At 45.7% G+C, this 288,358-nt stretch overlaps 2 protein-coding genes and 1 long non-coding RNA gene across 3 annotated transcripts in view; 2 read left to right on the top strand and 1 right to left on the bottom strand.

Annotated features, from left to right (window-relative positions):
* The window catches only part of LOC119962131 (ras-related protein O-RAL), a 70,761-nt gene extending 27,986 nt beyond the window's left edge, over positions 1-42,775 (top strand). The window contains exons 2-5 of the mRNA XM_038790045.1: positions 12,979-13,141; positions 20,031-20,239; positions 39,903-40,080; positions 40,790-42,775. Of these exons, the coding sequence (XP_038645973.1) occupies positions 13,028-13,141; positions 20,031-20,239; positions 39,903-40,080; positions 40,790-40,909 (621 nt within the window). The 5' untranslated portion in view covers positions 12,979-13,027 and the 3' untranslated portion in view covers positions 40,910-42,775. The remainder of the gene's footprint in view (positions 1-12,978; positions 13,142-20,030; positions 20,240-39,902; positions 40,081-40,789) is intronic.
* An 88,127-nt stretch (positions 42,776-130,902) lies between these two features.
* LOC119962130 (inhibin beta B chain-like) lies at positions 130,903-144,161 on the top strand. The gene is made up of 2 exons (XM_038790044.1): positions 130,903-132,133; positions 142,796-144,161. Exons 1-2 carry the CDS (start codon positions 131,719-131,721, stop codon positions 143,572-143,574), a joined length of 1,194 nt encoding a protein of 397 aa, XP_038645972.1. The 5' UTR covers positions 130,903-131,718; the 3' UTR covers positions 143,575-144,161.
* Positions 144,162-149,033: 4,872 nt separating this feature from the next.
* Positions 149,034-255,993, bottom strand: LOC119962129. Its single transcript, XR_005459819.1, has 4 exons — positions 255,731-255,993; positions 181,872-182,055; positions 178,691-178,876; positions 149,034-149,365 (listed from the first exon to the last, which is right to left on the bottom strand). It is a non-coding gene; the product is annotated as an uncharacterized LOC119962129 (long non-coding RNA).
* Positions 255,994-288,358: the final 32,365 nt, after the last annotated feature.

Here is a 288,358-nt window from a genome sequence, read left to right as displayed (position 1 = left end):
GTGTGAAACCAATTGAATAGTGCATTTTCAGTGTGACAGCATCCACAGTTGACGAGCTGTTTTGTCACATTTGCACTAAAGCAGATTTAATTTGCAAGTTGTAAGGAGAAATGTTTTCAATACAGCAATGGAATTGTGCCTTTCTAATAATAAGTTTCACTAGGTAAATTTGCTCCTAACTACTGCAGTAGTAAACTCTTTAAGAGTTGCTTATAAATAAAGCTGCTTTAACAATGGTATTTGTGGTAAGTTGATACCATATGACTGTGTCTCTCAAGGATGTTCTGAGGCCAAGTTGTAGTGAAAATGTTTGTTGACTTTTCTTCATGTTTGCTTTGCTTAAGGGATGTGTATCCGGTTTGTCTAGTATTTTTGTGTTAATTGAAGCGCTTCAGCTACATTTGAGATCACTTTTACAACCAAATATGTAGCCAAGTATTTAGTTAAAACCTTTGAGTGATGTTGGACTTGTGCTATAAACTGTTAGATTGAGGGTCAGTAATGGCTTACTGGGTACCATTCTCGCTTCTGATTCAGACAATTGAGAGTTCAAGTTCCAAGTCCCACTCAGGTGACTTGAGCATGAAATTTAGACTGATACTATAGTGCAGTTGTGTGTGAGATGCAGGGTACTATCTTTTGGCAGAGATGTCCACTTGAGAGGAGCAGGTTAACATAAAAAATTCCACGGTGCTACTTTGAAGTCAAGCAGGGGCGTTCTCCTTATCTTAGCCAATATTTATTAGAACATAGAACAATACAGCACAGAACAGGCCCTTCGGCCCTCGATGTTGTGCCGAGCAATGATCACCCTACTCAACCCCACGTATCCACCCTATACCCGTCGCCCAACAACCCCCCCCCCCCCCCCCCCCCCCTTAACCTTACTTTTAAGGACACTACGGGCAATTTAGCATGGCCAATCCACCTAACACGCACATCTTTGGACTGTGGGAGGAAACCGGAGCACCCGGAGGAAACCCACGCACACACTGGGAGAACGTGCAGACTCCGCACAGACAATGACCCAGCCGGGAACCGAACCTGGGACCCTGGAGCTGTGAAGCATTTATGCTAACCACCATGCGACCGTGCTGCCCCATCATAAAGAACAAAAATGCAAATTATCTGATCATTATCATATTACTGTGTGTGGGAGTTTGCTCAGCACAAATTGGCTGGCATGTTTCCAACATTACTGCAGTGACTACACCTCAAAAGCCTTTGGGACATCGAAGCTATGAAAGGCACTATATGATTGGCAGTCTTTCTTTCTTGAGAATGTCATCAACATTTCTTCTAATTTTCACCTTCTCCCATATTCAGGTACTCCATCTTTGGTTCCTTGTTTATCTGTCCATTTTTGGGTGTTGGTGGGGGGGGTTGATTATCTACTATAAACTCACTGACTCCCAGAACTGCTACACTTAGTCCCACCGTATCTTCCGTAAGGGACTCATTCTCCCAGTTGCTCTATTGCCACCTTTAATGCCCTCAACAGTATTTATTTTATACTCCTGCTGCCTGCCTAGTCAGTCTCTCTCTCTCTCTCTCTCATTTGTCACTTTGCAACCTTTCAGCCTTAACATAGTTCAGCAATTTCAGATCACAATCATTGTTCCCATTTACTTTCACACTACCGGGTGGCGCAATGTTTAGTACTGTTACGTCACAGCTCCAGGGTCCCAGGTTCAATTCCTGGCTTAGGTCACTGACTGTGTGGAGTCTGCATGTTCTCCCTATGTCTGCGTGGGTTTCCTCCGGGTGCTCCGGTTTCCACCCACAAGTCCGGAAAGACAATCTGTTAGATAATTTGGACATTCTGAATTCTCTGTGTGTACCCGAACAGGTGCCGGAAAGTGGCGACTTGGGGCTTGCAGTGTTAATGTAAGCCTACTTGTAACAGTAAAGATTATTATTTATTAAACAATGTTGATGGTGAATGTTATTGCCAGTTACACTTCCTCCTAGATCCATTTTTTTGTCCCTATTACCATGGCCTTCTGCCTTGCGCGATCATCCCTTGTCATTTAATTTCTTCTGCCTTTCACCTCGCAAATTTACACGCCTGCCTCTGCAGTTGCTTAAAACCTGTTGCGTCTCAAACTTCTGTTCTAGATAATTCTAGCATTTTCTGCTTTCGTTTCGTCTTTTTTCACGTTCCTTGGGCTGTTATGAAGGGTTTAATTTAAAATGTTGCTTTTGTGTTGAAGGAGAAACCCGTAGATCCTGAAGAGTGAACCAGTTCAACTAATTCCTAAAACTGGAAGTGGCTCAGAGACTTGTCGTCAGTGTCTCTCTTAACAGTTTTTGGAATATTCTGACTTGATTTCTCAGTGCGGCAAGTTGTGAGGGCCGAGCCATAGTCTCTCAACAGCAACATGACAAGCCTCTGAGCTAGGAACTTCATTTGCTATATAACTCTGTCATGAAAATGTTCAATTCAGACCACAATGGCAGATTTCCTGATGGGAGCAGAGAGTAAGGCATAAATCAGGAGTGTGATGAGGAATACTACTCCCCACTTGCCTGGATGAGTGCAGCTCCAGCAATACAAGATGCTCGACACTGTCTTGGACAAAGCAGCCCACTTGATTGGCACCCCTTCCACAAACATTCACTTCCCCCACCACTGATGCACAGTAGCATTGTGTACCATCTACAAGATACACGACAGGAACTCACTTGAGGCTCCTTAGGCAGCACCTTCCAAACCCACGACCACTACCAGCTAGCAGAACAAGGGCAGGAGATACATAGATACAGCACCACTTGGAAATTCCCCTCCAAGTCAGTCACCATCCTGACTTGGAAATGTTTTGCCATTCCTTCACAGTTGCTGGGTCAAAGCTCTGGAACTCCCTCCTTGATAGCACAGTGGGTATACCTGCACCACATGGACTGCAACGGTTCAAGAGAGCAGCTCATCACCATCTTCTCAAGGGCAATTAGGGATGGGTAACAAATGCTGGCCTAGCCAGCGAAGCCCACATCCCATAATAAATTGAAGAAATGATGGAATATCTGTATAATGTATGGCTGAGTACAGTCACTCAGACTCTGACACCATCTAGGACAAGGATTTAGTTGATCTGTCACTTATTATACCCCTCCACCAGCGTGACACTATTTTTCAGGGTATGCCAACCACAGGGAAGTAATATAATAATTCCCCATGATTACTGAGGCATCAACCCGCGCCTCCACTCAACCCACCATGAGAATGATGGGCAGTAATGTTGTGAATGCTTATCACTGCAAAGTAACACATCAGCTTGAAAAGGATATTGTTGTCATTTCTTCATTACTAAGTTCTCTGGAATTTTCTTACCTAACAGTAACTTTTATTTACATAGCACCTTTTAACGCAATTGTCCGCTCATGATTCACAGTAACATTGTCAAACAAAATTTGACATCTAAGGAAATATTGGGGCTGAAGATCATAGCTTGGTAAGATTTTTAAGCATCTTGAGGGAGGAAAGAAAGGTAGGGGAAGTTCAGGGCATTGACTGCTGAAGGTAAAGTTGCCTGTGGTGGAGCAATTAAAATCAGGGTGCTCAAGTGGCCAGAATGGGAGGAGGGCTGGAGGAAATCACATTATTGTGTAAGCAGCATCACCAAGGCTGCAGTGGTTCAAGGTGAAAACCCAACACCCAGCTTCTCAAGTTAGCGGGGCAGGCAATAAATGTGGCTTTTGAATTGCCCATATCCTGGAAATGCAAAACCCTGAAGGTTTAGTAATTTATCTTGCTCGCTTCGCTATAGCATTTGCCTGCACTGCAATGATTACACTTCAGAAGTAATTCATTGGAGATGAAGCACTTCAGTACACCTGAGGAGGATCTAAAAGGCAATCTATAAATAGTCTTATTACATTTTAAAGGACTGACAATAGGCATAGGGAAATTCCAGTCTCCTTGAACTGGTCATTAAATTTTCAGCTCTTTCACTAATGCTGAAACATTTGATATGAAGCTATTAAAGTGTCAGTTGTAGTTCTTTTTGTGATGAGGTTATGGAACTAGAATACATGTTTATGCAGGACTTAAAATTCCCCTTCACATTATCTTCACTTTTATGGCGGTTCAGCTCTGATAATTTTAATTGGTATCCTTTTTAAAACCAGCATTATGCCTGTTTTCTGATTGGAGGTTAAAGCATGTCTTGTTTTTCTATAACTGGTACCCACGCACCTGAGTTTGCTGAGACCTACCATGGAGATGAAACCATGTTGGAGATTATTCTGTGATTGAGAAATGGTTTACAGTTTTTCGCAACCAATTGGGTTTCAGGAAATTTGTTTCCATTTCCAATCTTGTATGGAGCTTGCTCTCATTGAGAACTTGAGATTGATTAGTACTTTTGTAGTTTGCAAGAAGTACGTTAATCAGTGTGTACATGTCTACATTTCATTGCTGTTTGTGGGATCTTGTTGTGCATGGATCTTGTTGTGCATGAATAAGTTGCTGCGTTCTTGCACTAAAACAGTGACTACACTTTGGTACTTGCCAGCACAGGCGTGATTAACTGAATGGCTATATCATGGATTCTGAGCATTAAACACAATAGACTGCCTCTAAAAGCACAATATTGTCAGTTCATAAATCTTTCCCAATGATGAGATGAAGGGGGAGGGTACACAAGGCCACATTCAAAGATGAGGTTTTAATAGGCGATTCTAGAAAGGTTTAGGTGGGTGTGGGGCGGTTGTGTGTGAGGCAATGATAGATCTATATAAGCAGAGAATTTTAACTTTTGTGGTGTTGTAGAATTGGAAGCCAATGTAGTTTAGCAAAGACAGGGGTGTTGGATGAGCAGAAGGGGTACAATGTACGCAGCTGAGATTTGATGAGAAATTCGGAGGAAGGGAGGCTGTCCAGGTGAGCATTCAAAAAGTACTCCTGGAGGTGACAAATTTGCATTCGAAACAAGCTTTTCACATCTCTAAGATATCCCTACAACCCATTTACTACTTTCATTAGTGTACACTAGTCAATTTAAGACATTGTTTTGAAGTGGAACATGAACTCAGAACCACCTACTTCAGAAGTGAAAGAGCTGCCAAGTGAGCTACAGCTGACATCTACAAGTCAATTTAAAAGGTGCCTGCCTGCTTAATTTTAAGAACCTCCTTTGAAGATCTGTAAATGGCATAATAGCAGAAACATGCACCACTGATTAATGTGATCTGGGAGTGTGCTTTTTTTCTGGTGGCCAAGCACTGTTCCTGAATATAGATGATTATATTGAATATGAAATAATATGAAATGAAAATTGCTTATTGTCACAAGTAGGCTTCAAATGAAGTTACTGTGAAAAGCCCCTAGTCGCCACATTCCGGCGCCTATTCGGGGAGGCTGGTACGGGAATTGAACCGTGCTGGTGGCCTGCCTTGGTCTGCTTTCAAAGCCAGCGATTTGTAATAGGTTCATATCTAAAGTTTTGCTTGATTTACCTTCTAACGGTCATGGAACAAATTTATCACAAACCTGGATGAGCTGAAGTTTCCTCCAGTCAAATGTTTGGTGGACCAAAACCACCATCATTGGCCCCCACTGCAAGCTTCATAACCTTGCCACTGATTTCAGCCTCTCTCTGGCCTTGTCGTCCTATTTGACCCTGAACTAAATTTTACGAGCCCATATTGTTTTCATTGTGAAAATCATCACCTCACAATGTAGCTCTTTTCTTTCTCTGCCTCAACCACATCTGCTGTTAAGCCTCTAGTCCATGCTGTCACAAATTTGACTATGCCAAAGGTCATCTGGTCAGCCTTGCGTTCTGTACCATCCATGATTTTAAACTCATCCAGATCTCTGCTACCAGTATGCCATCCACACCTAGGTCTGCCCATCACTCCTGTGTTTGCTGACTGACCTTATCATTTTTGTTTTTCAACGCCTCATTTTAAATGCCTAATCCTTGGGTCCAGATCTCTCCCTCCTCCCCCCCCCCCCCCACCCACCCACTTCCGTGGTGTAAAGAACGCTGCATTCCTCCAACTCCCACATCTTATGCATTCCAAGATCCCTTTGCTCTATTGTTAGTGGTCCTGCTTTCGGTTATCTGAACCTTAGATTCTGGAATTTCATCTTTAGACGACTCTGCTTCCCCAGCCCCTCCCCTTCCTTGTTACAACACACTCCTTTGGACTTCTGGTCACCCTCTTAATAGCTCCTTTTGCTGATTGTCAATTTTAATCTGATGCTTCTTCGAGGCACCTAGGATTTATAAGTGATATTTTAGTACAAGTTGTCATTTGTTGCATTATTTAAGGTGAACATGTGCCACACGTTTGCCAGAAGAGGTGATGTGGTTTTCCTAACTGACCTTCTCCACTAATACCATCAAAAACGATTAACTGACCAGGGTATCGGATTTACTATTTGTGAGACCCATGTGTCTGTAGAAACCGAGGTATTGAGGCCTGCAGCCCAATGGAGTTTATACTTCAAAAATAAGTTGTTACCTGTGAAGTCCTTCAGAGTCGTGAAGTTTCACATGCTATATGAATGCAAGTGTTTTTTTTTTCTTTTCTCTATTCCAAGGGATCTGGGCCTTGCTGGCAAGGCAAGAATTTTGCTGTTTTTAATTGCCCCTGAAGGTGATGGTGAACTGCCTTCTTGAACCGCTGCAAGTCTGGTGCAGGTGCACCCAAAGTGCTGCTGGGAGGGTTACAGGATTTTGATCCCATGACAGTGAAGAAATGGCGATTATAGTTCCAAGTCAGGATGGTGTGTGGCTTGGAGGGGAACTTACAGGTGTTGGTGTTTCCATGCATCTGCTGCCCTTGCCCTTCTAGGTGGTTGAGGTCATGGGTTTATGCTGCTGAAGGAGCGTTGGTGAGTTGCTGCAGTGACTCTTGTCGATGGTGCATTGCTGTCACTACAAATCGATAGTGGAGGGAATTAATGTTTATGGTAGTAGATATGGTCACGATCAAGTGGCCTGCTTTGTCCTTGGTGATGTTGAGCTTCTTTGTGTTGGCGCTGCATGCATGTAGGTAAGTGGAGAGTATTCCACTACACTGTGTCTTGTGCCTTGTAGATGGTGGACAGGCTTTGGGGAGCCTGGAATTGAGTTTTTCGCCGCAGAATTCACAACCTTTAATCTTATGTTGTAGCCACAGTATTTGGATCGCCTACAAGTTCAGTCTCTGATTGGTGTAACTCCCAGGATGTTGATAGTGGGCAGCCTAATCCCCTTATTCTCCAGTGCCACTTTACACATCTAACCCTTGATTTCATTGCCACTGAATGTCAAGGGGGATGATTGTGATTCTCTCTTGTTGAAGATAGGCGTTGCCTGGCACTTGTGGGGAGGCAAATGTTACTTGCCACTTAACTAGGCTAAACCTGAATGTCGTTCAGGCCTTTTGCATGTAATATTCAGGCCTTGATGCATATTCAGTATCTGAGGAGTTGCAAATTGTATTGAACATCGTACAGTCATCAGCAATCTTCTGACCTAATGATTGGGAAGAAAGTCATTGAAACAGCTGGCTATTAATGAAACAGCTGAAGGTGATTGGGCCTAAGCCTGCCCTGAGTATCTCCTCTAGCAATCTCCGGGTGAGCAATTAATGGCTGTTTAAGTTGTGAAATACATGTTGTGCATTTCAACATTTTTAAGTTCTAATATTGAGCACAGCACACATTAGAATTATTACTTGTCTGGTGATATCTGTCCCGCCCATACTATCTTCCACGTGAGTTCACTTCAGTCATTATCACAGTGGTCTACATCCCACCCCAAGCAGAAGTGAAGAAGGAGCTGGATGAACTGTACACAAGTTATAAACAACAACGAAACAGAACACCCGGAGGCTTTGTTCATCGTGGCCGGGGACTTCAACAAGGCCAAACACAAGAGTGTACTGCCAAAAATCCACCAGCACATCTCCTGTCCCACCAGGGGCGACAACACTCTTGATGACAACACTCTTGACCACTTCATCAGCAAATGTGTGGACGACTGCATGCCAGAGAAAGCAGTATGTACGTTCCCCTACCAGAAACCATGGCTCAATCGTGAGATTGACTCCCTACTGAAGGTCAGGTCTGAGGCGTTCGAGTCAGGCGACCCTGTCCTATACAAGAAATCCAGGTACGGCCTTCGCAAAGCCACCCGGGATGCCAAGAAAGAATATCAGACCAAGCTAGAGCCACAGGTTAGTGCTACAGACTCTCAGCGGTTGTGGCAAGGCCTAAACAACATAACTGGCTACATACAAAGTGAAGCCCAGCAGTATCTCCGGCAGCAGCACACCCCTCCCCGATGAACTCGATGCATTCTATGCTCGGTTCGAGCAGGAAACCATTGATCTGCTGTCGAGCGCTCCAGCAGCCCATAACACACCCATACCCACCATCACAGTTTCCAAAGTCAGATCGGCCTTCCTGAAAGTGAACCCTCTGAAGGCGACTGGTCTGGCTGGGAACCCTGGTCGTGCACTCAGCCTGCACAGACCAGCTGACAGATGTGTTTGCGGACATTTTAAATCTGTTCCTACTCCGCTCCGAGGTCCCCATCTGCTTCAAGAAGACCACGATATTACCAGTGCCAAAGAAGAACCAGACAACGTGCCTCAATGGCTATCATCCTGTGACCCTGACATCCGTCGTAATGAAGTGCTTCGAGAGGTTGGTCATGAATGCATCAATTCCATATTCGCATACCGCCGCAACCGGTCCACAGCAGATGCCATCTCCCTGGCCCTATACCCTATACTCATCCCTAAAGCATCTCGACAACAAGAACTCCTAATCAGACTCCCCTATTTATTGACTACAGCTCCTCCTTCAACAGCATAATCTCAACCAAGCTCATATCAAAGCTCCAAAACCTAGCACTTGGCTCCTCACTTTGCAACTGGATCCTCGACTTTCTGACCCACAGACCACAATCAGTAAGGATGAACAACAACACCTCCCCCACCATAGTCCTCAATACAGGGGCCCTGCAAGGCTGCGTACTTAGTTCCCTACTATACTCCCTGTACACTCATTGCATGGCAAAATTTGGTTCCAACTCCATCTACACGGTTGCTGACGACACGGCCATAGTGGGCTGGATCTCGAATAACGATGGGTCAGAATACAGGAGGGAGATAGAGATCCTAGTGGGGTGGTGCAGGGACAACAATTTATCCCTCAGTGCCAGCAAAACTAAAGAGCTGGTCATTGAGCAAAGTATTGTACACACCCCTTTTCGGCATCAACGGAGCCGAGGTGGAGATGGTTGACAGCTTCAAATTCCGAGGGATGCACATCACCAAAAATCTGTCCTGGTCCACCCACGTCAACGCTACCACCAAGAAAGCACAACTGCGCCTATACTTCCTCGGGAAACTAAGGAAATTCGGCATGTCCACACTAACTCTTACCAACGTTTACAGATGCACCATAGAAAGCATCCTATCTGGCTGCATCATAGCCAGATATGGCAACTGCTCTGTCCAAGACCGCAAGAAACTTCACAAGAGTCGTGAACACAGCCCAGTCCGTCACACGAACTTGCCTCCCATCCATTGACTCCATCTACACCTCCCACTGCCTGGGGAAACCGGGCAGCATAGTCAAAGACACCTCTCACGTGACTTGGCTGGCTTAGCACAGTGGGCTAAACAGCTGGCTTGTAATGCAGAACAATGGCAGCAGCGTTCAATTCCCATTCCAGCCTCCCCGAACAGAACTATGGCAGCAGCGTGGGTTCAATTCCCGTTCAAACCTCCCTGGACAGGCTCCGGAATGTGGTGACTAGGGGCTTTTCACGGTAACTTCATTGAAGCCTACTTGTGACAATAAGTGATTTTTTAAAATTACTACTACTACCACCGAGGGAGGTACAAAAGTCTGAGAACACTCAGAAACAGATTCAAAAACGGCTTCTTCCCTGCTGTTACCAGACTCAAATGACCCTCTTATGGACTGACCTGATTAATACTACACTCCTGTATGCTGCGATCGGGACAGGTTAAAGCAATAGTAAGCTGAATCTGCTACTTTAGATGAATTACTACAGGAATTACTAGCTGGAAGTTCAGTACCCTGTATTATTGGGATTATGATTGACATTAAAATTGCTTTCCTAATTTTTAGGGGCAGCACGGTGATGAGGTGGTTAGCACTGCTGCCTCTCAGCCCTGAGGACCCGGGTTTGTTCCTGGCCCGTGTGGAATTTGAACATTTCCCCCGTGTCTGCGTGGGTCTCACCCCCACAACCTAAAAGGATGTGCGGGGTAGGTGGATTGGCCATGCTAAATTGCCCCTTAATTTGAAAAAAAAAATCTTTTAGTGTCACAAGTAGGCTTACATTAACACTGGCTGCAATAAAGTTACTGTGAAAATGCCCTAGTCAGCACACTCTGGCGGCAAAAGAATTGGGGACTCTAAATTTAAAAAAAATACTTTCCTAATTTTTAAAATTGGGAGGCAAGTAAAACTTTAAATTTAAGGCTGATAAAGCTATTTATGTAGTATTTTGTTTTCTTTGAATCTTCTGTCATTAAAGGTTTAAAAAAACATTTAGACATTCAGTTAATGTTAGCAAACATACTAACCCAGTTGAGCGGTGGTGGTATGTGCTGGAAATTGTTCAGATCTCGATTTAGAATTAAGGTTTTTTTTTGAACTTACAAAATAGTTTCTGCTCAGACTATGACTGTTCTGGAATTCTTTTTTTGAGGAACTATTCAAAAACTCTGATATTTTAATTTGATTCTTTGGTACTTTCCTGACCCCTTCCCCTAAAAGAAAAAGTACTGTAGACCTCTGCCTAACATGGAGTTCTGTGTCCAATTCTGGGCATTATACTTTTGGAAGGATGTGATGGCTTTGGAAAGGGTGCAGAAGAGATGGTTCCAATGAGGGCCTACAACAGTGATGGGCAACCAAGGCCCATCATGAGTGAACTGCATGAGTGGCCCTCCTTTATCTCAGTGGGCTGCAAGATTGAAATTGGGCATGTTCACAACTATGACCCTTGAATAAGATTTAATACATCCTGAATATTTCATAAGCTTTAGAAAATGCTTATGATTAATGTATTGAATAGAACAGCCAGTGGTAAAAATAAAATAAAATATTTAAAATTGATTGGACGCAGAGGGATTGCTTGGCTCTCACAGTCAATGTTGTGTGCAAACAGCATGCCCCTCACTTCAGTCACATGCTCTTTGTATGTAGCACTTCAGGGTATGCTGGCAGGAAAGAAGCTACATGTGTGACAACTCGTGTGTGTGGACAGCAGTGAACAGAATCGTGATGTGCTGCATGTGACCCCCCGCCCCCCAGCCTGCATGTTGCCTATCACTGGCCTATATGTGGACAGACTGGAAAAATTGAGCTTTAAGAGCGTAGATTTGATAAAGGACAAATGTGCCAATGGTTGAAGGGTTAGTAAACAGAATTGAGGTGATTGGCCGAAGGCTCAGCAGTGATGTGAGGAGAACCTTTTAAGCAGCGAGTGGTTAAGATTTGGAATGTGGTGTAAAAATAAAGTTGCCGATGCCATTGTCCCAGGTGACCACTGGCTGCTTTCCCCTTTTGAGGTGGTATAGCTGACTGGTGGTGATTTAACTTGAGGATCACCACACCTCTGGCGAGGAGCAAGGTTGAGAAGGCGAGGCCTTCATGAATAATCTGTCGATATGGGAATTTAACCCGTGCTGTTGGCCTCTCTCTGAGTCACAAACCAGCTGTCTAGCCAACTGACTTGAACCGCCCCCCCCCCCCATCCTCCAATGTGGTGTCCAATAGGATGGTGAACATAGCTTCAATGGTGGCCTTCAAAAGGGAATTGGATAAATTCTTGTTTGGAGAATACAAGGCTGTGGGAAAGAGTGGTTGAGTCGGATGAACTGGATTGCTCTTCTAAAGAGCAGTGCAGAATTGATGGGTTGAATGGTGGCCACCTGTGCTGTACAAATCTATGATCACGTGTTTCTCACAAGCAAATCACAACACTTCAAAATACAGAGGGAGGAAAAAAACGAGTTTCAAAAGTGATTCTAACTTGCCATTTCTTTCAGTATATACTTTCCATTCCCTGCCAAAGTTTTTATGGCTGGGTGGTCCATGATATTTTTATCTGCAGAAATTGTCTTCATTTAAGACTTCCCAGCTGTCTCCGTTTACTCCTGAACAATTTTAAGCACATTGACAATATTGAGTTCACTTTTGCAGCATGGAGTTCACTTTTGCAGTAAGAATGTTAATTGTATTGAGATTAATAGAAGTGTTTCAATAAATTAATTAACTATTCTGAATAACTTGGCATTTCCAATAAAGTATTTGGTACTATATGTCATTCTGATTAATTGTAAAACAAAAAGGACAAATGTCATTGTGTAAGTGTGAAGCTATAGTTCAAATTTGCACAGTGGAAATGTTTATAGTGCCTGATAAATGATCAGAAAGCACACAGCCCTAAAGTCAATCTTTAGATTGTTTTCCGTGTAATCCCAAGAATATGTTAAATACTTTCATAGCTGAATAAAGTGGGAAATTCTGGATCTGTTCTTTGGTACACATTGGAAGAAGTTAAATTTGCAGCCCCAACTCCCCCTTTCTTAATTTATGTTGAAAAATTTATTTTTCTGAAATATAACTCGGTGATTTTTTTTTTTCTACACTCTGTCAAGTGACTGACTAGCAGGGTAAACTGATTCCTTCTGTTTCCTGAACTGCATCATTTGGATGATTAGTTCAAGTTAACTGGAACAAATAACGTGCCAGCATGTTTCTATTCTACAGCAATATAATATTGAACTACATTTAAAAGAAATGTCCTGAGGAAATGAGGGGAGTGAGTTTAATTTTTAAGAAGCAAATCTAATCTGCTGTTTCAATATCTTAATATTCGCATCCACCATGTTGCCACCCCTCTCTGTTCGTTGTTTAAGAAAAAATTTGACCTAATGTAGCTGGAGTTCTATAGTTTTAAAAACTGATCAAAATGTTTGTTTTTTACACAGCCAGACTTGCCAATCAAGTACTACATATCCATTGACAATCTGGCCTAAAATGGCAGCTAACAAGAACAAGAATCAGAGCTCGTTGGCCCTGCACAAAGTGATTATGGTGGGCAGTGGAGGTGTAGGCAAGTCGGCACTAACATTGCAGTTCATGTATGACGAGGTAAGAGAATATCTTCTTCGAGTTTATCCATATTTTTATAAAGGAAATCTATCCAAAAAGATCCAAAAAGAGGAGGTGTTGGGCGTCTTGAAAAATATTACGGTTGATATGTCCCCAGGGCCTGATGGGATCTACCCCAGAATACTGAAGGAGGCAAGAGAGGAAATTGCTGAGGCCTTGGCAGAAATCTTTGGATCCTCACTATCTTTAGGTGATGTCCCGAAGGACTGGAGAATAGCCAATGTTGTTCCTTTGTTTAAGAAGGGTAGCAGGGATAATCCAGAGAACTACAGGCCGGTGAGCCTTACGTCAGTGGTAGGGAAATTACTGGAGAGAATTCTTCGAGACAGGATCCATTCCATTTGGAAGCAAGTGGACGTGTCAGCGAGGAGGCAGCACTGTTTTGTGAAGGGGAGGTCATGTCTCGCTAACTTGATCGAGTTTTTTGAGGAGGTCACAAAGATGATTGATGCAGGTAAGGCAGTGGATGTTGTCTATATGGACTTTAGTAAGGCCTTTGACAAGGTCCCTCGTGGTAGACTGGTACAAAGGTGAAGTCACCGGGATCAGAGGTGAGCTGGCAAGATGGGTACAGAACTGGCTAGGTCACAGAAGGCAGAGAGTAGCAATGGAAGGGTGCTTTTCTGATTGGAGGACTGTGACTAGTGGTGTTCCACAGGGATCAGTGCTGGGACCGTTGCTGTTCGTAGTATATATAAATGATTTGGAAGAAAATGTAACTGGTCTGATTAGTAAGTTTGCGTACAACACAAGCTGGTGGAATTGCGGATAACTATGAGGGCTGTCCGAGGATGCAGCAGGATTTAGATCGTTTGGCGACTTGGGCAGAGAGATGGCAAATGGAGTTTAATCCGGACAAATGTGAGGTAATGCATTTTGGAATGTCTAATACTGGTAGGGAATATACAGTGAATGGTGGAACCCTCAAGAGTATTGACATTCGGAGAGATCTAGGTGTACAGGTCCACAGGTCACTGAAAGGGGCAACACAGATGGAGAAGGTAGTCAAGAAGGCATACGGCATGCTTGCCTTCATTGGCCGGGGCATTGAGTATAAAAATTGGCAAGTCATGTTGCAGATGTATAGAACCTTAGTTAGGCCACACTTGGAGTACAGTGTTCAATTCTGGTTGCCACATTACCAGAAGGATGTGGAGGCTTTAGAGAGGGTGCAGAAGAGATTTACCAGGATGTTGCCTGGTATGATGGGCTTTAGCTATGATGAGAGGTTGGATAAACTTGGTTTGTTCTCACTGGAACAACGGAGGTTGAGGGGTGACGTGATAGAGGTCTACAAAATTATGAGGGGCATAGACAGAGTGGATAGTCAGAGACCTTCCCAGGGTAGAGGGGTCAATTACTAGAGGGCATATATTTAAGGTGCGAGGGACAAGGTTTAAAATAGATGTACGAGACAGGTTTTATACACAGAGGGTAGTGGGTGCCTGGAACTCGCTGCCAGAGGAGGTGGTGGAAGCAGGGCCGATAGTGACGTTTAAGGGGCATGTTGACAAATACATGAATAGGTTGGGAATAGAGGGATACGGAACCCGGAAGTGTAGATGATTTCAGTTTAGATGGGCAGCATTGTTGGTGCAGGCTTGGAGGGACAAGGGGCCTGTTCCTGTGCTGTACTGTTCTTTGTTCTATTTATTGAGGGTGAGGCAAATGTAGAGGGTTAAAGTGCAACAATTCAGTCATTATCGTAGGCAGAAGTGTCAAATACTCTGCAGATTCTAACTGTGTGTGTGGTCAGAAGTAAACATCCTGGGCGATACCAGAAACTGAACTGGACTAGCCATATTAATACTGTGGCTATCAGGGCAGTCAAAGGCTAGGAATCCTACAGCGAGTAACTCGCCTCCTGACGACCTGCGCCCCCCCCCCCCTCCAAAAAAAGCCTGTTCACCATCTACAGGGCACAAGTCAGGAGTGGAATGGAATACTCACCACTTCCCTGGATGGGATGAGTGCAACTCCAACAACACTCAAGAAGCTCAACGCCATCCGGGGCAAAGCAGCCCGCTTAATTGCTCCTCCTTCATCAAACATTCAAATCCTCTACCGTGAACAGTGGCAGCCGTGTGTACCATCTACAGGATGCACTGCAGTAACTCACTAAAGTTCCTTTGCCAGCACCTTCCAAACCCATGACCTCTACCATCTGGAAGGACAAGAGCAGCAGATGCCTGGGTTCTTCTCCAAGCCACTCACCGACCTGACTAGTAAATATATCGCCATTCCTTCACTGACACGGGGGCAAAATCCTGGAACTCCCTCCCTAACAGCATAGTGGATGTACCTACATCTCAAGGACTGATACAGTTCAAGAAGGCAACTCGCTACCGCCTTCTGAAGGGCAACTAGGGATTGTCAATAGATCCTAACCAACCATGCCCGCATCCCATAAATGAATTTTAGAGAAAATTCCACAAAGCTGAAATTATTATCAAAGCGGATAGTCCAAAGTTAGCTGTAGTTTGATTAATAAGATGGTAGTATTCAAGGTTTGAAAATTCCCCCTGGTTTCTTTGGGTGTTCCTATTCGAGATCTAAAGATTATGAGGGGAGTGTTCCTATTAGAGGTCTACAAGATTATTAGGGGCATAGAAAGAGTAGATTGCCAAGCACTCTTTCCCAGGGTGGAGGAGTCAGTTACCAGGGGGCATAGGTTTAAGGTCCATGGGGCAAAGTTTAGAGAAGATGTGCGAGGCAGGTTTTTTTACGCAGAGGGTGGTGAGTGCCTGCAACGTGCTGACAGGGGAGGGTTTCTCAGACAGCACCTTCCAAACCCACGACCACTACCATCTAGAAGGACAAGAGCACAAGAGCAACAGATGCCTGGGAACCCCACCACTTGGAGGTTCCCCTCCAAGTCACTCATGCACCCCCCCCCCCCCCCCCCCCCCCCCCTCCCCTCCAATATGGAAATATATCGCCGTTCCTTCACTGTCGCTGGGGTAAATTTCTGGAACTCCCTCCTGAACAGCACAGTTGGTGTGCCTACACCTCCAGGACTGCAGTGGTTCAAGAAGGCAGCTCACCATCAGCTTCTGAAGCGCAAATAGGGATTGGCAATTAATGCTGGCTTACCCAGCGATGCCCACATCTTGTAAATGAATTTAAAAATATGTATACGTTTTTTATAATGGGAGCTAGAAGCATAGTAGATTAATGATTCTTCATCGTTTTGAGTTTGGGTAGAAATCCTGCCTTATTTCAACAGAATAGTTAAACACTGGCATGAAGAAAAAATGAAAATGAAATGACAATCACTTATTGTCACAGGTAGGCTTCAAATGAAGTTGCTGTGAAAAGCCCCTAGTCGCCACATTCAACCCGCCTGTCCGGGGAGGCTGGTAAGGGAATTGAACCGCGCTGCTGGCCTGCCTTGGTCAAGAAGTTGACTTGCTGTTGTACATGGATACAATTTAGACTGAAAAATATTTTCCTACATACCAACACCATACATCATGCCTTGAAGGCGAAGTCTGATCTGGTTAATTGCATCCTGCCACAAACCTCTGGGAACACAGCAGGTTTAATATGTTTGAAATACTGTTTGGATGTGTTGTTTCTTCAGTATACAAACTGATCATTGTTGTTTCCTTGAAGCCAGTAAATTTGGAGCAGAACTACCGTTCCTTTTTAAGAGAAGTTATTCCCTTGAGTAACGTCTTGCCTTTGTCCTCCTCTACATGATGGTTTTGAAACTGCCTGCAATGTTCCCCCTGCTGGTCTCATTTGATGGTATCTGCTGTTTACACAAATGCCTAAATGCCATCAGCTTCTGTCTTACTTTTCGATTTATTTTGTAATATTTCTATTTAGATGTAAACACAGCCTGACCATTTTTCTTTACATTTTCTGATCTGAATATCACATGTTTCATACACAAGTGTTGTTCTTGCAGCAAAATCTATATTGGAAGGTTTGGTAACAACTTTATACATTAAACATTCTGATTGATGGCTTCTGAGGAATATTTGTTTTTGTGAATTTTCTGCTTATGGAGAGCACGGAGTTTGCACATGGAATAGTTCACATTGGGCACCACCAAATGATCTGTAGCAGATAAATGTAGAATAAAGCTGGCTAGGCTTTGCTTCAGCTTTAGAAGAGCTCCCTCTGCTGTACTAGTGTAACAATTTTTATGGCTTGCCTGATCACTCGTGTGAGACAATTTTGTACATGTCCACAAATGACTGGATTGAGACTGCCCAGTTTCATTCATATAGGATCCTTTGGGGATTGAGAACATATACTGATAATTCTTTGTATAAAATGTTGTGTTCATTCACAATTCTAATGAATGATAGGATAGCATTTTTGCAGATGTTACTCTGAGATCAACTCTACAGTTGTCAATTTTAAAGTCTAGACGTTTTTGGGCAGCACAGCACAGTGGTAAGCACTGTTGCATCACAGCGCCAGGGTCCCAGGTTCCAATTCCCATTTGGGTCACTATCTATGCAGAGTCTGCACGTTCTCCCCTGCGTGGGTTTCCTCCGGGTGCTCCAGTTTCCTCCCACAAGTCCTGAAAGTGCTTGTTACGTGAATTGGGCATCCTGAATTCTCCCTCAGTGTACCCAAACAGGCGCTGGAATGTGGCGACTAGGGGATTTTCATAGTAACTTAATTGCAGTGTTAATGTAAGCTATTTAGAATTTCTCAAAAGAAAAATGAAAGTGAGGAATGGCCAATCGTTTCATCCTGCTGGTACCTTTTAATACTTCCACTATACTGATCATGTCCATGTCTATAATTTATTTGCTATCCTACCCTCTTTTTTTTTTTTCTTCCCCATCCAGCTCATTATTCCAAATTTTTGTCATTCTCAAAGTCCTACCTAACATATTTAACTTTACTTTGCTTATCTTAAATCTTAATTTAACCTCCAGTATCTCACTGGTGAATCTACTGTGCACCCACTACAAAGCCACTATATCCTTCCTTTGGTATTAAGAACTGAATATAGCCCTCTCGAAGGACTCTGACCAAGAGTTTATACTTCTTCCCCTTTTCATCCCAGTGCCTGAGATAAAGACCAATATTCCATTAACCTTTCCTAATATGGATTTTAATTTGTGTTACGGATAAGGCATTATCTTATCCAAAATGAATAATACAGGTAAGAAATCAGCCTTTTCTTTTTTTTGGTCACCCAAAATAGTAATGTCAAACTCTTGTCATCCTTCTGACATCTACTTTCCATAAACTCCAAATGTCTGATGCAACCTACATCCTGTGTCCCTGGCTCCTCCTTGTCCATCATTCCTATGCTCGCCTGATCTCCATTGACTCAGTCCCAAAACAAAAAAAAATTTGAAAACCACCTCTTCAAATCCCGCAGACTCTCTGCTCTTTTGTGCACCCTCTAGTCCTCCTTAGCTGCCTCAAGAGTATAAGAAACAGCTCCATCAGTCTGTTCCATCATTCAGTAAGACCATAGTTGATCTGATTGTGCCATTAACTCCACTTGCCTGCCTCTCAGGTTCGTTTCCCGCTTGGGTCACTGTCTGTGCTGAGTCTGCGAGTTCTCCTTGTGTCTGTGTGGGTTTCCTCCGGGTGCTCTGGTTTCCTCCCACAAGTCCCAAAAGATGTGCTTGTTAGGTGAATTGGACATTCTGAATTCTCCCTCTGTGTACCCGAACAGCTGATGACCCTCAACTCCTTTGTGGATCAGAAAATCTAATGATGCAGCCTCCACTGCTCTCTTGTGAATTCAAAACACGAATGACCCTTTGAGGGAAAAAAAATCCTCTCATCTCTGTCGAGACCCCCTTTTTTATAAATGAAACATCCTCTCTGCGTCTACCCTGTCAAGCCCACCATCAATCTTCTGTCTCCAATAAGATCGTCTATCATTCTTCTAAATTCAGTAAATATAGGTCCAACTCACTCAACTTTACTTGGAAGACAACCCCCTCATGGCAAGAGTCAGCCTAGTGATTGCTCTCTCTACCTCGGAGACCAAAACTGCACACCGTACTCTACATGCAGTCTCACTAATGCCCAGGACTTCACTACTTTTTATACTCTATCCCCCTTGAAATAAAAGCCAACATTCCATTTGTGTTGCTAATTACTTATTGTCCCTGCATGATGACTTTGCAGTTGGTAATGAATGAAACAGGAGAACCATATCCCTGTCTACTTAGCATTCTCCCTCCATTTAAATAATCTGCTTTTCTATTCTTCCTGCCAAAGTGGAAAACCTCATGTTCCCACATTATATACTATTTAACACAAGTTTAACAACTTGTATCCCTTGCCATTCTAGCTTTTTAATTGGTAGAGCCTTCTAGCTACCTCATCTTGTACTGCTTTGTAACTCCGTACCAAATTGGATCTGCCTCTTAGCAGCTTCCTCGCCATTATTAACCTTGTGGAAAATACAGCTTCAAAGCTTTTCCCTGGTTTTGCCTGCTTCCCTGCAAAGCATTGGCACTTAACTCCTGTGGAAGGCCTTGAGACAATTTCCTACATGAACGGTGCTATATAAAACCAATATGTTGAATAAAACTTTATTTTTTTTATGGGTAAATTAAGGCAGCGATTAGTTAAGGTATACAGTCTGGGAAAGTTCTTGGATTGATCCCCCCCCCCCCCCCCCCCCCCCCCCCCCCAATAAATGTACAGCAGTCTGATCTATGGGAGGAGAATGGAAAATATAACAAACTTGGTGCTGCTGTGTGAAACTATCCACTGCTGTGAGGTGCTGAAAGGTACCTACAAAGTGATACTCGAGCAGCAATGTACCTCCTTTACTAAAAAGGAATAAAAATAATATTAAACTGGAGACGGGTAAAATTTCTCAAATGCCTCTGATTTATTATGTCTGTGCTCTTTTAATCTTTCCTTGCAGTTTGTTGAAGACTACGAGCCTACTAAAGCCGACAGTTATAGGAAAAAAGTTGTTCTGGATGGTGAGGAGGTCCAGATAGACATCTTGGATACTGCTGGACAGGAAGACTATGCAGCTATTCGGGACAATTATTTCCGCAGTGGGGAGGGTTTTCTCTGTGTCTTTTCAATAACTGAGCAGGAATCATTTACAGCCACTGTAGAATTTAGGTAAGTGGTTGGTGACTGACTTGTGTTTGATGTCGGCCGCACTATATTTTTCATGGCATTTTGAGTTCTGAATTGCACATGTCATATGTTGTTGTATGTTAACATATTGCACAATGGAGCAACATGAAACTACTGGTTCCTTACTTTCTGAGGGTTGTGATGACGAAAATATGCCTGTCCCCTGAGATGAATTAAAATTGAAGGAGAGTCGACCTATACCAGTCTTTTGAATCTTCTAATCGAAACGACCAGAGGCCCGATCATATCTAACCCATTTTTATAGATCACATACCATCTTCAGAGTCAGAGGCTTTTCCCCAGGGTAGAGGGGTCAATTACTAGGGGGCATAGGTTTAAGGTGCGAGGAGCAATGTTTAGAGTAGATGTACGAGGCAAGTTTTTTTACACAGAGGGTAGTGGGTGCCTGGAACTCGCTGCCGGAGGAGGTGGTGGAAGCAGGGACAAGAGTGACATTTGAGGGGCATCTTGACAAATACATGAATAGGATGGGAATAGAGGGATATGGACCCAGGAAGTGTAGAAGATTGTAGTTTAGTCGGGCAGCATGGTCGGTACGGGCTTGGAGGGCTGAAGGGCCTGTTCCTGTGCTGTACTTTTCTTTGTTCTTTGTTCTCATCACATCCCTCAATCACTTGTTTCTCCAGGAGCTTAGTCTCCCACTATTGAAACCCTTCCTAATGAATAACTTTTTTCTGTTTGAATCCCGATGCCACATGCAGTCTTTGACAGGTGTTGGGGTGGAGGGGCTGGTGCTTCTCTGAAATCTACATGTAGAATGTATAAGCCAGGGGTGGGCAAACTTTTCCGTGCAAGGGCCACATTCAGAAATTCACAATTTTAAAGGGCCGCATAGTATATTAAGTAAAATAATTACTTCACCCGGTTATGATTCTGGGCGCCTCATATAGAACATAGAACAGTACAGCACAGAACAGGCCCTTCGGCCCTCGACGTTGTGCCGAGCAATGAACACCCTACTCAAGTCAATGTATCCACCCTATACCAGTAAGTAACCCAACAGCCCCCCCCATTAACCTTAAAAAAAAAAAAAAAATTTTTTTTTTTTAAATTTAAAAAAAATTTTTTTTTTTTTTTTTTAATGACTTTGTGGGCCGCATAAAGACCTTTGGCGGGCCGTAGTTTGCCCACCCCTGGTATAAGCCCTACCTGAAGGACCCTGTTCCCCTTCATAATCACTGTTCAGATAGCATAGGGTGTTCCAAGTTTGCACAGTGGCAAGAGTTTAACAAGCTCCAACCAAGTAATCTATCAATACAGAAAATTACTAAACTTGCTTTAGGAAGAAATAAGAGTTGTAGTAGTTTTCTGATGTCGAGCTTTCAAAGGGAGATGAAGTGGCAGTGTTTTATATTATGCTCCGGCTTTGCAAATTTCACCCTTTTTGAGATGATATGGGAATATGGTTCAGGCTGAAAGGATAATAAATGGAGAATCCAAGGGCGGCATGTGGCACAGCGGATAGCACTGGGACTGTGGCGCTGAGGACCCGGGTTCTATTCCCGGCCCTGGGTCACTGTCCGTGTGGAGTTTTCACATTCTCCCCATGTCTGTGTGGGTTTCACCCCCACAAACCAACTATGTGCAGGTTGGGTGGATTGGCCACGCTAAATTGTCCCTTAATTGGGAAAAAAAATAATTGGGTACTCTAAATTTAAAACAAAAAAAATGGTGAATCCTAGATGCCCAATGCACAGGAATCGGCAATGTGTTGTGCAGGGAACAAAGATGCACTGCAGTGCACAATCTTTTAAGATGCGCAGCTCTGCATCGGTGTTGAAGGGACCACAAGTGGGCCACAAGTAACAAACAGAGGGGTTGGAGGAAACATTGGCTTGTGACACCATGCAACCAACTTCATCCAGGCCTGTTTACTCCACTGATTTCTGTGGCACCACCACCACCCTCTGAGGATTACAGCACCTTTCACATGGCCTGCCCTAATCTCTCTCTTTGGGTGTTGGTATGATTTGGAAGCATATATAATTTATCAAGATATTGAAAATTACTGAAACAAGTCAAATGCTTTCCAGTGTGAAACCTTTGTAAAGCAACTTGCATTCTGCTTGTTATGGGAGCATTTCTCAGAATCCGATTCGTTGTGTTTTTTTTTAGGAAGGTCTTCTGACGCTAGAACACTCTAGTTGACTAAAGATAGGAGATTAAAATGAAATAAAGAAAGGTTTATGATAAATGTCGGGTTTCGTATTCAGCAGTGAACCTTGCTGCATGCAAGAACTACAGTGAGCCTGATAAACAAAATAAGATCGGCAAGTTGTGTTTGGGACCAGATTAGTGGATAACTAAAAGGAATCCTAAAAGTCTTAATAGCAAAAGTCAATTGTAAATGGGAGTTGATGGAATGGTGGGGCTGATTTGGAATAGAGTAGATTACTGGGCTGAATCGCTGACTTTTAAAGCAGACCAAGGCAGGCCAGCAGCACGGTTCAATTCCCGTACCAGCCTCCCCGAACAGGCGCCGGAATGTGGCGACTAGGGGCTTTTCACAGTAACTTCATTGAAGCCTACTCGTGACAATAAGCGATTTTCATTTCATTGCTGTTGTACTTAATTAGTCCTTTGCATCTGCCTTTTCTAAAGGTGATGGTGATGCTTTTAGATGCCACAGAAGAGGAGATGATGGTAGACAAATTGGATCAGATAAAAGTAAAGAGGAGCAACAGAAAAGGCTCACGGTACTAGAGTAGACAGGACCGGGAGGCTAGAAGAATGGGCAGGGTAGCGACTGATGCAGTTTAATACAGAGAAGTGTGAAATGACGCATTTTGACAGGCAATGGTGGATTTGCTGTGAAACAAACTGTGTAGTGACAGGGGCCCCCCAAACGTGGGGGGTCCCAAGATAAAGGACATTGAATGAACACAAGCCCGTGTGGTATCTAGTGAACAAGGATGATTGCGAAAAGAGTATTAAGTCAGTCGAATTTGCATCCACTCCGTAAAAGGCACGATTAAGCCCAAATCTGTGCTATGCTAACCAGCTGCTGAATGGGCCATGACGTGTTATACACATGTGTTGCCTGGTGATGGTGGTGAGATGGGCAGGACAGTTTGATTCACTGAAATTAGTCTCTATGCAGGAAAGTGCAGTTTATATTATGGAGCATTGGGCACGGATAAGACATTCTACGCTGTTGCTTCCGGTTTTATGTAATAGCCTGAGAGAATTCTAAACTTTATTAAAAGGCTGGGTAAGTATAAAGAGTTACAGATGAATAACATTTAAGAATATCCAATATTCCAGGAATATAGCATTGAGATAGAGGATCAATGGAGCTCCTGCTCCTAGTTTCTTGTGATGACGGTGCTCTGTTGCCTTTCTGCTGTTAAATGTTATGATATATTAATTAGAATGAGTGGGGGAAAACAAAGATGGTATTCCAGGTCACTGGACTGCAACAGTGATGATGCATGAAATGGATTGTGAACCTGGGGCTTTTGGCCTCTATTATAGTTCTTCACTTAATTTAAGGAAGCACAATATCAACTGAGTGTCTTGGAGTGAGTGAGTAGAAACAGCCCCAAAAGAGGGATGAAGTGAGTGACAGCTGAATATGACCTGTAGATAAATTGAATTTGGGGAAAATCTGTAGAACTAACAAATGTCTTGCATATCTTTCTAGTAGAAATGTAATTTAGCATACATACCTGCATCTAAAATATTAATTTGCAACGTCCCAGTAATAGCCATTGAGCAAATGCTTTCAATGTCCAAATAAATACTGTCAGTTCCACCGTTGGGGGACGGTGCACCTGGGTCATTGAGGCACAGCCGCATGGCGCAATGATGGCCAATTGCTCACCATTCTACGAAAGTGCCAAGTTCAATGGAAATCCAAGTTTGAATGGGTTTACTGAAGCAGATCAGGGAGACTTCTGGCTGCCATTAAACAGACTTTGTGCATTCTGAAATGGAAACCATGTTTTGAACATGAATTGGCTTAGTGAGGGTGATATTTTATCTGGCCAACCGATCATCTCGAATTTTTGCTAAACTTATTACAGGGGTCCTTCTGGATTTCGTTTTGTAATGTTTTAGAATTCGTTAAATATAATGTTGTATCTTTCAGAAACTGGTCAGAAACAGACAGCAGTTCCTAATCCTCTCTCTAGGCGTTTCTTCTTTTCAGATTGCAAATAGAAAAATGCACAGCATAATTTGTCCATTCACTTGCATTAAAATGCAATGCCCTGGAACGCTTATTCAAGTGACATTGTTTAACAGTTCTTAGTATAATGGCTTTGTTTATATTTTCACAAGTTATGTTTTTATGATGTGGTCTTGGCATATATTCTGTCCAGGGCAGTGCATAGGTTTTTTTTGAGGGGGGGGCGGGTGGGGAATAGGGGTATTCCAAGCCATAAAGTACCACATTGGCAGTAATGGGAAAATCATAAACTGAGAGAAGAGCTTGAATTCTTAATATGTGCTGGCCTTGGAACGGGTCCAAAGGAGGTTCACAAGAATGATTCCTGGAATGAAGACCTTGTCGTATGAGGAGCGGTTGAGGACTCTGGGTCTCTACTCGTTGGAGTTTAGAAGGATGAGCATGGGATATTATTGAAACTTACAGGACACTGCAAGGCCTGGATAAAGTGGATGTGGAGAGGATGTTTCCCCTTGTAGCAAAAATTAGAACCAGAGGGCACAACCTCAGATTGAAGGGACGATCCTTGAAAACAGATGATGGGTTCCAGTGATCTAATTCTGTTCCTATATCTTATGGGCTCCTGGTCTAAAGGAGTTATTTTTCTTGGCTGGGGGTGGTCAAAAATGGAGCTGCGAACAAAGCTCCACTAACTCTCTAAGTGTATTTGGCTCTCCCTATTCCTTCTGCCAGTACCACAGTTCCGAAGAGTATAGAAAGACTAGGAGTTTGTATGCATGGAACGTTTGAAGGTGGCAGGACACATTTAGAGACTAATTAGCAACACATATGGGATCCTGGGCTTCATAAACTGAGGCAATGAGTATAAAAACAGTGAAGTTATGCAGCTCAGGTTAGGCTACAGCTAGAGTTTGGTGTCCAGTTCCAGTCCCAGCAGTAAGGATGGATATGAGGGTCCTTGAGAGGAGAATGGCTTTAGAGATGAGAAAATTTGGTTAAATGGTGAGGTTGTGAAGCTGGGGTAGTTCTCTTGGAGCGAAGGGGTTTGAGGGGAGATTTGACAGATGTGTAGAACATTATGGTAGGTTTAGGTAAAGCAGACAGTAAACCTATTCATATTAGCTGATGGCACAAGGACTAAGGACATCGATTTAAAGATTTTTGGGCAAGAGGTGCAGGGGAAATGTGAGGATGACATTTCTTTGAGGCATTCGCTGAATTTAAAGGCACTACCGCTCACAAGGACGGAAGGAATTATTTTTTTTTAATGATGGAGATAAACTATGGGGATAGAGGAGGGGAATGAGACTGACTGAATTAATGTACAGAGAGAGTACAGTGTTTTTCAAACTTTTTTGCGCGGGACCCATTTTTACCAATCGGCCGATCATCACAACACACTATTTTCACTTACCTTTAATGTGACAGGTGAGCCTGCTTGGTCCTCACGATCTCACTTGCTTTGTCATTCAGTTTTACATTACTGCTGAGTACTTCAGCTGTCGATTTAAGTTCTCACTGCGTCTTTTGATAAAAATCAAGAGCTTTTCCTCTAATTCACCATGCCTGGTCTTCAAATGTCTTTCAAGTTTTGAGGGTTTTAAACTTTCATTTGCCAGTACTTTCCTGCATATAACACACATGGGCTTTGCATCCTGATTTGCACTGGCAGAATTAATAAAGCGATACGTAAAATCATCATACGCTTTGTTCCTGATTTCAGCTTCTTAATGGGCTATTCATCAGAGGCCCTGGAGCTCACACCAGCATTGCTTTGTCCTGCCGTGGACCCTCCTGAGCAGCGCTCTCCAGCAGATTTAGTTATGAGATCCTGCCCTGTCTTCTGTTTTACAAAATGACCCATTTTGAATTCTGCAGCCCTGTTGCTTGCTTGCTGCGAATAAAATTGAAGAATCTCTCTCCAGCCCAGGGCACGTGACATCAATGTATGGGGTGCTTGACCTTCTATCTGCCGTCACACCAGGCAGGAAGACTCCATCTATTTTTTTTCTTAAAGGTGATGTCAGGAGGAGACAGTCTGCCCCGATGGGTTCTGAGCCTGCGCACTGCTGAGGGGGCACGCATGCACGGGACGGCCGGCATTCTGAAAACCGGTTGCAGCCGGCTATTTTTAAAAGACGGTAGCCGTTGGCCGCTAGTTCTCGTGATTGTGCAAGCTGCGATGCCCGGAGGCCTTCCTGACACCTGCCGGCGACCCTGAGTTTGAAAATGACTGGGCTAAATGACCAACTTCTCTTCCATTATGACTGGTCTGGATGGGACCCCTCCTAGATTGATGAGCGAAATTGTGGTGCCTCTGGTGACAATCTTCCGATCCTTTAAATATGTGATAGTTATGAGAGGACTTGCAAATGTAACCTCCCTGTTGGAAAAAGAGAACTGAGATAAATCTGACAATTTACTGGCCAGTGAGCCTAATGCCATTGGTTGGAAATCTTTTTGCAAGATATTCATAACCCTCGCGCATTGATCAAGTAAATCCACCTAACCTGCACATTTTGAACCGGGGGACCACCTGGAGGAAACCCACGCAGCCGAGGTGCAAATGCCACACTCTCGATTGGAATCAAACCCTGGTCACTGCTGCTCCCATTTTGTACTAAATAAACCAGAACATAGGCAATGTGGAAAATTTGGGAAGTGTTCAAGGTTGGAGGCTTAAGCAGTTTGGGAAGTCTTTGAGTCCTATTTTCCGAGGGTGAAGAGAAATTGGTTGATTTTTGTTCTCAAAACCTCTGTCTACTGTAATGTTTGCAAATTATTTCCTGACCCTGGGAAAGGGAAATGAGCATTCATAGACAGGCACTCAAAACTGGAGCGACGTTGGAAGAGATGTTGCTGATCATGAAACTTTCAAAGCTTACATTAAAGCTATGCATACGTACATTGAAAGATGAAAATTATCTGGAAGAATTTTGTGGTGTTGGTTCAGTTTGAAAAGGTATTCTCACTGGAGGAAAGTGCTGAGACGTGTCATTGCCACAGTCAAACTGCTGCCTTCTTTGGGACTGAGGACTTGATGAGTCGTCATTGTCAAATCGAAGAGGTACTTTTTTTAGCCTGCCTTAAATATCTCTGAATTTCATGAGCTTCTCCAAAGAGCCTTTGAAAAATTTATCAATGTTGTGGCTCAGGGAAGACCAATATTTTAATGCACAATACCTATGATGACTTCTTCACTATAAATGGCAGAGCAGCTTGGAAACCAATTCACTAATTAAATAAAAGATGCCAAATGCTATTCCATAGAAGATATGTGACCGATGGTAAAGTTGTAGAGCGATTTCTGTTTTGTCCAGTTACAATCCCACACTTCTGAGTGCCTAGTGACATGTTTTGGAAATCATTGCAAAATTTGTCGTGGGCAGAGCTTTGTTAATGTCACAAATATGGCAGAATATATTCGGGTTTACAAGTAAGACTGAACAATTCAAGCCCATGTGCATTATTCGTCCCATCTTCTAGTCACTCCTTAAATTTAATGCGGCAATGCTGCAACTGAATCCTGTGTGAGAGCTGTACATTTTTTGGACTTTGTTCAAACATGTATGTTTTTTTCCTGTTCCCACGTATTGGTCGAATATGTTGCGATCATGCTTGGACCAGGCAAATGGAAAACATTTGGTCAAGGTGGTTCACTCAAGCAGGTATTGTTTTGGCTTTGAAAATTAACTTTGTTGATATAAAGGAAACCTTATTAGACATAACCTCATCAAATTCAGAAAAAACACGTGTGAAAGCCAAGGAAAATCCTTAACAAGGAAATTTGAAAAGTACAACATTGCACTCTAACAGTTTTGTGGAACTGTTTACTTCAAAGAATTAATGCTGCCGGCAAATTGCTTCAAAGTGTTAATACAACTTTATTTAATACTGCTTATGGAAGCTCGAAATGACTATAGCTCGGTGGAAGCAGAGGTAGTAATATTAACCAAAAATCCCGGATAAGCATACAAGACACAGGAGGTTTATTCATGAAACCAGAGACAATGAAATTACTTTGAAAGGGAAAGAGAAGATCATCATTTGAGATTGCATTGGCAATGTTATTTGTGACCCAATAATGGTGTCCATTTGCAGAGTAGGAATTAATCGCTGAAGGAAACTGATTTATTTTGCGTGCTTTTTGGCATATGTTTGAATGAGTGCTAAAAGCCACTGCAGTAAGAAATTAAATGAATTCTACAAAGAGGACACAGTCACAAGGTCGTTTCGAAGAAGTAAAACCATTCATTAATTTCATTGATAATGAGGAGTTCTGAGCTTCGAGATCACCAGCTGATTTGTACAAACTTGTACAAGATGGGTGTGCAGTCAATTTTTCCAAATGTGGAAACCATTCTGAAAATAGTTTTAACAATACCTGTCACACCTACTTCTGGTGAACGTTCTTTTCCTGTATTGAAAAGTTAATTATTTGAAAAGTACAATGAGTGAGAAACATTTGGCAAGTTCAGCAATATTGGCGTTTGAAAGTGCCATTGTTGGGTGGGGTGGTGTGATGCCGATTTTGGGGGTAGGAGGAGGGGAGTGTGACGTCGGTTTTTTTTTGGAGGGGCGAGGGAGTGTGGAGTCGAATTTGGGAGGCGGGGTTGTGACATTGATTTGGGAGGAGGGGGTGTATTTTGTTTTCTCTCTAACCGTGTCAAAGAAGATGTGGTCATGGGACAAGGTGACCCATCTCTGCTTTGATCACACTGAATAACACCTCTGCAGAAGTTGTTAGCAATGTCTGTCATTTTGGATCCACAGGTGACTAGACATAGTCTCTGGATGCAGTACTCACTCACTTGATCTTAGTCACAAGGCCGAGAAGCAATCTGGATGCGTGCATCGGGAAAGCAACTACTTGGCCAACACTCAAATTTGCTAACATCAAACTCACTCTCTTTGAGTCCTGTACTCTCAGCACCTTGCTGTATGGTAGGGAAACAGGGATAACTTTTACAACTGTCAGGAAAGGAAGCTCAACAATTTCCACCGTTGTTGTTTGCAGTGCACTCTGGACATCTCATAGCATCATTGAATTTACAGTGCAGAAAGAGGACATTCGGCCCTTGGAAAGGGCACCCTACTCAAGCCCACACCTCCACCCTGTCCCCATAAACCAGTAACCCCACTTCACCTTTGGATGGACAAAGTCTCATGTGACAGTCCTCGCCACGCAAAGCTCCCAAGAATGTTGGCACTCATCATACAGTCAACGTTGCTGGCTTGGATATGTTTGCAAATGGAAGGCCGTTGTATAACTAAGAAATTTCTTCATGGCATGGCAACTGAGCCAGATGACCAGTAGCTCCACTCCAAGGATGCTTGCAAAGTGACATGAAGGGCCTGAACATCGACGCTCACACGTGAGAAGGGGGACATAATCTGAGAGTTGACCTGGACCGCCATGACTATCAGTGGCTATAGTGACTTGGTAACAGGTGCCAAAACCAAAAATAAGCTGTAGTAATTTTATACAATATATCTGTGTTTTGTACAACAAACTACTTCATATGCGGTACTGGTCGTAGGCAGCTCTTGACCATCAACAAAAGTGCAACCATCCCCATCTTATTTGATTTGCTGCATATTCTTCATTTTATGCAGATGCAACATTTTATGCTCTGACAGCAATACTGGGCTGGTTTAGCACACTGGGCTAAATCGCCGGCTTTTAAAGCAGACCAAGGCAGGCCAGCAGCACGGTTCAATTCCCGTACCAGCCTCCCCGAACAAGCGCCGGAATGTGGTGACTAGGGGCTTTTCACAGTAACTTCATTGAAGCCTACTCGTGACAATAAGCGATTTTTATTTCATTTCATACAGTGCAACTTTGGTGCTATTCTGTCAAACCAGGGCTGCAAAGTAACCGGTCTGTGAATCCCTTTATTTGGAGGGGAATTGTCATATTTGTGAATAGATGAGAATTTGTCTGACAATGTTGAGCTGATGTAAAGAATTAGTACATTTTGGAGGAAATCTTACGGAGGATCTTCTCAACCACATCTGAAAGATGGTTTGAACATGGAAAGATGTCCATCTCTATTTTCTTTCTTGTTTATCCAGTCCTTTCTTTATTTTTCTACTTAGACCCTTTTTATTATTTGTTTCTCCTTGCCGTGATATTTTTCACACGTTCTACTGTTAGGACCATGCAATTCTCTATACCCCCTGAACAGACGACATTGTCAGTACTCTTATCTTCCACCTACTAGCACACATTTGCATGATGCAACACATGATTCTTCTGTCCAAGAAGCCAAGCTTGACAAATTGCCTGCTGCAAACACCCTGAATAAAATTAAACTGAATTGACTCGGGGTTTCCAGGAGCTACAATTACTCTGATTTACTGTGCCCTCTCAATTGAAGTTCAAAAGTTTTTTTAAAAATCAGACCCCAGGCTAAAGCTGGCAGATGTTTGAAAAGATTTATGTAAACTTTAAGATCAAATACTGTCCTTCCCACCAGTCCACTTCAAGCTGCCACACTTGTTGCTGCCTGTGTTTTCTAGCAGCTCCATTTTATAACCTTCTATTTTCTTACCAGACTGCACCTTGGATGGATCTATATTTATGGTGCTTTGGATCTTTTTATAGAGTAAAGCTACTTTTATATTGGGTTTATACCATAAAAATGTCACCAGCTCTGCACAAGTCAGTCTTGGGTAATCTGTGCCAATGGCAAAGTAAGCATGCTGGATTTGTATAACCTTGTGGTCTGAACTGAAGCCGTTACATTTTTTTGTGTTGGATGGGTATTGGTCAGAGAAACTTCCCCTGCTCTTTGAATGCCATAGAATCTTTCACATCCACTCAAAGCATCAAAGTTAGCACTTCACAATGTAGTACTCAGTACATGCTGAAGCTTCATCTGCATTGTGTTTGAGGCCTTAAGAGTGTGGCTTGACCCCGCAAGCTTCTAACTCGGAAGCAAGAATACTACTAATGAGTCCAACTGAATTTTGTGGCACTGTTGTGCAAGTTATTCATCTTGTTAACAAATTCCAGAACTGAGCCATAAGAGCACATGGAAAATACTTGGTCTGAACATACTACAGTACCGTCTAAGCATGTGTTACATAACCAGATAATTGCATCAACATATGAATGTCTCCATTTATTAAAAAGAAGCATTTATAATCAAGATATTTGAGCTAGAAATTTGAAGTTCTAATTACTTCATAAACATTTTACAAACTGGGAAGATCGTGCTGTTCCATTTACTATAACTTTTGCTGTTTTAATAGCTGAAACTTGCTCCTTGGAATTGATGCGAATCAGAAATGTGTCCTTAGCATGTAGATGAGAAATAATTGACAAACACGTAACTTTGCAATAATTGTATAAACATGTGATGGTGCATGAATACAAATAGGCTTGCTTTCAGCTGAATTTGATTATGAACAGATGGCCTTAGGGTGTGGATAATTCTAGTTGCCAGACTCGAAATGTCAGCTCCCTTCTCTCTCCATAGATGCTGTCAGACCTGCTGAGATTGTCCAGTATTTTGTGGGGTTTTTTCAGATTCCAGCAACCAATTTGCTTTTATCTTTGGTTTTGATATTGGCAGGGATGTGTATTTGAGCTGTGTATCTTTATCATAACTTATTTGATTTCTCCCTTTTTTAATATAAATGTAGCAGTTTTCCATGAAAACTCAAATGAGAATCAGCTTTACAGCATTGCCACATAATCATCTTCTGTTCGTGTCATGCATAGTCTTCCAATACTCTGTCCTCCTCGAGACTGCAATGTGTTTGCTGCAAGTTCGGATTATTTTTATAGTCGATGATGATCGTTTATTTTATTGTAGTTCAATTTAGTATTCATTGTTGATTTTTGTTACAAGTAAATGTTTGCCATCTGTTCTGCATTTTCTGAAAGTTTGCTCCCTTGGGCAAGTAAGTGCTACTTATTTATGTACTTTTAATGTCATTTAAAAAATCTTGTGTGCAGTCTTTTTGGTGTTTGGAAAACTGCCCATATGCATGACTGAGCAACTTGTAATATTCTTTTGTGGGGGAAGGAAGGAAAATCAAGTCCCCAAAATATATGGGCACAAATTTGGTCAATTGAAACTACTGAGCTTTTGACCATATTGTGGGGGGATATGTGCATTGCTATTCACTTTGAGCAGTTCTGGGTACTGGTGAGACTTGCAATTACTTTGACCCCATGAGCAAATTGATTTGTGTTGAGGTGCGACTCTGGTTAACGCTATCGGGGTGGGAGTGGGGGGGCTAAAATATGATACTCATTGAAAGATTACCAATTTTGCAACTACCAATCCATTAAGAATGCAGATTTTTGTCTGTTGATGTCCATTCTGCACAGATGTTGCCTACTAAACAAGTTGCAGCTAGTGTTTACATATGAGCCACTTTTAAACAAATTTTCACAAGTCTTGTAACCCTGGTGACTGGTTATAACTTGTCCGTGACTAGATTTTAGTTATTTCAAAGTGTCAGCTGCAGAAATGGAAAAGATAACTCAAGAGGTTTTGGGAACTCCCTATTTGCATTTTCTTTGTCCCCATGGTAACTATAAGGCATCCTGCCTTCCTTCGTCTTTCTAAAGCTGGATAGTTTTACAACTCCTGAAAGTTCTGCTTTGTGCACCAACGGCTATTTAAAAAAAAAAAAATCTGCTTTAAAGCTACCAAGTGTTAATCAACTGGTCTGAGTGATTAATGCCCTTCCATTATGACCATTTTTAGCTGCCAGTATAATCTGCACAATGCAGATAATCACTTTGTTTTAAGAAAAATGAAATTGCTTAGTCCCAGACTAAACTTTAAGCTTGAACGAACACCGTACAGTGGCTTACTGTGAAGGCAGCAGGAGTGGAGGGAGGTGCTGAATCACATCTTGAGTCAGCCTCACACTGGTCGGTAATGGAACAGTTAAGAAATGGCAGCATGATTACATTTTTTTTAATGTTTGAAAGGGAACGCTGTTAAATTGGGAAAATGTTTGAAAGGGAACGCTGTTAAATTGGGAAAGCTCCCTTTTTTTGATTGACTGAAACACTTCATATCCACCACCCTCCGCCGCCTGTTACTTGAAAAACTTAGGCCTTTTGGTTTTAAATTACCCCCTGTGGAGACAGGCTTATTATATTGTACTTCCCTCTGACATCAGTTACAAGGATTGTTTGCCTATGAATTGAGCAGCACTCTTTAAATAGGAGCCAACTCCTGGTGGCTGACCGAGTTCCTTGGCACTGGCAAGCCCTCTGCTGGCTAATGCACAGCAGTACGCTGTTAGTCCGCCCAGTCCGAATTGTCCTTCTCTGGTGTGAGTAGTAAACCAGGCTTTCTGGCATGAGGGACATTCCCTTCTGGACACTAGCATCTCTGGAGGGAAGCTGAGTTCCGTAATAGTGGCCTCAAAGAGCCATAAAGAGTCAAACTAGGGGTCAAACTTCACCTTTCACAAACATAAAAAAGGGTGTTTAATTATAAACTGCTGGATTGCCAATCTGGTTGTAGGATGCAAGCTGTTCGAGTATATCTCTAATAGCAATGAAATTAAGGTGCTTTTATGCTTGAACTCTGACTTGCAGTTTCAACAGCTGAAGAGCTTACTCAACTATTGAAGAGCAGGTCTACCATGACGGCGACAACAGATTGAGAGTGTGTTCACGTTTTCTCAAATATCCTTTCATTTTCCACTGCTAATTTCTGCCTTTCTGTGCGCTATCTTTTTATACTGATTTTCAAAAGCAGCTTTCGTCACTGTTTCTGACCATTTTACTATCAGTTACTTCCAGCATGCTTGGCAAATTAGTGTATTTTAACTGTGCAGTGTAGTAACTGAGTTTTCTATGTCTGCAAACTGGAAAGAATTCTTATAAAATGAATCTGAATTTATTGGTGCCTTGTAACCTAAAGATGCTTCACAGTGCTTTGCAACCAGTGGATTAAATTTGAAATGCAGATACTTTTCATTACAGAGGCAAACTTTTCATTACAGAGGAAAAGTAGTTTTCAAGATGGCGCCGGAGCGAGGCGACTCTCTGCAAGCTCTCCCCAACAGATCCACTTTTTACTTAACTTATACTCGTTCTAATCTTTTAAAAATTAATTCTAAAGCTATTATGTATTTTCTTGGATTTTGTTTAATTCCCTTTTCTTCCCATGTACTGAATGATCTGTTGAGCTGCTTGCAGAAAAATACTTTTCACTGTACCTCGGTACACGTGACAATAAACAAATCCAATCCAATCCAATCCAAACATAGCAGATAACTTGTACAAAGCCAAGTCCAGTTAGTAGCAAACCAGAAGTGACTAGTTAATCTGTTTTCGGTGGTGTTGATTTGGAGAACATGGGGGTGAAATCTCTGCTTCTCTTAAATTGTTGTCATGGGTTTTTGTTTTGCTTTTATCTGAACATCTTCATATTTAAATTCATTCATGATCACTCCCTTTGCTATCTCCTCTAATAAAAGCATGTATTTACATTGTGTCGTAACCATAGGAAACATCCCAAGTTGCTTCACAGGAATATTATAAACCACAACATGACACCAAACCAGATGAGCAAACATTTGGACGAAGAAAGAGCTTTTTAAGGAGTGTCTTGAGGAAAGAGGTGGTGAGATATCAAAAAGGAGTTCCAGAGTTTAGGGTCGAGGGTACTGCCACCAATGGTGGAGTGATTAGTCAGGGATGCTCAAGAAGCCAGAAGAGTTCTGGGGCTGGACTAAATTACACATAGCAAGGGGCGAGACTTGGAGGTTTTGAAAACAGCGATGAGAATGTTATGTTCTAAGATGGTGCTTGACTGGGAATCAGTACAGGAAAGCAAGCACAGGGTTGATTGGTGAACAGGACTTGGGACACAGCAGCAGAGGTTTGGATTCAAGTTTATGGAGGATAGAACATGGAGACCAGTTAGTAGAGCATTAGAGTAGTCAAGTCTAGAGATAAGAAAGGCACATTTCCCCCACTGACATTTTTGTGTTGTTGTCCCCACCCTCCTTGGTGCCTGCATCCCATAACTGGCAGCTATGCATTTGTCCACCCCTACCCCACTGTGGAACCCTGTTCTTGACTCATCTGCTTCATCTCCTTTCCAGCATTAAATTCCTTAACCCACACCTTTGACCAAGCTTTTAGTTAAACATTCTTTACCTTGCAAAAAAGTATAGCAATGTGGAGAATGACTTGCTATGTTTTCACCTTGGCCACCTGCCTTTAATACCTCATGTAGCTCGGAGCAAAGTTTTATTTGATTAACATTCTTGTGAAGCACAATTACAGATGCAACATAAATCCAAGTTAGCATGCAGATGAGGTCTTTAATATCTTCCCAAGATACTACAACAGCAGCTATCTGTCACTAGTCAGTAATTGCAGATGACTAATTAATTTTTAAAAAAAGTCTTTATTGTCACAAGTAGGTGGCTTTCATTAACAATGCAATGAAGTTACTGTGAAGAGCCCCTCGTCACCACGTTCGGCAGCTGTTTGAGTACACAGAGGGAGAATTCAGAATGTCCAATTTACCTAACAAACATGTCTTTTGGGAGTCGTGGGAGGAAACTGGAGGACCCGGAGGAAACCCACACAGACACGGGGAGAACGTGCAGACTCTCCACAGACAGTGACCCAAGTCAGGAATCGAACCTGGGGCTGTGACGCCATAGTGCTAACCACTATGCTACCGTGACCAATCTGGAACCATGTGCACATGTGTGAAATTTGAATGAGACTACACTGATTTCTGAAGAATCAAGTTTTGAAAACTTCTCATTGAAATAGAAGTTCCTGAGATGTATCAGTAGTGTATGTAGAGGGTTTTTTACTGTTCGAATCCGCAATGTAAAACTTGTATCAAACCTGATTTCATGCGGTTTGAAGACAAAGTCCAAGTACCTTCTCTCGGGGCTGTACTGTATCACTGCAGGAACTCCAAACATACTTTCATTTTTACCTGAAGGCTCACTTTTTGTCTTTTTTATGTATGGATCCAGATTTCACTTAACTTCATTTTTGTGTTCGGAAACTGTGGTCTATCCCTGTAAAGATGTGTGACCTATGCACTTTGCAGTGCAGCATGCTGTAATGTTTAATTGTAACCCAAGGCTCTATGATCTCTCAGAAGTCAGCAAAGTGGAAAATAAACCACACCCATGATCATAGGATGAATTGCCAGTTGTTAGACACATGGTTTACCACGCTGTGAACCTCTGTTTAGTTCTTAAGCATTTAGTCTGTTGTAATGTGTATTTGTGAATTGACTCGCTGTGCCACTGAACAATGGGGTGCACATCTTGCGGTAGTGTAGCGAAAGCTTCAGAATGAGCTTTCTGCCTATTCCTTTGCTTACAGATGGAACAGATCATCTTTGGGAGCCGTGAAGAAAATTTGGAACTGTTTTATCTTGCATATATTTTCCATGATTCAGATTTAATATCCATTGTTGGAAAACAAGCTCAGGCTCTCAAGAAATAACATAGAAATATAGATAATAGGAGCAAGATTGGGCAATTTGGCCCTTCGAGGCTGCTCTGCCATTTATTATGATCATGGATGATCACTCAACTGAGTAACCTAATCCCGCTATCTCCCCATATCCTTGATCCCTTTAGCCCCAAGAGCAATATCTAACTCCTTCAAAATATACATATATTTGTCCTAAACTGTTTTTTTTATGGTAGCAAGTTCCACAGGCTCACGACTCTCTGGGTGAAGACAATTTTCCTTATTTCCTTCCTAAATGTTTTACCCAGTGTCCTTATACTATGATCGCTGGTCTGAACTCTCCAGCCATCAGGAACATTCTTCCTGCTAGAATTTTATACATTTCTGTGAGATCCCCCCCCCCCTTTTCTAAACTCCAGCAAATACAATCCTAACCGACTTCATCGATCCTCAAACGTCCATCCCATCATCCCAGGAATCAGTCTGGTAAGCCTTCGCAGCACTCCCTCTATATCAAGAACATAAAACATCCTTCCTCCGATAAGGAGACTGAAACTGCACACACTATTCCAGGTGTGACCTCACCAAGGCCCTATGTAATTGCAGCAAGACATCACTGTTCCTGTACTTGAATCCTCTCACTGTGAAGGTCAACATACTATTTACTGTCTGCTGCACCTGCATGCTTACTTTTAGTGCCACCTGTCCAAGGATACCCATGTCTCATTGCCCATTACCCTTTCAATTTATAGCCATTAAGATAATCAACCTTCCTGTTTTATTACCAAAGTGGATAACCTCACATTTATCCACGTTATACTGTATCTGCCATTCATTTGCTTACAGTAAGAAGTCTTACAACACCAGGTTGAAGTCCAACAGGTTTATTTGGAATCGCTAGATTTCGGAGCAAGTGATTCCAAATAAACCTGTTTGATTTTAACCTGGTGTTGTAAACCCTCTCACTGTGCCCAGCCCAGTCCAACTCTGGCATCGCCACATCATGGCATTAATTTGCCTACTCACTCACCTTATCCAAATCACACTGCAGGATCTCTGCATCCTCCTCACAACTTGCCCTCCCACCCAACTGTGTCAACTGCAAATTTGGAGAAATTACATTTAATTCCCTCATCTAAATCATTAATGTATATTGTGAATAGCTGGAGTCCTAGTACCGATCCCTGCGGTACCCTACTAGTCACTACTTGCCATTTATAAAAAGACCCATATATTCCTACTCTTGGTTTCCTGTCTGCCAACCAGTTTTCGATCCATCTCGATACACTACCCCCAATCCCAGGCGCTTTAATTTTACAAAAATTGAGCACCCCACACCGACCCTGCCAATTCTTAACTTTTTTACCAGTTTACTTCCCTTCCCTGATCTAAGTCTTGGGTTATCCACTTAGATGTCACTTCTTCATAAAAGATAAGGATAGTCATCATTCAGAGTCTGGGCCCTTCTGAACCCATATTTATTGCTGTTTTCAAAATTATTTGCACATGTAGTTATTCCTGATCTTTCCCATTATTTGACAAGTTACCAAAGTAGATTGGGTCTGCAGTTTTCTATTTAACATCCATTTTTGGAAAAGGGTACTGTTTTGTTTGTTTCTAATTTACTGGTATCTCTCCGACCCCCTCATAATCCTGTCAATGGTGTACTGATCTCTTCCCCTGTCTGTTTTGGCACATTTGTCAACTCTTCTGTCCAGATCAATCAATATATATTTTTGTTTCTTTCTGTCCTGTCTATTTATACCCAACTTTCTTGCACAGGGATCTCTCACCAGGACAAAAACTGACAGTGCTGCAAACAGGTCAGGCAGCATCTGTGAAGTGAACAGGAAAGATGTTGCAAGTGTGGGCCCTTTATCCAAAGAATCCACTTCTGAAATTACTTGTCTATTTGATTTCTGGCACCTGCAGTTTTTAATTATCCTAGATGCTCCCCTAAGGTGCTCATTTAAAAAAAACAATACATCTCCTATATTCATGTAACTATTATTACTTTTCTGTCGTAGAATCATGCCCTTTGGTGCACAAGGAGACCATTCGGCCCATTGAGTGCACTGACCCTCCAATGGAGCACCCCGCCCAGGCCCATGCCCCCCGTCCTATCCCTGTAACCCCACCTAACTTTTCTTCTTTTGGACACGAGGGGGCAATTTAATTTGGCCAATCCACCTAACCTGCACATCTTTGGACTGTGGGAGGAAATCCGCAGACACTGGGCAAACGTATGAACTACACACAGTCACCTAAGGTGGGAATTGAACCCCGGTCCCTGGTTCTGTGAGGCAGTAGTGCTAAATGCCACCCTACGTCATGTCCCGTTTGTTTTATTCCTCTGTGCTTCTCTCTGGTGCCTCAATTTTTATTTAGATGCTTCTCTTCAATGCATCTCAGTTGCTGCTACATTTAAGTAACTTTCTTTTAGTGCTGATTTTTAAAAAAAAGTTTCACTTAGCCTACTACAGTCCCCATTTAATGTTTCTTCCCTTTTAAGTTAGCCATACTGTGCTGCTGTTTCACATTGCTTTAAGGGCTCTGGCAATGAAGTAGCGCATTTTACTGAAAATAAAAAGTTTGCGGTTACTGTTGCTCCTAAATATTGTAGCTCCTGATTGCATAAGGTTCTCTCCTGGGCTCTTTTACAGTTTTATTTATTTTTTGTTCTCTGGCTTCCTGATGCGTCTATACATTTCCAGATTGCTATGAACGATTGGGAGCCCTCCCTCAGCAGTGCTTGCACTGGTTGACTGGAAGTCGAGGCTTTGTTGTAAAGTAATTATTTCCGCACATGGGTAATAAATTCGAAATCTGGCTCAGTTCACACAGTTGCTGAGAATCATTGTTCATCACGCATAAGAGATCTGTGACTTTCCTTGTTGGCATTGCATTGTTTTCCTCCAAATTTTCAGTGGTGCTGAAATGGCCATTTTATTAAACATTGTCTTTTGTTAAACTTGTTCCAGCTGTGTACTGTTGGCCAGTTAATTTCGAAAACAAAAATACAGCTTGACAGGTAATGAATGATTCTTCATTTTTAGAGAACAAATCCTCCGAGTGAAAGCAGAAGAAGATAAAATCCCCTTGCTTCTAGTGGGTAACAAGTCTGATTTGGAAGATCGGAGGCAAGTGTCTCTTGACGAAGCAAGAAACAAAGCAGAAGAGTGGGGCGTTCAGTATGTTGAGACTTCAGCTAAAACAAGAGCCAATGTAGATAAGGTAAGAATTCCCATTTTGTTTGTATAATTTCTCCACATTAAAATATCAAGAATAGTGAAATAGCATCTGAAAGGGAGATGTTTTAACCTACTATTGATGTAATATTTCCACAGGAATTCCAAATGAACCCTCATCCATTCAGCTGAATGATTATTACACATTATCAAATATTGTTACCTATCTGCTTCCAACATTTTTAAAGGGCAGCACGGTAGCACAGTGGTTAGCACAGTTGCATCACAGCTCCAGGGTCCCTGGTTCTATTCTCGGCTTGGGTCACTGTCTGTGCGGAGTCTGCACGTTCTCCCCGTGTCTGCGTGGGTTTCCTCCGGGTGCTCCAGTTTCCTCCCACAAGTCCAAAGACATGCAGGTTAGGTGAATTGGCCATGCTAAATTGCTGTTAGTGTCCAAAAAGGTATGGTGAGGTTACTGGGTTGCAGCGATAAGTTGGAAGACTGGTCTTAGGTGGGGTGCTCTTCCCAAGGGCCGGTGCAGACTCGATGGGCCAAATGGCCGCCTTCTGCACTGTAAATTCTATGATAAATAAATTTCAGGCCAACCTATTTGGGTCCAGTGAAGATTTTGTCAAGGTTCAGTGATATTGAAGTTCTTTGGACATTTGGGATAGAATTCAACTTTAAGCCAAAACTTGTGTATATTTTTAAATTGCTGTTGGCTTTGTATAAAATGGTATTTCTAATTTCCTTAGGTATTTTTTGACCTGATGAGAGAGGTTCGAGCAAAGAAGATGTCAGAAAATAAGGACAAAAATGGGAAGAAAAGCACCCGGAACAAAAAGAGTTTCCGTGAACGATGTTGCATACTGTGATTAATTTTTTGGTGGGGGGATCAATTGGCAGCAATTTGAACTTGGGCACTTAATATTCATTTAGCCACTCAATTTGTTTATAATCAATCACTGTTTATTTTATAGTAAAATGGTGTTTATTCAAAGCATTGAGTAATGTTAGGTTCATTACCAATACAGTGCTCTTTGATAGAAGTGAGTTGTATCCTTTGGATCTACTTGTAGGATGTGCATTTCTTTGCCTTTTATTGCAAACACAATTAGTTTTGCGCAACTGTTCTTATCAAGCAGTAACATGCTTCCAACTTCCATGTAGATCCCTGGATTCCCCTGTCCAGTGAACAGCTAATTATCGTAACCTCTCCTTTCAAAATCAATTTGGGAAGTAATTAAAGGGCAGATTTCTAATGCATCAAAAGCAAACTGCAGATTTCTAAAAGGCAGCATGCTGAAGCTGTTATAAAAACAAAGCGTGTTCAAAGTTTAATTTTCTTTTTAATGTGAAGACCTTGTGTTTAAAATGACATTTGATAAAGTAGTTTGAACACTCTGATCCTCTTTTATATCGCACCATATGTGGTCTTGCAGTGAAGCTAAACTCAAACTTGTGCCATTCATTAGAGGGAGAGTCAAATTATTAAAAACCCAGCCTTCTGACTGCTGTAGGCCAACTGTAATAAGTCAGATTTATTAGGACAACTTCCTGGCATTAACAAAGTCCAAAGAAATAATTTCCCATGTACAGTATGATCATTTTCTGCTATTCTTGCTCATTAAGTTGTAACAGATTGGAGGAACATTCGCCACAAAATTCTCCACAAAATTAAGCATTTCGTGTAATTACCGGACTTAAAGAAACATTACTCTTTGGTTATTTTAGACCAAATCTGTGTGCAACAACCTCCTGCTCTTCTAACCCAGCCACCCATTCACGGTTTTGATATTGTGCACCCAAGATTGTAAGTAGCTCTGTCAATGAATTGCATTCTCTACCTCCTCGTGTGATGTATCAAGAGTGCTGGAGTTCCAAGATCTGATACACAAACACATCACTGGCACTGAAGGGTATTCTATGTCTACTCAGCAGACCAGCACCTGTGTTAGCAAGGAGTTGGATTGTGTGCTTGTCTGTCTTTTTGGTAAAGCATTGCCATGGAGAAAATAAGTTTGAATATTTGTAGGAGCAGATACTGCGAATGGCTGAGCACACATGAAACACAAGTAGCAATCATAGGTTTAGAGTTCATAGTTTTTTTTTTAAAAGTACATAGTCTTTTATGGTCTTGTGGTAAAAGAAAATAATGAAAAATAATCCAATTCTTCAGATGTTTTTAAGAACACAAAAATTGTGTCGTGTGGAATGGACCAATATCTCGCACTGATTTTTAGACATTTGTAAAGAAATGAGATTTGGATGGTGTTAGTTTTTATGTAGTATCATGTGAATGATTTGTACAAACCTTGGGCTATACTGACTTGTGTTTTTAAAGAATGATTTCTGAATGGAGGTAGATTGTTAGTGTAGTTAATCCATTAAAACACTAGATTATTGGGACAGTACAGCAATTAATTTTTCTACATTTGCCTTAACATAAATTGCATGTAATATGAACTTCACCTTTTTTTTTGATTGTAGATATAACTAACTGAACCTCTGTGATTTAATACAACGTTTCTGTTGAGCTGAAGGGGGTTAGGATTCTATGCCAGTAATGAACTGTGGTATTGTATTTGCCAAAAACTAATAGTTACCCAGATTGTTTACATTGCTTAACAAAACTAATAATTTCAAGATGGAAGTTTCCTGATTGAGACAAAACTAATGTCATTATGAAAATGTGAATTATTTTGACATGAATTATGAATAAAACCGATAGCATAACCTGACTAATATCTTGTCTCCAACATTCCTTGAAACCAATTTTAGGAATTAAAAAAAAATATATCATAGTGTGCTAAAATACTGTTTTCACATCCTGGGATCTGTTAAAATCTGAGGCAGTCTTTTCTTCTCTCCTCTCTCTCTCTCTCTCTCTCTCTCTCTCTCTCTCTCTCTCTCTCTCTCTCTCTCTCTCTCTCTCTCTCTCTTTCCCCCCCCCCCCCCCCCCCCCCCCCCAAACACACACTCTCCCCGATAGATGGAAAGATGCTAAGAAAAGGGAGTTTAGCCAATCCTGTAAATTCTCAGTAAGTGCAAGCGCACGGTGTACAGTTCAGTCCTCCTTTAACATTGATGGTCAGAAGGATGGCTGGAGTGTGAAAGAGAAATGTCGCTATGGTGTGATGCTGGTCTGACTGGGTAAGCTCTATGCACATTGCAGGATTGTGGAGCTGCAAACTATCGTATGTTTTATGTGAACTAGAAGTATTTTAACTGTTTGATTCTGGAACACTTAAATCTAACTGATTAATGCTGCTTCTTCTTCCCATGCATCCTCCCTATTCCTTTCATTTTTCTTTCTGCTGGACCTTCTGATCCTGATGAGAAGAGGAAGGCTGTTGATGAAGCCAGCCTGATGACTTCTCTTTCGGCTCACTCAATCAGTACTGTTAGACTTTCTCTTGCTGTCTCAGTAAACCTCTTGCATCTCGAGGCATCCAGTTGTGTTTTGGCAATTCTCTTTGTGGATGATCATGCAGCATTGTATCAGCACTTCCAACCTAGGTCTTAATTATATTTTCAGCCGATGAAGTTAGGTCATTAGTGGTTTTAATGCTATTGATATGACTTGTAATAAAAGCAAAACCATGTTGACCTGTGTGGCCATGAGAATAACCTTCTGAAGTCTCTTATTTTGATAAAAGACAACTGTTAAATAAAAGTTAATCTTGCACTTTCCCCGCTAAATTTAGGCTAATCCTACTTTCGTCAGACACTTCACTGAGTGTACTGTTTCTTTAAATGCTGCCATGCTGCTTTCATCTGTTGCTTTTCGACCTTTATCTAGTTTTAATCTGTTGCCTAACTCTCGGCTTGTGCTCAAATAAAAGGGCATTTTGCTCGGTGCAATAGCCATCGAAACCCTTCCTCTTTATTGGGTACCTTGGCCTAAATTTTGCCTAATGAACAGGGATAATAATTCCTTCTTGAGCAGTGTGTCTTAATGAACATGCACAAAATGAATTTTGGTGATTTCATCATAGTTGGTGTTTGGTGTTTATCTAGAAGGTATTCTGGGTCCATGTAACGGAAGAATTAGAATATTGACAACTTTATACCTGAAGTCCAACAGATGCTGCTTTCTGAATAGTCTGTGTTGGTCAAAAATCTAGTCTGGACAAGCTTCTTGGGCCCACGTAAAAGTAATTCTTTGCTTGGAGCACATTCCAGAAACACTTGGCTATTATTGTACATCTTACAAGATTCAGTAGAATCATTTCCAATTTTCTTTTTATATTCAAGAACAGTGCGCATAGTAAAATGATGTTGAATTGTTACGTCTGAGAAATAACAAAGATAAAAGGCAACTGCCATGATATTTTAAGGGAAAGTTGCCTAGAGCAGGTTTATTGTATCCTAGCTTTGACGGCCAAACGTTTAGCAGTATTCTGATCAGTATTTTAGTTGTACTCATTTTAAGCGGGTAACTGGACCATTCATTTCTATTAAAATATCTCTGATTTGAAATTGAATGCTCGCACAAAGTACATTGAATTAATATTTCAATTCGAAGGACCAACTACAAAGTGCTGTTTGAAGCTTGAGTGAGATGAAACCAGCATTGTGTTTAATAGGAAGTTTTATTCACTATCTGTAACTTTGCCTCATTGTAATGTGAAACTTTACTCTTTAAAACTGTAAAGTGCTGCCATGTATAAACTATTACATTAATTGCCCCTTTAACAAATTACATCCTGATTTTCCCAACCTTCGTACTCTTGAAGGAATATTTGCACATTTATACTCTGGTAGTATATTGATTTGAGATTTTTGTTTCAACACTATGCCTGTTTTTCAAATCCTTTAATTCGTCCAATTATATAATTAACCATGATCTCAGCATAGGTTACTTGCCAAACCTATTCTTGTTTTGAGTTATTAAATGTATATATTAAAATGTTAACTACCCTTGTAATTCAGCCAATTTTCAGTGGGTCCAGATGTGCTATGTTAAAACTATATCTCAAAACTTCATTGCACGAGTTGGAATATTTGCGCACCTGTATCTCAATGCTCTTTTTTTTTTTAAAGGCATGTTTTGGATTATTTTAGTTAATTTTCTAACGTTATAACTTGACATGTACAATAAACTATAAATAGCAAATGCAATAAATTGAATTCTTTTGACTTTGAATGTAATGGAAATTCTCATTTATCATGAGTAGTGGGATGCAATTAGATTCTGGCTTGCAAGCTTCAGTTCAGTTTGAAAACCTGTTCACTAAACCCTATCCAAGATGCCAGTTATATTTTACGAATCATGTGCTTTATGAAATGGTAAAATGTGGTACTAAATAGCCATTTAAAAAAAAAAAAATGGTTTGAACCATTGAAATGAAATGAAAATCGCTTGTCACAAGTAGGCTTCAATGAAGTTACTGTGAAAATCCCCTAGTCGCCACATTCCAGCGCCTGTCTGGGGAGGCTGGTACGGGAATCGAACCGTGCTGCTGGCCTGCTTTAAAAGCCAGCGATTTAGCTCGGTGAGCTAAACCAGCCCCATTGTATTGGGTTGTGCCTATTCTTTATGCCCCTTCCATTCTTCCCCATAAATTGATCATCCATTCCCATCATTATGCGTGTTTCGGTCCAGCTAATGCTCTAAAAGGCTGGCAAGCCCCAAGCCTAGATGGTGAGTGACAAGGTAATTAAATGACCTAGTCTTTGCTTTCCAGTTAGTGGTATCGGCTAATTCAAGTGATCAGAAGAGTAATAGAATTGCTACAATGCAAAATGAGGCCATTCAGCCCATCGAGTCTGTGCTAACCTTCTGAAAGCACACCCTACAGGCCCATTTTCCTCCCCCACTCTCCCCCCCCCCCCCCCCCCCCCCCCCCCCCCCCCAAACTCTATCCCTGTAACCTAACCCTGCCTAATCTACACATTCTTGGACACTGGGGAAATTTGGCTTGGCCAATCCACCTAAACTGCACATCTTTTTACTGTGCGAGGAAAAGCACGCAGATGGGGAGAAAGGGCAAAACCCACAGCCACAAGGCCAGAATTGAACCTGGGTCCCTGGACTCAGTGCCACCGTGCCGCACAGAAAATGATCATTCGGCCATTTGAGCCGAGAGCCTTGATTGAAGAGCAGCCTAGTTAGAACCACTCTCATGATCCTTTCTCTGCAACCCTGCAGGGGTTTTCTTCTTTATTTATTTATTTTCCTTTTGAAGATTCCAGAATCTGTATCGACCAACCAGTCTCGAGCAGTTCAAATCCTTGCCAGTCTCCAAAAGAGGCGGGTAAAATCTAGCCCGTGCTCTCAACCAATCTGCTGGGGAAATGGATTCCTTGGATCAGTTATAGGAGTTTATAGAAACACGTTAAATCATTACAGCAGTTTGACAGCTCGGGAGAGAAGTGGTTGGGAAATAGACACACAAATGTTTTATTTGATACTGATATGTTGCACAAAGGGATTGATTTATTTTTAATCCGGGGAGGCAATGCAGCCAAATAAGGGATAGCAGTGAGGCTTGACCAGTGTTAAAAGGCCTAGCGTTATTTGTGTGCTACTTGTTCACGTCTCGGCAAAAGGGTCAGTAGGAGTTGGCTGCTCAACCATTCAAATTGGAAGAGGAATTGTCCCTGTGTCGTGGCAAGTCCACCAGAGTTCAGGAAGGGGAATTGTTATTTGGGGGATGGCTGGTGGATGCCTGCTTCTGAAGAGGCCCAAACCTTGTGCCTGGAGGAAGAATGTCTGCTTCTCCTGGCCCAGAAAGGAAACTGTAACAAGTTTTATATTTGCACTCACTCAGAATCATAGAATGTACAGTGCAGGAGGAGGCCATTCGGCCCATCGAGTCCACACCGGCCCCCGGAAAGAGCACCCCACCCAATGCCACACCTTCACCCCATCCCCGTAACCCCACCTAACCACTTTTATTTTTGGGAAGCCAAGCACAATTTAGTATAGCCAATCCACCTAACCTGCACATATTTGGACTGAGGGAGGAAACCGGAGCACCCGGAGGAAACCCATGCAGACATTGGGAGAACATGCAGACTCTGCACAGACAGTGACCCAGCTGGGAATTCGAACCTGGCACCCTGGAGCTGTGAAGCAACTGTGCTAACCACTGTACTACAGCGCCATCCACTTGGGCCTCTTCCGGCCCTGGACCTGGATCTTTGGTTGTAGAACCAGATCTCAAACAGCTTCAGCCACCACTGCTTCCCTTGCACCGGTAAAAATAGCAGTTGATCTCAGCAACATCATTGTATATTTGACGATCAACCCTGTTGATTTCAGGTGGTTGTCCTCTCCTACAGTTTAAAATCGTAGTCTGCTAGATCAGGACGGGAATGGATGGGTAAATGTTTGTGCCAGACAAAATGGGAGGGTCAAAAATAAACCTAAAATATCACAAGACACTGCATTTGTTGTGCTCATCTGGTTTTTCATCTCGAAATAATATGCCATTTAATAAACAAAACCTCTTTGGAAGGTTTATGCACTGAGGACGATATAATTCATTTATTCTATAATGGAATTAGAGAATACATTGTTTTTGACATTTAAGGATTCAATTTTTCTCTTTCGATAATGCTCAGTAACAAAAGATTTGATGTGCAGATATATTTTTCAAAAATTGGACACCTTTTATAGCACCAATCCTTTTATACTCTTGGTATTTTATTCTGCGTCCATCACAATCATTCCTGCTGTTTTTAAAATCTTCCAGATGCCAGCACTCCTTTTGAAGAATGCTTTTTCCTGGTGCTCTGCACCCTCACTGCCTTAGCTGATTTTTGCTGTTCTAATTTCCCCTTTCCCAAAGGAAATCTCTGAAATTCTCACTTGCTTCAGTCGTCCTCCAATCTCAAGGCTTTTAAAAATCCAGATAAATCTCCCCTTTTTATGTTTTGGAAGAAAGATAACAGTTACTGTTACTCTGGCGATCCACACCTGTTGTATAGTGATGGCTGATTGCCAGTGAGCTGAAACTAAATCTTCTAATGGGTTTAAGTACCTGTCAAGCTGTATACTTTAATTTCAGTAATGAATTTTGCACTCATTGAACAGATGGAGAATCTCTGCTCAGCCAGTGTCACCAAGAGTATAATATGTGACTGGAAGTGAAAACGACTACTTTGAATAAATTGTACCCATGTGGGAAGAAGCAAATTGTTACAAATTGTCTTTGTCATCTTGATAATGTAGGTTTCATGTGACAGTTGTCCTAAGGCTTTTCACTTTGTACTTCTACATAAAAGTCATTCACACAGCTCAAACGGAGCATTCTGATAACTGATAGTCTTAATGTGAAACCAATCAGTAACAAAAAATGAAATAAGATGCACTGATATAAAAGTAATCCTTTTATACTCATCTGCCAGACGCAGTAACCTTTACTGAAATGCAAATACATGCTGCAGTAAGGCAGAATTTTCATTTGGCTTTGGATTTTCTTTTTAAGCATATCTTCACACTCACACTTTATTACCCTTTGGGGGATAAGTGGTGGAAGGATTCCCGAGCTGATTGTCAACCTGTTGAATGCTCCTTCCATGGCCGATAAGTCCTAACATTGGACTCTTAACCCAGCGCTTCTGGTCCAGAGGTAGGGACGCTATCACTGTGCCGCAAGGCCTCCAACTTTGAATTCTCCCCCTGATCAATCATGGACGAGAGGTCAGGTGCTCCAAGAATTTTCTCCTGCCAGTGAACTGTAGATTAGAACATAGAACAGTACAGCACAGAACAGGCCCTTCGGCCCTCAATGTTGTGCCGAGCCATGATCACCCTACTCAAACCCACGTATCCACCCTATACCCGTAACCCAATAACCCCCCCCTTAACAATCCACCTAACCCGCACATCTTTGGACTGTGGGAGGAAACCGGAGCACCCGGAGGAAACCCACGCACACAGGGGGAGGACGTGCAGACTCCACACAGACAGTGACCCAGCCGGGAATCGAACCTGGGACCCTGGAGCTGTGAAGCATTTATGCTAACCACCATGCTACCCTGCTGCCCCAGTGAGGGGTGCAACATGCAAAGGCCATTGTCACGCTTCTTGGATGGCACTTAATTAATTTTTAAATTGTTGGATTCAGCCGGTTCAGTGACCTTATTTGTTTTTCTTTAATCATTTCCTTTTCATTGCATCGCTCAGCCAAATACCTCTGGCTGAAGTTGAGAAATGTATAACAAAGAGCACATCGTCTTTTACATTTCCCTCATATTGGGCATCAATGACTCATACTCTTAGCCAGCCCAGGAGGGAGGTGGTCGGCCATCTTATGATTTGACACAACTTCAGTGAGTTGCTGGGCTGAGTCAGAGGGTAAGCCAAAGTGAACCATGTTTGTATGGGATGGAGTCAAACAGGTCGGACCAAGCAGACACACAATCTCACTAAAGGACATGGTAAACTAGTTAGGAATTTAAAATCAACTTGTTTATGATTATTGATACGCTAAATTCAAATTCTCAAACTGCTGTGGGGGGGATTTAAACTTTTTTCAAGATGGTCTAGTAATGAGGGCTTTGGATTATTCGTCAGTATAATGACCATTGCAGTATCATACCCGTCAGTGCCTCGAAAGGGGAAAATATAACTGCAGAGAATAAGCACTGACTTCAGTTTAAGAATTATTCTGATAGCAGGAAAAAAGGAGGACCTGCCAATTAGTTTGGCATGGACATTCGATGAAATGCCTTCAGAGGGTACTATGAGTGTCCATCAATAATAATCTTTATTATTGTCACAAGTAGGCTTACATTAAAACTGCAATGAAGTGACCGAAAATCCACACTACAGCACCTGTTTGGGTACATGGGGAGAATTCAGAATGTCCAATTCACCTAACAAGCACTCCTTTCTGGACTTGTGCGAGGAAACTGGAACACCCGGAGGAAACCCACACAGACACACGGAGAACGTGCAGACTCCGCACAGACAGTGGACCAAGTGGGAATCGAACCTGGGACCCTGGTGCTGTGAAGCAACCATGCTAACCACTGTGCTACCATGCCGCCCATATAAAACTGCATAGAGTAATCCATAAACGTTCCTATCTCTCTATTCGGTTGGCATGGTAACAAATAATTCCAAACACTATGAAATTGTGGCATCACGGTAGCACTGTGGGTAGCATTGTTGCTTCACAGCGCCAGGATCCCAAGTTCGATTCCCAGCTTGGGTCACTGTCTATGTGGAGTCTGCAAGTTCTCCCTGTGTCTGCATTGGATTTCCTCCGGGTGCTCCGGTTTCCTCCCACAAGTCCCGAAAGACATGCTTGTTGGGTGAATTGGACGTTCTGAATTCTCCCTCCGTGTACCCGAACAGGCGCCGGAATGTGGCGATGAGGGGCTTTGGGGTAAGCCTAAAAGGGGACTGAACCCTGGTTTCCTGAGCCAATTTCCTTTTGCCTGCCTGAGTTGCTGGCATTGTATGGAAGCTGATAGTATGCCAGTGTAAGACTAGTTACGGTTGTGATTTTCATTGCTCCATTACTGCCAGATGTGTCTCAAGTTGCTGAAACCCTAAGTTTTGGACTTCCTTCCTATCTTCCTTTATGTAATTCCTCCACACCAGCCTGACCAATGTCCTGGCCTCCAATCCGAATGACTTCTTGTGGGGTAACAAACTTTGTCTCCTGTGAAACATCTTTGAGACGTTCTACTGTGTTAGAGGATTAATACAAGTTGTTGCTGGATGGAAAGAGGGAAAATCTTACTCCCACAGTTGCCTGTGTAAGTAGCGGTCTCAATTGAGAGCTGCCACCCTCTTTGGGGTTTTTTTGTTCCTTCAAGTACTCGGCGGCAGCAGGCCCTACTCTTGGCTGCCAGAGTCTCGCTGGAAACCTGTAATTTGTCTTCAATGGCTGACTTGGGGACATGAGTCAGGGCAGAGGTGAAGGAAAATCCTACCCAACCCGATGTGTCTGCTGCAGCGGGATGCATCAAACGTTCAATACTGAAGGTGTGTCGATTAGCAAAGGTGGGAAAGGAAAAAGCTGTGGGTATGATTATTACAAAGAATTAAAGTTATCATTTTGAAAGCTACTGTAATTATAAGCAAGACACCAGAACATTAGTCAAGACACGTTATTCCAACCTTTCATAAGTCGCTGTTGAGGTCCCTTTTGGAATATTGTGTGTAATTCTGGGCAACCTGTCTTCAGAGCCAGAGAAAAATACTGCAGACTCTGCAAATCTGAAATAAATGCAGAAAATGCTGCAAGCACTTAGCAGATCTGGCAACATTTCTGGCGAGGGAACAGTCCGTGGCCGGTCATTAGAACCCCTCGCCAAAGCTCATGGCATCTTGGAGAGATTGCAGAACAAGGAGGTGATTTTGGGACACTGCTCTAAGTTATGGGGCGATACATGCAGCAATTAGATTTTTTACTGGAGAAATAGAGATGGGGTGGGGGGGAAAGAATCTAAGTCTTGATATTGCTGAAGGCACTATGCGAGTTATTTGACCTCAGATTGTGGGCACAATTATATTAGAAGTAGAAAGAAAAGCAGGTGGTCTATGCCAGGATACAGTAAGAAGTCTTACAACACCAGGTTAAAGTCCAGCAGGTTGTTTGGAATCACTAGCTTTCGGAGTGCAGCTCTTTCATATGCCAGGATCAGTTGGATCAAATGGTTACAGCTGCACAGGATAAGGCAGCGATATAAATGGATTTTCCATATCAGTCTTCACAAAGGACTGCAGGCAAACTCCAGTCCCAGTAAACAGGGATAGGTGACTTATAGCACTTTGAGCTTCGTAAAGAATGTTACAGGTGGAAACTGTGAGGACTAAATATCCACAAAATTCCAAACAAAAATGGAATATACCCAAGAATCTTCAGCGAATTCAAGGAAGAAAGTAGAAATGCAGTGGCAAATATTCTCCAGGACTGGACAATAACAAGTGTAGGTTCAATCCATTTTTTAAAAAAGTAGTAAAGCACACAACTGCTAATTCCAAGGCTTACCCAACTGGCCTGTAATTTGAGCTTTTCATATTTAAAAAAAATATTGAAATTATATTCACTTGAAAGGCTTTAAAAACCAGGACTGTTTTCATTAGAACAAAGATTATGGGATGGTTCGTGGCGGTGTTTAAAATTCAGAAGGCATGGGATGGAGTACATGGAAACAGACTTCGGTCATTGAATACGCTAAAGTAAGGGGCTACAGCTGTAAGATCAAATGTAAAAGATTTTGGGCAGAGAGCAGGATAAACTATTTTGATGCAGAAGGTTGGTGGAATGCAACTACTGGAGTTAATGATTGATGTAAAGTACATGTCAACATTTATGAACAGATGAGATAGCACGTTAAAATAAATGGGTGGTGAAGTGATATGAGAACAGAACTGGCTCAGTGGATTAGAACTGCTACTTCACATAGAACAAACACCAATATGGACTGATTGGCTTAAATGGCCCGTTTAAGTGTTATAATGAGGAAAGCATGAAGTATTTGGTGCAAATGCTACAAATGAACATTTAATATATACAATATATATTTAATTTTTTATACAAAGCAGTCAGCATACCTGTAATAGTAACAGTTCATAACTTACAAACTGACGAGAATTCTTTGAATGGGTAACTAAGCTGGTGTATGATGATAATCCAGTACATAATGTTCACTTGGTTGTTGTGTAAAAGTTTGTCACATGAGGCTGAAGGTTCATGAGATAGTTCTCCCTGTGCCGTTATTCTCCCGGTTTCCTCTGGGTGCACCAGTTTACTCCCACAGGTTCCGAAAGACGTGCTGTTAGGTCATTTGGACATTCTGAATTCCCCCTCCCGTGTAACCCGAAAAGGTGCCGGAATGTGGCAACTGGGGGCTTTTCACAGTAACTTCATTGCAGTGTTAATGTAAGCTTACTTGTGACAATAAAGATTATTATTATTGATTCCATCATAGAATTTACAGTGCGGAAGGAAGCCATTCGGCTCATCGAGCCTGCACCAGCCCTTGGAAAGAGCACCCCTCTTAAGCCCACACCTCCACCCTATCCCAGTAACCCCACCTAACCTTTTTTATGAAAATGAAATGAAAATCGCTTATTGTCACAAGTAGGCTTCAAATGAAGTTACTGTGAAAAGCCCCTAGTCGCCACATTGCGGCGCCTGTTCGGGGAGGCTGGTACGGGAATTGAACCGTGCTGCTGGCCTGCCTTGGGTCAGCTTTAAAAGCCAGCTCTTTCGTCCTGTGCTTTTTAGCATGGCCGATCCACCTAGCCTGGACTGTGGGAGGAAACCGGAGCACCCGGGGGAACCTACGCACACACGGGGAGAACGTACAGACTCCGCACAGACAGTGACCCGAGCTGGGAATTCAACCTGGGACTCTGGAGCTGTGAAGTGATGGTGCTAACCACTGTGCTACCGTGCCGCCCACTGTGTTACCATGACGCCCAATATTTAGATAGATTGAGGGCTAGCACCACAACAAAATGCAGATCAATGCCAAGTGGATAATGTCCCACGTAAGGAAAAGTAACATGGATTTCAATAGGAATCTGGTCTGGGACCCCCCCCCCCCCCCCCCCTCCCCCCCCCCCCAGCTTTTTACAGGATTTGTGAAGTTCCTGTACATTTTACAGTATTACATTTACTGATGATACAGAGATCTGTGGGCAAACTTAGAGGAGACTGAATATCTTCAGAGAGACTTGGTCCAATTACTTAGATGGGAGTGAGATATGGCTGATAGAATTTAATATGGATAAATGTAGGATAATGCATCCAGGATCAAGTAACAGCAAACGTGCACAACTTGAAAGGATTTCCATTCGCGTGATACAGGTCTTTGAAATAGAAGAAAAAGAATTTGGGAGTGATCGTGCTCTGAAAGCATCTGGTTGGTGTCAGGCAGTTATTAAAAAGGTGACTGGGTGTACTGGGGTGCATCAGAAGGTCAGCAAAACTTGTACTGATACTGACGGTGAGACCGAGAACGAAGGTGCAGATTTTTTCTCACCCAATTTCCATATATAAATGTATAGCGTAAAAAGGATTTCTGGAAAACATACCAATCTTAGTGGATGCAGTCTCATAACAAAACTGGAGAAAAGTCTTGAAGGAATATGATACATTTCTTCAAAATGACAAAAAGCAAAGAATCTACTTAATTCGGGTGACTAGTGGTGTTCCTCAGGCGTCGGTATTGGGATCACAACTTTTCACAATACACATTAACGATCTGGAAGAAGGAACTGAAGGCACTGTTGCAAAGTTTGTAGATGATACAATGATATGCAGAAGGACGGATAGTGTTGAGGAAGCAGGGGGCTGCAGAAAGACAGGGACAGGCTAGGAGTAAGAGGTTAAGCACTCTGGTAGGGAGAATGGAGGCATAGACTATGGGAAAAGGCTTAGGAAATGAGAAGCATAAAGGGACTTTGGAGTCCTAGTTCAAGATCCTCTATTGTTAACGTGCAGGTTCAGTTGGCAGTTAGGAAGGCAAATGCAGTTTCAGCATTCATATTGAGAGGGCTAGAATACAAGAGCAGGGATGGACGTCTGAGGCTGTATGAGGCTCTGGTCAGACCCCATTTGGAGTATTGTGAGCAGTTTTGGGCCCCATATCTAAGGAAGGATGTGCCGGCCTTGGAAAGAGTCCAGAGAAGGTTCATAAGAATGATCCCTGGAATGAAGAGCTGGTCATATGAGGAACGGTTGAGGACTCTGGGTCTATACTCATTGGAGTTTAGAAGGATGAGGGGGGATCTTATTGAAACTTTCAGGATACTGAGATAGAGTAGACGTGGAGAGGATGTTTCCACTAGTAGGAAAAACTAGAACCAGAGGGCACAATCTCAGACTGAAGGGACGATCCTTTAAAACTGAGATGAGGAGGAATTTCTTCAGCCAGAGGGTGGTGAATCTGTGGAACTCTTTGCCGCAGAAGGTTGTGGAGGCCAAATCACTGAGTGTCTTTAAGACAGAGATAGACAGGTTCTTGATTAATAAGGGGATCAGGGGTTATGGGGAGAAGGCAGGAGAATGGGGATGATAAATGTATCAGCCGTAATTGAATTGCGGAGCAGACTTGATGGGTCGAATGCCTAATTCTACTTCTACGTCTTACGCCCCATGGTCTTATTAGAGAACAAAGATAGCCAGGAAAATTGGAAAAGCTTGTTGTTTAGAACATAGAATATAGAACATTACAGCGCAGTACGGGCCCTTCGGCCCTCGATGTTGCACCGACCTGTGAAACCATCTGAAGTCTATCTGACCTACACTATTCCATTTTCATCCATCTGTCTATCCAGTGACCACTTAAATGCCCTTAAAGTTGGTGAGTCTACTACTGTTGCAGGCAGGGCGTTCCACACCCCTACTACTCTCTGAGTAAAGAAACTGCCTCTGACATCTGTCCTATATCTACCACCCCTCAATTTAAAGCTATGTCTCCTCGTGTTGGTCATCACCATCCAAGGAAAGAGACTCTCACTGTCCACCCTATCTAACCCTCTGACTATCTTATATGTCTCTATTAAGTCACCTCTCAGCCTTCTCCTTTCTAACGAAAACAACCTCAAGTCCCTGAGCCTTTCCTCGTAAGACCTTCCCTCCATACCAGGCAACATCCTAGTAAATCTCCTCTGAACCCTTTCCAAAGCTTCCACATCCTTCCTATAATGTGGTGACCAGAACTGCACGCAGTACTCCAGGAGCGGCTGCACCAGAGTTATGTACAGCTGCAGCATGGCTCCGAAACTCAATCCCCCTACTGATAAAGGCTAGCACACCATATGCCTTCTTAACAGCCCTATTAACCTGGGTGGCAACTTTCAGGGATTTATGTACCTGGATGCCGAGATCTCTCTGTTCATCTACACTACCAAGAATCTTGCCATTAGCCCAGTACTCTGCATTCCTGTTACTCCTTCCAAAGTGAACCACTTCACACTTTTCCGCATTAAACTCCATCTGCCACCTCTCAGCCCAGCTCTGCAGCTTATCTATGTCCCTCTGTATCCTATAACATCCTTCAGCACTATCCACAACTCCACCGACCTTCGTGTCATCTGCAAATTTACTAACCCATCCTTCTACACCCTCTTCCAGGTCATTTATAAAAATGACAAACAGTAGTGGCCCCAAAACAGATCCTTGCGGTACACGACTAGTAACTGAACTCCAGGATGAACATTTGCCATCAACCACCACCCTCTGTCTTCTTTCAGCTAGCCAATTACTGATCCAAACTGCTAAATCACCTTCAATCCCATACTTCCTTATTTTCTGCAATAGCCTACCGTGGGGAACCTTATCAAACGCCTTACTGAAATCCATATACACCACATCAACCGCTTTACCCTCATCCACCTGTTTGGTCACCTTGTCAAAAAACTCAATAAGGTTTGTGAGGCATGACCTACCCTTCACAAACCGTGTTGACTATCGCTAATCAACTTGTTCTTTTCAAGATGATTATAAACCCTATCTCTTATAACCTTTTCCAACATTTTACCCACAACCGAAGTAAGGCTTACAGGTCTATAATTACCAGGGTTGTCTCTACTCCCCTTCTTGAACAAGGGGACAACATTTGCTATCCTCCAGTCTTCCGGCACTATTCCTGTCGACAAAGACGACATAAAGATCAAGGACAAAGGCTCTGCAATCTCCTCCCTGGCTTCCCAGAGAATCCTAGGATAAATCCCATCTGGCCCAAGGGACTTATCTATTTTTACATTTTCCAAAATTGCTAACACCTCCTCCTTGTGAACCTCAATTCCATCTAGCCTGGTTGACTGAACCTGAGTATTCTCCTCGACAACATTGTCTTTCTCCAGTGTAAACACTGATGAAAAATATCCATTTAACGCTTCCCCTATCTCCTCTGATTCCACACACAACTTTCCACTATTATCCTTGATTGGCCCTAATCTTACTCAAGTCATTCTTTTGTTCCTGATATACCTATAGAAAGCCTTAGGGTTTTCCTTGATCCTATCCTATTAGCACTGGCATAGAACATAGAACATAGAACAGTATAGCACAGAACAAGCCCTTCAGCCCTCGATGTTGTGCCGAGCATTGTCCGAAACCAAGATTAAGCTATCCCACTCCCTGTCATTCTGGTGTGCTCCATGTGCCTATCCAATAACCGCTTGAAAGTTCCTAAAGTGTCCGACTCCACTATCACAGCAGGCGGTCCATTCCACACCCTAACCACTCTCTGAGTAAAGAACCTACCTCGGATATCCCTCCTATATCTCCCACCCTGAATCTTATAGTTATGCCCCCTAGTAACAGCTACATCCAACCAAGGAAATAGTCTCTGAACGTCCACCCTATCTATCCTCCTCATCATCTTATAAACCTCTATTAAGTCGCCTCTCATCCTCCTCCGCTCCAAAGAGAAAAGCCCTAGCTCCCTCAACCTTTCCTCATAAGACCTATCCTGCAAACCAGGCAACATTCTTGTAAATCTCCTCTGTACCCTTTCCAATGCTTCCACATCCTTCCTTTAATGTGCCGACCAGAACTGCACACAATACTCCAAATGCAGCCGCACCAGAGTTTTGTACAACTGCAACATGACCTCATGGCTCCGAAACTCAATTCCTCTACCAATAAAAGCTAACACACCGTACACCTTCTTAACAACCCTCTCAACCTGGGTGGCAACTTTCAGGGATCTATGGACATGGACACCGAGATCTCTCTGCTCGTCCACACTACCAAGAATCTTGCCATTAGCCCAGTACTCTGCCTTTCTGTTATTCCTTCCAAAATGAATCACCTCACACTTTTCTGCATTAAACTCAATTTGCCACCTGTCAGCCCAGCTCTGCAGCTTATTTATGTCCCTCTGTAACTTGTAACATCCTTCTGCACTGTCCACAACTCCACCGACTTTAGTGTCATCTGCAAATTTACTCACCCATCCTTCTATGCCCTCCTCCAGGTCATTTATAAAAATGACAAACAGCAACGGCCCCAAAACAGATCCTTGTGGCACACCACTAGTAACTGGACACCAGTCAGAGCATTTCCCATCAACCACCACTCTTTGTCTCCTATCAGCTAGCCAATTTCTGATCCAAACTGCTAAATCACCCTGAATCCCATGCCTCTGTATTTTCTGCAATAGCCTACCGTGGGGAACGTTATCAAATGCTTTACTGAAATCCATATACACCACATCAACTGCTTTACCCTCATCCACCTGTTTGGTCACCTTCTCGAAGAACTCAATGAGGTTTGTGAGGCACGACCTACCCTTCACAAAACCATGTTGACTATCTCTAATCAAATTATTCCTTTCCAGATGATTATACATCCTATCTCTTATAAACCTTTCCAAGACTTTTCCCACAACAGATGTAAGGCTCACTGGTCTATAGTTACCGGGGTTATCTCTACTCCCCTTCTTGTACAAGGGGACAACATTTGCTATCCTCCAGTCCTCTGGCACTATTCCTGTAGACAAAGATGACTTAAAGATCAAAGCCAAAGGCTCAGCAATCTCCTCCCTAGCTTCCCAGAGAATCCTAGGATAAATCCCATCCGGCCCAGGGGACTTATCTATTTTCACACTTTCCAGAATCGCTAACACCTCCTCCTTATGAACCTCAAGCCCTTCTAGTCTAGTAGCCTGTATCTCAGTATTCTCCTCGACAACTTTGTCTTTTTCCTGTGTGAATACTGATGAAAAATACTCATTTAGCACCTCTCCTATCTCCTCGGACTCTACGCACAACTTCCCACTACTGTCCTTGACTGGCCCTACTCTTACCTTAGTCATTCTTTTATTCCTGACATACCTATAGAAAGCTTTAGGGTTATCCTTGATCCTACCTGCCAAAGACTTCTCATGTCCTCGCTTGGCTCTTCTTAGCTCTCTCTTTAGAGCCTTCCTAGCTAACTTGTAACTCTCAAGCGACCCAACTGAACCATCATGTCTCATCTTCACATAAGCCTCCTTCTTCCTCTTGACAAGTGATTCAACTGCTTTAGTAACCCATGGTTCCCTCACTCGACCACTTCCTCCCTGCCTAACAGGCACATTTTTATCAAGGACACGAAGTAGATGTTCCTTGAACATGCTCCACATTTCCATTGTGTCCATCCCCTGCAGTTTTCCTCTCCAGGCGATGCATCCTAAGTCTTGCCTCATTGCAGCAATAACTCTTGCCCTGCGGTTTATACCTATCCCTTACCATCGCTAAAGTAAACGTAATCGAATTGTGGTCACTATCACCAAAATGCTCACCTACCTCCAAATCTAACACCTGTCCTGGTTCATTACCCAGTACCAAATCCAATACGGCCTCGCCTCTTGTTGGCCTATCTGCATACTGCATCAGGAAACCCTCCTGCACATATTGGACAAAAACGGATCCATCTAAAGTACTCGAACTATAGTGTTTCCAGTTAATATTTGGAAAGTTAAAGTCCCCCATAACAACTACCCTGTTATTTTCGCTCCTATCCAGAATCATCTTTGCAATCCTTCCCTCTACATCTCTGGAACTTTTCGGAGGCCTATAGAAAAGCCCTAACAGGGTGACCTCTCCTTTCCTGTTTCTTAACTCAGCCCATACTACCTCAGTATTCGAGTCCTCATCAAATGTCCTCTCAGCCACCGTAATACTGTCCTTGACTAACAATGCCACCTCTCCCCCTCTCTTACCACCTTCCCTGAACTTACTGAAATATCTAAACCCTGGCAACTGCAACAACCATTCCTCGCCCTGCTCTATCCATGTCTCCGAAATGGCCACAACATTGAAGTCCCAGGTACTAACCCATGCCGCAAGCTCACCCACCTTATTCCGGATGCTCCTGGCATTGAAGTAGACGCACTTTAAACCACCTTCCTGCCTGCCGGTACAATCCTGCAACCTTGAAACATTACTCATGACCTCACTACTCTCAGCTTCTTGTGTACTGGAGCTACAATTCAGGTTCCCAATCCCCTGCTGAACTAGTTTAAACCCTCCCGAAGAGCATTAGCAAACCTCCCCCCGAGGATATTAGTACCCCTCTGGTCCAGGTGTAGACCATCCCGTTTGTAGAGGACCCACCTACCCCAGAATGAGCCCCGATTGTCCAGGAATCTGAAACCCTCCCTCCTGCACCATCCCTGCAACCACGTGTTCAACTGCTCTCTCTCCCTATTCCTCGACTCGCTAGCACGTGGCACAGGTAACAACCCAGAGATAATAACTCTGTTTGTTCTAGCTCTAAGTTTCCACCCTAGCTCCCTGAATTCCTGCCTTACATCCTTATCCCGTTTCCTACCTATGTCGTTGGTACCTATGTGGACCACGACTTGGGGCTGCTCCCCCTCCCCCTTAAGGATCCCGAAAACACGATCTGAGACATCGCGGACCCTGGCACCTGGCAGGCAACACACCAACCGCGAGTCTCTCTCGTTCCCACAGAATCTCCTATCTATCCCCCTAACTATGGAGTCTCCAATGACTAATGTTCTACTCCTTTCCCCTTCCCTTCTGAGCAACAGGGACAGACTCTGTGCAAGAGACCTGTACCCCATGGCTTACTCCTGGTAACGCCCCCCCCAACAGTATCCAAAGCGGTATACCTGTTACTAAGCGGAACGACCACAGGGGATCCCTGTACTGACTGCTTACCCCAGCCCCTCTCACTGTCACCCATCTATCTTTATTCTTTGGCGTAACTACCTCCCTGAAGCTTCTATCTATGACCGCCTCTGCCTCCCGAATGATCCGAAGTTTATCCAGCTCCAGCTCCAGTTCCCTAACACGGTTTTTGAGGAGCTGGAGTTGGGTGCACTTCCCACAGATTAAATCAGCAGGGACACTGACGGTGTCCCTCACCTCAAACATTCTGCAGGAGGAGCATTGTACTGCCTTCCCTGACATCACCTCTAGATTTAAAAAAAACAAGAAAAAGAAAGGAAGAGCTTACCTGATATTCCCTCAAACCCTGCTCCCGCTGAAAGGTAAGCAAATTTAAAGGCACTCACTCACCTTCACGACAGGCCCCTGCTCCCGCTTCCCAACGACCGTGGGGTTTTTTTTTGGTTAGAGGAGGAGGTGGGGGGGGGGGGGGGGGGGGGGGGGCGGAAACACTGACGAAGTGTTTTGGGTTTAACTGTCACTTTACAACAGCCCCTCCACAAACCACCTTCAAATCAGGCTGACCGCACTGCGAGTATGAAAATTACCCCGGAACAGCCAATCAGTAGCTCTGCTCTGCTGCCCTCTGCTGGATGCTTGCCTTCACTCGAACTCCTCGGGTCTCTTTCGCAGGTACACCTTCAAATCAGGCTGACCGCACTGCGAGTATGCAAATTTCCCCGGAACAGCCAATCAGTAGCTCTGCTCTGCTGCCCTCTGCTGGATGCTTGCCTTCACTCGAACTCCTCGGGTCTCTTTCGCAGGTACACCTTCAAATCAGGCTGACCGCACTGCGAGTATGCAAATTTCCCCGGAACAGCCAATCAGTCGCTCTGAACTGCTGCCCTCTGCTGGAGACTTCTATAGTTGCAGCATAACCCCGCTGCTCTTAAACTCAAGCCCCCTGTTAATAAACGCTAACACACTATAAGCCTTCTTCACGGCTATATCCACTTGAGTGGTAACCTTCAGAGATCTGTGGACATGAACCCCAAGAAATCTCTGTTCCTTCACATTCCTCAGAACCCTGCCGTTGACCCTGTAATCCGCATTCACATTTTTTCTACCAAAATGAATCACCTCGCACTTATCAGGGTTAAACACCATCTGCCATTTTTCGGCCCAGCTCTGCATCCTATCAATGTCTCTTTGCAGCCTACAACAGCCCTCCACCTCATCCACTGCTCCACCAATCTTGGTGTCATCATCTAATTTACTGCCATTTTAATAAAGTTAATAAAGTAGTTTTGTTTAAATTCACAACAGATGACATATTAATTGGGAATTTTTGAAGACATTTAGAAAGATGTTTTAATCATTAAGAAGCTTTTCCAATCCTGCTCCATTCAGTATCCATTGGTAATGCTAACATGGCAATACTCTACATTCTTCTTCTCTCCCGTACCTAATGGTGCAATAAGACAGACTTTTGTCCGTTTCCTTAGTCACTAATTCCCATTGCTTGAGGGGCAGCAGTCCACATCAAGCATGGCTGACCAGGAGTCATAGGTAGGAAAGGGGACACGGATGTCAGGCAGGCCTTTAGGGAGCTAGGATGGAAGCTCAGAGCGAGAACAAACAGAGTTGTTATCTCTGGGTTGTTGCCCGTGCCACGTGATAGTGAGATGAGGAATAGGGAGAGAGAGCAATTAAACACGTGGCTACAGGGATGGTGCAGGCGGGAGGGATTCAGATTTCTGGATAACTGGGCTCTTTCTGGGGAAGGTGGGACCTCTATAGACAGGATGGTCTACATCTGAACCTGAGGGGCACCAATATCCTGGGGGGGGGGAGATTTGTTAGTGCTCTTTGGGGGGGTTTAAACTAATTCAGCAGGGGCATGGGAACCTGTATTGTAGTTTTGGGGTACGGGAGATTGAGAGTATAGAGGTCAGGGGCACAGATTTGACTTCGCAGGAGGATGCCAGTGTTCAGGTAGGTGGTTTGAAGTGTGTCTACTTCAATGCCAGGAGTATATGAAATAAGGTAGGGGAACTGGCAGCATGGGTTGGTACCTGGGACTTCGATGTTGTGGCCATTTCAGAGACATGGATAGAGCAGGGACAGGAATGGTTGTTGCAGGTTCCGGGGTTTAGGTGTTTTAGTAAGCTCAGAGAAGGGGGAGGTGTGGCGCTGCTAGTCAAGGACAATATTACGGTGGCGGAAAGGATGCTAGATGGGGACTCTTCTTCCGAGGTAGTATGGGCTGAGGTTAGAAACAGGAAAGGAGAGGTCACCCTGTTGGGAGTTTTCTATAGGCCACCTAATAGTTCTAGGGATGTAGAGGAAAGGATGGCGAAGATGATTCTGGAAAAGAGCGAAAGTAACAGGGTAGTTGTTATGGGAGACTTTAACTTTCCAAATATTGACTGGAAAAGATATAGTTCGAGTACATTAGATGGGCCGTTCTTTGTACAATGTGTGCAGGAGGGTTTCCTGACACAATATGTTGACAGGCCAACAAGAGGCGAGGCCACATTGGATTTGGTTTTGGGTAATGAACCAGGCCAGGTGTTAGATCTGGAGGTAGGTGAGCACTTTGGAAACAGTGACCACAATTCGGTGACCTTTACGTTAGTGATGGAAAGGGATAAGTATACCCCGCAGGGCAAGAGTTATAGCTGGGGGAAGGGCAATTATGATGCCATTAGACATGACTTAGGATGTGTAGGTTGGAGAAGTAGGCTGCAAGGGTTGGGCACACTGGATATGTGGAGCTTGTTCAAGGAACAGCTATTGCAGGTTCTTGATAAGTACGTACCAGTCAGGCAGGGAGGAAGGGGTCGAGCGAGGGAACCGTGGTTTACCAAAGAAGTGGAATCTCTTGTTAAGAGGAAGAAGGAGGCCTATGTGAAGATGAGGCGTGAAGTTTCAGTTGGGGCGCTTGATAGTTACAAGGAAGCAAGGAAGGATCTAAAGAGAGAGCTGAGATGAGCAAGGAGGGGACATGAGAAGTCTTTGGCAGGTAGGATCAAGGAAAACCCAAAAGCTTTCTATAGGTATGTCAGGAATAAAAGAATGACTAGGGTAAGAGTAGGGCCAGTCAAGGACAGTGGTGGGAAGTTGTGTGTGGAGGCTGAGGAGATAAGCGAGATACTAAATGAATACTTTTCGTCAGTATTCACTCAAGAAAAAGATAATATTGTGGAGGAGAATGCTGAGACCCAGGCTATTAGAATAGATGGCATTGAGGTGCGTAGGGAAGAAGTGTTGGCAATTCTGGACAAGGTGAAAATAGATAAGTCCCCGGGGCCTGATGGGATTTATCCTAGGATTCTCTGGGAAGCCAGGGAAGAGATTGCTGAGCCTTTGTTCTTAGGTCATCATTGGCTACAGGAATAGTGCCAGAGGACTGGAGGATAGCAAATGTGGTCCCTTTGTTCAAGAAGGGGAGTAGAGATAACCCTGGTAACTATAGGCCGGTGAGCCTAACGTCTGTGGTGGGTAAAGTCTTGGAGAGGATTATAAAAGATACGATTTATAATTATCTAGATAGGAATAATATGATTAGGGATAGTCAGCATGGTTTTGTGAAGGGTAGGTCATGCCTCACAAACCTTATCGAGTTCTTTGAGAAGGTGACTGAACAGGTAGACGAGGGTAGAGTAGTTGATGTGGTGTATATGGATTTCAGTAAAACGTTTGATAAGGTTCCCCACGGTCGGCTATTGCAGAAAATACGGAGGCTGGGGATTGAGGGTGATTTAGAGATGTGGATCAGAAATTGGCTAGTTGAAAGAAGACAGAGAGTGGTGGTTGATGGGAAATGTTCAGAATGGAGTTCAGTTACGAGTGGCGTACCACAAGGATCTGTTTGGGGCCGTTGCTGTTTGTCATTTTTATAAATGACCTAGAGGAGGGCGCAGAAGGATGGGTGAGTAAATTTGCAGACGACACTAAAGTCGGTGGAGTTGTAGACAGTGCGGCAGGATGTTGCACGTTACAGAGGGACATAGCTAAGCTGCAGAGCTGGGCTGAGAGGTGGCAAATGGAGTTTAATGTGGAGAAGTGTGAGGTGATTCACTTTGGAAAGAATAACAGGAATGCGGAATATTTGGCTAATGGTAAAATTCTTGGTAGTGTGGATGAGCAGAGGGATCTCAGTGTCCATGTACATCGATCCCTGAAAGTTGCCACCCAGGTTGATAGGGTTGTGAAGAAGGCCTATGGTGTGTTGGCCTTTATTGGTAGAGGGATTGAGTTCCTAAGCCATGAGGTCATGTTGCAGTTGTACAAAACTCTAGTACGGCCGCATTTCGAGTTTTGCGTACAGTTCTGTTCGCCTCATTATAGGAAGGACGTGGAAGCTTTGGAACGGGTGCAGAGGAGATTTACCAGGATGTTGCCTGGTATGGAGGGAAAATCTTATGAGGAAAGGCTGATGGACTTGAGGTTGTTTTCGTTAGAGAGAAGAAGGTTAAGAGGTGACTTAATAGAGGCATACAAAATGATCAGAGGGTTAGATAGGGTGGACAGCGAGAGTCTTCTCCCGCGGATGGAGGTGGCTAGCACAAGGGGACATAGCCTTAAATTGAGGGGTAATAGATATAGGACAGAGGTCAGAGGTGGGTTTTTTATGCAACGAGTGGTGAGGCCGTGGAATGCCCTACCTGCAACAGTAGTGAGCACGCCAACATTGAGGGCATTTAAAAGTTTATTGGATAAGCATATAGATCATAAAGGCATAGTGTAGGTTAGATGGCCTTTAGTTTTTTTTCCATGTCGGTGCAACATCGAGGGCCGAAGGGCCTGTACTGCGCTGTATCGTTCTATGTTCTATGTTCTAGGAGTCTCTCCCACTCTTTGCCACCTGCCAATTGGCATGTTGGAAGGAATTTGCAGGTTGGCAACCTGTTTGACTGTGTTGTAAATACACCTTTCTTGGCCATCAAGTCCGGGGGTGAGGCTCGAATCCAGAGCTTCTGGCTTAGCGGCAGGGATACGACCCACTGCACCACAAGACCTCCCGCCCCTTCTTTACACCTCAATTGTTTGGGATGGTCAGCCTATTCGATCAAGGTATGGTAAGAAAAAGATGCAAATAGACAGAGAGAAAGAAAGTCAGCTTTAGGAGACAAGGAGTTATAACACAAAAGCAAGCAAGATTAAAATCAGAGATCATCCAGTGCTATCGTCCCTTCTTCCATATATCCTTCATTTCATTGCACCCGTACTCTTCTCTTAATTTATACTACACGTATGAGTAATATGGTCGTGCTTCCCATCTGAACAACCAAACAGAATTATTGGCTTGCGGCTAATTGTTGTTCCATGACAAAAGTGACAGAATTATATTCTGGACTTATATAAAAATGTGTATTTAATCAATATAAACCAACAGACTACCAGTGTACAACGGATGTTCCAAAGCTGATTGTAGAAGAGAGGGCATGTCCAGTGGCAGCTATGAGGTGAACAGTCGCACACAAGGCGGCTCCTGCTTGGGGATTTGGATTTTGGCCCTTTTTACCAGTTAAACGGGTGTCTTTTGGGATTAAGAGTGTTGGAGCTCAAGAGTTTCGCCCCCTCGTCCCCGACTCCGGTGTGTGATGTCTGGTTATAGCATGAGGGATATAGCAAAGGGTCCTCGTCCGACTCAGAGGCCCCTCGGGCTTCAGAGGAGGAAAACATGGCGGAGGTCTCTGTGGCGTCAGTGATCTCTCAGTGGTTGATTGAGAAGTTGGTGGACCTCCCAACGAGAGAGTTCAGAAAAAGAGCGACAGGGCGGTATCCAAGGACCTGCCGAAGGCGATTGAGGCAGTGTTGGCAACCATTTGTGTAACTTTGGGCAGGGTGGAGCAGTGGCTGGAGGTACGGGGCACAATGATGAGGTGGAACAGCGGTTGGAGGTACAGGGCACAATGATTAGGAAGGTGGAGGAGACGCTTGCGAATCACAGTTATTGGATTGCCTCTTTGGAGGCGCAGTTGGTGTGGTTAGTGGATGGGCAGAAGGTACTGAAGGCCAAACGTCAATGACCTGGAGAATCACTCCAGACACCAGAATTTGAGAATTGTTGGGTTGCCAGAAGGCCAAGAGGTACCAATGCCACGGATTATGCGACAAAGATGTTTGGAAAGTTGGGGGGGGAGGGGGTCTTTGCGAACCCTCCCAAAGTTGACCGGGCCCACCGGTTGTTGAGACAAGGAACGGGTTCGGAGGTGGATGAAAGACACTCGAAGGTGCAGATGGGAGGGCGCAGCCCGTCAGAATTGATCAGGACGTCAGATCAGAGCAGGCAAAAGGGTGAGCTGGATTCACCAAGGTTGGATTGTATACAAGTGCAGAAGGAGGACATTCGGCCCATCGTGTCTGCACCGACCTACTTCCACTCTATCCCCATTACCCAATAACCCCCTCCTAAACATTTTGGACACTAAGGGCCAATCCACCTAACTTGCACGCCTTTGGACTGTGGGAGGAAACCGGAACACCTGGAGGAAACCCACGCAGACACGGGGAGAACGTGCAGACTCCACACAGACAGTGACCCAGCAGGGAATCGAACCTGGGACCCTGGCGTTGTGAAGCCACAGTGCTAGCCACGTGTGCTACCGTGGATTCTACAGGAGCAAAGTGCACTTCGGTGTGGTGTACCCGGCCTGCCTCTGGGTCACTTTTGCAGAGAGGAACCACTATTTTGACGGGCCGGAGGAGGTGAATGACTTTATGAAGAAGCATGAATGGGTGCAGATTTGAGGAAGAAGCCCTTGTTTGGGGTTTCTTTTTCTCATTTTATTATTCTTTGCTCTGTATTTATGGTTCTTTTTTTTCTTTTTGTGAAGGAAGGTTGGAAGGGGAGTCATGGAGGAGGTGGTATTTGGGTGAATTTGGGGATATTTACTGTGCTGTTGGAACTGTGTGTGTGTGGGGGGGGGGGGGGGGTGTAGCGGGGTGTGGGTTTCTATTTTTGTTCTTGTGGTGTTTGATATTACAATTGGGTTTGGATTGGGGGGCTATTTTGCTGAGCCATTGTGTGATTTTTCCCCCAGCTGGGGGGTCACCCTGCTAGCAGTTATGCTAGTTAACGGGAGCGGAGTGGGGGAGAGTGCTGCAGCTGGTTACCTGGGGAAGGGGCTCCCTTTCTTTTGTTTGTTAAGGTAACGTGCCTAGGTTTGTGGGGTTTGTTTTGTTTGGGATGGAGGGGAGTGGTGTTGGATTTTGGTAGATGGCTGGTTTGGTGCACAGAGAAGAGTGGGGCTGGGAGGTGGGGAAAGGGAGGAGTTGGAAGGGGGGTGGGTGGATAGCTGACAATGAAAGTTCCTTTGTTTATGTTTAGGTACTGGCTTGATGAGGGTGACGGGGGCCATCCTGGGGGCGTGGAGTGGGTGCTGGTCAGGACCCTGTTGAGCTTCCGTGTGGGGGAGGTATGGCTGAGCATTGTAGAGGGGGCGGGGAGGGGGCCCAGAGGCCCCGATCAGGTTTGTCACATGGAAAGCGAGGGGGTTAAATGGACCAGTTAAAAGGTCCCGGGTATATGCCCATTTGCAAAATTTGAAGATGGATGCGGTTTTCTTGCAGGAGACTGATCTGAAAGTTAGGGACCAGACAAGGCTGCGGAAAGGGGAAGTATTCTGCTTGAGTTTTTAAAAAATAAATTTAGAGTACCCAATTAATTTTTCCAATTAAGGGACAATTTAGCGTAGCCAATCCACCTAGGCTGCACATCTTTGGGTTGTGGGGGCGAAACCGACGCCAAAACTCCACACGGACAGTGACCCAGAGCCGGGATCGAACCTGGGACCTCGGCGCCGTGAAGCTGCAGGGCTAATCCACTGCACCACCGTGCTGCCCCTGCTTGAGTTTTAATGCTAGGATATGGGGAGCTGCGATGTTGATCAATAGGAGGATGGTTTCTTGGTGGCTGATATTTTGGTGGATGCAGGATGGAGATATGTGATAGTGAATGGGGTGCTGGTGGGCGCTCTGGTGTGTGACAACTGGGAGATGTTAGAAAATTGGATCAAATAGGTAGTGGAAATTTTAGGGGTTAACAACCTGAGTATAAAACTGCTAGCACCAAGTCAGAAGCATACACCCACCTTGCCTGAGTTACATTGTCCAATGCAGACTTAAACTCTTAATGAAAATGAGTAGGATACTCCTGTTTCGCCGGGTGATTCACTCAAGATCCATTGTCCTCTGGGACACCCTTGTCTGACCAGTCATTAGCCCATTACTGAGTCTGATGGCCTCTACTGTATGTAAGTTGGAGGTTAGTTGCATAGTCATAGCATGGCCTTGTTCTAAACAGGAGTGGGTAATCAAAAATACAGAAAGCGATGGAGGTCAAGTCTGGACAGCATCATCTTTGAGTGGGGCTGAGTGGAGCTCAGAGAGAAAATAATTCTGTTTGACCAGGTGGGAGCAGAAGGATTTGGAGAATGATTGAGAGAGGCCATGTAAAAACTACCATTGAGACAGGCTTTTGGACAGGATCTGTAGGAGCCTCACTACCAGCAGAAAGATGCTCTGTAATTCAAGTATCATTTTTACCCGACTGTGTAAGTGGAGTTGAGGGCTGTATGTTCATTTTACATGCTGTTGAATGGGAAATTGTGTGTTAGGGTTAAAAGATACATGTACGCTGTGCTGGTTCGGTTCAAAGTTTAAAAGTTTAAGTATTGCGGGATACGCGGGAACTATAGGTTTGTATCAGTGGTGTTGGATTCAGCGTTTAGGACTTGGGGAGAAAACGGGCACAGAGGTTTAGAGATTTGTTTGTGGAGAGTAGGTTTGCTGGACTGGAAGAGTTGGTGGAGAGGTTTCAACTCCCGAAAGGGAATGTTTTCAGGCATTGACAGGTGCGAGACTTTGTGCGTAAGGAACTTTCTTTGTTTCCTAGGTTGCAAGTGCCCTCACTTGTGGATAAGGTTCTATCTCATGATGAGACAGAGGATAGGGGAGGCTTCCGGTACCAGCCTCCCCGAACAGGCGCTGGAATCTGGTGACTAGGGGCTTTTCACAGTAACTTCATTTGAAGCCTACTTGAAAATGAAATGAAAATTGCTTATTGTCACAAGTAGGCTTCAATGAAGTCACTGTGAAAAGCCCCTAGCCGCCACATTCCGGCGCCTGTCCGGGGAGGCTGGTACGGGAATCGAACCGTGCTGCTGGCCTGCTTGGTCTGCTTTAAAAGCCAGCGATTTAGCCGAGTGAGCTAAACCAGCCCCTGTGACAATAAGTGATTTTCATTTTCATTTCATTTCAAGGAAGGATTTCCGATATCTATGGGCAAATATTGGCGGTGGCGAAGGCTTCGCTGGAGGAAGTAAAAGGAAAAAAGGTGGAAGAGCTGGGTTTGGTTTTGGAGCAGGGGATTTGGAGTGAGGCTCTGCACAGTGTCAACTCCTTGTGTGCAGGGTTAAGTTTAATACAGTTTAAAGTATAGGGCACACTTGACTGAGGCATGTATGTGGGTCCTTCCCGGGTGTAGAGGATAGATGTGAGTGTTGTTCAAGGGGGCCGGCGAACCACTCGCACATATTTTGGTTTTACCTCAAGCTGGTTAAGTTCTGGGCCTAAAAAAAATGTCTGAGATTCCGCCATGCCCAGCATTGGCGATCTTTGGTCTGTCAGACTCGATGGTGCTGCAGGAGGGGAAGAAGGCAGATGATAATATCCCAGAGGCAAGTCTCGTTGGGTTAGAGGTAGCCGGTGCTGCCGAAGGTTTCAGCTTGGCTGCGGGATTTGTCCGAGTTCCTGCATCTGGAGAAACGTAAGTACCTCATAAGGGAACGGAGGAGGGGTTTTATTCTAGGTGGCTGCCGCTCATCACCTTTGTCAAGGCATTGGTTATCGTCACCAACTGGGGGTGGGTGGTTAGGTAGGGAATAATTGTGGGGGGGGGGAGGCTGGGGGGGGGGGGGGGAATACAAGAGGGTTGGGGGGGTAAGGGTTTTGTTAATGTCGGGCTTGGGTGTGCTGGTTTGGGGTGGGGGGGGGGGGGAGAAGATTTTTCTTAAAACGTAAAACTTTGTTTTGTATGTTAACATTGCAATTTTTTCTCTTCTTGAATAAAAATATTTTTAAAAAAGAGAGAGATAGTGTTGGAATTGATATACACTTAATTGAGCAAATAAGGAAGGCTACAAGTACACAATAAGCTGTAGTCATGCTAACATCAGTCATCCTGGACTAGAAGAGTCATGTATAATAGATCAATAGACAGATTGATTGTTTTTCAATGCAGCATAAGGTCCTTCTCTTGAATCAATTGCCCAGCTCATAACCTGGAGATGGAGATGGCACATTATTTATTATTTTAACTTGAATAAAATCTTGATTTTTCTTGGAGTAAACGTGGAAAGAAATAATGTTGAAGTGATAAAGAAGTGGAAGAGGAGAGAATATGAATATTCTTTGAAGGTAACAGAATGCATTTTTTTAATGGGATGTGCGTGTCACGAGCGAGGCCAGGATTTGTTGCTCATCTCTAATTGTCCTTGAACTGAGTGAATTACCGTACCATTTCGGAGGATATTTAAGTCAACCACATTACCTTGGGTCTGGAGTCAGATGTAGGCCAGACCAGGTAAGAATATCTTCTAATAATCTTGTCATACAGAGTATTATATATTGGGGGGCGCATCCATCGCGCACACTGTAATCCAGATAAAAGTGAATCAGACAGATGTCAGCAACATTGAATATGTGTTCTTATAGAATCATAGAACCCCAACACAGCAGAAGGAGGCCATTCGGCTCATTGGGTCAGCACCCACCCTCTGAAAGAGCACCCAATATATGTTCACCCCACCCTATCCCACACATCCCTGGACACTAAGGGGCAATTTAGCATGGCCAATCCACCTAACCTGCACATCTTTGGACTGTGGGAGGATACCGGAGCACCCGGAGACACTGGGGGAATGTGCAAACTATACACAGTCTCCCAAGGCCCAGCGGTGAACCCGGATCCCTGGCGCTGTCATGCAGCAGTGCTAACCACTGTGCCACCCTGCCACCTTTAATTTCAGAGCTCACCCAAAACTCGGTTCCCAAATCCTACCCCCCCATGACCCATCAAAGTATTTTCCTTCTTGCTTTTCATCCTTAAAAGATTTCCTTTTCCAAAGGATATTAGTAAACCAAAATGGGGGAGGGGGTGGTTGGGGGGAGGGGGGGGGGGGGGGGGGGGGGGGGGAGAGTTACGTGACAATCAAAGGTGGCAGTAGCGTCACGGGCACTGTCACTGAATCTACCCCCCCCGCTTCTCTCCGGCAGAGGTTTGTAGGGGGAAAGGCATTAAAAAAAAATGATCAGTGTAAAAAAAATCTCCCTGTGGGAAAAGCATTTTTTTGGTGCACAGAAAAAGACTGGACGCCAAGGAGGAAAAATAATTTTGAAAGTAAGGGCTCGAAAGCAATTCAAAGTCAAGAGAGTCCAAGAGAGCAATGTTACACCTTGGCCAAGAAGCAAGTGCACAATGGTATATAGCATATGACCTGCGCAAACCCCTATTTGATATTCCTGACGTATCTGATTTACTTTCACATGGATTATTATTACAATGTTTTCTGATGTATGTGCCCTTCAATATATAAATACCCTGTAAAGTAAGGAGATTATTAAAAGCTGACAGCGCAGGACACATAAGAGGGTAGAATCGCTCTCTGCTACCTTTTAATTAAAACAAATCAAAATAATTTGCATGGTGTGCAAAAAAATCCACACAAAATATGTTAATTACAGCAGCTGTCGTCTTTGCATGATGGCCTATAATAACCCAGCAGGCAGTTTTGTGATCTCTGACACGCATATGATCTCTATCTGATCTGAAGCTGTTTTACTCTGTTATCCTCCCCCAACTCCCTTCCCGCAATATGAGCCACTAATACCCTAAAGCCCATTTGATTTCAATGCAGGTCACAACATTATCTCACCCTCCCCTTCACAAGACTGCAAATCTCTATCAATACTTAGTGTGAAGAGATAAATTGACAAGACCAGTCTTTTTTCTATGTTGCTTGGTAATAATGCAAACATGTGTTTATTATGAGTTGCATATCATGACGGGCCAATACCTCAGGGCACCATGGGGATTTAATTTAATGCTATTATATTATGTTTACATCTGAAACAATGAGATCTGGATCATATTGAAAACTTGGAAACTTAAGTATCTTCAGTTTTAATGGTCTTGAGCTAAGCATCACATTCATCTCAGTACAACATCATCTGGTACCTTTATTAACTCCCATCAGCTGTCCCTACAGAATACCTTTCAGATTCAGAACTTAATGAATATAGGAACAATAAGCTGGAGGAGGCCATTCAGCCTCTCAAGCCTGCTCCACGATTTAATAAGATGATGGCTGACCTGATAGTAACCTGAAATCTGCACCCTGCCTATCCCCGATAGCCTATCACCCCACCCCCTTTATTAAGGATCTATCAACTAAAGGATCTGCTTTCACCATCTTTTCAGGAAGCAGACCAAGCAGGCCAGCAGCACGGTTCGATTCCCGTACCAGCCTCCCCGGACAGGCGCCGGAATGTGGCGGCGGGGGGCTTTTCACAGTAACTTCATTGAAGCCCACTTGTGACAATAAGCGATTTTCATTTCATTTCATTTCATTACAAGCCTGTCCAACCTTTCCGTAGAAGGCGCCCCATTTTCCCACATTACTCTTCATTTGCCACATCTTTGCCCACTCACTTAATCTATTTATGTCTTTATTGTAGCCTCTTTGTGTCTGCTTCACAATTCACCTTACTACCTATCTTTGTGACATCAGCAAATTTGGAAACCATCCCTTTAATTCCTTCATCCAAGTCATTTATATAAATTGTAAACAGTTGAGGTCCCAGCACTGATCCCTGTGGCAAGCCACTCGTTACATTTGCCAACCTGAAAAAGACCGATTATTGCCTAGTCTTCCTGTTAGCTAGCCAAACTACTATCCATGGAATATGCTACCCCCTTAAACATGAGCTTTTATTTTCCACAATAACCATTGCTTTGGCACTTTATCAAATGTTTTCTGGAAATCAGAATACTGTACATCAACCAATTCCCCTTTATCCATGGCACAGGTTACTTGGATAAGCTCAAGGTAATCAGGTAGAGTCAAAATGGCTTGGTGAAAGGGAAATCATGTTTCACCAAGAGCTCCAATAAGTTGGTTGAGCATGATTTCCCTTTCATAAACCATTCTTGACTCTGCCTGATTACCTTGCGCTTATCCAAGTGCCCTACTAAAACTGCTTTAATAATAGTTTCTAATATTTTCCCGACAACAGATGTGAGGCTAATTGGCCTGTAGTTTCCCATTTTCTGTCTCCCTCCCTTTTTGAATAATGCAGTTACATTTGCTGTCTTCCAATCCAATGGGATCTTCCCGAACCGAGGGAGTTTTAGAAAATTAAAGCCAATGTAACAGCTATCTCTGTGAACACAGCCCAGTCCATCACACAAACCTGCCTCCCATCCATTGACTCCATCTACACCTCCCGCTGCCTGGGAAAAGCGGGCAGCATAATCAAAGACCCCTCCCACCCGGCTTACTCACTCTTCCAACTTCTTCCATCGGGCAGGAGTTACAGAAGTCTGAAAACACGCACAGACTCAAAAACAGTTTCTTCCCCGCTGTTACCAGACTCCTAAATGACCCTCTTATGGACTGACCTCATTAACACTACACCCTTGTATGCTTCATCCAATGCTGGTGCTTATGCAGTTACATTGTATACCTTGTGTTGCCCTATTATGTATTTTCTTTTATTCCCTTTTCTTTCCATGTACTTAATGATCTGTTGTGCAGCTTGCAGAAAAATACTTTTCACTGTACCTCGGTACACATGACAATAAACAAACCCAATCCAATCCAATCCAACCTCATGAGACACGTTTCCTAAGACTCTCGGATGAAGTCCATCAAGACCCAGGCTCTTATCAGCTCGCAGCTCCAACAATGATGGGCCAACTCATCTTCGTAACATCCAGGATCCAAATGCTTAAAATGATACCAGCAAATAAATAAAGCAGCATCTTGAAGGATAAACACATCAAATGGTACTCACATTTACAGTCAGTCAATACGGTTAATTTTGCACATATGGTACCTACAGTAATATCCTGACCTCGTATGACATCCGCGGTTCTGAAAATCGGGCTTTATTAAGCACAGAAAGGAGGAATGTGTCAATGTATATGAAACTTGCTTTCGCTTGAAATGAACATTCATCTCTTAGACAGTCGACCATTATCGACAGAAAACTAAGCACCTTCCAGCTCTTCCTGATTGAAGGAAGGTGTTCTGTCCAATTACGAAGCAAACAGGTGCCATGCTTGAAGCTAGCTAGGGTTTGTTCAGGTGTAATCATTTACAATTTTTACATTTACTGCATTTTTCTCTCCTGACAGATGCTGCCAGACCTAGAACAGAGAAAATTACAGCACAGGAACAGGCCATTCGGCCCTCCCAGCCTGCGCCATGTTCTGCTGATGTTATCTAAGCATTTTCTCTTTGGTAATCATTTACAATGGCTGTTTCCAGCTCAAAGTCTGTTTTGTCACCAGCTGCCCATGACTGATGCTGCTAGAATAACACAATGACTCTACATACATGGTAGGTCTGATTTTTTTTTACAGCATGGAAACAGGCCCTTCGGCCTAGCTTGCCATGCCGCCCAGTTTCTATCACTAAGCTAGTCCCACTTGCCAGCATTTGGCCCATATCCCTCTATACCCACCCTCCCCATGTAACTGTCTAACTGCTTTTTAAAAGACAAAATTGTACCCGCCTCTACCACTGCCTCTGACAGCTTGTTCAAGATGCTCACCACCCTCTGTGAAAAAATTTCTCCTCTGGTCTCTCCCCTCTCACCTTAAATCTTGGCCCTCTAGTTCTAGACTGCTCTACCTTTGGGAAAATAAGTCAACTATCTACATTATCTATGCTCCTCATTATTTTATAGACCTCTATAAGATCACCCCTAAGCCTCCCATGCTCCAGGGAAAAAAGTCCCAGCCTCTCCTTATAGCTCAGACCATCAAGTCCTGGTAGCATCCTCGTAAATCCCTTCTGCACTCTTTCTAGTTTAACAATCTCCTTCCTATAATAGGGTGACCAGAACTGAACACAGTATTCCATGTGTGGTCTTACCAATGTCTTGTACAACTTCAACAAGATATCCCAACTCCTGTATTCAATATTCTGACCAATAAAACCTAGCATGCTGAATGCCTTCTTCACCACCCTGTCCACCTGCAACTCCTCCTTCAAGGAGCTATGAATCTGTACTCCTAGATCTCTTTGTTCTGGAACTCTCTCCAACTCCCTACCATCTATTGTTGTTCTATTAACTGAATAGGTCCTGCCCTGATTCGATCTACCAAAATGCATTACCTCACATTTATCAAAATTAAACTCCATCTGCCATTCATCGGCCCATTGGCCCAATTGGTCAAGATCCTGTTGCAATCTTATATAACCTTTTTAACTATTGACTACAACTATGCCACCAATCGTGGTGTCATCTGCAAACTTACTAACCATGCCTCCTATATTCCCATCCAAATCATTTATATAAATAACAAATAATAGTGGACCCAGCACCGATCCCTGAGGCACACTGCTGGTCACATGCCTCCAGTTTGAAAAACAACCCTCTGCAACCACCCTTTGGCTTTGGTCGCCAAGCCAATTTTGTATCTAATTGGCTCCCTCGCCCTGGATTCCATGAGATTTAACCTTTTGCAACAACCAACCATGCGGGACCTTGTCAAAGACCTTGCTCAAGTCCATGTAGACAAAGTCAACCGCACTGCCCTCATCTACCTTCTTGGTTACCCCTTCAAAAAACTCAATCAAATTTGTGAGACATGACTTTCCCCTGACAAAGCCATGCTGACTTTTCCTAATTAGCCCTGGCCTGTCTAAATGCCTGTAGATCCTGTCCCTCAGAATACCTTCTAACAACTTACCCACTATAGGAGTAAGGCTCACCGGCCTGTCTGTCGTTCCCTAGACCTCCTAGCTCATGGGGATTGTTGGAAACTTTGAACCATTGCCCATAGGGGCTGGTTTAGCTCACTGAGCTAAATCGCTGGCTTTTAAAGCAGTCCAAGCAGGCCAGCAGCACGGTTCGACTCCCGTATCAGCCGCTCCGGAATGTGGCGACTAGGGGCTTTTCACAGTAACTTAATTGAAGCCTACTCGTGACAATAAGCAATTTTCATTTCATTTTCATTTTTCATTTTCATATATGATGGTGGCACTCAACCAGTTAAATCTATGTTACAATCCTACAGTACTCCAGCAATAGGCCCAAACCTCCTGACTTCCTCGTTTCAAAGTTATAGATAGACAGATAGAATTGCCTGTGGAAATCCTAAAAGGTTAGACTGCTAGTTTATCGGATTATCTCTTACCAGTATCTTGGCAGGCACATTTAAATTTGAAGTCCATCCGTTTCAGTCGGGGTTAGGAGACAATAATTAAATAGGATAATCATTTTTAATTTAATTACTGTTTTTAAGGGAGGGGCCCAGGGACATGCTGGCGACAAATGTTCAACAGTATGATTTATCAAGATCTATGTCTGGAGCCCTGGAAATGAGGAATAAGCATGAGTTGTCTCCAAATGACAGTAAATTTCAACCATTTCGAGGTTGTTGTGTATCCAGAGAGATTATTTTCTCATTCTGAGTAAGGGCTACCCTATTCCTGAACCAAGGAATTTTCTTGTCAGTCATGTTTGCTGGCTCGGGTAAACTAATTGACACCAAGCAGTTACTTTGGCACTTAGCGTGTAGGGGTCCATGAAGTAATGGGACACAGCAGTGAGTGCCAATATCATGGTCATGTTCAATGCAAATAAACTTCATGTTGAATTTTACCGCAGGGACTCCTATGAAGTTTGAGATCCAACAACAGAATCAATCCTATTGTTAAGTGTTTCTGTGAATCAAGACTTGGGTAGCACAGTGGTTAGCACTGTGGCTTCACAGCAGCAGGATCTCAGGTTCGATTCCCGGCTTGGGTCACTGTCTGTGCGGAGTCTGCACGTTCTCCCTGTGTCGGCGTGGGTTTCCTCCGGGTGCTCCAGTTTCCTCCCACAAGTCCCGAAAGACGTGCTGTTAGGTAATTTGGACATTCTGAATTCTCCCTGTGTACCCGAACAGGTGCCGCAATGTGGCAACTTGCGGCTTTTCACAGTAACTTCATTGCAATGTTAATGTAAGCCTACTTGTGACAATAAAGATTATTATTATTATTGTCTGAGCAATGTACTTACAAGATATGTGTCAGTCCTGATTTAGGCAGATTTGTTAAATATTGTTCAATCCTCTTGGGGCTGCAGGTGCCTTCAGTGTAGAACTACACCTTGAAAAAGTTTTCATCAGAGAATTTATAGTGCAGAAGGAGGCCATTCATCCCATTGAGTCAGCACCAGCTCTTTGAAAGAGTACCCTATCCAAGCCCACACCTCCACCCTATCTCCATAACCCAGTAACCCCACCCAACACTAAGGGCAATTTTGGACACTACGGGCAATTTAGCACGGCCAATCCACCTAACCTGCACATCTTTGGACTGTGGGAGGAAACCGGAGCACCCGGAGGAAACCCACGCGCACACGGGAAGAACGTGCAGACTCCGCACAGACAGTGACCCAGCCGGGAATCGAACCTGGGACCCTGGAGCTGTGAAGCATTTATGCTAACCACCATGCTACCGTGCTGCTTTGTTTAGACCTTGTTCCGCACTGTAACCAATCACTATTTGTCAATGTACTTTGTCGCTTGGGTCACTGTTTGTGCGGATCCTGCATGTTCTCCCTGTGTCCGCGTGGGTTTCCTCCCACAGTCCAAAGATGTGCAGGTTAGGTGGATTGGCCATTCTAAATTACCCTTAGTGTTCAAAAAAAGATTGGGTGGTGTTACGGAGAGGGTGAAGGTGTGGGCTTGGGTAGGGTGCTCTTTCTAAGGGCCGGTGCAGTCTCCATGGGCCAAATGGCCTCCTTTTGCACTGTAAATTCTGTTTGGTCAAATGACATGAATGCCGATAAACTAAGATTGTGCGAGCTTAACATACTTATTTGAAATAACTTTGAGCTTTATTTTAACAAAGGCATTACTGAACGACATAAGGAGGCATTCGTTCATTTGATAGAAAAAGCCTTAAAAATTACAGCAAAAGAATTTATGAAGGAGTTAGGTACCCAACAATAACTTTCATTTATATATGGCCTTCACTGAAAAGCAAAACACCAAAGGGGCTTCACAGAGGTGTAGAAAAGAATGCCAAGGAAGCAGATAATAGGACTGGTGATCAAAAGCTTGGTCAGAGAGGTAGGACTTCAAGGGAGCCTTGAGTGAGATGGAGGAAGTTTAAACAAGGAATTTCAAAGGGTGGGATATCGGGAGTTGAAGGCATGTCTTCCAATGGTGGGGGGACTGGGAGGGAGTGCACCCCCCCCCCCCCCCCCCCAACAAAATAGCCAGGTTACTTAGGTATGGGTGTTGGCAAGTTGTTTAACTGAGGGAGTGATGGAATCACATCCATGCCTGACTCTGTATTGATCTGCCATCCCAGTGAGTCTTGGATAATGAGCATATGAACATACGAGTTGGGAGTAGGAATAGGCCACTCAGCCCTTCAGGCCTGCTTCACCGTTCAATAAGATCGTGGCTGATTTGATTGTAAACCCCACATTCCTGTCCACCCTGATAACCTTCCATTCCCTCGTTAATCAATAATCTATCCTCCTCTGTCTTAATAATATTCAAAGACTCTGCTTCCACTGCCTTCTGAGGAAGACTTCCAAAGACTCATAACCCTTGGAGAGAAAATAAATCGTCTCATCTCTGTCTCAAATGAGTGACCCCGTATTTTTAAACCATGGCCTCTAGTTCCAGCTTCTCCAACAGGAGGAAACATCCTCTCCATATCCACCCTGTCAGGTTCTGAAAGGTTTCAACCAACTCTTACTCTTCTAGACTCCAGTGGATACAAGAGCAGCAATCAAAGCCCTGACCGATCTTTCCCCTTTCCAGCCTGGGGGTCTGTGGCCGGTTGTCACCTCACTTCTCCCACTGTAGCGGAGAACAGTCATGTGACTTTGATGTTACACCAATTGGAACTTCATTTAGACAGGTTAAGAAATTTACATTTTCAACACTTTTGTAACTTTCAAACCTGCATCTCTTTAATGGCAAACTGGTAAATAGCAGCACAGATACATTTATATATTGACAGCGGAGAATCCACCAATGGAATTGGATGGAATTTACAGCACAAACCAAGCCATTCAAATGCTATATGTTGCTGTTTATCCTTCACACGAGCCTCCTCCCATCTTAACTCATCTAACCCTGTGGAGCCTTCCATTCCATTATCCCTCATGTATTTATTCAGCTTTCCCTCAAAGGCGCCTATGCCATTCAGCAATCTTGTAATTGTCCTTTGTTTTGTGGTTTGCTCGACAGCATTTTGAAAACTTTTGACTTTTCATCTCAGACACTTTAACCGCAGTCAAGTTGTCTGAACATTTCCTGAAGGTTTAGATTAATATTCTTACCTGTGGTTGTGGAGTTCAGAAACCCAAAGAGGTACACTTATATCTTTTAGATCTTCTGTACGGGGTTATTGGTAGGCTGTTGACAGGCTGTAACTGGGAGGATGCTGCAAGAATACATGCTTGGGTCTGAGGTATTTGAAATCTACATTAATGACTTAGATGAGAGGACTGAGTGCACCGCAGACAAACTTGTTTACGATACAAAGTTAGATGGGAAAGGAAGCTATAAGGAGGGTGTGAATCATAGAATTTACAGTGCAGCTGGAGGCCAATCGGCCCATCGAGTCTACACCGGCCTCTGAAAGAGCACCTTACCTAAGCCCACACCTCCATCCTATCCCTGTAACCCAGCAACCCCACCTAACTTTTGGACACTACGGGGCAATTTTAGCGTGACCAATCCACCTAACCTGCACATCTTTGGACTGTGGGAGGAAACCGGAGCACCGGGAGGAAACCCACGCACACACACGAGGAGGACGTGCAGACTCCGCACAGACAGTGACCCAAGCCGGGAATCAAACCCGGGTCCCTGGTGCTGTGAAGCAACGGTGCTAACCACTGTGCTGCTACTGTGGAGGAGTTTCTAAAGGATTTGGACAAGCAATTAGGCAAGAATGTGGCAGATGGAATACAATGTAGGGAAGTGTGAAGTTACTCACTTTGGTAGGGAAAATAAAAAAACAGAATATTTCTCAAATGGTGAGAGACTGGGTCATGTTGACATTCAGAGGGACATGGATGTGCTTCTACACGAATCATAGAAAGTTAACAAGCAGGTACAGCAAACAATTAGGAAAGCAAATTATATCTTAGCCTTTATTATAAAGGGATTAGAGTAGAAGAGTAGGGAAGCCTTACGACAATTATATAAGATCTGGTGAGACCACACCTGGAGTACAGTGTGCAGTTTTTGTCTTCATACCTAAAGAAAGATATATTGCCTCGGACGGAGTGCAATGTACGTTTATGAGACTGATTCCTGGAACAGTGTTTGTCTTCTCTGGAGGAATTGCGAATGCTCAGCTTTTATTCTCCCAAGTTTAATATAATGAAAGGTGATCTTAGGGCAGCACGGTGGTGCAGTGGTTAGCACTGCAGCCTCATGGCGCCGCGGTCCCAGGTTCGATCCTGGCTCTGGATCACTATTCGTGTGGAGTTTGCACATTCTCTCCGTGTCTGCGTGGGTCTCGCCCCCACAACCCAAAGATGTGCAAGGTAGGTGGATTGGCCAAGCTAAATTGGGAAAAATGAATTGGGCGCTCTAAATTTATTTAAAAAAATAAGAATGAAAGGTGATTTCAGTGAAACATATGATGGAGCTTGACAGATACAGGCTCAGAGGATGGAGAATGTAGAGTTAGGGGGATCACACTCTCAGAGTAAAGGGGGTAATATTTATGAGATGAGGAAAAATATCTTCACTCATTGGGAAAGTGCGAGAAGGTGGATTTGAGGCAGAATGTCCATAATCTTGTTGAGTGCTGGAGTAGGCTTGAAGGATAGTTTGACCTACTTTTGCTCCTACTCTTATATTCTTTAAGTTCTTAAGGTCTGTCATATGTCCTAGTTTTATATGTAATGTAAGTTACATGATGCCATACTATCACAGTAACAATCCACCCTCAATGTTGTGCAAGAACTCAACCTGGAACACATAGGCAAAGAAGAAGAAATCTGGTGGAGAGGAATTAATTTGGTAAATTGGCTTCTGCCTCCTTCCCAAAATCCACAAACAGGCCCATCGTGTCATCTGTTCCTTCCCCACAAAATTCATTTCTTCCTATCTTGACCCCATACTCTCTCCTCTTGTCGAGTCCCTTCCCACCTACATCCCTGATTCCTCCGCTGCCCTACATCATATCAACAACTTTCAGTTGCCCGGCCCAAACTACCTCCTCTTTCCCACGGATGTCCAATCCCTCTATTCCTCCATTCCCCACCAGGATGGCCTGAGGGCTTTCCTCTTCCTCCTCAAACAAAGACACGAACAATCCCCATCCCAACACTCTCCTCCGCCTGACTGACCTTGTCGTCTCACTGAACAATTTCTCCTTTAACATGTCTTATTTCCTCCAACCAAAGGCGTGGCTCTGGGTATCCATATGGGTCCCAGTTTTGGTTGTCTCTTTATGGGGTATGTGGAACATTCCCTGTTCCAGTATTACTCCAGCCCCATCCCGCAACTCTTCCATCTGTACATTGGTGATATACCGAGGCTGCTTCGGTGCCACTTCATGCTCCTGTCTGGACCTGCAAAAACTTATTAATTTTGCTTCCAATTTCCACCCCCTATCACCTTCACATGGTCCAGCTCCAACACTTCTCTTCCCTGACCTCTCTAACTCCATTTCCAGGCATAGATGGCCCACCAGTATTCATTTCAAGTCCACCACTCCCACAGCTACCTCAACTACAGCTCTTCACACCACAGATCTGTAAGGACTCCATCCCATTCTCTCAGTTCCTTTGACACATCTGTTCTGATGATGCCACTTTCCAAATTGTGCTGTTGACATGTCTTCATTCTTCTCTAATCGTAGTATCCCTCCCGCTGTGGCGTCAGGGCTCTCAACCTTGGTCTAACCCAACTCCAGCACCTCTACTCTCACCCCTTCCCTTCTCTCCCAGAACCAGGATAGGGTGTTCCTTGTCCTCACCTTTCACTCCAGCACCTCCACAGGATCTTCCTCCACCAGTTCTGCCAACCCCAGCATGATGCCACTACCAAACATATCTTCCCCTCACTCCCCCTGTCAGCATTATGCAGGGACCACTCCCTCTGGGATACCCTAGTCCAATCCTCCATCACCCCCAACTTCTCCACCTCTTCCCATGGGACCTTCCCATGCAATTGCAGATGGTGCAACATCTGCTCCTTTACCTCCTCCTTGCTCATCATACCAGGGCCTAAACACTTTTTTCAGGTGTGGCAGCGCTTCACGTGCATCTCCGTCAATCTGGTCCATTGTATCCGCTGATCCCAATGCGGCCTATTCTACCTTGGAGAAACTAAACACAGAAGGGTGACCACTTTGCAGAAAACCTTTGATGCCTCCACAAACAGGACTCAGACTTTCCTGTCGTTGCCATTTCAACTCACCGTCCTGCTCTCACAGGCACATGTCTGTCCTTGGCCTGCTGCAATGTTCCAGTGAAGCCCAACGCAAACTGGAGGAACAGCACCTCGTCTTCCGATTCGGCACATTACAGATTTCTGGACTTAAATCTCAAATTATCACTAGCTCTGTATCTAGCCCACTGCTCCACCCCCTGCCCCCCCCCAACCATCCCCCTCCACTGCAGTATAACTCTCATCCTGTTTCCAGTTCTCTCCAGCTTTGGCAAAGAGTCACCCAGACTCAAAACATTAGTTCCTTTCTCTCTCCACAGATGCTGTCAGACCTGCTGAGATTGTCCAGCATTTTCTGTTTTTGTGGCCAAAGATACCTTGAAACCTGAGACTAACAACAGAACATTTTTATTCCGCGCCTAGCCCAGCAAGGTGTGAAGATGCCAGCATTGGACTGGGGTGAGCACAGTAAGAAGTCTTACAACACCAGGTTAAAGTCCAACAGGTTTGTTTCAAACACTAGCTTTCGGAGCACTGCTCCATCCTCAGGTGAACGGAGGACGGAGCAGTGCTCCGAAAGCTAGTGTTTGAAACATACCCTGTTGGACTTTAACCTGGCGTTGTCAGACGTCTTACTGTGCTAGCCCAGCAAAGAGAGCAGTGACTACACCTGAGATAGGAGGTTGTGTGTTCAAGTCCCACTGCAGGACTTGTGTATGTAATCTAGGCTGACATTTTAATGCAGTTAACATAGAATTTACAGTGCAGAAGAAGGCCCATCGAATCTGCACCGGCCCTTGGAAAGAGCATCCTATTGAAGACCACGCCTCCACCCTATCCCCGTAACCCAGTAATCTGACCTAACCTTTCAGACACTAAGGGGCAATTTAAAATGGCCAATCCATTAAACCTGCCCTGTACCATAGTAGGAAACCGGAGCACCTACGCAGACACGGGGAGAAAGTGCAAACTCCACACCTACAGCCAGCCGAAGCCGGAACTGAACCCGGGTCCCCAGAGCTGTGAGGCAGCAGTGCCAACCACCTAACCCATAAAAATTATTCCGCGAAACACTAAAAAGTTGAGAGCACCACCCGATCTCCATAGGTTCTTAGTTGATTTGTCTCAGGGCATATACTTTCCATGCACCCACAGCCCAAGATTCTAAACATTGTGTTGTCAATGCTGTCATGCTTCAGGTGAAGTAGCAGCCCTAGAGGCCACCTGTCTGTTTTGAACCCATGCCTATATTTAAGGAGTTGATGGTAGCCATGATGTGGAGATGCCGGCGTTGGACTGGGGTGGGCATAGTAAGAAGTCTTACAACATCAGGGTAAGCGTACTCCAAGGGGGCCTTCAGGACGCGCGACAATGCAGAATCGCCGAGCAGAAACTGATCGCCAAATTTCGCATGCATGAGTAAAGCCTCAACCGGGACCTGGGATTCATGTCTCACCACATTCATCCCCCACCATCTGGCCTGGGCTTGCAAAATCCTACCAACTGTCCTGGCTTGAGACAATTCACACCTCTTTAACCTATCATTATCCTCGCCTCCAGTCACACTGCCTGGACCTGTAAAGACTTAATTATCTGCAAAGACTCGCATCATCTTGCATCATTGACTCAGCTGAAGGAACTGCGCTCTGAAAGGTAGTGATTCAAAATCAACCTGTTGGACGATAACCTGTTGTGAGACTTCTTACTCTATTTAAGGAATTGCGGGGAGATTTATTTTACTCATTTACAGGATGTGGGTACCACTGGCTAAGCCAGAGTTTATTGCCCATGCCTTGCGATTCAGAAGGTGATGGCGAGCTGCCTCCTTGAACTTCTGCAGCCTCTAAGACGTAAGTAGACCGACAGAGCAGTTGGGGAGGAAGTTCCAGGATTTTGACCCAGTGACAGTGAAGGAACGGCGATATATTTCCAAGTCAGGGTGGTGAGTGACTTAGAACATAGATATGTTCTAATACTCTTCAGATCCCAGGCGGGTCTGAGCTATCAGTTGCAAGTCTGGCTGACTTTTATATCAAAGCCTATTATCCTGTCCGTTGGCTCCCCATCCCTCAGTGGGGGAGCTCGTACCCAACGAGGCTCAGGGGAGACTAATTGCTCTGATCCCGAAGGTCTGGTGTGGGTTGTGACTCTTTTAGTGGTTTCTGTCTATCTACATGTGCAGGTGTTACTGTGTTTGAAAGTAATTCATTATCATTGGAGACATAGGTGGTATAATCTTTTATAATCTTTATTATTGTCACAAGTAGGCTTACATTAACACTGCAGTGAAGTTACTGTGAAAATCCCCTGGTCACCACACTCCGACGCCTGTTCGCGTACACCGAGGGGGAACCCAGAGGGACTTGTGGGAGGAACCGGAGCTCCCGGAGGCAACTCACACAGATTCGGGGAGAACGTGCAGACTCCACACAGAGAGTGACCCAAGAAGGAATCGAACCTGGCACCCTGGCGCTGTGAAGCAACAGTGCTAACTACTGTGCTACCGTGCCCCCCCAAATATATAAATGCAAGTTTATTTTTCTCTTAAATGGTCTGGAGCGCTGCACTCAAATCAAATTTTACTTAATCCTCATTGCTTCTGATTTCTTTTTACTAAAGATTATTTCATAACTTTTGAAAGGGCGAAAGATCAACCCTTCAAAGTGTTTCATGTCTCTCCAGCTAGTCCTCAGGCTAGGTGGCGTGACATGTATGAAAAGAGCCTGCCCCAGGTTGCCATTGTACCACCCACATCCTGGTAATCAGGGTTGAGTTACTGAGGTTAAGGAACATGCTGCTACAGTCTACTTATGGATTGACAAGTGGTAGTGGCAAAGTAGCAAGAATATCTCCGCAACACCATAAATCATGGGAGGGATTTTGTTTGTTCCCCTTGCTATGCATTTGCACTGAATATTTCACATCCCCATTAGCGTTATTTTTAATAATCATTTTATTGAGGTATTTTTTTGGTTTTCTAACAACAACACAATAAACAATGTACATGAAACTATAAACATAGTGCAAAAGTCGTCTCCCTCCCTTACAGGTCCCACCTTTATTAACCCCCTACTCGAAGCTAAACTGACTCCTCCCCCTTCTGCTGATGATTAATTTTCCGCGAAGAAGTCGACGAACGGTTGCCACCTCCGGGCGAACCCTAACAGTGATCCTCTCAAAGCGAACTTGATTTTCTCCAGAGAGAGCTAGCCATGTCCGATAGCCAGGTCTCCGACTTCGGGGGCTTTGAGTCCCTCCAAGCTAATAGTATCCGTCTCCGGGCTACCAGGGAAGCAATGGCCAGAACGTCTGCCTCTTTCTCCTTCTGGATTCCCGGGTCTTCCGACACCCTGAAAATCACCACCTCTGGACTCAGCGCCACCCTTGTTTTTAACACTGTGGACATGACATCCGCAAACCCCTGCCAAAATCCCCTAAGCTTCGGACATGTTCAGAACACGTGGACATGGTTCTCTGGTCCTCTGCACATTTTGCGCACCTGTCTTCCACCCCAAAGAATCTGCTCATCCGGGCCACTGTCATGTGAGCCCGGTGAACAACCTTAAATTGTATCAGGCTGAGCCTAGCACATGTTGCGGACGCGTTGACTCTACTCAACGCGTTCGCCCATAGACCGTCCTCTATCTCTCCTCCCAGCTCCTCCTCCCACTTGCACTTCAACTCCTCGGTCTGCATCTCCTCTGACCCCATAAGTTCCTTGTAAATGTCCGAGACGCTCCCTTCTCCTCCCCACTCTCTGGAAACGACCCTGTCCTTCATCCCCCTTAGCGGTAGGAGCGGGAAGGTTGACACCTGTTTACGTAGGCAGTCCCGCACCTGCAGATACCCGAATTTGTTTCCCCTCGCCAACCCAAACTTCTCCTCCAGCACCATCATACTTGGAAAGTTCTCCTCTATAAACATAAACAAGAGGAAGAAGAAGGCTTATGTTAGGATGAGACATGAAGGCTCAGTTAGGGCACTTGAGAGTTACAAGTTAGCCAGGAAGGACCTAAAGGGAGAGTTAAGAAGAGCGAGGAGAGGACACGAAAAGTCGTTGGCGGATAGGATCAAGGAAAACCCTACGGCTTTCTATAGGTATATAGGAACAAAAGAATGACTAGAGTAAGATTAGGGCCAATCAAGGATAGTAGTGGAAAGTTGTGTGTGGAATCAGAGGAGATAGGGGAAGCATTAAATGGATATTTTTCGTCAGTGTTTACACTGGAGAAAGACAATGTTGTCAAGGAGAACACTCAGGTTCAGTCGACCAGGCTAGATGGAATTGAGGTTCAAAAGGAGGAGGTGTTAGCAATTTTAGAAAATGTCAAAATAGATAAGTCCCCTGGGCCAGATGGGATTTATCCTAGGATTCTCTGGGAAGCCAGGGAGGAGATTGCAGAGCCTTTGTCCTTGATCTTTATGTCATCTTTGTCGACAGGAATAGTGCCGGAAGACTGGAGGATAGCAAATGTTGTCCCCTTGTTCAAGAAGGGGAGTAGAGTCATCCCTGGTAATTATAGACCTGTGAGCCTTACTTCGGTTGTGGGTAAAATGTTGGAAAAGGTTATAAGTAATCATCTTGAAAAGAACAAGTTGATTAGCAATAGTCAACACGGTTTTGTGAAGTGTAGGTCATGCCTCACAAACCTTATTGAGTTTTTTGAGAAGGTGACCAAACAGGTGGATCAGGGTAAAGCTGTTGATGTGGTGTATATGGATTTCAGTAAGGCGTTTGATAAGGTTTCCCATGGTAGGCTATTTCAGAAAATAAGGAAGTATGGGATTGAAGATGATTTAGCGGTTTGGATCAGTAATTGGCTAGCTGAAAGAAGACAGAGGGTGGTGGTTGATGGCAAATGTTCATCCTGGAGTTCAGTTACTAGTCATGTACCGCAAGGATCTGTTTTGGGGCCACTGCTGTTTGTCATTTTTATAAATGACCTGGAAGAGGGTGTAGAAGGATGGGTTAGTAAATTTGCAGATGGCATGAAGGTCGGTGGAGTTGTGGATAGTGCTGAAGGATGTTATAGGATACAGAGGGACATAGATAAGCTGCAGAGCTGGGCTGAGGGGTGGCAGATGGAGTTTAATGCGGAAAAGCGTGAGGTGGTTCACTTTGGAAGGAGTAACAGGAATGCAGAGTACTGGGCTAATGGCAAGATTCTTGGTAGTGTAGATGAACATAGAGATCTCGGCATCCAGGTACATAAATCCCTGAAAGTTGCCACCCAGGTTAATAGGGCTGTTAAGAAGGCATATGGTGTGCTAGCCTTTATAAGCAGGGGGATTGAGTTTCGGAACCACAAGGTCATGCTGCAGCTGTACATAACTCTGGTGTGGCCGCACCTGGAGTACTGCGTGCAGTTCTGGTCACCACATTATAGGAAGGATGTGGAAGCTTTGGAAAGTGTTCAGAGGAGATTTACTAGGATGTTGCCTGGTATGGAGGGAAGGTCTTACGAGGAAAGGCTCAGGGAATTAAGGTTGTTTTCGTTAGAGAGGAGAAGGCTGAGAGGTGACTTAATAGAGACATATAAGATAGTCAGAGGGTTAGATAGGGTGGACAGTGAGAGTCTTTTTCCTCGGATGGTGATGACCAACACGAGGGGACATAGCTTTAAATTGAGGGGTGATAGATATAGGACAGATGTCAGAGGCAGTTTCTTTACTCAGAGAGTAGTAGGGGTGTGGAAAGCCCTGCCTGCAACAGTAGTAGACTCGCCAACTTTAAGGGCATTTAAGTGGTCACTGGATAGACATATGGATGAAAATGGAATAGTGTAGGTCAGATAGGCTTCAGATGGTTTCACAGGTCGGCGCAACATCGAGAGCCGAAGGGCCCGTACTGCGCTGTAATGTTCTATGTTCTATGTTCTATCTCCCATCCTCTCAATCCCTGCTCTCCGACATATCCGGAACCCCCCATCCATACTTCCCAGGGCAAACCTGGTGATTATTACAGATTGGGGACCAGACCGATGCTCCCTCTGCTCCCACATGTCTCCTCCATTTCCCCCAGACGCTCAGGGCCGCCTCCACCACGGGGCTGGTGGAGTACGGTGCCGGCGGGAACGGCAGAGGCACAGTTACCAAAGCCCCCAAACTGGTGCCCTTGCATGAAGCCGCCTCCATACGCTCCCGTGCCTCCCCCTCCCCCTCCACCCACTTCCTGATCATGGCTATATTCTCCACCCAGTAATAGTTGCTAAAATGTGGCAGTGCCAGCCTGCCCTCTCCCCGACTCCGCTCAAGCATTACCTTCCTTACCCGTGGGGTCTTGCCCGCCCAAACAGAGCCAGAGATCACTTTGTTGACCCATTTAAAAAAGGACTATGGAATAAAGATGGGGAGGCATTGAAACATGAACAGGAATCTCGGGAGGACCGTCATCTTCACCGTCTGCACCCTCCCAGCTAATGACAGTGGGAGCGCGTCCCATCTCCGAAAATCGTCCTCCTTTTGGATCTACTAGCCAGCCAGATTTAATTTATGCAGCCGGTCCCATTCCCACACCACTTGAATGCCTAGGTACCTAAAGCATCCCCCTACTAATCTAAATGGCAGCTCCCTCAATCGCCTCTCCTGTCCCCTCACCTGGACCGCAAACATCTCACTTTTCCCCATATTTAGCTGATATCCCGAAAACCGTCGAAATTCGCCTAGAACCCTCATGATTTCTTCCATCCCCTCAAATGGGTCTGATACATACAGAAGCATAGAGCGAGACTCTGTGCTCCATCTCCCCAACCTGCCCCCCCGGACCAGCCCCTTCCAGCCCCTTGAGACTCTCAGAGCAATAGCCAACGGTTCTATAACTAGCACGAACAACAGTGGGGAGAGGGGGCATCCCTGTCTCGTCCCCCAGTGCAGTCTAAAATAGTCCGATGTTGTCCTATTCATCCGTACACTTGCCACAGGAGCCTGATGCACCTGACCCAGTCGATAAAGCCCCGCCCAAATCCAAACAGTTCCAGTACCTCCCACAGATAATCCCATTCTACCCGATCAAAAGCCTTTTCTGCATCCATTGCGATCACTACCTCCACCTCCATACCTTCCGGGAGCATCATGATCACATTTAACAACCTTCTTACATTGGCCACCAACTGCCTACCCTTAACAAACCCCATCTGCTCCTCCCAAATAACGTCTGGAACACAATCCTCAATCCTGGAGGACAACATTTTGGCCAGCAGTTTGGCGTCTACATTCAACAGGGATATCAGCCTGTCGGACCCAAACAGCACCGGGTTCTTGTCCCGCTTCAGAATCAGCGAATTTGTGGCCTGTGACATCGTCGGGGGCAGCACCCCTCTTTCCCTTGCCTCATTGAACATCCTTATCAACACCGACCCCAATATCCCAGAGAATTTTTTATAAAATTCGACTGGGTATCCGTCCGGCCCCAACAACACCGACCCCAATATCCCAGAGAATTTTTTATAAAACTCCACTGGGTACCCGTCCGGCCCCGGGGCCCCGTGTCCACTACCCCTGCCAGTAAGGCCCTGTTCAAAATGAAGAAATAGATCCGGGAGTACACTTTATGCACATGTGAGTAGAAGGAGAACTCCTTCACCCTCGGCTACCCAAATACCCATGGATCCACCCACCCTCCATCTGCTCCATGAACTCTTTTTGTTCCTTTGCCATTTCTGGCACCCTGCCCATTTTTGAGCTTGACCGGTCCAATCCAGGGTCAATAACTGTGCTGAAGTCCCCTGTGTGAGTCCAGGTCCGGTATCTTCCCCAGCATCCTCTTTATGAACACCACATCATGACAATTTGGCGCATACACATTTACTAATACCACCTGCACCCCCTCCAGTTTCCCACTGACCATAATGTACCGACCTCCCACATCCGAAACCATTCTACCCGCCTCAAACACCACCCGCTTATTGATCAGGATCACGACCCCTCTAGTCTTTGAATCCAGTCCCGAGTGAAAGAGCTGACTGACCCAGCCTTTCCTCAATCTAATCTGGTCAGTTACTCTAAGGTGCGTCTCCTACAACATTACCACGTCCGCCTTCAGTCCCCTAAGATGCGGGAACACACGTGCCCTCTTGAACGTCCCATTTAACCCTCGAACATTCCAGGTGATCAGCCTAGTTGGGAGGCTCATTGCCCCCCCCCCCTTTGCCGATCAGCCATCCCCTTTTTTGGGCCTGCCTCCAGCCGATGCTCCGGGGCCCCAGGGCCGGACAGGTACCCAGCGCAGTTTTATAAAAGGTTCTCTGGGATATTGGGGTCGGTGTTGATAAGGATGTTCAATGAGGCAAGGGAAAGAGGGATGCTGCCCCCGACGATGTCACAGGCCACGATTCCGCTGGTTCTGAAGCGGGACAAGAACCCAGAGCTGTGTGGGTCCTACAGGCCGATATCCCTGCTGAATGTGGACGCCAAACTGCTGGCCAAAAGGTAGTGGAGGTAGTCCTCATTCACCTGAGGAAGGAGCAGTGCTCCAAAAGCTAGTGTTTGAAACCAACCTGTTGGACTTTAACCTGGTGTTGTAAGACTTCTTACTGTGCTCACTCCAGTCCAACGCCAGCATCTCCACATCATGACGAAGTATAGGCATTATTGTGCTTTCTTGGTCGTAGCATTGATGTGCGTGGACCAGGGCAGATTTTTGGTGATGTGCACATCTAGGAATTTGAAGCTTTCAACCATCTCCACCTCAGCCCCATTGATGCAGACATGGGTATGTACAGTACTTTGCTTCCTGAAGTCAATGACCAGCTCTTTAGTTTTGCTGGCATTGAGGGATAGATTGTTGCACCACTCCACTAGGTTCTCTATCACCTCCTGTATTCTGACTCGTCGTCGTTTGAGATCCGACCAACTATGGTCCTGTCGTCACCAAACCTGTAGATGGAGCTGGAATCAAATTTTCCACGCAGTCGTGTGTGTACAGTGAGTGTTGTAGGGGGCTCAGTACGCAGCCTTGTGGGGCCCCTGTATTGAGGACTATTGTGAAGGAGGTTTTGTTGTTTATTCTTACTGATTGTGGTCTATAGGTCACCAAGTCAAGAATCCAGTTGCCGAGTGGGGAGCCAAGTCCTAGGTTTTGGATATGGTGTTGAAGGCGAAGCTGTAATCAATCAATAGGAGTCTGATGTAGGAGTCCTTGTTGTCGAGGTGCTCCAGGGATGAGAGTAGGACCAGGGAGATGGTGTCTGCTGCGGACCAGTTGTGGGGGTATGCAAATTGATTGGTGTGGAGTGAAATTATGCACCAGGTCAATGCTACATCTTTATGCGTTAGGATACAGTTCAAGGTGGTGTATATGACACGATCTCAAATGAGTGGATTATTCATCGGGGTAGAGGATAGTTATGAGAGGTGTAGAGGGGGACCAGCTAATGATGTCCTCTTGTTCTGGTCATGTCCACAGTTGGTAGGGATCTGGGCATCGGTATTTGTCACTCACAAATATTGTGGGGGTGGCGATGTCACCGTTCCTCTTGAGGCGATCTTTGGGTGTTGGAAGTTCCGGGGTTGATGGTGGGCAAAGGGGCCGATGTGATGGCCTTAGCTACGTAGATCACCCGGAGGCGAATTTGTTGGAATGGAGGTCAGAGGAACCACAAAAGTGTTGGCATGTGGCGGAATTCCTTAAACTGGAGAAGATGAAGTTTGCTCTTCAGGGCTCGGATTTTGAGTTCTGGACGAGGTGGAGTCTGTTCTTGCCTCTGTTTGATGCCAGCGGGTAGGAGCAGGGGGGTTGGGCGGGGGGGGGGGGGGGGGGGGGGGGCGGTGTTAGGGGGAAAAATTGTATTTTTTTATTGAATGATTGTTTGCACATTGTGCTGTATGCCCTGATTTGATGTTTTTTTAAATGTAAAAGGTAAACGGTGCTTTATTTAAGGTCAAAGGAAACTGCCGCTATGGTGGTGTACACACACTCTCAGTCCCCGATGGGGCTACCAGATATCTACCCCTGTCCTGGCTCACTTTTATACAGTCTAATAGCGAGCCCCAACTGGGCAGGCTTCTGCCCACCAGTGGGGAAGCTTGTATTCCACGGGTCCCACAGGGTGTAGCCATCTGGGTTGGCCACTTACAAAGGAAACATGGATACTTGCAAAGGCTCCAAGGGAAATATGGCCAATACAGGATTCAGGCAAACTCACAGCCTAAATGTATATTTGCTGACAGAGAACCAGACACTATCGAAACCCTCAGCCAATTTGCATTCTAATGGACCATTGCCCCAGAACAAAAGACTTGTACTCAGGTATCAGATGCAGATCTAGACTAATCGGCGCCACTCCATTCACCCAGGAAGCCCAAACAGCCAAGGTCAATGACCGCTCAGGACACGGCCAGCCATCAAGGCACCCGCCCCTTTATTGGCTTAAATCGAAGCCTGCCGAATTATTGGGTCCAAAGCTAAGGACCGCCCAAAAGAGCGTGAAACCCCAGAAGGATAAAAAGAGACACTGCCGTATGCTCAGTCTCTTTTGGCCCCAGCGCACTGGCACTCTCTTGGCCCCGGCTTGTGCCCAATACCAATTGCAGCACCACGACCAGAAGACAAGTTCAAGACCAACGATCGCTACCAGATGGATGAGCAGAAACAAAGTAACTTCTTCAGACCCAGCCACGCCAGATCCAAACAAAGGCCTTGTTCCTCTGCATAAAGCCGGGTGCCTGAAGTTAAGTACAGGTTGTTGTAGTGTTAGGTGTAGTTTAGCTTGTAGTGTTTTATGTTGCATGTCGAAGTAATTCTTGTGTAAATAAACTATCATTGAACTTGAACTAACTAACTGGTTGTTGGGTCTTTGATCGATGTCCGACTAAACTTGTGGTGGTATCATCTGATACCTGGCGACTCTGAAAAGCAATATCATCATTAATAACTGTCATATTAGTATCCAGTTAAAAAGAGCAACATTATTGGCGTCTCTGAGCCAAATTGGCAAGAGTTATTGGCGAACTCTGACGCAACTCGACCTAGAAGTGATTTTGTCACTCCGAGAGAACCCACAAAACTTTGAATTAGAAATCCAATTGGGAAAAGTGAAAGAAACCACAAGTGTAAGGTCCGTATCGATCAAATCTCCAAGATTCAGAAGTGTGTATTAACTTGCATGCATACTAACAGGGATATAAGGTAACCTCGTTAGATTGTGTTGCGTAAAGCTATCGGGAGTATTGTGAACCGGAAAATAGCTTAGGCCATACCCGCTGTTCGAATCGCCGCCCTATTCCCCCCCAATCCCAAATTTATGGTAGAGGAAAAGAGATACTATTAGCAATGGCAGCAAAGGCAATGGAACGCCTAATGAATCCACAGGAACCTGAGGAGAATGGCCCCAGTTGGCAAGAACTAAATGAAACCATCCATAGATATGTGGAGAATACCAAAAATCACAATAGAGCCCCCCAGGCCCCGAAAAGGAAAGTACCTGCACCACCAGCTGCACAGGCAGCACACACCCCCATGAATCCAGTCACCACACAGCACAAGTCATTGGATCGGGATGAAGCAGACCCACATAATTTCTTTGAGAAAGTACGACAGCAAACGGTTATGTACGGTCTAGACGAAAGGGAGGAAGTTAAGCTTATAGTCATGAGCCTTGACCTGTCCGTTAGCTCAGCTTTACCAGAACCCCAGAATGTAGGAGGTGGAAGCCGACAAGAACTGAAAACGGCCATTTTAGATGCGATTGGGTTCAACAAGGGAGATCCAGTGGAAGGTTTGAACCATTGTAGGCAAAAGAAGGGAGAGCATCCGACTGCATTTGCAGGTCACCTTTGGATCCCTTTTAAAGCAGTATTTGGGGAATTGAACCGCGCACACTCAGATAACGATGACACAACTAAATGGACTCGCACTTTAGTCTCCCATGCCACAGAAGCAGGTCAAAAAGCCTGTGTAAATCATGACCCCGCAGATGCCACACATAATAAAGTTTGGGTTTTAAAGAGACTCTCCAGAGCTTGGGAACAATCCCTACATAGAAAGACAGATCAGGAGAAGGCAGAAGCAAATATGCACCTAGTTAGAACTAACCAGGGACCCGCAAGGATAAACGAGGGTAGAGGAGAAGTCCAATATCCCAGGGAATCATACCCAAGGGAGCAATACACCAAGAGCCTGCTCCACCTTACGTGCCCCAGATTTCAGGTTACAACTGTGGGCAGTCAGGACACTTCGCCCGAGTTTGCAGGAGACCCTCACCACCAACTAGACTAGGCCCCAGATATGAAAAAGAACACCACCCACAGCAGCTACAAGGTCCCAGCTGCCACATGCAAACTGTGAGCACATACCCGCCACTTCTCATGGCTTACATAAGAACATAAGAACATAAGAACTAGGAGCAGGAGTAGGCCATCTGGCCCCTCGAGCCTGCTCTGCCATTCAATGAGATCATGGCTGATCTTTTGTGGACTCAGCTCCACTTTCCGGCCCGAACACCATAACCCTTAATCCCTTTATTCTTCAAAAAACTATCTATCTTTACCTTAAAAACATGTAATGAAGGAGCCTCAACTGCTTCACTGGGCAAGGAATTCCATAGATTCACAACCCTTTGGGTGAAGAAGTTCCTCCTAAACTCAGTCCTAAATCTACTTCCCCTTATTTTGAGGCTACGTCCCCTAGTTCTGCTTTCACCCGCCAGTGGAAACAACCTGCCCGCATCTATCCTATCTATTCCCTTCATAATTTTAAATGTTTCTATAAGATCCCCCCTCATCCTTCTAAATTCCAACGAGTACAAGTCCTGCCACTTCTCAGAAATGCCACTTCATTTTTGTTTCCCTCCTCCTTCCTCTCTTCTTCGGTCACACTACACCGACTCCATATGCTAGTTACACCCCAGGCCAAATGTGATTACAGCTAACAAATGTATAAAACTGGCCGCCCCGAACTTCGGCTGGTAAAGATAAGCCTCAACCTCCCATGGTTGTGATTTAAGAAAGACTGGTCGAAGAAATTGTCCGCCCACCCACCGCATCGACCACAAGCTGCGAGATTCCTTGCACTTTAACAGAATGTTCTTTTCGGATGTCTTGTCTCCAAAATGGTTGGTTTAAAAAAAAATGAGAGAGTCACACATGGTGACAATTCTAATGGGAAATTGATATTAAGGAGAAACAGTCAAACGAGATATTAAACAAAGGTAATAACAGATATTATCCTTGCATCCTCAGGAATATGCGAAGAATACAAGGAAAAAAAGACAAGATGAAGACAGAATTGATGACCTCCATCATGATCATCATTGGATCACTACAGTTACGCGCGTCGACGACCCCTGTAACCCACACCACATTGGCTCCAAACACAACCAAACCACACAATACACCACACCTCCCATGAAAATAAACACTGATACCCCCACATGGTGCGATAACATCATAAAATGGTATTCCCACTCATACACGGTAGAAGCCCTATTAATTATTGCAATACTCTGCAGTGTCGTTCAGGCACTTAGACTTCGAAAATGGCGAAGGAGAGCCTCCCGCTCCCCGATACATTCGCTCCGAGCCCCCTTTGTTGGACTTCAACAGACCCCACAGTCTTTTTGAACCCTTTTCTGACAAATAAAGTTTGCGTTTTGGTAAATGTGATAAGTTAAGTAGGAATGTGATGCTGCTATTGTTTAAAAATGTTGTACTGTAATGTAAGTTCTTTTTTGGTTATTAGCTAGCAGCATAAGGGTAGTTTAGGTAAGGACAGTGAGAGGTTCCATTTGTATAAATAGCTTAAATGTGTAATGATTAAATGTTTTATAGAGCCCCTATAGAATTCGTGAATGTGTGATGTATTAAAAACTTAGGTAAATGCTCCAATACATAGGACAGAGCAGTATAGAACCTGTCCTTGACCAAGGGTACCCAGCACCCCAAAGAACAGATGAAGGATAGGTATTGTGATCCACCACGCTTCGCGTGGAGGATCAAGAGGATGGACTGTAGCCAACTGGGATGGCCACTTACAAAGGAAACATGGATACTTGCAAAGACTCAAGGGAAATATGGCCAATACAGGATTCAGGCAAACTCACAGCCTAAATGTATATTTTCTAACAGAGAACCAGACACTATCGAAACCCTCAGCCGATTTGCATTCTAATGGCACATTTCCCCAGAACAAAAGACTTGTACTCAGGTATCAGATACAGATCCAGATTCATCGGCGCCACTCCCTTCACCCAGGAAGCCCAAACAGCCAAGGTCAATGATCGCTCAGGACACGGCCAACCATCAAGGCACCCGCCCCTGTATTGGCTAAAATCGAAGGCAGTAATCGAAGCCTGCTGAATTATTGGGTCCAAAGCTACCAGACGGATGAGCCCAGCAGAAACGAAAATCTGTCTATTTCCAGGAGAATTCCAGTGGTGTCCAGCGGCGCTCTGTGGATTTTCAGGCCTATGCATTATTACTCTACTTGTTACCCTATTCATCGGCAGATTTTCCTAAGTATAATTATGCGATCTTTTTAATGCGGCATGGTAGCACAGTGGTTAGCACTGTCGCTTCACAGCGGCAGGGGCCTGGGTTCGATTCCCGGCTTGAGCCACTGTCTGTGCGGAGTCTGCACATTCTCCCCGTGTCTCCGTGGGTTTCCTCCGGGTGCTCCGGTTTCCTCCCACAAGTCTAGAAAGACGTGCTTGTTAGGTGAATTGGACATTCTGAATTCTCCCTCAGTGTACCCAAACAGGCGCTGGAGTGTGGCAACTAGGGGATTTTCACAGTAACTTCATTGCAGTGTTAATGTAAGCAGACTTGTGACTTATTATTATTGATGTTTATTTATGCCTGATCCCCATTTTTATTATTATTTCATGAAGTCAATGTAAATAAAAATCAGGAGAGATGGTAAATTGCCTGACTCACTGTCACCCGTTTTACGCTATCACACAGAGAACACCCACCTTGATCCAAAAGCAAAATACAGAGAATGATAGAAATCTGAAATAAAAACAGAAAATGGTGGAAACACCCAGCAGGTCAGGTAGCATCTGTGGAGAGAGAAACAGAGTTAACCTTGCAGGTCAATGACCTTTTATTAGTAAGGTTCTGATGAAAAGTCATCAAACTGAAATGTTAACTCCGTTTCTCTCTTCACAGATTCTGTTAGATCCGCTGGAGTATTTCCAGCATGTTTTGCTTTTATGTAAGATCTACCCTTTTATGTCTAACAGCTCACTCCACTTTGCATACTCAGTGCTAATATAGCTTCACAATCTTTAACTCAATTATACACCGCTGAAGACTGATAATGCCAAGACTAGACCGTGAGCAATATCCCATGTATAATCTCTACTTATTACTTGTCAGAGGTATCTGAGGATCGGTCTCGTCCCATCGCTTACTTCAGCATTTCCACCATCCCAGTAGCCAGAACAGAGGTGCAAGACGTGTGTTTCATTCTGATTTGCCGAATTATGAAAAAGCTTTTGGAAAGAAGTCCAATCAAAATTTGTGAAGATAAACATTAAAGAATGCCTGGGGCATAAATTAATCGCACATCCCAAGTTACTTGATGAAGCCATACTTCACAGTTTCAAACTTGCGAGAAAGATGATTGATTTGCATTTGTGTTTGTTCTTGGGTCATAGGCTGATGAGCCAGCATTGATCACTGATCACCTAGTTTTCCTAAGGGCATTAATAGTCAGCCATAATAATATAATCTTTATTGTCACAAGTAGACTTACATTGACACTGATCACCTAGTTTTCCTAAGGGCATTAATAGTCAGCCATAATAATATAATCCTTATTGTCACAAGTAGACTTACATTGACACTGATCACCTAGTTTTCCTAAGGGCATTAATAGTCAGCCATAATAATATAATCTTTATTGTCACAAGTAGACTTACATTGACGCTGCAATGAAGTTACTCTGAAAATCCCCTAGTCGCCACATTCCGGTATCTGTTTGGGTACACTGAGGGAGAATTCAGAATGTCCAATTCATCTAACAAACATGTCTTTTGGGACTTGTGGGAGAAAACCGGAGCACCCAGAGGAAACCCACACAGATACGGGGAGAATGTGCAGACTCCGCACAGACAGTGACCCAAACCGGGAATCAAACCTGGGATCCTGGTGCTGTGAAGCAACAGTGCTAACCACAGTGCTACTGTGCCACCCATACAGGATGGAAGTGGAGTCACGTGGAGGTCAGATTGGGTAGCAACAACAGGCCCTACCTCTGAAATACATTAGTGAACTTGTTTCACAGCAGCTTTCATTGTAGTTTTTCCTGGTGCCAGCCTACAAAACTGGCAGAGTTGTTGAATTATGTTCTGCACCTAGAGAGTGATTAGAACATGAATGTGCCACCACAATGATAGAAATGTCAGGATTTGGGAACCACGGACGACAAGAGAAATTATAAACTTAGTCAAATGGAAAAATGAAGCATACGATAGGTCCAGGCATCTAAAAACTGACAAAGCCCTTGAGGGGTACAGAGAAAGTAGGAAGGAACTTAAACGTGGAATTAGGAGGTCTAAAAGGTGCCATGAAATGTCTTTATCAAACACGGTCAAGGAGAATTCCAAGGCTTTTTATGCATATATTAGGAACAAGAGGGTAGCAAGAGAAAGAGTAGGCCCACTCAAGGACAATGGAGGGAACTTATGCGTGGAACCACAGGAAGTGGGGGAAATCCTTAATGAGTACTTTGTATCGGTATTTGCCAGGGAGAAGGACATGATGGATGTTGAGGCCAGGGATAAGTGTGTGAACGTTCTTGAGAACATCAATATATCAAAGGAGGAAGTGTAGAGTATCCTAAATTGCATTGAGGTAGACAAGTCCCCGGGCTGGATGGGATCTTTCCTAGGTTACTGCAGGAGGCAATAGCTGGAACCTTAACAGATATCTTCACATCCTCTTTGACCACAGACGAGGTTCCAGAGGACTGGAGAATAGCCAATGTTATTCCCTTGTTTAAGGAAGGAAACAGGGCTAATCCAGCAAATTATAGACTGGTGAGCCTGACACCAGTGGTGGGGAAGCTTTTGGAAAAGATACTGAAGGGCGAGATATATGCACACTTGGAGGAAAATGGACTAGTTAGTGACAGGCAGCATGGTTTTGTATGTGGAGGGTCATGTCTCACCAACTTGATTGAGTTATTTGAAGAAGTGACAAAGAAAATTGATGAGGGAAGGGCTGTGGATATAATTTATGTGGACGTTAGTGAGGCATTTGACAAGGTCCCACATGACAGACTGGTACAAAAACTAAACTCCTGTGGGGTTCAGGGTGGGCTGGCTCGATGGATACACAACTGGCTTGGTTATAGAAGACAGAGAGTAGCGGTGGAAGGGTGTTTTTGAGAATGGAGATCTGTAGCTAATGGCGTTCCGCAGGGATCAGTGCTAGGACCTCTGTTGTTTGTAGAATATATAAATGATCTGGAGGAAAATGGGTGTGGTCCGATTAGTAAGTTTGTGGATGACTCAAAGATTGGCGGAGTTTCTGATAGTGCCGAGGATTGTCAGAGGATACAACAGGATATAGATAGATTGAAGACTTGGGCACAGAAATGGCAGATGGAATTTAATCCAGACAAATGCGAGGTGATGCAATTTGGAGGATCAAATCTAGGTATGAATTATACTGTAATTGGCAGAACCCTCAGAAACATTAACATACAGAGCGATCTGGGCGCACAGGTCCATAGTTTCCTAAAAGTGGCAACACAGGGGGCCAAGCTGATTAAGAAGGCAGATGGCATGCTGGCCTTCATCAGCCGGGGCATTGAGTACAGGAGTTGGGAAATCATGTTGCAGCTGTATAAAACCTTGGTTAGGCCGCATTTGGAGTATTGCATGCAGTTCTGGTCACCACATTATCAGAAGGATGAGGAAACTTGGGAGAGAGTGCAAAGGAGGTCCACCAGGATGTTGCTTGGTCTCAAGAGTGTTGGTTGAATAAACTAGGATTGTTTTCACTGGAAAGGCGAAGGCAGAGGGGAGACCTGATAGATGTCTACAAAATTATGAGAGGCATAGACAGGGTGGATATTCAGAGGCATTTTTCCAAGGGTCAATTACAAGCGGGCACAGGTTCAAGATGAGAAGGGGAAAGTTTAAGGGAGATGTGCGGGCTACGTTTTTCACGTAGAGAGTGGTGGATGCCAGGAATGTGCTGCAAGAGGATGTGGTGGAAGCAGGCACATTAGCACCACTTAAGAGGCATCTGGATGGATACATGAATAGGGAGGAAATAGAGGGATAGGGACTGAGTAAAGGCAAAAGGTTTTTTTAAAGTTAGGGCATCATAATCGGCACAGGCTTGGAGGGCCGAAGGGCCTGTTCTTGAGCTGTACTTTTCTTTATTCTTTGTTCAAGGAGTAGGTGAGACAAAAGGCATTTAAGGGGAAGTTAGATGCACACATGTAAGAGAAAGAAATTAAAATGTTTGGTAGATAGGGATTGGGTGCCAGTTTAGCTCAGTGTGCTGGACAGCTGATTCTTGATGTAGAGTGACGCCAACAGTGCAGGTTCAATTCTCGTGCCAGCTGAGGTTATTCATGAAGGCCCTACCTTTTCAACCTCGCCCCTTGCCTGAGGTGTGGTGACCCTCAGGTTAAATCGCCATCAGTCAGCTCTCTCTCAAAGTGGGTGAGCAGCTTATGGTCCTCGGGGACTATGGTGACTTTCAATTTCAGATAGGGATAGATGAAGGGGTGTGGGAGGATGCTCATATGGAACATTCCCCAATGGACAAAATGGCCCCTTTCTGTGCTGTAAATTTTTTTAACTTGCCACGGTATAATTTGTTGATCCTTAATGGATTGATGGTGCTGATGTCACCGGGATGGTAATCCAGAAGACCAGATTCGTGGTCTGGGGACATGGGTTCAAATCCCACCATGGTGGAAATTAAATTAAATTAACAAATCTGGAATATAAAGCTAGTCGGTGACCATGAAACTCATTGATTGTTGTTAAAACCCCAATTTGAATCACTGTCCCTACAGGGAAGGAAATCTGCCATCCTTACCTGCTCTGGCCTCCATGTGACTCCAGACCCACAGCAACGTGGTTGACACTCAACTGCCCTCTCTGAGTTCAAGGACAGTTAAGAATGGGCAACAAATACCGGTCTTGACCACACCCCTTGAAAGAATAATGAGATAAAAGATTCTGCACCATAACCATTTCACTGTCAAATAGGAGACATATGTGGGGGGCGAAATTCCCTTGGATTAAATTGGGTTGTGGAAAAGAAATCCCATGATGAAATGAGCTGGATAGTGTTTCCTCAAGCTTACCCTTTTATGCTATTAAGTATTGAATGATTTAAGTGGCAACACAAGTTTAGGCCTCAAATGGTTCAGCAAATGTAGGGCTGCAACGGTATTGGTGTTGACCTTCTTTGAAAATGACAGAAGAAACTGCAGTCTTCTGAGCTTTCATAATGTGAACCAACACAGGATTTAAAATATGCTTTTCATGTACATTACCAGTGTCGCACTTTGATCTTGAAACAGGTTTCAAAATGTTTTAGACAAGGTTCTAAAGTGCACGGCCAACCACAAGATTGTCAGCTAACAAGATACATTTCAACCACACTAATATTTTTTTTTCAAAGCTACACTTTTAAATGATACATGAAGGGTGTAATTAAAACAAGCTACTGATTTTATCCATTTTTTCCAAAGAATTATTAGGCTGGAAGAAAAGTATTAACTAAATTACTATTTATCACTTTGGAACCCACCTTAAATTTGTGGGTTTTCATTTTAAATGAGCGAAGGCTATGCGAGCATGCAAGAAACAGCACTACCAAAGTGTGAAAATTCTTAGGGTATTTATACAGAAAAAATGCAAATGATTCCTTTTCAATGGATGGTGAAGGATATAGAGATTAAGATGAAGTGGTAAAAAGTGTCCTTATGACGGATGTCACCATGTAGATAATACAACGGAGAACAATACTGAATATAGAAGGCACAGAGGGGAACCTAAAATCAAATAAGAGAAGCAAAGAGAGAGTATAGTCATAGAGGTTTACAGCGTGAAAACAGGCCCTTCGGCCCAACTTGTCCATGCCGCCCAGTTTTACCACTAAGCTAGTCCCAATTGCCCACATTTGGCCCATAACCCTCTATACCCAGCTTCCCCATACAACTGTCGAAATGCTTTTTGAAAGACAAAGCTGTCTCTGGCAGCTCGTTCTAGACACCACCCTCTGTGTGAAAACATTGCCCCTCTGGACCCTTTTGTACGTCTTCCCTCTTACCTTAAACCTACGCCCTCAAGTTTTAGACTCCTCTACCTTTGGGAAAAGGTGTTGACTATCTACTTTATCTATACCCCTCATTATTTTATAGGCCTCTATAAGATCACCCTTAAGCCTCCGACACTCCAGTGAAAAATGTCCCACTCTATCTAGCCTCTCCTTATTATTCAAACCATCAAGTCCTGGTAGCATCCTAATAAATCTTTACTGTACTCTTTCAAGTTTAATAATAACCTTTCGATAATAGGGTGACCAGAACCGCACACAGTATTCCAGCTGTGGCCTTACTAATGTCTTGCAGAACTTCAGCAAGATGTCCCAACTCCTGTATTCAATGTTCTGACCAATGAAGCCAAGCATGCCGAATGCCTTCTTCACCACCCTGTCCACCTGTGACTCCACTTTCAAGGAGCTATGGACCTGTACTTCTAGATCTCTTTGTTCTATAACTTTCCCCAACTCCCAACTATTATCTAAATAGCTCATGCCCCGATTCGATCTACCAAAATCACCTCACATTGTCATGGGAATGTCACTTTAAGAATTATTTGTCTTCTCAAGTGGCTGCAGTGATGTCATTATGTGGGTGGAGCTGTGCTCTGGCTCTGCTTTTTAGTTTTGTTTTGAGTTGGAAGCTGTTTTGACTCTGAGTTTTACTTTCGGTTTTCGATTGGGGAGCTGCATCCAAACCAAAAAGGTGTATTTTGGTCTCTCTCTCTCTGCATGCTAAAGAATGTCTCAAATCACTTGATAATTTCAAAGTAGTACCTGTTTCTGTAAGGAATGCAAACCTACTGTAGGAATAAGGGTGTTTGGCTTATGGATGTTGTTAGGAGAGTTACTAAGGGTTACCTATAGAGTACTGTATCTTGGGGGGGGGGGGGGGTAATCACTGTTGGTAGTTGATAAGATGTTTACTGTGTGTTTATAAAATGTTAACTGGATTCATAGAATAAACATTGTTTTGTTTAAAAATGCTTAAGATCTCTGTTGTATTACACCTGGTAACTGGGCTCTTGTGCTCCTCATAACCAAACTCTATTAAAAGTTGTGGGTCAGGTGAACACCATGATATACTTTGGTGTTCTCTGACCCCGGCCCATAATAACATTTATCTTAATTAAACTCCATCTACCATTCTTCAGCCCACTGGCCCAATTGATCAAGATCCCATTGCAATCCTAAATAACCTTCTTCACTGCCTACTATGCTACCAATCCTGGTGTCATCTGCAAACCTACTAACCATGCCTCCTATATTCACATCTTAATCACTAATATCAATAACAAATAACAGTGGACCCAGCACTGATCCCTGAGGCACACCGCTGGTTACAGGCCTCCAGTTTAAAAAACAACCCTCTACAACCACCATTTGTCTTCTGTCATCAAGCCAATTTTGTATCCAATTGGCTACCTCGCTCTGGATTCCGTGAGATTTAACCTTATGTAACAACCTGTCATGTGGTACATTGTAAAAGGCCTTGCTAAAGTCCATGTATGAGAAGATCATTGGCAGCCAAAGGAATCAAAAATCTTCTATGGGTACATAAAGCACGGTAGCACAGTGATTAGCACTATTGATTCACAGCTCCAGGGCCCCGGGTTTGATTCATGGCTTGGGTCACTGTCTCTGAGAAGCAAACACGTTCTCCCCGTGCCTGCGTGGGTTTCCTCCGGGTGCTCCGGTTTCCTCCCACTAGTCCCGAAAGACATGCTTATTAGGTGAATTGGACATTCTGAATTCTCCCTCAGCATACCCGAACAGGCATTGGAATGTGGCGACTAGGGAATTTTCACAGTAGCGTCATTGCAGTGTTAATGTGAGCCTACTTGTGACACTAATAACGATTATTATTATAAATAGTAAAAGAGTGGTAAAAAGAGGAATGGGGCTGATTAGGAACCAATGGATTTATGAATGGAGGCAGGGGGCATGGCCAAGGTATTAAAATCTTTACATCTGTCTTTACCAAGGACGGAGATGCTGTGCAACTTGTGCAGGTCATGGTGAAAGGGGAGGTAATTCAGACATTTGCAGGTTTTAAAATTGATAAACGAGGAGCTATTGGATAGGATGTCTGGACGTAAAGTTGATAAGGTACCAGGCTGGATGAGATGCATCCAATGATACTCATTGAAGTAAGAGCAGAAATGGTGGAGGCACTGGCCATCATTTTTCAGTTTTCCTTAGACTTCGAGGTGGTGTCAGAGGATTGGAGAATTGCAAAAGTTACACCCTTGTTCAAAAAAGGCTGAAAGAAAAACCCAGCAACGAGACACCACTCAGTGTTTAACCTCAGTGTTCGGAAAGCTTCTGGAAACAATAATTAAGGATAAGATTAATAGTCATTTGGACAAATGAGGGTTCATTCAGGAAAGCCAGCAATGATTTGTCAAGGGTAAAATTATGTTTAACTTGCTGTGTTTTTTGATGAGGTAACAGAGAGGGTCGATGAGGGTAAAGTAATTGATGTCACATATATGGACTTCCAAAAACCATTTGATACAGTGCCACACAACAGACTTGTGAGCAAGGTTAGAGCTCATGCAATTAAAAATGAAGTAATAACTTGGATACAAAATTGGCTGAATGACAGGAAACAGAGGGTAGTGGTGAATACATGTTTTCCAGACTGAAGGAATGTTTGTAGTGGAGTTCCACAGACATGGGTTTTGGGACACCAGCACTCCATGACCGAACAGGCGCCGGAATGCAGCGACTCGGGGATTTTCACAGTAACTTCATTGAAGCCTACTTGTGACAAGAAGTGATTATTATTATATTTCTTAATGACTGGATCTTTGTATGCAAGGGAAATGTTCAAAAATTGCGGACAATTCAAAAATTGGAAGTATTGCAAACTGTAAAGAGGATAGGACAGAATATCAGAAGGGAAAAGACAGATTGGTGGAATGGGCGGGCATGTGGCAGTTTGCTGGTGGCTGGATACTCTGATCCTGCCGGCAGTGGGTTTCTGGGTAGCTTACGGTGGTCTCAATGGGAAGTCCCATTGACAGCGGCAGGAGGAGAGAATCTCACCGCCAGCGAGCGGCGCGCTGTCTCTCGCTGCCCAGAGACACCCGGCTGGAAGGCTGGAGAATCCCACCCAACAAATCCCCAGTTCCCGAGGACCTACATCTAATAAATTTACAGCTGCAGATATATGTTCATGTTCTGGGTATGATTTTCCAAAATTTCTTAGATTCTAGAACATTACCAGCAGATTGGAAGTTAGCAAATGTAACATGACTTTTAAAAAAGGCGACAGAGAGAAGTTAGGGAACTACAGGCCAGTTAACCTGACATTGGTCATCGGGAAAATGCTGGACTCTACTATTCAGGAAGTCTATTGGACAGGATTTTTCAAATGAGGGGTTTTCCATGCCGATTCCGACTGCCATTTAATGCTCCATGGGACATTAATTACTTAAGGTCGAGACCTGCACTCTCAGGACGTTGTACCAGAGAAGGCTGCCAGCCAGTCCGATTGTCTGACAGCTCTGTAGCCTCAACAGCACCAGATTAAAGCGGTGGCCGCTGCCGGGACTGCAGGCAGAGCCCACAGAAGAGGTTATGGATGCCAGAGTCAAGTAAGTCCAGGATATCGGCAGGGCCTGGCTGGCAGGATTAGTGAGGAGGGGGTGATTGGGGCCAGGTTTTAGAGGATATTGCAGATGCTGGAAATCTGAAATAAAAACATAAATTGCTGGCTGAACTTAGCAGGTTTGGCAACATCTGTGGAGAGAAAGAGAGTTAAGGTTTCGGATCTAAATTATCCTTCGACAGAACTCCAGCATTCTCTGTTTTTATTCTCTCTCTCTTGCCCGACACCAGCATATTGTGATGAAGGTAGGAATTTCAGATATGTTGTATCATATGTATTTGGTGTAGTATGGTTAAAAACCTGGGTTAGTGTGTGTATGACTGCTGCAGCCATGTTGTAAAATAATCCTGGTTTGAAAGGGTTTTGGGGGCCAGTAGTTCAATTAAAGCATCGTAAAGGCTTGTGCTAATGACTTTTTGTTTGGATTAAGGGGGTTCCTGTATAGTATTTAATTAGAGACCTTTGTGTTTAGTTAATAAGATAATGTAACTAATGGGAGGAGCTAGAGTACCAGGTATTTTGCAGAAAAGCAGTTTGGTTTTACATTGGGATGTGAGCAGAAGTCAAGCATCTGCTCTCAATACAGTTCAGTTAAAGATTTCACTGAGGAAAGATCGGAAGCAGCTGATCTCAAGTCAGTGAATTCAAGGCAGTTTCAGTGAGTTGAGAAGATTAGGAGGAGTTTCAGTTGGTTTTCTGAAATTGAAACCATGAAGACAGTTTCTGAAGACTTCAGCTAGCTAGCCTGCATTGTCCTGACAGGATCCATGTCTATCTCTTAAAATAGTCTCAAATAACATCTCTTAAGGAAGTGTGCCTGGGTCTGCTAACTGTATTCAAAAGTAGGCATTGAGATAGATAGATAGAGAAATACAGCACAGAACAGGCCCTTCGGCCCACAATGTTGTGCCGAACTTTTGTCCTAGGTTAATCATAGAATTTTGGACACTAAGGGCAATCTTTCATGGCCAATCCACCCAACCTGCACATCTTTGGACTGTGGGAGGAAACCGGAGTACCCGGAGGAAACCCACACACACACGGGGAGGATGTGCAGACTCCACACAGACAGTGACCCAAGTCGAAATCGAACTTGGGACCCTGGAGCTGTGAAGCAATTCTGCTATCCATAATGCTACCGTGCTGCCCTTAAGAAGAAGTTAATCTACACTCCATTATTCTACCCTAATTCATGTACCTATCCAATAGCCGCTTGAAGGCCCCTAACATTTCCGACTCAACTACTTCCACAGGCAGTGCATTCCATGCCCCCACTACTCTCTGGGTAAAGAACCTACCTCTGACATCCCCTCTATATCTTCCACCATTTATCTTAAATTTATGTCCCCTTGTAATGGTGTGTTCCACCCGGGGAAAAAGTCTCTGACTGTCTACTCTATCTATTCCCCTGATCATCTTATAAACCTCTATCAAGTCGCCCCTCATCCTTCTCCGTTCTAATGAGAAAAGGCCTAGCACCCTCAACCTTTCCTCGTATGACCTACTCTCCATTCCAGGCAACATCCTGGTAAATCTCCTTTGCACCTTTTCCAAAGCTTCCACATCCTTCCTAAAATGAGGTGACCAGAACTGCACACAGTACTCCAAATGTGGCCTGACCAAGGTTTTGTACAGCTGCATCATCACCTCACGGCTCTTAAATTCAATCCCTCTGCTAATGAACGCTAGCACACCATAGGCCAGAGATCTGAGATGGTTCTGTTGTTTGAATAGAAGTAAAGATAGCAGTTAAGGGTTACTGTGTCACTGTATTCATTAGCATTGTTTCAGGGGTAATTGTCGTAATAAGGTTTGTTTTAATGTACCATATCCTTATTTTGCGTGTAATCACTCCTGGAGTGAGGTCTACTTTCCCCACAGTCCTAGAAAATTAAAATAAAATATTGGGATTTCTGTCCAGTATTCCAACCACTGTTGGGATCAGGTCTGGTATTGTAACAATGTGCAGTAAAGGCTGCTGGGTTATGCACCTGGTATGGGCCTTATCCAATGCAGGTAATATAATGATGAGGGTGCGATAAGCTATTCAAATGACCATTCATTGGGGATGTGTGATGTTGTTCATTTTAAATCGAAAAACAAATATTTTTAAAAGGTGTGAGGTTTCTGAATGTTGATGTTCAGTGAAACATAGGTACAAGGAACACAGAATGCTGACATGCAAATACAGCAAGAAATTAGGAAGGCAAATGCGATGTTGATCTTTATTGCAAGGGAAACTGTAGTGCAAGAATTGAGAAATCTTGCTAAACTTGTATCATTATTTGGTGAGATCATGACTGCACGCACTATCTAAGGATATAATAATAATAATCTTTCTAAGTGTTGCAATGAAGTTACTATGATGGCAGCAGTCCAGCAAAGCTTCACTAGATTGGTTCCTGTGATGAGGGGCATAGACCTATGCTCTCTGGCATTTAAAAGGATAAGACGTGATCTCATTAAACATGTGTTGTAGGGAAAAATCCCTTGTGCCAGTGCATTCAAGAGGTCGAGTCTCAAGACAAGGTTCAAAGCGTTGTTACTGTATTGTACAAGTCCTGAAGTCCTTCAGGGAGACCCACGCAGCCAGCTCCTAACAATGGCTTGACCACGGTGATCTCCCCGATATGCAGACGAGTTCAATATTTATAGAGAGTACAAGCATTTGCAAGGTTTTTGCGGGCTTTTGCCGTTTTACATTTGAATAGTACAGATAAATAGTACAGATACATGATTTCCCGGGCTTCCTGACTCTGGCGTCAATGTCTCGTAATCTGCTTGGTTTTAATAGGTGTTCCCTTGACTTACAATGGGGTCCCATTATCTCTATGCTGTACCTTGATTAGATGTTGAGTGTGGTTCCTGGGTTAACCTGGGAATCTATTGTGTCAGCCTCCTGTTTGATAGGATTTGTGTCTGTGTGTAAAACTAATCTAATCAATATATTTAATCCTTAGGTTTCTTTTGCCTGCCTGGGTCATTTTGGTTTTACAACATTTCATTTTATAACATTTCATTTTATAAGTCTTAGTTTTAATCAAAATATATATATGTCTGCCCCACTGTCAGGGTCTTGACTCGCAGATATCCTGATCTTCTGGCCATGGTGCCGTTTTAAGATGCAGCTTCGTGCTGTTGCTAGGCAGATTATAGATTCTCCATTTCGTTTGAAAAAGGTTTCTCAGCTGTGCAAAAATGGGATTCAAACGAATGCCCATCCCTTTACATCATAAATGGTGCCAATCAGTCCAATAAATGAAGAATGCTTTGATGATGTAAATATTAATACAAATCCAATATAGCCTTAAAAAATGTCCTACTTCACATGTAAGATATTTAATGGGCCTGACCAGGTAGAAACTGAGAGATACTTTCCCTTGACTTGGGAATCGCAAACTTCCACGGAGGCACCATCTAAGGATAAAGAGTCAATCATTTAGGACTGAGGCGAAGAGCAATTTCTAATGCACAGTGGTTAGAACTGTTGCTTCACCGCACCAGGGTCCCAGGTCCGATTCCCAGATTGGGTCACTGTCTGTGCTGAGTCTGTATGTTCTTCCCGTGTCTGCGTGGGTTTCCTCCGGGTGCTCCAGTTTCCTCCCACAAGTCCCAAAATATGTGCTTGTTAGGTGAATTGGACATTCTGAATTCTCCCTCAATGTACCCGAACAGGCGACGGAAGGTGGCGACTAGGGGATTTTCACAGTGACTTCATTGTCATGTTAATGTAAGCCTACTTGTGACAATATTAAAGTTTATTATTTTTATTGTTATTATAAAGGTATTGTAAATCTTTGGAATTTTTTACCCAAGGGGATTTTGGATGTTCCATCGTTGAATGCATTCAACGCTGAAGTACACACATTTTGCATGTCTCAGGGAATTAAGGGATATGGGGAATGTGTGGGAAAGTGAAGTTACATACAAACAATCAGCAGGAGTAAGCCATTCAAGCTTATCCTACCCCCAATAACCTTTCACCCGTTGCTTACCAAGAATCTATCCACCTCTGCCATTAAAATATTTCAAGACTGCTTCCACTACCTTTTCAGGAAGAGAGTCCCAAAGACTCACAACCATCTGAGAGAAAAATATTTACCTCATCTCTATTTTAAATTGGTGACCCCTTATTTTGAAGCAGTGACCCCTAGTTCTAGGTTCTGCCACAAAAGGAAACATCCTCACCACATCTTCACCTCTTACTCTCGCAAACTCGGGCAGATACAAGCCTAGTCTGTCTAAACTTTTCTCATAAGACAGCACACACATTCCAGGTATTATTCAGGTAAACCTTCTCTGAACTTTTCCCATGCATTTATATATTTTCTTAAATAAGGTGACCAATATTGTACACAGTACTACAACTAAAGCATAGCCTCCCTATGTTTATATTCAATTTCCCCTTGCCATAAATGATAACATTCTTTAACTTTCCTAATTGCTTGCTGTACCTGTATACTAAGCTTTTATGACTAATGCGCTAGGGCACCCAGATCCCTCTGTACCTCAAAGTTCTACTATCTCGCACCATTTAGATAATGTGCTTCTTTTTTATTGTTCCTGCAAAAATGGACAATTTCACATTTTCCCACATTATACCCCATTTTCCAAATCGTAGCCCACTCACTTAACCTACCATTATATTTTTGTAGCTTCTTTATGTCCACTTCACAACTTACTTTCCTACATACCTTTGTATCATCAGCAAATTTGGCAGCCATCCCCTCAATTCTTTGTCCAAGTCATTTATATAAATTGTAAACAGTTGAGGTCCCAGCACTGATCCCTGTGGCATGCCACTCATTACATCTTGCCAATGTGAAGGTGACCCATTTATGCCTACTCTCTGCTTCCTGTTGGACAGCCAATCTTTTATCCATGCCAATATGTTACTCTCAAAACATGAGCTATTACTTTTCAGAATAACCTTTAATGTGGCACTTTATAAAATGCTTTCAGGAATTCTAAGTACAATACATCTACCAGTTCCCCTTTATCTATAATGCATATTACTTTCTCAAAGAACTCCGATAAATTTGTCAAAGATGATTTCTCTTTCACAAAACCATATTGACTCTGTCTGATTACCTCGAGCTTATCTAAGTGCTGTCATATAATGTATTTAATAATATATTCTAACTTTTTCCTTACAACAGATATTAAGCTAACTGGCCTGTAGTTTCCCACTTTCTGTCTCCTCCCTTTTTGAATAGTGGAGTTACATTTGCTATCTTCCAATCTAATGGAACCTTCTTGAATCTAGGGTGTTTTGGAAAATTTTAACTAATGCAACACCTATCTCACTAGACTAGAAGTTGAGGCAGATGATCAACCATGACCAAACTATCTATCGAGCAGGCTCGAGGGGGATGAGTGATGAGAGTGATGAGCCTGTAGAACTTGTTACCACAGAAAGTGGTTGAGGCCAAAACATTTGTATGCTTTCAAGAAGCAGTTGGATATAACACTTGATGGGAAGGGAATCAAAGGAAATGGGGAGGGGGTTGAAGGCGCAGCCATGACCATAATGAATGGCGGAGTAGGTATGAAGGGCCGAATGGCCTCCTACTGCTCCTATTTCTATGAAGACAAAATAAACTGGATAAACTGAATGGTCCTTTTCTCATTCTTAATTATTAATATAGTTATAATGAATATTTCACTGTTCGTCACACTGGTATGGAGACAGAAATAAATGAAACACTGCTGAATTTACGAGTTTGAAGTAATTCAGTAATCATCTTATTGCCGTTGACTTAGTAACTAAGGAGCAGGTGAGGCTCTGCAGGTGACTGCGATGGGAGAAATACTTTATTTTCCGTAGGGACCAAGGTTACACTTTCCATATCAATGGTGACTGAAGGTTATAATTTGTATCTCTAAGGGTACATTTATACTGCAGTTACCAGTCTGCACTGAGCTCTTCCAATAGCTAAAACATCAACGTTTACAATTCAAGCTAATGCCACACAAGTTTGAAAGATGCTAAACCCAGTTTTGCCCCCACACTGGAGTCTTTGTATGGTGGCAATCTGGTGTGATGTCAGACTAACCTTCTCCAGGGAGTCCTGAACTGCTCCTCTCTGGAGTGGGAATGGATTTGAACTCTGGAGCTACCCGACAGTTTCAGCATGACGGCAAAATGACACTAAAGGTGCCGTGTAATGAGCATCTCCCTGGCAGGGAATTGAACCCCTGTCTCCCACGTGACAGGCGGGGATACTAACCACTATACTACCGAGGAGCTCTATAAAGGTTCCGCGTAATCGCATTTAAACTGCTACAACAGTTGGAGCAAACTGCTTATCATTGCTTGTCAGAGCGGGACCACCTCAGGCATCGGTCGTTCAGTAATTTTATCTTTGTAGGATACCTCTGCTATTTTTTTTTTTAGATAATCCTAATGCTTGGAGTCCATTGACTATTATCAAGAATTCAATCGCGGCTTTACATAATGTGACAAGCTGGTGTCATAAATCCCGTAGGTGACATTCCATGTTAATTAAGCCTGAAATATTATTACCTCAAGACGCATTTCTACCTATATATTTTAGTAAAAATGGATAGAATTTATGGAAGCACTTCAATTCAGTTTGGGCCAGTTTATAGGCCATGGGCCTGAGTCAAGTATTATGCGATGAGGGCCTATTGTACACATCAGCTAACAGCAGTGGTCTGTATTTGTCTGCATGTTGAAGCAAAATAGCATATGCAACAGTGTACTGATCAACTGTGAAATATGCAGTTTACTGCATTTATCTGCCTTACATAAAGTTACCTACTCTGATCGGATGTATTCCAAGAGGTTTTATCACATGATCTCCCACCTCTAGCCTCCCCACCATTGCTTCATGGTATGCCTATCCTCACACCATACACTCATCCCATACCAGTTGGGAAGGGAATAAATGCTTTGTTTCCCAATTGCTACTATATTCTTCATAAACCTGTAGTCACCTGGGGTGACCACTGCCCAAACACAAAATGGAAGATTGCAAGGAATGCAGGGAAAATGGACATGTTGTAAAAAGCAAGCAGCTTGCAGAGCGCTTGTATATTTGGACTGCTGCAGAAACCAGTTTTGGCTGTTGCCGAAACCAGACAACGCTATGAAAAGAAAACAGTTAGCATATTAATGAGGCGATACCGGGTGATCCCCAGGCACAATAGAAACAAGTTAACACAAATCGATACATTCAATGGAAGGCCAGACTTTTCGGCGCCAAAGAAGCCCAAAACAATAAGTCCCAAGAACCACCCCAGTGATCGAGGAACTGCCCCCTTATTGGGGAATTCAAATCAATCGATTGGGAAGAGACCCAATCGATTGCGAGAGCACAGAGGGTCCGCCCAGGTGGGCACAAGACCCTGAGAGGAGTATAAGACAGAGACCCCGACCCCAGCTCGCTCTCTCTGCCAGCCTCTCCTTGACCAGCCAGCCCTCCCAACAGAACACCGTTGCAGCAGAAGAACCTTGAGGAGGAGAGGTCTGGACAGCAGCTGCCAACAAGTAAGTCACAACGCATGCTACGAGAGTAGACACTCCTGACCCCCTTTAGTCCATAACTACTGGAAGCCTGCGGACCCAGGACAAAGCTAGAAGCCGTTGTTTCCTGATCCGGCAGTCCCCTTATCCAGATAAGTATTTGGTCTATTAGCGGTAGGATTAGCCTAGTCTTATAGTTTATATGCATGATTAGTAGATTACTGTAATATAATAAACGTGTCTTGTTTGAACTTATTAATTGGTGTATGGTTTTATTGCTTTGAACTCGACCTTGAAACTTGTGGTGGTATCTTAACGATACCTGGCGACTCCAAAGCTAAGTAACGAAACAGGGTCAAATTGAGTGTGAAGCACACTCACACAGAACGAGCAACATTTAGTGGCGACATCCGACGGGACTCGACTAGAAGTGGCCCCCCTACTCCGAGAGAACCCAGAAAATTGAATTTGAAATCCAATTGGGAAAAGGAAAAACCACAAGTGTTCAAGTAGTTCAAATCAATACTCATAATTCGGAAGTGTGTTTTTGCATGCGTAACTAACAGGGTTGTAAGGTTAAACCAAGAGACTTTTGTTGCAAAAAACTGTCGGGAGTTTTATAATTCGGAACATAGCGAAAGCCGTACCCGTATTTTATAAGCATTGCCTTATTATCCCTCGTTCCAAATTTAAGAGAGCATAGGAGAAAAAGAAATGGTCATGCAGGCAATGGAACGCCTCATGAACCCAGAGCAGTTTGTGGTCGCAGCGACCAACAGCAGCAGAGTAGGCCAGTGCCCCGTTTGGGAGCTGGAACTCAGGAAGTACCTCAAAGGGAAAGGATGGCCCCTTTGGAGTGAGTTTTGTGTGAATGAGGAGACAGGTCCCGGGAGTATAGGACATACTTGGTGGGGGAACCTGTCTGACATTCACAAGAAAAGTTTAGGTAAAGCACGTAAGCCGATAGCAATTGTGTCCTGCTTGGCACAATTGCGAGGCACAGAGGAGGTCGTCAGGACGCTCCAAGCAGAGTTCGAGGAGAAAAACAGAATGAGCAAAGTGGATGTCAGGGACATCGAAAAGGAGAACTTAGGATTAAGACAACGACTGGCAGATAAGGGTAGAGAGGTAGATGATGCCAAGAGGGCACATCAGTCTTGTCTAGCCCATCTGAGCAGCTCTCAAGTTCAGTATGAGAAAGCCTATCAGGATGTGCAGTGCGCAGTTCTGATAAGAGAAGATTCAGAGAAGCAGGTAGAGGCACTGCAAAGACAATGCTCTGACCTAAAGGCAGCTTTAAGGGCACTCCATGCTGCCACCACCGAACAAAGGCAAAGCACCGTAGACCACGCTAAATGTAGGAAGCAGATTGCGCAGTTGCAGTCTCTGCTTTCTGTGCAGAATGGCTTCCAAGAGACATTTGGAACACAGTTAGAAGAAGAAGATGCCCCAGATTGGCAGGAATTAAGTGAAACAGCGCAGCGCTATGTTCAGAGAACATGTGCGCCAGCAGCGCAACAGAAAAGGAAAACGCCCCAACCCCCCACAGATCAGATAGCACCCGCACCTATGAACCCAATCACCACCCAAAGAAAGGCAACCACAGAAGGCGCACCCGAGATCACGTACACCACCCCCTTAACAGTAACACAACTAAGGGACGCGTGTGAGAAAATCACCCCGTTCCTCCCCACTGCAGACCCCAACCAATTCTTCACACGAGTGAAACAGCAGGCGACCATGTACGGCCTGGATGAGCGAGATCAGCTAAAGCTCACAGTGTTGAGTTTAGACTCATCGGTTGTAGCAGCCCTCCCCGACCCACAGAACGTTACAGGAGGCACCCTCGAAGAGATGCAAACAGTTATTTTAGACGCGATAGGGTACAACAGAGGAGACCCAGTTGAAGGCCTAAATAAGTGTAGGCAGAAAAGGACCGAGCACCCCACAGCATTTGCAGAAAGCAGACCAAGCAGGCCAGCAGCTCAGTTCGATTCCCGTACCAGCCTCCCCGAACAGGCGCTGGAATGTGGCGATTAGGGGCTTTTCACAGTAACTTAATTGAAGCCGCCTCGTGACAATAAGTGATTTTCTATTTCTATTTCTATTCTGGATGACACTTGACTGTCAGTCAAAGAGGCTTTGTCCCATCTCCAATATTTTAAAAACTAATGAACAAGTGTGTTTTGAGAAAGTTTAAAAAAAAACTTTTGTTTTAATTCATTTTCACGTGGGTTACTCGGAGCGGTGTTCCAGTTCTTCATCTTTAATTCCTGAACTCTCCTGAATAACTCTGGCAGTCCGCCAACCTCAGCTTTACACCGCATGCTGCAATACATTTAGATAGCCGCACAATGAATTCACCTTATGAAGAATATAGTAGCAACATCAATTCCTGGTGAATCAAGTACAATATTTCAGGTTATATTCATCAACAGCACATTGATCAGGGGTTCAGAATACTTGAAAGAGACTCTTGTCCATGAATAAAATATTGAAACCTTAATAACATATTACATAATAACACATGTATGAATATAGTGAACATATTTAAATTAATATCCTATCAGAGAGCAGCAAAGTAGCAAAGGGTGGCACCGTGGTTAGCACTGCAGCCTCAATTCCGGTTCAGTTCTGGCCTCGACTGATTGTGTGGAATTTGCAAATTCTGATGTGTGTGCGTGGGTTTCCTCCGGTGTTCCGGTTTCCTCCCACTGTCAAAAGATGTGCAGATTGGTAGATTGGCCATGCTAAATTGCCCCTTAGGAGAGGTTGGGTTACGGGGATAGGGTGGGGGTGTGGGTCTAGATAGTGTGCTCTTCCAGAGGGTCCTCTTCCAGAGGATCAATGCAGACTCGATGGGCTGAATGGCCTCTTTCTGCTCTATAGGGATTCTATGAATTTTGAATCGCACAGGAAGAGGGATAAATAGCCCCTTCTATTTGAATTTTGTACAATATGCCATGGTGCAAGTGGGTATTTCTGGTTTTAGTATAAAAATCCAAGTTCTGCTTCACTCATGGAATTTGGAGTCCCCTCAAAAAACTATCTGTCAGCTCTTACAACAGACAGCCTATAAAATCACCATCACTGAGCGATACAAACAAGCAGTTTCAATATCGGGCTCTGTGAAGTTAACCAATCTTGGCCAAATGGAAAATTGAGTCCCATTTGTGGCACCTGAGGTCACCCTGCCAGAACTATATGTATGTAGGCATCAGATTAATATTGGATCAGCCTGGCAGCACGGTGGCACAGTGTTTAGCAAAGCTTTTTTAAAGTAAAATAATTGTTATTCAAATTTTCACAAAATATCAATAACAGTAAATACTAAGAACAGAAAGAACAAACCCCCCCCCCCCCCCCCCCACCCTGTATACAAAAAAGAAGAAATAAATTAACGCCCGACATTAGCAAAAAACAAATATACACGTCCCTTCAGCCCAAAACAAAGGGACGCCCCCCCCCCCCCCCCCCCCCCCCGGGTTGCTGCTACTGGCCTTTTCCTACCGTTCTGCCAGGAAATCCAGGAATGGTTGCCACCTCCTGAAGAACCCCTGCACTGATCCCCTTGGGGCAAATGTCACCCTCTCCAATTTAATAAACCCCGCCATATCGTTGACCCAGGCCTCCACGCTTGGGGGCCTCGCATTGGTGGGCAGCACGGTAGCATAGTGGTTAGCATAAATGCTTCACAGCTCCAGGGTCCCAGGTTTGATTCCCGGCTGGGTCACTGTCTGTGCGGAGTCTGCACGTCCTCCCCGTGTGTGCGTGGGTTTCCTCCGGGTGCTCCGGTTTCCTCCCACAGTCCAAAGATGTGCGGGTTAGGTGGATTGGCCATGCTAAATTGCCCGTAGTGTCCTAAAAAGTAAGGTTAAGGGAGGGGGTTGTTGGGTTACGGGTATAGGGTGGATACGTGGGTTTGAGTAGGGTGATCATGGCTCGGCACAACATCGAGGGCCGAAGGGCCTGTTGTGTGCTGTACTGTTCTATGTTCTATGTCCTATCCTTCCACTGAAGAAGAATCCTCCGCCGGGCTGCTAGGGACGCAAAGGCCAGAATGCGGCCTCTTTCGCCTCCTGCACTCCCAGCTCCTCTGCAACCCCAAATATTGCGAGCCCCCAGCCCGGTTTGACCCTGGATCCTACCACCCTCGACACCGTCCTTGCTATGCCCTTCCAAAATTCCCCCAGCGCTGGGCATGCCCAGAACCTATGGGCATGATTTGCTGGGCTCCCTGAGCACCTCATACACCTGCCCTCACTCCCAAAGAACCGGCTCATCCTTATCCCGGTCATGTGAGCCCTATGCAGCACCTTAAACTGTATGAGGCTAAGCCTCGCACAACAAGAGGAGGAGTTCACCCTTCCTAGGGCGTCCACCCACATCCCCTCCTCAATCTCCTCACCCAGCTCCTCCTCCCATTTACCCTTCAGCTCCTCCACCGAGGCCTCGTCTACCTCCTGCATCACTTGGTACGTTGCCAAGATCCTCCCCTCTCCAACCCACACCCCCGAGAGCACCCTGTCCTGGACCCCACGTAGCGGCAACAGAGGGAACTCCACCACCTGCCGCCTGACAAACGCCCTTACCTAAATGTGTTCCCTGGGGGGAGCCCGAACTTCCCTTCCAACTCACCCAGGCTCGCAAACTTCCCGTCTACAAACAGATCCCTCAACCTCCTAACACCTGCCCTGTGCCAACTCAGGAACCCACCATCTATTCTCCCCGGGACAAGCCGGTGGTTCCCCCATATCGGGGACCCCATCGAGGCCCCCACCTCCCCCCTGTGCCGTCTCCATTGCCCCCAAATTTTGAGGGTAGCCGCCACCACCGGGCTCGTGGTATACCTCGTTGGAGGGAGCGGCAGCGGCGCCGTTACCAGCGCCTCCAGGCTCGTGCCCACACAGGACGCCATCTCCATCCTCTTCCATGCTGCCCCTTCCCCGTCCATTACCCACTTACGCACCATCGCTGCGTTGGCAGCCCAAGAATCCTCATCACCTCCGGCATTCCCCCCATCGGGTCCGTGTTTAGCAAAGCTGCCTCACGCCGCTGAGGTCCCAGGTTCAATCCCGGCTCTGGGTCACTGTCCATGTAGAGTTTGCACATTCTGCCCGTGTTTGCATAGGTTTCACTCCCACAACCCAAAGATGTGCAGGGTAGGTGGATTGGCCTTGATAAATTGTACCTTAATTGGAAAAAACAAATTGGGTACTCTAAATTCTAAAAAACAAAAATATTGGATCAGCCTTAGCTGTGATATCCTGCAACACAGAATGCCTGCCGTGAGAATAATGCTTCATTGAAACTGGAAATTGATGGTTGGCTATGGGCCCAATACCTTGACCAGAGTCAAAGGTTTTTAAAAAAAAGCAGCAAGCAAAAGGAAAAATAAAGCGTTGCCCCCATGTGCACATGTCCTTTTACTGCTGATCCTGAGCCAAGTATTCTTTGCCTTAATGCAGACGATTGAACAAAGAACAAAGAACAATGAAAGGTACAGCACAGGAACAGGCCCTTCGGCCCTCCAAACCTGTGCCGGCCATGTTGCCCATCTAAACTAAAATCTTCTACACTTCCGGGGTCCGTATCCCTCTATTCTCATCCTATTCATGTATTTGTCAAGATGCACCTTGACTGGGCTGGTTTAGCTCACTGGTTCTAAATCGCTGGCTTTTAAAGCAGACCAAGCAGGTCAGCAGCACGGTTCGATTCCCGTACCAGCCTCCCCGGACAGGCGCCGGAATGTGGCGACTAGGGGCTTTTCACAGTAACTTCATTCAAGCCTACTCATGACAATAAGCGATTTTCATTTTCATTTTCACTTCAAATGTCACTATCGTCCCTGCTTCCACCACCTCCTCCAGCAGCGGGTTCCTCTGTAAAAAACTTGCCTCGTACATCTCCTCTAAACCTTGCCCCTCGCACCTTAAACCTATGCCCCCTAGTAATTGACCCCTCTACCCTGGGGAAAAGTCTCTGACTACCCACTCTGTCTATGCCCCTCATAATTTTGTAGACCTCTATCAGGTCGCCCATCAACCTCCTTCGTTCCAGTGAGAACAAACCAAGTTTATTCAACTGCTCCTCATAGCTAATGCCCTCCATACCAGGCAACATCTTGGTAAATCTCTTCTGCATTCTCTCTAAAGCCTCCACGTCCTTCTGGTAGTGTGGCAACCAGAATTGACTTCAAAGTTATATGTTTTCTGTGGAATGTACAGCACATAAACAGTTTATCTGGCATAACGGGTCTTTGCTGGCGTTTACGTTCGATATGAACCTCACCCTATCCCATCTCACCCTATCAACCTTCCTGCCTCGTGCTCATCTAGATTGTCCCTAAGTGCACCTATGCAATTCACTTCAACCACTCCACGTGATAGCACATTCCACATTCTTATGATTCTCTAGATAAAGAAGATACTTCTGAATTCTTGATTAGATTTAATCGGGACTATTAAGATTACTGTACCTAACTGTAAGGTTATTCAATGGCAGAAGAATGTAAAGAGAGGAGTCTGGGGAAATAATCCTGATTCTAAAACATTTAGTGCGGAATTGGTGTTCCAACACATTCAGATGATTCACCACAGGCTGTGAGATTGATGGAAAACCAGCCTCACTGATTTTCATCCTTGGACTTTCACCCAGCCACCACTTAAAAGATTTCAGCTGGATTATCGGAGATCAGAGGCGGAACTTTATCAAGTGCTGGTTTAGCCTCAACTGGAGTACTTTTGTCCAACTCTGGGCATCAGACTTTAGGGTGTGAAAGCATTGGAGAGGGTGCAGAAGAGATTTATAAGAATGGTTCTGGGGTAGATTGGAGAAACTTGGCCCGTTCTTCTTAGAAAAGAGACGGTTGAAAGGAGATTTGATGGAAGTGTTCAAAATCATGAGGACTGTGGAGAGAGTAGAGAGGGAAAAGCTATTCCCTTTGGTGGATAGGTCGAGAACCACTGAACACTATTTTAAAGTGATCGGTAAAAGAATTAGAGGTAACATTAGGAAAAACATTTTTTTACGTAGCAGTGTTCAAGATCAGGAACGCCTTGCCTGAAAGTGGTGGAGGCAGATTCAGTCATGGTTTTCAAAAAGGAATTGGAACGTTATTCAGGCCTTCAGGGAACAAGCAGGGACGTGGAACTAGCTGTGTTGCATTCACAGTGAGCTGTCACAGAGAAGATGGGCCAAATGGCCTTCTTCTGCAGTTGCGGTCATTCCATGATTCTATGATAGGTCCAAGGAGTGAACTTTTGGCATCAAAGATTTGTGGGTTCAATTCCCATCCCAGGACTTTTAAGCACAAAACCAAAACTGAGGAAGTGCAGCATTCCCATCCCCCCAACCCCATGGGTGAGATGCCAAACTGAGACCCTGTCTGCATCCCAGAAGACGCAAGGGACCCTGAAGTGCAATTTATTGAAGAGCAAGGTGGTTATCCCCAGTGTCATGGACAGCATCTATCCCTCAAACATGATCACACAAACAAATTACCTGGCCATGGGAACCTGATACACACAAGCTGGCTTCTCTACCTTCCACATCCCAAAAGCAGCCAAAAGGAAGCATCATAGCTTCCTGGCAGTATAGAAAGTCAAGCATCCTGGACACCTTGTAGGGTCAGAATAGTATGTTGTGATTTGGCTTTGTGAGTACAACACAACTTTACACCAGTACCAACGGAAACAAAATAGGGCACTGTTAAACAACACATATCCCATCAATGCGTGACACATTCAAACAATCAGGAGTTCAACCGAATGGCCAGAGATCTATTCAGATGTGCTGTCAACTCAATATCACTCCCTGGTCAGTGTAAATGGAGGTTGGTATATACATGCTTGTTGCATGTACGGTGTTGTGCTCCACACTCCAATGACTTACATTCCTACACTGGCAGAGGGTGGACAGGACAGTTTTATTTTCTGGTGACATTAAAAGGCTTCAAAGGTTTCCAGATGATCCAATAAATCATTCAATTTAGCTGGGAACTGGTGCTGTTGTGGGACTGCCTTAACGTGATTAATTTTGGCTGGGGTGAATTGTGCCTCAATCAATTATCACAATTCAACATAGAACATACAGTGCAGAAGGAAGCCACACGGCCCATCGGCTCCACACCGACCCACCCAAGAACCCACCTCCACTCCATCCCCGCAACCCAATAACAGCCCCCCCCCCAACCTTTTTGGTCACTAAAGACAATTTGTCATGGCCAATTCACCTAACCTGCACGTCGTTGGACTGTGGGAGGAAACCGGAGCACCTGGAGGAAACCCACGCAGACACGGGGAGAACGTGCAAACTCCGCACAGACAGTGACCCAGCAGGGAATCGAACCTGAGACCCTGGCGCTGTGAAGCCACAGTGCTAACCACTGTGCTACCGTGCTGCCCAATTGTGTTGCTACTGAACCAAAGAATAAATTGAATTGTTAATAATGGGGGAAGTTGAAATTCACTACTATTATTACCGTATTACCTTTCTATTTCTCTGGGATTTGCCTGCATATCTGCCCTTCTATTTCTCCCTGACTGTTTGGGGGCCTGTAGTAGACTCCCAGCATTGTGATTGCCCCCTAGGACGGCGCCGGAGCGAGGCGACTCTCTGCAAGCTCTCCCCAACAGATCCACTTTTAACTTTATGTATACTCGTTCTAACCTTTTAAAAATTAATTCTAAAGCTAACATTATTACTAACCTCTCTCTTTTCCCTATTATGTATTCTCATGTATTTTCTTGAATTCTGTTTAATTCCCTTTTCTTCCCATGTACTGAATGATCTGTTGAGCTGCTTGCAGAAAAATACTTTTCACTGTACCTCGGTACACGTGACAATAAACAAATCCATTCCAATCCAATCCAATCCATATGGCCTCATTTGAGGACCTTCTAAGATATCACCTATCCTCACTGCAGTAATTGACTCCTTGCTCAATATTGCGACACCACTTCCTTTTTTACACCCCCCCCCCCCCCCCCCCCCCGTCCACCCCACCTCCCTGTCTCGCCTGAAGATTCTATACCCTGGAATATTGAGATGTCAGCCCTGCCCCTCCCTCAACTATGTCTCTGTAATAGCAATGATATCATATTCCCATGCATTAATCAACACCACCAGCTCATCTGCCTTACTCGCAAGATGCCTGCGCCCTTGTGCCTTAACTTGTTTATAATCACTCTGCCTTCCAAGCTGACTTTTTTTTCTTCTACATTTGGTTGTGCGTCACCCCCTACTCAACCCCCACTCCATATCCCATCCATCTGCCAAATTAAGTTAAACCCTTTCCAGCAGCACTACCAAAAGGATGTTCGTCCCAATCTGGTCCAACCTGTACAGGTCCCACCTTCCCAGAAACAGTCCCACTGATCCAGGAATCTAAAGCCTTCCCTCTTATACCATCTCTTCATCCACACATCTGCTCTATCCTCCTATTCCTGTACTCACTGGCATGTGGCACTGGGAGTAATACAGAGATTGCAACCTTTGAGGTCCTGCTTTTCAATCTGTACCGAGCTCCCTAAATTCTTGTTGCAGAACAGGCGGCACAGTAGTGCAGTGGTTAGCACTGCTGCCAGGGACGCAGGTTCGAATACGGCCTTGGGTGACTGTCTGTATGGAGCTTGCATGTTTGCCCCATGTTTTCCTGGGTTTCCTCTGGATTCTCCAGTTTCCTCCCACAGTCTAGATTAGGCCTTTCTAAAATTGTCCCTTATTGTCCAAAGATGTGCAGGTTAGGTGGGGTTACGAGGATAGGGTGGGGGAGTTGGCCTAGGTAGGGTGCTCTTTCAGAGGGTCTGTGCAGACCCGATGGGCCAACTGGCCTCCTTCTGGACTGTAGGGATTCTATGGATCTCATCCCTCCTTCTACCTATGTCATTGGTATGAATGTGAACCACGACCTCTGTCTGTTCGCCCTCCCCATTCAGAATGCCTTGCAGACATTCAGTGACATCCCTGACCCTGGCACCAGGAAAGCAACACACCATCCTGGAGTCACACCTGTGGCTGCAGAAATGCCTGTCTGGACCTCTCACTATTGGGTCTCCTACCATTATTGCTCTTCCACTCTTTCTCCTCCACATAAACTCAGGTCCCTCTGCTCCTGTACCCCCTTTAGAATTGTACTCTTTATTTCATATTGTCTCTGAGCTGTTCCAACCAAAATGCATCACTTTACATTTTCTGCATTAAATGTCATCTGCTGTTTGCCCACACACTCCATGGATCCATCTATGTCCGTTTGAAACAAAAACAGAAAGAACTGGTCAATCACAGCAGGTCTGACAGTATCTGTGGAGAGAGAAGGGAGCTGACGTTTAGTGTCTGGACCACTTTGACAAAGAGTCATCCAGACTCGAAACGTCAGCTCCCTTCTCTCTCCACAGGTACTGTCAGACCTGCTGAGATTGACCAGTTCTTTCTGTTTCTACATTCGCAGTAATTTGCTTTTATTTCCTTTTCAAGTTCTACACCATCCTCCTCAAAGTTCACAATGCTTCCAGGTTTTGTATCATCCTCAAATTTTGAAATTGCGCCCCGTCCCCCCAGGTCTAGGCCATGAATATAAATATGAGGAAGAGCTGGGGTCCTAATACCGACCCCAGCCCCTGGAGGACTCCATTTATTGACTTCCCTCCACAGTCAGGAACACAACCGTTCACTCAGTCAATGGTGGTCTCCATGTTGCTGCCGTCTCCTCTATTCCAGCAGCTTGAACTTTGCACACAATTCAGTTGTGCGGCACTTTATCAAATGCTTTTCGAGGTCCCCGTGCACCACACTCACCTCATCGAGCCTCTTTGTTACTTTAAGAAACCCAAGAAAAATTGGAGGGGGATCCGAAGGGGAGGTAGAGAGCACAGAGTCTCACTCTATGCGGATGATCTGCTCCTCTATATCTCGGACCCACAAAGCAGCATGGACGGAATCATCGCGCTCCTGAAAGAGTTTGGAGCCTTCTCGGGCTACAAACTCAACATAAGCAAAAGTGAGATCTTCCCAGTACAACCCGCAAGGGGGGGGGGGGGGCAGCACTAAAGGGGCTGCCGTTCAATCAAGCCCGACATAAATTCCGCTACCTGGGGATCCAAATAGCCCATGACTGGAAAGGGATCCACAAATGGAACCTCACCAGCCTGACGGAGGAAGTTAAAAAGGACCTGCAAAGATGGAACACACTCCCGCTCTCCCTCGCGGGGAGAGTTCAGACGATCAAAATGAACGTACTGCCCAGGTTCCTCTTCCTGTTTAGATCCATTCCGATCTACATCCCCAAGGCCTTTTCAAAGCGCTGGACAAACTCATCATGGCGTTCGTATGGGGGGGTAAAAATGCTAGGATCCCAAAGAAGGTCTTACAAAAAACAAAAACCAGGGGAGGGCTAGCCCTCCCGAATCTACAATTCTACCACTGGGCAGCAACAGCCGAGCGAGTAAGGGGATGGATCCAGGAGCCAGAGGCTGAGTGGGTGCGTGCGGAGGAGGCCTCCTGCATGGGAACCTCCCTCCGGGCCCTCGCCACGGCAGCACTCCCATCCCCACCCAAAAAACACTCCAGCAGCCCAGTGGTGACAGCCACCCTCCAATCCTGGAACCAACTGCGGCAGCAACTTGGCCTGACCAAAATGTCGAACAGGGCTCCCATCTGCAACAACCATAGGTTCACACCAGCACTGACTGACGCCACCTTCAAAGGTGGAGGCAGGACGGGGGGACACTGACAGTCAGGGACCTATACACGGACGACAGGATCGCAACACTGGACGAACTGACAGAGAAGTTTCAGCTAGCTGGGGGGAACGAGCTACGGTACCTGCAGCTCAAAAACTTCCTACGAAAGGAGACAAGGACGTACCCACAACCGCCACGACAGACACTACTGGAAGACCTACTGGACGCAAGTATCCTAGAGAAAGGGAACTGTAGTGACATGTATGACCGACTGGTAGATAGGGACGACACCGTACTGGACGCAACAAGAAGGAAATGGGAGGACGACCTGGGGATGGAGATAGGTGGGGACTCTGGAGCGAAGCACTGCATAGGGTCAACTCCACCTCCACGTGCGCAAGGCTCAGCCTGACGCAACTAAAAGTGGTACATAGAGCCCACTTAACAAGAACCCGTATGAGTAGGTTCTTCCCGGAGGTGGAAGACAGATGTGAACGGTGCCAAAGAGGCCCGGCCAACCACGCCCACATGTTTCTGGTCTTGCCCCAGACTCGTGGAGTACTGGACAGCCTTCTTCGAGGTTATGTCCAAAGTGGTGGGAGTGAGGGTGGAGCCATGCCCGATAGTGGCGGTCTTCGGGGTTTCAGAACAGCCAGATCTATTCCTGGGGAGGAGGGCGGACGCCCTTGCCTTTGCCTCCCTGATCGCCCGCCGTAGAATCCTGTTTGGCTGGCGGTCAGCAGCACCGCCCAGAGCTGCGGACTGGCTGTCCGACCTCTCGGAATCTCTCCAAATGGAGAAAATCAAATTTGCCATCCGAGGGTCGGACGACGGCTTCCACAGAACGTGGGAGCCATTCATGCAACTGTTCCGGGACCTATTTGTGGCCAATGTACAAGAGGAAGAATAGTCGGGGGAAGGTAGCGGGAGGGGCTACAGGTTCGGTACGGGGGTTCGATGGCTAGCTAAGGCCCAAAACCAAACTAAATAAACATGTTGGGGGGGGGGGGGGGCGGCCGCAGTTACTACTACGAAGATGCTTACCTGTAAATATGTATGTTAATTTTTGCGTGTTTGTTTGTTGTTTTTTTTTTTTTTTTGTTCTTTTTCTCTCCTAACAATTTGTAATTTGTTCAATATAAAATATGAAAACTGAATAAAAACATTTATAAAAAAAAAAGAAACCCAAGAAAGTTAGTTAAACATGATTTTCACCCCCCCCCCCCCCCCAGCCGATGCTGGCTTTTCTGAATCACCCACATTTGCCCGAGTGACTATTAATGTTTTCAGTTACTTCTATAGTAACTGCAGGTGATAACTTAAGGAGTAAATAGGGTAGTGCAGTGGTTAGCACTGTTGCTTGACAGCACCAGGGTCCCAGGTTCGATTCCCCGCTGGGTCACTGTCTGTGCGGAGTCTGCACTTCTCCCCGTGTCTGCGTGGGTTTCCTCTGGGTGCTCCAGTTTCCTCCCACAAGTCCCGAAAGACGTGCTTGTTTGGTGAATTGGCCATTCTGAAGTCTCCCTCTGTGTACCCGAACAGGAGCCGGAGTGTGGCGACTCGGGGCGTTTCACAGTAACTTCATTGCTGTGTTTACTTGTGACAATAATAAAGATTATTATTATCATTACCTCGTTGATAAATTCATCCTATTTTACACCTGTCGCTCAGTCCTACTGGTGAATAGTTCCAGCAGGAAAATCAATATCATTTCCAAACGAAAGAATGCTCCTTCCCCAAACTAGTTTCGAGAGAGAGAGAGAGAGAGAGGGGAGGCATTGCCCGCTGCAGCGTCTGTACATTTAGCAGCCCGGTGTAGCGCTGGGGCAGGCGAGCGTTTCCTAGTGGCCGCTCCCACACTTGGAAAGATGGGTGGCGCTGTATTGAGTTTGGACGGGGCTTTGAGCTGGCTTTCTACCTCGCAGTAATGAGCTCTGGTCCCAAAGGCAAGAAAAATAAAAGCCTGCTCTAGATACTTGGCCGCCTCCCCCAGACACACACACAGTTCTTTAGAAACATTGTGGGGAAATCGGAAAAGATCTGAATTGGACAAAGTTTGTTTTTAAAAAGCGATTTCATTCTGAAAGTTGCAGACAAGCCCGCGAGCGGCGGTGGATTGTCCGAGCTGTCATTTTGAATGGGCGCCCACCCGGATCTAGATAGGCCATATTCACTATCGCTGACGATCTGTCCACTGTTGGCACACGTTTCTTGGGGTTCCTTCGCCTGAGCATTCACTTTGTCGGCCTTCATCAAGCGGCTCATTTTTATTTGTAACACTGGCGTTCAGAGCTGCCCCCCCCCCCCCCCTCCCAGCCAATCGCCCCAAGAGGTTTACCTGAATGGGGAAACAGCCGTGGCTGGATTGGTAATAATCTCCATGTCAGCCCACTCGTCCAGCGGTGCAGCCCTCCATCCTGAACAGTGTCTCCATTCAGTGAATGCGGGTTAGATTTAGTTCGATGCCCAGTTGCCTCTCTATAGACGGCTACAAAGCGAGGGTCACGCCGGAGGCTCAGGCAACACTTGTCAATTGGATAACAACACTTGACCTGGGCTGACCACCTACTGGTTCTGATCAATAGTAATGTTGGCCACTGTTGGTCCAAACTATACTACCCCCCCCCCCCCCTCCACCCCCCGCAAAACGGGGCTCAATAACCTCGCTGACTTGTTAAACCCACACCGTTCCCGCTGCACAGCACAGAACCATTCACTTTATTCCTGAAAGATCACTGCACAGAATACTGCAGCTGGACAGTAACCCGCTCGACCAACAGAGTGCCTGCTCCAGACACTGCACAGATTTACACACAAGTGATTCTGTCACATCGACAGAAATTACAACCCATTTTTAATTCAAGTTACAAAGACAAAAGGCAGCAAAAGACTGGATCTGAGCAACAACAAAAAAAACTGCCAAAGCTCTTGGAAACCCCCCGGTAATACATCACATATCTGGGGAATTATGACTTCGCCAACACGTCCTGAAATCTGCCCAATACTCTCTCCGCTCAATGTCACTTCGATTATCAGCGCTCAAATTGAAAGTACCATCCGCAATCTTCAAAACGTCTTGGATAACAGACACACACAGATAGAGAACAGACACACACAAACACACAGAATAGACACGCACACACACAGAACAGACACCACATGCACACGGAACAGACACACACCCATAGAGAACACACACACAGACACACACACACAGAGAACAGACAGACACACATAGAACAGACACACATACACAGAACAGACACACACACAGGGAGAATAGACACACACACAGAACAGACATACACAGACAGAACAGACACACACACACATTGAAGACACACACAGACAGAACAGATACACACACGTTATACAATTATAGAATTTACAGTGCAGAATGAGGCCACTCGGCCCATCGAGTCTGCACCGGCTCTTGGAAAGAGCACCCTACCCGAGGTCAACACCTCCACCCTATCCCCATAACTCAGTAACCCCACCCAACACTGACGTCAATTTTGGACACTAAAGGCAATTTATCATGGCCAATCCACCTAACCTGCACATCTTTGGATTGTGGGAGGAAACCGGAGCACCCGGAGGAAACCCACGCACACACGGGGAGGATGTGCAGACTCCGCACAGACAGTGACCCAAGGCGGAATCGAACCTGGGACCCTGGAGCTGTGAAGCAATTATGCTAACCACAATGCTACCCTGCTGCAGAACAGATATACACACAGAACAGAACACACACAGAACAGACACACAGAGAACAGAACAGACACACACACACAGTACCCACACACACACACAGAACCGACACACACATACACAGAACAGACACACACACACAGAATAGGCACACAAATACACACAGAGAACACACACACAGAATAGACACACACAGACAGAACAGGCACACACACACAGAACAGATATACACACACAGAACAGACACACACAGAACAGAACAGACACACACACAGTACCGACACACATACACAGAACCGACACACACACACACACACACACAGAACAGGCACACAAGCACACACAGAGAACACACACACAGAACAGACACACACACACGCAGAACAGACACATAGATAGAACACACACACACACAGAACAGACACACACACAGAGAACACACACACACACCCAGAACAGACACATACAGAACAGACATATACACACACACAGAAGACACACAGAGAACAGACATACACACACACAGAACAGACACAGATACACACACAGAACAGACAGACTCACACAGAACAGGCACATACACATAGAACCTATACGGAACCTCTTCAGGTGAAGCTTTTAACCCGTGTTCCCGCACATCGTCCGAACTTTAATCTCTCACTGTCAGGAGCTGCTGGGTGGGATTTCGCTCTTGTGTGCTTTAATTCTGAAAATTATTTTTTCTCCCCAATGCTTTAAAAAAAAAATCAAAATCGACGACTGGTAAATCTCCCTCCTGCACCCCCCCCCCCCCCCCCCCCGCCCCAGGAGAACAGAGTTTAATCTCGCCTATCTCTGCACTCAGCCAGTTAATAGGTGGAACTTTCCACGTGGTCCTCCCGGCTGTATAAAAAAGTTTGCAGCAATTGACACAATGTGGTGATCGCTGCTGGCAGGGGCCGTCCGGGAGAGCGGATCGTTAATGCTGCTTTGCAGAGAGAGAGAGAGAGAGAGGGGGGAAGAGGACAGCTCAGCACCACACTTTCCCTGCACTGTCTCAACACGGGAGCCTGTGGACGAGCATACGCCAATGACCAACCTTGGATTACTGCTTTTAGAAGTCAACAGAACTGCTACCCTGGAGAGCCACATTTTTTTTTTTAAAAAGCTGGATCTTCCCACCGCAGCCTGACCACCCCCTCTCCTCCCCATCTCCCCCTCCCACAAACCCCCTCTACATAAATGCATAGAAACTGGATCATTGAGATGACTTGGAGGCTATCAGAACGATTATTATTCTTGGCTCTTCAAGGCAAACCCCGAAACGGCGCCTAGTTGCCTGGAAAAAAGTGCAATAAAGCAGTTAGTTGCATTGGAGTGTGGATGGTAATTTTGTGTGTGTGTTTGTGTGTATCCCAGCGGCCTTTTAGTTTTTTTTACCCCCCCCCCCTCCTCCTCCTCCTCTTCCAGCCCCCCACCCCCAGGAAAAAGAAAGTTATTTAACGCAAGCAAGTGGATGAGACCTGGATAAAGATCTAAGAGTGGATTTCAGCTCCATCCATGCCCACTTTCTGATGTGACAATGCACATTGAGGATCACCCACAATACGGTGGCGGGCCCAGCACGGACATTGACCCAGGTTTAAGACACATCTGAGGAGTGATTGTCCTTTTTTGAAAAAAAAAATTGTTGTTTGCCTGTTTTGGAGTGAGGGGTGGGGGGTGGTGGTGGTGGAGGTGGAGGGGGGTGGAGGGTGTGCTTCAGATGAACTGTTTGGTTGGGGAGATGAGGCTGTTTGAAGCGAGCTGCTTGCTGGCGATGCTGGCGGTGTGTGCCGGCTACACTGCGGCCCCAGCAGCGGGAGAGTCGCCCCCCTCCACCCCGGGCTCCTGCACGGCTTGCGGGCTGGGCCAGCGAGAGGAGGCGAGCCCGGACGACTCGCTCTTCCTGGAAGCCGTCAAGAGGCACATCCTGGAGCGGCTGCAGATGCGGCGCAGGCCTAACATCACCCACCCGGTGCCCAAAGCCGCCCTGGTCACCGCTCTGAGGAAGCTACACTCCGGCAGGATGGGGGCGGACGGCCGCCTGCAGATCCCCAACTTGGACGGGCATGCTACCCTCAACTCCAGGAATGAACTGCAGGAACAGAGCTCGGAGATCATCAGCTTTGCAGAGACAGGTCGGTAAACTTATTTTTTCTCTCTCCCCCCCCCCCCCCCCCCCCCATCCCAATATTCAACTTCAGAAATGACTGGGATTAACACAAGTGAACCTTTTAACAACGCCAGCAGTCCTGGTGTTACAGGACAGGGCAAACAGTTGGGGCTCAGAGGCTAGGGACCCCTCCCCACAAAGTTAGGATTTGAATGAGGCATCCAAACAGAAAGTTTGGGTTGTCAAGGCTGGAATAATACAGTTCGCACCGGCTGCTAATATCCCCTCGCTCCATTCTGTGGGGCAGCCTGAATTATTCAAACTGTCACAGCTCAGCTAACTGCAACACCGCCTCAGCGCCACCAGAGCTGCAATAGTCCCAGTTCCAGTGGGCATGTGGTAGGACTGGGTTTGGGGACAGCACATCTCAGTACTGACTGAGGAAGCAGCTTCCTCTCACTTTCAGTACCATTCCTTTCGGCCGCAGTCAGTGTACTGGTGCTCGTTCGCCCTGGCCCAGGGGGTCCCCGTAAACATTACTCTGGAATTGAAGCTGTTGCCGCAAAAAGTGAGGTGGTGCAGATACTCAACAAACAAAAAGGTCCGAAGTAGAGCGAGTGCTGAAAGGTCAAAATAGGAGATCGGACACAATTAAACAGGACTCCGGGTTTGCCGGCCAGTGACAAATTAATTGGTAGCTTGTGTATGTGTGTGTAATTATGAGTATATGTGTGCGTATGTGTGTATATGTGTGTGTTTGTATGTTTGTGTGTGTATGTATATATTTGTGCGCATGAATGTGCATATGTGTGAGTATGTATACGTGTGTATGTACGTATGTGTGTGTATATATGTATCTATGTGTGAATATGTATGTGTGTGTATATGTGTGTTGTGTATGTGTGTATAAGTGTGTGTATGTATATGTGTGTATGTGTGTGTGTATATGTGCATATGTGTGTGTATATATATGTGTGTATGCATGTGTGTATGTGTGTATATGTGTGTAATTGTGTGCATGTTTGTATATGTGTGTATGCATGCATGTGTATGTGTGAATATGTATGTGTGTACACGTGTGTGTATGTGTATAATTATATGTGTGTATGTTTATGTGTGTGTATGTGTGTGTGTATATGAGTGTGTCTGTGTGTATGTGTGTGTGTATATGTGTGTGTGTGTCTGCATGTGTGTGTGTGTATGTGTGTGTGTGCGTGCATGTATGTACGTGTGTATGTGTGTATGTATGTATGTGTGTGTGTAGCTCTAATTTATAATCATCAGATGAGGAAAAGTGGTTTAATGTCATGTTCTACAAGTATTTGTAACACAAATAGCTGGCCAATACATCAAACACACCCGCGCTCCCTGGCCGCGGTGTATTGGAATGTGGGACCAAATCGGACGAACAAAATATGAGCAAAAGGTCGAACAGGGAATTGACCTGGCCTTAGGTCTCCTGGGTGTGTTTACTGTACACCGTGAGGTTAGGCGAAAAATAACACCAGCCACCCAATTTGGACTGAAGGGGGTTTCCTGATGTCGATTATGCGTTAGTGTGGTTCAGGTAAAGGTGGAGCAAGTTGGAAGAAGCCTCTTTGTTTAAAGCACCACAAGGGGGTGATAACGTCACCACCGTGTGGGAGAAAAATAACCCATTAAATCTATTATGGGGCAGCATCTAATAGAATAGAACATAAAAGGGTGACATATTCTCCCCGGAAGAACAATAAATGCTCCGATACCCCTGCATGTGGCGAAGGAAAATATTTTGTCTGATTTGAAGGGAAACTGTTTTTGTCGAGATTGAGCCTAAAATCGTTTCGCTGCCACGCTGGAGTGTGGCAATTGGGATCACTTCACTTTCTAAATATTACCCATGATGTGGAGATGCCGGCGCTGGGCTGGGGTGAGCACAGTAAGAAGTCTGACAACACCAGGTTAAAGTCCAACAGGTTTGTTTCAAACACTAGCTTTCGGAGCGCAGCTCCTTCCTCAGGATTCCTCAATTCCTCATTCACCTGAGGAAGGAGCAGTGCTCCCAAAGCGAGTGATTCGAAACAAACCTGTTGGACTTTAACCTGGTGTTGTCAGACTTTTTACTGTAAATATTACCCACTGGCTGAGCCACGGGGAAAGGGCGCACATTTCCCTCATTCTCTTCCATGCAAATTAGCTCGGAGATCTAACACCGCCCCTCCCCCCCCCCCCCCCCACACACCCCCCCTATACCCCGCACACACACATACACACACACCCGTCACCCCCCACACACACATACACACACCCCCTACACCACCCCCCACACATACTACACCCCCATGCATACATACATACACCCCTACACCCCCCCACACATACACACACACCCCCTCCACACACACACATACACCCACCCCCACACACATATACACACACCCCTACACCACCCCCCACACATACTACACCCCCATGCACACATACATACACACCCTACCCCCCACACACACCCTATATCCCCCACACACACATACACACACACCCGACACCCCCCACACACACATACACACACCCCCTACACCACCCCCCACACATACATACACCCCCTACACCCCCCACACACATACACACACACCCTACCCCCCCCACACATACCCTATACCCCCCAGACACACATACACACACCCCCTACACCACCCCCCACACATACATACACCCCCTACACCACCCCCCACACATACATACACCCCCTACACCCCCACACACATACACACACCCTACCCCCCCACACATACCCTATACCCCCCAGACACACATACACACACCCCCTACACCACCCACCCACACATATTACACCCCCATACACACACACATACACCCCCTACACCCCCCCACGCACATACACACACACCCTACCCGCCCCCCCACCGCACCCCCTCCACACACACACATACACCCACCCCCACACACATATACACACACCCCTACACCACCTCACCACACATACTACACCCCCATACACACATACATACACCCTCTACACCCCCCACACACCCCCTGCACCCCCTCCACACACACACCTACACCCACCCCCACTCACATATAACACACCCCTACACCACCCCCCACACATACTACACTCCCCACACACACACCCTACCCGCCCCACACACCCCCTGTACACCCTCCTCACACACATACAGCCACCCCCACACACATATACACACACCCCTACACCAACCCGCCACACATACTACACACCCATGCACACATACATACACCCCCCACACACATACCTACACACCCTACCCGCCCACACACCCTCTTCACCCCCTCCGCACACATACGACCACCCCCACACACATACACATACACCCTCCCCCCCACCCCTGCACACCCTCCACACACACATACACCCAATGCCACACACATATACACACACCCTACACCCCCCCACACACATATACACACACCACTACACCCCCCACACACATACACACACCCCCTACAAACCCCACACACATACACACACCCCCTACAACCCCCACACACACATACCCTGCACACTCTCCTACACACACCCACACATACCCTGCACACACTCCTATACACAGCCCCCAAACACACATACCCTGCACACTCTCCTACACACACCCACACATACTCTGCACAGTCTCCCACACAAACCCACACACATACCTACACACTCACCCACACACATACCCTGCACACTCTCCCACACACACCCACACACATACCCTGCACAGTCTCCCACAAACACCGCACACATACCCTGCACACACTCCTACACACAGCCCCCAAACACACATACCCTGCACACTCTCCTACACACACCCACACACATACCCTGCACACTCTACCACACACACCCACACACATACCCTGCACAGTCCCCCACAAACACCGCACACATACCCTGCTCATACTGCTACACACACCCACACACATACCCTGCACACTCTCCTACACACACCCACACACATACCCTGCACACTCTCCCACACACCCCCACACACATACCCTGCACACTCTCCTACACACACCCACACACATACCCTGCGCACACTCTCCTACACACCCACACACATACCCTGCACACTCTCCTACACACACCCACACACATACCCTGCACACTCTCCTACACCCCCACCACACACATACCCTGCACACACTCCTACAAACACCCACACACATGCCCTGCACACTCTCCTACACCTCCGCCACACACATACCCTGCACACACTCCTACACACACCCACACACATACCCCGCACACACTCCTACACACACCCACACACATACCCTGCGCACACTTCTACACACACCCGCACACATACCCTGCACTCTCTCCTACACACACCCACACACATACCCTGCACACACTCCTACACCCACCCACACACATACCCTGCACACTTTCCTACACACAGCACCCACACACACATACCCTGCACACTCTCCCACACACACCCACACACATACCCTGCACACTCTCCTACACACACCCACACACATACCCTGCACTCTCTCCTACACACACCCACACACATACCCTGCACACACTCCTACACACACCAACACACATACCCTGCACACACTCCTACACACACCCACACACATACCCTGCACACTCTCCTACACACACCCACACACATACCCTGCACACACTCCTACACACACCAACACACATACCCTGCACACACTCCTACACACACCCACACACATACCCTGCACACACTCCTACACACACCCACACACATACCCTGAACACACTCCTACACACACCGACTCAAATACCCTGCACACACTCCTACACACGCCCACAGACATACCCTGCACACTCTCCCACACACACCCACACACATACCGTGCACACACTCCTACACACACCCACACACATACCCTGCACACACTCCTACACACACCCACACACATACCCTGCACACTCTCCTACACATACCCAGACACATAACCTGCACACTCTCCTACACCCCCACCACACACATACCCTTCACACTCTCCTACACACACCCACACACATACCCTGCACACAGTCCTACACACAGCACCCACACACACATACCCTGCACACTCTTCCACATACACCCACACACATACCATGCACACTCTCCTACACACACCCACACACTAACCCCACACACTCTCCTACACACCCACACACATACCCTGCACACTCTCCTACACACACCCACACACATACCCTGCACACTCTCCTACACACACCCATACACATACCCTGCACACTCTCCTACACAAACCCACACACTAACCCCGCACACTCTCCTACACACACCCACACACATACCCTGCACACTCTCCTACACACACCCACACACATACCCTGCACACTCTCCTACACACACCCACAAACATACCCTGCACGCACTTCTACACACACTCACACACATACACTGCACAGACTCCTACACACACCCACACCCATACCCTGCACACTCTCCTACACACACCCACACACATACGCTGCACACACTGCTACACACACATACCCTGCACACTCTCCCACACATACCGCACACATACCCTGCACACACTCTTACACCCCCACCACATACATACCCTGCACACACTCCTACACACACCCACACACTAACCCCACACACTCTCCTACACACACCCACACACTAACCCCGCACACTCTCCTACACACACCCACACACTAACCCCACACACGCTCCTACACACACCCACACACATACCCTGCACACTCTCCTACACACACCCACACACATACTCTGCACACTCTCCTACACACACCCACACACTAACCCCGCACACTCTCCTACACACACTCAGACACATACCCTGCACACTCCCATACTCACTGCCCCCCCCACACACATACACACACCCCATACAACCCCCACACACACATACCCTGCACACACTCCTACAGACATCCACACACATACCCTGCACACTCTCCTACACACACACCGCACACATACCCTGCACACACTCCTAGAGCCCCCCATATACATACCCGGCACACTCTCCTACACCCATCCACATGCCTATTCTACATGGCCCTTGCACTCACTCACTTCAACCCCCACCCCACACATGTACCCTACACAGATAGGCACAGACCTTATGCATACATACACGCACACACACTACACAAGCCCCTACACACACCTCCACACACACTGTACGTACATACCCTAAACACACACCTAGCCCCCAAATATACACACACCCTACACCCCCACACATCCTTAACACACACACCCTACGCACACACACAACACAAACACCCCATGTAGACACGCACCCTGCACACACCATACACACACACACACCACACACATACACACACCCCTATACATACCCTACACAGACTCTAAAAACACCCCTACATGCATGCTACACACACAACCACACATACATCCTGCACACATACACACACACAACCTACACACACCCTACACACCCCTACACACACCTCCACACACACCCTACACACCACCTACACCCCTACACACACATATCCCCACACACATTCACGTACCTACACACAGACACACACTCCACACACACCCCTATATGCACCCTACACACACATGCACCCCTCCACACACACCCTACACACACACACCTACACATTCCTAATGCACCCCATAACACACCCCCTAGATGCATGCTACACACACAACCTACACAAACCACCACACATCCATCCTACACACACATATTACACAGACACACACCCTCCATACACACCCTACACACACATATCTCCCCACACACATACACAGACACCTTGCATGCACACACAACCTACAACACCCTACACACACCATACACACACACCCTACACACACCATACACCTCCCCACAACCTGCATACAAACCCTACACACACTTCCTAAACCCTCACACACACCCCACACATTTCCACACACACACACTGCTGCACATACATACATCCCTACACATACACACACCTACACACACACTCATACCCCTACACACACCTCTGCACACGCACACCCCTACACAGACACACACACACCCCTACACAAACACACACACACATCCTTACACACACAAATCCCTACACACACCCCTACACACACACACACAAACCCCTACACATACTCCGACACACACACATAAACGGCAACACACACCCCTACATAAACATACACCTGCACAAACACACACATACCACTACACACACCGCTACACATCCCTACACACGCACAACCCCCTCCACACACACCCTACATAAACACACACTTTCACACACACACAAACCCCTACACACACAAACCCCTACACACAAACCCTTACACACACCTCTACATACACACGCACACACATCCCTACACACACACAAACCCTTACACACACGCACGTTTACTGAGCATAGAGCTGAACTTTGAAAAAAATACTGCTTCCCAGCCTGCCGTCAGTTCCACAATAGCCGCAGAAACATGATGGGATTTCCGATCTTGTAGAGTGTGCAGCCGGGCTGAAGAGACGAGTATCTGAAAGTTGAACTCGCCCCATAGATGATGAAAGTTATACTCTGGCTTGGTAGCAAATTCTAGTTTTTTTCTTAAATCGTCAGAGTCAACACAAAACCTAGAGCACATTGAAGCCCCAGCAAAATCTCTCTGGGCCTGAATGGTGCTGGCATTCGGTTGCCATGTCTGCTTACAAAATCTGGGTGTTCAAATCTTAAACACAGCGCTTCATGTATCTGTGTCTCCCCAATAAAGCGGAATGGAAATATTTAATTCTCATTGCCGCGGGGTCTGTGCACACGGTATACCTTCCAATGTAGTCACATTCTACAATAATTCCGACAGACTAGCCTTATTAAAAATAACTTTTTTTTAAAAATCATAATTTCCGCACAATTGGATTCACTTGCGGTGGTGACAGTTTTCTCACTGTTTGCCAGGGATTACAGAGGAGTAAGAGTTTGAATGAGTCACTTGTCCGAAGTGAAATTAAACCTTCCGAGCTCCTGGCCTGTATTTGCGAGGGAGATTTGGCACTTTACAAGAATGTGGCCCGGAGTCCCAGTGTAGAGGAATAAAGTTGTTCCCAGTTATAAATCGGGGAGGGAGGGGGGGTGGGGGGTATTCGGCAACGGATCTGCAATAAACATGACGCTTTCCTGCATTGGATGAACTGCCCTCTGTCAATGTCCCAGGAGTTTCTTTGACAGGGTGAATTGTGATTACTGAAGCGAATGGCGTTTCCAACATCAGGCTGGTTACTAATCCCCATCTTCCGATTCTACTGCACTGTGTAAAACACCCCCAAAGCCAATTTGTTAGACACCTCCACACCTTTTAGTGATTGTCCTTTTAAAAATCTACATCGTTTATGTTCGGGTTTCAGGGAGTGATTTGGAGAGCTGTGTGTTCAGATCTTTAAAGTACAGTAAGAAGTCTTACACCAGGTTAAAGTTCCAACAGGTTTGTTTCAAATCACTAGCTTTCGGAGCACTGCTCAGATTCACCTGAGGAAGGAGCTGTGCTCTGAAAGCTAGTGATTTGAAACAAATCTGTTGGACTTTAACCTGATGTAAGACTTCTTACTGTGCTCACCCCAGTCCAACGCCAGCATCTCCACATCGTAGATCTTTAAACACAGCGGTGGCATCTAAACAAAGTTAGCGTCTCCCTTCTCTCTCTCCCCTTCTCTCTCTACCCCTCCCTCTCTCTCCCTCCCCCTCTCTCTCTCCCCCTCCTCTCTCTCTTACCCTCTCTTTACCCCACCCCTCTCTCCTCCTCTCTCACCCCTTCCCCTCTCTCTCCTCCCCTCTCTCTCTCTTCCCCTCTCTCTCTCCCCTCTCTCTTTCCCTCCCCCTCTCCCCACCCACTCTCTCTCTCTCTACCCCTCCCTCTCTCTCCCTCCTCTCTCTCCCTCCGCCACTCTCTCCCCTCCCCCCTCTCTCTCTCTCCATCTCCTCTCTCTCTTACCCTCTCTTTACCCCACCCCTCTCTCCTCCTCTCTCACCCCTTCCCCTCTCTCCCCCCTCTCCCTCCTCCCCTCTCTCTCTCCCCCTCTCCTCCCCTCTCTCTCTCCCCTCTCTCTTTCCCTCCCCCTCTCCCCGCCTACTCTCTCTCTCTCTCTCTCCCCTCCCCCCTCTCTCCCCCTCTCTCCCTCCTCTCTCCCCCTCCCCTCTCTCTTCTCCCTTCTCGCCCCCTCTCTCTCTCCCCCCTCTCTCCCTCCCCCTCTCTCTTCCTCCCTCTCTCTCCTCTCTTTTCCTCCACCTCTCCCTTCCCCCTCTCTCCTCCCTCTCTTTACCCCTCCCTCTCTCTCCCCCCTCTCTCTCCCTCCCCCTCTCTTCTCCTCTCTCGCCCCTTCCCCTCTCTTCTCCTCCCCTCTCTCCCCCCTCTCTCATCCCCTCTCTCTCTCCCCTCTCTCTTTCCCTCCCCCTCTCCCTCTCCCCACTCACTCTCCCCCCCCTCTCTCTCTCTCCCCTCCCTCTCCCCCTCTCTCCCCTCCTCTCACTCTCCCTCCTCTCTCCCCTCCCCTCTCTCTCCTCCCCTCTCTCTCCCCTCCATCTCTCTCCCCCTCTCTCTCCCTCCCCCTCTCTCTTCCCCCTCTCTCACCCCTCTCTCTCTTCCCCTCTCTCTCTCCCTCTCTCTCCCTCCCCCTCTCTCACCCCTCTCTCTCTTCCCCTCTCTCCCCACACTCCCGATCCCCCACCTCTCTCTCCCCCCCCCACTCTCTCCCTCCCCCCTCTTTCTCTCCCCCCCTGAGCTGGGACCTGCTCAATCAGGATAAATTCCGCTCAACCATCGGTTTATGGCAACTTGCCCTGAGAATGGCAGTGAATGCATTTGTGATCCGGAGGTGGCCAGTATGCTGCCGGTCATTGCCGAGGTTAACCTGTGGCATTGCCGAGGTTAACCTGTGGCATTGCAGACATTAGCCTGTGGCATTGGCGAGATTAACCTGTGGCATTGCTGAGATTAACCTGTGGCATTGCAGAGATTAACCTGTGGCATTGCAGAGATTAACCTGTGGCATTGCAGAGATTAACCTGTGGCATTGCAGAGACTAACCTGTGGCATTGCTGAGATTAACCTGTGGCATTGCAGAGATTAACCTGTGGCATTGCAGAGATTAACCTGTGGCATTGCCGAGATTAACCTGTGGCATTGCCGAGATTAACCTGTGGCATTGCAGAGATTAACCAGTGGCATTGCAGAGATTAACCTGTGGCATTGCAGAGATTAATCTGCGGCATTGCAGAGATTAACCTGTGGCATTGCAGAGATTAACCTGTGGCATTGCCGAGATTAACCTATTGCATTGTAGAGATTAACCTGTGGCAGTGCAGATTAACCTGTGGCAGTCCAGAGGTTAACCCGCGGCATTGCAGAGTTTAACCTGTGGCATTGCAGAGATTAACCTATTGCATTGTAGAGATTAACCTGTGTCATTGCAGAGATTAACCTGCGGCATTGCAGAGTTTAACCTGTGGCATTGCAGAGATTAACCTATTGCATTGTAGAGATTAACCTGTGGCAGTGCAGAGATTAACCTGCGGCATTGCAGAGTTTAACCTGTGGCATTGCAGAGATTAACCTATTGCATTGCAGAGTTTAACCTGTGGCATTGCAGAGATTAACCTATTGCATTGTAGAGATTAACCTGTCCTATTCTCTCTGTGTAGATGAGCTGCCTTCATCCAATTCCCGCCTCTTCTTCCTGATTTCGAACGAGGGGAAGCAGAACCTGTTTGTGCAACAAGCCAACTTGTGGCTGTACCTGAAGCTGCTCCCGCCTGGGGCGGGGAAGGGCAGCCGGCGCCGGGTGACGGTGAGGATCTGGTACCGGGAGGCGGGCAGTGGCCCCGGGCAGTGGGCATGGCTGGAGAAGCGGGTGGAGCTGAAGAGGAGCAGCTGGCACACCTTCCCCATGACCCAGGCCATCCAGGCTCACTTCCAGCGGGGGGAGAGGCGGCACGACCTGGGGGTGGAGTGCCAGGGCTGCGGGGGGCTGGCCGTAGCCCCCGTGCTGGTGGAGAGCTCAGACGAGTCCCATCGGCCCTTCCTAGTGGTGCAAGCCCGCGCCCTGGACGCCAAGCACCGCATCCGCAAACGGGGGCTGGAATGCGACGGCAGGACCAGCCTGTGCTGCCGCCAACAGTTTTACATCGACTTCCGACTCATTGGCTGGAACGACTGGATCATCGCCCCCACCGGCTACTATGGCAACTACTGCGAGGGCAGCTGTCCTGCCTACATGGCCGGGGCGCCAGGCTCGGCTTCATCCTTCCACACCGCCGTGGTGAACCAGTATCGAATGAGGGGCATGAACCCTGGCACAATGAACTCCTGCTGCATCCCCACGAAGCTCAGCACCATGTCCATGCTCTACTTCGACGACGAGTACAACATTGTGAAGAGGGACGTGCCCAATATGATTGTGGAAGAGTGTGGCTGTGCATGAGGGCACTTTTGCCTGTTTTCCAAAAAAAACACACACACACACATGCACCCACCCAGTTGGACACTTTGGGGTGGTTTTGCTGCACACCTAAAGGACCCTGAATCGACCAAGTCGAAGACTTAATTGAACCATCCCCGTTTTGTCAATGGGTTTAACAGTCAGCACCTGAGAAAGGTGGGGTGGGGTGAAATCCTGTACACAGTGCCTCCCCAGCATCAAACACAGTGATTATCATTATCCCCCCTCTCCCCTCTCGATGTGGATTTAATGCAAAGGCCGTTTGAGGGGTCCCCTGAAGCACTGCGAATCTCAAAAGCACATCAGCAATATATTTAAATGGAGCGTTCCTCTCCAACACTGGCTTCGATGAGAAATTGAACACTTAATTATTTATACCGCAATGACTTTTTCGTTTTACACGGTGTGTGTTTATATGGTTGGACCTTAAGGTATCTGCTTTGTCTTTCAGTCTGGTTACACATACATACACACCATACACCCACCCACCCACATACTGAACATACATACACACACATCCCCACACACAAATACACACATCGCTCACACAAACACAGACATATCAAACACACATATATCACACACACAGACACACACACATCATACATACCACACCACCACATACATACACACATACAAACGCACACATATGCATACACACACCAAACATACATAAACACACATGCACGCACACACCAAACCTGCACACACAAATATACACACACAAATCAAACATGCACACACACATATACACACACCAAACATGCATATACACACACTCACCAAGCATGCATACACACACATACACATGCACATACACGCACACACATGCACACATATACACACACACACCAAACATACATACACACATATACATACACACACATACATACACACACGTTTCTATTTGAATCTTGAACGGATGCTCTCCAGTGAAAATGGGCAACAGCGGGGAAACCTGAGATTCTGATCTTTACTTTCCAGCGAATAAACTACACCCCCACTCCCTCACCACCTTTCCCCCTCCACCCTCCCCCTCACCTCTCCCCTTCACCCCACCCTTCCCCCTCACCACCCACACCCTTCCCCCACCACCCCAACCCCCTCACCACCCCAAACATCCCCCTCACCACCCTCCTTGCCACCCACAGCCTTCCCCACCACCACTGCCACACCCTCACCAACCCTACTCCTCCCCTCACCACTACTCCCCCTCACCACCTCCCCTCACCACTCCTCCGCTCATCACCTCCCCTCACCACTCCTCCACCTCACCACCTCCCCTCACAACTCCTCTCTTTCACCACCCCCACCTCTCCCCCTCATCACCAGCCCAACCCTTCAGCTCTGCCTCACCACCCCACCCGCTCCTTCCTCTCTCCCCACCCCCTCTCCCCCTCCCCACTCCTTCCCACCACCCCCTCACCCCACCCCCTCTTCCCACCCCCTCTCTCCCTCCCCACTACTTCCCACCACCCCTCATCCCCCATTATCCCCACTCCCTCCTCTTCCCCTCCCCATCTCACCTCTCCTCCCATCCCCATCCCCCTCCTCCCCCTCACCACTCCTCCCCCTCCTCCCCCTCACCACTCCTCCCCTCTCTCCCTCCTTCCCCTCCCCCTCCTCCCCCTCACCACTACTCCCTGCCCCCCTCTTCCCACCTCACCACTTCTCCCCTCCACCCTCCCCCTCACCTCTCCCCTTCACCCCACCCTTCCCCCTCACCACCCACACCCTCCTCCCCTCCTCCCCCCTCACCACTCCTCCCCCTCTTCCCCTTCCTCCCCCTCACCACTCCTCCCTCCTCCTCTCCCCCTCACCACCCCGCACCCCCTCATCCCTCCTCCCCTGCTCCCCCAAGCAATATCTGCCCACCGCGCGTCCCCACAACACAGGCAGCTGGGGGCACACACACTGGGCTCTTTGTCCTTCACACCTCCCGAACGTGACTGTGCCTCGCCGAGGGAACGGGGCGGTCTGAATAGAAACTTGGCGACGATTCCACGCGTCCCAACTGACTCCGAAATAGCCATTCGACCCATTTCAATGCAATGGTCTCTCCACACAGACACCAGCACTCGCTTTACCCCATTGTCCCTGTCTCCTCACATCATCCCTCTCTCCTTCCTTTATGCCAAGTCCACCTTCCCACCCTGTGCTGTCACCTTGCCTTTCATCCCTCCTTCCTTTACCTATTGTTTTCTTCCATTCCCTAATAATACATATATATATATAAATATATTATATATGAAAACTGTTTCAGAGAGTAAAATGGGCCGAATGGACAATTGTATTAAGATGGCCCTTCAGTGATAGCACGGTTTAAAGTCACTCTATTGAATAGAAATGTGCATTGATGGTCATATTGCGCTAAGACCTTGGGGTCATATAGCACTTAACCAGAAAGTAATGAACGCACATTAAGCACTTGCTGTGGACGCCTTGAACAAAAATCGAACAAGTACTTAAAGGGTGCATCGCCACCAATCTCCCAACCCCATTCGCTTCTGAAGAATAAGTGTGTGGTTGGGGAGCTATGCAATGTATACGACTGGCTGTAGACAGGTGAATTCATCGGGATTTAACAAAAAAAAGACTTTCCAATTACTTGAAGCTAAAATCCTTCGCTTCCAGTATAAGGCGAATGATTGTTTTATAGTTTTTTTTTGTTGTTGTTGTTGTCGCGTTTTCTATTTGCACTGAGAAGTTGCTCTTGATTAGTTTTTAAAAAAGAAAACTGCCATTTTAAAAAATAAATAAGTGAAAATGTTATTTTTATAGAAAGAAGAATTCTGGGGGGAATATCGAAATGTATTATACATATCAATGGATTAACCAAAGAGGTCAAGTGTTTAGTGTTCTGTAAATGTCTGGGCGGCAAAGCCTTTTGAGATGTTTAGTGTTGAAGAATGGGTGGGTAGCAAGGGAGGTGAGTATTCTGTCAGCTTCATGTCATATGGATTCCATATCTCAATAACCCATGCAATTTAATCACACGCTAGCACATGCTAAACGTGGCATATACCCACGCAATCAACCTGTCCCATTCTGACTGTATCATTCATTTCCTTCATTGTTCCATATAGGGTCATTTACTAGACAACAGCTGGACTATTCAACACTTCTGTACAGTTTCGCTACAATAATAATAAACGAAAAAGATCAAGTCTACATCCCTGGGATCTGTGTCCGCAGTTATTTCTACCAGGGGTGGGTGCCAATATTTGTGGGATTGTCCAATGTGATTTCCACCAGTTAGCAGCTCTTTGGCCGGCGAATTCTAGGCACCAGCGAGAGCCTGTCAATCCCTTTCCAATCGCTACTCTGTCCATTACACCATTACAACAATAATCCTTTCGAAGTGTCAAGTCCAAAACACGAACATTGCTGAACAGAGAGAAGGTTTTGTTATTTCATTCAAAGTCCAAAGCACTGGCAGTGATATGACAAAACACTGGCGACGATATTACAGTCACTGGCAGTGATATTGCAAAACACAATGGCAGTGATATTACAAAACACTGGTAACGATCTTACAATCATTGGCGGCGATGTTACAAAATATCGCAGTGATATTATAAATCACTAGCAATGTTATTACAATCAGGCAGGGTTATTGCAATCTTATATTGTAATCACTGGCAGTGGTATTATGATGCACTGTCAGTGATATTACAGTCACTTGCAGGGACAATCACAAGTAGTGATTTACAATCTGATATTACAGTCACTGGCAGGGTTATTGCAATCTTATATTGTAATCACTGGCAGTGGTATTATGATGTACTGCCAGTGATATTACAATCACTTGCAGAGACAATCTCAGGCAGTGATATTACAATCTGGCTGTGATAGTCACATTAAAGTTGCCATAGTCCCAGATGACCAGAGACTGTTTTCCCCTTTGGGGGAGGGTTGATTGGCTGCACGGTAGCATTGTTGTTAGCACAGTTGCTTCACAGCTCCAGGGTCCCAGGTTCAATTCCAGGCTTGGGTCACTATCTGTACGGTCAGCATGTTCTCCCCGTATCTGCGTGGGTTTCCTCCAGGTGCTCCGGTTTCCTCCCACAGTCCAAAGATGTGCAGGTTAGGTGGATCGGCCATGCTAAATTGCCCTGAGGTTAGGTGGGGTTACTGGGTTACGGGGATGCGGTGGAGGCGTGGGCCTAAGTAGGGTGCTCTTTCCAGGAGCCGTGCAGACTTGATGGAGTGTACTGTAAATTCCTTCTGCACTGTAAATTCTATGATTGTCACCACACCTCAAACGAGGGGCAAGGTTCATGAATAACCGCGGCCAGTCCGGGAATCAAACTCGTGTTGTTGGCCTCCCTCTGCATCACAAAAGAGCCGTCCATCCAACTGAGCCAAATCGACTACGTTCGGTAATCACAGCAAGACCAGTGACTGGAATGTTAAAGACACAAGACAGTATTTCCATTACAATTTAGGATTAATGATGTATTAACTGTGCAGGTGAATCTGTTTAATCCCAAGCCATTTAAGGACAATTACCTCATTTGGCAGCATCTTAACCAATATTAGGTCAATTTGCCAGAGTTCCACAGGCCTCCTGCCCCTAGACCAGAATGTACTGGCTCTCTCACAGAGATCCTGCACTTTGCTGACTTGCCAAATCCTCTACTGTCAGTTCCTCCTTTCACGTATTCATGAAACAAAGTAACCAATTTTCTCCCTCTGCCTTCCCCCACCACGCACACACTTTTCTCCCAAGTATTTATGCTGCCACTGATCCTTTCGGCTGCTAATGAAGCTTTCACGCTCATTGATGCTCACTGCCCAGCGATTCACACGCACTGTTGTTACAATATTACAACTTCAATGGGAACGGGAGAAGAAAGGTGGGTCAGCAGTGGGGAGATTTGCTGGGCATAATCCGCTTTTACATTATTTCCCAGTCATGTATAGGCCCATTCGATGTGTTTTGTCAAGAATGAAATATAGACGGGACAAAGGCGCGACCCTTCCTTGCATTAACATGCGCAGGACTTGGCCGGGGAAAGCCTAACCAGGTTCAGAGTTCTCCAATTATTATATGGGGGAACCTCACAATAACAGTTGAGACTTGCTCATACAAGGAGCCTTAGTTAAGGTTATTGTTCAAGGCTTTCTGATTCTGATGTTGCAACGGTGCCATTTTTTACTCACTTCACTGGTTAAAAAGCACTCTGGGAAGAAGGCTGCTGGAAATGAGGCGTTACACGTGATGTTTGTATTGCAACTTTGGCCTCATTTGGCACTTAATTCATCTGCTGCTGAAACGCTCATCTGCCTTTTTTTGCTTTGGACTAGACTATTCTAATTGTCCCTTGCTGCTACCACCCGCTGTAAACTTTAGTTCATCCAAATCTCTGCTGCCTATATCTTAACTATGATGTGGAGATACTGGGGTGGACACAGTAGCAAGTCTTACAACGCCAGGTTAAAGTCCAACGGGTTTGTTTCGAATCACTAGCTTTCGGAGTGCAGCTCCTTCCTCAGGTGAATGAAGAGGCGGGTTCCAGAAACACATATATAGACAAAGTCAATGATGCAAGACAATACTTAGAAACAACACTTTGCGGAACTGTCAGTCTGCATTACAACCAGGTTGTATGAGTAAAGAACAGCTGGTTGTCAAAGGACATTGTCCTATTCTCCTGATGGTGCATTTGCACAGGGGTGAGACCAGTGACTGCAGTTTGGCCTCCAAGTAGGGAGTTACCATCTTCATAAAACCAAAAATGCTTGAGACACTTAATAGGTCTGGCAGCATCTGCGGAGAAAGAAAAAAAGGGTTAGGTTAATCCCACAGGCCCATAATCCTTTTACCGAAATCAATGAGTTGACTGACTTTAGTACAGCTGGAGGGTGTGATAATGTTGTCCAGGAGGAAATTGCGCACTGGCCTCGATACAAATGTGGTCATAACACAGGAGCTAAAAACATAACTGTTCAGTGAGCAGAGAGGGGAGGATACCCGATTTGTAAACATAGGGTAGGTAGTGGCGTAGTGTTATTGTCACTGGACTAGTAATCCAGAGACCCAGAATACTCTGGGGTCCCAGATTCAAATCCCATCACTGCAGATGGTGCAGTGGTTGTGCTGTACAATATAATGATATAACGACAGCCACGTGCGGACCCCATCTGCCAGATAATGCCCCCCTGGACACCCCCTCGCCACCTCGGACCACCCCTCACCAGCCCTCAAGCGGTTTATCAAACGTCTTTTCACACAAAATATCTATAGAGTCTCCAACTATTCTGATCAGCATAAATAATCAAGTAAACAAAGTCAAATGAACTGAGGGACAAATTAAAGGGACAGTCCTGTCCCGAGTATCCAAAAGTGACTGAAGGAGTTCCACACTAACTTCATTACAATGTTAATGTAAGCCTACTTGTGACAATAATAACGATTATTATTATTTTTTAGAATACCCAATTCAGTTTTTTTCCAATTAAGGGGCAATTTTAGCACGGCCAATCCACCTAATGAAACAAAATGAAAATCGCTTTTTGTCACAAGTAGGCTTCAAATGAAGTTACTGTGAAAAGCCCCTAGTCGCCATCTTTGGGTTGTGGGGGCGAAACCCACGCAAACACGGGGAGAATGTGCAAACTCCACACGGACAGTGACCCAGAGCCGGGATCGAACCTGGGACCTCGGCGCTGTGAGACAGCAGTGCTACTCACTGCGCCACCGTGCTGCCCTTAAAGATTATTGTTAAGGTTTGGACCAATATGGCATACAAAGATGTCAAAGCTGCAAAAGACTCGAGTTTTATAATTGTGGCAGTGATCCAAAATAGGCATCCAAATTAAAATTGAGTAATTAAAAAACAATGGTGCCCATTAGGTAAAGCACTCTGGGGCACTAAAACAGGATTGTCTAATGTAAATCACTGACTGGCCACAGGCATTGCTGCAGCACATCCTCTGATTTTAGTAGAAAATGCTTTGCATTCACTGACCCAACACAAGAAAAGATACCTCCCATTTACTTAACATTCACCTTTACTTCACAAATTCCATGATGTGGAGATGCCGGGTTTGGACTGGGATGGGCAGAGTAAGAGGTCTTATAACACCATGTTAAAGTCCAACAGGTTTGTTTGGAATCACTAGCTTTCGGAGCACAGCTCCTTCCTCGGGTGACATCAGGTTAACAAATTCCAATCACCATTGAATCATCAAGAAAGTAAAAACAATAAAGAAGGGCTTACATTCTTTGTGTCTTCCACACAGACATGGGGAGGATGTGCAGACACCACACAGACTCCACACAAGGTCAGAATTGAACCCGAGTCACTGGTGCTGTGAGGCAGCAGTGCTAACCCCTGTGCTGCCATGCCGCCCCATGTTTTCCATTTTACCATTTTCAAATGGGCTGGGGAATGTCATGTTGGATCCCTGCCCTCTGCCGATGTTAAACTGACATAGCTGTGGGAGTGTCCAGGTTACCCAGTGAGTTACCCCCTTTACATCCGAAAATGACCTCAGTAACACTCATGCCAGCTGTGCTATCACATGAATTCCTCTTGGGCCCCGGAGTAAGTCCCCACCTTCAGGCAAGCAGTTTGAGGAAGGCAGAGATTTATAGGTGTGCTATGCCACCTCCATATGTCCACATTGTTCATGACCTGAGGTTTGGGGTGGGATCACAGCATTGGCTTTGGTGACGATGGCTTCCACCACATTGCACACGAGCCTGTAAAGCAAGTTTGTTACAATTTCAGACATCAAGGCTCTAGTTTCTGCTACCGCATTGGTCCACACATAAGGTGTAGTCTTGTCTGCGTGGTAGCATTCTCATCTCTGACTTAGAAAACCACACATTACACTCTAATCTATAGATTTGAGCACTCAATCTAGGCTGAAGCCTTAGTGTAGTACTCAGGAAGTGCTGCACTGTCAGAAGTGCTGTCTTTCAGATGAGGCATTAGACTGAGGCCTCCGTTGGCCCCTTAGGTGGATGTAAAATATTTTATGACACTAGTTATAACTAGAATGATTACAGCACAGACGGATGACTACTAGATTATGAGGGGCCTGGATAGTGGATGTGCAGGCACTCTTTCCCAGGGTGGAAGGGTCAGTCACCAGCGGCCATAGGTTTAAGGTCCGTGGGACAAAGTTTAGAGGAGATGTGCGAGGCAGGTTTTTTGCACAAAGGTGGGGAGTGCCTGGAACGCCAGGGAAGGTTGTGGATGCAGATCCATTAATGGCTTTCAAAAGGCATCTTGACAAATACATGGACAGGATGGATATGGAGGGATACGGTACAAGGGAGTGCTGAGAATTTTGGCCAAGGGTGGTATCATGACCGGTACAGGCTTGGAGGGTTGAAGGGCTGTTCCTGTGCTGTATTGTTCTTTGTTCTTTGACGCCATTTGGCCCTTCATGTCTGTGCCGGCTCTCTGTAAGAGAAACGTAGCCAGTCCCACTCCCACTGTGTCCTTTCTCCGTAGCCCCCCAAATCTTTTCTCTTCAAGTAATTATCTAATTCCCTTTTGAGATCCAATCTCCTCCACCAGATTCTCAGGCAGTGCATCCCAGACCCTAACTGTTCACTGTGTAAAGAGGTGTTTTCTCATTGGACGAAGAGCAAGGTAGGTTTCCCAGTTTCCTGATCAATACTTATCCTTAACCAACCTTAAAAATACAGATAAACCGGTCAATTTTTTCATTGCTGCTGGGTTTTACATATTTCAACAATGCAATACTGAAAAAAAGTGTTACTTTTTATCCAAAAAAGACATAGACCAGAAAATGCCAGGTAGAATTTGTACGTGAAATAGATTTTAGTTGCAGATAATTAGGGTTGGTAATTTTATCATCCACTTACCAGGTACTAAAATATATCAGTGCAGGTGACAAGATATTAATACCACCCTGTGTTTGCTGGATGGGTTCAACACAAAGTTAATATATAACTGCCAAGGAATGAAAATACCACAAGAATACCAGATCTAATTAATTTAAGCCATACTGCGCCTGAAAAGAATGAAAATAATTGTCACCTGGACTGTAAGATGTCGATGATGGTTTATGCATGCCAACATGATCTATGAACATATTGAAGGCAATATGTTCCATGTTTGAGCAGAATTTGCAGTATAATTTAGTTATTCCACGCATGTGAAGTCGGACAAAGCAATATTATTAAGTGCATGCAGTAAATCTACTTACATTGCATTATATTAGTATATTCTTCTGACACATTTCAAATAGAAATGGCTCATCAGTATGCTCCAATCTGAAGTTCCCTCTCTTTGCTGGAGATTGAATACTGGAAACCTCACAGTTGCATCTGTAATGTTACCATTCTGGCCATGGATCTGTTGCAATGCCAAGGGCAGTCTGTAAAGGCAAGCAACCTAAACATTATATAGTTGACCCGCATGGCTGTGATTCAACCTTAGTAGACAGAATGATAGAATTCACCTTGCAGTTTGAGAGGGAGTAGATGGAATCATATGTGGTTTTACAATTAAGTAAAGGTAACTACAAAGACATGAGGGACGAGCTGGCCAGAGTTGATTGGAAGAGGAGCCTAGCAGGGAAGGCAGTGGAACTGCATTGGGGGTTATTTGGGAGGCACAACGGAAATTCATCCCAAGGAGGAGGAAACATGCTAAGGGGAGACAAGGCAACCATGGCTGACAAGGGAAGTCAGGAACAGCAGAAAAGCTAAAGAAAAAACATACAAGGTGGCAAGGATTAGTGGGAAGGTGGAGGATTGGGAAGCTTTTAAAAGCAAGGAGAGGACAACTAAAAAAAGCAATGGCAGGGGCTGGGTGGGGGGGGGGGGGGGGGGGGGGGGGAATGATGTATGAATATAAGCTAGCTCGTAATATAAAATAAATTAGCAAGAGTTTTTTTTCGATATATAAAAGGTATGAGAGAGAGGCAAGAATGGACATTGGACCACTGAAAATGAGGCTGGAGAAGTGATAGTAGAGAACAAAGAAATGGCAGAGGAACTGAATAGGTATTTTGCATCAGTCTTAACAGTGGAAGACACCAATGGCATACCAGAACTTCAAGAGAGTCAGGGGGCAAAGGTGAATATAGTGGCCATCACGAAGGAGAAGGTGCTGGGTAAGCTGAAAGGTCTGAAGGTGGATAAATCACCAGGACCGGATGGTCTGCACCCCAGGGTTCGGAAGGAGATAGCAGAGGAGATTGTGGAGGCAGTGGTGGTGATCTTTCACTGGAGGCAGGGAAGGCCTCACTTGAGGGAGGGAATGTCCCAGAGGACTGGAAAGTGGCGAATGTAACACCCCTGTGTAAGAAGGGAGGGAGGCAGAAGATGGGAAATTATAAGCCAATGAGCCTGAGTTTGGTTGCTGGTGAAATTTTAGAGTCTATAATTAAAGATGAGATTGCGGAGTTCTTGGAAGTGCATGATAAAATAGGACTGAGTCAATATGGCTTCTTCAAGGGAGGTCATGCCTGATAAATCTGTTAGAATTCTTTGAGGAAGGAAGGAGCAGTAGGTGGGGGTGGCACTGGATGCTGAGAAGGCATTTGAATGAGTAGAGTGGGCAGCATGGTAGCATAGTGGTTAGCACAATTGCTTCACAGCTCCAGGGTCCCAGGTTTGATTCCCGGCTTGGGTCACTGACTGTGCGCAGTCTGCACGTTCTCCCCGTGTGTGCGTGGGTTTCCTCCAGGTGTTGCGGTTTCCTCCCACAGTCCAAAGATGTGCAGATTAGGTGGATTGGCCATGCTAAATTGCCCTTAGTGTCTAAAATTGCCCTTAGTGTTGGATGGGGTTACTGGGTTATGGGGATAGGTGGAGGTGTGGGCTTGGATAGGGTGCTCTTTCCAAGAGCCGGTGCAGACTCGATGGGCCGAATGGCCTCCTTCGCCACTGTAACTTCTATGATTCTATGATTTGTTTGTGGTGTTGGAGGGTTTTGGGATTGGGCCTAAGATTGTGGTGTGGGTGAAATTATTGTATAAGGAACTGAAGGCGAGTGTTCATACAAATGAGCCGAACTCAAGATATTTCAGTTGTACAGGGGAAAGAGACAGGGGTGCCCTATGTCCTCCATTTTGTTTGCGCTGGTGATAGAGCCCTTGGTCATTGTGCTGATGAGTTAGGATAAGTGGAGGTAAATAGTGAAGGGATAGTGAGGGGGAGGGTGTTGGAGCATAGGGTGCCCCTATAAGCTGATGACCTGTTATTGTATATTTCCAACCTGTGTCCCATGGTGGGGGATATAATGAGGCTGCTTAAGCGATTTGGGGCTTTTTCAGGATACAAATTGAATTTGAAAACGAGCAAATGCTTTCTGGTCTCCCCACCAGGGGTGGGGATGGGTTAGGAAGGTTTTTTTTATGGAGGTGGAGCGATTGATTTTGTCATTTGTCTGGGCAGGTAAGGTAGCGAGGATTCAGAAGACGGTGCTTCAGAGAGGGATACAGTCAGGGGGTCTGGCAATGCCAAATCTGACGTATTATTATTGGGCGGCAAACGCCAAGAGGGTACGGGGTTCTGTTAGGAAGCTGGATGCCATGTGGTGAGAATGGAGGCAGGTTCGTGTAGAGGGTCAGGTTGTGGGCGCTGACAATGGCGCCGCTTCCCTTTGCCCCCAGGGAAATAGACGGGTAGTCCGGTGAAGATATGGAAGCAATTCCGACTACATTTTAAGTTGGGGCGGGGTCGAGGCTGCTGCCGATCTGAGAGAATCAGTGTGTTTAAGCCGACAAGATTTGATGCTATATTTCTGGGATGGGAGGAGCAGGGGGTGTGTGAAAATGAAGGACTTATTCTTGGAAGGGTGGTTTGCAAGATTGGAGGAGTTAGCGGAGAAGTTTGTGGTCCCATGGAGGGAGGCCTTTAGGTATATGCAGGTGCGGGACTTTGCAAGGAAGGTTTTCCCGGTGTTTTCGGTGACGCAACCCTCCTCGTTCTTGGAGGGGAGGTTGTCGGTGATGGGGTTTGGGGGTGGGGGGCATCTCGGTGATTTATGGGAGGATTTTGGAGGAGGATATGGCATCGTTGGAGTGGGTTAAGGCCAAGTGGGAGGAGGAGCTGGAGGTGATGCTGGAGGAGGGGTTGTCATGTGAGGTGTTGTGGAGGGTGAACGCCTCAACCTTGTACGCGGGATTGGGGTTAACACAGTTAGAGATGGTGCACAGGGTTCACCTGATGAGGTCAAGGATAAGCCGGTTGTTTGAGGGGGTGGAGGATACTTGCGAGCAATGTGGAGGGGTCCAGAGCTGCAGACGGAGACAGGGGTGGATGCTTTAGCCATTGCCTCACTGGTTGCTCACAGGCGGGTCTTGGGGTGGGGGCCAACGTCTCCACCCTGTGCTTCAGTGTGGCTGGGGGACCTGATGGAGTTCCTGTATCTTGAGAAGGTGAAGTTCACATTGAGGGGGCAATTGAGGGATTTGAGAAGAGATGGGTTCTGTTCATTCTGCACTTTAAAGAGTTGCTTGCCACCAGCTGCTAAGTTGGGGGGGGGGGGGGGTTAGTTTTCGAGTCACAGGTGGGTTGGCTGGTAGAGTGAGGGGGTTCTTTTCTTATTCTTTTTGTTTTGTGTTGTTTTGGATTATGTATAAAATGTTAAAACGTTAAAAACTGAATTAAAATATAAAACAAAATCTTTGAGGAGGTAACAAAGAAGTTAGACAAAGGAGAACCAGTGGACATGATCTATTTAGATTTTCAGAAGACCTTTGACAAGGTGCCATACAGGAGGCTGTTAAATAAGATAACAAAGGGACTTAGGAGTCCTAGTTTAAGATTCTCTTAAAGTTAACATGCAGGGTCAGTTGGCAGTTAGAAGGCAAATGGAATGTTTGCATTCATGTCGAAAGGGCTAGAATAAAAAAGGGCGCAGGTAAAAGCAGAAAGTTCCACCCTTGGACTTAGACCTGAAGCACATTGTTGGGCCAGAGTAAAGGGAATTTTGCTCTACATTTCAATATGTCATATAGTTTGGACTGCTTGATACTCATGCTAGGTATGTAGAACGTAATTTCTCGGTTTTAAGATGTCCCACCTTAACAAACAGAAATTCACAACAAAAAAAAAATCTGACCTGAGGGGACATACTGGGTCACATACATTGTGGACACGAATGTAATATGGGAAAGGTTCCCTACAAACTTCCTACAAGAAGAGCATTTGGAATACATCGAGCCTTCAATACCATGCAATTTCCCCTTGGCTTTAGAAATCCAGCTGTAAGGTTGGTTGATTCTTTTCAGCTCATTTTCTCCCTGTTACACACATGTTCTTTGATAAATTATTCAAAGAAAAACTATACTTTGTGGAACACTGTATGTGGCAGTATAATGAAGATATGAACACTTTTCGTTCACAAAGAAAAGCTTTGGCTAACGTGAATCATGTACTCAGGTGACATGGTAGAAATTCTAGCCTCGTTCCAAGGAACAATATTGAGGTGTATTATTATAATACCTTGACTGTTAATAGATATGTGCACATTGTACACCACAAAGAAACAAATGTTTAGTGAAGAATATTTTTTGATTAATATTGTGGTGTATTTTTACATATTGGAAGGGTTGATCTTAAAGAGACATTACAATGTGACTGTTTCTTTGTTATTAGATATTTTGTTATCAAGGGAAATTGTACAGTAGCACAGTGGTTAACACTGTTGCTTCACAGCTCCAGGGTCCCAGGTTTGATTCCCGCTTGGGTCACTGTCTGTGCGGAGTCTGCATGTTCTTCCCGTGTCTACGTGGGATTCTTCCGGGTGCTCCGGTTTCCTCCCACAAGTCCCGAAAGATGTGCTGTTCGGTAATTTGGACATTCTAAATTCTCCCTCTGTGTACCCGAACAGGCGCCGGAGTGTGGCGACTAAGGGACTTTCACAGTAACTTCATTGCAGTGTCAATGTAAGCCTACTTATGACAATAATAAAGATTATAAAGATTATTATTACTATTGAATGGAGAAAATAATAAGATTCTTTAAGGCACAAATCTCATGTATCTTTTAAAAACATTCTCTTGATGTGGGTGTTGGTGGCAAGGTTGATGTTCGTTGCCCTTCTCTACATGGTTGCCCAAGTGATATTGCTGCAACTGATTGGCTTGATTTGGCCTTATCAGTAGTTACATTTCAACCATGTTGGTGGTTGTTATATTTTTGGAGGTTTTACTTTTACTCACAGTATTGACACAGAATAACCAGGTTGCCACACCGCAGATGTCAACGTTTAATGCAGAATGTTGCTTGTTCACGGTCTAAGACAGAAGTGGGGAAATCTCCCAAGTGCCTCTGATAATGTCACCGTGTGACACATCATACAGAGGGCATTGGTTACAGTACCTAACATTCCTCCCCCTTTACTCCTGTAGTGTGACAACAAATATTAACTTAAACTTTTACTGATAGTGAACAGTGATGATTTAACCAAGTATTATTATTGTATACAATTATGGGCAGCACGGTGGCGCAGTGGTTAGCTCTGCAGCCTCATGGCGCCGAGGTCCCAGGTTCGATCCCGGCTTTGGGTCACTGTCCGTGTGGAGTTTGCACATTCTACCCGTGTTTGCGTGTGTTTCGCCCCCACAACCCAAAGATGTGCAAGGTAGGTGACATGAACATGCTAAATTGCAACTTAATTGGAAAAAATGATATGGGTACTCCAAATTTATGAAAAAAAATTATTGTACAATTCTATATAAATATACTCATCAGTACAAGAGTATTTTAGGTGGACATCGGTTCCGCTTAGGCAGAATCTGTCATTCAGGAGTCTTTGTTTTCACACTCTCGGTCTGTTCTACACTTGGCTCAGGGACATAGAACATAGAACAGTACAGCGCAGAACAGGCCCTTCAGCCCTCGATGTTGTGCCGAGCAATGATCACCCTACTCAAACCCACGTGTCCACCCTATACCCGTAACCCAACAACCCCCCCCCCCTCCCCTTAACTTTACTTTTTAGGACACTACGGGCAATTTAGCATGGCCAATCCACCTAACCCGCACATCTTTGGACTGTGGGAGGAAACTGGAGCACCCGGAGGAAACCCACGCACACACGGGGAGGACGTGCAGACTCCGCACAGACAGTGACCTCCGCACAGACACAGACAGACATCATTGAATAAAATTGGTTCTTCTTCAGCCTCTACAGATGCTGTTGGTTTAACTGTTGTAGAATCTGAACTCGACTCAGTCATGAACGTAGGTCCAGGCATTTCCAAACCTTGAGTGTCAGATGTTGGCCTTTCAGATGCCGACTCGATAAATTCTCTTTTCAATGTGAAGATTTGGTCGGTGTGTATCCTCCAAACTCTCTCGTCATCAGTTTGCACCGTATAAGAAATAGGCCCCACCTTTGCGAGTATTGTGGCAGGTACCCACTTCTCACTTGAAGAGCAGTTTCTTGTTAAAAATCTTTCTGCTTGCTCAAAACCTCTTAGTTTCGATGCTTGTTCATGAGTAACTTGGTTTTGTTGTTGTCGCTCTCCAATGGTAGGCGGTAAGAGCAAATCAAACTTGGTTCTCAATTTTCGTTTTTAAAAACAATATTGCCGGTGAGTTTTGGATTGTCGCATGGGCAGTGTTTTTATAGGACATGAGAAAGCTTTCTCCAAGTGTCGCCAACCCAACAAAATTCATCTTCGGGTTATCAGGGAGGCAAAGGCCAATACATCGACATCCACACCCCCCCGTGTCTAGGACACGCCAGGAACATGTGGATGTGATTCGCTGGCCCCCACCCCCCGTGCACCGCCCACAGCTATCCTCCATCCCTGCAAGCAACCTGCGCATCCTCGCCAACGTCATATGCGCCCTAGGCACCATTTAAACTGGAAGAGGCTTAACCTCGCACGCAACGAGGACGTGCTCACCCTCTGCAAAGCCTCTGCCCATGTCCCGGCCCTGCCTCCCCTCCCAGCTCCTCCTCCCATTTGTGCTTAATATAATCCACCGGGGGGGGGGGGGGGCCCTTCCTCTCCACCAGTTCCTTATAAATATCTGACGCCTTCCACTCCCCTAGGCGCCAGCAACAAAGCCTTCAAACCCGTTCTCTTGCATGACGCCACCTCCACCCGCTCCTAGACCGACGTCTCCTCCACAGCCCATTTCCTCACCATCATAATATCTGCCGCTCAATAATAATTTAGCAAATTCAGCAACGCCAGCAACTCCCCTCCCTCGCCCCCATTCCAGATACATCCGCTGAACCCTCGGTGCCTTCCCTGTCCACACAAACCCCGAGATTAGCCCACTGACTTTGATTTGGGACAAAGATAGGGAGGTTCTGAAACACAAACAGAAACCATCATTTTCACTGTCTGTGTCCGCCCAGCCAGCAACAGTGGCAAAGCATCCCACTTCTTAAAATCTACCTGCAACTCCTGCGATACTTGAATCCCTTAGTTCCTGGAGCTCGTCTCCACCACCTTAAACGGCAGCTCCGCAAATCACCCTTCCTGCCCTCTGGCATTGATCGGGAAAACCTCACTCTTTCCATGTTCAATTTATATCCTGAAATCCCCATCTCCCCTGGCTACTCCTCTTTGACTAGCTGACTACTCTCCCAAACATCTGACTAACCTTGTGACCACCTGACTACCCTCTGGCCCTCCAACTCCTTCAGCTTCCAGCTCCACCCTTCTGACCAGCCAACTACCCTCCCAAACCCATGACCCATCCCACACTCCGCCAGCACACCCCGCAACCTGACTGCCCTCCTGACCCTCCAACTCCTACAGCCTCAGCTATTGCCTGAGGCCTGCCCCACGATCCTCCACCCCCGACCGGCCGAATTCCCCATGGCATGGGATCTCATGGTCCAGCCATTCGGGAACCTCGCGAGGTGGCTGAGGACTCAGTCCGGGGCCACCACAGTCGGGGGGGGGGGCCGATCAGCGGGCGGGGGGGGGGGGGGGGTCCATTCGGGGCTGGGGGCAATGTATGCGGGCGATCCAGGGCACACGAGCGGCCAATTCGGGGCATTATTTCGGCGGTCCAGGTCCGCTGAATCTGCCAAGGAGCACGGCGCGGCCGCTGCAGGCCACCGCCATGTGCATGTGTGGCCTCTGACCCGGAAATGCTGGGGGCCATATTGGCAGCTAGAGCTGCGAGCTCCATGACAGCTGCCTGCTAGCCTCCAGCAAAAAGGGGAGTCTGTGGCCTTTTAACGCCAGTTTTCCTCGTGTAAAAGATCACAGTTTTCACGACGGCGTGGGGTTATAGTCCCAAAATGGAGAATCCAGCCCCATATTCCACTGGAAGGCCCAGGTCCGGGCAAGAAATAAGCAGATCCAGACTAAAGTAAGTAAAGAGGACCAAGATTGGCTATCCAACAGCGATTGCCATTGCACTGACGATTCGGGGCAGTGTTAACGTTTTGAGTCCCAGACGACTCAGGGCAGCACGGCAGGACAGTGGTTAGCACAGTTGCTTCATTGCTCCAGGGTTCCAGGTTCGATTCCTGGCTGGGTCACTGTCTGTGCGGAGTCTGCACGTCCTCCCTGTGTCTGCGTGTGTTTCCTCCGAGTGCTCCGGTTTCCTCCCACAGTTCACATATGTGCGGGTTCGGTGGATTGTCCATGCTAAATTGCCCTTCGTGTCCAAAACGGTTATGTGGGGTTACTGGGTTACAGGGATAGAGTGGAAGTGTGGGGTCAAGGGTCAAATAGGGAGCTCCTTCCAAGGGCCGGTGCAGACTCGATGGGCCGAATGGCATCCTTCGGCTCTGTAAATTCTATGGTCTGTGCACCTCTTTGGAACATCTTCTGAAGAAAAGCCATATTGGACTCGAAATGCTAACTCTACATCTCGCTCCATAGATGCTGCTGGACCTGCTGAGTTTTTCCAGTGCTTTTTGCCTTTATTTCCAGCATCTGCAGTACTTCACTGTTCATAATTTTTTGATCAGATGTGAGCATTCATTGCCAATCCCTCATTGCACTTGAGAAGGTGGTGGTGAGCTGCCTTCTTGAACCGCTGAAGTGCACGTGGTGTAAGTACGCCAGTGTTAGGGAGAGAGTTCCAAGGTTTTGACCCAGTGAGATGGAATGGCGATTTGGTCAGAATGGTGTGTGACTTGGAGGTTCCTGGCGTTGGTGTTCCCATACATCTGTTGTGTCAACTGTTCCATACCTTTCAATGATGAAAATGGATTTGCTGTCAGCTTTCTTACTGGCGTCTGATTGTCCTCGAAATTATAAAACAAAACAATATTAATGAAAATTCCCAATTGATGTTTCAAAGAATTCCGGGAACAAAATCAGTTGCGAGTATCCCTTTATTCTGCACAAAGCTACACCAGATTGAGTAACATGAGAAAAACGCTTCCTTGAGAGACAAAGGGTTAAGGCTTTTGACACATTGCCAGCATCCCGATCATCAAAAGAAACATTATCGTTTTAAAACTCTTTATCATATCCCAGAATAGGAACGGAAGTCATTTTCTTTGAGGGAATACTTTTTGACAAAGATTTGGGTTTGCGAAGAAATGCAACGGAATTGTTTGAAAAAGGAAGAATTTATTCCTTTGTGGTTTGCCGTGGGTGGAGATCCTTTGAACTATTCATGTGGTTAGTTAAATGTATGTCTGAGTATTCAGTCCTACCGAGTCCTCCTAACGTTGAATAATTTTCAACATTAGTGGCCAGTTAAGGAAAGGAGGAGGAATGGCTTTGTGAAGATGACTGTATCAAGAGGGGAAGATTAAACAATTGGGCTCTTGTATAGTTTTATCAGTTCTTATGGGGTTTAACTAAGAGTGATATCAACATGGGGTTGAGTGATATCAACATTATTCTCCAGAAAGAGCAAGGAAGAGAAAGCTAATCGTCATGTAACCTTTAAGCTAACAGTTTGCTGATTATGAGTCTAAATGCACTTTCTACTGATTGTGATCCTTTATCATTAGCACGCCAATTTTAAATTTTGATAGTTCACTCACACTTGAGGGGCATAAACAGTGTGGATAAGGAGCAGCTGTTCTCCTTAGCTGAAGGGTCAGTTACGAGGGGACACAAGTTCACGGTGAGGGGCAGGAGGTTTAGGGGGGTTGTGAGGAAACTCCTCTGCACCCAGAGGGAGGTGATGGTCTGGAACGCACTACCTGGGAGGTTGGCAGAGGCGGGTTGCCTCACATCCTTTAAAAAGTACCAGGATAGGCACTTGACACGTCGTAACATTCAAGTGCTGGCAAATGGGAGTAGGTCAGGTGTTTTTTCACATGTTGGTGAAGACATCAATGGGCTGAAGGGCCTCTTCTGCACTGTGTGATTCTGTTATAAACCATCTCATTGTGTTCTGTAGAAGGATCAGTTAGGTCCAAAACGCTAACTCTGGGCGAGATTTTCCGGCCGCGTTGTGCTCAAGATAGAGTGCAACATGGCCAGTGAATGCCGGGAAATGCTTCCAGTGAGCCTTCCGACAGCCTCTGCACCTCATCTAGGGACTCCATAGTGGGCTGTCCTCACTTGGGAAGTGTGGGTTAGTGTCCATGTATGTGGGGGGGGTTGACATTGGCCATGGGTGGGGGGTGTGGGGGAGGCCCACAAAATCACTTAGAGATTAGGGCACTCTTTCAAAATGGCAGCCCAATCTCTAAATTCAGCTCTCCAGTGCTAAAAAAAATTCTATGTGCGGGCTGAACCAGTGCGAAACTCCCCAGGGCCCAAAAAAGTGTCTAAGTGTCATTGGATAGCAGTGGGGAACTCTGAAACTTCCTGAAAAACCCGCCACAAATTAACTTTGACATTTTTCGGAGATTCGCGTCCTCTGTTTCTCTTCACAGATGTGCCTGACCTACTGAATTTATCCAGTAATTTCTGTTTAAATTCCACATTGTGTTCAGTTGATTAGTGGTAAAACTTCACCTGCGACATTGCCCTATTTCATCAAAGTTGTTTAAAAGTTTAATTTATGGAATTTGACATCGCTTGCAATGTCAGCTTTTGTTGATCACCGTTATTTGTCCTTGAGGAGGTGTCGATGAAACTTCTTTTGAATCATGGCAGTCCATGTGATGAATGTATTTCCCCAAGGATGTGAGGTGGTGCCTGAGGTCTGACTTGGCAGCAATGAAGGACAGCGATACATGTTCAAGTTGGGATAACGTTTGACTTGAAGGAAACTTGGAGTTGAAGGTGTTCCCGTGCGCTTGCTGTCCTCGTCCTTCTTCACAGTGGGGAGGTTGACAATTTGGGCAGGGATATTGAAGATGCCTCAGTTTCTACAGATCATAGATCATAGAATTTACAGTGCAGAATGAGGCCATTCGGCCCATCGAGTCTGCACCGGCTCTTGGAAAGAGCACCCTACCCAAGGTCAACACCTCCACCCTATCCCCATTAACCAGTAACCCCACCCAACACTAAGGGCAATTTTGGACACTAAGGGAAATTTATCATGGCCAATCCACCTAACCTGCACATCTTTGGACTGTGGGAGGAAACCGGAGTACCCGGAGGAAACCTACGCACACACGGGGAGGATGTGCAGGGTCCGCACAGACAGTGACCCAAGCCGGAATCGAACCTGGGACCCTGGAGCTGTGAAGCAATTGTGCTATCCACAATGCTATCGTGCTGCTACAGCGCATCCTGTATGTCATATACACTGTAGTTACAGTACGCCAATAGGGGATGATGGGTTTTTTAAAATTCTAAATTTAGAGTACCCAATTATTTTTATCCCAATTAAGAGACAATTTAATGTGACCAATTCACCTACACTACACATCTTTTTGGGTTGTGGGGGTGAGACCCACGCTGAGACAGGCAGAATGCACATGCTCCACACGGACAGTGACCCGTGGCTGGGATCGAACCCGGATCCTCGGCACTGTGAGACAGCAGTGTTAACCACTGTGCCACCATGCTGCCCTGATGGTTGCCAGGGCTGCACAGTTCAGGTGAATATTCCGTGGCATCCCTCCTCATTGCATCTTGTAGATGATAGAGAATTTCTTAAGCACGTGATAAGAAATTTATGAATTGGAAAGCCTGATGTGGACGGGAAAGATTGATGGTAAAAGAGATCAAGATAGACAAAGAACAATCTTTTCAAAGCGCCTCGTAAACTGGATTTATGTACCACCAACAAAAATGGTTCACTCCTCCAGAGACAGATTGACATGGAGGTCCCTGGTTGCCAACTCCCTCTTTGGGCATGGTAGCTGAAGAGAGGGAGAGAGAACCCTAATTTAAGAATTCCTATTTTGGGAATCAGTTATCAGTATTATGGTGAAGTCAGGGACCTTAGTTATTCTTCACTTTATTGCTGCTTTATTCAGTTTTAAGCAAAAAGAAAAATCGTTTGTGATCCAGAATTGCAAAATGAGACAGAGCAGTTCTCTTTGCAACTAATTGTTTCTTTTTTCTAAGTAAAGGAAATGAATGCTTAAAATCTTCAGCCAGATTTACTGTATTAATTTGATATTAAAAATCCTCATCCATTTAAGTTTATTTTCCGCTATTTTAATGGAAACATCTTTTAGTTTCTACTTATTCTTTCAAATCCTTTGGATTTTTATTGCTTCAAAGTTACATTAGATTAAATTAAATATCCGGTGGGATGTCACTGGAGGGCCTGTATATTGTTAAAATCTACACATCCGTTTGAAAAATTTCATCAAGATGATAATGTATTTTTCATAAAACCCAGCTTGTCTGAAGGGTTTTGTGCAAAAGATAGAACAAGCTGTAAAACATGGAACTGCAGTCAGGAGCAGACTGCGGACTGGTTGTACCGGGAAATTGGGAGATTTTCTCAGAACCCATGCAAATTGTCCCATAATACTGTACTGCTGGTGCCCCTGTCCCCTGCCCCAAAATGTTTCCTCGACAACCCTGAAGAATCCCATGGCCTGAAATTTTCTTATGGCTATGGTTTGAGCCCTGCCTATTGGACAGCTGGCAGGGAACGCATCACGGTTGACTCTGAAAGGCCCTCCGTTCAAAGGAGCGTGTATGGCAGCAGGCACGACTTCTATCTGCACCTGGAGGGACGTCCCAACTTGGAGAGCTGTCAATCAATTAGATTGGCCGACTGGCTCTCCAGCCCATCCAGGCACAGCTCTGCAGTAGGCAAAGAGGCACTGCAGTGCCATGCTAGGGACCAAGTGCAGTGAGTAGCTGTGAGGTAACTGGCAGGGGTCCCAGGAATGGGAGGGTAAGGGAGGTAGTGGGGTGACGGTTGGTAGTGGGGAGGGTGCAAGTGGATAATTGGGGGAGGGAGGAAGGAGGTACAGAAGTATCTGCTCTGTTAGAAGCCCCAGTCAAAAGGGGGCTTCTGATGAAGGCACGCTCCCTCCCACTTACCTCCCGAGATCGAGGTTCTTCACCTTTTCTGTTTGCCATCCTGAGATATTCAGGGCCACCAGCCTGAAACTTCAGGCTTGATGGGAAGTGGCCCTGAAGTGGCCACTAAGTGGCTACTTAAGATCCTTAATACAGGCAGGGGTGGGCTTCCTGTTTAAGCCCCTGCCCTCCCCACCGTAAAATAAGGTCTGGGTTGGGGCGGGCGGATCCTGGAGGGAATCCCGGCCGTGCAATTTCACGCTCCTCTGTGCCTCAAAACCTGCCGGGCGGAGTGTAAAATTCAAGCCGATGTTCTTTTAGAGGAGACAGTCCAATCCTGACTACAGTCATTCAGTATCCCCTCTTAACCCACGGAAAGTACTGTTTGTTTTACTTTAACAAGAAGTACTTGTTCATCCCAAATTGTACTTAAATTGGACTTAATTCCTCTCATCCCATGCAGGCCCATGGGCAACAAGACTCTGCCACTAACCTTGGTCCACTGCAATCTTTTTCGTTCCAGCCAAGATGGTGTTCAACTCTTGAAGGCTCTCCTTAAATATACTTCACCTGGCCGCCTTTGGCCTGGCAGAAATGTTCAGGGCTATTAAACTTTGTATTGTATTATTCATAGTGGCACAACATGGTACTACACCAATGCACCGCAGGATGCCTGCAGTTCCTGGACCAAATGCTTTCTGTTCTCGACCATGTGTTATGGACCAGGGTTTAGAGAACCCCAAAGTGTATCATGGAGTTTACTTGACCCACAACTTTTAATAGATTGTGGTATGGGGAGCACATGGCCCACTCTACAGGTGTGGTGCAGCAGAAACGGAAAAGTATTTTTTTAAAGCAAAACAATGTTTATTCTATGAACTCAAGTTAATCTTTTTAAAACATACAGTGAACATCTTAGCAACCATTACTTCAAATACCACCCCAAAGAATACAACTCTAAGTGATCCTTAAGCTGTCCTTTTAACATCCTTAACACTTAAAAAAAACCTTTAAACAGAAGCACATCAGGTTAAAGTCACTACTGAGAGCAGTTATTAGTTTTAAATCATCAAAGGATCAATTTACAGTCTTTAGATTACAGAGAGAGAGACTAATACCCCTTCTGGCTGTGACTTCAGCTATCCAGCTCTGAAGACGAAACTAAAACCCACCCTGCAGCAAACAGCCTAACGTGAAAGTAAAAAGCCCAGCTCCACCCACTCTCTGACATCACTGCAGTTATAAACATCCATTTCTTAAAGGTTCTCTCACATGCCACCTCCCCCCAGAAAAAAAACCCATCATCTTCAAGATGGTTTCATTTTTCACCTTTTCACTATCCTTTAAGAAATGCACACAGTAAATATACATTTTTGTTTCATAAAACGACACACGCAAACAGGTATAATAATATAGTCCATTTTTTTTCTTCTTCCTCCAGCTGAAATCCTTCTCAATTAACAGTCTCTTTGAACAAGAAGGTCACTGCACGAGCCATCCATTTCTCTATGCCTCGGCATTTCTCTTTAAAGTCAGATACTTTAGTGCAATCTGATCACAGAGTCCCTTGTAATTCTCCAACACAAGAGCATTGGTTATCACAGCTTTCAGACAGTGAAATGCCTGATAAAAGTCCGCTGTCCACTGAAATTTTTTACGCTTCTTGAGCAAGTCCGTCAGTGGAGCAATCACACTACAAAACTTTTGTACAAATGTTCGATCAAATCCACTCATGCCAAGAAATCACATTTTTCCCGTTATGTTCCCGGTATCGGAAACTCCCCAATAACTTTTGTTTCAACATCCCGTGGGATCATTCGACCCTGTCCGATTGTATGGCCAAGGAAAGTGACTTGGGCTTTTCCAAATTCACTTTTGGCTAGGTTTATCACCAAACCCGCCTCCTGAAGTTGATCGAATAACTCCATTAGATGTTTTAAATGTTCTTTACATGGCTGGCTGAAAATTACCAGATCGTCAATGTATATCGCACAATTGGGTAATCCTGAAATTATTTTGTTAGTTAACCGTTGAAATATGGCTGGGGCGTTTTTCATGCCAAATGGCATAACTTTGAATTGGTATATTCCATCTGGAGTCACAAAAGCTAAAATATCCTTCGTCCTTTTGGATAAAGGTACCTGCCAGTAACCTTTAAGTAAATCCAGTTTGGAAATAAAATCTGATTGTCCCACTTTCTCAATGCAATATTCCAAACATGGGATAGGAGAAGAGTCTGTTCTTGTAACTGCATTAACCTTTCTATAGTCCACACACAACCATTGGGTACTGTCTGGTTAAGGCACCATCACTATGGTGAGCTCCATTGGCTGCAACCCACTTCAATTGTGCCATTTTTAAGCATACTCTCAATCTCTTTGTTAATCTGTGCCAATTTTAAAGGGTTAAGTCTATATGGATGTCGTTTGAGTGGAACAGCATTTTCCACAACTCCATCACGTATAGCCATTTTAGTACTTCCCAATTTAACTCTACAAACTTGCCCACGTGATATCAATAGCTCTTTCAGGTCAGTCCGTTTTTCCTCTGGAAGGTGACTCAACAATTTATTCCAATTTTTAAGAACGTCCTTGTTTTCCAATTTAATTTGAGGTATGTCATATTCACAGTCATCTGAATTTTGTTCGTCACTTTGAGTTAGAATCATTAAAACCTCCTCCTTTTTCTCTCCTTCCATTTCAAAGTACCTTTCAAGCATATTCACATGACGCACTCGGTGAGTTTTCCTTCTATGTGGCATTCTTACCACATAATTCACCTCACTTAATTTCCTTTCAATCTGATAAGGTCCACAAAACCTAGCTTTTAAAGGTTCACCTACCACTGGTAACAACACTAAAACTTTATCTCCACAGGCAAAACTACAAACTTTGGGTTTTTTGTCCGCTACCCGTTTCATCACATTTTGTGCAAATTTTAAATGTTTTCTAGCCAATTCACCTGCTCTATTTAATCGTTTCCTGAAATTTGACATGTAATCCAATAATGTAAGTTCAGATTTCTCACTCACCCATTTTTCCTTAATCAATTTAAGTGGTCCTCTTACCTCATGACCAAAAATTAGTTCAAAAGGACTGAATTTGGCTGACTCATTAGGTGCATCTCTAATTGCAAACAGTACAAATGGAATTCCTTTATCCCAATCCTCTGGATAATCCTCACAATAAGCCCTCAACATTGTCTTTACTGTCTGATGCCACCTTTCTAACGCTCCCTGCGATTCTGGATGGTACACAGTTGATTTAAATTGTTTTATTCCTAAACTATCCATAACTTCTTTGAATAACCTTGAGGTAAAATTCGATGCTTGACCCGATTATATTTCTGTGGGGAGTCCATATCTAGTAAAGAGTTTACGTAACTCCTCCACAATCTTTTTAGCTGTAATATTACGTACTGGAATTGCTTCTAGAAACCTAGGAGACACATCCATTATAGTCAAACAATATTGATTCCCATTTTTCGTTTTAGGAAGCGGTCCTACGCAATCAATTAGGACCCTTGTAAAAGGTTCCTCAAATGCTGGAATGGGTATTAAGGGCACTGTTTTTATCACTGCTTGAGGTTTCCCTATCACTTGACATGTGTGACATGATTGACAAAATGTAACTACATTTTTATGTAGTCCAGGCCAATAAAAATGTTTTTGTATTTTAGCTTGAGTTTTCCTTATTCCCAAATGACCTTCCACTGGTACCTCATGTGCAACTCGCAACACCTCCTTTCTATACCCTACCGGCAATACTACTTGATGAACTTCTGCCCACTTTTCATCCGCCTGCATATGTAAAGGACTCCATTTTCTCATCAAGACATTACTTTTATGGTAATAACACTCTGCTATACATGTAGATTCCTCTTCTGTATATGCTTTCTGATACATCAGTTTTATTTCTATATCTTTCTGCTGTAACTCCACCAATTTTCCTGAACTAAAAATATCCGCCTCATCCTCCACTTGTTCTTTTTCAACCATCTAATCAAAAATCATTTCTGATAATTGCACTTCAACTTCATCTTCACTCTTTGATTTCTCCCCTTGTCTTAACCTGTGACTTTGCGACCTTGTCACTACACAATCCGTAAAAATCCCAGGTTATTCGTCCTTCAACAGTTTAGTTGTCTGATTTTCTACTGGCTTATCAACCACAGTAGGCATCACTCCCACCTGCGATCCAGCTATATCATTACCCAAGATAAACTGTATTCCTGGACAAGATAGTTTCTTTATTACTCCTACTACCACTTCACCACTCTTCACTGGACTTTCCAACCTTACCTTATATAATGGAACACTATTTCTCTCACCCTGAATTCCACATATTACCACTTTTCTGGCAATATTCTTCCCAAACTACATAACTCCTCATCTCTGACCATTAAAGATTGACTAGCTCCCGTATCTCTTAAAATTGTGACTTCTTTACCTGCTCCTCCTGAAACACATGAGTAAACTTTATCCACACAAGTAAATTCTTTAAAGAGTTCTGGCACCTTCTTATCAATCATCTCTTGATGAAGCTGTACAATCTTTTGCATCCCCTTTGCTTAACTTGGGCTTTCCTTTACCACTTTAACAAACCCCACTGTCTTATTCTGTTTTACCACATCAACCTTCCCAGTGCTTTTCTTCAACCACCAACACTGTGACTTTACATGGCCTAGTTTATTACAGTGAAAACATGTGAAACTTTTAATTTCTTTTCCACCCTCCTAGATTTCCTTTTTAATCTGAGGTACACTCTTCTTATTATCTCCCATCAGATCTCCTTTACCGTTGCCACTTGAGTATTTCTCATGTCCCCAGTTTCTATCCCTCACAGGCTGAAACTGATGTCGGAAAACAAGCTTTGATTTATGAACTAATTCATAATCATCTGCATTTTTGCTGCTAATCTCACAGTTTAACCCTCTGTTCTTCCACGCGAGTTCTCACTACATCAGGAATTGAATTTTTAAACTCCTTCAAAAGTATAATTTCTCTGAGAGCTTCATACGTTTGGTCTATTTTCAAAGCCCTTATCCACCTATCAAAATTACTCTGTTTGAGCCTTTCAAACTCCATGTATGTTTGACCAAATTCTTTCCTTAAATTTTAAACCTTTGTCTGTAGGCTTCAGGCACTAGTTCATATGGATTTTTTCACCTCCTCATTCATCCCAGATACCTCCTCCGGTAGTGATGCAAATACCTCACTCGCCCTACCTATCAGCTTTGTTTGAATCAGTAATACCCACATGTCCTGTGGCCATTTCATTTGTTTCGCTACCTTCTCAAATGAAATGAAAAAGGCATCAACCTCCTTCTCATCAAACCTTGGCAATGCTTGGCATATTTAAATAGATCCCCACCACGCCTTCGACTTTGACACTCTTTCTCACTATCCTCATCACTATCATCCAACTGTAAGTTTCCCTTTACGTCTGCCAATTTTAACTGACTGTCATGTTTCATGGCCATTTTCTGAAGTTCAAACTCTCTCTCTTTATCTTTTTCCCTGATCTGTATCTCCATTTCTCTTTCTTTTTGTTCTGCTAGGGCTATTCTTTCTTTTCTCCTTTCTTCTCTTTTCTTTTCTTTTTCCTCTCTCTCTATTTCTCTTTCTTTTTCCGTTCTCTCTCTTTCTTTTTCCTCTCTTTCGTATTCAAGCTGCTTTAATTCTTTCTCATGTTCCATTTGTTTAATTTGTAATTGAATTTTTGCCATTTCCAATGAGTCAAACTGTATCTCAGGCAACTTTAAATGCTTAGCCACCGCCATAATTACCTCATCTTTTTGCATTTTGTCAGGTAATGTTAACTGCAATATTTTTGCCAATTCTAACAGTCTGCTTTTAGTGTCTGTCCGTAAGGTACTTCGAGTGACCGTCTCCACCCCCAAAAACATCAGAGCCTCTGAAAGAGCCATTGTCCACAACACACTCCCTACTTAAACTGAAATACCACACCTGAAAAGCACCCACAATATGCTCACCCCTCACCATCTTTAAGTTCACAAAGCCAATCCAATAGATAGACTTTTACCCCCCTCAAGCCCCCAATTTGTTATGGGCCAGGGTTTAGAAAACCCCAAAGTGTATCATGGAGTTCACCTGACCCACAACTTTTAATAGATTGTGGTATGGGGAGCACACCATAACACGGCCCATTCTAAGGTGTGGTATAGCAGAAATGGAGAAGTGTTTTTTAAAGCAAGACAATGTTTATTCTATGAACTCAAGTTAACCTTTTTAAAACATACAGTGAACATCTCAGCAACCATTAATTCAAATACAACCCCCAAAGAATATAACACTAAATAATGTTTTAAGCTATCCTTTTAACATCCATATGACTTTATAAAAACCTTTAAACAGAAGCACATCATATTAAAGTCACTACTGAGAGCAGTTATGAGTTTTAAATCATCAAAGGGTCGATTTACAATCTTTCGATTACAGAGAGAGAGAGACTAATACCCATTCTGGCTGTGACTTCAGCTATCCAGCTCTGAAAACAAAACTAAAATACACCCTGCAGCAAACAGCCTAAAACAAAAGTAAAAAGCTGACAGACAGCCCAGCTCCACCCATTCTCTGACATCACTGCAATAATAAACACCCATTTCTTAAAGGTACTCTCACTACAGATATTTATATACACACCCATTTATTCTCTCACATAACACATGCTACTTGTAAAGTAATTGAGAATTGGGCAGGCCTTCCCTTACACAAGGAGAGGGAAAATCAAACAGGACATCAAAAGCCATTTTCCATCAAAGTAAGCAACTTTAGCAGAAGCATCAGTAGATGCTTGAAAACAGAGGAACATACGAACGAGGAGTAGGGGTAGGCTATCTGGCCCTTCGAGTCTGCTCCACCGTTCAATGAGATCATGGCTGCTCTTTTGTGGACTCAGCTCCATTTTTCCGCTCGAACATCATAACCCTTAATCCCTTTATTCTTCAAAAAACTACCTACCTTTATTTTGGAAACATTTAATGAAGGAGCCTCAACTACTTCACTGGGCAAGGAATTCCATAGATTCACAACCCTTTGGGTGAAGAAATGCCTCCTAAGCTCTGTCCTAATTCTACTTCTCCTTATTTTGAGCCTATGCCTCCCCCAGTTCTGCTTTCACCTGCCGGTGGAAACAACCTGCCCGCATCTATCCTATCTATTCCATTCGTAATTTTATATGTTTCTGAAAGATCCCCCCTGTATCCTTCTAAATCCCAACGAGTTCAGTCCCAGTCTACTCAACCTCTCGTCGTAATCCAACCCCTTCAGATCTGGGATTAACCTAGTGAATCTCCTCTGCACACCCTCCAGTGCCAGTACGTCCTTTCTCAAGTAAGGAGACCAAAACTGAACACAATACTCCAGGTGTGACCTCACTAACACCTTATACAGTTCCAGCATAACCTCCCTAGTCTTAAACTCCATCCCTCTAGCAATGAAGGACAAAACTCCACTCGCCTTCTTAATCACCTGTTGCACCTGTAAACCAATTTTTTGCGACTTAGGGCAGCATGGTGGCACAGTGGTTAGCATTCCTGCCTCACGGCGCCGAGGTCCCAGGTTCGATCCCGGCTCTGGGTCACTGTCCATGTGGAGTTTGCACATTCTCCCCGTGTTTGCGTGGGTCTCGCTCCCACAACCCAAAGATGTGCAGGGTAGGTGGATTGGCCATGCTAAATTGCCCCTTAATTGGAAAAATGAATTGGGTACTCTAAATTTATTTTTAAAATCTTTTGCGACTCATGCACTAGGACACCCAGATCCCTCAGCACAGCAGCATGTTTTAATATTTTATCATTTAAATAATAATCCCTTTTGCTGTTATTCCTACCAAAATGGATAACTTCACATTTGTCAACATTGTATTCCATCTGCCAGACCCGAGCCCATTCACTCAAACTATCTAAATCCCCTGCAGACTTCCAGTATCCTCTGCACTTTTTGCTTTACCACTTATCTTAGTGTCGTCTGCAAACTTGAACACATTGCACTTAGAAACAAATCATATTCTCTTCAGCTTGGTCACACTTAGTGCACAGTGAGGAAAATGAAGACCTTTCATTCATCCAGTGTAGGATAACTATGTAAAACATATATGTAGTAAAGAAGAAAATATTGCATTGATATAGCGACTTAGGGAACTTTAAGGTTAATGAAGTACTTTTAGAGTGTCATCACTATTGTAAAGTAGGAAATTTTAAAATATCCTTAAATAAGAGATAGTTAGATGAAAGATTAACAATGTACATGGGAATATTGCATGTATATATTGACATGCAGTCAATTTGGGATCACATACATATTTCAACCTTCAATTATGGGTGACACAGTGGTTAGCGCTGCTGCCTCACAGCAGCAGGGAGCCGGGTTCAATTCTGACCTCAGATGACTATGTGGAGTCTCCGGGTGCTCCGTTTCCTCCCACAGTCCAAAGATGTGCAGGTTAGGTGGATTGGTCATGTTAAATTGTCCCTGAGTGTCCCAAAAGGTTTGGTGGGGTTACTGGGTTATGCTGATAGGGTGGAGGCGTGTGCTTAACCTTAAGTAGGTTGCTCTTTCAAAGTGCAGACTCAATGAGCTGAATGGCCTCCTTCTGCATTGTAGGGATTCTATGAATTATATTGAAGGAATGGGCAATGTTTAGTGTTTCTTAGCATCTGGGATAAGGTAAAGTCGCCTTAGTCCCAGATGCTTTCCCCTTTGAGGGGGAGTCTGACTGGTGGTGATTTAACCTGAGGATTACCACACCTCAGGCGAGGGGCAAGGTTGAGAAGGCGGAGTCTTCCGCCTTCTAAATTCCAACAAGATTAGGGTGATTAGGGTAAATAGATTAGGGTGAACAACAAAATGTATGTGGCTTCCCCACAGGACTTGATTATTCCTGATAAGCAAGAAGCAACCCTGGGTTTTGTGAACAGCTTGTCATAGTGCAAGTACTGTCAGGAGGCTACCTATTATAAGTTTGCACACATTTAGATTTAGATTTATTGTCACATGTACCGAGCTACAGTGAAAAGTATTGTTCTGTGTACAGTCCAGGCAGATAGCATGGAAACATGGAACATACTAAATATATGAGCATACATAATGAAAATACATAAACATAGACAGCGGGTGAAGTATACGGTATATAATGCTACAAGATTCGTAGAAAGGTCAGTTCGATCAATAAATTCAGTTCAGACCCTAAGAGGACGTTTCAGGAGTCTGGTAACAGCAGGGACGAGGCTGTTTTGGAATCTATTGGTGCGTGTTCTCAAACGTTTGTATCTTCTGCCCAATGGAAGAGGTTGGAAGAGAGAATAGCCCTGGTGGGCGGGGTCTTTGATTATGCTGACCGCTTTCCCAAGGCAGCGGGGGGGGGGGGGGGGGGGGGGGGAATAGACAGAGGTGTAGACAAATGCTTTTGACTTGGATATATCCTTGAAAAGGCAGAATTTGCTGGGCTATGGGGAAAGTTCAGGGCTGTGGGATTAACCGGATAGCCCTTTCAAAGGCTCAGTTTGATGGGCTGAATGGTCTCCTTCTGTGCTATATGATTCAATGAGACACCATTAAAACATCATAGTGGGGAGGATAGTTTAAATGCGTCGACATTCTGAATGCAATTATCCCATAATTTTTATGAGGACTTGCTGAAAAATACACGTCTTTAATATACTCTGTAAATGGCCTTTCTTCCATTTTATTCAAATTTACAAAAGAACGGCTTTGTTGTCAATGCCACTCCCATTATAATTATTCTGAAGCAGCCCAATTATAGTGGCAGAGATCTATTTAATTTCAGTCAGGAGTCGCTCATGCCAAATCCTTTATTTTCACTCATGGAGCCAGCCAAGATTTTAAAAAGAATGTAATTTGGCCCTTCCAGCAGTCAAGGCTAAAAACTGCACAAAGTCCCAGATGGCGATGTTAAGATGCCGTGAAATCAAACTAGGTATCACTGGAATATGTCCACAGGGTCCAAACCTAATGTAATTAGATTTGAACAATACTGAAGCTGCCTGTCCATTTCAAATGTTTTTCCAATTCAGATTTGAATGTGTTAATCTCTAAAACTGGCTTATCTATACTTATGGCACAAATAAAATCTGATTAAACTGATGTATCTTATCAAGAATGGTACTTGGCAGCTGGTAGTTTTAAGAGGGTACTGTGCTCTGGGTTTCAGATAACATTGATAATCTGCTTTGGTTTTATTTTATAAAATAATATGAGTTCCTCGGTCAGTCGCGGTCATGTAACACACTCAAACTTGTGTGCGATTTTTACACTTTTGTTCCAGATTGACGTCGACGGAAATTAGGAGAATCCGTGAACATAAATACAGCGGATGCTGGAATCTGAAACAGACAGAAAATGCTGGAAAAACGCAGCAGGTCTGGCAGCACTTGTAGGGAGAAGAGACAGATGTTAACGTTTCGAGTCTATATGATACTTCATCAGAACTGAGAGAGAGGGAAAATCTGGTAGATACTACGCTGCAGTTGGCAGAGATGGCAACAAAAGTGTAGAAAACTGAAAAGAAGAGATAGATGACCAGGAACTTTGGGGGGGGGGGGGGGGGGGGGGGGGGGGAGGATATGGTGGAGGTGTGGGTTTGGGGGAAGGAGTGTTTTTGCATTGAGGCAAAAATTGCAAATGTAGACAATATAAAAACAGGGGTGAAGATGGAGGAGAAAGGTCACTTAGGAGAGCCAAGGGAACCGGTTAGCAGAGTGTCTTTGGCAGGTTTACCCTTGGGACCTGGGCCCAGATCCATCCCAGATTGCTGGGATGAATCATAGAATTTACAGTGCAGAAGGAGGCCATTCAGCCCATCAAGTCTGCACTGGCCCTTGGAAAGAGCACCCTACTTAAGCCCAGACCTCCACCCTATCCCAGCTAACCTTCTTTTAGGCACGAAGGGCAATTTAGCATGGCCAATCCACCTAACCTGCACATCTTTGGACTGTGGGAGGAAACTGGAGCACCCGGAGGAAACCCACGCAGACACGGGGAGAACATGCAGACTCCGCACAAACAGTGACCAAGCCGGGAATCGAACCTGGAACCCTGGAGCTGTGAAGCAACAGTGCTAACCACTGTGTTACTGCGCCACCCATGTCCATCTTGTTTGCCTATCATAAAGAGTCCCAAGTGAAATAAACTTTGACAGTCTCGATCTAGTCCCGAGCAATAACAGGCATGGCCTAAAGCAGGGTCCTGTCCCTAAGACTCTCACTGAGTGAGGCTGGTATGGAAATTGAAAACAAAAGTCATATTTATGCATTAGGAGTTGGGCTTATGGGTTTGAAGCTGAGGTATGTTGTCGGGACAATGTAGAGGTGCTTTGCTCTGCATTATATCAGACTTGTGATTACTTGATGCTTGACGCTTTAAAAGGGAAATATTCTATCCACGAACATTAACGTATCTCACCTTGAAGAGAACCCAGGTATGTTTAAAAAATAAGCACATGTTAAAAGAAAATCAAGATGAAATACTTGGCAACTATTAAACTATGTTATTAGATTTGAATCAGTAGATTCAATAGTAGAACTGTAAACAGGGCCAATTAATTTGGAATACAGTCTATTTCAAAATTCACGTCTAACTGGTGCAAATTTGTTTGGAATGAAATCAGAGAAAATGACAGTAAATCATGGGTTCAAATTCATTTAATTGGAATCAATTGTTCAATTAAACTTAGGTAAGAAGCAGGACTTGCCTCTATTTTATGGAGCCCACTCCAGATGCTTGGACCCCTTCGTTGCAACCTTTAGGAATTCACAGCTACTTGGTCCGATACCAATAATAAGGTCAAAACAGTACATTTTTCTGAAAGCATGATTCACAGCTGAAGCGCACTCGCAATTTTCAAGAATAAGCAGGTTCCAATCTGACTGGTAAGGCCAGCATTCGTTATCTATCCACCGTTACCCATGAGTATACAACTGAGTGGCTTGTTACGTCAATTCAGAGATAAGTTAAGAGACCAGATTCCCATATAGGCCAAATCGGGTAAGAATGGAAGATTACCCCTCCTTAAAGTGCAAAAGCGAACCAGAATGGATTTTTACAACAATCCAGCAACTGTATGGTCACCATTACTGACATTTCAATTTCAGGCTTGTTTAATTAATTGAATTTAAGTTCCACAATTGCCATTGTGGGTATTTGTACTCATGTCCCAAGATCTTTAGTTAGGCTTGTGAATAGTCCAGCAGCATAACCAATATTTCACTGTTATGAGGATGCTCTGTTTTTCTCTGATCTGCCTACTGCTCTAAAATATGTGTTCCTGCCTTTTGAATCCTCTGACCTCTGTTCTCCCTCAAAAGTGGCCTCACTTGCAAATGTGTGAGAAGATTAATTGGGCACATTTTAAAGTACCATGTGATCCCAGAACTGGACCACCCTGGCACATTCAATCCTGTCTCCGTTGAAGAGAATGACACGGCCCCCACTTCCATTGACGCACGACACAAAAAGATTCCTGGAAACGGTGACATCTCGAGGGCAATTTGAAACACGCTCGCTGGGTGGGAAACCCATGGGATCAGGTGGAAGGCCCGATTTTACATCCTGCCCAATGGGAGCAATTTTAACCTACCTCATCAATGCAGGAATGGGGTGGTTCTATACCCCATTGAAGCCAATGAGCAGCATTGGGTGGTGTGTGAAATCAGTGGGATTTCACCTGTAGATTTCCCACTTCGTGAGTTAGGTTCAAATCATTTCCATAGTCTACTTGACTCTTTAATATTTATTAACATAAAGGTAAAAGACGCACTTTGAATTATCTGTAGACTTAATTACCTTTTCTGTTCTCAAAGGGATGTGCATCCTTTGAGGGCAGGAACATCTCTTTATCTTTAAGGACACATGCACTGCTTTTCTTTCTGAGATTGCCAATGATGGCAATCTGTGAACCTCTTTTGCTGAACAGTAAGTAGAATCAAATAAATGCACAGAAATATCGAGCTCTTCTTAATTCACCGCATCCTAGGGGGGAAAGCAACACTAATTGAAATCCTGTAATTCTGTGGGAATCCTTTTATAATGAAATCTTGTTTGGCACAACAATATTAGACTAAGCGAGAAGCTAAACTGTTTTTGGATGAGCTCCAAGTTCCTAGGATACGTTATTAGAGGTTTTGAAACCTTGTTTTAAAATTAAAGACAGACTACTTGGGTTGAATACAGCGTAAGGATTTTTACCGACAGGAGAACGTTATGGCTGAGAAATTGGGCTCACCAACATACAGTTTCTGGGCACTATGGGTGTCTTTGGAAGTCCAAAGTGGCATCCACTGGGGTGTGCGTGTACGCTTGTGGGTAATACTGTTGCTTCACAGCTCCAGGGTCCCAGGTTCGATTCCCGGTTTGGGTCACTGTCTGTGTGGAGTCTGCACGCTCTCCCCATGTCTGCGTGGGTTTCCTCCGGGTGCTCCGGTTTCCTCCCACAAGTCACGAAAGGCGTGCTGTTAGGTGAATCGGACATTCTAAGTTCTCCCTCTGTGTACCCGAACAGGCGCAGGAGTGTGGTGACTAGGGGATTTTCACAGCAACTTCATTGCAGAGTTAATGTAAGCCTACTTGTGACAATAAAGATAAAGGACGGGATTCTCAGATCTTGAGACAAAGCGTTGACGCTGTCGTAAACGCCGTTGCGTTTCACCATGGCATCAACATGCCCCAGGAGCAGCGTTTCTGACCCCTCCAGGGGGCCTGCACGGCCCTGGAGCGACCCACGCTGCTTCAGCTGCTGATTCCGGCGTCAAACGGGCGCCGCGGGTCTGCGCATGTGGGCTGCGACCGCCGCCAATACGTGCATGCGCAGTGGCTCCCTTCTCCGCGCCAGCCCCGACGCAACATGGCGTAGGGCTACAGGGGCCGGCGCGGAGCAAAAGAGGCTCCGATTGTGGGCTAGGCCACAGTGGATGCCCCCCCCCCCCTCCCCCAACCAGGCCGCCCCGGATGGATACACGCCGAGGTCCCGCCAGGTAAGACCACATGTGGACGGTGCCGGCGGGACTCAGATTTGCTTTGCGGCCGCTCAGCCCATCCCGGGAGGAGAATGGCCGGGGCGGCGGTGGGGGGGGCACAGATCTCAATGGCGATTCACCGGCCCGGCATGGGTTGAGAGAATCCCGCCCCCCGATTATAAAATTCCCTGAATGGCACCTTGGTTGCTGTTTAGCTCACAGGGCTAATCGCTGGCTTTGACAGCAGACCAAGGCAAGCCAGCAGCACGGTTCGATTCCCGTAACAGCCTCCCCGAACAGGCGCCGGAATGTGGCGACTAGGGGCTTTTCACAGTAACTTCATTTGAAGCCTACTCGTGACAATAAGCGATTTTCATTTTCATTTTCAAGTGCTTGTGGAATGAACATCCACTGGGAGTCTGCGAGCAGGTAGGTCATTACATAGGAATACTTAGGATTACTTACGATATAGGGCAGAGAAGCAAACCATTCTGCTCAACCAGTGTTTATGGTCCTCCTAAGCCTCCTCCTGCCTTTTGCCATCAAAATCTACTATCGTAACCCTCTATTCCCTTTTCCCACAAATGCTCGTCTAGCTTCCCCTTAAATGCATCTGTACTACTTGTTTCAACCACTCCCTGTGATAGTGAATTCCACATTCCCCCCACTCTTTCCTATGGATTCCCTTCTGGATTTCTTGATGATTATCTGAGATTGATGGCCACTAGTTAAGCCATTCCCTAAAAGAGGAATCAATCTCTCTCTATCCACTCTGAAGTGAAGTCACACGGGATCAGGGGTGAGCTGGCAAGGTGGATACAGAACTGGCGAGGTCATAGAAGGCAGAGAGTAGCAATGGAAGGGTGCTTTTCTAATTGGAGGGTTGTGACTAGTGGTGTTCCGCAGGGATCAGTGCTGGGACCTTTGCTGTTCGTAGTATATACAAATGATTTGGAGGAAAATGTAACTGGTCTGATTAGTAAGTTTGCAGACAACACAAAGATTGGTGGAATTGCAGATAGCGATGAGGACTGTCAGAGGATACAGCAGGATTTAGATCGTTTGGAGACTTTGGCGGAGAGATGGCAGATGGAGTTTAATCCAGCCAAATGTGAGGTAATGCATTTTGGAAGGTCTAATGCAGGTAGGGAATATACAGTGAATGGTAGAACTCTAAAGAGTATTGAAAGTCTGAGAGATCTAGGTGTACAGGTCCACAGGTCACTGAAAGGGGCAACACAGGTGGAGAAGGTAGTCAAGAAGGCAGATGGCATGCTTGCCTTCATTGGCCGGGGCATTGAGTATAAGAATTGGCAAGTCATGTTGCAGCTGTATAGAACCTTAGTGAAATGAAAATCGCTTATTGTCACGAGCAGGCTAAAAATGAAGTTACTGTGAAAAGCCCCTAGTCGCCACATTCCGGCGCCTGTCCGGGGAGGCTAGTACGGGAATCGAACCGTGCTGCTGGCCTGCTTGGTCTGCTTTAAAAGCCAGCGATTTAGCCCAATGAGCAAAACCAGCCCCACACTAGTTAGGCCACACTTGGAGTATAGTGTTCAATTCTGGTCGCCACACTACCAGAAGGATGTGGAGGCTTTAGAGAGGGTGCAGAAGAGATTTACCAGGATGTTGCCTGGTATGGAGGGCATTAGCTATGAGGAGCGGTTGAATAAAATCGGTTTGTTCTCACTGGAACGACGGAGGTTGAGGGGCGACCTGATAGGGGTCTACAAAATGATGAGGGGCATAGACAGAGTGGATAGTCAGAGGCTTTTCCCCAGGTTAGAGGGGTCAATTACTAGGGGTCATAGGTTTAAGGTGCGAGGGGTAAGGTTTAGAGTAAATGTACGAGGCAAGTTTTTTATACAGAGGGTAGTGGGTGCCTGGAACTCACTGCTGGAGGACGTGGTGGAAGCAGGGACGATAGTGACATTTAAGGGGCATCTTGACGAATAGTGACATTTAAGGGGCATCTTGATGAATGAATAGGATGCGAATAGAGGGATACAGACCCAGGAAGTGTAGAAGATTGTTGTTTAGTCGGGCAGCATGGTCGGCATGGGCTTGGAGGGCCGAAGGGCCTGTTCCTGTGCTGTACTTTTCTTTGTTCTTTGTTCTATTAAAACCTTTCCTGACGCCAGTCACTGATTTGATGCCCGCAGTGCCATTTTGGATGAAAGCAAAGTACCGAGGAATCTGAAACAAAAAACAGAAAAGGGGTGAGAGCAGAGGTGCAGGAAATGGGTCAGACACAGTTGAGAGCCCTGTTGCCACAGTGAGTGGGAAACCACAATTAAGGAAGGCTTATGTCAGCAGCACTGATTTGGAAAGTGGCATCATCAGGAATGGTGCAATGGGTGAAGGAACTGGGAGAATGGGATGGGGTCCTTACTGGATGTGGGGTGTGAAAAGCTGTAATCGAGGTAACTGTTGGAGTTGGTGGGCTTGTAATGGATACTACTGGATAGTCTATCCCCTGAAATTGAGTTAGAGAGGTCTAGGAAAGGAAGTGAAGTGTTGGAGCTGGACCATGTGACAGTGATAGAGGGGTGGAAATTGGAAGTGAAATTGATACATTTTTCAGGTCCAGACAGGAACATGAAGCGGCACCGAAACAGTTGTCAATGTACCGATAAAATAATTGTGGGAGGGGGCCAGAGTAACACAGAAACAAGGAATGTTCCACATACCCCATAAAGAGACAGGCAAAACTGGGACCCATGCAGGTGCCTATAGCCACACCCTTTGTTTGGAGGAAGTGAGACAAGTTAAAGAAGACATTTTTCAGTGAGAGGACAAATTTAGCCAGACGGAAGAAAGTGGTGGATGGGGATTGTTTAGGCCACCTCCTCTTCCTGTTCCTCCTCTTCCTGTTCCTCCTCTTCCTGAGGTGCATTGTAAATTTACACTTTTCTCATTTCAATCTTTGTCAGACAAAATTGCTGACAAGGAAGTCAGCAATTTTGTTGTATATTTTATATTTTAGAACTAGACAAGGATGACACTACTTTCTAAGTTTGCACAGATTTTATTTACAGAGTTTTGTACAACACTTTGAAATGTTTACACTACGATCCAGCTCTTAACTTCCAGTTTCTGCGTGTCTGTTTCTCTTTCTCTGAGCTAACACCCAGACTTAACCAATCAAGCACAGTGAGCATAGATCAGTTACCAGACTCACAAAATCAAAGACAGAACAATTGAACACTACAAGGTGGTTGTTGAATCCTGGAGGTAAAGGCTATATGCCCTCATGATGGCCAGTTTGTGGAGAATGCAGTAGACCACCGCGAAGCAGGGTTCTTCCAGAGTGGATCGGGCATTGAGACTGCAGCTTCTGCATCCCAATTGTCATGGTCGTGGCTGCATGGATCTCATTGAATGCATGCCGCCGTATGTGGTTTGGGTTGTGGATGAGTGCTATGTGTAAGTTCTTGTTTCCCAGCAGCTGCCCCTCTGGTTTGAAGTGGTGGCTGAAAGATTGCTGGAAGGGCAGATGGGCACAGGATAAATGAATGCTTCATGACTATTGACAGGGGCTGGTTTAGCTCACAAGGCTAAATCGCTGGCTTTTAAAGCAGACCAAGCAGGCCAGCAGCACGGTTCGATTCCCGTACCAGCCTCCCCGGACAGGCGCCGGAATGTGGCGACTAGGGGCTTTTCACAGTAACTTCATTGAAGCCTACTCGTGACAATAAGCGATTTTCATTTTTCATTTTCATTTTGCCAGATTGGTGGGCATTTATCAGCATGATGTGTTGAGCATGGTCGCACATCACCTGTAACGTCCGTGAATGTTAACCTTTGTGGTTGTGATACATTTCAGCATTGAAACGTGATGCCCGCAAAGCCACTTGTGTGCAATCATTGACACCCTGAACCATGAGGAAGCCGGCTATCCTGCTAAGCGGGCAGCACGGTAGCACAGTGGTTGGAATGTTGCTTCACAGCTCCAGGGTTCCGGGTTCGAGTCCTGGCTTGGGTCACTGTCTGTGCGGAGTCTGTACGTTCCCCTCGTGTCTGCGTGGGTTTCCTCCTCGCAGAAATTTTCTGCTCGCAGAAAAATACTTTTCACTGTACCTCGGTACTCGTGACAATAAACAAATCCAATCCAATCCAAGAGCTCCGATTTCCTCCCACAGTCCATAGATGTGCAGATGAGGTGGATTGGCCATGCTAAATTGCCCTTAGTGTCCAGAGGTGTTGGGTGGGTTTGCTGGGATTCGGGTATGGGGTGGAAGTGTGGGCTTACGTGGGGTGTATGGGAACAGCACCACCTGAAAGTTCCCCTGTAAGGCACTCGCCAGCCTTACTTTACAATATATCGTTGTCCCTTCTCCATTGCTGGGTCAAAATCTAGGAACTCGGTCTGTAACAGCACGTGGGTGCAGCAGTTGAAGAAGATGGCTCGCCACCACCTGCTCAAGGAAAACTAGGGATGAGTAAAATGCTGGTCTGGGTAGTAGGAGCAGGAGTAGGCCGTTCAGCCTTTGAAGCCTGCCCCACCATTCAATATATCATGGCTGATCTGAATGTGACCTCAGCTCCACATTCCTTCCGACCCCAAATATCATTTAACTCCCCTGTTAGTTGCGGTAGTCACCACTGATGTATATATTGTATATAGAGGATGTTATAGGTGCTTTACGATAAGGCCCCTGTACTACAGGTACGGGGGTAGATCCCTGCCTGCTGGCTCCGTTCAGTAGGCGGAGTATAAATATGTGTGCTCCCCGTACAGCAGCCATTTCATCAGATGCTGCAGGAGGCCATACATCTCAGTGTAATAAAGCCTTGATTACATCCCACTCTCGTCTTTGCGTAATTGATAGAGCAACATTAGTGAAGAATCTGTCTCCCCCTGCCTTAAGAATTTTCAATGACCCTGTCCCCATCACTCTCTTGTGAAATCAGTTCCAAAGACGCATGACTCTCTGAGAGGAAAATAAAATCCTCATCCCTGTACGATAAAATATTAAAGCATGCCGCTGTTCAGTGCATGTGTTGAGCACATGAGTGCATGAGTCACAGAAGGTTGGTTTACAAGTGCAACAGGTGATTAAGAAGGCAAATGGAATTTTGTCCTTCATTGCTAGAGGGATGGAGTTTAAGACTAGGGAGGTTATGTTGCAACTGTATAAGGTGTTAGTGCGGCCACACCTGGAGTATTGTGTTCAGTTTTGGTCTCCTTACTTGAGAAAGGACGTACTGGCACTGGAGGGTGTGCAGAGGAGATTCACTAGGTTAATCCCAGAGCTGAAGGGGTTGGATTATGAGGAGAGGTTGAGTAGACTGGGACTGTACTCGTTGGAATTTAGAAGGATGAGGGGGGATCTTATAGAAACATTTAAAATTATGAAGGGAATAGATAGGATAGATGCGGGCAGGTTGTTTCCACTGGCGGGTGACAGCAGAACTAGGGGGCATAGCCTCAAAATAAGGGGAAGTAGATTTAGGACTGAGTTTAGGAGGAACTTCTTCACCCAAAGGATTGTGAATCTATGGAATTCCTTGCCCAGTGAAGCAGTTGAGGCTCCTTTATTAAATGTTTTTAAGATAAAGATAGATAGCTTTTTGAAGAATAAAGGGATTAAGGGTTATGGTGTTCGGGCCGGAAAGTGGAGCTGAGTCCACAAAAGATCAGCCATGATCTAATTGAATGGCGGAGCAGGCTCGAGGGGCCAGATGGCCTACTCCTGCTCCTAGCTCTCTTATGTTCTCTTATGTTCTCTTATTAAATGGGAAATCCCTTATTTCTGAACTGTGCCCCCATCTCACCCATCAGTTGGACTATTCTTCCACCCTGTCAAGTCCACTCAGGATCTTCCATGTTTTAATAAGATCATCTCTCAACTTTCTAAACTTCAATGGACACAAGCACAACTTGTCCAATCTTTTCTTATAAGATACCGGCTAGCACCCCCCCCCCCCCCCCCCCCCCCCCCCCCCCCAAACCCCCACTGGCCCATCCCAGGAATCAGTCAAATGAATCATCTCTTATCTGCTTCGAATGCATTTACATCTTTTCTTATATAAGACCAAACCGTACACACTCCTCCAGATGCTGTCTGACTGACATCCTGGTACAACTGTAAAGAAACATCCTAACTTTTATATTCCCCTCCCCCTGTGACAGACAATAAAAGACAGGAGGTTTTTTTACATGTCTTGTGAAGAAAGGTTGAAGGAACTAGGACTTTTCTCACTGGAGCGAAGAAGGAAGAGAGGTGACTTGATAGAGGTGTACAAGGTGATGAGAGGTGAGCCTGTGGAATTCGTTACCACAGGAAGTAGATGAGGCCAAAACATGTGTGTTTTCAAGAAGGAGTTAGTTTTAGTTATTGGGGTTAAAGGGATCAAAGGATATGGGGGGAAAGCGGGAACAGGTTATTGAGTTGATGATCAGCCAAGACCATAATGAATAGCGGAATAGCCTCGACGGGGTGAATGGCCTCCGCCTGCTGCTATTTTCTGTGTTTCGATGCTATCTTGTTCTACTGCCTTGTCTTTTCTCTTTAATTTATCATGTCTCCACAAACATGATCCCCCAGTCCCACTCTTTAGCTTAACGCCCTGACTACTGCCCTGCAAATACAACTCATCAGGACCCTGGTCCCACCACCTCCCCCTCTATTCTTCCTCTCGTGCTGAAAGTCAAGGGAGATTGCTGCTATTGCACACACGACTTGGAGCAAGTGGTGTGCCCCGAGCCCTGGCGCAACCGGAACCTTCTGCGCATGCAACAGCGATCCCTGCCAACTGCGCCAACTCCTGGAACACCAGTCACTTTCACAAACTCAGGTAGAGCCAGCGGCTAATAACCATCTACTGTCCGACAATGGATGATGATCTCTTTAAATAGAGGCTACCTATTGCATGTTCTGCTGTTTGGCTTTAAGAGCTGACTGGAGTGGCCAAGTGTAAAAAGCCATCAGAGATGAGGCTCTGCATGTTTCCAGCGAATTCTCCCCAACCCCCCTCTGCCTCATGCTGGCACATTCACCAGGATGGTATTTGACGTGGGTCATGCTGGAAGTGAGCAGCATGGATGAAACTACTCATGAATTTTGTGATTCTAAGCTGAATTAGATATTTTGCTCTATTAAGTTGCTCAATAAAAAACATCTTTAGAAACAGCGCTGGGCGCGACTGGCCCCTGATGCCTGTGCCAACTCTTTGAAGGAGTCACCCACTTAGCCAACTATGGGTCGTGTCTTCATCACGAAGGGCACTGAATGTGTCCATAACCCTTTGTGTAAAAGATACATACTACTTACCTCTTCCTTCAATCTTTTGGTGATAATCTTGAAGTTATGGCTTCCAGTTACCAACCCACATACTAACGGAAATAAATATCTCTTATTTATCCTTTCAAAACCTTTTGTGACTCTAAATAGCTTCACACCTCCATCAAATCTATTCATAGCCTTCAAATAAGAGTTAATGCATCTCCACCTTCATAACTGAAGCCTCTCATACTTGCAAACCTCATCTATATTATTTTTAAAAATCTGTTCATGGGGTGTGGGCGTCGCTGGCTGGGCCAGCATTTATTGCCCATCCCTGAGGGCATTTAAGAAGGGGCTGGTTTAGCACAGTGGGCTAAATAGCTGGCTTGTAATGCAGAACAATGCCAGCAGCGCGGGTTCAATTCCCGTACCGGCCTCCCCTAACAGGCGCCGGAATGTGGCAACTAGGGGCTTTTCATTGAAGCCTACTTGTGACAATAAGCGATTATTGTTATTAAGATTCAACCACATTGTTGTGTGTCTGAAGTCACATGTAGGCCAGACCAGGTAAGGACGACAGATTTCCTTCCCTGAAGGACATTAGTGAAGCAGATGGATTTTTATGACAATTGACAATGGTTTCATGGCTATCATCCACCAGTGGGCCCCTAAATAAAGAGACCACAGAGACCCCTTAAATAAGGAACCCCTGCCAGAGACACCCCAGAAATGTGTCCCCTGTGAAGAAGCCCGCAGAAGAGAGACCCCTGTCTGGAAGCTAGAGAGCAGTCCAGACAGACGCTGTGAAAATAATTACTGTTTTAACATTCGACTGGGCAATGCTGGCTCAGACACAGGAAGAAGCACCTAGCAATTCCTGGAAAGAGAAAACCAGTCAGCTGGGTTTAAACCCCCTCAGATCTTTGATCTGCAAGCTATTCTCTTTGATATTGATTTTGCTCGGCTGTGATTGACAGCTTCCACACATCCCAGCTGTCTGCATTGTTCCATTCATCCTCCTCCTGGAATGGGTGACTTTGAAGTGGTCAGCTAGAAATTGACAGCACTTCACTCTGTTTGAAGTGGTCCAGGATCTGTTAATAAAATCTTGAGGTTTATAATCATTGTGGTTTGAGCGAACGGGAATCCCTCACAATCGGAGCGCACAAGGTGACATTCTGCTCAGGCGGGAGAACGTAGGGCTGGATTGTCCTGAGGCTACGCCCAGAGAATGTGTCTAGTTCTACGATGAAAAAATCGGCGAGGCCCCAGCACCGAGAGGCTAGCAGCCGCGCCACATAAAACACACGGCCTTCACAAAATAAATGGCTGGAGAATTGGCGGGTGGCGGTGCTGGACATAGTCCGCAGCCACCACGGCAGGCTGATGAAAACTGAGAGCACACGTATCCCGCGCCGCCGTGAACCCGGCCTATCGGGGGCGGAGCATCGGGGGAGGGACTTCAGGTAATGTCTTGAGGCCCTCCCGACAGCGTGCAGCATACCCCCTGGTGACGCCATTTTGGAGGGGCAGAGCATTTGAAAACAGCACCGCCCCCGACTCGGTCAGAAAAGGGGATTCTCTGCCCGATGACAGATTACGAAATCGGAGAATCCCGTCCATTGTCTTCCAAATGGAGCATTTAGCTCATAATATCTTCCATGTCCAAACCCAAATCAGTTACATTTATTGAAAAGAGCACTGGTCCTGAAGATGATCCCTTGCACATTCATTACATCCCAGTGATTTTGAAAGGCATCCATTTAAATTATTTTCTGCTCTATTGTTTAGCCATGATGAAGAATTTGCTGGGACCAATGTTGGCAGCTTCCTTTAAAATCTTGAAAATTGAACAACACAAGATTGTACTTTCCTCTGAGTTCAGGACGTAGAGGCAACCACAGTCAGGAATGTGATGAAATATTATTAATACCCTAGGGGTTGCCATTGACCAGAAACTGAACTGGAGCAGCCATATAAATGCTGTGGCTAGAAAAGCAGGTCAAAGGCTAGGAATCGTGCGGCGAGTGACTCACCTCCTGGCTCCCCAAAACATGTCCACCATCTGCAAAGCACAAGTCAGGCAATGGAATACTTTCCCCTTGCCTGGCTGAGTGCAGCTCCAACAACACCCAAGAAGCTCGACACCATCCCGGCCAAAGCAGCCCCTTTGATTGCTCTCCCCTTCCACAAACATTCCCCCCCCCCCCCCCCCCCCCCCACCAACCACCACCAATGAAAAATGGCAGCATTGTGTACCATCTACAAGATGGATTTCAGCAACTCAACAAGGCTTCTTTGACAGCATTTTCGAAACCCATACCCTCAGCCACAGAACTGTAGGGGCGGGATTCTCCTGTATCTGGCGGGCTGGGGGTCCCGGCGGGACGGAGTGGCGTGAACCACTCCGGCATTGGCCCGCCCCAAAGGTGCGGAATCCTCCGCACCTTCAGGGGCTAGGCCGGCGCTGGAGTGGTTTGCGCCCCGACGGCCGGCGTGGAAGGCCTTTGGCGCCTTGCCAGCCGGGGCCGAAGGGACTCCGCCAGCCGGCGAGAGTCCGCGCATGCGCGGGGGTCACCTACGCGTCGGCCATCGCGGAAGCTCACACAGCCGACGCGTAGTAAAATAGTGCCCCCACGGCACAGGCCCGCCCGCCAATCGGCGGGCCCCGATCGCGGGCCAGGCCACCGTGGAGGCACCCCCCGGGGCCAGATCTCCATGCGCCCCCCCCAGGACCCCGGAGCCCGTCCACGCTGCCAGGTCCCGCCGGTAAGGGACCTAGCCTGATCGATGCCGGCAGGACTGGCAAAAAACCAGCAGGACTTCGGCCCATCGCGGGCCTGAGAATTCGGGCAGCCCCGTGGCCCATTGAGTCGAGCCGGTCCCTGCCATTCTCCGGGGTGGGCGGCGCGACTCACGCCTCGCCGGCTTTTGGAAGGCCGGAGAATTCGGCGGCCGACGGGGGCGGGATTCACGCCAATCCCCGGCAATTCTCCGACCCAGCGGGGGGTCGGAGAATCCCACCGTAGATGCTTGGAAACGCCACCAGTTGCAGGTTCCCTCCAGGACATTCACCATCCTGACTTGGACCTAAATCGCCTTTCCTTCAGTGTCACTGGTTCAAGACCCTGGTATTCCCTTCTTAACAGGACTGTGGGTGCACCTATACCACATGGACTACAGAGATTCAAGTGGCAGCTCACCACCAGGGCAATTAAGTGTGATAATTAATGCTGGTCTAGTCAGTGATGCTCACATCCCAAGAATTGCATTTAAAAAAAATCACCAGTCTTCTGATGCCAGAATGCAATGAAATACAGGCAATTGTAGGAGATAAGAGATCCAACTCTATAATCTGTAACCAGCTACCATTTCCAAACATTTGTGGAGAGAGAAACAGTTAACGTTTCGAGTCAAACACGACTCCTTCTTCTCCAAGTCATTCTTGACTCGCATCGTTAACTCTGCTCCTCTCTTCACAGATGCTGCCAAACATGTTGAGTATTTCCAGCACTTTCTGCTTTTACTTCAAAAGTACTTAATTGGCTGTGAAACAATTTGGGGCATCCTGAGGTCATGAAAGGCACCATATAAATGCAGGTTTTAGTTTGTTTGTTTGCTTCCTTGGGCAGCACGATGGAAATGGGCGGCATGGTAACACAGTGGTTAGCACTGTTGCTTCACAGCGCCAGGGACCCGGCTTCGATTCCCGGTTTGGGTCATTGTCTGTGTGGAGTCTGCATGTTCTCCCCGTGTCTGCGTGGGTTTCCTCCGGGTGCTCTGGATTCCTCCCACAAGTCCCAAAAGACGCGCTTGATAGAAGAATTGAACATTCTGAATTCTCCCTCGGTGTACCCGAACAGGCGCCGGAATGTGGCAACTAGAGGATTTTCACAGTAACTTCATTGCAGTGTTAATGTAAGCCTACTTGTCACATCAATAAAGATTATTATTATTGATATGTAACAGCCCTTTCCTATCTCTGTAAACTCTTTCAGCTACTCAATGTTCCAAGCTATCTCCACTGATCTAATTCCTGTCTTTTAAGCTTCCCTGATTTTTCTCAATCCTTCTTTGAAAACTGTGTCTTCACCTTCCTCGGCTTTAGGCTCCGATATTCCCTCCTTGAATATTCTGTCCACTCACAAGTAAGAAAAAAATCATAGAAGCAAAATAATATTGTTCCACCCGAGATCTCTCTTTTCTCTGTACTGCTGTGAGATGTTTGGAAACTTTAGAACGCAGACTCAATTGCAGCATGTTGGATGCACGTTCACAACTTGATTCTAAAAATAGCACACACGTATGAGAACCAGAGGATTCCAATGGAATATGTCCTCTTTCCACGCAGGATGTTGTTCAACTTATTCCACAATATTTCTTGAGGAAAATAGTTGTGGCCAGAGGGAACTATGACTGGTAAATAGTCACAAATAATTATTTTGGGTTGACTATTTTGGTCACAATGCGGAAACTTGCAAGTGTCACTGTTAATGCTGGGGAGCGATTCCCTTTAAAGTAAAGCATTTCGAATCATGATTATCGGCTAGAAATTTTACTGATCCATTATCCCAGCAAGAAGTCATACATTAGGAAAGTGTGGTTCAGTGACAGGGCTAAAACACCTCAGGCACTGATTCTCTTTCATTCACTTCTGAGCTTTTAGAATCAAGGGTTCAGTGAATATGCCCTCAAAGCTTCATAGTCTCGAAGTGACAATTAATTATATTATCGCACAGCACTTACTGTAGCCATATCAAATTCCTTTGTCTGCTACTTTATTGAAGTATTAACAGGCTGATACTACCATTAAAGTAACAACAAGGAATTTGATAGGGATGCCCTAGGCATTCGTACAGTAATAGCACATAGTGATACATGGAGCTGACTGTGTGATGTTAATTTTACAGTCTGGATCATAGCCATCCCAGCTTGACTTAGTTGGTCGGACTTTCAGTCGGAAAGCTGCAGTTTTAAATACTTCTCCAGGATTTGAGCAGATAATTTAGGCTGAGATATTTGTGCAGTATTGAAGGTGTGCTGCATTGTTGCTGGCTGTAATTATGGTTTTATGTGAAATGGGAAGGTAGTGAACTGGCAGTAATTTTTATATTTGACTTCATTGGCAATAAACATCGGAAAAGGTGTAAATGGTGGCTGATATGATCTGTTTTCCATTGTCTTGCCAAATCCCAATGACCTCCGCTATCTTTTGGATGTGTTGTTAAACAGGCATTTCCTTTGTGTGTAAAAGCCCCCATAATTGTTTGCAAAGAAGGGCTGCAATTCCCCTGGTTTCCTAGCTGCCATCTTTCAACCAGAAGATCCAAAACAGGTTAAGTGCTCATGGATCTCATTTTTTGTGGGACCTTGCTGTTCATAAGTCAGCCGTCTGGACAAAATATAAAATATGCAGGAACAGTGGTCCCTTGGTGAATTAAGTTCACATTAAATCATCATCATGCACCCCCTTATTCCTCCCCGCATATTTCTTGTGAAATTTTAATCAAAATGAAGAAATGGAGGGCGGGATTCTGCCGGCGGGGAAGGGGCTTGGCACCACGCCAACTGGCGCCGAAGGGCCTCCGCCAGCCGGCGCGAGTTGGCGCATGCGCGGTAGCACCAGCGTGTGCTGCCGTCATCCCAGCGCATGCGCGGGAGGGTTCGTCTCCGCATCGGCCATGGCGGAGGACCACAGCGGCAGATGCAGAGGGAAAGAGTGCACAGGCCCGCCCGCGGATCGGTGGGCCCCGATTGTGGGCCAGGCCACCGTGGGGGCACCTCCCGGGGCCAGATATCCTGCGGCCCCCGAGAACCCTGGAGGCCGCCCACGTCGCCAAGTCCCGCCCGTAAGGACTGACTCCAATTTACGCCGGAGGGACCGGCAAAAAAACCGGGCAGCCACTCGGCCCATCGTGTGCCGGAGAATCGCCGGGGGGGCCGCTGCTAGCGTCATGGCGTGATTCCCGCCCCCACCAAATCCCCGGCGCTGGAGAATTCGGCAGCCGGCGGGGGCGGGATTCACGCCGCCCCCCCAGCGATTCTCCGACCCGGTGGGGTTTCGGAGAATCCCGCCCCGTTCGGGCCTTCTGATTGGTAAATTTCCCCGCTAAAGCACAGTGCTGATATCTTTCTTTGACACGCTAAATGAAAAGGCTATTTTACACTATACACTTCCAGGACTTCCCCTGAGTGGCTCTCCGGATCAGTCGCTACAACGTGAGAAGATGACGGGGAAATATGTGTATATCATAGAATCATAGGATCATGGAATCATAGAATCTCTACAGTGCAGAAGGAGGCCGTTCAGCCCATCGAGTCTGAACTGACCCTCTGAAAGAGCTCCCTATCTGAACCCACTCCCCCGGCCCCGTAACCCCACCTAACCTGCACATTCCTTGACACTAAGGGAGAATTTTTATCACGGCCAGTCCACCTAACCTGTGCATCTTTGGATTGCTGGGGTAATGCTGACCTCCAAATGAGGTAACAGCAATAGAGAAAATCTCTGGAGATTCTCCGTGAAAAGCTCCATGGAAATGACAGCAGGGATGAACTACAGTGGGCTGAAGTGAATTTTCTCCCTTGTTGACTGTTGATGTGGGTCATAGATTTTTTATTAAACTAAGAGCATTCATGGAATCAAAGATTTTAAAAGTAAAAGTAACTTTACTTCTGACCTTGTTTGATAAGAATGACTGTTGTCAGTCATTGCCTGGATTCACATTTGGCTGCCATTATCAGTAGCTGAGGGATTGGATGTGAGTCATCACCTTCAGGAATTTACTGCCTTAAGATGATTCCCTACCTAAAAAGGAACCCCAAACTCATATTGGTTTCTTTCAAGTTAAAGTGGCCATTTTCCAATGTCAGTGGACAGGTTTTTACACCTGCTCTCCCTTGGCCCCACAAAGATTTGTTTAAAACATTTGCTATCAATGCCTTTCCCGTTTTGCTTTTATTGAATGGGTCAGCCATTTGGGAGGCGGTAGCGCGGTGGCATTGTCACTGGAGCACGAATTCAGAGACCGAGGCTAATGCTCTCCCCCCATTGCAGCTGGTGAAATTGAATTTAAAAAATCTGGAATTAAAAAGTCTAATGATGAACATGAAACAGCTGTCGATGGTAACAATGGAGAACAAAGCACAAGGTGTTTTGAATCAGGTTTTGGGGCGGCACAGTGGCACATTGGTTAGCACTGCTGCCTCACAGTGCCAGGGACCTGGGTTCGATTCCGACCTCATGTGACTGTATGGAGTTTGCACATTCTCTTTGTGTCTGCGTGGGATCCCTCCGGGTGCTCTGGTTTTCTCCCAAAGTCCAAAGATATGCAGGTTAGGTAGATTGGCCATGCCAACTTGCCCCATAAGTGTCCAAAGGTTAGATGGGGTTACAAGTATAGGGCGGGGTTTGGATATCATAGAATTTACAGTGCAGAAGGAGGCCATTCGGCCCATCGAGTCTGCACCGGCTCCTGGAAAGAGCACCCAACCCAAGGTCAACACCTCCACCCTATCCCCATAACCCAGTAACCCCACCCAACACTAAGGGCAATTTTGGACACTAAGGGCAATTTAGCATGGCCAATCCACCTAACCTGCACATCTTTGGACTGCGGGAGGAAACCGGAGCACCCGGAGGAAACCCACGCAGACACGGGGAGGATGTGCAGACTTTGCACAGACAGTGACCCAAGCCAGAATCGAACCTGGGACCCTGGAGCTGTGAAGCAATTGTGCTATCCACAATGCTACCGTGCTGCCCTAATATGTGTAGGATGGTCTTTCAAATGGTCGGTGCAGACTCAATGGGCCGAATGGACTCCTTCTGTGCTGCAGGGATTCTATGGATACTGTGGATTTGTAGCCATAAATGAGGCTTCTGTCTAATAAGTCATGGAGACACCTCGGATTGTGAATGAAGTGAGCATGGGGGCAGGGGGGGGTGGTGGGGGGCGGGGTCACAAACCTCAGGAGAAAAGACCATAAGTTATAGGAACAGAATTAGGCCATTTGGCCCATCGAGTCTGCTCCGTCATTCAATCATGGCTATGTTTCTCATCCCCATTCACCTTCCAGTTGGGGAGGGTTAACTTTTAGCAGTTTTAAAAAATGCCTTCGTTACAATTCATTCAGTAAATGAATCCCCAGATGGAATATATTATCCCAAACACGGAGCTGCAAAGCGTTCTTGCAACCAAGCGTTTCGGGTAAACTGTCTGTTTCAACTGGAAGATTTTCACAGGGAAACCAGATAAAAGTAGAAGGAAGATAATGCTGTGAGATTGCTCCTGGAGGGTTAGGGTTACTTCGCAAATTCATATGACTTTCTTCTTTAACTATTTCACAGAAGTGTTAAAGTGGACCATCTGTAATTCTCCAGGACTACAAACCCCTGGGGCGGCTTCTCTGTCGGCTGATGTCGGAATTGCGATGGACGGAGAATCAGTTCTGGCTCCAGAATCGCGGCGGGCGCCGATTTGACGCCAAACCGTAATTCTCTGTCGCTTCGACAGCGGCGTTAATGCATTCCAGAACGCACGTACAGTAAAATCCATTTGCATATCATTAACGGGCCTGATCCGGTATTCTCCCGGGGCTTCCATGATTCTCCGCCTCCGATGGGCCGAATTCCCGACGGCGAGGTTCACTTGTGCTTTTAAAAATTGGGAAACCGGCGGGTTGGCTGGTGAGGGAGAGAGAGGGGGAATGGAAATGTTCGAACATCACCATTATTTGTTGCCCGTTGTGCCGCTGGCCAGGAGGCTCCTGCACGGAGTGGGGAGGGGGCGTAGCAGGGGGTGGCGAGGAGGTGGGCTGTGGGGTCGGGATGGGTGGGCATGGAGCACCATTGTCGCGGCAGCAAGCCAGCCATGCAGCTGCGCACGCCGCTGACTGCCCACTGTGAACTTAGGGCCACAGTTTGTTTGGGTGTCCCACCCAGACAACCCATTAATAGGATTGGCGCGCTCCAGCGCAATCAGTGCCATCTTGTTGGCTGTGACGGTGTGCGCGGGGAATGAAGTGTATATATTCGGCTGCAGCTCGTCAACCTCCTGAATGCCAATCACTGAACTGGTTAATCCCGCACCGTTTCTCATTGGAATCGATAGTGTTCCACGTGGCTTGATTTGTGCACCTCTTGGACCTGGAACCCTGACTAATTCTGATTCCTGGCACAAAGTTAAATATCAGGGTTGACCCAGCTGTTGGACATATTCTATCCTGCCTGGAACATTAATTAAAAATGCCTCATTGCATTTTGGCCACTTGCTCCAAAACAAAATCCTGATTTCACAGGTCAGGTTCTGTGCTGTATGACTCTATGACTATGACTGCTAGGAAAGTCATCATGGACATTTTGAGAGTGCAGCTAACTGGAATCAATATGTCTCAATCTGGGCAACAAAACATTCCTATACTATCCAGGTTACTAATCAAAAAAAATAAATGTTCCAGTCTTTGAAAGATTTATTGCTTGATTTGGGCAGGTTTCCCCTTTCTAAAAAAGTTTAGTGCTTGTACCATTTGGTTTTTGTCGAAATGTGTTGTGAATTGTTTTAATAATCAGCCACTGTCCGTGTGGAGTTTGCACGTTCTCCCCGTGTCTGCGTGGGTCTCACCCCCACAACCTAAAATGATATTTAGGGCAGGTGAATTGGCCACGCCAAATCGCCCCTTAATTGGATAAAAAAAGAAATGGGTACTCTTTGAAAAAAAAAATGCTTTCTTCGGTTACACCTGAACCTACCCAGTTTCAACTTCTGCACATCCTCTCTTGTTCTGCTCGCCTGTATCAAACTAAACATGCCTGACTCATTCTTTATATCCCACAGCCGTATTCATTTGAATATTTCCATCATGACTCCCTCGATTTCTCAATGGGAAGACTGTCAGTTTCGTGAGTCTAGACATGTTCTATTTACTAGTCCCCGAATCATCCTAAAAGTAATCCTCTGCACCTTCAAGTGCTCAGTTACATTCATTTCAGAATGAAATATTCTGAACTGAGCACAATACTCCACATGTACCCTGACTAAGTTCTGTACAGGGGTGGAATAACCTTCTTTCCATCTACACTATTCAGCTTTACATGTAACCTGACGTCCTATTTGTATTTTATTAAAAACAGTCAGGCATTGGCTTTATGCCTTCAGGGATACAGCTACCATGACTCCCAGATCCCTTTCCAGATATGTCTTTGCCAGCACTTTAACAATAAGCTTATAAATTGTCTGATAATTTATATCCTGAGTACACCTCATTACACATCTTCACTTTTTGTCTACATCTGCCAATTATTTGCTCACTTCTGTAAATAATTTAAGCACTTCTATAACTGGTCTTGATTTCTCTCCCTATTAACTCACTGCTATTTTGTTGTGATTTGCGGCTTTGAACTACAGCTACTGTCGAGATGGATCCAAAACTGGCTTAGTAATAGGACACAAAGGGTAGTGGTAGAAGCCTGTTTGAGTAACTGGAGGCCGGTGTCCAGCGGCATCTACGGGGATCAGTGCTGGTCCCTTATTGTTTGTTATTTTTAGAATCATAGAATTTACAGTGCAGAAGGAGACCATTCAGCCCATCGAGTCTGCACCGGCTCTTGGAAAGAGCACCCTACCCAAGGTCAACAACTCCACCCTATCTCCATAACCCAGTATCCCCACCCAACACTAAGGGCAATTTTGGACACTAAGGGCAATTTATCATGGCCAATCCACCTAACCTGCACATCTTTGGACTGTGGGAGGAAACCGGAGCACCCGGAGGAAACCCACGCACACACGGGGAGGATGTGCAGACTCCGCACAGACAGTGACCAAAGCCGGAATCGAACCTGGGACCCTGGAGCTGTGAAGCGATTGTGCTATCCACAATGCTATCATGCTGCCCTATATATATAAACGATCTAGATGAGAACATGGGGGGGAATAATTAACAAGTTTGCAGACGACACAAAGATTGGCAGGTGGCAAACAGTGAAGAAGAGGGTCGTAGGCTATAGGAAGATATAGATTGGTTGGTCAGATTGGCAGAGCAGTGGTAGATAGTATTTAACCCTGATAAGTGTTTCACTTTGGAAGAAGAAACAGGACAAGGGAGTATGTAATGAATGGCAGAATACTAGGAAGCTCAGAGGAACAGAGGGATCTTGGGGTAATTGTTCACAGATCTCTGAAGGAGGCAGAGCAGGTGAATAGGGTAGTTAAGAAGACATATGGGACACTTGCCTTTATCAATCGTGGCATATATAAGAGCAAGGAGGCTATGCAGAACGTTGGTTAGGCCAAAGACAGAGTACTGTGTGCAGTTCTGGTCACTTCACTAAAGGAAAAAGATGAATAAGCCGGGTGGGAGGGGTCTTTGATTATGCTGCCCGCTTTCCCCAGGCAGCCGGAGGTGTAGACAGAGTCAATGGATGGAAGGCAGGTTTGTGTGATGGACTGGGTTGTGTTCAACTCTCTGAAGTTTCTTGCAGTCCTGGGCCGAGCAGTTGCCATACCAGGCTGTGATGCAGCCAGATAGGATGGTTTCTATGGTGCAACTGTAAAAGTTGGTAAGAGTAGTTGGGAAAAGTTGGGAATCAGCTGTTCCCCTGTTGAGGGGTGAATCAGAAGGGAACATAGTCTTAGGGTGAGAGGTAGGGGATTCTGAGCAAATTTGAGGGAAGTGCTGGTAAATGGGATTAGCACAAGATTAGGGGTAGTTATTGTTGGTGCAGACTTGATGGACCAAAGGACCTTTTCTGTCCTGTACGAGTCTGTGACTCTTTCTCTTCCAGATCATTTACGTCAAAGAGTATCAATCCTAACTTTGTCACAAGGGACTCTCTTCAAATAGCAAGCCTTGGGATCTTTCCTTCTCCATGTTGTCAGACCTGGGCTTTCTTGACCGTCACTTTCCCTGAATTCTTTTGATCACCATCAGATCTTGGACCTTATCTGACAACTTAAGGCATGACTCTATTGCAGATTTATACAGTTTGCATTACTCACCCAGCTTGTTTATACAGCCTATGGCTAATTCTCTGTGCCCACGACAGGCACATTATGGTTAATGCCCAAGATCATAGTTTGTGAAGCTTCTGAAGTCTTCACTCATGAACTGAGGGCCATTGTCGCTCATCACAATATCTGGAATGCTGTAATGACTGAGATTTGCTTTCAGGCATTTTACTATCTCATTGATTATTGTTGAAGTCAGCTGGACTAACTCCCAGTAGTCAGAATAGTAGTCCATGGTGTAGCCACCTGGGTTGGCGACTTCCTCACACAAAATGGAAGAACGCAAAGGTTACAGGGAAAAATGGACAGTTGCAAAGAGACAAGCTGTTTGCAGAATCCCCTGTGTATTCTAGCTGTTAAAGAAACCAGACAGCATTGTAACTAACGAGCTGCGCATATTAAGTGAGTGATTCCCGGTGATTCCCAGGCACAATGGACACAACAATTAGAAGAGATTGAAACATTCTATAGAAGGTCAGACTTCTCGGCGCCAAAGGGAGTCTGAAATAATAAGCCCCAAGGACCGCCCAGTGATCAAGGAACAGCCCCGTTATTGGGGAAATTCAAATCAATCGATTGGGAAGAGATCCAATCAATTGCAAGTTTATAGAGGGTCCGCCCAGAAGGGCGCAAAGCCCCTGGGACCTATAAAAGTCAGGTCCCAGGACTGATTCTTTCTTCTTGACCAGCCGGCCCTCCCAGCAGAACACCTTTGCAGCAGAAGACCTTGAGAAGGAGAGGCCTGGTCAGCAGCCGCTATCAAGTAAGTGTCATACAACGTACGCTACGAGAGTAGACACTCCTGACCCCTTTAGTCCACGCCAACTGGAAGCCTGCGGATCCAGGACAAAGCAAGAGGCCATTGTTCCCTGATCGAGCAGTTCCCTTATTCCAGATAAGTATTGGCCTATTAGGAGTAGGAATAGTTTAATCTTAGTATTATATGTATGAGTAGTAAATAACTGTGTTATAATAAACGTGTCTTATTTTGAACTTACTAACTGGTGTATTGAGTCATTGGTCTGAACTTGAACTTGAATCTTGTGGCGGTATCATAAGGATACCTGGCGACTCTAGAGCTAAGGAATAAAACAGAGCCAATTGAGTGCTAAGCGCACTCACCCAGAACGAGCAACAATGGTGACAATATGATCAATTGCTGCTAGAGTGAAGAGGCCTACTCCTAGCTTCATCCATGGTCTGCCTGGGATGGCAGGTGTCATCATCAGCTCATTAGTTAGCTTAGCTTGTTATTTGTTACAAACATTGCACCGACTAATGTGGTCTTTGATTTCATTGCTCATATTTGGCCAGTAAAGTGCTTCTTTCTCAGGCTCAATTCAATTCCTTGATGGCCTGCATGAACGCGCTGCAGCATCCCTCCTCTCATCTCCCTGGGGATGATGACACTATTTCCTTTGTACAAGATGCCACCTCGGGCGGGCAATTCATCTCTGTATGCCCAATATGCTCTTGTGACTACAGGTGTGCTGTTGATGGTCACCAGTCATCCTTTCATCGTTATTTCTTGCAGCAACTGAAGAGCTGCATCCTCTTGGGTAGTTCGCTTGCTTTGAGCAAGGCACTTGCCTGTCAGATTCAATGTCTCTGCTGCGTTGACGACGTCCAGAGATGTTGAGCTGCTGTTTCACCCCCGAATCTTGAAAAATGTCACATTCTGTTGTACCACTGTCAACTTTCATCAGTGGGAGTGCTGCTGTTGCCAGCATGTCTGTGATATCTATCAGCTTCTCTCGCTTGTACGTCACATCCAGATGATATCTCTGCAAATGAAGTAAGTCTTTGCAGTCGCTGGGGAGCAGCAGTAATGGTGTTGAGTAAAATGCTTTGAAGTGGCTCGTGGCCGGACTCCACTGTTTTGTCTGTCCCAAGCAGGTATTGAGGAAAATGCTCACAAGCAAGAACAATAGCCAGGCGACCTTTCTCAATCTGAGCGTAGCACATCTGACGCAAATGTGACTGGTTGTCCGTGTTGCATTACTTTTGCTCTGAGACCTGTCTCGCTGGCATCACGCCATCATCATTGACAGCATAGTACTTCACCACTGGCATTATCATCACGAGTTGTTTGATTCTTGTGAACTCTGCCTCTTGTCGTGTGCCCCAGTATCACTGCACATCCTTGGCAGTGAGCTTGCGTAATGGTTCCCACCCCGACGACAAATTAGGTACATGTTTTGCTAAATATGAAATGAAATGAAATGAAAATCGCTTATTGCTGACATATCATTGCACTGCTTTCACATTGGTCACTGCAGCACTGTCAGGATCCAGGCAACAGAACAGTGTACATGACCTATGTACTTGACTTCCTGCCTCTTCAGTTGCAATTTTTTCTTGTTCAGCTTCAGGATCTTTTGGCGAGCGCTCTCTAACAGTCGTACTAGATCCTGCTCATGGTCTGACCTAGATTCTTCCATTGTGTCTCCACATCTATAGACTAGTAGCTCATCCACTATGGCTTCCCATCCGTGAAGGTCACTAACTATTTCACACTGTTTGTGGCGATGCTCTTCTGGAGCCATGGAGTCCAGATTGCAGTAAAAAGTAACTGATTTCAGCTAGCTTCACTTGCCAGTAGTCACCCTTCGTGTCTGGGATACTAAATTCTTTTGCCTTGGCAAGTTGTGACAAAATTCCTTTGATGTTTGGCATGGGATAGTGAGATCTCTTTCAGTAATTTATTTAAATCCTTTGGGTCTAAGGGTACTCTCAGCAATCCACCTTTCACTGCTATACTATGCTGCTGATCCAGAGGTGTCACTTTTTTTGATTACTCTCTTCTTTTCCAGCTCTGGTATCTTGTGTTTTAGGTTGACTTGAGGGCAGTTGGAAGTCTTCTCAGAAGGTGCTGAATTGGGCAAACACACTCATCGACTATGATATTCTCCTGGTTGGTGGACATCCCAACCCTATGAACACATCTTTGTACTCCTCCAGGATCTGTTCAGCAGCCAATGGCTTTGTGTCCTGCGACACTTTGTAAATCTCTTTTGGCATATTTAGGGTTCTGAGGCCCTTTGGAGTCTCACTTAGGCTCAGAGCTGCACTCTGGGCGTAACAGGAATGAGTGACCATGCAAAGTAATGTGTTAAAACAGCAATTTTATTGAATAATCATAATTATAGTAATTACATAAAATTATAATTGATAATATAAAAAGAAATAAGTAAGCAGAAAGAAAAGTATAAAATATATAAAGGTATAAGGTATATAAAGTAAGTTTATATTTTAAAAGAAAGAAAGGCAGACTTGTCTACTTACCAACTATGCATACTATATCACAGATATATACCATATTACAAATGTTAATCCCAAATTGGTCTGTTCATGCAAACTTCCCAAAATGGATAACTCCAGACTTGTTTATTCCACGTCATGGACCTAATTTGGGAAAATTCTCTTTGGTTCATGAATCACAAAGTCTACGAATAACCTTACAGTGGGTCACTTTGTTCCTTGCACTTCCTCCCTTAGACTCACATGGTTGACTATTCCACTCTGGCTGCAGGAGTGAATCCTGGAAAGAGTGGCCCCTTTAAGCCAAGTTCCAGCTGGGTCCCCAGATCATGCCCTGGGTCTCTGGATGACTGGTCCAGTGACAATACTACTACGGCTCCACCTCCCCAAGTTCTCGGTCACTAATATCTATCAGGAAGAGTAGAGGTCCTAACATCTAGGGAACTTTATGATAAACGTTCCTCCAGTCTGAAAAACAACTGTTAACCACTTATCTCTGTTTCCTATCCTTTGCCAATTTGTCATTCATGTTGCTAGCGTACCTTTTATTCATTGAATACTGACTTTGCTCACAAACCTGTTGTGAAGCACTTAATACGATGCCTTCACAGTGATCCCTGTCTGATTCACAGTGATCCCGATCTGATTCCCTGTGATCCCGGTCTGATTCACTGTGATCCCCATCTAATTCAGTGATTTAGATCTGATGCACAGTGGTCCCTCTCTAATTCACAGTGATCCCTGTCTGATTCACAGTGATCCCTGTCTGATTCACAGTGATCTCGGTCTGATTCACAGAGATCCCTGTCTGATTCACAGTGATCATGATCTGATTCACAGTGATCCCGGTCTGATTCACAGTGATCCTGGTCTGATTCACAGTGATCCCGGTCTGATTCACAGTGATCCTGGTCTGATTCACAGTGATCCTAGTCTGATTCACAGTGATCCCGGTCTGATTCACAGTGATCCTGGTCTGATTCACAGTGATCCCGGTCTGATTCACAGAGATCCCTGTCTGAATCACAGTGATCCTGGTCTGATTCACAGTGATCCCGGTCTGATTCACAGTGATCCTGGTCTGATTCACAGTGATCCCGGTCTGGTTCACAGAGATCCCTGTCTGATTCACAGTGATCCCGATCTGATTCACAGTGATCCTGGTATGATTCACAGTGATCCCATTCTGATTCACTGGGAACCCGGTCTCATTCACTGTGATCCCAGTCCGATTCGATCTGACCCCAGTCTGATTCACAGTGAACCCGGTCTGATTCACAGTGACCACAGTCTGATTCACAGTGATCCTGGTATGATTCACAGTGATCCCGGTCTGATTCACAGTGATCCTGGTCTGATTCTCAGTGATCCTGGTCTGATTCACAGTAATCTCGGTCTGATTCACAGTGATCCCGGTCTGATTCACAGTGATTCAGTCTGATGCACAGTGATCCCGGTCTGATTCACAGAGATCCCTGTCTGATTCACAGTGATCCCGGTCAGATCCACAGTAATCCCTGTCTGATTCGCAGTGACCCCAGTCTCATTCACAGTGATCCCGGTCTGATTCACAGAGACCCCTGTCTGATTCACAGTGATCCTGGTCTGATTCACAGTGATCCCGATCTAATTCAGTTATCCCGATCTGATTCATAGTGATCCTGGTCTGATTCACAGTGATCCCGATCTAATTAATTTATCCCGATCTGATTCACAGTGATCCTGGTCTGATTCACAGTGATCCCAATCTTATTCACAGTGATCCCCATCTAATTCAGTGATTCCGATCTGATTCACAGTGATCCCTGTCTGATTCACAGTGATCACAATCTGATTCACAGTGAACCCGGTCTGATTCACAGTGATCCTGATCTGATTCACAGAGATCCCTGTCTGATTCACAGTGATCCCAGTCTAATTCACAGAGATCCCTGTCTGATTCACAGTGATCCCGGTCTGATTCACAGAGATCCCCGTCTGATTCACAGTGATCCCTGTCTGATTCACAGTGATCCCCGTCTGATTCACAGAGATCCCCGTCTGATTCACAGTGATCCCGATCTGATTCACAGTGATCCCTGTCTGATTCACTGTGATCCTGGTCTGATTCACAGTGATCCCGATCTGATGCACTGTGATCCTGGTCTGATTCACAGTGATCCCGATCTAATTCAGTTATCCCAATCTGATGCACAGTGATCCTGGTCTGAGTCACAGTGATCCTGATCTGATTCGCAGTGTTCCTGGCCTGATTCACAGTGATCCCGGTCTGATTCACAGTGATCCTGATCTGATTCACTGTGACCCCAGTCTGATTCACAGTGGTCCTGATCTGATTCACAGTGACCCCAGTCTGATTCACAGTGGTCCTGGTCTGATTCACAGTGATCCTGATCTGATTCACTGTGACCTCGGTCTGATTCACAGTGATCCTGATCTAATAGTTATCCCGATCGGATGCACTGTGATCCTGGTCTGATTCACAGTGATCCCGAACTGATTCACTGTGACCTCGGTCTGATTCCCTGTGATCCCCATCTAATTCAGTGATTCCGATCTGATGCACAGTGGTCCCTGTCTAATTCACAGTGATCCCTGTCTGATTCACAGTGATCCCTGTCTGATTCACAGTGATCCTTGTCTGATTCACAGTGATCTCAGTCTGATTCACAGAGATCCCTGTCTGATTCACAGTGATCATGATCTGATTCACAGTGATCCCGGTCTGATTCACAGTGATTCTGGTCTGATTCACAGTGATCCCGGTCTGATTCACAGTGATCCTGGACAGATTAACAGTGATCCCAATCTGATTCACAGTGATCCCGGTCTTATTCACAGTGATCCCGCTCTGATTCACAGTGATCCTAGTTTGATTCACAGTGATCCCTGTCTGATTCACAGTGATCTCGGTCTGATTCGCAGAGATCCCTGTCTGATTCACAGTGATCTCTGTCTGATTCACAGTGATCCTGGTCTGATTCACAGTGATCCCGGTCTGATTAACAGTGAACCCAGTCTGATTGACAGTGATCCCGGTCTGATTCACAGTAATCCCGGTCTGATTGACAGTGATCCTGGTCTGATTCACAGTGATCCCAATCTAATTCAGTTATCCCAATCTAATACAGTTATCCCGATCTGATGCACATTGATGCTGGTCTCATTCACTGTGATCCTGATGTGATTCACAGAGATCCTGGTCTGATCCACAGAGATCCTGGTCTGATTCACAGAGGTCCTGGTCTGATTCACAGTGATCCCGATCTGATTCACAGTGATGCTGGTCTGATTCACAGTGATCCCGATCTGATTCACAGTGATCCCGATCTGATTCACAGAGATCCCTGTCTGATTCACAGTGATCCTGGTCTGATTCACAGTGATCCTGGTCTGATTCACAGTGACCCCGATCTGATTCACAGTGATCCTGGTCTGATTCTTCAGTGATCCTCATCTGATGCACAGTGATCCCTGTCTGATTCACAGTGATCCCGATCTAATTCAGTTATCCCGATCTGATTCACTGTGACCTCGGTCTGATTCACCGTGATCCCGATCTAATAGTTATCACGATCAGATGCACTGTGATCATGGTCTGATTCACAGTGATCCCGAACTGATTCACTGTGACCTCGGTCTGATTCACAGTCATCCCCATCTAATTTAGTGATTCCGATCTGATGCACAGTTGTCCCTGTCTAATTCACAGTGATCCCTGTCTGATTCACAGTGATCCCTGTCTGATTCACAGTGATCCCTGTCTGATTTGCAGTGATCCCTGTCTGATTCACAGTGATCCGTGTCTGATTCACAGTGATCTCGATCTGATTCACAGGGATCACTGTCTGATTCACAGTGATCCCGATCTGATTCACAGTGATCCTGGTCTGATTCACAGTGATCCTGGTCTGATTCACAGTGATCCTGGTATGATTCACAGTGATCCCGGTCTGATTCACAGTGATCCTGGTCTGTTGCACAGTGATCCTGGTCTGATTCACAGTGATCCTGGTCTGATTAACTGTGTTCCTGGTCTGATTCACAGTGATCTTTGTCTCAGTCACAGTGATCCCAGTCTAATTCAGTGATCCTGGTCTGATTCACAGTGATCCCGGTCTGATTCACAGTGATCCTGGTCTGATTCACAGTAATCCTGGTCTGATTCACAGTGACCCGATCTAATTCAGTTATCCCAATCTAATACAGTTATCCCGATCTGATGCACATTGATGCTAGTCTCATTCACTGTGATCCTGATGTGATTCACAAAGATCCTGGTCTGATTCACAGTGATCCCTGTCTGATTCACAGTGATCCCTGTCTGATTCACAGTGATCTCGGTCTGATTCACAGAGATCCCCGTCTGATTCACAGTGATCCCGGTCTGATTCACAGTGATCCTGGTCTGATTCACAGTGATCCCGGTCTGATTCACAGTGATCCCTGTCTGATTCACAGTGATCCTGGTCTGATTCACAGTGATCCCGGTCTGATTCACAGTGATCCCGGTCTGATTCACAGTGATCCTAGTCTGATTCACAGTGATCCTGGTCTGATTCACAGTGATCCCGATCTGATTCACAGTGATCCCTGTCTGATTCACAGTGATCTCGGTCTGATTCACAGAGATCCCTGTCTGATTCACAGTGATCTCTGTCTGATTCACAGTGATCCTGGTCTGATTCATAGTGATCCCGGTCTGATTCACAGAGATCCCTGTCTGATTCACAGTGATCCCGGTCTAATTCAGTGATCCTGGTCTGATTCACAGTGATCCAGGTATGATTCACGGTGATCCTGGTCTGATTCACAGTGATCCTGGTCTGATTCACAGTGATCCTGGTTTGATTCACAGAGATCCTGGTCTGATTCACAGTCATAAGAACATAAGAACTAGGAGCAGGAGTAGGCCTTCTGGCCCCTCGAGCCTGCTCCGCCATTCAATTAGATCATGGCTGATCTTTTGTGGACTCAGCTCCACTTTCCGGCCTGAACACCATAACCCTTAATCCCTTTATTCTTCAAAAAACTATCTATCTTTACCTTAAAAACATGTAATGAAGGAGCCTCAACTGCTTCACTGGGCAAGGAATTCCATAGATTCACAACCCTTTGGGTGAAGAAGTTCCTCCTAAACTCAGTCCTAAATCTACTTCCCCTTATTTTGAGGCTATGCCCCCTAGTTCTGCTGTCACCCGCCAGTGGAAACAACCTGCCCGCATCTATCCTATCCATTCCCTTCATAATTTTAAATGTTTCTATAAGATCCCCCCTCATCCTTCTAAATTCCAACGAGTACAGTCCCAGTCTACTCAACCTCTCCTCATAATCCAACCCGTTCAGCTCTGGGATTAACCTAGTGAATCTCCTCTGCACACCCTCCAGCGCCAGTACGTCCTTTCTCAAGTAAGGAGACCAAAACTGAACACAATACTCCAGGTGTGGCCGCACTAACACCTTATACAATTGCAACATAACCTCCCTAGTCTTAAACTCCATCTCTCTAGCAATGAAGGACAAAATTCCATTTGCCTTCTTAATCACCTGTTGCACTTGTAAACCAACCTTCTGTGACTCATGCACTAGCACACCCAAGTCTCTCTGAACAGCGGCATGCTTTAATATTTTATCGTTTAAATAATAATCCCGTTTGCTGTTATTCCTACCAAAATGGATAACCTCACATTTGTCAACATTGTATTCCATCTGCCAGACCCGAGCCCATTCACTTAACCTATCCAAATCCCTCTGCAGACTTCCAGTATCCTCTGCACTTTTCGCTTTACCACTCATCTTAGTGTCATCTGCAAACTTGGACACATTGCCCTTGGTCCCCAACTCCAAATCATCAATGTAAATTGTGAACAATTGTGGGCCCAACACGGATCCCTGAGGGACACCACTAGCTACTGATTGCCAACCAGAGAAACACCCATTTATCCCAACTCTTTGCTTTCTATTAATTAACCAATACTCTATCCATGCTACTACTTTACCCTTAATGCCATGCATCTTTATCTTATGCAGCAACCTTTTGTGTGGCACCTTGTCAAAGGCTTTCTGGAAATCCAGATATACCACATCCATCGGCTCCCCGTTATCTACTGCACTGGTAATGTCCTCAAAAAATTCCACTAAATTAGTTAGGCATGACCTGCCTTTTACGAACCCATGCTGCGTCTGCCCAATGGGACAATTTCTATCCAGATGCCTCGCAATTTCTTCCTTGATGATAGATTCCAGCATCTTCCCTATTACCGAAGTTAAACTCACTGGCCTATAATTTCCTGCTTTCTGCCTACCTCCTTTTTTAAACAGTGGCATCACGTTTGCTAATTTCCAATCCACCGGGACCACCCCAGAGTCTAGTGAATTTCGGTAAATTATCACTAGTGCATCTGCAATTTCCCTAGCCATCTCTTTTAGCACTCTGGGATGCATTCCATCAGGGCCAGGAGACTTGTCTACCTTTAGCCCCATTAGCTTGCCCATCACTCCCTCCTTAGTGATAACAATCCTCTCAAGGTCCTCACCTGTCATAGCCTCATTTCTATCAGTCGCTGGCATGTTATTTGTGTCTTCCACTGTGAAGACCGACCCAAAAATCCTGTTCAGTTCCTCAGCCATTTCCTCATTTCCCATTATTAAAACTCCCTTCTCATCCTCTAAAGGACCAATATTTACGTTAGCCACTCTTTTTTGTCTTATATATTTGTAAAAACTTTTACTGTCTGTTTTTATATTCTGAGCAAGTTTACTCTCATACTCTATCTTACTCTTCTTTATAGCTTTTTTAGTAGCTTTCTGTTGCCCCCTAAAGATTTCCCAGTCCTCTAATCTCCCAGCAATCTTTGCCACTTTATATGCTTTTTCCTTCAATTTGATACTCTCCCTTATTTCCTTAGATATCCACGGTCGATTTTCCCTCTTTCTTCCGTCCTTCCTTTTTGTTGGTATAAACCTTTGCTGAGCACTGTGAAAAATCGCTTGGAAGGTTCTCCACTGTTCCTCAACTGTTCCACCATAAAGTCTTAGCTCCCAGTCTACCTTAGCTAGTTTTTCTCTCATCCCCTTGTAATCTCCTTTGTTTAAACACAAAACACTAGTATTTGATTTTACTTTCTCACCCTCCATCTGTATTTTAAATTCCACCATATTGTGATCGCTCCTTCCGAGAGGATCCCTAACTATGAGATCATGCATCAATCCTGTCTCATTACACAGGACAAGATCTAGGACCGCTTGTTCCCTCGTAGGTTCCATTACATACTGTTCTAGGAAACTATCGCGGATACATTCTATAAACTCCTCCTCACGGTTGCCTTGACCGACCTGGTTAAACCAATCGACATGTAGATTAAAATCCCCCATGATAACTGCTGTACCATTTCTACATGCATCGGTTATTTCTTTGTTTATTGCCTGCCCCACCATCTCGTTACTATTTGGTGGCCGATAGACTACTCCTATCAGTGACTTTTTCGCCTTACTATTCCTGATTTCCACCCAAATGGATTCAACCTTATCCTCCATAGCACCGATGTCATCCCTTGCTATTGCCCGGATGTCATCCTTAAATAACAGAGCAACACCACCTCCCTTACCATCCACTCTGTCCTTCCGAATAGTTTGATACCCTCGGATATTTAACTCCCAGTCGTGACCATCCTTTAACCATGTTTCAGTAATGGCCACTAAATCATAGTCATTTACGATGATTTGTGCTACCAACTCATTTACTTTATTCCGAATACTACGAGCATTCAGGTAAAGTACACTTATGTTGGTTTTTTTACCTCTGTTTTGAATCTTAACATCTCCAGTTTTATTCCTTTTGTTATTACTGGGCCTATTCACTGTGCTCCCCTCAGTCACTGTACCTTGTACTGTCGCCCTTATGGATTTCTGACTATGTCTTCTCGGCCTTGCACTTTTCCCCTTACTTCCTTTTGTTTCTGTCCCTGTTTTACTACCTTCCAACTTCCGGCATTGGTTCCCATCCCCCTGCCACATTAGTTTAAACCCTCCCCAACAGCTCTAGAAAACACCCCCCCAGTCATCCCGGTCTGATTTACAGTCATCCTGGTCTGATTCACAGAGCTCCTGGTCTGATTCACAGTGATCCCTGTCTGATTCACAGTGATCCTGGTCTGATTCACAGTGATCCTGGTCTGATTCACAGTGACCCGATCTAATTCAGTTATCCCAATCTAATACAGTTATCCCGATCTGATGCACATTGATGCTGGTCTTATTCACTGTGATCCTGATGTGATTCACAGAGATCCTGGTCTGATTCACAGAGATCCGGGTCTGATTCACAGAGATCCGGGTCTGATTCACAGTGATCCCGATCTGATTCACAGTGATGCTGGTCTGATTCACAGTGATCCCGGTCTGATTCACAGTGATCCCGGTCTGATTCACAGTGATCCCGATCTGATTCACAGTGATCCCGGTCTGATTCACAGTGATCCCGATCTGAATCACAGTGATCCTGGTCTGATTCACAGTGATCCCGGTCTGATTCACAGTGATCCCGGTCTGATTCACAGAGATCCTGGTCTGATTCACAGTGATCCCGGTCTGATTCACAGTGATCCTTGTCTGATTCACAGAGATCCCGGTCTGATTCACAGTGATCCTGGTCTGATTAACGGGGATCCTGGTCTGATTCACAGTGATCCCTGTCTGATTATCAGTGACCCCGATCTGATTCACAGTGATCCCGGTCTGATTCACAGTGAACCTGGTCTGATTCACTGTGATCAGGTCTGATTTACAGCGAATCCAGCCTGATTCAGTGTGATCCCAGTATGATTTGCAGTGACCCGGATCTGATTCTCAGTGATCCAGGTCTGATTGACAGTGAACCTGGTCCAGTTCACTGAGATCTCTGCCGATTCACAGTGATCATGATCTGTTTCACAGTGATCCCAGTCTAATTCACTCTGATCCCGGTCTACTTTACCAAGATCCCGGTCTGATTCACTAAGATCCCAGTCTGAAGCACATTGATCTTGTTCAGTTTCACAGTGATCCTGGTCTGTTTCACTGTGATACCGCTCTGGTTCACAACAATTCTAGGAGGATTCATAGTGATCCGGTCTAGTTTATTGTGATCCCAGTCTGATTCACAGTGATCCCACTCTGCTTCAAAGAAGAGCAAAGCACAGGAACAGGCCCTTCGGCCCACCATGCCTGTGCCGATCCAGATTCCTTATTTTGACCTACTACTTATTGCCCAAATGATCTGTATCCCTGCATTCCCCGCCCGTTCATGTGTCTATCGAAATACATCTTAAACATTGCTATCGTGCCTTCCTCTACCACCTTCACTGGCAATGCGTTCCAGGCACCCACCACCCTCTGCGTGAAAAACTTGCGCTGTACATCTCCCCTAAGTTTCCCCCTTCTCACCTTGAACCTGTGCCCCCTTGTAATTGAGTCTTCCACCCTGGGATAAAGCTTCTGACTATTTATCCTGGCTATGTCTCTCTTAATTTTTTGTACCTCAATCAGGTCCCCTCTCAGCCTCCGTCTTTCCACCGAAAACAATCTGAGTTTATTCAACCTCTCCTCATAGCTAACACCCTCCAGACTAGACAACATCCTGGCAAACTTTCTTTGCAATCTCTCCAAAGCATCCACGTTCTTCTAATAGTGTGGCGACCAGAACTGCACGCAATATTCTAAATGCGGCCTATCTGAAGTTTTATGCAACTGTAACACGACCTACCAACTCTTGTACTCAATGCCCCGGCTGATGAAAGCAAGCACGCCGTATGCTTTCTTGACCACCTTATCCACCTGCATTGCCACGTTCATGGAACTATGGACCTGTACCCCCAGATCCCTCTGTATGTCAATGCTCTGGGTTCTGCCATTTAATGTATAATTCATACCTAAATTTAACCTTCCAAAATGCTTCACCTCACATTTGTCTGGATTGAACTCCACCTGCCATTTCTCTGCCCAACTTTCCAGTTTATCTATAGTCTACTGTATTCTCTGACAGTCTCCTTCACTATCTGCAACTTCACCTTAGTGTCATCTGCATACTTGCTAATCAGACCATTGACATTTTCCTCCAGATCATTTATATATATTACAAACAACAGTTGTCCCAGCACTGATCCCTGTGGAACACCACTAGTTACAGATCTCCATTCTGAAAAACTCCCACTGTTACTCTCTGTCTCCTGTTGCCAAGCCAGTTCTTTATCCATCTAGCTAGATCACCCCGAATCCCATGCGTCTTTACCTTTTGTACCAGTCTGTCATGAGGGACCTTGTCAAACACCTTACCAAAGTCCATGTAGATGACATCCTCAGCCTTTGCCTCATCAATTAACTTTGTCACCTCCTCAAAAAACTCAATTTGGTAAGACATGCCCCTCCCCACACAAAACCATGATGCCTATCTCTAACAAGTCCATTTGCTTCCAAATGTGAATAAATCCTGTCCCTCAGTGTCCTCTCCAGCAGCTTCCCCACCGTCAGGCCCGCTGGCCTGTAATTACCTGGATTATCCCTGATTATTCTGTTATAGTTAGCTTTTCCCCAATTTAGCACCTTTACTCAAGGACCACTCTTGTCCTTATCCATGAGTATTCGACAACTTACAGAATTAGGGGCACTATATCCAAAATGTTCCCCTCCTGAAACTTTGGTCAGGTGGCTTTAGTGTCACTTTAGTGTCAGGTGACACTATAGGCTCATTCACCAATACGAGGTTCCCTCCAATAAGGCTCCCTCCTTGGTTGGACTATCAACATATTGTTTCAAAAAACTCTCTTGGACAAACCTAAAAAATTGCTCTCCATCCCGGTCCACGTCACATTGATCTCAGTCGGTTTCACAGCGATCTTGGCCGATTTCACCGCGATGTCCGTCAGTTTCACAACAATCTCGGTCTGTTTCACAGTGATCCTATCCTGATTCACAATTTTCCCAGTCAAATCTGGAGTGATCCCGGTCTGATTCACAGTGATCCTGCTCTGATTCACAGGGATCCTGGTCTGCTTCAACTCTGATCCTGGTCTGCTTCATAGTAATCCTCATTTGATTCAGAGTGATGCTGCTCTGATTCCCAGTGATCCCGGTCTGATTCCCAGTGATCCTGGTCTGATTCCCAGTGATCCTGAGTTGCTTCACAAGTGATTGTGACCTGTTTAAAATGTGATCCCTGTTTGATACACCATGATCTCTGTGCTTGTATTTATACTCCATATGTCTTCATCTAACCCTGTCAACATTTCCTTTTATTCCTTTTCCGTCAAGCACTCATCCTGTGAAGGCATGCACAATACAGAGAAGATATCGCATCCCTACCCACCCCCCCATTGCACGCTAAATGTGATTGTATCTTTCATTTAAGGTGCAGTGATGCTTTTTTAGGCAAATTTTCTGTTTATATTTGTCGCTTAGGAACAGGCACCAATGTGAAATCAGTTGAATGGAAAGAAATTCAAAATGAAAAGTCTAATCAGATGTTGGCCTGCACACATAGCAAACATTCATGGAAATAAATAGGGAGATCTTTATTTCTGTGAGCTCGGTAATGGTTTAAAATCCAAGGGCACGCACCCAGAAAGATTGTGGCATCATGAATGGCCTTCCCTTGGCTTCGAGAACTAAAGGCGGGTCAGATATCAAACGTTTGGCAACTTGTTGGTCGTTGGGGAAATGTGTCGGACTCTTTGTGCAGCTGGGTCTGAAGTCAACCTTCACCTGAATTTGAAATCTTCCTGGATTTCTCTCCAAGGTGGGCTGCTTCAGCTACGTGCTTGGGCCAAATTTCAAACAATGCTCGACAGTTAACTGCCAATCACCATCAATTGGTGCAGTCTCCATGGCAACGTCTCTACCAATCAGAGTCCACGGGCCAATCAATCTGCACTTTCTTCTCATATAGGATGAATTTGTCGGTTTGCAATGGTATTTTTGTGAATTGTTCTGATGAGTGCCAGACAAAAAGCTTTGACACAAAATGCCCCCTTTTCCAGCATTATTCAGAAGAAAATATATTTAAGCAACCTACCATAGCACTAACTTCCACTTTCTATTGTACTGATTGTCATCAGTGGCTCACTTGACAGCACTTTTGTTGACTTTGTCTTGACGTTTGAGTGTCCCAATCCAGAGACCTGGTACACAAGAGTCTAGGCTGACACTCCAGCTGAGTACTATTGGAGCTGTGTGGTGTTGAAAGCTCTGTCTTTCAGTTGAGGTGTTCTGTCAGCCCCACTAAGGTGGATGTTAAAAATCCCTGACACTGAAGAAGAGTTGAAGCGTTCCCCCTGGTGTCCTGACCAGTATCAACCAACATCATGGAAGCAGGTTATTTGGCCGCGCTTGTTCACGTGGTCTGATTTAGCTCACTTGGCTAGACTGCTGATTTGTGATGCAGAGCGAGGCCAGCAGCGCGGGTTCAATTCCCGTTCCAGCCTTCTCAACTCCCCCCTCAAAGGATCTATGGGACTGTAGCGATTTTGCCTATACTGTTCACGGAAGCTTGCTTAGTGCAAATTAGCTGCCATATTTGTGGCTGGTTTAGCACAAAGTGGCTGGTTCAGCACAGGGCTAAATAGCTGGCTTTTAAAGCAGACCAAAGCAGGCCAGCATCGCGGGTTCAATTCCCGTACCAGCTTCCCCGAACAGGCCCCGGAATGTGGCGACTAGGGGCTTTTCCAGTTGAAGTTACCCTTCAAATGGGGTTGTTAGCACAGGGCTAAATCGCTGGCTTTGAAAGCAGACCAAGCAGGCCAGCAGCACGGTTTGATTCCCGTTACAGCCTCCCCGAACAGGCGCCGGAATGTGGCGACTAGGGGCTTTTCACAGTAACTTCATTTGAAGCCTACTTGTGACAATAAGCGATTTTAATTTCATATTTTTTAACATTATATTGCCTCAAGGTACTCCATTGGTTGGAATGTGCTTTGGGGTGTCCTGAGATCATGAGAGGTTCCATAAAGTCACTGGTCTTTGACTGGGATTTTCCAGCTCCATTGCGGCAGGACCCAAAGCGAGGAATATGCGGCCTATCAGCCAGACATCAATTGAATTTCAGTGGGACCAGAGATCCTGGTGGTGGGTGGGGCTGGAAAGTCCAAGCCTTGCTTTAATGTCCTTTGTTGTCCTTTTGCTAGTCAGCCTGTTTTCATTATTTTCCCCGTGAAGTAAATTAGAACTGAGATTCTGGGCTGGGTTCTCTGTACCCCAACGCAGAAATCTCGGCCGGCGCCGGGGTGGCCCCAGTTTTTCTGTCGTGAAATGCCACCATTTTTACGACGGCGTTGGGACATCGTCCCAAAAACGGAGGACCCAGCCATCTATTTGTTGAAGTGCTGAAGTCAATGGGAGCAACACAAAAGTGTAGTCGTATTGTCCTCAAATAGTTTGTGGGTTATCTTTGCTGGCAACTTAAACAACTGCTTGGGCTGAATATCTAGCTTTCCTCGGCTGTACTCCGCTCACAGGCTGTTCATTTGACACCTGTGACACAAATAGCATTTTTGCCTTTGATCAACTCCTTTGATTGCTGCATCACTTTAATTTTCCTTCAACTAATTACAGACATAAGCACGCCTTTTGAAAAATGACTCCTTCTTTAAAATGGAACAACCTTGTTGCTATTTCTGCACGTCAAAGACACAATTTATTTTGACCAAGTCGCTTTGTAATATATAGGGTGATATGCAGTCGGTGGAAAATTAGAGATTATAACCAGCCATCTAGGCAGAAATGAATTTTGGGGAAGGGGACTAAAAGCCATGAAATCTCTGAAGAAACGGTTGGGTACTGAGGTGATAAGAGTAGATGAAGGAGCCGAGGTCCTTTCGAGATTGACAAACCTTCATTGAGATTGTGTCTGACCTCGGGTGACTGACTGTGTAGAGTTTTGACTTTCTCCCCGTGTCTGCGTGGCTTTCCTCCGGGTGCTCCGGTTTCCTCCCACAGTCCAAAGATGTGCAGGTTAGGTGAATTGGCCGTGCTAAATTGCCCCTTGGTGTCCGAAAGCTTCGATTGGGTTACAGGGATTGGGCCTCGGTAGGGTGCTCTATCAGAGCAGGAGCCGCTGCAGACCCAATGGGCTGAATGGCCTCCTTCTGCACTGTTGTGATTCTATGTCTATGTCTATTACATATCCATTTGACAACCTCATTCAATTAGCAGCACATTTGCCTTTGAGTTAGAAACCATGGATTTCAGGCTTGCTTCAGCAACCTGCGGCATTTCTAGGTTGACGCTCCAGTGCCATGTTGAGGAAGTGCTGGACTGCCCATCAGAACATAGGAGCAGGAGGAGGCCATTTTGCTCCTCTTGCTTGCTCCGCCATTCAATGAGCTCATGGCTAATCTTATCGCGGCTTTAACTCCATTTTCTGCCTGTTCCCATAACTCTTGACTCCTTTGTACATCACAAATCTGTCTCAGATAAGATGTTCTACTGAGTTAATGACAGTCTATTTCTGTGGTTTTGATGTGTGTTAATGATCCCATGGAAAACCCATTTGAAGTTGTAGATAGCTATGATGTAATAATTTTAATGTTGACATAACTCATCTTGCCTTTGTATCATTGGGAGAATGCCATGGTTTTTCAACACTTCATTGCAGGAACAGTTGTTGAATTTCATTACATCCCTCCCTGGCTGAAACCCATTCATACCTGGTGCCTCAATATGTGCAGATTCTGTCTCTAATTTACACTGTAAAATACTTGCAGTATCTGAGTTGGTGGCTGCAAGGGTGAAAACAGGGGATGGTGCATCTTCGTCATTATTCTTTCTTTGCTATCTCTGCTCCACTATCTTGCTAGTTCACACTTATTGAGTGTCATAATATACACATCAGTATATGATGGTGCAGAGCCACACACTGACTGACACACTGCAAGACCAATCAACACACACAACACAGCAGCCAATCACCAGTTAGGGCACGGTCACTGTAAAGCCAGAGGGCACTAGTTTTCCCGCTCATTCGGGATGCAGCCTCTGAGACAGACAGAGCCCGCAGTCAGTAGCACAAACATCTACCATGTGTTAGCAGTATAGGCTGGTCAGGTTAGGCATAGGTCTTCAGTCAGTCTAACATAGTGTCGACCCACAGTGCAAGTATGTTTAACAGCTCTTAGTTAAATAAAATAGAGTTGTACTTGTAGCCTGTCTATGTTACTGCTAAGGTAAACGCAGTCTCCATAGATCCAACACATCATGGTACCAATACGTGATGTTAGAGTTTAATAGACCTACCTTCAAGTCATCTGCCTTCGACCAGCAATCAGCCATCAGCCGGTAGTATGGACAGCGTCCGCCCCCCACCGCCGCTCCGCATCACCAGCAACCTCGGTGCAAACTGGAAAATCTTTAAACAACGATTTCAGCTTTACCTCGAAGTCACAGACCTGGAAGCTGCTTCAGATGCCAGGAAGATTTCTCTCTTCCTCTCCACGGCCGGGGACCATGCCATCCATATCTTCAACTCCCTCACATTCGTTTGAAGGTGAAGACAAGCCAAAGTTCAAGACAGTCCTGCTCAAATTCGACAGTCACTGTGACATCGAGGTAAATGAAAGTTTTGAGCACTACGTCTTTCAACAGAGTCTGCAGGGTAAGGATGAACCTTTTCAATCTTTCCTCACCCACCTTCGCATCCTCGCGCAGTCCTGCAATTACGGCGCCACCTCCGACTCGATGATCCGTGACCAGATCGTTTTGGGTGTGCAATTGGACCCCCTACGCCAGCAGTTCCTCAAAGTTAAACAGCTCACCCTTGCAATAGCCATCGAGACCTGCGTTCTGCATGAACACGCCACTAACCAATACTCGCACATTCAAGCGGCTGAAATGGCACGGCAAGGCCCCCATGAGGCAGAGCGGGTACAGGCCATTAAACAGCTCCAGGGCCTGAGCCTGGATGAGGGCGGCCATTTCGCGCGCTTTTCACCGGCTCCCGCGCATGCGCGCACTGACCGAGGGGACGGCAAGGCCGAAGACTGCACTGTGCAGGCGAGCACCGCGTACGACCGCACCGCGCATGCGCGGTGGCGCACCGAACGTTCTGACATCACGACGTGCAGCAACTGTGGCTCCGCCCACTTAAAGTGGCAATGTCCTGCAAAATCCCGACACTGTCTCCAGTGTGGCAAGCTTGGCCACTATGTAGCCCTATGCAGGTCTGCTCAACCTACTACCTCTTGTCGCTCCCACCAGCCACGCAGGGATGTCCGGACCGTCCAGCCGCCGGTCAACGATTCCAACTCCGACATGATTCCAGACCTTGATACTGAGGACCCGAAAGCACTATTTCGGATGGACATCATCACCAAACACAAGGTGCTCCAGAACACAAAAGACAAGTCCTTCCCAGTGCTGAGCATTGATCCGGAAAACGAGTGGTGTGCCACCCTCACGGTCAACCGATCTCAGATACGATTCCGGCTGGACACCAACGCTTCAGCCAATCTCATTGACCTTGAAAGTCTCCATGTCAAGCCTACCATCCTGCCATCCGCCTGCCAGCTTCTGGACTATAATGGCAATGCCATTGCTGCCAGTGGCTCTTGCCAGCTTGTAGTGTTGCACCGTTCATTAAAGGCAACCCTGCCATTCAAAATAGTGGGATCCACTAAAGCTTCCCTGCTTGGTGCAAACTCCTCAACCTTGTCCAAAGGGTTCACTCCCTGTCACCCGCTGATGTTTCCGCATCTCAGGACGCCAACTTTCAGACACAACTGAACACCATCATCACCCGATACCACGGTGTATTCGAGGGCATGGGCACACTCCCATATATTTATAAAATCTTGTTAAAACCAAATGCCACGCCTGTGGTGCACGCACCTCGCCGGGTACCATTACCCCTCAAGGACCGCCTCAAGCAGCAGCTGCAGGACCTCCAGGACCAGGGCGTAATATCGAAAGTTACAGAACCTACTGACTGGGTCAGCTCTATGGTGTGCGTTAAGAAACCATCCGGCGAATTATGCATATGCATTGATCCCAAGGGCCTCAACCGCAATATTATGAGAGAACACTATCCCATACAAAAGCGCGAAGAACTCACCTGCGAGATGGCTCGCGCCAAATTTTTCACCAAGCTAGAATCATCCAAGGGGTTCTGGCAGATCTAACTTGATGCATCCAGTCGAACGCTCTGCACCTTTAACACCCCATTTGGCCGATATTGTTACAACCGGATGCCATTTGGCATCATCTCAGCATCGGAGGTGTTCCACAGAATAATGGAGCAGATGATGGAGGACATCGAAGGGGTTCGCGTATATGTGGACGACATCATCGTCTGGTCTACTACCCGACAGAAGCACATTGATCGCCTCCAACGCGTCTTCCGAAGAATCCATGAGCATGGCCTCCGCCTCAACAGGGCCAAGTGCTCCTTTGGTCAAACAGAAATTAAATTCCTCAGAGACCACATTTCACAGTTTGGCGTGCAGCCGGATGCTGACAAGGTATTGGCCATTAATGCCATGAAGACACCGGAAGACAAGAAGGCGGTCCTCCGCTTCCTGGGCATGGTCAATTTCCTGGGGAAGTTCATCCCCAACCTCGCCTCCCACACCACAGCTCTCAGGAATCTGGTTAAGAAGACAACCGAGTTCCAATGGCTCCCCGCCCACGAACAGGAATGGCGAGAACTTAGGGCGAAGCTGACCAAGGCCCCGGTGTTGGCATTTTTCGATCCAGCCGAAGAAAGAAAGATTTCCACGGATGCCAGTCAGTCCGGCATTGGAGCAGTGCTCCTTCAATGTGACGAAGCCTCCTCATGGGCTCTTGCTGCATACGCGTCACGTGCAATGACGCCCACTGAACAGCGCTATGCGCAAATTGAAAAAGAGTGCCTGGACCCTCTTACCGGAGTCGTCAAATTCCATGACTATGTCTATGGACTCCCTAAGTTCACAGTCGAGACAGACCACAGGCTACTGGTCAACATAATTCAAAAAGACCTTAACGACATGACGCCTGCAGCGCATTCTCCTTAAACTTAGGCGATACGACTTCAAACTCGTTTACACCCCGATGCACTCTCCCGATCTGTCACCACACCCTGCAACCCGTCAGGCTTCATTTGCCAAATTGATGCTCAGGTGGCATTCGCCGCATCCAATCTGCCGGCCACGGACAAATAACTCATCCAGATTCGCCGTGAGACGGCCAACGATCCTCTGCTCCAACGTGTCATGCGGCATCTGACAGACGGGTGGCTCAATGGCCAGTGCTCTCAATTCTACAACATTAAAGATGACCTGGCGGTGGTAGATGGAATTCTACTAAAGTTGGATCGTCATTCCGCACAACATGCGGGACCTCGTCCTTGAGCAGCTCCATGAGGGTCACCTGGGAGTGGAGAAGTGCCACCGATGGACCCGTGAGGCAGTGTACTGGCCTGGTATCAACCAGGACATTGTCAACGCCATTCTCAACTGCCCAACATGCCAGCGATTCCAGCCTGCTCAGCCAAGGGAGACCTTGCAGCCCCATGAGCTGGTGTAGTCCCCCTGGACCAAGGTGGGCATTGACCTGTTCCATGCACTACGTCCCCATAGTGGACTATTTCTCAAACTACCCTGAGGTAGTTAGGCTACACAACCTTACGTCGACAGCGGTCATCCGTGCGTGCAAGGAAACCTTCGCTCGCCATGGCATCCCGCTCACGGTCATGTTCGACAATGGCCCGTGTTTTGCCAGTCAGGAGTGGTCCAATTTTGCCAAACGATATAACTTCATGCATGTCACATCCAGTCCCCATTACCCCCAGTCCAAAGCTGAAAAGGGGTTGCACATTGCCAAACGACTCCTGTGCAAGGCGGCCGATGTGGGATCCAACTTTTACCTCGCACTGCTTGCTTACAGAGCAGCTCCATTGTCCACTGGCCTCTCACCTGCTCAATTGCTGATGAATCGCATGTTGCGGACGACGGTGCCGGCCATTCATGTCCCGGACTTGGACAACCTTCCGGTACTTCGTCGTTTGCAGTTGTCTCGGGCCCAACACAAATTGGCGTACGACGCCCGTGCCACGCATCTCCCTGCTCTGGCTCCTGATGACAAGGTCCGTGTCCAACTTCCTGAAGGTGGTTGGTCCGTCACCGCTGCGGTGCTCAGACAAGTGGCCCCCAATTCATTTTTGTTCATCTACAAGACGGCTCTCTTCTTCGCTGAAATAGACGGGCACTACGACTCCTTCCACGCTCGCCGCCAGATTGTCATATCCTGCCTCGCCCTCACGACGAACCCGTTATGGACTTTGCAGATCTCCCTTTCGCTCTGCCACCCTCTGGGTCTGACACAGTCCCGCCCATTCCAGAACAGGCGGCCCCTGACCCACCCTTGAGGGGGTCAGCCAGAATTCGTCGCCCACCTCAGAGACTAAATTTATGAACTGCCTAAATTCATGGACTCTTTGAACTCATGAACTGATTGCTTCGTTACCCTGTTTTATTAACTCATTGGTTTGTACATCTTGTTTTTCTAGTTATGTTTTGTGTTACATACTGTCCATCTGCACTAGACACCTTCCTATGTAAATATATTAGAGTTTCTGTATATAGTCCTGTAAATATGCTCACATACGCCCCACATAGTTAGGAACATTCACATACTGCATTATTTATTGCCACGAACACACATTTTCTTTTTAAATAGGGAGGATGTCATAATATACAAATCAGTATATGATGGTGCAGAGACACACACTGACTGACACACTGCAAGACCAATCAACACACACAATACAGCAGCCAATCACCAGTTAGGGCACGCTCACTATAAAGCCAGAGGGCACTAGTTTTCCCGCTCATTCGGGATGCAGCCTCTGAGACAGACAGAGCCCGCAGCTAGTAGCACAAACATTTACCATGTGTTGGCAGTATAGGCTGGTCAGGTTAGGCATAGGCCTTCAGTCAATCTAACATAGTGTCGACCCACAGTGCAAGCATGTTTAACAGCTCTTAGTTAAATAAAATAGAGTTGTACTATTGTACTACAACAAGTGTTGGTAGCCTGCCTATGTTACTGCTAAGGTAAACACATTCTCCACAGATCCAGAGTACCCAACACATCATTGAGTAGTTGAAATAAGGAAGTCATTAAGTAAGATATTCCATTGTCAGAAGTGACTTAGGGATGAGGAGTCTGTCATCTTTGATCGCTTCAGCCCCGTCATTGGTCACAGCCTCAACAATGGGTTAATAACCACACCTGTCTCCTCTGAGGAGTTTTGGGCTTACAGGCTTGACTGCCCTCCAGTTATCATCTGCTGTCTCCATTTGTGCTTCACCTTGTCCTGAAAGAGGGAAGGAAGTGTGTCAGTGAGTCCCTTTTGATGCCAAAATCGGGTTGGTGCCTATTTGACACAGGTTTTGTATGCTCCTCCGCCTCCAAAACGGTGACATCGCTTCGCGCGGCGCAGGCCCTTGGGACGGCCTCACCTGAAGGCCCTCCCCTGAAGCTCCAGCCGAGTTCCCGACCGCGCGGTTGACATGTGGTCTCAGCGGTGGGGAACCCGGCATGGCTGATGCGGACTGTGTCCAGCGGCACAGCAGTCGGGCGGGGGTGGGGGGGGGGGGGGGCGTGCTGCTGGCTGGTGGGGCTGCCACAAGGGCTGGGGGGACTGGTGAGGGATGGCCAGGGGGTGGCTAGGGAGGGCACTATCTGACAGGTCAGGTCCGCGCAAGGCCGGCGCCATGTTTTTACGGCGCGACTGTCGCAGGTCGTGGCCGCGCAAGCCGTTTATATCGTGGGAGCCTGGAGGTTTACGTGGTGTGGCAGCTAGTCCCTCACTGGTCGCAGGATCGGTGAGGGGGTGCCGCTGATTTTTTTCACATGAAACGCCACGGATCCTCCACACTTAGCCTCATAAAAGGAGAATCCAGACCCATATTTTATGACATCTCCAAAACACTGTGCAGAATTATCAGGCCGTTTCCCACCGCCAGCACACCTCCGCCAGCGGGTGGCCCAGCAGCATGGGGTGGCTTCAATGGGGAAATTCCATCGACAAGCGGTGGGAGTAGAGAATCTCGCCGCCGGCAAACGGCGCACCGCCAAGACACACACGGCTGGGAGACAGGAGAATTCAGCCCACTGTGCAACTTTTATTTCAGCGGAGGCATCTAAAGAGCCAACAAGAGGATATCTTAAAGTTTCCCTTTTACCAAGTCACCTTTAGCAATGTGGCAGGTTTGATAAAAGCAACGAAAGTGTACGGTGCAGGGGACGATGTTCGGGTTTTGAATATGCAGCATTCACAATATTTGGCCAGGCATGTTAGGCATTCAGTCAGATTACCATTCTGTACTCTTCAGCTCTTTTAGAAACATGTCAGCTATATTGACATTGCATGAATAAACTGGTATTCTCTTTCAGCTAAGAATAGGATCATAAACAACAAGGCAATATTTTGGTGATGGAAATTAACTATGGTCAAAGAGAGTTGCATTTCTAATTAGTTCTTTCAGATTAATTGGCGTAAAATATTTGAACAGGTTTTTTTATTGCTTTTCCACCTTGACCTCATCATTTGACTTTAATCTAATTCTGTCAATAATAATATGCGTGGAATTACTTCCTGATAACCTTAATTCAGACTTCTGTTGACAAAGATACATCCGAATACAGTGCAAGCTATTCCTTGCAGTTTATAATGGCTCTTTCCCAAATGATACAAGCTATTTGTAAAACTAGATTCGTAATGATTAAAGAGACTCACTTAACCCACATCACCACTTGCCATCTAATTTCCTTCAGCTAAGAATCTCTGGACATTAACACTGCTTGACGACAGCCAGAGGAAGGCTGAATACTCATCTTTTTTATGCAGTAATAGTTATTCTTTAAATGAAGTTCGGTCAAACCAACCGGCGCAACCTTCCCTTTAAAGAATTGCGAGCTGGAGCCGTACAATCTTCCCTTGCTGTGCCAGTAGAACTCTCCCCCACTGAGTCTTATGTTGGCTCTTTTGTCTAAGAGGAGGAATCTGAGCTTGGGATCTATGAATGGAATTGTAGGTCAAACCCCATGAAAGGCTTAGCATATAATTGCAATAAAATGCATCTAATTCCTTGGTAATTTCCTCAGGACACGGGGTGATTTCCCGCAGTAGAGTGAGCTGTCCGTACATTCAGCAAGATTTTGTGTTGATATTTGTATAAGACCTGGATTACCGTATGGGAAAAAGACACATGCCTTTTGTAAACAATGCAACCGCACACAAGCCCTGAAATTACTGTAGGAAATATGAAAAGAGTCATGACTGGAAGAACCCTCTGAATTATTTTAGTAAAGGCATTGACCTATTTACCTTCAACCAATAAAAGCCTCTATTGCAAATGTAAAAGGAGGATTTTAGATGAAAGAATCAAACATGTTCCACATCATGATTTCTCGTTTATTAAGAAACCTTTGCATATGTTACAAAAATATTACTCTAGTGTCTACATTAAGGCAATTGAGAGTGGATCTTAATACGTTTTAAACATTTCTATAATAATACTGCTGACAGAAATTGCTATTCCTTAGTCTAATTATCACCATGTGGATTATTGTCTTAAAGTCGAAAATATATAAGTAAAAACAAACGCGAAAATTCATACAAAAAAGCACAATCATCGTTTCCCATAATAGTTTCCAGGTGAGGGTGTAAGAGGCTGCAGTGGGATAAAGATAAAGTACGTTGAGTACAGTCTTCCTTTAAAAACATCGAAAGACAATTGTAAATCTTTATTCATCGTTTCAAAAATTGACTCAGTATTTTGAATTTTTTTTGTGGTAATCTGGTTTTGTGAAAGATTTGATCGCAGTGTCTTCATAGTGTCTTCATTTTGGATGGATTGCTTTAATTAATGAGAAGCTACCTATGTGGGACTTGAGACACTGTTTTGTTGTCACCTTTAGTCATTGCTTTTTTCCTGTGTTATTCTTATTGGTCAGAACCTCCGTAAGTGACAACTATTATCCGATAGCCCCTCTGCTCCTTTTGACTCACCCAAGTCTGGAGTTGCACTTTTCTCGCCCGGTTTACCAACCTGGACCTGATGAGAAACGTTCAGAGCAGCAGACCCTGGAGCTATTTTTAATGGCTGCCCTGATCTCAAAGTGAAGATCAAGGCATCCCTTCCCCCATTCCGCCCCCCCCCCCCCCCCCCCCCCCCCCCAGATATCGAGACCCTGGAAGGCAAGGGGAATACCCCCAACATTCAACACAGAGGGCCAATCTCCTGCCCCATGACTCAAATGTCAGGCCAGGTACCCCTCCACACACACCCCCTCCCCTCCTCCCACCTACCAAAACTATGCAAGCATCGGAGAGACCCAACCCCCCCCCACCATCCTCGCCGGTATTGGGGCACTCCCCCATTCTAAGTCTCCAACACCCTCCCCTCCACTGCCATGCAGGCACAACCTCCCCTGCACCATCCCCTCTCCCCAATATAATGGGGACCTCCTCAACAGGGTTCTCTAGAAGTCCTGCCCCCTGGCCCGGCCTTGTACAAGCCCCCTGACCCCACCCTCTGACCATGCCATGGTGCTAGGGGGCAGTGCCCCACCATGTTCTTGACCACACACTCAGGGGCTACACGGGACACCATGCTCACGGGAGAGGGGGGGAATGTACTGCGAACCCGGAAGGTAAGGTAAGGGATTATGCCATTTAGAAATATTTAAATCTATTTAAATTGATGGTCATCAGGTTCATGGCCTCGCTGGGTGTGAACCTAATTATGTCGCTGGTCGGGGAGGGGGGCAGGGAATATCTCATTCTGAGATCTCTCTGGCACAAATACAGTCATAGCTCTCTCGTCAGAGTTAGTTGTCATAATGGGATTTGTGTTTGTGGCGAACATAAAATTCCTTCTAGTAAATCTGCAAGGTAAATGGGTGAGGGGGAACAACAGACGTACAATTTACAGTGCCGAAGGAGGCCATTCGGCCCATCGAGTCTGCAACGGCCCTTGGAAAGAGGGCCCTACTTAATCCCACACCTCCACCCTATACCCCGTAACCCAGTAACCCGAACTAACCTTTTGGACACGGAGGGGCAATTTAGCATGACCAATCCACCTAAGATGCACATCTTTGGACTGTGGGAGGAAACCGGAGCACCCGGAAGAAACCCACGGAGACACAGGGAGAACGTGCAAACTTCACACAGACCGTGACCCGAGGCCGGAATTGAACCCGGGACCATGGAACTGTGAGGCAGCAGTGCCAACCGCTGTGCCACCGTGCCGCCCGTGGTCAGAGATGGTGTGGGGGGGGTTGTTGGGACTAGGTGGTCAGGTCGAGGGGTGGGAGGATGTTCCGGGAGAGGGGTCAGGTGGTCAGGGGATGGAGAGGGGGTTCGATGGGTAATCTGGGGGGCGTTGGCGGATAGTCAGGTGATGGGGGTTGTTTGGCGTGCTGGGAAGGTAATCTGGAGGGATAGTCGAGTGTGAGGGGAATTAGTCGGTGAGGGTTGAGGGGCTGGTTTAGCACACTGGGCTAAATCGCTGGCTTTTAAAGCAGACCGAGGCAGGTCAGCAGCACGGTTCAATTCCCGTACTAGCCTCCCCGAACAGGTGCCGGAATATGACGACTAGGGGCTTTTCACAGTAACTTCATTGAAGCCTACTCGTGACAATAAGCGATTTTCATTTTTCATTTTCAGTTGAGAGGTAAGTCGTGGGTGAGTGATGGTTGGGGGTGCATTGGGTCATGGCTGGCAGGGGTGGGGGGGGGGGAGGTTCGTCGGGGGGTTTACGTGGGGAGCCCAATGGGGTCAGTGGTATATAGAGTTAGAAGTGATTGTAATCATTCTAACATTTCCTGGGTAACTGTTAGGAGAGTCAGAATCAACCAAAATCTGTGATTTAACTCGGAGTTTCACAGTCACTTCATTGCAGTGTTAATGTAAGCCTACTTGTGACACTAATAAAGATTATTATTATCAGTTCCCAGTGCAGGCAAATTGCCCATTGGGAGTTGAAACCTTCCGGGAAATTGCCGTTCAGTCTTTGAAGGTGACTTCCGTGTGTAGCCCTAGCTCATCATCTGGGATGTCTCTGAGGCACCACCCCTGGCTTGGAAATTGGAAATTCTGGGCCATGAAAAGGAACGGACATGGAGCCTTCAACAAAAGCAAAATACTGTGCATTCTGAAAGTCTGAAATAAAAAACAGAAATTTCTGGAAGGTACTCAGCAGGTCTGCCAGCATCTTTGGAGAGAAAAACAGAGTTAACAGGCATGATCTAATGGCCTCGTCGTGACTTGGTGATGTGACAAGGCCGTTAAATGTTGTGAGAGGACTCTCGTGAGGATCGCGCCGCTCGGAACGTCTCGTGAAATCTAATGAGGTCTGGATCTCGCCCTCAATGGGTATGATCCAGATTAACGTTTTTAAATGGGCTATTAAATGGGGCATAAATATGTCTGCACAGGATTCTCCCAAGGCCTGAGAACTAAAGGTCTCATCTGGGAGACCTTGCTGTGGCGTCATTTAGCACTGGTTTCCATAAAAACATGAACCAGGCGTAACAGTACCTGGGGGACGGGTTCTCCCAGACTATTAGCGTCTCCCGGATGGTTGGGCTCTGGGCAGGGTGATACTGTGGAACACCTGCTGACACCCGGGCACCTTGGCACAGCAAGCCTGACACCTTGGCACTACCACCCAGGCACCCTGGCAGTGCCATACTGGCATTTAAAAATGGTGCATCGACCAGTGAATGAAGTTAATGCGGCTTCAGCGGGGCAGAATCCCGTTGGATAACGGGGTTGTTCTTGCACTGCATGTGCCGAGAAACACCCCACTATATGCGCCCAAAACGGACTCTGTTTTTTGGGCGTTAAATCACGCCGAACATTTCAGGTTGAGGACCTTTCATGCTATGTCGATTTCTTGAGAATTCTGCATGTGATTCCACTGACGGCTTATGTCCATATTTGCAAGTCCAGATAGGAAGAGCCATAAGCCGTTACTGCTCCAACTGTTCGGGTCGAAATGCTGTGGTATGTTTTATCATCTGCGATTCCGGGACTGAAGATGAATTGAGAGCTTTTGTATTTTTGGCAGCTAAGACCTGAAGTTGACCATTGGATGTGTAACAATGGGATCAGCATCGCTAACAGGAGGCCTCTGAATTTCTCCCAGATGATTGTCCTGTCTGCATTGCCAAGGTTGTCATAGACGGCTTTCGTCACATCTTGGAGTCTTGTGTCTCAAAACCTTAACATCATGGTCGGAATGCAACTGAAAGGTTCTCCAATTATTCTGTTGCCTCCGCACCTAAAGTCCCTTCTACAGTTGCCATTGAACTGACTTGCTGCTCCACAACAGTGCATGTTCGAGGAATAAAATTGACAATACCACTTAGACATTTGTGTTAAATTTACTAATGAGATATTCTGAAGAGGTCTTGTGAAGCGGTGGAAGTATTCCTCCCTCTGACACAGAAGCGCTGGGTTTGAGTCCCGACCCAGGCCTTGATGGTCAAGGAAGGTGCATTCATAACATTTTTTAAAAAATAAATTTAGATTACCCAATTATTTTTCCAATTAAGGGGCAATTTAGCGTGGCCAATCAACCTATTCTGCACATTTTTGGGTTGTGGGGGTGAAACCCACGCAGACACGGGGAGAATGTGCAAACTCCACACGGACAGTGACCCAGAGCCGGGATCAAACCTGGGACCTCAGCGCCGTGAGGCGATTGTGCTAACCACTAGGCCACCGTGCTGCCCTTGCATTCATAACATGACCAAACAGGTTGAGGGTCAACCTGCAAACCCCTTCCAACATGCCAATGACTGGCGTTAAGAGCGGGAGAGACTCCTGGTCAGCCACACTTGATGCAGACTAGTGTCCCTCAAGCTATAACCTTCTGGCGACAGACTAGCAACCTGTTCTGGAATAACTTGTTATGGAAACAGACAAATGTCTGCCTTAATTCACCATCAGGACAGGTGCAGGACAAGAATTGGATTAGAATAAAACACTCTAGCCGGGTGAATTTTGCATCAGAAATACATCAACAGGACTGTTGGATGCCCGCCAGCAGCAGTCCACCCACTTTGAGCCTCCAAGCATGCTTCTTTTTGTCAGCTGTTATTTAACCTATTAATCAATCTATTGTTGAAGCCGATACCCGTTTAACTGTAACTCCACTGGACTAAGTCGAACTAAGCAGGGGGGAGATAGAGATTTCAATTGACAGAAGAAGCCGTGAGCGATAGTGAGGTGCAATAATAATTAAAATTTTTTAAAAAATCTTTCTTGTCGTAGGCTTACATTAACACGGTAATGACTTTTCTGTGAAAAACCCCTAGTCGCCACATTCCGACGCCTGTTCAGGTTGGCAGAGGGAGAATTCAGAATGTCCAAATTACCTAGCAGCATGTTTTTCAGAACTTGTGGGAGGAAACCAACACAGACACGGGGAGAACCATGCAGACTCTGCACAGGCAGTTACCCAAGCCGGGAATCGAACCTGGGCCTCTGGCGCTGTGAAGCAACAGTGCTACTGTGCCGCCCTAGTGTGGGTGAGGGTGATTGGACTTTGGCAATGCCACATCACTGAATCCCACTAAATGCGTTCTGGTAAAACCTAGCTGGTTTGATGTCTGTTCAAAATCTTCTATTGGATGGAAATATCTCTTGTTTTGAGTTGATTTGTTCATGCGATAAGCTCCACCTGTTTGAACCAAATGACAGCATTTTATAGATTTAAAGTTAAGTTGCTATAGTCCCAGGTGACTTTAGGATGCTTTCCCCTTTGAGGCGGAAGAGCTGACCGGTGGTGATTAACCTGGGGATTACCACATCTCAGGTGAGGGGCGAGGTTGAGAAGGCAGGGCCTTTATGAATTATCTCAGCCAGTCTGGAAATTGAACCCCAATCTGATGGTCTTGCTCTGCATCATGTACCAGCTGTCCAGCCAACTGAGCTAAACCATCCCGTTTATCAGTTTGGTAAACTGTTGATGAGAGTTTCACAAGAGTTATTTATGCTTTTAGACCTCATTATTTTCACCTCAACAATTTCAACAGAGTGGGAAAACTCTGGCAAGAATTAATGCAGGACATAATTTGAAAACTGTTAGTGTTCCTCGCCAATTTTATTATTTTTCTTTTAATAAGACTTTAGAGTTTTGAGAAAATATTAAGTGTGTTGATAGTGTTGAAACATTACTGCCAACGGTATATAGGAATTATCTTTGCAGGATATGTGTACCACAAGGGGTTCATTAAGATGAAATCACTTGCACATATTCTCAGCTGGAAATTAAATGCGGATCAAAACATCGCAAATCTAATTGTTTGTTTTACGACCCAATGTGGATGTTGGAGCTTTTCAACACCCACTCTATTCATCCAGACTTTGCTGTACCATCCTTCAGGCACAGGTTGTTACTGAGGCACATTCAAATGAACCTCACATTGTTCTCTGAAAAATCAACAAAAGGCCACTGATTTCTATAACATACTTATGACTTTTCTGTTTGCCTTGGCAAATTGATTCTGACAACAGATCACAATTTGTAATTAAAAGTTTAATCTTGCAAAATAAAATGATATAAAAAACACGCTCATTATACTTTGCCTTACTTCATCGAAAAATAATCCAACCATACAATAATACAATTTTAATAGAGAAGAAGTGAATTGGAAATTGATAATGAAAATATCTAATGATTTTCCAGAGTAAAATGCTGCCAGCTCAGAATTAAAATGACCCTTAATAATAATAATAATAACCGCTTATTGTCACAAGTTACAATGAAGTTTCTGTGAAAAGCCCCTTGTTGCCACATTCCGGCGCCTGTTCGGGGAGGCTGGTACGGGAATTGAACCCACGCTGCTGCCATGTTCTGCATTACAAGCCAGCTATTTAGTCTAATGTGCTAAACCAGCCCCTTCGTCAGACCTGAGGAAAAGGCCTGTTGTGAAAGAATTAAGTCTTAAGTTTATTGCCATCTCGCATCGATACTTTACGATGTGGAGATCAATTGAACTACAGATCAGGAGTTGCCAAGTCAAGAAAAAGTTATGGAGCCTTTCCACTGATTGCTGACGACTTGTTCATCATCTTTAAATCAGTCTGGTATAATATCAATACTGATCAAAGACATTGTCGCAGGCAGTCAAAGGTTAATACTGGTTCTTTGGCATTATTGGCAAGGCAATAATTTATTGACCATCTTCAGTTGCCATCAGAAGGTGGTGGTCATGAACCTTCTTCCAATAGCAGCTTGATCAGAGGTTTTGGTTGAGAGGCGGCAGATTTAGAACAGAAATGAGGAGGAACTACTTCTCGCAGAGGGTGGTGAATTTGTGGAACTCGCTGTCCCATAGTGCGGAGGAATCTGAGTCACTAAATGGTTTCAAGAAGGAGATAGATATATTTCTGATTTTAAAAAAAACAGGTTAAAGAGATATGGGGAACAGGTAGGGAGGTGGATTTGAGACCAGGAAGAGATCATCCATGATCTGATTGAATGGCGGAGCAGACTTGAGGGTCTGAATTGTCAACTTCTGTTCATAATTCCTATATTCAGATAACTGAGTGGTTCACTAGCCCAGTTAAGAGGGCAGTTAACCAATCACATTGGCCCTCTTTTAACTCTGGAAGCAAGTGCTACCCACGTGAGCAAGATATTTAATGCCACCTAATGACTAGAATTTCTTTGTGTGGGAGAGACATTGCTCTGGTTATTATATTTTGAAAAGTTGTAAATGCATTAAAAAAGATTAAGAACAATTGCTCCCTCAGGCCCGGCCTGAAATAACGATTCCTCTTCTCCGTTGTCGGTGGGCCTGTTGCGCATGTTTCCTTGCTGTTTTATTCTTGATTGCCCGTGTTTGAAGATTCTCTTTCGCTCCTCTGGTTCACAGCTGTTGTCTGATTGCTGTTCATTAGCCAGGTGCTTGTGGTCAAGATCAGAAGCAACACTGATAAAAAAGGGAGGGAATCCAGACACACCAATGTTGTGGGAAGAAAAGATTCATCATTAATTGGTGATAGTCATACAGCTCAAGAAGTATGACCAGCTGCAGATGCCATACTTTGAACAAACATCAGAAATGGTGAGACTGTGGTATTGTACTGTGCTGGTTAATCCTCATATTTGCCCTCGTACGTTTGATGACTTACTGTTGAGTGAGACAATCAACACAGTCTGGCCTTGTTTAACCAGCCAAGGCCAACTGGGAAATATTGTTTCCTGGGAAATTTCAGACTGTTGATTTTCCGGTGTAAAATTTTTCTTGTTATGCTTGATATGCTTCAAGGTTTTTAAAGGAATTAACTATTAATACTACCTCAACGTCACAAAGATTACTAAATAAAAATAGCATTATTGACTATACTAACTGTTTATCTTCCATTGCTGGCAGGTTCAGAGAATCTAATAATACTAATTTGGGCAGCACGGTAGCATGGTGGTTAGCGTAAATGCTTCACAGCTCCAGGGTCCCAGGTTCGGTTCCCGGCTGGGTCACTGTCTGTGCGGAGTCTGCACGTCCTCCCCGTGTGTGCGTGGGTTTCCTCCGGGTGCTCCGGTTTCCTCCCACAGTCCAAAGATGTGCGGGTTAGGTGGATTGGCCATGCTAAATTGCCCGTAGTGTCCTAAAAAGTAACGTTAAGGGGGGGTTGTTTGGGTTACGGGTATAGGGTGGATACGTGGGTTTGAGTAGGGTGATCATTGCTCGGCACAACATCGAGGGCTGAAGGGCCTGTTCTGTGCTGTACTGTTCTATGTTCTATGTCTAATTGCTTATTGTCACAAGTAGGCTTCAATGAAGTTACTGTGAAAAGCCCCTAGTCACCACATTCCAGCGCCTGTTCGGGGAGGCCGGTACGGGAATTGAACCTGCGCTGCTGGCATTATTCTGCATTGCAAGCCAGCTATTTAGCCCACTGTGCCATCTCGACAAGGTATATTTTGCTTTAGAATATCAATCTATATTCTATGCGCCAGGCTGACTTAGTTTGGGTGCTGTTACTTCTGAATTAGAAGTCGGGAGTTTAAGCCCCAGTTCAAAATTCAAACATATAACTTAAGCCAACACCCCAATAATGCACTGAGGGAGGGTGGCATCATTGCTGGAGTTATCTTCCAGAAGGATCAGTGAATAAATTCCTTTCCCTGAACAGTAAAGGCCCTGTGGTTGTACTGTCCCATCCACTTGTCTTGAATTTATTTGTGTAGACATTCCTCTGACAAAAATGAATGCCGGTCCTTTCTCTGCACGTTAATACAGGTATTTATCATTTATGATGATTTAGATACGATGAGACAAATTGTCAGGTCCTTTATAGTAGTAAAGGCCTCCTTTAATTACTTGGTAGACCTTGGAGAACAGGCCAATCCAAACCAAACAACCCCATAGCGACAATGAACCAATGTGCTCAAGAGTGGGTGTTGCTCTGGAGTACACATCTTGACATTCCCTTTTGCTATTTCAACCATGCATGTGTCTCCTGAATGGCAGCACGGTAGCATTGTGGTTAGCACATTTGCTTCACAGCTCCTGGGTCCCAGGTTTGATTCGCGGCTTGGGTCACTGGCTGTGCGGAGTCTGCACGTCTCCCCGTGTCTGCATGGGTTTCCTCCAGGTGCTCCGGTTTCCTCACACAGTCCAAAGATATGCAGGTTAGGTGGATTGGCCATGCTAAATTGCCCTTAGTGTCCAAAAAGATGAAGTGGGGTTACAGGGATAGGGTAGAGACGAGGGCTTCAGTAGGGTGCTCTTTGTAAGGGCCGGTGCTGACCCGATTGGCCGAATGGCCTCCTTCTGCACTGTAAACTCTATGATTCCTGTGTTTCCTTCCATTTTCGTAAAATACAACACTTCACCACCCCGCCCTCTCCAGGTGGATGCAGTAATCATGAATTGTACTCGTGTCACCCCCCCCCCCCCCCACTCCTGACCTACACCTGTGCCCACCTCTCTCAGAAGAGCAGCCAGCCTCCCACAGTTTAGGACACTCTGATTGGCTCTCCTACCTGCGGACTCTGCCCATTATCTCCAGTCACACGGGGATCGGGGAGGTGGTCTGTCACTCGACCACCTTCAGGAAGGTTGAGCAGGCTGATGGGACTAGGACACCGCACTTGGTCCCGATGCCCAAGAATCTTTCGCAGTTGGTAAGTTGGTAAAATTCTGCCCAGAGGCTTCACTCCACTCCAGGTCTTAATGACAGAAATGTAGGTTGAACCTCCAGTGCAGTACTGAGGCAATGCTGCACTGTCACAGGAGATAATTTTCACATGAAACATTAAACCGAAGCCCCATCTGACCCTAAGGTGAACATAAAAGGTTTCCACGACACGGTTTTGAAGAAGAGCAGTGTCCTGGCCTATATTTGTCCCTCAATCAATATAATAAAAATATATTATCTGATTATTATCACATTGTTTTTTGTGGGAGTTTTCTCTGTGCATATTAACTGCACTTCTCATACTCCAACAATGACGATACTTCAAAAGCCCTTCATTGACTGTAAAGAGTTTTCGGACACTTTTGAATGAAAAGGTTGCCTTATGCTTCTAACTTCCTTGTCTAAGATTGCATCCTCTGGTATTTGAACTCTTCACTACAATGGACAATTTGCCCACATCTAATATACTGATGCTTTGCCTGGTTCTGGTAACTTCAATCAAAGTCTTCTGTTCCTTCATGAATGAACAGGTATAGGTTGAGGATCCCTTATCTGAAATCCCGAAAACCGAAAAATTCTGAAATCCGCACTTATTTCGAGCGTGCCACACATGTCCAGTACCCAACGCGCATTGCAAAAGCGCAGTTCCAATGCCCCAATGTTCCGCACATGCAGTTTTCAACGAGTGCCGCATATGCGCTGTTCCCAACGTTCCACACATACCCAGTTCCCAACGCATGCCGCACCTGGACAGTATATACTAAAATCCTAAAAATTCCGAAATCCGACACACACTCCAAGCATTTTGGATAAGGGATTTTCAACTGTAGTTGCAAAGATCTGATGCTGTATGGTTATTTCATTCAACCCCAACTTCTTTTTGTTCCTTGCTCCCAAAACTATTAATTATATTTGCAGTTTTATATATTACCCTTAAGGAAGAACAGAATTGGGACTCGTTGTAGTCTTGTGGGAAGGCCCGATAACTCATGGGGGATGTGGAGCAAAGACATCTTCATAGAATAAAGTTCCTCCTGAACTATTGAAAAGCTCATCGCTACCACCACAGAATCTGAAGGAGCCAAGTCCCATAAAAGGTAGAGTAACAATTGCACCAAAGCCTTGTGACGCAGTGGGTAGAGTCCGTGCCTCTGAGACAGATGCTTGGGTTTGTGTCCCACCCCAGGACTTGATGGCCAAGGAAGGTTCATAACGCAGCCCAACAGGCTTGAGTGTCATTCCGCAAAATCATTCCAACACAAGACAATGGATAGGGCAGCACGATAGTGCAGTGGCTAGCACTGTGGCTTCAGCGTGCCAGGTTCGATTCCCGGCTGGGTCACTGTCTGTGCGGAGTCTGCACGTTCTCCCCGTGTCTGCGTGCGTTTCCTCCGGGTGCTCCGGTTTCCTCCCACAAGTCCTGAAAGACGTGCAGTTAGGTAATTTGGACATTCTGAATTCTCCTTCTGTGCGCCGGAATGTGGCGAGTAGGGGCTTTTCACAGAAACTTAATTGCAATGTAAGCCTACTTGTGACAATAAAGATTATTATTGTAAGAGTGGGAGATACTCCTGGTCAGTCATGCTTGATTCGGACTGGTGGCTTTCAGACTGTAAGCCTCTGGTGACAGATTATCGACCTGTTCCAGTAAACTAGCTATGGGAACAGGCAATGTCTGCCCTGTGCACCACTTGGTGTGGGAAGTGAAATGATGGCAACCATGACATCAGTGGAAAAACCGGACACTGGTGCAACTGTTAATAATGACCATACCTGTAGGCATCTTGGCAAACTGAAAATATTGCAAGTATGTGCAGGGATTAAGTCTCACTTATTTATCTATGTGTGTGCAGAACACAAATTTCAAAAATAGACATATGAAGTATTTATAGGATTTCCTGTATCCTAAGCCCAGCTAGATGGATTGGGATAGTTCTATGTTACTCGGGTGAGTAATATTTCCTGATTGTACAATTTTAATTTTCTTTGCAAAATGAACATATAAGGTCTTCCAAAAACTATAGGTTTGATTGTGGTGAATCACAGTAGCGTAATTCACACTGTTATTATATGAAAATGAAATGAAAATTGCTTATTGTCACAAGTAGGCTTCAATGGAGTTACTGTGAAAAGCCCCTAGTCGCCACATTCTGGCACCTGTTCGGGGAGGCTGGTACAGGAATTGAACCGTGCTGCTGGCCTGCCTTGGTCTGCTTTAAAAGCCAGCGATTTAGCCCAGTGTGCTAAACCAGCCCCTATATATGATGTACTGTGTCTATGTAAGCTCGGCACACAGCAGTTGCGTGGCTCTGCCACGAGGGGGAGATGTACTGGGAGTGTACTGGAGTTTGTACTGGGCTCCACTCTTGGCTCCGCCCATGGCTCCTCCCACCAACTGGAAGTATAAAGCTTGGCAGTCTGAGCCTGCCTGCCAGTTCATCTCGTTGCAGGCAGGCTCCGTTGTAAGATTATTAAAACCACTGTTCACTTCCAACCATGTGTCTTGTGAATTGATGGTCACATCAGTGAACTAACCCAAAAAAAATAGATTCCGTTCTGGGTGGGATTAGCAGTGCTGGGAACGACACTGCTATCTAATGGCACTTTGGCTTTTTTTAGTGCCCTGGTGGGGAACGCCCCTCCAAGGCCGCACTCAGCATAATTTCCTGAACTGAGGAACTTCGGCAAGCGGAACTCAACAGTGCAGGAAGATCAGGATGCCATTTACAAATGCCGTTCCGATCACTTGACCCCACCAACGTAACCGCCACGCGCCCCACGCCTCAACTCACCTATCAGGGGGTCATCAAGCCCATCCTGCCCCCCACCTCACACGGCAAGGGCACCCATGGGCCTGATCTTAGCATGGCAAAATGCCAGCCTGGGACCTTCGCACTGCCAGCCTGGCAGTGCCCCTGTCATCCTGGCAGTGACAGGATGGCACAGCAGTGCCAGGCTGCCACCTTGCCTGGAGCCCCACCACCCAGGGGCCTCCGATCGCCTAGGAGACCCCCCAGGTACCTTTCCACCTGGTCCCTGTTTGAGGGGGCCTGTACTGAACGATGCCCAGCTGGGATATCTTCAGGGAGGTTGGTAAATGCCAGCCGGCTGCTAGATAAGGAGCAAGCACGGCTAAATTGGTTCTTCAACTGTGGTTAGATCTCGCGAGGTGTAACGGCTGCTGGAAATCCCGGGGGAGGCCACTCACTCATCGTCCCCGTCCCACTCCGATTCCGGAGGGATGTGACTGGTAAACCGGGCCCTATTTTACTGAGTGAACAGATAATAGGCACAGAAGCTGTGTTATTTCTCCTTTTGACACAACGTTCCATACCGAGCAGGAGAAAAACATTTGAAAACTGAAAAAACTTCAAACACACTATTGCAGCATTTGAAGATGTTCATTTTGCACGTCTTGAATTGCAACGATATAGTTGCACCATGTCCATTTTCTTTGCTCTTCTTCAAATGTTTGCAAACCTCCTTTCCACAGCACATGGTGGAAATAACCTTCCTTCGGAACAGCCTGACTGAAAATCAACTGCGCAATCATCAGATGACTTCTTTATTTTGTCTCAATCATGATAACGTCTGTGCCAGAACATGAACATCTTTACTTAATTTTGCATAAAAGCATATTCTCACTGGAATGCAAACATATATTAAAGGAAGTTTTGTTATTGAGCTTTTAAACTTGTCGTTTCAGTGTGGAAATGACATCATATTTTCCCCACAACCGATACATTGTTGAGGGCCCACTATTGCAACATCTCAGCAAATGATCTTAAACCTAATAATGCAAACTGAATAAGGTTAGAGGTCTGCATTCCAATAACCCTCCCTTGATTCTTATAGTTTGGAAACATGAGACTTCATTAAAAAGGTTTGCAGTGCAGGAGAAAGGGTTCTGTCGCACAGCAAGCATATACTTGGAACCTGTACAATGGCATTTGAACAGGATTTTCAGAGCAGACTGCTCCAGGTGTTCAGCATGACCTGCAACGTTCTAGAAGTCAATGAACTGACCACACTCCAAGAGCAAGTTCTCAACGCATAATAATAATGTTCCTCAGGTTTCACAGGATTAGTTCCCGCTACTATGGAAAGAATATAAAAGGACTTGATGCTTATCCTTCCCCAATTTCAGTCCCTACCTCCAGCCCGTAAATGTGGTGATTCAATGTTATGGTGAACTTGTTAAAATATTCAACTCTGCACTGATTCTTTCTTCTCGCTGCATGATATCAGTGTAATGGCTATTCTTGCACTCTGCCAAATAACAAGTCAATTGTTGCAGCAGTGCGACTTCATAACAAAAGAGCGGGGACTAAATTTTTCCTCGAGTGGACTGCAAAGTTTGGAAAATCTCTGGGATTGTGGAAGGAGACATCCTTGGCTATGAAGCTGATTAAGCACAAAAATAGGAGAATGGCGCAGACGAGTGCATGGATTAAGAGTTGGTGCAGGAGGGAGGGATTTAGATTCCTGGATCACTGGGACCGTTTCTGGGGAAGGTGGGACATCTGAAGCAGAGCAGGGCTAACATCCCAGCTGGTGGGTTTGCTAGTGCTGTTGGGAGGAGTTTAAACTAGTTTGGCAGGGGGAGGGGACACAGAATGTTAGCACAATAGGGACACGGCATAATACAGAAAAGCAATCAAGTCAGAGAGAATACCGTGGTGGTAAGTTTCAAGGGAGTAAGTCAAGGCTGGGTGATCTCTATTTTAATACCAGGAGTATTACAAGTAAAACAGATGAGTTGAGGCGATGATTGGCACATTATATTGTGATAGTGCAGCCATCATGAAGATGCGGATGAGGGAGGGGTAAGATTTGCAGGTCAACATCCCGGGGTGTAGAATCTTCAGGCGACACAGAGGAGGGGATAAAAGAGGAGGAGGTATTGCTGTATTAGTTAAGAAATCAGTTACTGCAGTAAGGAGAGATGATATCTTGGAGGGGGCATCAAATGAAGCTTTGTGGGTAGAGCTCAGGAATAAAAAAGGGACAGCCACATTACTAGTTGTTTATTATAGACCCCCAGCTGGTCAGTGGGAAATTGAGAAGCAAATATACGCACAAATCACAGAGGTGTGTAAAAATAATAACAAGAGCAAAAGAACAGAGGGCAGAGAAAATGACAGCACAGGAACAGGTCCATCGGCCCTTCAAGCCTGCATCGACCATGCTGCCCATCTGAACGAAAACCCTCTACCCTCCCGGGGACCATATATCTCTATTCTCATCCTATTCATGTGTTTGTTAAGATGCCCCTTAAAAGTCACTATCGCATCTGCTTCCACTACCTACCCCATTAGCGAAAGGCTGTCATCACCCTCTGTGTAAAAGACTTGCCTCGTACACCTCCTTTAAACCTATGCCCCTTAGTAATTGACTCTTCCACCCTGGGAAAAAGTTTTGATCATCCACTCTGTCCATGCCCTTCATAATCTTTAGACTTCTATCAGGTTGCCCCTCAACCTCAGTCGTTCAAGTGAGAACGAACCAAGTTTCTCCATCCTCTCTTCATAGCTAATACCCTCCATACCAGGTAACATCATGGTAGATCTTTTCTGTACCCTCTCCAAAGCCTCCACATTCGTCTGGTAGTGTGGCGACCAGAATTGAACATTATCTTCCAAGTGCGGCCTAACTAAGTTACTATAAAACTGCAACATGACTTGCCAATTTTTAAACTCAATGCCCCGGCCGATGAAGGCAAGCATGCCGTTTGCCTTTTTGACTACCTTCTCCACCTGAGCTGCCACTTTCAGTGATCTGTGTATCTGTACACCCAGATCCCTCTGCCTATCAATACTCTTAAGGGCTCTGCCATTTACTGTATATTTTCCATCTGTATTAGACCTTCCAAAATGTATTACATCACAATTATATTAGGTGATTTCAACTTTCCTAACATTAATTGGGATAGTCATGGTATTAAGGGCTTAGGTGGAGTGGAATTCTGAAAATGTATGTAGGAGAATGCTTTAGCTCAATATGTAGAGTGTCCAACAAGGCATAGAACATAGAGAAATACAGCACAGAACAGGCCCTTCGGCCCACGATGTTGTGCATGGCACAGTGCTGGACCTAATTCTGGGGAATTAAGCCAGACAGGTGGTTGATGTTTTGGTGGGGGAGCATTTTAGTGATAGTGACCACAACACGGTGCAATTTAAGTTTGTTATGGAGAAAGAAATAGACAAGTTGCAAAAAAAGGTTTGGATTGGGGAGAGTGGAATTTAGTAAAATAAGGTAGGATCAGGCCAAGGTGGACAGGGTAGAGTTACTTGTGGGGAAATTTACAGAAAAGCAGTGGGGTGCAGTCAAGAAGGAAACTACGATGGTACAGGCCCACCATTTTCCCTCTAGGGTAATAGGCAGGAGTATCAAGCCTAGAAAACCATGGATGGCCAGAGGCATTCAGTACATGACGATGAGAAAGAAAAGAGAGGTTTTCAGTAAGAACAAGGGGAACAAATCAGCGGAGGAGTAGTGGAGTACAGAAAGTGCAGGATGGATCTTTAAAAGCAATTAGGAGAGCAAAGAGAGGGTACGAGAAAGCTGTAACTTGTAAAAGTAGGGAAAATCCCAAGATATTCTATAAATATACCAATGGGAACAGAATAACCAGGGAAAGTGGGCCTATTAGGGACCTTGGTGGGGAGGGGGGGGGGGGAATCTGTGGGTGGAGCCAGAGGTCAGTCGTAGGGTGTTGATCGCATACTTCAAATCTGTCTTCACACAAGAGAATGAGGAGGTAGTGATGGACCTCAGGGGAAAGACTGTGAGGCTCTTGAGCAAATTGACACAGGGAGTGACAAGGTATTGGAGGTGTTAGTCAGCATGGCTTTGTCAGAGGGAGGTCATGCCTAACAAATTTGATTGAATTTTTTGAGCATGTGACCAGATGTGCAGATGAGGGTGGCGCAGTTAATGTAGTTTACATGAATTCAGCAATGCCTTTGACAAGGTCTCACATGGGAGACTTCTAAAGAAGGCAAATGCACATGGGATACAGGGTAACTTGATAAGGTGGATTCAAAATTGGCTTAGCTGTAGGAGACAGAGGGTGATGTCAGATGCTGCTTTAGTGACTGGAAGCCAGTGTCCAGTGGTGTACCACAGGGTCCTCTATTATTCGTCATTTATTTAAATAACATAGGTGACTGTGTGTGTGTGTGTGTGTGTGGGGGGGGGGGGGGGGGGGGGGGGGTTAGGATCAGTAAATTTGTGGATGGCTGGATGACACAAAGATTGGGTGGGTAGTTAACAGTGAGGTTGTATGTCGGAAATAGACGGGATAGTCAAATGGGCAGATAAGTGGCAGATGGAATTTAACCCTGAAAAGTGATACACTTTGGAAGGAGTAATTTGACAAGGAAGGATTCAATGGATGGCCTGACACTGGGAAGTCCCGAGGAACAAAGGGACCTTGGCGTGTTTGTCTAAAGATCTCTCAAGGCAGAAGGGCAGGTTAATAGGGTGGTGAAAAAGGCTTATGAGACACTTACTCTTATCAGAGCATAGAATACAAAAGCAGGGAGGTAATGATGGAGCTGTGTAGAGCTTTGGTGAGGCCATAGCTGGTGTACTGTGTGCAATTCTGTTCGCCACATTATAGGAAGGATGTGATTGCACAGGAGCAGGTGCAAAGGTGATTCACCAGGATGCTGGCTGGGGTGGAATATTTAAGTTATGACGAGAGGTTGGGCAGGCATGGGTTGTTTTTGTTGGAGCAGAGAAGACTGAGGGGTGACCTGATTGAGGTGTACAGAATTACAAGGGGCATGGACAGGGTGGATAGGGAGCAGCTGTGCCCATTCATTGAAAGGTCAGTCACGAGTTGACACTAGTTCAAGGTGAGGGGTAGGAGGTTTAGGGGGGAATTGAGGAAAAACATTTTTACCCAGAGGGTGGTGACGGTCTTGAACGCACTGTCTGGAAGGATGGGAGTGGCGGGGTGCCTCACACCCTTTAAAAAGCATCTAGATGAATACTTGGCACATCTTAACATTCAAGGCTGTGGACCAAGTGCTGGCAAATGGGATTAGGTAGGCAGGTCAGGTGTTTGTCATGCGCGGTACAGACTCGATGGGCCAAAGGGGCTCTTCTGCACTGTATTATTCTGTGATTCTGTGATTGCAGAGGTACAATAAGAACATAAGAACTAGGAGCAGGAGTAGGCCATATGGCCCCTTGAGCCTGCTCCGCCATTCAATGAGATCATGGCTGATCTTTTGTGGATTCAGCTCCACTTTCCGGTCCGAACACCATAACCCTTAATCCCTTTATTCTTTAAAAAACTATCTATCTTTATCTTAAAAACATTTAATGAAGGGGCCTCAACTGCTTCACTGGGCAAGAATTCAATAGATTCACAACCCTTTGGGTCAGGAAGTTCCTCCTAAACTCAGTCCTAAATCTACTTCCCCTTATTTTGAGGCTATGCCCTCTGGTTCTGCTTTCACCCGCCAGTGGAAACAATCTGCCCGCATCTATCCTATCTATTCCCTTCATAATTTTATATGATTCTATAAGATCCCCCCTCATCTTTCTAAATTCCAACGAGTACAGACCCAGTCTACTCAACCTCTCCTCATAATCCAACCCCTTCAGCTCTGGGATTAACCTAGTGAATCTCCTCTGTACACCCTCCAGCACCAATAAGCCCTTTCTCAGGTAAGGAGACCAAAACTGATCCGATCCGCTGGGACCACCCTGGAGTCTAGTGAATTTTGGTAAATTATCACTAGTGCATTTGCAATTTTGCCTAGCCACCTCTTTTAGCACTCTGGGATGCATTCCATCAGGGCCAGGAGACTTGTCTACCCTTAGCCCCATTAGCTTGCCCATCACTACCTCCTTAGTGATAAAAATCATCTCAAGGTCCTCACCTGTCATAGCCTCATTTCTGTCAGTCACTGGCATGTTATTTGTGTCTTCCACTGTGAAGACCGACCCAAAAAACCTGTTCAGTTCCTCAGCCATTTCCTCATCTCCCATTATTAAATCTCCCTTCTCATCCTCCAAAGGACCAATATTTACCTTAGCCACTCTTTATTGTTTTATATATTTGTCGAAACTTTTACTATCTGTTTTTATATTCTGAGCCAGTTTACTCTCATAATCTATCTTCCTCTTCTTTATAGCTTTTTTATTAGCTTTCTGTTGCCACCTAAAGATTTACCAGTCCTGAAGTCTCCCACTAATCATTGCCACTTTGTATGCTTTTTCCTTCAATTTGATACTCTCATTTATTTCCTTAGCTATCCACGGTCGATTTTCCCTCTTTCTACCGTCCTTCCTTTTTGTTGGTATAAACCTTTGCTGAGCACTGTGAAAAATCACTTGGAAGGTTCTCCACTGTTCCTCAACTGTTTCACCGTAAAGTCTTGAAATGAAATGAAAATGAAAATTGCTTATTGTCACGAGTAGGCTTCAATGAAGTTACTGTGAAAGGCCCCTAGTCGCCACATTCCGGCGCCTGTCCGGGAAGGCTGGTACGGGAATCGAACTGTGCTGCTGACCTGCTTGGTCTGCTTTAAAAGCCAGCGATTTAGTCGAGTGAGCTAAACCAGCCCCTTTGCTCCCAGTCTACCTTAGCTAGCTCTTCTCTCATCCCATTGTAATCTCCTTTATTTAAGCACAAAACACTGGTGTTTGATTTTATCTTCTCACCCTCCATCTGTATTTTAAATTCCACCATATTGTGATCGCTCCTTCCGAGAGGATCCCTAACTATGAGATCATTAATCAATCCTGTGTCATTACACAGGACCAGATCTAGGACCACTTGTTCCCTTGTAGGTTCCATTATATATTGTTCTAGGAAACTATGGCGGATATATTCTATAAACTCCTCGTCAAGGCTGCCTTGACTGACCTGGTTAAACCAATCGCCATGTAGATTAAAATCCCCCATGATAACTGCCGTACTATTTCATAGAATTTCATAGAATTTAAAGTGCAGAAGGAGGCCATTCGGCCCATCGAGTCTGCACTGGCTCTTGGAAAGAGCACCCTACCCAAGGTCAACACCTCCACCCAAACCCCATAACCCAGTAACCCCACCCAACACTAAGGGCAATTTTGGTCACTAAGGGCAATGTATCATGGCCAATCCACCTAACCTGCACATCTTTGGACTGTGGGAGGAAACCAGAGCACCCGGAGGAAACCCACGCACATATGGGGAGGATGTGCAGACTCCGCACAGACAGTGACCCAAGCCGGAATCGAACCTGGGACCCTGGAGCTGTGAAGCAATTGTGTTAGCCATAATGCTACCGTGCTGCCCGTTTCTACATGCATCAGTTATTTCTTTGTTTATTGCCTGCCCCACCAGAATGCTACTATTTGGTGGTCTATAGACTACTCCTGTCAATGACTTTTTCGCCTTACTATTCCTGATTTCCACCCAAATGGATTCAATCTTATCCTCCATAGCACCGATGTCATCCCTTACTATTGCCCGGATGTCATCCTTAAATAACAGAGCTACACCACCTCCCTTACCATCCGCTCTGTCCTTCCAAATAGTTTGATACCCATGGATATTTAACTCCCAGTCGTGACCATCCTTTAACCATGTTCAGTAATGGCCACTAAATCATAGTCATTCACGATGATTTGTGCCATCAACTCATTTATCTTATTCAGATACTATGAGCATTTAGGTAAAGTACACTTATGTTGGCTTTTATACCTCTGTTTTGAATCTTAACACCTTGATCAGTAACTTCTCCTAAGTTATATTTCCTCTTAACTTTTCTCCTAATTTTCCTTGTCGTTGAACCCATATCTTCATGTAACAACCTGCCGTGTCGCTTTCCATTTGTGTCTTTACTTCCCGTTTTATTCCTTTTAGTATTACTGGGCCTATTCACTGAGCTCCCCTCAGTCACTGTACCTTGTACTGTCGCCCTTTTTGATTTTTGACTATGGCTCCTGTGCCTTACACTTTCCCCCTTACTGCCTTTTGTTTCTGTCCCTGTTTTATTACATTCCGACTTCCTCCATTGGTTCCCATCCCCCTGCCATATTAGTTTAAACCCTCCCCAACAAACAAATTGTTTTTGTGATTTCTGCAAAGAGATGTAAACTAAGAAGGAAACATTAGTAAAATCGATGTATTTATACAGAAAGGATTTTTTACATTATATACAGCTTCCTCTCCATGTTCAGCACAGTGATGGAAGGTGTTGTCGACATTGCTACCAGGTGTCACTATCACAGCAATAATCTGCTCACTGATGCCCTGTTCGGGTTCCTCCAGGACCATTCAGCTGTGACCCTCATTACACTCATGGTCCAAACATGGCCAACAGAGCAGAACTCCAGACGTGAGTTGAGAGTGACTGCCCTTGACATCATAGCAGCATTTGACCGAGTCTGACATCAAGGAGCCTGGGAAAAACGGAAGCTAATGGGAATGGGGGGAATGCTCTCCTCTGGTTGGTCTCATACATAGCACAAAGGAAGATGGTTCTGGTTGTTGGAGGTCAGGGGCGGGATTCTCCTGTACCCGGCGGGACGGGGTGGCGTGAACCACTCCAGCGGCGGCCCACCCCAAAGGTGCGGAATCCTCCGCACCTTCAGGGGCTAGTCCAGTGCCGGAGTGGTTTGCGCCACGCCGGCCGGCGTGGAAGGCCTTTGGCGCCTTGCCAGCTGTGCCGAAGGCACTCCGCCGGCCAGCAAGAGTCCGCATATGCGCGGGAGTGTCAGCGGCTGCTGACGTCATCCCCGCGCATGTGCACGGGGGGGAGGGGGGGTTCACCTACGTGTCGGCCATCGCGGAGGCTGACACGGCCGGCGCGTAGGAAAAGAGTCCCCCCCCACAGCACAGGCCAGCCTGCGTATTGGTGGGCCACAATCGCGGGCCAGGCCACTGTGGGTGCACGCCCGGGGCCGGATCGCCCCGCGCCCCCCCAGGACCCCGGAGCCCGCCCACGCCACCAGGTCCCGCCTGTAAGGGACCTAGTCTGATCTACGCTGCGGGACTGGCAAAAACCAGTGGGACTTCGGGCCATCGCGGGCCGGAGAATTGCGCGGGGGGATGGCGCTGTGAGCGGCCGCCAACTGGTGCGGCGTGAATCCCGCCCCCGCCCAATCTCCAGTGCCTGAGAATTCGGCGGACGGCAGGGGTGGGATTCACGCCGCCCCCCCCGGCAATTCTCCGACCTGGCGGATGGCCGGAGAATCCCGCCCCAGATGTCTCAGCTTCAGTACGTTACTGCAGGAGTTCCTCAGAGAATATCCCAGGCCCAACCACCTTCTTCTTTTTTGAAAATATTTTTATTAGAGTTTTTTCATTTCATACAATGCAAAATAAACACATTTGTGCAAAGCAAATACAATTTACAAAAGCCAAACATTAGAAATAACCCTCAAATCCCCAACCCCCTTACCCCGATCCCATTTCCCCCTTTTTTATGTTTTGAAAATTTTCAGTTTTGTGCATAGTTTACAAAAGGTGATTATTGTGTATTTACATATGTATAGTTCCCCCCCCCCCCCCCTTCCCCTCCTCCCCCCCTGTCAACTAGCCTGCCCTCTCTGTGCTCCCCCGCCCCACATTGTTTTAGGTGTTTCCTTGGTGCCTTGGCCTATTTTGTCTTATTTGCTTGTGCTGGCTTCGGCAGGGCCCTAGTCCCTATAACTGGCTCTGATAGTCACCTAGTTGGTATGGACCTATCCAGCCAGTTGTGGGGAGAGGGGATTGGTGCCCCTCCCCATACCGGACAGTTAGGCCCTGCCGGCCCCCATTTTGTCCTGGGGCCCTTCGTCCCTGCCGCAGGGCCCTGTCCCCCCAGTCCTGTCTCCACCTCTTAAAGATGGCATCCAACATGGCTGACATGAACCTGTGGTTGCCGCAAGTGGGGGCCACTAATTTTCCACCAATTTTGGATTGGTGGAAGTGCTGTCTCATTTGATTCCAGGTTCTGAGTATGGCTACCACCACTGGGCTTGTTGAATGTTTGGCTGGCGAGGGTGGGAGCGCAGCCGTGGGGAGGGCTCGGAAGGTCATCCGATGGAGGAGCTCTCCTCCATCCTCACCCATTCCATTTCCGGTTCTTTCACCCATCCCTCAGTATTTCTGCTCAGGCAGCCCAGTGGTAGTACTGTAGGTTTGGGAGGTCAGGCCCATGTTTCTTTTTCTTTGTAGGACCTTGGTCACACATTGTCGGCAACCTGGATCCCCGATAATGAAATTCGCTTTGGGCTTGTTGAAATGGCAGCCCTGCCAGGTCTTCCCCTCCCCCTTTCAGATTCACAGGTTGAGCTTGGAGCCCAAGAAGGCTGCAAACTCTCTCAAGAGCTTCATGATTCCTTCCATGCTGCCTTGCAGGTCTGAGATGTAGAGAAAATGGTCATCGGCATAGAGTGAGACTCTGTGCATTCTGTCTCCTCTTTGGATTCTCTTCCAGTTTTGCGCCCCTCTGAGGGCAATCACCAACGGCTTGAACAAGAGCGGGGACAGCGGGCAACCCTACCTTGTGCCCCTGTGCAGCTGGAAATATTCAGAGTTAGTGGTGTTGGTGGTGTTGGCCCATATGCTCACCATGGGCCATTGTACAGGAGTTTCACTATGAGGTGAACCTTGTCCCCTGCTCAAACCACTATGAGGTACTTCCACTCGACTGTCAAGGGCCTTCTCTGTGTCCAGGGAAACGATCACCCCTTGGTGCTCTCTCCCCAGATGAGCAGCCGTCTCATGTTCGCAGATAGCTGTCTGCCCTTGTCAAAATCCGTCTGGTCTTCTGCGACCACCTCTGTGTGCAGTTCTCCAGTTGCTTAGCCAGGATTTTTGCGAGTACTTTCATGTCCACATTGAGCAGCAAAGTGGGTCTGTAGGATCCGCATTCGGTTTGGACTTTGTCTTTCTTGGGTATCAGCAATATAGTGGCTTGTGCCAGCCTTGGAGACAAGCGAGTCTGCTGCAAAGTTTTTGTCTCGGTCCCCCGGGAAGCCATCAGGTCCCGAAGCCTTCCCCCTCTGCTTGGAGCTGATGCTCTCCATGACCTCTCCAAGTTCTAGTGGTGCTTCTATCCCCTCCTCCCATCATCCCCAATGAGAATAGCCAATGTTGTTCCTTTGTTTAAGAACGGTAGCAAGGATAATCCAGGGAACTACAGGCCGGTGAGCCTTATATCAGTGGTAGGGAAATTACTGGAGAGAATTCCTCGAGACAGGATCTACTCCCATTTGGAAGCAAGTGGACGTATTAGCGAGAGGCAGCACGGTTTTGTGAAGGGGAGGTCGTGTCTCACTAACTTGATAGAGTTTTTCGAAGAGGTCACAAAGATGATTGATGCAGGTAGGGCAGTGGATGTTGTCTATATGGACTTCAGCAAGGCCTTTGACAAGGTCCCTCATGGTAGACTGGTACAAAAGGTGAAGTCCCACGGGATCAGGGGTGAGCTGGCAAGATGGATACAGAACTGGCTAGGTCATAGAAGACAGAGAACAGCAATGAAAGGGTGCTTTTCTGATTGGAGGGCTGTGACTAGTGGTGTTCTGCAGGGATCAGTGCTGGGACCTTTGCAGTTCGTAGTATATATAAATGGTTTGGAGGAAAATGTAACTGGTCTGATTAGTAAGTTTGCGGACGACACAAAGCTTGTGGAATTGCGGATAGCGATGAGGGCTGTCAGAGGATACAGCAGGATTTAGATCTTTTGGAAACCTGGACGGCAGATGGAGTTTAATCCGGACAAATGTGAGGTAATGCATTTTGGAAGGTCTAATGCAGGTAGGGAATATACAGTGAATGGTAGAACCCTCAAGAGTATTGACAGTCAGAGAGACCCAGGTGCACAGGTCCACAGGTCACTGAAAGGGGCTACACAGGTGGAGAAGGTAGTCAAGAAGGCATACGGCATGCTTGCCTTCATTGGCCGGGGCATTGAGTATAAAAAGTCATGTTGCCGCTGTATAGAACCTTAGTTAGGCCACACTTGGAGTATAGTGTTCAATTCTGATTGCCACATTAGCAGTAGGACGTGGAGGCTTTATAGAGGGTACAGAAGATATTTACCAGGATGTTGCCTGGTCTGGAGAGCATTAGCTATGAGGCGAGGTTGAATAAACTCGGTTTGTTTTTACTGGAATGACGGAGGTTGAGGGGCGACCTGATAGATGTCTCCAAACCTGTGAGGGGCATAGACAGAGTGGATCGTCAGTGACTTTTTCCCAGGGTAGAGGGGTCAATTACTGGGGGGCATAGGTTTAAGGTGCGTGGGTGAAGGTTTAGAGGAGATATACGAGGCGGGTTTTTTTTACACAGAGGGTAGTGAGGGCCTGGAACTCGCTGCCGGAGGAGGTGGTGGAAGCAGGGGCGATAGTGACATTTAAGGGGCATGTTGACAAATACATGAATAGGATGGGAATAGAGGGATACGGACCCTGAAGTGGAGAAGATTTTAGTTTAGCCGGGCAGCATGGTTGGCGCAGGCTTGGAGGGCCGAAGGGCCTGTTCCTGAGTTGTACTTTTCTTTGTTCAGTTCATCGAGGAACTATTTCGTCTCTGAGACCCTCTCAGGGGGTTCGGAGATGTACAGCCACCGGTAGAAGGCCTTGAACGCTTTGTTGATCTTTTCTGGTTTGCTATCAGTTCGCCTTTGCTGTCCTTTACCGATGCTAACTCCCTTGTGGCTGCCTGCCTTCTCATCTGGTGAACCAGCAGGCGGCTGACATTGTCTCCGTAATGTTGGAAGGTCCCCTGTGTCTGGTGGAATTGGTGCACTGCTTTCTTGGTGGGCAGCAGGTTAAAATCCATTTGTAGAGTATCTCCTGTCTACTTCCAAAATGGAGTTCATAGATCATAGAATTTACAGTGCAGAAGGAGGCCATTCGGCCCATCGAGTCTGCACCGGCTCCTGGAAAGAGCACCCTACCCAAGGTTCACACCTCCACCCTATCCACTATAACCCAGTAACCCCACCCAACACTAAGGGCAATTTTGGACACAATTTAGCATGGCCAATCCACCTAACCTGCACATCTTTGGACTGTGGGAGGAAACCGGAGCACCCGGAGGAAACCCACGCAGACACGGGGAGGATGTGCAGACTCCGCACAGACAGTGACCCAAGCCGGAATCGAACCTGGGACCCTGGAGCTGTGAAGCGATTGTGCTATCCACAATCAGTTGTTGATCAGTTGATCAGTTGTTGCCTACCTGCCCTCTCTTCCTTATCCTTGTGTGCCTTGCAAACGATAATTTCTCCTCTGATCACAGCCTTCAGCGCCTCCCAGAGTGTGGAGTGTGAGACCTCCCCATTCCGGTTGTTAGTAATATACTCATCTATGGCCTGTGATATTTTCTAGCAGAAGATCTTGTCGACGAGGAGAGCCGTGTCCGGGGGGGGAGGGGCTTGGGCACAGATCGTCTCCAACCTCGCATCCAGGTGGTATGGAGAGTGGTCAGATATTACGATCGTGGAGTATTCCGCTCTTACTATCCCTGGAGCACCAATTTCCCCACTACAAAGAAGTCGATAAGGGTATAGACCTTGTGCACTTGAGAAAAAAATGAGAACACCTTCTCACCCGGGTGCATCAACCTCCATGGGTCCACCGCCCCCATCTGCTCCATAAATGTTCCCAGTTCTGTGGCCATGGCTGCTGTTTGCCCCGTTTTGGGGTTTGACCTGTATGTCAGTGGGTCCTGCACACAGTTAAAGCGCATTCCAAAATCCAATCCAGCATTTTCAAATGACCCTGTTAAAAAAAGCTTCCAGTCCACTTTAACAGTGAATACAGTCCAGAATTTTACACCAATTTCTTTCAGAATACTTGGTCTGGACTGACCTCCGCTGTTAACGCAAACTCTGATATCCACACAATATTGTCTTTCCAATTACTTTAAAATTTATGTCACAGACTGTAGTAAGACATTCCAAAATTTAGGATTACTTTAGAAACCTTTAAAAATCTATCTTCTCACCAGTTTGTTCCTTCTCATTTTTGCTGTGATGTCCATGAACAGTATCCAGTTATATTTCCAGGTATCTAGAACCAACCACCCTTTAGTTTCTCTGGAGCTTGCTTTCTTGCACATTACTCCATTGCACAATTTTGCCTGCTTCGAGCACAGCTGAGAGATGTTTCCTCTCCTGATTTCTATCTGCAATTGGACTGACTTCCAGTTAAAAAAAGTACAGAGGAAAACCCTTTTGCTCTCTCTCTGGGAAGTAGCCTCCCCACCTTTCGGTTTATTTATTTTTCACACCGTAGCCCTCTTTAAGCACAATAGAATCCCAGTTGGAATTGAAACCAACCCCCACAATGCAATGACCTTTGTTAAGCATGAATCTAGATATAATCCCTTACAGGCACAGAAACGTTAAATTATACCCACATAAAACTGTATGTTATTTCTCTTGTTCACCCATACAAATATAAATCCCTTAAAATTTGCTTTGTTTTCCTAAAAGATGTTCACCTGGAAAAATGTTGATTTGATTTGATTTGATTTATTATTGTCACATGTATTAGTATACAGTGAAAAGTATTGTTTCTTGCATGCAGTACAAACAATGCATACCGTTCATAGAGAAGGAAGGAGAGACTGCAGAATATAATGTTACAGTTATAGCAAGGTGTAGAGAAAAGATCAACTTAATACGAGGTAGGTCCATTCAAAAGTCTGATGGCAGTAGGGAACAATCTGTTTTTGAGTCAGTTGGTACATGACTTCAAACTTTGGTATCTTTTTCCTGACAGAAGGAGATGGACGAGAGTATGTCCGGGGTGCGTGGGGTCCTTAATTATGCTGGCTGCCTTTCTGAGGAAGCGGGAATTATAGAGAGAGTCAATGGATTGGATTGGATTTGTTTATTGTCAACGGATGGGAGGCTGGTTTGCGTGATGGACTGGGCTACATTCACGACCTTTTTTAGTTTCCTGCCGTCTTGGACAGAGCAGGCTCCATACCAAGCTGTGATGCAACCAGAAAGAATACTTTCTATGGCGCATCTGTAGAAGTTGGTGAGGGTTGTAGCTAACATGCCAAATTTCCACAGTCTTCTGAGAAAGTAGTCGTTGGTGGGCTTTCTTAACTAGAGTGTCGGCATGGGGGGACCAGGACAGGTTGTTGGTGATCTGGACACCGGAAAACGTGAAGCTCTCGACCCTTTCTACTTCGTTCCCATTGATGTAGACAGGGGCATGTTCTCCACTACGCTTCCTGAAGTCGATGACAATCTGCTTTGTTTTGTTGACATTGAGGGAGAGATTATTGTCGTCGCACCAGTTCACCAGGTTCTCTATCTCATTCCTGTACTCTGTCTCGTCATTGTTTGAAATCCGACCCACTACGGTGGTGTCTGGGTATGTACATATTTCATCTGTATTTGACTCTGATGAATTTACTTCAAAATGATACATGGAATATATTTCCCTTTTTTTGCCAATGAAGGTGAAGTGAAGTAGAGCTCAACGTCAATTGTGAATGTCAGGTGAGTGGCAGGCCTTTAAATGAAGACTTTGGTGCATCATATTATCATATGCCATGGTGCTTTACCTCTTCCCAAAGAATGGAGAGAAAGTTGAATGAAGGCATCTCAAATTAGGGATGTATAAGAGTAGCTTTGATTCATAAAGTAAAAGGAACGTGTTATTTTTTGCCTTTTTTCTGCTAGAGAAAACCTTGTTGCTCAGCTCAGATTCTCTTCTCAGCTGCAACCTTGTGTTAACGTACAGTCAGAAATATCATACCTCGAAAAACCTGTCCCAATTCTCAAATATATCAGAAGTTATGTTAAGATATGTATATCTTACGATGGATTGCAATTGAATCCAAGCTCGGTTCAGTTCCTATTGCTCTTGTTTGGATAAGTACTCTGTGAGTTAAACCTAATTTAAGCAAATCAGTGCTTTTGCATGATGCTTGTTTAGAATCACAGAATCATTGAATTTACAGCTCAGAAGGAGGTCATTTGGCCCATCGAGTCCGCACCGGCTCCTGGAAAGAGCGCCCTACTTAAGCCCACACCTCCACCCTATCCCTGTAACCCAGTAACCCCACCTAAGCTTTTTTTTTTGGACACTAAGGACAATTTATCATGGCCAATCCACCCAACATGCACATCTTTGGACTGTGGGAGGAAACCGGAGCACCCGGAGGAAACCCATGCAGATACAGGGAGAACGTGCAGAGTCCACACAGACAGTGACCCAAGCCGGGAATCGAACCTGGGACCCTGGAGCTGTGAAGCAACTGTGCTAACCACTGTGCTACCATGCTGCCCACTAGTTCAGTCTGAGGGTCTGAGGAAAGTTGATTTGTGCACCAGTTTTCTCACATCTATCTGCCTGGTGGTGGATGTAGCACTGTTTGGAAGGAGAGCAAGGAAGTTATCTCCAGAACTCTGGCCAATATTTATTCCTCAATCAACATTAGAAAATCAGATTATCCGGTTATCTGATTCACTGATGCCCTTGAGGGAAGGAAATCTGCCATCTTTGCCAGGTCTGACTCCAGGACCGCAATACTATGGTTGACTCTTAACTGCCCTCTGAAATGGTCCAGCAAGCCACTCAGTTCAAGGGCAATTGAGGATGGGCAACAAATACAGCGATGCGTACATTCCATGAAAGAATACTTACATAATCTCTGCGATCGCTAATGGGTGTGAAAAGCACTAAATCTATAAATGTGCAGAGTAAGCACATCAACACATTTAGACCTGTGAACGAATGAAGGAACAAATGTCGAAACACTTCAGCGCAGTACAGCACACCGTGTTAAAGGGGACACGCATTCTTGAGATCAATGTTAAATGCTAGTTCAAACCTAGAGAGTTTCTCTGATGTTCCTGTCAACATTCCTCGCCCAGACATCAAACAACAATTCGTCAGATCCCACTGTTGTAATTGATGCTAGATTGTTGTTAACTTTAACTCTGATACTGATCATTTTTCTGTTAAGTGAAAGTATCAATGGGTTGAAGGGTTATGGAGAACGGGCAGGAAAGTGGAGTTGAGGCTGAGAGGCATGAGTATTGAGTGGCGGAGTGGGCGCGAGGGGCTGAATTGCCCACTCCTGCTCCTAGTCCTTATGTTCTTATGAAATGAAACAAGGGCCGGTGTTTGGAGCAAGGTTGCAGGTGCAACCATGTTCCCATTGAAAGACTTGAGGGGCAAAATGGTCTTGCTCCTGCTCCTAAGTTCCTGAAGTCTATGTAAAAGTTATTTCAGAAACTTAAAAACAAATCACTGGTATCATTTTATCAAACGTAACTATAAGCATCATAGTCCATAGTGCTTAAAGAAAAAAGCTATTCCCTACATGTTGTCTATATAGTATCTAATACAGAATGTTTTTAACAGCAAACTTTACATTACAATGATAATGCCGATATAGTATTTGGCGAGGGATGGCTGAAAAATTCTAAATTACATTGCAGTGCATAGAGTACATAGCACAGAACCAAAGCCATTCAGCTAAACCAGTCTGTGCTGGTGTTTATACGTTATACAAGTCTCCTTTCTTTCCAGCTGCCTCATTTCAGCCTATCTAGCTCATGTTTATTGACGAGCATTCGAAAGATTAAAAGATTAGATTTTGAAAATTGTTTTTCAACTTTAAACACATTTGTATTTTGGGTTCAGTCTGTTTAAATTTTATTCACACGGATGCACGTTCCATGTGTCGGCAAGGCCACACATGTTTTCGTAGCATTGTGCACAAGGTTGATCCATGGCAGAAACGGGCAACCCAGGGTAGATGCCATCCTCGAGAGACAGTCGACGACTGTGGCAAGGCTGAACTGGATGCTGGCAGAAGACTTGTGGGGAAGGTTGATGGGGACCCGGGAAGGGTTAACCCCTATTGAGGGCATCGAGAACAAATGTTACTCACTTCTCCTCTGATTGTATTGATTTGCCCTCTGTGAAGGGGGGGTGGGGGTGGTGCTGGAACCTGACTGGGGATAATCACACTCAATCTAACTTGCGGTAGATATAGATCATATGAATTCTGATTTTGCAAGCTTTTATGTTTACTCCTGACACCCACATGCTGAAAGAATGAAAGATCCTGATGTGTCATTATCTCAGTACCCTTAGTGTTACAAAGCATAATGTTGTTAACATATAAATGCTCCTTTTTAGCTGTTTATCTCTTCCATTTGGTGCATAGAGTGTGTGTTTATACACTGGTTTTGGCTGTGATCAAAACAAAATGTGCTCACCTTTTTTGTTTTCACTGAGCTTATTATTTCCTCTTCACAACATCTTTGTTTATGGTGCTGCCATCAGAAATGAGGGACATTGTTTGCTAACGTCTTTGATCTAGTTCCTGTTCTTCAACATACATCGTCCTCCATCAGCTTGAGTAAGTGGTGTATCTTTGCTATCGCTGTGACAATTGTTCCCCTTTTCTGTCTGAGGTTTAGCCACCGTATTAATGCAGTGCTGCCCTTTGCCTCATTAACGTACAACATATCACAAAAGAATATAGCATCTGGTCAAACAATTGTTCATTGACCTCCGGAATCCGGGTTTTATTTTATTTATCTGACTAAATAGGATGAATGTCTAATCTCTCTGACGGCTGTGGCATATTGGCCGAGTGCATGCTCGACGCTTTGTGACACATTTTCAAGCAGTCTTTTAAGAGATAATTCAACATGTATTAGTGGTGACCTAATTCCTGCTGCTTTCTGTGGATTTTGTGCAGGTCAATAGGGTCAACGGCAATAACCTCTGCACTTTCAGACTTATGCCCAATCCGTCATTTCTTTGTCACGTGTTAGTTTTGAGTGGTTGCAGTGGCGACTACTGAACCACAGGACAAGAACATAAGTTCATACTTTCAGAAGAGAGAGGAGCAGAATTAGGCCATTCGGCCCATCGAGTCTGATCCACCATTCTAGCATGGCTGATATATTCCTCATCTGCTACTTGTAATGTTACAGACCAAGAGCTGGATTGTGAAATCAGCCCGAAGCCTCCCCTCCCTGGAACACATGACTTAGGAGCGGGAGTCGGCAATTTAGCCTCCCTAGCCTAAACACCCTCAATGTGATCATGGCTGATCCCATCATGGCCTCAACTCCACCATCCTGCCCGTTCTCCATAACCCTTCAACCCATTACCAATTAAAAATCTTTCTTATTCCTCCTTAAATTTACTGACTGTCCCACCGCACTCTGGGATAGAAAATGCCACAGATTCACAACCATTTGGGAGAAGTAGTTTTTCTTCAAATCGGTTTTAAATTTGCTACCTCTTACTCTAAGATTATGACCTCTCATTTTAGAATGTCTATTTTATCCATACTTTTAGCATCTTGTATACCTCAATTAGATCTCTCCCCTCATTCTTCTAAACTCTAGGGAGTATAGGCCTAAACTGTTCAATATTGCTAAGTACATAAGAAATAGGAGCAGCAGTAAACCATACGACCCATCGAGCCTGATTCCCCATTCAACATGATCATGGCTGATCTTGGGCTTCCACTCCCAACCGCTCCCCATTTCTCCTGATTCCCTGAGACCCCCGACATTTTTTGGGTCTCAGCTTTAAAGATATTCCATGATTGCGCATCCACAACCATCTTGGATCGAGAAATTCAAAGATTCATCAGCCTTGAAGTGAAGACCTTGCGTCTCATCTCGGTCCTACGTTATCAGCCCCTTATTCTGAGACTCTTCCCCCTCTTGTTCCATTTTCCCAGCCAGGAGAAACAACGGCTGTGATTCCCCAGAATCAACACCAGCGTGTTGTCAGCTGGCGTGAGCAGCACTGCACTGCAATCACTGGCAAGACACCCCCCTCCCGCCCCACAATCACTGCTCGGACCCCCACCAATCACTGGAATGCCCCCCCCCCGATCTCTGCTAAGTCTCCCCCCTCCCAGTCAATGGAAACCCCCCCCCCCACCCAATCGTTGGCCAGACCCCCCCATGAACCACTGGGTAGTTCCCTTCTCCAATCGCAGGCAAAATGCCCACCTTAATCGCTGGCCGGCACCTCCCTAATCACTGGCAAAGCCCCTCCAATCACTGGGAACCCCCCCCCCCCCCCCACACCCACAAATGCCGTCAAGGCCACCTCCCCAAGTGAGCCACTCCCTGTTATGGGCTCAGAAAATGGCCCCACTGTAATATCCTGTGCGGGACCTACAGGGTGGGAATGCTTGGCTTCCCCATTCTCCATGCAGAGTACCAGCTCCACTCGCTAGAGGTGGCGTATCTCAATTACCAATGTTTATAAGGTCGGCCTATAAAGTACCAACAAGAGAGGAACCCGGTTAGGATCTATTGAGCAGTGTCCCCCCACCAATCACAAGGACATAGTGTTGGGCAAGCTAATGGGGCTAAAAGTAGACAAGTCTCCTGGCCCTGATGGAATGCATCCGAGGGTACCAAAGAGATGACGGGGAAAATAGCAAATGCGCTCATGGTGATTTACCAAAATTCACTGGACTTTGGGGCGGTTCCAGCAGATTGGAAAACAGCAAACGTGATGCCACTGTTTTAAAAAGGAGGTAGACGAAAAGGGGTAACTATAGGCCAGTTAGCTTAACTTCTGTAGTGGGGAAATGCTTGAATCTGTCGTCAAGGAAGAAATAGTGAGACATCTGGATGGAAAGTGTCCCATTGGACAGATGCAGCATGGGTCCTTGAAAGTCAGGTCATGTTTGACTAATTTAGTGAAATTCTTTGAGGACATTACGAGCGCGGTGAACAACAAAGAATCAGTAGATGTGGTGTATCTGGATTTCCAGAAGGCATTTGACAAGGTGCTGCACAAAATGCTGCATAAGGTAAAGACGCATAGCGTTACGGATAATGTATTAGCATGGATACAGGATTGGTTAACTGACAGAAAGCAAAGAGTTTGGGTGTTTTTCTGGTTGGCGATCAGTAGCTAGTGGTGTGCCTCAGGGATCAGAGTTGGGTCTGCAATTGTTCACAATTTACATAGATGATCTGGAATTGGGGACCAAGTGTAATGTGTCAAAGTTCACTGATAACACTCAGATGAGTGGTAGAGTAAAGTGTGCAGAGGGCACTGAAAGTCTGCAGAGGGATATAGATAGTTTAAGTAAGTGTTCTGGCAGATGGAGTTCAATGTTGATAAATGTGAGGTCATCCATTTTGGTAGGAATAACAGCAAAATAAACTATTATTTAAATGGTAAAAAATTGTAGCATGCAGCTTTGCAGAGGGACCGGGGCAAAATATTGGTTTGCAGGTGCAGCAAGTAATTAAGAAGGCAAATGGAATTTTGTCCTTCGTTGCTAGAGGTTATGTTGCAGCTGTATAGGGTGTTGGTGAGGTCACACCTGGAGTACTGTGTACAGTTTTGGTCTCCTTACCTGAGAAAGGATGTACTGGCAGTAGAGAGATTCACTAGGTTGATTCCGGAGTTGGGAGGAATAGCTTATGAGGAGAAACTAAATAGACTGGGACTATACTCATTGCAATTTAGAAGAATGTGGGGGGATCTTATAGAAATACAAAATTATGAAGTAATAGATAGTGTAGAAGCAGGGAGGTTGTTTCCACTGGTGGGTGAAACTAGACCTAGGGGGCATAGCCTCAAAATAAGGAGGAGCAGATTTAGGACCGAGTTAAGGAGGAACTTCTTTTCACAAAAAGTCGTGAATCTGTAAAATTCCCTGCCCAGTGAAGCAGTTGACGCTATGACATTAATTTTTTTTTACGGCAAAAGTAGATAGATTTTTTTACAGTATAGCAATAAAAGTTTTTGGTGAGCGGATGGGTAAGGGCAGCTGAGTCCACAAAAAGATCAGCCATAATCTCATTGAATGGCGGAGCAGGCTTGAGGGGCCAGATGGCCTACTCCTGCTCCCAGTTCTTATGTTATGTTCTTGTGTACATATCATTTCTGTAAATGAAACTTTATTCAAATTTAACTTGGTGTATCCTTATTAAACTCACCCCTCAGGATCCCCCTTCATGCTCCCCCCTCAGTCTCCCCTTTAATCCTCCCCCTCAGTCCTCCCCTTCAGGTCTCTCTCAGTCCCTCATTCAGGTCCTGCCTTTTGGCAGTGACAATCTGGCGACGTTGACTCCAAGGTGGGGCAAGGGGGTAAGTACTCTCTTTATAACTATCTCCAGGGTGCCAGGGGAGGTGCTTCAGGGGAGGCGGGGTCGGGCGGCAGAGGATTGGGCTGAGCTAAGCTGGAGGAGCTCTCGGGAGGGAATCATGTGGCAGGTCTTCCCTCAGTAACTTTGAAAATCATTGAACTTTCTTTCAGCATGTCAAGTTGTAGTTAAAAGTGTTGTAACACTTTTACGTTTCTCCCATCATGTCAAGTTCAAGATCTGCCAGATGAAGGTGAAGTCTTCACTTTGAAGTATTAGAAACTTTTGAGGTTTCACAGTTAATTTCTTCCTAAAAAGACTAGCTACGGGGGAAGCACACAGACAAAGCACTTGGTCTTTCTTGGAAACTCTTCAGAATAAAGAAACAGCTTCCTTAACAAAGCTGCTGTAAGAAAGAGCACCTGCTCAAGAGAGGAAGCACTTCAAAGTTAGTGGAGTGTGAAGAGCCATAAAAACAAACAAAGCTAACTCCTCCATTGAAATCGCCTGGACCTGTCAATCAAGAGGTTTGTAAAAGGCAATGGACCTTGAAATTGAATGTATACAATGCAGTTCAAAGCTTTTGGGCTTCTCAGCATTCCCATAGGCTTGAAAAGGTTAAAGGTGAATGAAATTCACTGTGGAAAAAAAAGCAATTGAAATGCTTCCAACACATGCAAGGGAAGATTTTCACTTTCATCTGACAGATTACGGTATTGGCATGCTGGGAGAGACATCAAATATTTCCAACACATCAAAGGGAAGACTTTCACCTTCATCAAACACACCTTTGAACTTAATATGCTGCGAGATTCATCAAAGGGTTCCAAGGCTACAGAAGGAAGACTTTTAATTACAACTTGACATGCTATAAGACAGTTTAAAGATGTTCAAAGCTACTGACGGAAGACATGACATAAGACCCCATCCCTGGAAAGATCCCCAACTTGAGTTCCTCCAGCCCAGCCCAAGGCTGCCCATCCCCAACCCACACCTCCCCTGAAGGACACCCCCTGACCTCCTTGGATGTCACCTCTTGCTCCCATCTCAGAGTTCACAGTGCCTGGTCCCCCTTTATCAGGACCAGGAGAGATCAGCACCCATGGGACTTACAGCTGGGGAGCAGGAGCACACCAAGAGGCCGGAGCATTTGCCTTCAACCCCGATAACAATATTTAAATTAATGTTGATTGGCTGTAATCAGGTTCTCACCTGCTGTGGCTGAGAACCTGATTGGAACAGGTGCAGTGGGCCAGGATACTTGCAGCGGGTTTGACGTCTGGCAAGAATCCCATTTTGGCACTCACGCTTGGGCCATTGGGAATCCCGCCTGGAGGTAGTAGCCCCGGAGAATTGCGGCCACCATCTCAGTATCGACCCTGTCAAACCTCTTCATAGAATCCCTACAGCGCAGAAGGAGGTCATTTGGCCCATCGAGTCAGCACCAATCCTCCGAAAGAGCACCCTACCTAGGCCTACTCCCCAGCATTATCCCCATAACCTCACCTAATCTACACATCTTTGGACACTAAGGGAACATTTGGCATGGTCAATCCACCTATCTCACACACTTTTGGAATGTGGGAGGAAACTAGAGCACAAGGTGGAAACCCATGCAGACACGGGGAGAACATAAAAATTCCACACACACAGCTACCCAAGGTCCGAATTGAACCCACGGTCAGAATTTAACCCAGGTTAGATTAGATTTGATTTAGATTTATTGTTACGTGTACCGAGGTACAATGAAAAGTGTTGTTCCAGGGACATTTAAAGCAGATCATTCCATATATGAAAAACATAGGACATACGATAAGTACACAATGTAAATACATAAACCCAGTAATCGGGTGAAGCATATGGAGTGTGGTACTACTCAGTGGCGAATATACGTGGAGAGATCAGTTCAGTCCATTACAGGGTCATTCAGTGGTGCTGTGAGGCAACAATGCTAACCACTGTGCTACCATGCTGCTGAATGTTTTTATGAGGTCATCTTTCATGCTTCTCAACGTTAGAGAATAATAGACCCAATTTGCTCAGCCTCTCGTGACAGGACAACCTTATTATCCCAGAGACCAATCTCGTGAACCTTCACTGTACTGCCCCCAAAGCAAATAGAAGTATGGAGACCAAAATTGCATGCAATATTCTTGGTGCAGTCTTACCAGAACCCTGTACAATTGTAGTTAGACTTCTTTCTTGTGCTCCAAGTCCATTACAGTAAAGGCCAACATGCCATTTGCTTTCTTAATTGCTCGGTGTAACTTTCTGTGTTTCCTGCACAAGCATACACAAGTGTTTCTGAACAGCAACATTTACAAGCTTCACACCTTGTTAAAAAAAAAAGCCTAAATTTGGAGCACAGGATTTGGGCAAATTATGCTATGTTTAAAAGTGGAAGTTCAGGTTAAGCCAGATCTCGAAGAGCTACAGCAACAAACAAGTTAAAAACAAGTTCAGGATTTATTTCTATGCTTTCACTCTTGTGAATGGTTAGGGTTTGGAATGAACTGCCTTAGAGCGCGGTGGAGGGAAGTTCAATTGATACATTCAAAAGGGAATTAGACTGTCCCGAAAAGCAAGAATGTGCAGGGTTACGAGGGGAAGGCAGGGGATTGGCACCAACTGAGTTGCTCACTGTGAGGGCAGGTACAGATATAATGAGCTGAATGACCTTCATCTGCGTCAAAACAATTCTGTGATTCTACAGAGACCAGAAACTATGGGCGAGATTCTCCGCAAATGCGGAGAATCGTAAAGGCTGCCGTGGGACAGGCCGTGACCCACGGCAGCCTTCACGCCCACTTCCGGGGCCGATTCTCCCCCCCGGCCGGGGCTAGGCGGTGCGGCCTTGACGACCGTCGTCAAGGCCGCACGTCAAGCGTCACACCAGCTGACGCGGCCGATGATGTCAGTCGCACATGCGCGGGTTGGGGTCTTTTCCCTCAGCCACCCCGCAAGACGTGGTGGCTTGATCTTGCGGGGCGGCGGTGGGAAAAGAGTGCGTCCGTTATGGACGCACGGCCCGCAATCGGTGGCCAAATGGGCATCTGGCGCCTGTTTCGCGACGGCAGCGAGCAGGTGTGTTTGCTGCTGTGTTGAAACGGGCGTGAAGGTCCGGCCGCTCGGCCCATCAGCCTCGGAGAATCGCTGCTCGCCGTAAAAAACGGCGAGCGGCAATTCGTGGAGTGGGTCGGGCGTGGTGTGGGGGAGAATAGCGGGAGGGCGTGAAAAATGTCGAGAGGCCCTCCCGCTATTCTCCCACCCGGCGTGGGGGGCGGAGAATCGCGCCCTAAGTTTGAGTTAGTGATCTAGGTAGTACACAATAGTTGGTGCAATTCCAGAGGCAGTTTCGTGCTGTGGTTGGTGGAATTCTCTGGGTGAGATGTTAACACACAGAAATGGTGGCTGGGGTCAGCCTGGATGAAAATTTCAAACATTTAAGCCTCAACTTGCCTCTAACCTGGCAATTCCTGAGTTTAAAGGAGGTGGGACAAGGAGCAAGGTAGGGGTCCAGATTTTAGAAATTCGCTCCTGGAGGAAGGTTGACATTTTAAAAATTTCACTGTGATGTGTTAGGCAGGTTGGTTCGATGTTGACTGCAACTGGATGCAGGGAAGCTAGAAACAAACGTCTGACACAGGAGATGATCCAACACTGTTTTATTTAACTATGGACTGCTGTACATGTTCAGCTGTGGGTTGAACTCTACTAATCCAACTGATGACCTCTTACTGGCTTGACCAGACTTACTAGCCACCACATGGTAATAGTGCTCACTAACCTGTGCACTCTGACTGTCTCAGTAGCTGGGTCCTGAGAGAGGGAGAGTCTTAATGCCCTGTGGGCTTTATAGTGGTGGTGTCCTGTCTGGTGATTGTTTGTTCTGTGCTGTGTGTTCATTGGTCATCCTGTGTGTCAATCACTTCCTGTCTGCATCTCATTATATACATGAGTGGATATTATGACATCTCCCCTTTTAAAAAAATAAGTTTGGGAACGTGAAGGTATATACATGCCTGACTATGTACAAGTGGTGAGTTAATGAACATATGTACATGGGAAGGTGTCTATCATGCAGATACAGAGCAAACTGAACAGAATTTACCAGAGTAAAGTCTATAGATTCAGTCTTTGAGGCGGGCGACAAATTCTTGTTGATCGCCGCAGAGGTGGAGCAGGAGACGCCGGCACTTGGACAGGTGGGATTGCTGGCATTCCGGTGGTGTTGTGGACAGGCGGGACCGCTGGCAGATCAGTGGCCTCGTGGCAGGCGACGTCCGGAGGAGACATGATAACTGGCGGAGCAATGCAGTCAGGCGGTGGGCGGGGAACTCTCTGCAGCGCCCTCCTGTTGCGCCGGAGAATGGAGCCGTCAGCCATTTGAACAATGAAAGACCTTGGGGCGGCCTTCCTGACAGCAACAGCTGGGGCCGACCAAACTCCCTCAGGCAACTGGACGCGAACTGCTGGAGCTAGCGCAAGCAGATCCGTGGCATGAGCATCATACACGATCTTCTGCTGGTCCCTGGACCGCTGCACTTTTTACAGCACCGTGAGGTGGTCACGGTCTGGAATATGGATGGCTGGAACAGTCGTCCTCTGGTTGCGGTTCATGAGCAGCTGCGCCGGAGACAAACCAGTCGACAGAGGGGTTGCCCTGTAGGCCGGCAGCGCCAAGTTGAAATCGGAGGCTGAGTCTGCAGCCTTGCACAACAACCGTTTGACTGCGGGTAATGGGGACTGGAGGTGATGTGTCTGGAGTTGTAGGATCTTGCAAAATCGGACCACTCCTGGCTGTAGAAACATGGACCGTTGTCACTCATGGGGCAGCAGGGTAGCATGGTGGTTAGCATAAATGCTTCACAGCTCCAGGGTCCCAGGTTCGATTCCCGGCTGGGTCACTGTCTGTGTGGAGTCTGCACGTCCTCCCCCTGTGTGCGTGGGTTTCCTCCGGGTGCTCCGGTTTCCTCCCACAGTCCAAAGATGTGCGGGTTAGGTGGATTGGCCATGCTAAATTGCCCGTAGTGTCCTTATAAAAGTAAGGTTAAGGGGGGGGTTGTTGGGTTATGGGTATCGGGTGGATACGTGTGTTTGAGTAGGGTGATCATGGCTCGGCACAACATTGAGGGCCGAAGGGCCTGTTCTGTGCTGTACTGTTCTATGTATTACTGTGCGTGGTATCCCGTGCCTGGCAAACGTCTCTTTGCAGGCTTTGATGACGGACCTAGACATGAGGTCCGACAATTTCACCACTTCCGGGTAACTGGAGAAGTAGTCGACCAAGAGCACGTAATCACGCCCATTGGCATGAAAGAGGTCTATCCCCACTTCAGACCACGGAGAGGTTACAATCTCGTGCTGTTGCAGTGTTTCTTTGGGCTGAGCCGGTTGAAACATCTGGCAGGTTGGGCAGTTGAGGACCGTGTCGGCAATGTCCTGGTTGATGCCCGGTCAATAAACTGCCTCCCGAGCTCTGCGTCGACATTTTCCGATCCCAAGGTGACCCTCATGGATCTGTCTGAGCACCATAGCTCACATGCTTTGAGGAATGAGGATCCTATCCAGTTTAAGAAGGATTCCCTCAATCACCGTTAACTCGTCCTTAACATTAAAGAACTGGGGACATTGCCCCTTTTGCGAGCCATGGACGAGGTATTGCATCACGTGCTGCAGTAGAGGATTCTTGTTATGGAATCCTCCTTGCTAGTCTGGAAGTCCACACCTGTCAGTCAGACAGAATTCCAGCAGGGGAATCTGTGGAAGACAAAAGAGGCATGCCGTGGAGTGGAGTTAACACTGGCATTTTCATTTTAAACTCCACCATCTACCCACCCATCCTTGTTTATGTAAGGAAGTTCTGTGCGAGCCTGTGTGCATGTTGATATCGAGTAATGTATTTTGAAGACCATCACATTTAAGAGGGAAGGTTTGCATGGAGAAATTAAAAAAAATATATAGGGACTGTCACAAGGGGTGGCACGGTAGCACAGTGGTTAGCACAGATGCTTCACAGCTCCAGGGTCCCTGGTTCGATTCCCCCGGCTTGGGTCACTGTCTGTGCGGAGTCTGCACATTCTCCCTGTGTCTGCGTGGGTTTCCTCTGGGTGCTCCGGTTTCCTCCCACAGTCCAAAGATGTGCAGGTTAGGTGGATTGGCCATGCTAAATTGTCCTTGGTGTCCACAAAGGTTGTGTGGGGTTACTGGGTTACGGGGATAGGGTGGAGGTATGGGCTTGGGCAGGGTGCACTTTCCAAGGGCCGGTACAGACTCAATGGTCCGAATGGCCTTCTGTACTGTAAATTCTATGATTCTCTGAAGTAAAACTGTGAAACTATAGTTATGTCGAATTTGGGCGAGAGCAGAAGTGACATTATCAACGCACATTTGTGGACCTTGGCTGTTTCAATCATACAACCGCAAGGACGAGACCAGCAAGTTTATCAAAGTTTTACAAAGTACCCAGCACATGGAACTTCTTTATAACAACAGAAAACAGAACATGAAAGGATGGCATTGCTTAATTTGTGGAGAGTATCTTTGGTAATATTAATAATCACCAACACTTTTTTTCAGTTGTAAGTCTGCTGTGGGTATGGTTACTTTGATCTTGGATTTGCTCGAATCAATTGTTTGAATCAATTAAGGGCAGTAAGCATTGTTATCCAAATTTACAAACAGAAAACCAAACAGGGCAGCAATGCATTGGGCTGCTTCAATAATATTCCATAGTTCCCCTTGTGAGCTTCAAACATGTTTTGAAAGTAATTGAATTTAAATAGGCCCTGCTTCCTGCTGTTATGCTGTTCAATTTGTCTAATTACAGATAACTTTCCATTAGATAACTTAACAGTAAATTCAAATGGAGAAAAGTGGTAAACCACACATTTCTCAGCTCTGAGAATTACTGGTAATTAACCCCCATTTACCACCCAGATAGTTTCAAAGCTTGGCAACTGCGTGATCCTGCCCCAAATGCTTTTTAATTCATTCATGGGATGCGGGCGTCACTGACAAGGCCAGCATTTATCACCCATCCCTAATTGTCCTTAATAAAGTAGCAATGTGCTGCCTCCTTGAACAGCTGCAGTCCATTTGATGCAGGTAGGTACACCCACTGCGCTGTTAGGAAGGGAGTTCCAGGATTTTGACCCAGGAACAATGATATAGTTCCAAGTCAGGTGGTGTTCCTGCTGTCCTAGTCCCCCCCACCCCCCACTGTTGTCGTAGTTCCCCCCACCCCCCCCTCCCCCCCCTCCCCACCGTTGGTAGAGGTTGTGGATTTGGGAGGTGTTGGCAAAGAGATCTTGGCAAGTTGCTGCAGTGTATTTCGTAGATGGTACACAGTACATCAGTGGTGAAGGGAGTGACTGGTTAAGATGGTGGACGAGATGCTAATCAAATGGGATACTTTATTCTGGATGGTTTTGAACTTTTTGAGCATAGTTGGAGTTGCACACACCCGGGGAAACGGGAAGTATTCCATCACACTCCTGAATTGTCCTCATCCTTTGAATATCCGTTTCCCTTGTAATTTTATGAATATCTTGGAATTTATCTTTGTGAAAGACATTATATAAATGTCAGCCTTTGTTGAAATAATATTTTAATTTGAAAGCATCTGTTAACAACATAAGGAAAGGTTTCCTTCCTTATGTGATGGGGCTGTGCATTGCTTGGCGACTTCACGAATAGAGTTCTTTGAGGAACATCCTTTCAACAACATTCCCACCCTGTACTCTGCTGTCTGTGTGGGTCTCAAAAGCAGCCATGTTGGAATAGATGTAATGTATTAGGAGGCTGCTGTGATTACAAGCCTGTTTTGGAGTAATTATTGCTGCCCATTGAAGGTTTAGAAATTGAAATAGAGAGAAATCAACAATCAAAAGGAATTCTAGTTGCATTTCAACAGAACAAAACCGATAAGGCAGAAAATCGCTAAGATCTGCTTAATGCGATGGGTGAGATCTTCCAGCTGTTCACGGCAGTGGGATCTTCAGTCACACTGATCGTGCACCCCCACCACAGGTTCCCCAGTGGCATGGGGTGGATTCAATGGAAAATACCATTCACAGCGGTGGCACCAGAAGATCCGGTGCCGGCCAATGACCGGCCGCCTCCCGCCGCGGGGAATCACACGGCGGGGAGGCCAGAGGATCTTTATTTAAAAAATAAATGTACCCAATTATTATCATTCCAATTAAGGGGCAATTTAGCATGGCCAATCCACCTACCCTGCACGTCTATTGGGTTGTTGGGGGGGGGGGGGGGTGAGACCCACGCAGACACGGGGAGAATGTGCAAACTCCACACGGACAGTGACCCGGGGCCGGGATCGAACCCGGCTCCTCAGCGCTGTGAGGCAGCAGTGCTAACCACTGCGTCACCGTGCCGCCCCGTGGCCAGAGAATCTTACCCTGTCTGTATAACACATTGCCCACCTTAAGTACATAACCATTTCAAATTAAATTGCTTGAGCTTCCTCCTTCTTCAATACAATAGAAAATTAGAGGAACAAGAATCCCTTGAGGCACTGCCTAACACAACTATCAACATTTTCCTTGCAAACACAACAGATAAATCATCTGTCCCAAATCTCAACAGGAATACAAATTTCAAAGTTTAAAGGGGCAACGTTACCTTGGCCAAATGAACAACTAGTTCTGCCTTCGAGCTCTTGTACAATGTGCAGGCTTGCCATCTCTAACCTATTCAAATATTTATCACAGCTTTGTGAGTCTTCATGTTGGTGGGGGTTTTAAAACTCGGTGTGGAATTCCCCTGCTGGGGGGCTCAATGGTGGGCGGGCGGTGTGTGGTGGTGCGGGATGGGGAGGAAAGATTCAGAGAAAGTTCAAAGGTCGGTTATCCTGCGGGATCTTTGCTAGTGCCTGCCTTAGCGGATCAGGAAACTTGCTGAAGGACGATATGAAACCGATTTGCATCCCACTGTGGGATGCAGTTGAAAGCCCGATTGGAAACTTCCACACACACACCCGATTCCCAGCGATGCCAGTGAGAAAACACACCAGTCCAGAACACGTCTGGACAACGTGGCCGTACAGAGCTTGGTATTTACCTGAACAATGCCTGGGGCTGCCTTCAGAGTTCGGCATGGAGGCTGCCGGCAACCCTTGGCTCCGAGACACCACACCACAGCCTATATTTTTTCTGTAAGAAAGGATTTTGTTCTCCAGGAGCTCAAATAGACGTGGTGGAAAAAAACTGATGATCTTAAATACTTGCCTATTTTGGAGGCCGAGTTGCCTTTGGTTAGGTGGATTGGCCATGATAAACTGCCCTTAGTGGCCAAAAAGGTTAGGAGGGGTTATTGGGTTGCAGGGATAGGGTGGAAGTGAGGGCTTAAGTGCAGAATCGATGGGCCGAATGACCTCCTTCTGCACTGTACGTTCTATGTAATGTAATTTGGGGCTCTTGGGAGCATCAAGAAGTGGATATCCCAGACCGAAGAAGTCCATCTTCCAGCTTCACATGTTCCTGGAGATGCATATTCATTTTCAGGAGGTCCAAAGTCTTTCTTCAACGCGTGTCAGTGATGTGGGGTGCCTTTTAAATATGGCACCCAGATATGATGGCGGGACAGGCACCTTTAGGCCCGCCTCACCATGGTGTATGGTGCCAAAATGTAGTCATACCAAGCACAAAAGAAAGATGATTAGGGTTGTTGGGGATCTGTTACCTCAGCAAGACATCACAGCAGGAGTTCCTCCAGGTAAATATCCAAAGCCCAACCGTCTTCAGCTGCTTCATCAATGACATGCCTTCCATCATAAGGGAAGAAGTGGGATGTTTGCTGTTCAGCATCATTCGTGACTCCTCAGATACTGAAACAGTCCACTTGCAAATGCAGCAAGACCTGGGCAATATCCAGGCTTGGGCTGACAAATGGCAAATGCCAGGCAACAATTCTCTCCAACAAGAGACAATCTAACCATTACACCATGACATTATAATCACTGAATCCCCCAACATCAACATCCTAGGGGGTTACATTGACCATAAACACAACTGGACCAGCTATGTAAATACTGTGGCTACAAGAGCAGTTCAAAGGCTAGGGGAGCAACTCACCACCTAATTCCCCAAAGCCTGTCCACCATCTACAAGGCAATAGTCAGGAGTGTGATGGAATAGTCTCCACTTGCCAGGTTGAGTGCAGATCCAACAACACTTCAGAAGTTTGACACCATCCAGGACCAAGCAACCCGCTTTGATTGGCACCCCTTACACAAACATTCACTCCCTCCACCACCGACTCACAGTGGCAGCCGTGTGTACCATCCACAAGATGCACCACAGGAACTCACCAAGGCTCCTTACTGACAGGACATTCCAAACCCGTAACCCCTAACACCTCGGAGGACAATGGCAGCAGACACATGGGAATACCACCACCTGGAAATTCCCTTCTAGGTCACGAACCATTCCAACTTGGAAATATAGCGCCGTTCTTCACTGTCACTGGACAAAATCCTGGAATTCCTTCCTAACAGCGCTCTGGCTGTACCTACACCACATGGATTACAGCAGTTCCAGAAGGCAGCTCACCACCACCTTCGCAAGGACAATTAGGGTTGGACAATGAATGCTGGCCTTGCAAACGACGCCCACATCCCTTGGATGAAAAGAAATGCATAATTAATGAAGTTGTGGCAGGAAGATATGGCGTGGTTCTTGCCGCCGGCCACTGCAGTGGGAAACAATCCATGTTTCAGCCCTTGCCTGGAAACTTGGGGCGGGATTCTCTCACCCCGGGGTCGGGCCGGAGAATTGCCAGCACCATTGCGTATCGTGCCACGCTGCCCCGATGCCGGTCCACCGGTTCTCCGGAGAGCGGAGAATCGGCGCCATTGCCGCCGGTGCACCGCCGGTCGGGGGCCTCTCGCTGGGCCCCGTGGCGATTCTCGGCCCGGCGTGGGCCAAGCGGCCGTGCTAAAAAAGCCGAGTCCCGCCGGCTCCATCCACACCTGCTCTTACCCGGCAGGACCTCAGCATCTGGGGGCGGCCTGGTTTGGGGGGGGGGGTGGGGGTGGGGGGGGGGGGGGGGGGGGGGGTGGGTGTCCGACCCCGGGGGGGGGGGGGCCTCCACTGTGACTCCACTCCCATCTGACGCCGAGGATCGGTAGCTGGAGCAGCGTGGGTCGCTCCTGTGCTGTGCTGGCTCCCTGTAGGGATCAGAATTGCTGCTCCGGAGGCCATGTTTACGCCGTCGAGAAACGCAACGGCGTTTACGATGCTGATAACACTTAGCCTCAGGATCATAGAATCCTTCCCTTAGCACCAGATGGGAGAACTCCGCCCTCACTCTTTCTTCAACACAAACCTATGCATAGGTACACATTCTGCAAAATGCAGATAGAATCAGTTTTCTTTATCCACCTATTTAGATACCTATACCCAATATATATAAATATCGATTTCTTTTTATATCAAATGCATACTTTTTCAGCAATATCTAAATTCTGTGCTATCCAGTGATTATATATAGAAATTGAGTTATCCTACAATAGGAGTTGGCCCATAACGTGGGAGGAAAACCATGGACCGCTGATACTGACAGAGAAAAGGCCGTATTTACCTGTGCATAAAAATCCCGGCAAACTTTCCAGGCCTGCAGTGGGACACTCTCCACGGACCCAGCATGGCGCACTTTGAATGTAACCACACCCCTTTGTGATGGGAAACTCCTTTTCAGCAATCACTCACTAACGAATATGATTATCCACCTCAGGAAATCCGTGTTACTCGTCATGGGTTCTGTGGGTCCTTGCGTGGTTGATGAGCCCGATCCTAAAGCCGCATTATCGATCTCACACTTGGCACATGTTTCTGGAAGTGGGATTTGTGCTTGGGCTCTAGATCGTGGGTCTTCTTTCCTCAGACTCCTTTTCCAGGTCTCCTCTTGCCACTGGGTGTCATAGGTGCAGAAGGAGGCCATTCTGTCAATCAAGTCAGCACCGACCCTACGAAAGAGCACCCCACGTAGGTCCAATCCACCTAACCTGCATATCTTTGGACTGCGGGAGGAAACCTAAGAACCCGGAGGAAATCCAGGCAGACATGGGAAGAATGTACAAATTCCACACAGTCACCTGAGGTCAGAATCAAACCGGGATCTCTGGCGCTGTGAGGCAGCCTTGTTAACCACTGTGCCACAGTGCCGCCCTCGAAGCATCCTGTCCCTTCAATTAAAATCAATTAAAAAAAGGGGAGCTGGTTTCGCACCGTGGGCTAAACAGCTGACTTGTAATACAGAACAAGGCCAGCAGAGCGGGTTCAATTCCCTTACTGGCCTCTCCGAACAGGAGCCGGAATGTGGCGACTAGGGGCTTTTCACAGTAACTTCATTGGAGTCTACTTGTAACAATAAGTGATTATTATGATTAATAGGAGATTCCTCCAAGTAGGTCTCTTCTGAGCAAGGGTCTCTCAGGCATTGATGTCTATGTTGTATTTCTTGAGGTAAGCCTTCAGGGTGTCTTTGAAGTGCTTCCTTTGTCCTCCTCTTGTCCAGAAGCCTTCCTTGTGCTGGTTGACGAAGACTTGCTTTGACAGTCAGGGCTCTGACAGACTAAGCACATGGCCGGCCCAATAAAGTTGGTTTCGGATGATCAGGGCCTCGCCCCTGGTGCTCTTGGCTCCCTCAAGGACACTGATGTGAGTAACCTCCCAGCTGATGCGGAAACTCTGCCTTACGCAGCGTTGTTGGTACCTCGCCAGGGCCATGAGGTGGGATCTGTACGTAGTCCAATTTTTTTGAGCTACATAGAAGATTTGGGAGGCTGACTGCCTTGTCCACGATGATCTTGGTGTCACACGGATCTCATGACCATCAAAGACTCTCATCCTTAAACATCCGAAGGAGACGTTTGCGAATTGGATAAAATGTTGGTGAAGGATTGGAATCACCTTCAGGTTGAGATCAATTCTTCGATATGTTTCCACGATGGTATCAAGCATGCCTTGAGATTCTCTTCCGAGAGAGAGAGTGGAGATAGCGATGTCAACCACAGATCGAAGTTCTTTTTTTGTTTTGCTCATTATCCATCAGGGTTCGTACATTCCAGGTTCTGAAAGTGAGTTTTGATGTCCTGACTGCTGGATGCGGATTTCCAGCAGCGGTTGGGGATGGAACAGACTATTTTCAGGGCACCTTTTCCAGCCCTTTCCCCACGTGTGGTGAGCAGAGTGGATCTGAAGAGGGCAGTTCAGTTGTGAAGAAAGGTGCAGAAACGCTCTCCAGTTCCTGTTCTTATTCCAAGAGCGAGATGACTGAATCAAACGCCACCGCCTCTGTCCCGGTCTGAAGCTAGGGATTTCCAGATCTCATGGTTCAGCCCCTCGCTTCTCGCTCATCACCACAGGACTTGTCTCTGTATTTTCCACCTGATCCGCCAGTAAGGACTCGTTTTGAATGCCACTTTGTCTGGCTCCTCCCCTCCGGCCTCGTGACTGATTCTGCCACGAGGTTAAGACTCTTGACGATGGCACTGTCCTCGGGATCAACTGGAATATTCAAGCCTCTCCATCATGGCAAGGTGGTGATCCAAGGAAAGGAATGGGAAAAAGAAGGGAACGCCCATTGATGTCAGGCATTTAAACTGCAGGTTTAGAACACAGAACATACAGTGCAGAAGGAGGCCATTCGGCCCATTGAGTCTGCACCGACCCACTTAAGCCCTCACTTCGACCCTATCCCCATAACCCAATAACCCCTCCTACCCTTTTTTTTGGACACTAAGGGCAATTTAGCATGGCCAATCCACCTTTGCAGTGAAGACAACAAGCAACAGGTTTCACAGCTATTTTAAAGGTATGTTGAAGGTTGTTTTACCGTTTCTTTTATTCTTTTATACAGCCAATGCTATTGTTATTGGTTCCTTTAAAGTAATTTTTAATTTTTTTATGATTTGAAGATGACTAATATTTATAATTACGCATAAGATTTGTTATGTGTTTTAAATCTGTGAAACTATTTATATCGGCACTATAAGCCCTAACATCCGGCTGGCAATGGGAAGCCACGGGCTGCCGATTTTGAAAGAGAAATGTGCACACCGCACTCTGATGCTGCGATGGACGTTCCTTTCCCTTTGGCAGCCTGTGGCCTCTAGCGCCCTGGTCTGCACAGCTCCGCTCCCTGACAACGTGGCCATCTTGGGAACGCCTATTGAGGACAGGCAGGCATTTTAACAGAAAACAACAGGCACCTTTCTAAACAAGTTTTTAAAGGTATGTAGATTTTTTTTGAAACAGTTCTTTTGCTCTTACTTTTAAACAGGCATGGCCACTGTTATTGATTACTTTAAAGTATTTTTTTTATGATTAAAGTGATTATTTATAAGTCAACATAGGTTTGGTTATTTGCTTTAAATCTGCGAAACTATTTAAATCTGCACTGTATTTAACTTCACGTGTGGCATGCTTAAAAATGTTCATATGTTTCAATTTAAATTGTGGTCATAAGATTTTAAAAGCACCCCAGGGCTTATTGACCTTCTTGCTGTCCTTGTAACATCTGATTTTTTTTTTGATCAGTGTTTATAGAATCACTGCTGTGCAGAAGAAAGAAATTTGGCTTATCAATTCTGCATTGACACTCCGAAAGAGCAACCAGCTCACGTCCCTGCCCTATCCCCACAACCCCACTTAATCTTTGGATGCAAAGGGGCAGTTTAGCAAGACCACTCCACCTAATCATTGGACTGTGGGAAGCATAACTTAATAGCTAGCTCAACATTCCCAAATTTCTTGCAATACAATGTATCTTTTCACTTTAACACAATGATCGATAAAACATGGGTTGGATTCTCCGCCCCGCCGCGCCACGTTTCTGCCCCGACCTGCCGGCGGGATTCTCCGTTACACCGGTCGGTCAATGGGGTTTCCCATTGTGGGGCAGCCCCACACCTTCGGGAAACCCCCGGGCGCTGACAAAACGGAGAATCACGCCAGCAGATAATTCCGCCTCATATCCTTTTTACTTGAACACAATGGTTCTGCTGTCTTTCTGTAAAGAGGAGAGGGAGGGTCTAACATCCAAACGTAGCAGCTGTCAGGTGATCATGAACTGCCCTTGCATCACCAGGAGCCTGGGCTTCCTCACCTGCACCAGAAAGTATGTTCGCATCAGGTTCCATATTGCCCTTCTCCACTTTTGGTGGCAAGTCACCTTCGGGTGAATGCTCAGTCCATGCTGAAGGACAAAGGTGTGCAATACACAACATTCTACAGCTGAGGTGCATTTCACCTTCACTCTTAAGGAAGTGCGGCAGTTATGAATTTGGCCTCCAGTCTTTCTTCAACATTTCACAAAGGCTTTTTTACTTCCTGCTGAAGCGCAGTCTCCTGGCACGCATCTTCTCTGACATCATTTCATATGATATCCTTTCCCTGTACACTCTCAGGGTGGGTAATTGAGTCACTTCCTCACCAGGTGGACCTGTATCAAGGGACATGAATCTCCTGCCTCTCAGCCAAGTGTTTCTTGGTAGTGGGAAGCGGCGTGCTGTTCGCAGGTGGTGGAATTCTCTACTCCCGCAGGTTTCAATGCAAAGCCCGCCACTAGTGAACGGCTGGAGAATTCCAGCCCAGATTTTGAATCTGTACTGGATTCTGCAATACCTGACAGAGAGATAGTTCATATTTAGCTTGCAGACATCAACTGAGCATTAAACTTGGCGAAAGCATTTGAAGTAATCAATGAGACTTGTAAGGATCAACATTAAATCAGGGCGATTCATAAACAATACAGCTTAAAATACATTGCAAAATCCAAATGTGCTTTAGCTCCGCATCAGCTAGGAAGACAGTCCATACTAACATTAGCCTACTTAAAGTATTCAAGAGCCCAGTATTGAAGCTATTATTATCTGAAATCAACTCCGTTGTACTGGCCATGTGCTTAGGATGTCAAAGCCCCGACTGCCAAAGCAAATCTTCTTCAGCCAGCTCAAGGAAGGCTTCCGAAAAAGAGGGGGGCAAAGGAAGTGCCTGGGAGACCCTTGCTCAGAAGAGACCTACTTTGAGCAATCTCCTGGTTGAAAGGACACAATTCTTTGAGGACACGCAACGACAAGAGGAGGCCCGGAAAAGGAGCCTGAGAAAGGAATACCAGCGATGTAGAGTCCAAGGACCGAACCCACCTTCCAGAAATACCTGCCAAGTGTGCGGTCGAAGATACGGCTCTAGGATCGAGCTTATCAGCCAAGCAAGAACCTATAGAACCCATGACCAGGAACATGGAGTTTCTTAGGTGGACAATCATACTCGTTAGAGAGTGATAGCTGAAGATTACATACACTCCATAACTACTCTATCCATTATAGTTCCTCAAATGGAATTAACATACTCAAGCCAAACCAAAGTTTAAAAATGTAGATATATCTTTCTTTCACTGTGCATTTTATAAATAGTATTATAAAACAACCCAGCGAAAAAATGCTCTCCAATTGTCTCCTGCCTCTGCTCAATGATTCTGGATCGGGGAAAACAAGGGCAAATGAACAAGTGTAAAATCTCGCCTAACGTCGGGGCAAACGGGCCAATTTAGCGCTGTCCCTTTAATTTCCATTCAGCAAGTTCAGGGCTTGTATGGAAGCTACCGGTAATTATCAATTATACACAGGAAATAATTATTTTCCTTGCTACTTACATTTAAATAGTATCCCACGATAAAGAAGATGCAACATTTTTGTTTTATTCGTTCATGGGATGTGGTTGTTGCAGGCTGGGCCAGCATTTATTACCCATCCCTAATTGCCCTTGAGGAGGCAGTTAAGAGTCAACCACGTTGCTGTGGATCTGGAGTCACATGTAGGCCAGACCAGGTAAGGACGACAGATTTTAAAAAAAATCTAGAGTATTGTGGTGGTATGAATGTGAGCACTGCCATTGGTGCAGAGCATGGGTTTCCCATTGGCGCTGGCTGGTCATGTGCCTCTCATCCGATTGGCTGGGACTAGTCATGTGACTGCTCACCAATTGGTCAAGAGGCACGTAGACCCCGCCTCCGAGGCAGGGTATAAGTACCCAGAGTTCCTGGCGGTCGGCCTTTCTCTGTAGTCGACCACCGGGCTAACAACTAGCTGATTAAAGCCACAGTTTGGATCTTCATCGTGTCTCGAGTCCAATTGATGGTACATCAAGTATCCAATTAATTTTTTTCCAATTAAGTTGCAATCCACCTGTCCTGCACATTTTTGTGTTGTGTGGGCGAAACCCACAGGGAAAATGTGCAAACTCCATGCGGACAGTGACGCAGAGCCAGGATCGAACCTGGGACCTTGGCGCCATGAGGCAGATAGATTTCCTTCCCTAAAGGACATTAGAGTACCAAATGGGTTTTTACAACAACCGGCAATGGTTTCTTGGTCTTCATTAGACTTGTAATTCCAGGGTTTTATTGAATTCAAATTTCACCATCTGCAGTGGCGGGATTTGAACCTGGGTCCCCAGAGCATTTCGCTGAGTCTCTGGTTTACTTGTCTAGTGACAATACCACTACGCCACCGCCACCACCTCCCCTTGAATCAATTTATGAAAAACATGCTTATAATTGTGCTGCTAAAAGCAGACAGAAGAAGATTTGGGATAAATTAAGCTTTTCCGTCAACCTCCTAATTCTCTGTTGCTCAAATTTCATTCACTTTTACTGATCATGGTATAAAGCGCCTCAGGAAATTTTTCAACATGAAAAGCAGTTTCTAAATGTAAGTTACAATTGGCACTGTTTCTGTACAGCGTGAGAGCAAAACATGTGCAATTCCACGCGCTAACCAATCCAACAATGTACAACTGCTAAAATGAGGACTAAGTAATGACAGCAAAACACCCGCTGGTAAATTCATCACTGGAGCCTGCTATCATATGCACATCGGGATCCAAATCATCTTTTGGCAAAAACCAAGCCGTCATCCATTATTGGGGGTGAAATTGAGCTGCAGAAATAGTATAAAGTGTGCTGCACAGTGAATCAGACGGCTGTGCGCGATGTAAAAGGAGCTGCTGATTTGCTACGGGCACCTTGTGTGCCTTTGACGAGATGAGTTCCATCCCAATATGTTGGTGAGATTTTGCCTTCAGCTACTTATCTTCCACGTTTGGTATCGGTCGCAGAACAAGCCATATCACTGTGTGTGAGGGCTGCAAGTGTGGTTACAAATCAAAGATCGTTTGCCAAGCAGCATCAGTGGGATGAACAGAAAATGCAATGTTTCCGATGATGATCTTTCCTTAGAACTGGGCCCACACTTGCAATGGTAACCTGCTTGCTCTCCCCAGTGATGTTCCTTTAGCCGAAGAGAGCATTTTCTGTTTTGGTTTTCAGATTACCAGCCTTGGCAGTATTTTGCTGTTTGTTCCAAAGTCATCTCCTGTTTTGAAATAGTTTCCTCAGGTAACTGGTAACTCCAGAAATTAATTTTCTTGTAATTATGCTATTATCATACTTTGAACAATAGACGAGGTGTTGCAAACTTTTCACTTTCCAGCCAAAAAAAACTAAGTTGAATGTCCTTGGCGTCTCCTCCCTAACCACAATTTAGTGATCTGTGAAAATGTGCCAAAGATAGAACAAAGGAAAGATGGCTTCAGGGGCGTGACTACTTTTATTAATCTCTGAATCACTCACACTGCCTTTGGACATATGAAAATGGCAGACAAATAGGACAAATACCTCAAAGCCATGTCTTTTAGCGTGCACAGAGACACGATTGTTTGAAATGAATAACACAAGGAAACAACAGTGGGTTCAAATTCCACCTCCTGAAGGAACTAAGCTGCTGATGCGCGGAGTTCTGCGTGTAGTAACCGACGTCTTCAGATTAATCAGGAGCTGTAATCCCTGAATACACTGAACTGGCTTCAAATCGGATGCAGCCTTAAAGCATGGATGAGATCAATTTTGCTGGCATTCTCTCTTTTCACCAAGACAAAATATGATCTAAATATCTACGGTGTCAATGAGCAAGGGGGTTGCTCGACATGAGCTCCAAAATGGCTGCCAAAAGCCAACAACCCAACATGTCCACCTGCATCTATAGAGCACCTTTAAGGTGCTTTAGGACTGTTATCAGTTAGAATTTGACACTCAATCAGATCAAGAAGATATTAGAACCAAAAAACATAAATTTGAAGACCATGAAACATCTGTGGAGAGGGAAACAGAGTTAACAATTCAGAGCCACGACTTAACTGGGAAAAGCTAGAGATGTAACATGTTTTAAGCAAGTACAGAGGCAGGAAGAAGGGAGGGGCAGAAAGAACCTAAGGGAAGCCTTGTGATAGGGTGGAAAGCAGGAGAGATTAAATAACAACGGGATGACAGTGTAAAGTGTGGTCGCGAGTTGATGAAGGAGGTATTTTCACTCACAGGGAATGCAGAAATATTCCATAACCATGTTTCCTGTTAGCTAGCCAAACTCCTATCTATGCCAATATGTTAACCCTTACACCATGAGTTTTGTTCCCGCAATTACCTTTAATGTTGCACCTTATCAAATGTCTTCTGGAAATCTAAATACAGTACATCTACCAGTTCCCCTTTATCCCCAGCACGCGTTACTTCTTCAAAGTATTCCAATACATTGATTAAACATGGAGTGCAATCCAATGGTCATGCTATGCCTGAAAAGCAGCTCGCTGCAGTGCAGTGTGGCCAATAAAAGCCGGGTGACCCCGCTTCCAGGATCTACCTGGCTCGCAATGTGTTGGATCTCACGAGACATTGCGATGTAAATCACATTTGGGAAATCTTCATATTAGAGCGGGACCGCTAGTCTCACTTTAATGTGCAGATTCCCGAGGTACCTGAGGTTTTGGGATTCATCCCCTTTGTCTCGGAGCCCTTGGGTCAGTGCTGTTCAGCACAGGTTGGGACTAGATGGAATGGAACTCCTGGAAATTTCCCAGGGGCAGGGTTGTGCCCTGGTGCTGCTGGTGGCACCATGGCAGTGCCTCCTGGGTACCAGCCTGGCACATGCCAAGGTGCCACTTCCAGCTGACATGGGCACTGCCAGGTTGGCATTTTTGTGTGTGTGCAATTGGGCTGGGGATGCCCTGCATAGGTGTTGCCCCTGCCCCCCCTCCCATTGTGCACTTTGGGGGGAATCAGGGTTTGCTTTGGGGACCTTGGAGATTCCCTCGTTACGCTGGGAGTTCCGGTGAGCAAAGCTCCCAGTGTACAAAACGAGGCAACGTGCTGATCCCCGCTGACGCCCTTTATATAACACGAGTTGCATTGAATACCAGGGCGGGATTCTCCGACCCCCCGCTGGGTGGGAGAACCGCTGGGGGTTGGCGTGAATCCCGCCCCCGCCGTCCTCCCAATGCTCCCGCCCCCCCAAAAACCAGCCCGGCGTGAGTCGCGCCGCCCACCTCGGAGAATGGCGGGGTCCGGCGTGACTCAATGGGCGCCGGGGCCACCCGAATTCTCTGGCCCGCGATGGGCCGAAGTCCCACACGTCAGTAGCCGGTCCCACCGGCGTAAATTAGAGCAGGTCCCTTACCGGCGGGACCTGGCATTGCGGGCGGGCTCCGGGGTTCCTGAGGGGTCGCGGGTGGGGGGGGGCATCTGGCCCCGGTAGGTCCCCCCACGGTGGCCTAGCCCGCAGTCTGGGCCCACCGATCCGCGGGCGGGCCTGTGCCAAGGGGGCACTCTACTGTTCCGCACCAGAGGCCGTGGTCCTCTGCAATCCCGGTGCGGAAGCGAATCCCTCTGCGCATGTGCGGGGATGACGCCAGCACGTGCTGGCGCTCCCGCGCATGTGTCGACTCACGCCAGCCAGCAGAGGCCCTTCGCGCCGGTTGGCACGGTGCCAAGCCCCTTTCCCGCTGGCCGGCGGCGCGCCAACCACTTCAGGGTGGGCCTAGCCCCTGACGGTGCATAGGATTCTGCACCTTGGTGGCCCGACGCTGGAGTGGTTCACGCCACTCCGTCCCGCCGGGAAACCCCGCCCCGCCGGGTAGGGGAGAATTCCGCCCCATGTGTTTCTCTATGCTGCGAGTGTCGGGAAACATGCGGCTAAACGCGCTCTCTATGGGACTTTGTTCCCAATTAGCTGAATCGTGCCCATGATTTCCCATTCACAAAACCCCGTTGACTTTTCTTAATTACCTTACATTTATCTAGCTGCCCTGATACCGTCTTTAAGGGCAGATGTTAAGACACCTAGCCTGTAGGTTCCTTGTAATAGTCTTGAGTTTCTCTCTCCATTCCATTTCCTGATTTACAGTTATTTCCGAGACTCATTTGTTTCCTCTATATTGAAGACCGATGCAAAATACCAGTTCACTTCATCTGCCATCTTCTTATTTTCCATTATTAATTCTCCAGACAGGGCAGCACGGTGGCACAGTGGGTTAGCACTGCTGTCTCACGGTGCCGAGGTTCCAGTTCGATCCCGGCTTTGGGTCACTGTCCGTGTTGTGTTTGTACATTCTCCCCGTGTTTGCGTGGGTTTCGCCCCCACAACCCAAATGTGCAGGTGAGGTGGATTGGCCACGCTAAATTGCCCCTTAATTGGAAAAAATGAATTGGGTACTCTAAATTTATTTTTAAAAAATAATTCTCCAGCCTCACTTTCTATAGGACTAACATTCACTTAGTTAACTCTTTTCTTTTTAAAATACCTATAGAAACTCTTACTATCTGTCCTTATAGTCCCAGCTCGTGTTCTCTCATCTTCTTAATTTTTCTCTGATTAATATTTTAGTCATTTTTTTCTATTTTTTCAAATTCGGTCTAATGTTCTAATCTACCATCGATCCTTGCGCAATTAGCGTCAAACCTAAAACAAAACAGTTATCTTTTATTTTTTCAGTTAACCATGGATGGTGGATCCTCCTCGTGGCATATTTCTTTCTCAGCGGAATGCATCTATTCAGTATATTCTGAAATATTCGCATAATGTCTGCCATGGGCAGGACTGGAACCGATGTCCTGGGGAGGGGGTGTTTTCTAGAGCTGTTGGGGAGGGTTTAAACTAATGTGGCAGGAGGATGGGAACCGATGCAGGAAGTTGGAAGGTAGTAAAACAGGGACAGAAGCAAAAGGAAGTAAGGGGAAAAGTGCAAGGCAGAGAAGACATAGTCAAAAATCTAAAAGGGCGACAGTACAAGGTACAGTGACTGAGGGGAGCTCAGTGAATAGGCCCAGTAATAACAAAAGGAATAAAACTGGAGAGGTTAAGATTCAAAACAGAGGTAAAAAAACCAACATAAGTGTACTTTACCTGAATGCTCGTAGTATTCGGAATAAAGTAAATGAGTTGATGGCACAAGTCATCGTACATGACTATGATTTAGTGGCCATTACTGAAACATGGTTAAAGGATGGTCACGACTGGGAGTTAAATATCCGAGGGTATCAAACTATTCGGAAGGACAGAGTGGATGGTAAGGGAGGTGGTGTTGCTCTGTTATTTAAGGATGACATCCGGGCAATAGTAAGGGATGACATCGGTGCTATGGAGGATAAGGTTGAATCCATTTGGGTGGAAATCAGGAATAGTAAGGCGAAAAAGTCACTGATAGGAGTAGTCTATCGGCCACCAAATAGTAACATTATGGTGGGGCAGGCAATAAACAAAGAAATAACTGATGCATGTAGAAATGGTACAGCAGTTATCATGGGGGATTTTAATCTACATGTTGATTGGTTTAACCAGGTCGGTCAAGGCAACCTTGAGGAGGAGGTTATAGAATGTATCCGCGATAGTTTCCTAGAACAGTATGTAATGGAACCTACGAGGGACAAGCGGTCCTAGATCTTGTCCTGTGTAATGAGACAGGTTTGATTCATGATCTCATAGTTAGGGATCCTCTCGGAAGGAGCGATCACAATATGGTGGAATTTAAAATACAGATGGAGGGTGAGAAAGTAAAATCAAATACTAGTGTTTTGTGTTTAAACAAAGGAGATTACAAGGGGATGAGAGAAGAACTAGCTAAGGTAGACTGGGAGCTAAGCCTTTATGGTGGAACAGTTGAGGAGCAGTGGAGAACCTTCCAAGCGATTTTTCACAGTGCTCAGCAAAGGTTAATACCAACAAAAAGGAAGGACGGTAGAAAGAGGGAAAATTGACCGTGGATATCTAAGGAAATAAGGGAGAGTATCAAATTGAAGGAAAAAGCATATAAAGTGGCAAAGATTGCTGGGAGATTAGAGGACTGGGAAATCTTTAGGGGGCAACAGAAAGCTACTAAAAAAGCTATAAAGAAGAGTAAGATAGAGTATGAGAGTAAACTTGCTCAGAATATAAAAACAGACAGTAAAAGTTTTTACAAATATATAAGACAAAAAAGAGTGGCTAAGGTAAATATTGGTCCTTTAGAGGATGAGAAGGGAGTTTTAATAATGGGAAATGAGGAAATGGCTGAGGAACTGAACAGGTTTTTTGGGTCGGTCTTCACAGTGGAAGACACAAATAACATGCCAGCGACTGATAGAAATGAGGCTATGACAGGTGAGGACCTTGAGAGGATTGTTATCACTAAGGAGGTAGTGATGGGCAAGCTAATGGGGCTAAAGGTAGACAAGTCTCTTGGCCCTGATGGAATGCATCCCAGAGTGCTAAAAGAGATGGCTAGGGAAATTGCAGATGCACTAGTGATAATTTACCGAAATTCACTAGACTCTGGGGTGGTCCCGGTGGATTGGAAATTAGCAAACGTGACACCACTGTTTAAAAAAGGAGGTAGGCAGAAAGCAGAAAATTATAAGCCAGTGAGCTTAACTTCGGTAGTAGGGAAGATGCTGGAATCTATCATCAAGGAAGAAATAGCGAGGCATCTGGATAGAAATTGTCCCATTGGGCAGACGCAGCATGGGTTCATAAAGGGCAGGTCATGCCTAACTAATTTAGTGGAATTTTTTGAGGACATGACCAGTGCAGCAGATAATGGGGAGCCGATGGATGTGGTATATCTGGATTTCCAGAAAGCCTTTGACAAGGTGCCACACAAAAGGTTGCTGCATAAGATAAAGATGCATGGCATTAAGGGTAAAGTAGTAGCATGGATAGAGGATTGGTTAATTAATAGAAAGCAAAGAGTGGGGATTAATGGATGTTTCTCTGGTTGGCAATCAGTAGCTAGTGGTGTTGGGCCCACAATTGTTCACAATTTACAGAGATGATTTGGAGTTGGGGACCAAGGGCAATGTGTCCAAGTTTGCAGATGACATTAAGATGAGTGGTAAAGTGAAAAGTGCAGAGGATACTGGAAGTCTGCAGAGCGATTTGGATAGGTTAAGTGAATGGGCTCGGGTCTGGCAGATGGAATACAATGTTGACAAATGTGAGGTTATCCATTTTGATAGGAATAACAGCAAACGGGATTATTATTTAAATGATAAAATATTAAAGCATGCCGCTGTGCAGAGAGACTTGGTTGTGCTAGTGCATGAGTCACAGAAGGTTGGTTTACAGGTGCAACAGGTGATTAAGAAGGCAAATGGAATTTTGTCCTTCATTGCTAGAGGGATGGAGTTTAAGACTAGGGAGGTTATGTTGCAATTGTATAAGGTGTTAGTGAGGCCTCACCTGGAGTATTGTGTTCAGTTTTGGTCTCCTTACTTGAGAAAGGACGTAATGGCGCTGGAAGGTGTGCAGAGGAGATTCACTAGGTTAATCCCAGAGCTGAAGGGGTTGGATTATGAGGAGAGGTTGAGTAGACTGGGACTGTACTCATTGGAATTTAGAAGGATGAGGGGGGATCTTATAGAAACATTTAAAATTATGAAGGGAATAGATAGGATAGATGCGGGCAGGTTGTTTCCACTGGCGGGTGAAAGCAGAACTAGGGGACATAGCCTCAAAATAAGGGGAAGTAGATTTAGGACTGAGTTTAGGAGGAACTTCTTCACCCAAAGGGTTGTGAATCTATGGAATTCCTTGCCCAGTGAAGCAGTTGAGGCTCCTTCATTACATGTTTTTAAGGTAAAGATAGATAGTTTTTTGAAGAATAAAGGGATTAAGGGTTATGGTGTTCGGGCCGGAAAGTGCAGCTGAGTCCACAAAAGATCAGCCATGATCTCATTGAATGGCGGAGCAGGCTCGAGGGGCCAGATGGCCTACTCCTGCTCCTAGTTCTTATGTTCTTATGTTCTAATGCATCTCTTTTGACCTATCCCTCTACCCAATTTGAAATTTTACTTGAGCTATCTCTGCTTTCATGCTCTCATATTTGCCTTCACTTAAATTTAAACTACTAGTCTTGGACCCACTCTTCTCTCTATCAAACAATGTAAAATTCAATTATATTATGATTGCACCTACCTTGGGACACCTTTACTATCAGTTTATTCATTAATCTTATTTCATTGCTCCAGTATAACCTATTCTCTGGTTGGTTCCAGAATGTGCTGTTCTAAGAAAATATCACAAGAACGGTCTATGAACTCTTCATCCAGGTTACCATTGCCTATTTGATTTTTCTTGTCTATTTGTAGATTAAAATCCCCCATGATTATTGCCATACTTTTCTGACAAGTTCCATTATTTCTTCCTTTACACTGCATCCTGCCATGGGGGTTCTGTTGGGGGCCTGTGCACCACTCCCACAATTCCCCAATAACGGGGCAGTATCTCGATCACTGGGGTGGTTCTTGGGACTTATTGTTTTAGGCTTCTTTGGAGCCGAAAAGTCTGGCCTTCCATTGAATGTATCGATTAGTGTTAACTTGTTTCTTTTGTGCCTGGGGATCGCCCGGTATCACCTCATTAATATGTTAACTGTTTTCTTTTCATAGTGCTGTCTGGTTTCTGCAACAACCAAAACTGGTTTCTGCAGCAGTCCAAATATACAAGCGCTCTGCAAGCTGCTTGCTTTTTACAACATGTCCATTTTCCCTGCATTCCTTGCAATCTTCCATTTTGTGTTTGGGCAGTGGTCACCCCAGGTGGCTACACTCCCACAGTCCAAAGATGTGCAGGTTAGGTGGATTGGCCATGATAAATTGCCCTTAGTGTCCAAAATTGCCCTTAGTGTTAGATAGATAGATAGAGAAATACAGCACAGAACAGGCCCTTCGGCCCACGATGTTGTGCCGAACTTTTGTCCTAGGTTAATCATAGAATTTTGGACACTAAGGGCAATTTTTCATGGCCAATTCACCCAACCTGCACATCTTTGGACTGTGGGAGGAAACCGGAGCACCCGGAGGAAACCCACGCACACACGGGGAGGATGTGCAGACTCCACACAGACAGTGACCCAAGTCGAAATCGAACTTGGGACCCTGGAGCTGTGAAGCAATTGTGCTATCCACAATGCTACCGTGCTGCCCTTAAGAAGTTAATCTGCACTCCATTACTCTACCCTAATCCATGTACCTATCCAATAGCTGCTTGAAGGTCCCTAACGTTTCCGACTCAACTACTTCCACAGGCAGTGCATTCCATGCTCCCACTACTCTCTGGGTAAAGGACCTACCTCTGACATCCCCTCTATATCTTCCACCATTTATCATAAATTTATGTCCCCTTGTAATGGTGTGTCCCACCCGGGGAAAAAGTCTCTGACTGTCTACTCTATCTATTCCCCTGATCATCTTATAAACCTCTATCAAGTCGCCCCTCATTCTTTTCCGTTCTAATGAGAAAAGGCCTAGCACCCTCAACCTTTCCTCGTATGACCTACTCTCCATTCCAGGCATCATCCTGGTAAATCTCCTTTGCACCTTTTCCAAAGCTTCCACATCCTTCCTAAAATGAGGCGACCAGAACTGCACACAGTACTCCAAATGTGGCCCGACCAAGGTTTTGTACAGCTGCATCATCACCTCACGGCTCTTAAATTCAATCCCTCTGCTAATGAACGCTAGCACACCATAGGCCTTCTTCACAGCTCTATCCACTTGAGTGGCAACTTTCAAAGATCTATGAACATAGACCCCAAGATCTCTCTGCTCCTCCACATTGCCAAGAACCCTACCATTAACCCTGTATTCTGCATTCATATTTGTCCTTCCAAAATGGACAACCTCACACTTGTCAGGGTTAAACTCCATCTGCCACTTCTCAGCCCAGCTCTGCATCCTATCGATGTCTCTTTGAAGCCGACAACAGCCCTCCTCACTATCCACAACTCCACCAATCTTCGTATCATCTGCAAATTTACTGACCCACCCTTCAACTCCCTCATCCAAGTCATTAATGAAAATCACAAACAGCAGAGGACCCAGAACTGATCCCTGCGGTACGCCACTGATAACTGGGCTCCAGGCTGAATATTTGCCATCCACCATCACTCTCTGTCTTCTATCGGTTAGCCAGTTTGTTATCCAACTGGCCAAATTTCCCACTATCCCATGCCTCCTTACTTTCTGCACAAGCCTACAATGGGGAACCTTACCAAATGCCTTACTAAAATCCATGTACACTACATCCACTGCTTTACCTTCATCCACATGCTTGGTCACCTCCTCAAAGAAGTCAATAAGACTTGTAAGGCAAGACCTACCCCTCACAAATCCATGCTGACTATCCCTAATCAAGCAGTGTCTTTCCAGATGCTCAGAAATCCTATCCCTCAGTACCCTTTCCATTACTTTGCCTACCACCGAAGTAAGACTAACTGGCCTGTAATTCCCAGGGTTATCCCTATTCCCTTTTTTGAACAGGGGCATGACATTCACCACTCTCCAATCCTCTGGTACCACCCCTGTTGACAGCGAGGACGAAAAGATCATTGCCAATGGCTCTGCAATTTCATTTCTTGCTTCCCATAGAATCCTTGGATATATCCCGTCAGGCCCGGGGGACTTGTCTATCCTCAAGTTTTTCAAAACGCGCAACACATCTTCCTTCCTGACAAGTATCTCCTCAAGCTTATCAGTCTGTTTCACACTGTCCTCTCCAACAATATGGCCCCTCTCGTTTGTAAATACTGAAGAAAAATACTTGTTCAAGACCTCTTCTATCTCTTCAGACTCAATACACAATCTCCCGCTACTGTCCTTGATCGGACCTACCCTCGCTCTAGTCATTCTCATATTTCTCACATATGTGTAAAAGGCCTTGGGGTTTTCCTTGATCCTACCTGCCAAAGATTTTTCATGCCCTCTCTTAGCTTTCCTAATCCCTTTCTTCAGTTCCCTCCTGGCTATCTTTTATCCCTCCAGCGCCCTGTCTGAACCTTGTTTCTTCAGCCTTACATAAGTCTCCTTTTTCCTCTTAACAAGACATTCAACCTCTCTTGTCAACCATGGTTCCCTCACTCGACCATCTCTTCCCTGCCTGACAGGGACATACATATCAAAGACACGCAGTACCTGTTCCTTGAACAAGTTCCACATTTCACTTGTGTCCTTCCCTGACAGCCTATGTTCCCAACTTCTGCACTTCAATTCTTGTCTGACAGCATTGTATTTACCCTTCCCCCAATTGTAAACCTTGCCCTGTTGTACGCACCTATCCCTCGTTCATTACCAAGTATTAAATCCAATATGGCCTCCCCTCTGGTCGGACAATCTACATACTGTGTTAGAAAAGCTTCCTGGACACACTGCACACACACTACCCCATCCAAACTATTTGATCTAAAGAGTTTCCACTCAATGTTTGGGAAGTTGAAGTCACCGATGACTACTACCCTGTGACTTCTGCACCTTTCCAAAATCTGTTTCCCAATCTGTTCCTCCACATCTCTGCTACTATTGGGGGGCCTATAGAAAACTCCCAACAAGGTGACTGCTCCTTTCCTATTTCTGACTTCAACCCATATTACCTCAGTAGGC

This window comes from Scyliorhinus canicula, chromosome 2 (assembly GCF_902713615.1).
Source record: "Scyliorhinus canicula chromosome 2, sScyCan1.1, whole genome shotgun sequence".
Classification (NCBI taxonomy): domain Eukaryota; kingdom Metazoa; phylum Chordata; class Chondrichthyes; order Carcharhiniformes; family Scyliorhinidae; genus Scyliorhinus; species Scyliorhinus canicula.
This window is presented reverse-complemented; position numbering and strand designations above follow the sequence as displayed.

Bases quoted from the DNA above. Each gene is read 5' to 3' on its own strand.
- LOC119962130 (XM_038790044.1), top strand. From the start codon at position 131,719: ATGAACTGTTTGGTTGGGGAGATGAGGCTGTTTGAAGCGAGCTGCTTG. The intron at 132,134-142,795 runs GTCGGTAAACTT...CTCTCTGTGTAG, and splicing joins CATCAGCTTTGCAGAGACAG to ATGAGCTGCCTTCATCCAAT.